This window comes from Perognathus longimembris, chromosome 1, assembly GCF_023159225.1.
Source record: "Perognathus longimembris pacificus isolate PPM17 chromosome 1, ASM2315922v1, whole genome shotgun sequence".
Classification (NCBI taxonomy): Eukaryota; Metazoa; Chordata; class Mammalia; order Rodentia; family Heteromyidae; genus Perognathus; species Perognathus longimembris.
Genome location: NC_063161.1, coordinates 39,876,444 through 40,129,455, shown reverse-complemented (window position 1 = coordinate 40,129,455; position 253,012 = coordinate 39,876,444). Strand labels below are relative to the sequence as shown.

The 253,012-nt window shown below is 40.6% G+C and overlaps 4 protein-coding genes and 1 long non-coding RNA gene across 7 annotated transcripts; 3 read left to right on the top strand and 2 right to left on the bottom strand.

Moving 5' to 3' along the window:
• Positions 1-12,008: 12,008 nt before the first annotated feature.
• Positions 12,009-28,926, bottom strand: Kics2 (KICSTOR subunit 2). Its single transcript, XM_048360357.1, has 3 exons — positions 28,670-28,926; positions 24,068-24,353; positions 12,009-13,887 (listed from the first exon to the last, which is right to left on the bottom strand). Exons 1-3 carry the CDS (start codon positions 28,902-28,904, stop codon positions 13,071-13,073), a joined length of 1,338 nt encoding a protein of 445 aa, XP_048216314.1. The 5' UTR covers positions 28,905-28,926; the 3' UTR covers positions 12,009-13,070.
• A 146-nt stretch (positions 28,927-29,072) lies between these two features.
• On the top strand, positions 29,073-91,734 carry LOC125361757. Its single transcript, XR_007212991.1, has 2 exons — positions 29,073-29,198; positions 91,477-91,734. It is a non-coding gene; the product is annotated as an uncharacterized LOC125361757 (long non-coding RNA).
• On the bottom strand, positions 47,396-92,779 carry C1H12orf56 (chromosome 1 C12orf56 homolog). Its single transcript, XM_048360340.1, has 13 exons — positions 92,394-92,779; positions 85,485-85,647; positions 80,085-80,157; positions 74,974-75,382; positions 72,873-72,946; positions 70,852-70,996; positions 64,680-64,786; positions 63,262-63,351; positions 59,934-60,057; positions 55,723-55,797; positions 54,516-54,590; positions 50,678-50,856; positions 47,396-48,052 (listed from the first exon to the last, which is right to left on the bottom strand). Exons 1-13 carry the CDS (start codon positions 92,643-92,645, stop codon positions 47,923-47,925), a joined length of 1,896 nt encoding a protein of 631 aa, XP_048216297.1. The 5' UTR covers positions 92,646-92,779; the 3' UTR covers positions 47,396-47,922.
• An 11,363-nt stretch (positions 92,780-104,142) lies between these two features.
• Positions 104,143-145,721, top strand: Xpot (exportin for tRNA). Of its 2 annotated transcripts, none has more exons than XM_048360306.1 (25): positions 104,143-104,522; positions 107,283-107,416; positions 112,713-112,795; positions 114,223-114,279; positions 115,175-115,244; positions 115,831-116,049; positions 118,041-118,225; positions 118,326-118,494; positions 119,648-119,884; positions 120,570-120,608; positions 120,744-120,806; positions 122,918-123,042; positions 123,345-123,489; positions 123,644-123,763; positions 124,049-124,143; positions 124,806-124,875; positions 126,952-127,190; positions 128,218-128,503; positions 130,478-130,667; positions 131,479-131,595; positions 131,831-131,946; positions 133,076-133,123; positions 137,624-137,695; positions 141,474-141,530; positions 143,322-145,721. In XM_048360306.1, exons 2-25 carry the CDS (start codon positions 107,357-107,359, stop codon positions 143,346-143,348), a joined length of 2,889 nt encoding a protein of 962 aa, XP_048216263.1. In that variant the 5' UTR covers positions 104,143-104,522; positions 107,283-107,356; the 3' UTR covers positions 143,349-145,721. The 2 variants fall into 2 exon arrangements, with proteins under 2 accessions (XP_048216263.1, XP_048216256.1); XM_048360299.1 differs by having other exon boundaries at positions 104,143-104,527.
• A 751-nt stretch (positions 145,722-146,472) lies between these two features.
• Positions 146,473-191,718, top strand: Tbk1 (TANK binding kinase 1). Of its 2 annotated transcripts, XM_048360317.1 has the most exons (21): positions 146,473-146,622; positions 149,434-149,553; positions 153,625-153,765; positions 156,389-156,518; positions 160,084-160,265; positions 162,828-162,988; positions 167,125-167,235; positions 170,822-171,001; positions 173,611-173,807; positions 174,659-174,717; positions 175,098-175,189; positions 176,590-176,691; positions 178,943-179,021; positions 185,675-185,796; positions 185,890-185,966; positions 186,955-186,994; positions 187,535-187,636; positions 187,729-187,825; positions 188,282-188,388; positions 188,843-188,914; positions 190,942-191,718. In XM_048360317.1, exons 2-21 carry the CDS (start codon positions 149,467-149,469, stop codon positions 190,991-190,993), a joined length of 2,190 nt encoding a protein of 729 aa, XP_048216274.1. In that variant the 5' UTR covers positions 146,473-146,622; positions 149,434-149,466; the 3' UTR covers positions 190,994-191,718. The 2 variants fall into 2 exon arrangements, with proteins under 2 accessions (XP_048216274.1, XP_048216281.1); XM_048360324.1 differs by lacking the exons at positions 146,473-146,622; positions 149,434-149,553; positions 153,625-153,765 and having other exon boundaries at positions 156,387-156,514.
• Positions 191,719-253,012: the final 61,294 nt, after the last annotated feature.

Sequence of the window (253,012 nt, the reverse complement as noted above, 5' to 3'; positions counted from 1 at the left end):
GACATCCTGCTTTCTTCTCTTTCCCTGCAAAACTCTCTCTCTCTCTTTTTCTCTCTCTCTTTCTCTCTCTTCCCCTTTTGTGACATACTAGGGCTTGAACTCAGAGGGTGAGCTCTGTCCCTTACCTTTTTTCTCCCAAGACTGGTGCTCTACCACTTGAGCCACTGTGCTCCACTTCTTGCTTTTTTGCTGATAAATTAAAGATGAGTCATGCAGACTTCCCTGCCCTAGCTGGCTTTAAACCTGTATCTTCAGATCTCAGCCTCATGAGTAGCTAGTGGTGTGAGCCACCAGTGCTCAGCTCTCGCAGCACATATTTCAGATGGATCTATGGTTCTAAAACAATGGGAACCCTGAGCACACCAAGTCTACTATAACCAACACAATTAGTTCTCATCTCATTGGTACCATTTTTGTTTCCTGCAAGGCCCTGGCAGCATGGCAGCATGGATTCACATCCAATTCACTATCACTATCTATACCAATTCTCACTGAAGCCGAGTCCTACATAGATTCTTTGAAAATGAAGAAAGCTATTTTAATAAAGCCTAAGGGAACCAGCAAGAATTTGGTTTTGCTCAGGAATGTGAGATCTGTTGTCAGAACTTCAAAGAGAACCTAGAAATCTAGTCACTGATTTAAAATTTCAAATTATTTCAAACCTACACATTGCCCTAAAGGGAACTGGACCCTTAGGCTACAAAGAGGCCTTCAATGTTTATTTCCTCCCATTTGCTTTCAATGTCTTCAACAATATTCTATTCACAAATCCGTCCTAGTAACCATCTCAAGTATCCAAAGAAACCTAGCTAGGCACTCAAGCACATTAAGCTACTGCTCCCCCCCACCCCCACCCCCGAAACTGTTCTTCTACTCTCTGGTCTCTCTGGTAAGTCTTTTGGTCTGATTTCATGGAGCTATTCCTATCATTTTTTTTGTCCAGAGAGTTACTAGAAATGTTCAATGATGAAAATAATATAATGTTGCAGGCTTTTATGGCCCCAAATACATGCCACTCTATTCATCTGTTGAAGTCCTAACGCCCAGCCCCTTGGAATATGACTGTTTAAAATGGAGCCTTTATAGAAGTGGCAGGTTAAAAATGAGGCCCTTAAGGTGAGTTGCAATCTAATCTGACAAGTATCCTGATAAGGAGAATCTGGAAACACACTAGTTACCAAGGATAAGCATGCACAGAGGAAAAGCCACACAAGGACACAGAGAGATAGCTGCCTTCTGCAGGGTTTAGGAGAGAAGCCTTGGGGCAAATAAAATTTGCTGACACCTTGATGTCGGACTCAGAACTGAGAGAAAATAAATTTCTGCTGTAGCAAACCCCAGTCTGTAGAACTTGTAGTGACAGTCTAGTAAGCTGAAAAGAAGGCACAGGCCTGGATAAAAGAAAGCTAAAAAGCAATAAGAATTAGACAAAGGAAGAATCTCAGACAAAACCCCAGCCCCTAAATCATCATGCCTGAGATTGGAAATAGAAGAGATTTCATCCAAAAAGATCTCTGGAGCCTCTGCAGAGGATAGCATGGACGTAGGATGCCAGTGTCACAGGAGTTACAAATGACAGGAACGAATTTAGAGGTTCTCTCTAAATCTCCAGGGGATTTTCAAAATATCATGGAAAAGTTGCATAGTAACCAATTCTCAACATAAAGATGCACCAAAATGTTTTTCCCACAAAAGCTCCTATCAATGCACTAAAAGTAATCTCAGAAAAAACTGAGAGGTCCATGAATTCAGATTTGTTCCAGTATATTTTCTCTACATTCTCTAATGAGTTTCAAATATACCCAAACTGTTAACATCATCAGGCATTCTTCTCCAGATCCCAAAATGAGCAGCTGAATGAATTTCTTAGGAGCAACCAAGAAGAAGGTCAACCAAGGCTGCATAACATGTGAACCACATACATCCCCCATGGACTGGCCCATACACTGTGCTCTCTGCAAAGACAGATGAATCTCCATCAGCCCTGAGAAGGAACTAAGCTTCTGCTGCTTCTCAAGAGAATCTGTCACAAAGAATGATTCCAAAACACCTCAGGGTGGAATGGGTGATTACTAGCATTGTTGCAAGTCTCCTTTATCATTTATATTTATAATCTTTATTCTGACCTATTCTATTTCACATCTGAATAACTTGGGAGGAATCCAGTAGAGTTTAGCAGAAAACATTTCAGGGGGATAAAAAGAAATCCAGCCATTACAGTATCATTCTTTAATATGAGCCATAAAAGGCAGTAGGGGGCAGGGAGTGCCTATTCACATCACTGAGTTGAAAGGACACAAACCAAGAAATCCAAAAATAGGAAAAGAGTTTATAAATCCTGAGCTGTATGCAGAGACTATGAAAATGGACCCCCCTTTTAAAGTACAATACAACATAGTAAGATTTTAAGGAAAGAAAGACAGGCTTTAATGAAGCCATCTCTTCTAAAAATAAATAAATAAAAGATTGGTCCCCCAAATTTCCATTTCATCACCATGACAACTAGTACTCCATCATCACCATAGTAACGAGCTGAATAACATTAGTCTAAAGACAAGTTCTCTGATTGGGTGAACAACAGAAACCATTAGCAGCTGCACAACAGTGCTGAAAAGACTGTTCTGCAATCACATTGACCTATTTCTAGTTTCCAGGGTACTTCAGCTCTCTAGTTTCCTTCCTTAAAATGAAATGTTTGGGGACTCAATTGATCTCAAAAAGTGTCTAATTTTACTCCAGCAAGCCACTACGAAATTCAAGATAATTTGTTGTCTAATATCCTAGAAGTGTTGGGATGCATGAGAGCCACACCCTCCGCTATGCCCTGCAATGTGATTCTAACATCTCGTTGCCACACCAGGGTGCACTAGCCACATCAACAACTAGATGTTGGTTGCTAGTGACAAAAGCTGCTGTGTTTGATGAGAGCACTCACCACTGAATGGCAGAGAAACTGTGAGGGTGGGGAATGACATAACTGAAAAATAATGGGGGGGGGGCTGGGAATATGGCCTAGTGGCAAGAGTGCTTGCCTCCCATACATGAAGCCCTGGGTTCAATTCCCCAGCACCACAGAAAAGGGCCAGAAGTGGTGCTGTGGCTCAAGTGGCAGAGTGCTAGCCTTGAGCAAAAAGAAGTCAGGGACAGTGCTCAGACCCTGAATCCAAAGTCCCAGGACTGGCAAAAATAAAATAAAATAAAATAATAATGGGGAGGGGGCAGGATTCATGCCTGTGACAGCACTTTTACATACACACAAACTAGTATTTACAACAACAACAAAAATTGTAACTTCCTGGGGCTGCATCTTGAGATCCTGACCTCACGTGCAGTCCTGGCAGTACTTTCTCACTCAATAAAATTCTTTTCGTCTCCAATTGTGGGTGGAAAAAATGGTGACTCACACATATAACCCTAACTAGTCAGAAGGCTGAGATCTGGGGATTGTAGTTCAAAGTCAGCCTGGGCAGGAAAGTCCATGTGACTCATCTCCAATTAACCAGCAAAAGGCTGGGAGTAAACATGTGACTTAAGTGGTAAACCATCAGCCTTGAGAAAAATAGCCGAGGGTAAGTATAAGGCCCTGAGTTCAAGACCCAGTACTGCACAAAAATCAATCAATCGATTGATTAAATGTACAACTGATAGTCTTATTGGTGCTTGCTCAAGCCCAAACTGTTCATAAATATCTCTAAAATTTTCTTGCAAGCTGGGGTATCTTGGGAGATATTTCCTACTTGCTTCTTCTAGTTGGCCACTTATTTGCTAGGTGTATATCATTGGGAAACTTCCTCAACAATGTCTGTCTGTGGGATCTCATAAAAAAAAAATACATGGAAAACTAGCCAATGAAAGCATCAGAATTGCTAAGACCATGAGCTTGAAAGTGCTATCCAGGTAGAAAGTGAGGATTTGGGGGGTGGGGGTGAGGGAGGTGGGTGCTGGTACCTGTAATCTTGGCTATTCAGGAGGCTGAGATCTGAGAATCTGGTTTCAAAGCCAGCCCAAGCAGGAAAGTCCATGAGATTCTTACCTGTAGTTACCCACTAGAAAACCAGAAGCGAAGCTGTGGCTCAAAGTAATAGACTTCTAGCCTTGAGCAAAAGAGCTCAGGGACAGCACTCAGGCCCTGAGTTGAAGCCCCATAGCCAACAACAACAACAACAAAAATAGGGGCACTTGCCTTGACACTGAGTTTATAGGGCATCTTAAAGATCAATGAAAATTAGGCTTTTTTCTAGATGCCTCTATGAAATCAGCAAATATTTCATAGTACCTGCTACAAAGCAGATACCCTTCTAAATGCTCTGGTGACAAGTCTTGCCTTTAGGGAGCTTAGATTCACATATCTAAGAATGGTAATATTTTTTATGAGATGATGAAAGTTCAAACTCTTACTATTCTTTGGCACTACCAGTGGTGTGTCTTATGTCTCAACCCCTGTGCTAATGCTGGAAATACAATGGATAAAAGAGAAAACTGAGCTCCAGCACTGGCCTCAGGAAAATCACAGAGTAGAAAGAGAGTTGCTTAGGAGTCAATGGCTATTCATCTAGAAATATAATCAAGGCTCTGAAAGGTGCACAGGAAGGGGTGGGGATTCCCAATGAAGTGACTATTGCAATGAAGGATAAAGGATACAAGGCTGAGGGATGTGTTATATAAGATAAAAACATGGAAGCAACCCATGCTGACTGATGGAGCCAAAGAAGAATGCATTGGAGGAATCAGGTGTATAGGACAGGGCCACACAGACCTATAATAGGCACTGTAGTGTCTATTATGAAATATATCCTTAGCTCATTAAACCACTTACTAAGTCACTTGATAATCCCTCATTAAAAATCATCTTACTTTAAATCTCTATATGGTAAAAATAACTTTTGGTTTTGCTTGGGATTATATTAAAAGGAGTCAGTTTGAGATTAAGATGACTGCAACTCAACAAATAATTCTTGAGCACCAATTTTATGTCAATAGGCGAAAGAAGATATAAGACCCAGTACTTGATTCTTAAGTAAGACCTAGTACCTGATAGTCTAGTTATAACCACAGAACTGTATACAAATCCATCTATAATAATCACAGAGGGGTATGTGCATGACCCAACCTTTACCTGAGCAGTTGCTGCTAGAAAAGAGGAAAAATATTATCTACTATTGTTAGTACACTGCCTTGAGGAATTAGGCTTTCAAAGTAGCTACTGAGGGCTGGGAATATGGCCTACTGGTAAAGTGCTCCCCTCATACACATGAAGCACTTGGTTCAATTCCTCAGCACCACATATATAGAAAAAGCCAGAAGTGGCGCTGTGGCTCAAGTGGTATAGTGCTAGCCTTGAGCAAAAAGAAGCCAGGGACAATGCTCAGGCCCGGAGTTCAAGCCCCAGGTCTGGCAAAAAAAAAAAAAAAAAGTAGCTACTGAATTGCCTAACAGGTGCCACTGTGAAGATCAAGGGAGAATTTGGCTTGTCCTTCCTGAGAATTTTATAATAGTAGTCTCTTACACAACCATACTAGCCAAATTGACTCACATTAAATGCATACATGAGAACAGAAATTGATGCATAGCTATCATCAAAAGAACTGATGCATGGGCTGGGAATGTGGCTCAGTGGTAGTGCTTGCCTAGCATGCATGAAACCCTGGGTTGGATTCCTCAGTACCATATAAACAGAAAAAGCCAGATGTGATGCTGTGGCTCAAGTGGTAAGAATGCTAGCCCAATGACCAACAACAACAAAAAAAGGAACTGATGCAACCGAGAAGTACATAAAAAGGTTAGGATGCTGTGGCTCAAGTGGTAGAGTGCTAGCCCTATGACCAACAACAATGACCAACAAAAGAACTGATGCAACTGAGAAGTACATAGAAAGGTTAGGAGTATGCCTTTTTTACATAGGGCACTCTACTGAAATGAGTCTTCCTCCAAAGAAAACTCTCTGAAAGAAGAAGAATTCCATAGGCAGAATGACTAATACTAACACATGCATTTGATCTCCTTCAAGACATTTGGAAATAAAAGGTGCAACATGCAAATATTTACCATCACCAGTTACAATTACTCTTTTGTTCTTATATTCATTATGTGAGCATAGTAGAGTAACAGACTTCACCGTTGATATGAGCAGAGCAAGACAGACACACAAAACCTGAACCAAAATCTCGGAACATGCTGTTGTGTCATGAAAGTGTAGTTTCTGCCAAATAAACAAGGTGCACAGCACACCAACAATATAGTTTTTGTATGCCCAGGGAGAATGTTTTACTGTGGATTTGTTTATAGAGTCTGAGTTTTCAATTCAGACAAGAAGAGGGGAGGGGAGTCAGGGATCCCCAGTGACCTAACTTCCTTCCACTAGGCTCTGATTCCTAACCTTTCTAACATGGTCTGGCAACCAAGCGTTTGACATATGGATTACTAGGGGACATTTTCGACCTAAACCATAACATAAGATAAGCTCTCATCTGGAAATAGGAGAATGAGTCTAATAACACACCAAAAAGTCTCGGAAATAGGATGGCAGCCAGATTACAGTCATGCCTGATGGTTCTGAGTCAGTAGAAATTCATTACATAGTTACCAGATGAGGAAAGACATTTGGAACGATAGTAGTTTCTGACTCATTTCTTGTATCAAGTGCCTGAATACCTGTCTTTACAAGAGCAGTCATGAAAGCCTCAGCTAGAAACACTAAAAATGGTCATTTTATCATAATTCCTGAACAGCTCAGTTTTGTACTGGCCAGAGAGCCAAGTGGCACTGCCTGGGCCTGAATGGAAAAGAAGCCACAGCCCAGCTCTGTGTTGTTTTCATACTGCCCTCTACTGGCTACTTCCCATGTACTTTCATTCCCAGTCTTGCCAGGTGTTGCGATGATTAGCCCTTTTGTTTGTAATGCTGCTTTTTGATACAGAGCCTCCCTTCCAAACCCCAAAGAGTACCACAAAAATAAAACAGAAACCCACCAGACCTAAAACCAAAATGAAACAATACTAAAGCGTCAGTGATGTTATTGGGAAACTACAGCATCAACTAATATAGTACATTACAGATGTTCACTAAATGTTTTTTATGTTGGCAGTTAAAGATGGCACGAGGAGATATGATCTATTATAGATCAGAAGGCTTTCAAAGCACAATCCTCATGCCTAGAGCATCTGCATGGCAGAGAACTTACTAGAAAGGCAAATTCTAGAATATATTCTTGACTTGCTAAGTTAGAAATGAATTGTGCTTGGTATCCAGGTGATTCTGATATATAGTCTGATCATTGAAAATCAGTTGTCTAGATTTAAGGTTCTCAACATTAGAGTATCACTTTTGCCAAAATTTTCATGCAAGTGTAATACATTTAAAATCTACTTATTACCTACAACCCTCTCAGCTCCTGGCTGTCTGAGTGGTTGGAGCAAGCTCATATTACTACTGGCAAAGCAAGGCCTTGCTTAACATATATCACCAGCCTTAGTATAGTCTATGTTTAATGGTTATTAAATGAATTAATGTTGCATACTAGAGTCATTCATATTTGCCTCTATTTGGGGGATGACACTATTTGGGTGTCCTTCACTGCCGTATGATGTCACACCAAAACTGAAAGGAGCCTGGATCTTAACCTAGAAAGTCAATCAATTATTATCTCAGATCAAATCAGGCATCAGATTTTCACATTTAACTGCATTCCATAGTTTCCACACCAGTAAAAGAAAAATTGACACAAGGAAGCAGATTAGGAAAAGTCTCAAGGCTTATCTCCTGCTCTTAGGAAAATATCCAGTGACTCCTGTTGCTCAGAGCCACCCTTCCCGAGAGGTAAGGGGCTATACAAAGGTGTACCATTTGTCTCTCTATTTTCTAGCATTCATATCTTACACATGCCGTATGGTTTTAAAGTACCTCATAAATGAATCTTGCCATCAAAAGCAGACTGAGAAATATGCAGATCCATCAAAATACTTGCATTGATAAAGCCTTATGGATTTACACAATACCAAGAGAAGACTTCAAAGGCAGAAATGCATATCAAACCTATTTCTTCTGACTCATTTCCTCTAGAGAAGTTGCTTAGAATAATTCAGGCAAAATGCATTGAAATAATTACATTGGTAACAGGAAACTGGTAGAAAGGCGCAAGAGGGAATTGCTAAATTAAACTCTACCTACAGGGTTTTAGAGTCATATGGCTTTTTTTCTTTCTCACTTGGGGTGAGGGGAGGCAAATCTACTTTTTTTTTTTTTACTTTTTTGATGCCAGACCTTGGGGCTGAACTCAGGGCCTAAGTACCTCCCCTGAGCTTCTTTTTGTTCAAAGCTAGTGCTTTACCAGTTGAGCCACAGTGCCACTATCAGTTCTTCTGAGTAGTTTATTAGAGGGATAAGAGTCTTGCAGACTTTCCTGTGCTGGCTGTCTTCAAACCTGGATCCTCAGATCTCAACCTCCAGAGTAGCTAGCATTATAGGCATGAGCCAGAAATACCCAGTAAAATCTACTTTCTTAACTTTTACTTAAAGAAGAAATTCCAAGGCGAATACTTTTATATAGTAATTAGAACAAAGACTAGTAATCATTATTTTACTTACCAAAAAGAACCCAATACAATAAAAAAATTAATCTGAAAATGTTTGGTTTTGAGTAATTTCTGTCAAATAATGATAGATATAAACCTACTTCTTGGCAGTAGTTAGTTAAAAGTCTTGTGTGTTTATGAAGGAGCTGGGCTCCACTGTGGTCACCCCATTCACCTCGATATGAAAAGTTTCTCCCGTATGCATTCCTGCCAGAAAAATAAAAACTGATTGTAAAAACAATAGGTGAATACTGAGTGCTGCTTCATGAAACAAATAGAGATCACTGGGCCCGAAATCATTTTAAATTCATATATATGTCTTAAAAAGTTCTGTCTTACTACTTTACATATGTAACTATAACCCCTCGGTACATCACCTTGACAAATTAAATGTAAAAAGTTCTCTGTGGAAGCTGCTAAGGAACTCACTGGTTTAAGGGTTGGAGATTGTACTCCATGGTAGAACACTTGCTAGGTATGTGTGAGGCTCCTATCTTCAGGATGGGAAGAGGGGAAGAAGAGATCTGGCTTATAAAAGTAAAAAACTCAAAAATCTGACCATTGCTATATGAATTCTACTTCAAGAAATCTAATAGTTGGAGGTGATATTTCCTTTTCCTTTTATAGATGCTTTTATACATGCTGGCTAATAAAAAAGGAAGCCAGGCATGTTGGCTCAAGCTTGTAATCCTAGCTACTTGGAAAGTAGAAATGGAGGAACTTTTGGGTTGAGGGCAGCCTGGGAAAAAAATAAATATATGGGACTCCATCCTAACCAATGGCTGGGCATGGTGATAGGCACTTAGAATCCGCAGCTATGCTAAAATGGATGGATCACTAAGAGAAAGAGAGGAAGAGGATGGAAGGCTCAAGTAGTCGGCCATTTGTTTAGCAAGGAGACCTTGAGTTCAATCTCCAGCCAAAAATAAATTAAAAAGGAAAAGTGTATTAGGATACCACCATTCTATAATCTCTATAACTGGCTAGATAATGCCTATTAAAAAAAAAAAAACCAGGGCTGGGGATATGGCCTAGTGGCAAGAGTGCCTGCCTCGGATTCACGAGGCCCTGGGTTCGATTCCCCAGCACCACATATACAGAAAACGGCCAGAAGCGGCGCTGTGGCTCAAGTGGCAGAGTGCTAGCCTTGAGCGGGAAGAAGCCAGGGACAGTGCTCAGGCCCTGAGTCCAAGGCCCAGGACTGGCCAAAAAAAAAAAAAAAAAAAAAAAAAAACCAAATACCCTCAGTTATAGTAAGGTATTTACACACCTGTTACTGACTCCCCAAAAAATCAGTGATACAGAAAAATTGAAATTATGTTATCAACCATAACACTGGGTGGGTGGGGGGAAGAACCACAATAGTTCTAAAATAGGAAGCGTAGGTATGTTGGTTAGGCATTTATCTGCCTCTTCTCTCCCCTAAACTAATTCTTTAAGTACACTGCAAACTCCAATGACTAAGCACAGATTTGCCACACACTTGAAGAGAAAGAACAGAGGTGTCAAGTCTAAGGGAAGAGTGGTTCATTTTTTATTTACACACATTTCAAACTCCAGTAACTTTGCGAAGCCTCTTTCACATGCATGAGCTCTTCATAGCCTTACAGTATCTCCTAAAAAGGGCAATCTATGTTATTTTCATTCCCATTTTCCAGAAGAGGTGAGTGCAGATGCTGACTTGCCAAAGAAACAGAACACCTCAAGTTGGCTACATTATAAGAGCAGACATATTTCAAATATCATTCATGTGAACTCTCTGGGAGAGCAGTGAAGCACTGCCTAGTTTTTCTGGAAGGCAAATCTTCCCCAATATGTCCTTGCATACAAGACAATTATAAAAAAGGACACTGGCTCCTCAGTTAAGAATTAGGCTTTATTTCTACACTCCCCAAAATGACACTGTCAGATACCAGGTCAGGCTTAAGAGCACAAAGCTATAAAAGTTGACCACACTCTCAGTTACCCTGAAAAAATAAGGTTATGGCTTAGAAACAAATTTCAAAGTAGACAGTCCACAGAAAATATGGATTTACTCTTCTACTTAGCAAAACAGACATGGCAGGTCATCTCACTAATGTACTTAGGGATTTAAATCTTAGGAATAAAAATAACATCATTTCTTGCCTTGAACCAACGATCCATAGATAGCTAGTATATGTATGTGAAGAAAACTTTATTGACAAGTTAAAGAAATGATTGAAATATCAATACTTAATCTTCAAAGATTTCTTCACTAGTCTGTGGCGGATACAGTGATTTACGAACATCTCTTAGATTTTCTTAATTGTCACAAAATCTGATTTCTGTTCTTCATAAATTCTTTTTGTGCTTATGTTTAAAAATATACTCTAAATATGAATCATATACATATAACTTTTGGGTGTATACATATTTGGTCACTTATTGAAGTACTATATGTTTTATTTACATTTCTCTGTGACCCACTGAAACATAGGTTCTTTTAGATACATGGGGACCATGTCATTAAGGCTGGTCATATCACTAATAGTGGTTTTTTCTAGGAAAAAGATGCATGCACATCAAAGAATATTTTTTCAAGTTCTTGGCAACCCACAACTTTGTTTCACCTTCTTATATTAGGTTGATACTGTAAAATCTGTTCATATTTTAATAGAACCTGAATAAATAAAATGCAGAGTAAAATCACTGTTTTCCATTTAAAACAAACTAACATCTTAAAAATCATTGGAGGGGTTGGGGGAAGAGGCAAATGGAGAGAGAAAAGTAAAGAACACATGTGAATTCTCCAGAAAACAGGCCAGTGGAGGTTCTTCTAGAGGGCAATCCGGAGAGAAAGCAGGCCTCTTGGGAAGACTCAAAGTGGCTCTCCAGCTCAGCTGATGTTGCTGGCATGCTTACTGTCAGTGGACACTCAGCAAAACAGTGACTCCGTATAATTATGAGAAACAAGACTGCTATTACATTTTGCTCAAGCTTTGAAGGAACTACCAAGCTCAATTATTCCTTGTGGCATCTTTTTACTCTGGATTCATAACCTAGCATAACGGTGACCACTGCCCACTATGCTTCACTGATCCACTCTTTTCCCATGCACATCTGCTGAAGAAATACTACAAGCCTGCCAGTGGTAGGATGTAGCACTGCCTCTAAACATAGTTTGTAGAAGACAAGCAAGACACCCAAGTTTGGATGTACTTTAGTACTGAGTTGATATTCTACTATGATGATCCCTTTGTAATTGAATAAAATTGACTTTTAGGAAGCACAAGGCTAACAAGACCTTCATTTTATGAAAATAGTCTGTTATATGAAAATCTGTGGCTAAAAAAAGAAGACTGTAGCTGGGCTCCTGTAATCCTAACTACTCAGGAGGCTGAGATCTGAGGATCATGGTTCAAAACCAGCCCAGACAGGAAAGTCATGAAGTGCTTATCTCCAATTAACTAGCCTTGAGTGAAAAAGTTCAGGGACAGTGTCTAGGCCCTGAGTTCAAGCCCCATGACTACCAAAAACAACAAAAAAAGAAGACTGTATACTTTCTTAGCCCCAAGTACAGTCAACTATGAAAACAAGTTTCAGCATTAAAGTGATAAAAGTCAAATTACAGAATGTGCTGAAGAATAAAGAAATTCAGTGGAAATATAGCTTAGTGGTAGAGTGCTTGCCTAGCATGCATGAAGCCCTGAGTTCAATTCATCAGTACCATATAAACAAAAAAAAAAAGCCAGAAATGGCACTGTGGCTCAAGGGGTAGAGTGCTAGCCTTGAGCAAAAGAATCTCAGGGACAGTACACAGGCCCTGAGTTCAAGCCCCAGCACTGGAAAAAAAAAAAAAAAGAATAAAGAAATCCCACAAGATGCCTTATGCTGACTTTAAATCAATGAAAAATTTCAACCTTATGAAGGTAAAAATCAGGTCAGATAGGAATGCATCTAACACAAAAAGAATGTAAGGCTACTACAGTCACTGTAAATCTTCTTAACTGGTAAAGCTCATGTTATGCTACCAATCTGGCTCACCTTCAACTTCAAATTTCTTACCAATCCTACTTGGGCATCAAAAATATGAATTTACAGGCCAGAATTATAAAACAAGAAGTTCTATATTGCTAATTTATGAGACAGAAAATACCTATTTAGTATTTATCCCAGTTATTTTTCCACAAAGCAGGAAAGAGGGTGACTGGAAGTACATGAGGGCACAATGTTTATAATAACTATGGCAAGAAAAACCAAAGGGCAATAAATATTCATTTGACACAAAATACAATACTGAAACTACTTCACTGTACTATGGAGATACACAGTAGACCAAGATCAGTTCCTAGGTTACTCTTTGGATATTTCATTCAATTAGCCTTAATTGCTTATAAAGTGTCCAGCACAATTAGGGAGGGTTTGTCTTTAATTTAGCTCTCAAAGAAGCACAAATGGAGGTAAGTTCCACTGTCAATCAACAAGATTATTAAGAACACAATTTCCAATCTTGAAAAATCTTTCATTCAAATCATCTAGCTAGCCTTTGGAACCAGGTTTCAGACTTGCAAAAACTTTGGGGTTCTTAAGAGCAAGAGAGAGCTCATTGAGGAAGGAAATAAAATGGGAGTCTCTCTCTGATTTTTTTGACTCAAATATGACAACAATGGTAAAGTGGGGTTCTGGGCGGGTCAGGAAGTAAGTGCTCTGGACTTTGTCATCATAGAAGTGTACCACTTTCTCCAAGCTGTTCAGGTCAGATGTGCGGTCTGTCATAATCATGATGACATTTGGCCAGTGCATGACCGGCCTGTCACTAGGCAGAGACACCACAGCAGGATACTGGTCCACACCCTTAGGAGCTTCTCTATAGGAATGGGGATGGTGATAACCATGACCCTGAAAGCTCTCTGAACCTCGGTTGTCAAAAATTAAGGACACGTTGGCAGCATCATATTTCCTGATGAAGCTGGAAATCTTTCCAAAAAGGTCTGGGTTAGCCTTCGCAGTCAACGCTTTCATTTCTGAAGCAGTTGTTTGTCGACTGAGTGCCTCATGAAAGTAAAAGCTAAACTTGGCCAACAGCATGTTTTTCAGTTTCATTAGCCAAAGGAAAAGATGTGGAGGCTGAACAGCCTTCTGGGACTGCCCTCCGAACAGATGTTTCTTGGTTTCCCTCTGCTTTTCAAAGATCTGGCCCCAGGTCTGTAGCTTGGTATGAGCACTGTGCAAATTAACCAGAGATGGGAGGAATTTCCACTCTGAGATCTGGGCCTGGGCCTTCAGGAGATGACTCAAGACGTCCACTTCCAGCTGGAAACTGCTTTCCAAAGGACTGAGGATTGGATGGTGAAATCTAAATGGAGGAGGAAAATTGGGGAAAAAATGAATGGAAATGCCCTTTAACATTAACAATTTCTACCTTGAATAAAATGTGGCCAGAATAATTATACATGTGAGAGCAGAGGATGGAAAGGTGGAAGAAAAATGTTGTCTTAAAATACCGATATAATTTCAGTATTTCCGAATTTTGTCAATATCATATTCTCCTATGGAAAGAGCCTGGCATATTCTATTCAAATACATAAAAACTGAGCAGGGCAAAATGGCTCATGTTTGTAATCCCGGCTGATCAGAAGACAGAGATCAGGAGGACTGTGGTTCAATGCTAGCCATGACAAAAATTAGCCCATTTCAACCAACCAGCCAGGTTCAGTGCTTGCCACCTGTGATCTCAATTACATAGGAGGTGCATACAGCAGAATCATAGCCTGAGGTGGATCTTGGTAAAAGCATAAGACCCTATCTCAAAAAGGGGGTGTGGCTCCAGTGGTAGAGCACCTGACTAGCAAACATGAGGTCCAGTTCTAATATCAATACCACCCAAAACAAACACACACAAAAAAAATTAGCTGTAATTCTTCCTACTATTATCTTGAGGATTATACAAGTAACATATCATCAAAATAAGAAATCTTAGGGGCCGGGAATATGGCCTACTTGTCTCGTATGCATGAAGCCCTGGGTTCCATTCCCCAGCACCACATATATAGAAAACGGCCAGAAGTGGCGCTGTGGCTCAAGTGGCAGAGTGCTAGCCTGGAGCAAAAAGAAGCCAGGGACAGTGCTCAGGCTCTGAGCCCAAGGCCCAGGACTGGCAATAAATAAATAAATAAATAAAATAAGACATCTTTTCAGAGTGTGATCCTAAAGGGGTGGAAATAACAGGAAAAGTCACTAATACAGGTGTTGAGTACATACATAAGCAGATAAACTCATTTACAGTTCATAGTAACACCAGGTGGTATTATTTAACCTGTGTTGTAGATCAAACACAACAAACCTATGTCTGAAACTTTGTAGACAATACAGTATGTTCAAGAAAAATACATTTACCATGCAGCCCTTATTCTAGTTCCAAATTTTCTTCATATCTGATCATGATTTTAAAATGGGCAATTATGCTTGCAATCCTAGCTACTCAGGAGTCTGAGATCTAGAGGATATTGGTTGGAAGCCAGACTGAGTAGAAAAGTTCACTAGACTTCATCTCCAAAATAACCAGCAAAAAGTAGATCTGGAGCTGCGAGTTGGTGGCTTACGCCTATAATCCTATCTATCAGAGGCTGAGATCTAAGCATTGCAGTTCAAAGCCAGCCGGGGCAAGAAAGTTTGTGAGATGCTTATCTCCAACAATTAACCACCAGAAAACCAGAATTGGCACTGTGGCTCAAGTGGGAGATCACTAGCCTTGAGCTGAAGAGCTCAGGAACAATGCCCAGGTTCTGAGTTCAAGCTCCGTGACCAACAACAACAACAACAACAAAAAAGTAGATCTGGAGTTGCAGTTCAAGTGACAAGCACCAGCCTAGAAAGCTCAAAGCCTTGAATTAAAATCTTATTACTGCCAAAATAATAGAATAAAGGTAGACAAGCAAGATCACTTTCCACTTAGGATAAAGCCAAAAATGTGTAAGACAACCTTTAAATGATTGAATAGTGTAGTCCATACTCAGTTTGAGCCACATTCCTACCTTTTTTCCACTTTGTCGAGATATCAAATAACCTAAAATTTAATATTACACTGTCACAATACTGTGTGTTTTCATTCCCACTCATTCCCACACAAAATGTTTTTAAACTTTTTGACCTATGTTCTATAGTTTAAATATATATATATATATATTAAATACACACATATACATACTTTCTAGGTCTGCTGGAGTACTGTACTGTTCTATATATTGCTATCCCAGAAAATTACCAAAACCCAAATAGTTTCTACAGAATGTGTATCACTTTTACACCCCTGTAAAGTTGAAAACTGGTAAATCAAACTATTGTAAGTCAGGAATCACCTATATAACTAACACTTCTATTACTTTTCTACTGCCTTCAGTTGGAAACTGGCATTTATATACAATATTCTCTTTCAAAGGACATGAATTCATTGTACAAACCATCAGAAGAAATTCTGAACAAGCTTTCCATGACATAGTAAAAGTGTTTAAATGCTCAGCATCCAAAGAGAATCAAAGGAGAATGTGAGTGTTGACATTTTTTCATTCTCAAGAACTAAAAATCTATGGTAATATTAAGTCTGCTTACACATAGAGATTCACATTATGCTGCATCATTTCTCTTTCCACCCTGCTGTGTGCCTCATAGTTATTTACAACTCGTATCATAGAGGGATCTGCTAAATAGTTGTAATCCAAAAATACACACCTAAGCTATGGCAACAAGAGTCTGCATACAAAATAAACTGACAACTATTTGCAGAGAACATCTGCTGTAAAGAAAGGAAGGAAGGGAGAAAGAGAGGATCAGCAAACTCCACAGAATGACATAAAATGCAAAATAGACTTGTGTGATATTCTAATGAGAAACAAAACTCCTTCAAAAACACAATATTTCTCCATCACAAATCTACCTCATGCAGTTCCTTCCAAGTGAGAGGCACAATTACATCTACTGTCAGATATATTGGTGCACATTTGTAATCCAAGCACTCAAGAGGCCAAGGCATGGGTCTATAATCCCAACTCAGGAGGCAAGGATTGGGAGGATTGTATTTTGAGGTTAGCCTGGGGGAAAATACCCCTACTTTAAGAAACAAGCCAGGTATAACTGCATTCTCAGCAGCCTCTGCCATATTGTCACCCCTCCCCTACTGGAAGTTCTCCACCATCTTGTACAAATGTAGAGAAAGCCATGAAGGCCTATAACTTGCCAGAGGAGGCAGAAATTCAAATTGGGCAGGAGCTAAAAGTTAAGGCTTCACCTGAACAACAATCTCCTGTCAGTTTTGTTAAAGAAAAATTATCATCTAATAAGCCTTCGGCCTCTACATATGCTTCTTCAGAGAATGACGCTAATTTAGGCAGCTCAGCAGTAGTCAGGATGCTACAGAGGCTCTTGAGATCTGCCAGGGGCCTTCAGGAAGGTGAAAGTAAAAAACAAAAGATTGCAGCCGCCGGCCCACTTTTACCTTTCTTCTGATTCCTACGGTTCTGTTTCTCTCTCTTGCTATTTCCTTACAATCAGGCACCAGCAGGGGAGCCAGCACTCCCCGTTTCGGTCCATCCGCTTGGAATTGCGGAAGGACCAGTGATTCTTCTTCTACCTCTCGAGAGAATTTTTACTGCAATTGCATTTTTAATTCGCACCAGCGCTACGTTTCATGCATATGTTTCATGTGTCCTTGTCCTTGTCTGATTAGTTGTGTTTTGTGTGGACTGCTATATTGGGAAAAGTGGCCTCTGGCGGGCAGCCTCGGCAGGCTGATTGCCGGGGGATGGAAATCTCCACTGGGGAGGATCCCCCTGAGAATTTTCAGGGCCCTATGGGCTTTCCATCACTCTGGCTGGCAGCTTGTGGACACTGAACATGCCATCCAAGGCATAAAGCCTCTATTTCTATGTCCTGTTTTGTCTTGACTAGTTTTGTCTTTGAAGTTGGTACCAGTTTTAAATATAAACCTTTGTTTCCCATAAAACTGCAGGCTGCTAAGAGCCTGGTTCAAACAGCTGGATAATCTTAGCCTGAGAGTAATTCAAAACTGTAAAATGCCCCTAGCTAAAATTTGGGCTAGACACTAGAGTCAAGTGCTGGGTGGGCTCAGTTATACTCCAGGGGACCCCAGCCCAGTTATCTTCAGCTGAAAAGTATTTAGTATGCTAAAATAACTTGCTAAAACTAACAGGCCCTGGTAAATGAGACTAAAAAGTGCTAAAATCGGGGCTGGGGATATGGCCTAGTGGCAAGAGAGCTTGCCTCGTATACATGAGGCCCTAGGTTTGATTCCCCAGCACCACATATACAGAAAAGGGCCAGAAGTGGCGCTGTGGCTCAAGTGGAAGAGTGCTAGCCTTGAGCAAAAGGAAGCCAGGGACAGTGCTCAGGCCCTGAGTCTAAGGCCCAGGACTGGCAAAAAAAAAAAAAAAAAAGGGCTAAAATCATTTATTAAAGGTTTTGTCTTATGTTTTGGTCATTGCAAGAGTAAGATTGGGAAAAATACCTCTTGCCACTAAAAATTGTACGGCCAATAGTTGTTTTGAGCGCTTTTAAGTTCTTTTACATAAATACTTGCATATGTGAATGTATGTATGTGTGCATGTGCACGTGCACACGTATGTGGGTGTGAATGTGTTCAAGACTGAAACTGTACTTTATTTTAAAGAGGAACTATAGTTTAATTGCTACTCCAGTTTGCCTTACAGGTTTCCAATAAAATGATTTATTATTTGCAGCAACTGATAAAAATATTGTATCAGAGTTGTTGCAAATTTTGCCTTCGCACTTGCAACAGTAAATATCAAGTTTTTCTCACTCCCTGAAAATCAGCACAACAAAATGACTTATGGGCTGTTATATATTTAAACAATTACAAAGCCTGTTACGCCAAAGACAGCACTCCCTGTATGTAATTCACATTCATGCTCATTCTAATTTGTCAGGTCCTATGGCATATGGTAATTCTCAAGTAGATGCTTTAATCTCTTTTGCTCCCACAAAAGAACATGCTACCTTTAAAGTTTCATACATAAATTAAATATAATCTTCAAGGTCAAGGTGTAGTAAAACAAGCTCAAAAGATAAAAAAGGGGGAATATGGATAGTACCGAGGGGTATGAGACTTCTATGAAAAGTCTTTATGAAATAGCCCAAGCCATTATTGAGGAAGCAATATTTGTTCTTAATTTATTTGTTCTTAATTTTTAAAATTTGCCTCTAGAAGATAAATGGCCAGAGCAGAGCACCACTTCTTAGCCCTGCCTTTGTTAAACAAGCCACAGGCTATCTGGACTTCATTGGGTATGGGGCTAGATTGTGTTCCAGGGGAGATAATAACCCAGGGGCGAGGGTACGCTTATGTTTCTACAGAAGACAGCCCATCTTTCTAGCACCTGCTCCAGTGGATCCGGCAACAAACACCCCCCCCCACCCCCCGTGCATCAAGATCTGGGTGAGACATTCTCATCCAAGTCATAAGGCCATTCTAATGGACAGGTGTGCACTGATAACCTGTATGGGCTACATTCAAGATAATGTATTGGGCCTATATTCTTAATCCTCCTTTATTATGTCCATATTTATGGACAGAAGCCCCCATCTCTGTTTCTACATCTATTCCTGACTTACTCTCTCCCCCTTATGGGTCTGGCATTCCAGTCTTTTCCATGGAAGAAGGATGTTCTTTTAACTTCTCTTATTCTCAGTTTTCTAAGGCTATCTGTCTAGGCCATTCCCCATGTTATCCTTTTAAATATTAATATTGGATTCAACACGGAGGTTCATATAATTCCAGTAGAACTCGGCTGGTTAGACTGTCTTCTTGGTCTGTGGGATCTCATACCTATAAGTTAGACAATTATCCTAGTCCTGCTGGCCTACTAAATGTGACATTTTTACTTATCTGAACCTGAATTTTACTGAAAGGCATTGGGAAACTTGTCGAGGAATTTTACCAACTATATGGAATACATCCCAACATACGTGGTATGATTGGGGACCTTTTGGTGTGTGGCTACAAAACTGCACTGAATATAACCCATTCTGTGACCCTACTTTATCTATGAATATGTCCAACTCCATATCTGCTAAACAGCTTTTAGGATGGTCTTACTGTCAGTTCCCCCAGCCAGTCAGGAAAATACTTTTACAAAGTAGAATGTTAAAAGACTTCAGTGCTGTAGCCCCAAGAAAAAGTGTATATAATTATTAAAAGTTAATGTAGGCATTGTTGTCAGCCTGAAAAAGTTACAGAAGATAGATGATCTTTGCCCATCAGCTCCCCTTAAGGATTGAGGGATTATAGTTATTTTTAAAAGATGAGGCAGGATAAACCAGAGGTATAGAAAGCAGTGCTAACAAGTGTACAAGAGCAGAGACTGCACTTGTGAGAGATGGCTATAGGCCAAACCTTCTATGTTGGCCTAGAAAATCCTAGCCTTATTAAAAATGTCTGATTACTAAAAATTATTGTCCTGGCAAAATTACCCAAGGGCCATTGATTGCCTAAAGCTGTTTTGGAATTTAGTGGAGCGCCAGCTTGCAAAAGCCAGTGTACTTAAAAAGCAACCAGGAAAATGTTAGATTTTGCTCGTCAGGCGTTAGGTTAAGCTTCTCTAACCAGTCTATGCAGAAAGTTGCAGGCAGCGCAGCAAGAGGTGTGACAGTCTATTGGAGCCACTGGAAGACACTGCTGCCTGCTGCCACCAGGGCCCCTGCTCATCCTATTTGGGTTAAGATGGAGGACCGCCTGACAGTCATCTGGAAGAATCTACATCTTCACTCTGTGCACTGCTACCCTGTCAAGATAGGATCGTAATTTTGACCCAGCACCACTCACTTTGGGTACCTGTTCCTCATACATCTTCCCTGGGCCGGAGGACCTGTACAAGGACTAGTAATGGGCTTTTTCAAGCAGCTTTTGAAGAGGAGTCATTTGCCCCTGGGGATGGGGTACAAGACTCCTCCCTTCTTTCCAGTTGCCCAGCCCTACCCCATCGTTCAGGGGTATCCACCCTTACCCTTTGTCTACTAAATGTTACTTGCTTTATTGGAAATGGTACCCTTGATGTAGGAGGTCTGAACCCTGCCTTTTGCAATGATAATAAAGTTATATGACTCTGCCTCAACGTCCTTATGCCCCCCCAATGGCACGGTGTTTCTCTGTGGCGATACTGCCTACAGCTTATTGCCAAAGAATTGGAATGGAGTTTGTTCGATTGTTTTCCCTTTGCTGGACGTTGATGTCATCCCCAATAATCAGTCTTTACCTATCCCCATTGTAGACCACATTGCTAACAGGTCACCTAGGACTGCCCTTGCCCTTCCTTTGTTGCTGAGCTTAGGGGTTGCTGCTGGGGTGGGAACAGGCGTTGGGGATCTTGGTACCTCACTTCATGTTTATGCTAAACTGTCTAAACAAATGATTAATGATATGCATCAAGTTGCTAGCACTATCCTAGATCTGCAATCTCAACTTGATTCCTTGGCTGCCGTGGTCCTCCCAGAATCGCTGGGGCCTGGACCTGCTCACCGCCAGAGAAGGGGGACTCTGCCTGCTTTTATCTTGAGCGGCACCAAGACGGACTGAACTCCAATTTTCTCTGGACTGGGCTAAATGGGTGGCTCCCTTACCTTCTCCCCCTTGTGGGCCCCTTGGTTACCATAATTCTTGTGTTTACATTTGGCCCTTGCATGGTTAATAGGCTTCTCCAATTTCTTAAGGAACGAGCCAGAGCTGTCCAGTTAATGGTGGTTCGACAGCAATATGCTGTCTTAAGCCGATTGGGAACCCTATGAGGTTGGCCGTGGCCCATACCAGGGTGTACAGGCATGAGGCAAAAATAACAGGGCCTCCTCTTGAGTGTCAATCCCTCCCCCCGAGTCCTTCTACTGGGCTGGCAGGCCCCACAGGTAGGATTGCCTGAAGAGCTAGAGTGGTAATCAATGACAGGTAAGATCCTCAGAGGGGGGCAACCTAAGACAAGCACATTCTTGAGTAGGGCAGCCACCTGCTAATAAAAGAAAAAGGGGGAGATGTGGGACATGCCAGGGCATGTTATATCAGAAAGAGGCAACTAGCTGGCCCCACCTGTTTCCCAGCCCTGGGGTCACATGTGGCTATTACGCCAGAACCTGAAAAGGCAGTTCTAGCTGGCCCTGCCTCCTGGCCTTGGGACCACGTGTGGCTAAGATGGTGCCTGATGGTGAACCCAGAGGCGGTCCTGTGGGCTGTGATGGAAAATTAGGACACCTCTTAGGATTGGTCCCTGGCCTTTCCACCCTTGAAGGACAGCTCAGGCCTCCCCTCACAGTCCCTAGATAGGTGCACGTACACCCCTCCCCTTCCTGCCGATCTTTGACCTGATTGGCTCCTGTGCCTTATATAATAGCAGGATCTATCTCAATAAACGAAACCTTGCACTGACAAAAACAGAACAAAACAAAAAAACCGTATTCTCAGCTAAGTGATTGGCATAGTAGGAGGATCAAAATCCCAGGCCAGCCCCAAGCACAAAGCATAAAATATAACTAAAGCAAAAAGGGATAGGGGCATGACTCAAGTGGTAGAGTAACTAACTGCCTAGCAAGGATAAGGCCCTGAGTTCAAACTCCAGTTTTGTCAGTAACAATAATAATAATAACAAAATAAATCATAATAGCAGAAGAGGATGGTGACTAAAAGAAAGATAATTTTGGTAGGACAGCAAGAGAAAGCTTCTCGTCCACTGAACAAGGTTTAAAGACAGAAGTAGCATTCAAGGAAAAGAGAACAAGTACCCAAGCCCCAAGGATTATATTCTGCAAATACCTTCTCATCTCTTCTTCCTACCTTTGCTATCAAAAGCCAACCTGCCTTTTAAGCTCATCTGAGATTTTACTTCCTCTATAAAATCACTTTTAGTCTCCTCACTTTCCTCCCACCCCATCATTCTACTAATCAAATGCACAGAAGCCTTCGTTAAAGGATATAAATTATCTACCCCACTTTCCCTTTGCAGTACTGGGAATCAAACTGGGCCTTATATAGGTTAGGCCAGTGCTCTGCAACTGAGCTACATTCTGAATCCTTTTACTTTATTAATGTGTTTGTTTGTTGCTGGTATTAAGGCTTATACCCAGGACTGGAGTTCTCTCTGGTTCTTTTTTGGTTCCCAGCTTGTGTTCTTCCACTTGAGCCATACTTCCAGTCTAAAAGACCTTTTGTTTATATATTTTGACAAATAGTCTCACTAACTTGTCAAGGCTAGTTCAACTGCTATCATCCTGCTTCAGTCTTCTAAAAGGCTAGGGCTTTAGGCACAGGCCACCATATCCAACTTCTTTTTTAAACCAAAATCTAAATTCATATACTCAAAGCAGTGGTATCCTTCAAAGAAATCACTTTCCAATTAGTCTGGCATACAATTATAAAAGATCTACTATGTGCAAGACATTATGTTTAGTCTGTGAGACTCTTATCTCCAATTAATCACCAGAAAACTGGAAGTAGCACTGTGGCTCAAGTGAAGAGCGAAGGACAGTGCCCAGGCCCACAGTTCAAGCCCTATGACCTACCAAAAAGAAAAAGAAAAAAAAAAAAGATACTCTTCTCAAAAGTAGATACCTAACTAGGCCTAGTGGCTCATGCTTATAATCCTCACTCCTCAGCAGGCTGAGACCTGAGGATCCAGGTTCAAAGCCAGCTGAGGCAGATAAATCCATGAGACTCATCTCCAGTTAACTACCAAAAATCTAAAAGAAAGGGGACACTTATTTGCTAAAGTCACATTTCTCTATATATAATTCTTTTACTGAATGAACTAGTTTATAAACAGCAGCAAAACCCACTAAAATGTAACCTTGAAAGCTGGTGGCTCACACCTGTAATCCTAGCTACTCAAGAGGCTGGGATTGGGCTGGGGATATGGCCTAGTGGCAAGAACGCTTGCCTCGTATACATGAGGCCCTGGGTTCAATTCCCCAGCACCACATATACAGAAAATGGCCAAAAGTGACGCTGTGGCTCAAGCGGCAGAGTGCTAGCCTTGAGCAAAAAGAAGCCAGGGACAGTGCTCAGACCCTGAGGCCAAGCCCCAGGACTGGCCAAAAAAAAAAAAAAAAAATCAAGAGGCTGGGATTGTGGTTTGAAGCCAGCCAGGGCAGGAAGTCTATGAGACTCTTGTCTCCAAAAAAAAAAAGCCAGAGGTAGAGCTGTGGTTCAAGTGGTAGATTGCTAGCCTTGAACAAAAAAGTTCAGGAACAGCACCTAGGCCCTGAGCTCAAGCCCCAGGTCTAGCACTAAAAAACAAAACAGCAACAACAAAAAAAGACACCTTAAAGGATTAATTCGCTCTCAGTTTTGCACTATTGCTTGGAGAATCATTCAGCGTGGTGGTAACTAAACCCAAAAGTTTAATAGCTACCTATTGGTGAATTCATATGTATAAAATGGAATAGACATTTCTCCTTCAGTTATTTCACCACAGTGCTTCATAAAAGTGGGGGAAAAAAACCTTCAGAACTTGTCACTCTGTACTGACCTGGAGCTGTATTTCTTGAGGATGGTTTCTAAAAGGCCAACAAGTTCTTCAGCACTGATGAACTTCTGGGTACTGAGGGTGTACATCTTCTCATAGAAATCTGCAATCTCCATTCGAGCCTGAACAAAGAAGCAGAGCTGCTCTGACAGGTGAGAAAGGAGTTCCTCCACATGAGGCGCAGTCCCACCCAGGGCACCACGGCCAGTCACCACCTTCTTCAGCTCATTATGCAGGGAGGTGTAGATGGTGCGGATGGAATCCTTCCGGCTGAAGAAAGACTGGCCCCCTGGTAGGCAAATGAAATAAGCATTATGACAGGTAAGCAAGAGAAACCAGAAGAACCAAACACCTGCCAACATCCCAAAGGAAAGAACCAGAACTCATGGAATTCACTGAGTTAACAAAAAACTTATTCTGAGTCTCTGATTATGATACACTTCCGATTCCTATTTCACAGAGGACTATGTCAAATGAATACCTGTTACACTTCATTAGTATAGCAATGGACCTAGACATAATTTTTCTTATTCATGTACACTTCAGTGAGCATTCAGATTTATCTCAGAGTATTAGTAACCAAGCAAATAACAGCAACCTGGACTGAAAACCAACAACGAAACAAAACAAAAACAAAACACATTTGGTTTAAAATGTACTTTTTACAAAAACAGAATACATAATCAAAACATTTTTGTTCCTAGTAAATCAAGATGCTTTGTTCCTGCTTTAAAAGGGTGTTTTCCTTTGAATCATAGTGTCTAGGCCACACTATAAAATGGAACCCATATAAAACCCCTTTTATGCATAAACATATAATGAGATTTCAAGAGACAAAAGAAAATTGTAGGGTTCTTGACAAGGTTGACACTTTAAGTCAAATATTGTGAATTATTAAGACCAGGCTCTAATCGTAAGCAACTGCTACTCTACTTCAGCGGTTCCAAAGAAAATTAGCAAAGTTCGTATTACATACATTCTTTAGGACAGTCAAAAGTGATAGCAAGCTATCATTTACTCAGTTATCCATTTATACATGATCAACTTTATTTTTCATTATACAGCTAGTTGCATTGATCTTTTCTAAGCTATTAGGCACTCCACCAAAGGAAGAGATAAGTTATCAAGAGAATGAAGAACTAAGGCATATTTAAATTAGTGATTTACAGGAATATACAAAATTCTCAGAGAAGGGTGGCAGTTTTACCTTTTCCGTCAATAAATCCAAAATGCATTAGTCAATTATCTCTTACTAAACATATTACTTAGGGTTGAATTGCTTATCAAGATATCTGTAAAATAGCCAGTTAATGATATATATATATATATATATAGAGAGAGAGAGAGAGAGAGAGAGACAGACAGACAGACAGATAGACAGACAGATAGAGACACAGACACAGAGAGACAGGGAGATGGAGACAGAGACAGAGTGTGTGAGAGTGTGTGTAGGGGTGGTGGTGCTGGGGCTTGAACTCAGGGCCTGGGTGCTATCCCTTAGCTTTTTAAACTTTTTGTGCTCAGGGCTAGTACTCAACCACTTGAGCTCCATTTTCAGCTTTTTGGTGATTAAGTGGAAAGAAGACCCTCAGGTTTCCTGCCGCAGCTAGCTTTGAGCCATGATCCTCAGATTTCAGCCTCTAAAGAAGCTAAGATTACAGCTTAAGCCAGTGGTGCCCAAGTCTCTCTCTCTCTCTCTCTTTCCCTCTCTCTCTCTCTCTCATTATTGTTTTGAATTCACTGTTTAACATGTTTAAAGAAATGAAATTTATATCCCATACTACTGGTAAAACGGCTTGCCATGGCTTCCACAGACTTTCCACTTAACATTGTTTTCCTGGGAAATGTTTAGTCCAGATTTTGGGAGTTTTTTCCCATTTTTTTGGGATCAGGTCTCACTATGTTGCCAAGCCTAGTCTTGAGCTTGTGGGCTCAAAAAAATATCCTCTTGCTTCTGCCTTTTGAGAATAGGGGACTATATTAAATCCACCAAACCCAATTTATTCCAGATTTTAAAACCAAGTTACAGATCCTAGAAACTCTTGGTACTAGATAAACTTGAATGGCTGCTCACCCTACTAAATACTAACTGGTAATCTACTAATATTTAAGAAGCCCTCCAAAAAATCATATTCACAGGGCTGGGAATATGGCCTAGTGGCAAGAGTGCTTGTCTCGAATACATGAAACCCTGGGTTCGATTCCTCAGCACCACATATATATATAGAAAATGGCCAGAAGTGGCACTGTGGCTCAAGTGATAGAGTGCTAGCCTTGAGCAAAAAGAAGCCAGGGACAGTGCTCAGGCCCTGAGTTCAAGGCCCAGGACTGGCCAAAAAAAAAATCATATTCACATCATATTTTCTACTAATTCAAAACCTCTAAGGATGGGTGGCCATTTGTGCCCATATCTCAGACAAAATGTCCCAGCTTAGGAAGTTAATGAAAGTACTAATCTCAATCCCCAAACTATATTGTAAGTTGCATGGTATGCAAACTACTGAGCCACTTTGAGTCTTAATTGTTGCTGTTAACATAAAACTAGTATTTGAATGCTGAAAAGACAAAATGAAATAATATTTTCAATATACCTAGAAAAAGCACACATTCAACAATGCTACACTCTTTCCTTTAAATAAGGACTACGAATAACATATATTGAGTTCTTAAATTCTATGGCAAATTTTCTATTTATTGACATTTATTAATTAGGTGACCTCAACCTCCACTGGAAGGATGGCCTTTGGCTGAGTGTAGTGTTTCATACCTCTAATCTCAGTTGTTCCAGAGACAGAAACTGGAAGATCTCAGTGTAAGGCCACTCGGGTAAAAGCACTAGATTGCCTGATTTTAAAAAACTAAAAGTGAAAGAACTGAGAGCATGGCTCATGTGGTAGAATGCTTTGAGGCCTTGAGTTCAATCCTCAGTACTGACCAAAAAAACAAACAAAAAAGTAGCATTTCTTGGGACCCTGGTCCCTTCTCTATCCTGTGTCTCTCCTTTTATGCTTGCTAGTTGCTATAAGGTGAGCAGCTTCCTCCTCCATAGACTGGGTTTCTTCAATCTACAGGCAAAACAAAACAAAACAAAAAATGAGGGAGGAGGTGGTCTTATCAAAAATTTTAACTTTACAAAAAAAAGGAATCCAACTCCTAATGGATTACCCTTCCGTACAGGACTGTAAACACTAAATACAATAAGTAGCTTTACATGTTTATTAATATACCAGTATATGAAACTGCATAAAACGAAACTAGTATTAGGAGTAAAGAGACCATCAACATATTTCTTTTAAACAGGTCTTTTTTCAAAGCTATCAGGAACACAGTCCTACCTGCTGACTACCCTGGCTTGGAAAATCTGATTAGGACTAGCTTTCATTCATCCTGAGAAACAAGGTAACATAAACATCCAACATATATGTCTTTGCAATAGTTTTTTTTTTTTTTTTTTTTTTTTTTTTTTTGCCGATCCTGGGGCACTGCCTTTCTGTGCTCAAGGCTAGAGTTCTACCATTTGAGCCACAGCACCACTTCTGGCCTTTTCTGTTTATGTGGTACTGAGGAATCGAACCCAGGGCTTCATGAATGCTTGGCAAGCACTCTTCCAATAAGCCAGCCACATTCCTAGCCCATCTCTGCAATACTTTCAATTTACAAAATCGCTATTTTGAATTATTCCCAGAGAGTTCTAATTAGGCTCATAATTTCCCAAGGTTTCAACAGTTTATCTCACATCATGAAATTTTAAGCATATTAAAGGATCATGTAAAACATGTGTCATTTCATTTTACAACTTAATATCTAAAAAATCAGTTTTTAAGTTCTCTTCCCCTCTCTCTCTCTCTCCCTGTGTCTGTCTCTGTCTCTCTCTGCAGTACCAGAATTTGAACTCAGGGTCTCCCACTCTGGCTTGCCCTGTTTGTTCACAGCTGGTGCTCTACCACTTGAGCCTAAGCCATGCCTCCAGCCCAGCTTTTTGCTGGTTATTCTGGAGATAGGAGTCTCCAGCTAGCTTCAAATCACACAATCCTCCAGATCTCAGCCTCCTGAACAGCCACAATAACAGGCGTGAGCCACTTTCGGTGGCATGTTCTACTGGGCCAGACTTTAGCAATCAAACGTGGGGAAGAAAACCTTCCAGTAAAGAATCAAAGGGGAGAGCTGGATGACCTATTAAAATCCTTTATAGGTACAAAGTTGGCACATTTTAATCACGGATCCTTTCCCAAACAGGAGAGAATACAATTAGGTTGTACTGCCAAGTTTTTGCTCCTCTAAGCGTGGTGTCACTCTTTAGCAGGAGGACAGAGTTCGGTTAATTTCCTTTATGGACCAATCCATGCATGCGGCTTAAATGGTAAACCCGCGGGGTTGGGAGGCTCAACCAGGCAAAGAGCCTCCGCCCTGTCCGCCAATCAATCAGCGACGCAGGCCGGTGGGCGGGGCTTGCGGAAGCCGAGAGGCGGAAAGGAACCGTGGGAGGAGACCTGGAAATGCCGCTGTGCTGCGAGTGACCGAGACAGGAAACGCAAGCCACTGGCGACCGGGCAAAGCACCCCCTTTCCTTCCTCCTCCAGGGGCACGGGGGCGGGGCGGAGGTACCTAGTTTCTGCCCCAGGTAGGTGAGGCTGTGATAGACCTTCTCGGCCGCGGCCAGGTGCGCCAAGGCCGCCAGCAGCGACAGCCAGCTGCCCCCCGCGCTCTTGTTGGCCTCTCGTTCCTTCTCCACATTGTCCTTGGCTTTGTCGTAAGAGAAGATACCCAGGTGAGAGAAGAACGTCTCCAGCACCGCCTGTTCCACTGGGACCGGGGCTGCCAGCGGGATAGACTCCCCCATCCGAGCCGCGCTCCAGCTCGACCCACGTGGCTCCGCTCCCGCGCACTTCCGGGTTCTAAGGGGACGGGCGTGCGCGGCGACGTGCGTGCGCGTGACCGTCGCCGGCAGGGACGGACGGCCTCGCGAGCGCGCGGTCCAAGGGACTGTCCTCCCCTCCGAGTAAGGGTAGAGGAGGAAGGGAGGCCGCCGCTACCGAGCTCTATTGGTCCTTCAGCTGTCGCATCTCTGACGGCTGGATCCCTCGGCTTAGAACCGGAGGGGTCAGTCGCGGCCTGCAGCGGTCCGCGTCCAGAGGTGAGCGGAGGGAGACCTTCCCGGTGAGCCTGCGCCAGCGCCGGTGGCGTCATATAACTTGACGTCATTCTTGCATCGACCTAGGGCCTATAGACGGGCTGCAGGCCTCAGGATCTGGATTGTAAGCAGGAGCCACCAGCCCCGGGTGGTTTGCTTTGTTTCTTTTCCAGATGGGTTTTTATTTCTTATTCAGATGATTTGTTTGTTATTAGTGTGTAGAATTCCAACCACCTTTTTGTAGGTTGATTTTTGTATCTTTTTTTTTCCCTTTGAGGTACTGAGATTTGAACTGTGGGCCTTGCATTTGTTGGGCTTGAGCAACACCCTTGTCCTGTGCCCTTCACTGAGTTCATTCATTGATTTTACTGATTAATTCATTGTTATGGCTTTTAGTCGGAATGCTTATAGGGTTTTCTGCACATATTATAACGTTATTTGTAGAAAGCATTTAACTTCTTCCTTTCTGACTTGGATGGCTTTCCTTTTTCTGGATTGGTTTTCTTTCCATACCCAATTTGTGGATGGGCTTTCGTTTTGGCTTTTCATAATGAAAGAAAATATAGAATTCTGTCAGATTCAGAATTTGTTCATCAGGGATATTGACTTCGAATTTTATTTTTTTTCTAGTATCTTCATCTAGTTTTGGTATGATAGTATTCTGTCTTGGAAAGTTATGTATTTCTACATACCAACACTCAGAATGCTAAGGCAGAAGGATTGTAAGTTCAAGGTCAGCCTTTGCTACATAGCAAAGACCCTGTCTCAAGAAAGGAAGACAAAAGGAAGGGAGTGAGAGAAAGAAAAAGGGGAGGGGATAGAGAAGATGACCTTGGCTTAATGGCTATTCCTTAAATATTCGAATGGCTGATTCTTCTTGTTTTGGGAGAATTCTACAGGAAAAGATACAGAGTTGATGATATGTTAAGCTGTTAAAAACAATGTGTGTTTTTTTTTTAAAGTAAGAGGTTACTTTGAATAACCATACTTTCAGCCAAAAACAGAATTGATTGTATAGTATAGCAGCAATAAATATTTATTATTGGTAATGTGTTAGATATCTATTGCTGCATAACACATCACCTCAAAACTTAGTGATTAAGACACTGAAAATCAATGAGTCAGGAATTGAGTTGTGGCACAGTCAGATGGTTCTCATAGCTTGCAGTCAGATGTTGGTGAGAGCAGCAGTCATTTGAAGGTGACTGGAACTGGAGAATCCATCCCCAAGGTGACTTTCACTGGCTTTTTGACTTGGCAAAGACTGTTGGCTACAGGGCTGCTTGAGTGTCCTCCCAGCATGGCACTTGGCTTATCCTAGAACAAGTGATTAATCTAATAGACGAAATGAAGAGCTGAAACATATTTTATGACTTATTCTTGGAATTCACATATCATCTTTGTCATGTTCAGGGTCACCCTTGATTGAATTTGAGCAGGAGGCTAGTGAAAGGCACAGATGCTGGGAAGCAAGGATCATTACGTACTTATCTGGACAATAGGGAAATAGTGAGGCCTCCAGAGTTAAGATGTTTTGTTTCCTTGGGGTAATACATGAAGCAGAGAATCTGAACTGAACTACCGTTTGAAATAAAAAGAAGCAGTCACCAGGTACTGGTGTCTCATGCCTGTGATCCTTGCTACTCAGGAGACTGGGATATGGAGATCATGGTTTGAAGCCAGCCTGGGCAGAAAAGTCCCCCTGAGACTCTTACCTCCAATTAACCACTCAAAAACAGGAAGTGGTACTGTGGCTCAAATGACAGAACAGTAACCTTGAGCAAAAAACAGTATCCAGGTCCTGAGTTCAAGCCCCACACCAACAAAAGAAGAGGTGCATCTAACTGAAAAAAATACTGAAATTGTGTTGATTTCAGCTTATTGGTTGTCACTTGGCAATGCAAAATCTGAACCTAATAAGGCTACCTTTGTATCTCATTTATGCAGTCTTGAGGCTGCTTGTAGTTTTGCATCCCAGAAATGTCAGGTTCGCTGGCTCTGGCCCAAAATAAAGGCATGAGAATGATTTGGGGTATTGTAGGAATTCATTGTATTTTAGAAGTACTTAAGATAGAGATATTGGCAAATTGTGACTAGTATCTTTAGGGCAGAAGACAGCTCCAGACTTGGGCAGACTTCCACAGAGTGAGTAGACTCCAACTCATGGGTACAGATTAAAACTGGACTAGCCCAGAATGGAAAAGTAGCCTGGGCTCTGAGTATACCTCAGTGGTAGAGCACTTGCCTGGCATGCATAGGCTATGAGTTTGATCTTCAGAACCACAAAGAGATGAAAAGGTAGAAGGGGATCCGGTGCTGGTGGCTCACGCCTTTAATCCTAGCTACTCAGGAAGTTGAGATTTAGGATTGTAGTTCAAAGCCAGCCTAGGCAGGAATGTCCACGAGACTCTTCTCTCCAATTAACCTCCAGAAAACTGGAAGCGGAGCTATGGCACATGGTGGTAGAATGCTATCCTTGAATAGAAAAGCTCAGGGACAGCTCCCAGGGTTCAAGCCTCATGATCAGCAACAACAATAACAAAAAAAAGTAGAAGGGGAAGAGGAAGCAGCAAGCTACAGAATGGATGAAAATTTATGTAAATCATATTTTGTAAAAGGTTAAAATCCCAAACACATCAGGAAATTATTTAATTCACCCAAAAAATGAATGGGTAAAGGACTTGAATAGACCTGTCTCTAAAGAAGTTATGAAAATGGATACTCAATATCACTGATCATTAGATAAATACAAACTGAAACTAAACCAGATTTGACTTACCCATTAAAATAGCTATTTTAAAAGCATATGTGTTTTTAAACACTTCTTTTATGGGGAGAAATTGGAACCTTTGCACTAGTAGTGGGAATGTTAAATGGTACAACTGTTATGGAAAACAGTACAGAGATTCATTCTATCCTCAAAATGTTAAAAAACAAAACAAAACAGAGCTACCATATAATTTAGCAATTCCAATTCTGAATATATATCCAGAAGAATGAAAAGCAAAATTTCCCAAAGAAACTGGCTGCCAGGGGCTCATGTACATGCTTCTCAGAAGAGATCTGAGATCTGAGGATTGCAGTTCAAAGCCAGCCTGGGCAGGAAACTCCAGGAGACACTTATCTCCAGTTAACCACCAGAAAACCGGAGGTGGCGCTGTGGCTTAAGTGGTAGAGTGCTAGCCTTAAGCTGAAGAACTCAGGGACAGCACCCAGGCCCAGTGTTCTTCAAGCCCCATGACCCACAACAACAAAAAATTCCCAAAGATATTTGTACAATCATATTCACGACCCCATTATTCACAGTACCCAAGAGATGGTAGCAACCCAAATATTTATCAAGGGATAAAGAAGGAAAGTGAGATATGCATGCATTGCAATATTCTTTACCCTTAAAATCAAGGGAATCTAGTCATATGCTACAGCATGTGTAATCTTGAGAACATTATGCTAAGTGAATAAGCCAGTTACATAAAAGCAAAACCTGTACATCACTTACATTAGGCGTCCACAGTGTTAAATTAATAGAAATAGGGTTAAGTGGTGGTTACCAGGGGCTTGGCAGGGGGAGGTGTATGTAAATAAGGGGAATTGTTTAGTGGATATAATGTTTCTGCTATACAAAATGGGAAAATTCTGAACAGTATGTAGCCTAGTGGTAGAGTGCTTGTCTAGCATGCATAAAGCCCTGGGTTTGATTCTCCACCACCACATAAACAGAAAAGGCCGGAAGTGGCGCTATGGCTCCAGTGGTAGAGTGCTAGCCTTGAGCAAAAAGAAGCCAGGGACAGTGTTTAGGCCCTGAGTTCAAGCTCCAGGACTGGCCAAAAGAAAAAAAAAAGTGAATATGCTCTGTCTACTGAACTATACTGTTAAAAAAATGGTTAAGTTGGGGGGCTGGGGATATAGCCTAGTGGCAAGAGTGCCTGCCTCGGATACACGAGGCCCTAGGTTCGATTCCCCAGCACCACATATACAGAAAACGGCCAGAAGTGGCGCTGTGGCTCAAGTGGCAGAGTGCTAGCCTTGAGCGGGAAGAAGCCAGGGACAGTGCTCAGGCCCTGAGTCCAAGGCCCAGGACTGGCCAAGAAAAAAAAAATGGTTAAGTTGGGGGCTGGGAATGTGACTTAGTGGTAGAGTGCTTGCCTTGCAAGCATGAAGCCCTGGGTTCAATCCCTCAGCACCACATAAGCAGAAAAAAGTGCTGTGGCTTAAGTAGTTGAGTGCTAGCCTTGAGCAAAAAGAAGCCAGGGACAGTGCTCAGGCCCTGAGTCCAAGCTCCAGGACTGCCCCCCACCCCCCAAAAAAAGAATGCTTTCTATATTTTTTAATAATTATTTTAGAGGAGCAGAAGGGGAGAAAAGGGACAAAATCATATGGGAACCCACAATGCTAGTTTTCTTACACCTGCAAATTTTATTATTCATAACTTTTTAAATTTTTATTCTAGAGTAATAGGTGTAAGAAATAAGAACCATTCAAACCACCTTCAGCAAAAATAGATTTAATGCAGGTATCAGAAGCTTACAAAATCATTGAAAAGTCTAAAGAAATGGTCTTTAGCAAGCCTCTAGGAACAATCCCTATGGTAAGACTGCTGGATGGGCCACTGTGGAAGTTGCTACTTGTGCAAAAATTAGGCAGGAAATCAGGGGCATCCACCAACTAGATGTTGAATTCAAGGACATATGATTGGTGCAGTGATCCAAGGGAGTCATCCATGCCCTACTGCTGTCTTTCAATGCCCGTAGAGTTAGTCTAGACTCTGAAATGCTACAGAAAAGCCCAGTGTGTCCACAACTGAGTTTTCCAGCCCAAATTGAGCCTGCCTTCTGAGTGCATCTTATTGGCAGAAGCAGAACTCTAGCTGAAGGAGCTGAGGAAAGTATAAGGTTGGTTTCCTCTTTTAGCTTCTGCAATGTAAGAAACACTAGGAGATTAGAATGGATACTGTGGGCCAGTGGGGAGTACTTGACACATCTGGTTTGTGACTTTAGATGCTCTTCAGGTCTCCTCGTCTTTGGTCAACTTCTTATTCTTTTAGTTGAGGCAGCCCCCCTGACATTCCCTGCCTCCATCCCTTACAGATTGGATGCTCTTTGTTGAGCTTCCATAGCTTTAGCTCTTCAATATGCCTCTCATTCCATACATGATAGCCTAGTGTCCTGCAGCTTGTTGCACTGGAATACCTCTTGAAAGCAGAGACTATCAATTTTACTCATTGTTGTGTAGGTAATCAGTGTGTCTGTTGGGAGCAATAAATAGTTCCAATGTTAAAATGCCGAATAGCTTTTCTCCCTTTGTGTTTCATACTGTTGCAAGCTTATAACGATATACACTGAAAGATCTGACTTTCTCTTTGCAAGGCAAAAGTTCTGCTAGAACTCTCTACCTGTGTCTGTCCTTGTTTAACTCTCTCTATAGTGCTATAGATTAATATATATTATAGGAATGTTTAAACAATTTCAGTATGCTATGTGATATATTAAATACATTATATTTCATGCACCTCTCCTAATAAGTAGGAATTTTTTGTGTTTTATAGATGGAGAAGCTGGGCCTTAGACAAGGCTAGAAACTTATCTACAATTACACAGTAAAAATCAAAACTGGGGCTCACAGTAAGATAGGGCTACCACCAAGAATCATACTTTTAATCATTATAGTGATGATGGTGATGATGGTAATAATACTGGCAATGGTAATGATTCCAAACTTTGTGCTAAGCACCTACATATGTTGTCTCTAGCTCTTTCTTTTCTTTCTTTCTTTCTTTTTGGCCAGTCGTGGGCCTTGGACTTAGGGCCTGAGCACTATCCCTGGCTTCTTTTTGCGCAAGGCACTCTGCCACTTGAGCCACAGCACCACTTCTGGCTGTTTTCTATATATATATGTGGTGCTGGGGATTCAAACCCAGGGCTTCATGTATATGAGGCAAGCACTCTTGCCATTAGGCCATATTCCCAGCCCCTTTATCCTCTTACATAGAATTGATGCTTAAAAGTAACAGACATAGTTTGGGTTGTTTTTTGTTTTTTTTTAGATCAAATCTCACTATGTAGACCAGGCTGGTTTCAAACACATGGTCTGGTAGTCTTGGCCTCCTAAGTGCTGGGATTACAGGCATATGGCACTACCCCAGACTAGTCTCAGTTCTTGATACCTGTGATCTCTGTGGGCTCTGCTACAAATTCACTTATTAGTGATCTCAGATAAACTTCTAAGCCCTCTGCACTCCAGATTTCTCCTGTGCAAAACAGAGAACAATCCTTAAAACACTGTCAGTTCTAAAAGTTCAACATGCCATGAATGAATTCTAAGCTCCTTGAACATCTGGATTTTGCTTATAGCTTTTATAGCACTTAGTCCTATGCTATCTATAGTACATAATAGTCTATGAAAAGATAAATATATAATTATGGTAATACAGGTTGATATCTGTCCAGAGGACATATCCTTCCTCACAAGACGCTGTGCTGTTAACCATACTGTCATAAGTTACCTTCCTCTGGGGACAACATTCAAATATAATGAGGGCTGCAAGAGAGAAATCAGCACTCAGCACCTGTGACTATAGTCACAGATAAAGCAGGGCAGGAGTATAGCCATTCCTGTAACTGAATGCTCACAAAGGTTTCAAGAGCATGTAAACGGGAGCTGGGGGGGGGGGGGGGGTAGACAAGGAAGATAGCATAGAGACAGCCAGTTCTTTTTTCTTTTTTCCTCCTGGTTCATGTCAAATTATTATTATTATTTTTTTTTTTGGCCAGTCCTGGGCCTTGGACTCAGGGCCTGAGCACTGTCCCTGGCTTCTTCCCGCTCAAGGCTAGCACTCTACCACCCGAGCCACAGCGCCGCTTCTGGCCGTTTTTCTGTATATGTGGTGCTGGGGAATCGAACCTAGGGCCTCGTGTATCCGAGGCAGGCACTCTTGCCACTAGGCCATATCCCCAGCCCTCATGTCAAATTTTACAAATAAACATGAGGGGTTAAAAAACTGATGCCCTAACAGCAGGAAAATCCCCAAACATTGTAGTGCCAGCTTGGATATATCCACATGTTCTTGAGCTAGTTATTTTCTTCTCTTCTTTCTGTCCTACTTCTCTCTCTCTCTCTCTGTCTTATTATCTCCCTGTGTGCCTTTTTATCTCTCTGTCTCTGTCTTTCTGTCCCTGTGTCACCCCCCCCTTCTTTCTCCTTTCTTCCTTTTGCAGTTCTAGAGAGTGAGCCAGTGGGATCTGTGGCAGAGAGCTTCCTTAGCATATGCAGGATTCTGAACTCAACTCCCAGTACTGTGAAACAAAACAAGAACCATTCATTTGACTGGAAAAACACGCCATATTGAGGGTGAGGAGGATGCTGTAAGCTGTTCAGATGTGCATCTGCATTTCTTAGTAACTGTCACCATGGTTACAAGGCAGTTAGACAGAGTACCTTTTAAGAAAGGACGTACAAAAGAGAAAAGAAAGTAGCTAATCATGTGTGCTCTCTTATCCCTTTATTTAACGGTGTAGATCCTACACCCTTACCTGCTAGTCTCTTGTATTCTTCTTTCTCATAGCATCAAGTATAGTACTGGGGTTATCTAGGTATTCAGACATATATACCATTGACTGAGTGAAGTGAATGTTATTTCTGCCATGCCTGCCTCTCAAAACTACTAGGTGAGAGAATCACCCAGGAATTTATTTTTTAAAAACTGACTTTAAAACAATGAAATAAAAATAACTGCCAGGCACTGATGACTCAAGCCTATAATCCTAGCTACTCAAGAGGCTGATATCTAAGGATCATTGTTTCAAGCCAGCCCAGGCCAACAAATTTAGAGACTCTTACCTCCAGTTAACCAGCTCATGTGGTACTAGCCTTGAGCAAAAAAGTCAAGTGAAAGCATTGACTTAAAGAGCTTGACTACAAGTCTTGAAGTGTGTAATGTGAGTCCTGAATTAAAACTCTGAGGACAATGTTCTACCACTCAGCCAAGAAATAGAGAGGTTTTCAAGCTACTGCCCCACCTTATATCTAATTAATACTAAGTCTCAGAAGCCTCCCTTGTTATACCAAGTTCTTATTTTCCCTAATGGATTCTTACATTCAGTTGTTGACTATATAATTGTTCTGTATTTGTTACATCCATATTTTATTTTACATTTCTGTGTGTGTGTGTGTGTGAGAGAGAGAGAGAGAGAGAAAGAGAGAGAGAGAATGAATTTCAGTTCTCATTGGTATGAGCCATGCTTACAGTTTTGTATATGGTAAAAGGGAGATCGGATTTTGAGGACTTTTCTGCTCAGGCTGATCTCAAACCTTGATCCTCAGATCTCAGGCTTCTGAGTGTCTAGGATTATAGGTGTGAGCCACCGGCACCCACCTTTACATTTCTTTTTTAAAGTACTTAAATATAAACATACCTTCTTTATTTTAATAGGTAGCAAACCATATTTGCCCCTTTTAAAATCTGTGTGTGTTTATTTTTTGTGTTGATACTGGGGCTCAAACTCAGGGGCTCCAGCTCACACTCAGCTCACACTTACTGATGGCACTTTGCCACTTGAATCACAGCAAACCTCAACCTCCAGTCCCAAAATGAGTTTCCAGAGTTTCAAATGACCTTTAAGGTGTGCCACAACCAAGCTAATAGTTTGATATTCTAGTTAATGCATAAGCCTGAAAACAGCTGCAAAAAATTGTCTTCGGAACTCTTCAGTGGTTGGTATCTTCTGTCGAAAAGACAAGATTTATTGAATCTAGTGGTTCAGTGACTGGGAGCCAATCATCTCCATATTGCCATCACTAAGGCACACTGGACTGGATTGGACTAGGCTTCTGTAGAATGAAATTCAGAAGCTTCTCTTCTCCCCACCCCCACCCCCCAACTCCAGGGTTGGGTGATAAATCCTTGCAAACCTGCTAAAGAATTTCAACTAATTCTTTGAAACTAGAATGCAACTTGAAAGTATAGTAGGTTGCAAATATATTTCTTACTTCCTGGAAATTTTATTTTTGAAACCCTGAGACAGTAAGGCGGCATTTTAGATTCATGTGGATTCATCATGCACTATTGATAAGTTTTACTAATTCAATCTGAAAGTTGTGGAGCAGACCAGTAATAGACTTTATTTTGCCAAAAGGATATTTAAGCCTCTAGGTGTGAAAGTCTGAATGCTTAGTTATGGTTAAAGTGCTCAAAGCACCTATTGGGATTTTTCCTTACTGTATTACTCAGGTGCTCACTCTCAGGTGCTCAGTGAACATTTGTTGAAGAGACGAATGAATGAGAGAAGCTCTTCACAGTCTGGCACTTGCCTACTATTCCAGTTGTGGTGCCTACTGCCTTTCGTCCAAACTACATATAATCTATACTCTGACAAAACAACTTCAGTTTTCTATTTTATTTTTTTGCCAGTCCTAGGGCATGGACTCAGGGCCTGAGCCCTGTCCCTTGATTATTTATGCTCAAGGCTAGCACTCTGCCACTTGAGCCACAGCACCATTTCTGGCCGTTTTCTATATATGTGGTGCTGGGGAATTGAACCCAGGGCTTCATGTATATGAGGCAAGCACTCTTGCCACTAGGCCATCTTTCCAGCCCCACAACTTGAGTTTCCTAGAATTCTCTCCTGCTTCTCCACTTGTGTGCCTTTGCTGTGGCTACCTGGAGTCTTCTGTCGTATCCCGGGCTGTGAATGTGTTACTCCACTTTTACCTCTATTATGAAAATGTATCTGATTTTCTGAATAAGTTACAAGCCACAAGTCTCATGAAACTTTGAATATCCTGGGCTGGGAATATGGCCTAGTGGCGAGAGTGCTTGCCTCACATACATGAAGCCCTGGGTTCGATTCCCCAGCACCACATATACACAAAAAAATGGCCAGAAGGCACTGTGGCTCAAGTGGTAGAGTGCTAGCCTTGAGCAAAAAGAAGCCAGGGACAGTGCTCAGGCCCTGAGTCCAAGCCCCAGGACTGGCAAAAAAAAAAAACCACTTTGAATACTCTTGCTATTTGTCATCAACTACCTTGTATTGTTATAATTAGTTACTTTGTGATTAGCTTATTCCCCTCGCTATACTATAAGCTTCTTGAAACAGACACTGAGTCTTACTGATCTTTATAGTTTGTAACACACAGTACCCTAATTAGCCATTGAAATAGAGCATTCTTGTTTTGCCAGTTCTATGAGCCCCAGCCAATACATTTTTATCATCTTTCTGAAAATCTAAGTGTTGTTCTCATATGTAGTCAGTACTTAAACTCCAGAAATGGGTTGGAAACAAAGTTGTCAACTTTTTCTTTCCAATTAATTCTGCAGATTATCACACACATTAGGACTCCTTTTGTACTTTTTAAACAATTGTGGGTTTCTTCTGATAATATCATATCTTATAATATCAATAACTAAAATTCCTATCTTTGGAATATTTTTCTTAAGTGTAGATGTATGATTAAATTCCCAATTCATCTGAAATTCACCTAATCATTTCTTTTTTTTTTTTTTCCGTCAGTCGTGGGCCTTGAACTCTGGGCCTGAGTGCTGTCCCTGAGCTCTTAAGCTCAAAGCGAGTGCTTTACCACTTGAGCCAAACCACCACTTCCAGTTTTCTGGTGGTTAACTGGAGATAAAAGTCTCATGGACTCTCCTGCTCAGGCTGGCTTTGAACTGCAATCCTCAGATCTCAGCCTCCTGAGGTAGTTAGGATTACAGGTGTGAGCCACCAGCGCCTGGCCCCTCATCATTCTTTCCTGCCTTACTAAAAAGTACATTTCCATTCATCTACCCATTTTGTATTGTACAAAGGTCTGTCTGTGTCCTTGGGGCTGTGTGCAAAATAGTGAACGTATTTTTCTAGAAATACCCTCATCCTGACAATGATGAAACTAACAATCTCTCCCATTTTATTTTTTTATTTTGTGTGTGTGTGTGTGTGTGTGTGTGTGTGTGTGTGTGTGTGTGTGTTGAACTTAGGGCCTGGGCACTATCCCTGAGCTTTTTTGCTCACAGGTAGTTCTCTACCACTTGAGCTTTTGGCTTGTTGGTGGTTAATTGGAGATAAGAATCTCACAGACTTTCCTGCCTGGCCTGACTTCAACCTGGGATGATCAGATCTCAGTCTCCTGAGTAGCTAGGATTATAGGCATGAGCCACTGGCACCCAGTCCTCCCATTTTTTTTAATCAGCTGTCATCACCTATGTAGCACAAACACTTGAGTCTGGTAGTAAGTTTTGAGAACTTTCCATCATGATAGCAAGATAACAACAAAACCCTCCATCTGCTTTATTTTCTAAAATGTCTGGCCCTCTATTATCATATCTTATTGGAAGACTTAAAGGTTTAAGGCAAAAGACATGGACAAAATCATTCTTAGAATAATGTGGGCTCCTTTTCACTATGACCAGTCTCCTAAAAGTAGTCCCCCAAAAAGCTCTTCCAGTCAGGCCATTGCCACATTTCATTTTATCTTTCTTTTCTTCATCTTTCTCTTCTTGCAGAGTAGCTGAGATTCTGCAGTAGTCTCTCCCTGTCTCTGTCCATCTACCCTTCTTCCCACTCAGCTCATATCCCTCTCTTATCTTTCTTTTGATTCAAACTTATATATCATAATATTTAGCTATATAGTATTTTTCTCACTTTTTAAGGTATTTTCTTTCTTTCTTTCTTTCTTTTTTTTTTTTTTTTGCCAGTCTTGGCGCTTGAACTCAGGGCCTGAGCACTGTCTGTGGCTTCTTTTTTTTTCCCCCCCTCAAGGCTAGCAAGCACTCTGCCAACTTGCGCCACAGGGCCACTTCTGATCTTTTTTTATATATATATGGTGCTGAGGAATCGAACCTAGGGCTTCATGTATACAAGGCAAGCACTCTTGCCACTAGGCCATATTCCCAGCACTTTTTAAGGCATTTTCTTAGTCTTATCCTAATTGATCTTTTCAAGGCATCTGATTCTCACTGAAAACATCTATTGAGATCTAATGATGCATACCCTGCTACATGGATCTCTTAATCTAATGGAGGAAGTGTTCATCAAATAAACCATAAATTATTATATAATAATGAAGTATATAACGGTAAAATCAGACATTTGAGTTTTTGAGTTAGTGCAAGTGTAAATAAATGTAGTGAAATTGGGATGAAGGAGGCAGGCAGGGGATCAGAACAATGGCAGAGGCTGGCATGTGGAGAGGCTTGGTTCAAGAGAGAAGTCCAAAGTGGTGTGAAACATGAGAGACTTGAGTAATGAATGAAGTGAGGTGGGCAGAAACAGCAATATATGTGGTACCCATCAAGTATTTCAAATACTTCTAAGAGAAAAGCTACTGAAAAGTCCCAAACAAAGAAAAAAGTGTTAAGTGGGTGCCAATGGCTAGCAACTTAAACTCCTAACTACTTAGGAGTGTGAGATCTGAGGATTGTGGCTCAAAAGCCTCCATGTAACTAGGAAAAAGCCAGAAGGAGAACTATGATTTAAGTGATAGAGTGCCAGCTTTGGGGGCGGGAGGGGGGGGCAGGAACTAAGGGACAGTGCCCAGGCCCTGCATTTAAACCTCAGTACCAGCATAGGGAAACAAGAAAGGAGGGGAAAAGGAAAGGAAGGGAAGGCCTCTCAAACTTTCAGATAACTTATAAGTATTATCCCCACATCCTGTGCCAATGCCAGAGACCGATGGTACATTTCCCCTTCTTTCTTTTCTTTTATGACAAGTTGCCCTAGTTGGAACTTGATAAAGATGAAATAATGCTAATAATAGTCCTCCTCTGAAGGAATGAGGACTTGAGGTTGCCAGAATACTAACATTACTTTTGGTCGAACAAAAAATCTCAGAATATTTCAGTTTGTGTGCCACTTTAGTTCTTGGATGAGATCCAGTTCACACAACCCCACACTCATGGACACACCCACTCCCATGCACTTGTTGTAGAACCACTGCGTGTATTTTTTTAGAGAGCTCTTTCTCAGTCTCCTTAAAAGTTACTACTTCATGCCATCTTTTTTTCTTTTTGTTTCCACTGAATCATCTAGAGTCATGTTGGCAACTGGATTCGGTCTTGAGACTTGGCACCAAGGAGTCATTTTGTTGTGTTGCAATCCCCTACCCACAATGTCAGCCAAATTGTGTCATCTGGATATAAAACTACTCTCCAGTCTTCCAATTTTTCTCAGTAGATGTGATTATTTGAGAAGTTTCATTTCTAAAATGACCTTGTATGCTTTCAGGAATAAATGGAATTTACGTACAATAAAATCTTAGCACAAGGAATTTTCTCACACTTAGATTTATGTAAGTACATATTAAAGACGCAAGACAGACTTGATCTCGAAGGTTTATAGATTTCAAAATTTGAGAATTAATGCTGATATAACAGATACAGATGAAAAAGTAGACAAGTGAGATTAAATCAGATTAGGAAACTTTCATATGACAAAGTAAATAATCCACAAAATGAAAAGACATGAAATCAGAGAAAACTGTTGCAAATCATATTATCTGATAACAGATTAATATTTAAACATGAATTCATTCAGTTCAAAAGCAAAAGGAGAACTTGATTTTAAAATGGACAAAGGCTCTGATCACATAAAGTAATATTTATGAAAAGAATTATCGGAAATGAAGTTTTATTCCTTTGTTGTCATTTTGTTTTCTTCTCTGTCTTGTTTCTCTGCCTTTGGGAGGTTAAGAGGGTGCATAGAAATGGAGGGACAAAGGGTGAACAAATACAGCAGTGGTACTCACTAGACACTGTTGAAAATGAACTATACAATTTGTTGGCGGGGGTGGGAGGGAAAAACTGGGAGAGAGCAGGAGAAGGAGTGACATTGTCCAAAAAGAAACGTGCTCATTACCTGGGTTATATAACTGTAAGCCATCTGTATATTGCCTTTATAATAACTAATTTTTTAAAAAAATGGACAAGGGGCCAGGTACCAGTGACTCATGCCTGTAATCCTATTCACCAGGCTGAGATCTGAGGATCACATTTCTTTTTCCTTTTTTTTTTTTTTTTTGGCCAGTAGTGGGACTTGAACTCTGCACCTGTGCACTGTCCCTGAGCTCTTCAGCTCAAGGCTAGCACTCTACCACTTTGAGCCACAGTGCCACTTCTGGTTTTCTGGTGGTTAATTGGAGATAAGAGTCTCATAGACTTTCCTGCTGGCTTTGAACCATGATCCTCAGATCTCAGCCTCCTGAGTAGCTAGGATTGCAGGTGTGAGCCATTGGCGCTGGCCTGAAGATCACAGCCAGCCCAGGCAGGAAGATCTAAGAGACTGTCATCTCCAATTAACCACCAAAAAGCCAGAAGTAAAGCTATGGCTCAAGTGGTAGGGCCTTGAGAAAAAAAAAAAAAAAAAAACACAAAAAAAAACAGAGACACGCCCTGACTCCAAACTCCAAACCCCAGGACCAGCACCAAACAATGAGGGTGGGGAACAAAAGACCTGAAGGGATATTTCCAAAGAAGGCACACAAATAGATGAACAACAGAGAGATCCAAAGACACTCAATATCAGTAGTCATCAGGGAAACATAAATCACGGTGTGATATCACTTCACACTGCCAGGATGGCCATTATCAAAATGACATAAAATGATAAGTGTGACCAGGATATGAAAAATTGGAACCTTTGTACACTATTGGTAGGAATGTAAAATGATGCAGCCATTGAGATTCCGCAAAAGAAGAAGAAGAAGAAGAAGAAGAAGAAGAAGAAGAAGAAGAAATAATAATTGAGCTACCACATAACCCAGCAATACCACTTCTGGGTATGCAACCAAAGTAATTTAAAACAGGATTTCAGAAATTTGGATTTGTGTGTTCATTACAGCATTATTCACAGTAGTGAAGGAGAAACAACCTGAATGTCTATTAAGGGATAAAGAAAATGATGGTGATAAACATGCAGCATATGATGAATAGGCAGCCTTAAAAAAATAAGTAAAGTGTGTTATATACTACAGCTTGGATTTTGAGCACATTATACTAAATAAAATAAGCTAGCCACAAAAAAAAATACTGCATGTTCCCACATGTATGAGGGACCAAAAGTAATCAAATTTGTGGAAGTATAGAACAGAACAGTACTGCCCAGGGGCTCCTCAGTGGGTAGAGTTCCAGTAACACAAAATGAAAAAGTTCTAAAGATCTGTGTGAAAAGTACATGTATTTAACAAGGTATGTCTGGATAAAACAAAATTCATTCAGGGTAAAGTCTTCTTTTTAAAAAATGAATTTGTGGGGCTGGGGATATGGCCTAGTGGCAAGAGTGCTTGCCTTGTATACACGAGGCCCTGGGTTCGATTCCCCAGCACCACATATACAGAAAATGGCCAGAAGTGGCGCTGTGGCTCAAGTGGCAGAGTGCCAGCCTTGAGCAAGAAGAAGCCAGGGACAGTGCTCAGGCCCTGAGTCCAAGCCCCAGGACTGGCAAAAAAAAATAAATAAAAATAAAAAATGAATTTGTGTATATTTGAAGCACACAGTATTACGACACATAAAATGATAAAAATAATTGCTACAGTGAGGTAAATTGATATATCCAATATTACTTCTTAACAGTTAAATCAGTGTTCCATGGTTATGCCATAATTAGGTCTTTCTTTCTCTTCTTAATCCACTTATGCCCTCTGGTGGTTATAGTTAACAATGGTAATGAAATACTTTTTTACATAAATGCTTTCCACATCATTAGAAGGGCACTATGGAAGACAGGATAAATTCCCTGCAGAAACAATGTTATACAAAATGGCAAGAATTCCAGGACAGACTGGGAAAACTCAACATTTACAGTGATCACATACGGCCTCAAGCATGTTAGACAAGTGCCCTACCACTGAGCTATGCTCCTAGTTCAAGCAGGTCTGTTTTTACATAGAATGTAAACATTAAATCTAAGAAACCAGCTTAGAAAAGTCAGTAAATATCTATACAAATGAGATAATCTGAGATTTATCGTTATAAAATCAAGTATTATATACCAGTTAACAATAAAAAGTGTTAAGTCTTCTCAACTAACTTTAGTTAACACTACAATCACACAGGCAAGTCTGGTCAGGGAGCTCTTTGAGGTAGATTTTTCCTCAAATCATAGTAAATTTGAATGGAAAGCCCATTTCCTAGGTCCATAGAAGTCCAAATTCTATAGTTCATGGTGATGCCAAAGTAAAGCATTTGCTGGGTTACTTCATAAACATAGGATAGAATGAAGATATTTCTTAAATGGTTGTGGGAAAGGCATAACCACTCATGGACAGTGTCTGCTCAGAAGGACCCAGAAATGCCCGAGGTAGAGTGGCAGAATACATTTAGTTTTGTCAAAGGCCAGCTTTCTTCTCCTGTGCCAGATGAGGAACTGACATTCTGGTGCAGCTCTGCTTGAGTTCTCTTGATCATTCTTCCATGAATACTTGGTCACTAGGACTTGTACAGGTGGAGAAGGGTTTGGTCCTATTACTCAGTGGTCTCTAGTTCACACTTCCACAACCACCTTTCTTTGGCTGTTGCAGTTGATACCTTCACACCACTAACCATTATGACACAAACAAAACACCAGCTGTTATTTTCTTTCTGTGGGCTTAATTTCCCTTTGTAGATTTTCGCATCTTTAAAAACTTCTTCAGGGGCTGGGGATATAGCCTACTGGCAAGAGTGCCTGCCTCGGATACACGAGGCCCTAGGTTCGATTCCCCAGCACCACATATACAGAAAACGGCCAGAAGTGGCACTGTGGCTCAAGTGGCAGAGTGCTAGCCTTGAGCGGGAAGAAGCCAGGGACAGTGCTCAGGCCCTGAGTCCAAGGCCCAGGACTGGCCAAAAAAAAAAAAAAAAAAAACTTCAGGAAGAATGCTAGTTTTTAGCACCACTTCATGTATTTCAGAATGGACTTAGATTTTCTTCTACTGTGTGTGTGTGTGTGTGTGTGCGTGCGTGTGTGTGTGTGTGCGTGTGTGTGCGTGTGTGTGTGCGTGTGCGTGTGTGTGCGTGTGTGTGTGTCTCTCTCTTCCTCCCTCTCCCTCCCTTCCTGTCTCTCCCTTTCTCTCTTCTCTCTCTTCTCCCTTCTTTCTTCTCTCCTCTCTCCCTTAAACTCAGAACTACCACACAGGGCTGGGGATATGGTCTACTGGCAAGAGTGATTGCCTCCTATACATGAAGCCCTGGGTTCAGTTCCCCATCACCACATATACAGAAAATGGCCAGAAGGGGCGCTGTGGCTCAAGTGGTAGAGTGCTAGCCTTGAGCAAAAAGAAGCCAGGGACAGTGCTCAGGCCCTGAGTCCAAGGCCCAGGACTGGCCAAAAAAAAAAAAAAAAAACTTCAGGAAGAATGCTAGTTTTTAGCACCACTTCATGTATTTCAGAATGGACTTAGATTTTCTTCTACTGTGTGTGTGTGTGTGTGCGCGTGCGTGTGTGTGTGCGTGTGTGTGCGTGTGTGTGTGCGTGTGCGTGTGTGTGCGTGTGTGTGTCTCTCTCTTCCTCCCTCTCCCTCCCTTCCTGTCTCTCCCTTTCTCTCTTCTCTCTCTTCTCCCTTCTTTCTTCTCTCCTCTCTCCCTTAAACTCAGAACTACCACACAGGGCTGGGGATATGGTCTACTGGCAAGAGTGATTGCCTCCTATACATGAAGCCCTGGGTTCAGTTCCCCATCACCACATATACAGAAAATGGCCAGAAGGGGCGCTGTGGCTCAAGTGGTAGAGTGCTAGCCTTGAGCAAAAAGAAGCCAGGGAAAGTACTCAGACCCTGAGTCCAAGCCCCAGGACTGACTGGCCAAAAAAAAAAAAGAAGAACTACCATACATCTCTTAGCCAGGCACTTGCTGCTGAGTCACATTACCATTCCTTTTTTACACTGGTTATTTTTTAGATAGGCTCTTGCTTCCTGCCTAGGTACACACCTGGACTGCCATCTGCCGATTATACTTTCCCTCACAGCTGAGATGATAGGTGTGTGCCACCATGCCTAGTTTCTTCCACTGAGATAAGAGTCTCTCAGAATTTTTTCTAGCCGAACTCACAATCCTTCAAATCTCAGTCGCCCAAGTACCTAGGATTACAGATGTGAGCCACTGGTACCCAGCCTTTTCTTTCTTTTTTTTTTTTGCAGTACTAGGGATTGAACCAGCTCTCCATCAATGCTAGGCAAGGCCTCTACCACTGAACCACAGTCCCAACCTAGACTGATTTTTGTTTCATTTTGAATTTAAAAAAAAACTTTTAAGACCTCTTAGAGAGTTACTAGTGCAACACTCAAACTTTTGTCTGTAGATTTCATAGATAGCTGGATACTAAATAAGTCCAAAAAAATGTGTCTTGGGTTGTGAACATAGCTCAATGGTAAAGCAGTTTGTCTAGCATGTGATAAGCCCAGGTGTGATTCCCAGCACCACACAAAAATTAAGATAAGCATAATATTCACAACAACTTACAAACCAAGTGATAAGAGGGGTAAATGGATTAAGAGGAGAAAGGGGAGGGAGGCTACAGTCAAGAATTCAGTGTATATCCTACAGAATTAAGAAAAGTGAGGTTGGGAAGGATGGGCAAGAATGTTGAAAGGGGTGACATTGGTCAGTATGCATTGTATTCATCAAATCCTTTGTACAACTGCTTAAATAAAAACCAAGTGATAAACTGTTCTGTCCTCATCTCAACAATTCCGGTGACCAGGAACCCCTTTCAAGAAGTTTCTTATAAATATTGACTTTCCCACTTAACATTTTTATGCCCTTAGTAACCTAGTAGCCTTTTACACATTGTTCCTGTTCAACCAATTTCAGAACTTCATGAAAAAGCTGAGTGGTCGGCTGGGCAATCGGATAATACAATGGGAGCCTCTTTTCCAAGGCTGGCATGTGGATGAAGTACCTGCAAATTATTTTTAAAAAAGAAAGAAACAAAACAGCTTTAAGAATTTTCACATTGGTCCCACCAATGCATTCACACTCTGGCACAGTATTATGGTGTGGGAATCTCAACCACAAGCTTCAGTCAGCATTTTCACCTCTCTCCTCCATTAAAAAAAAAAGTGACCTAGAAAATCTTTGATACATGGTGCCTTTCAGCTCCCTGAACCACTTTACTTGAGCAAAGGAAGTGAATTTCATTAATAATGTATTAGCCACTCAAAGCATTACTGAGGAAGCCAGTACTGTCCTCAGCACAGCAAGTTCTGAGGCTCCAGCTTCCTCGATTTCCTAGGAGTACACAGAGAGCTCATAGCCAGGCACAAGGAGAGAGGGAAAGATGGTGTTTATGTGTATGGCCTCCATAAAATTATAGGAAATGCGTGGGAAGAGACAGAACTAAATCTTCATCCAACTCAATGGATGCCACGAAAGAAAGGTTCTCAGTCCTGAGTGCTGGAAAGCTTTTTAAAAATGTCACTGCCAAGGCCCAACTCCAGACAAATGGAAACAGAAATTTTATGTGAGGCCAGTATTTTGGGGGGGGAGGGGGTGTGCATGCACATGCATGTATACATGGCCATGGTCCTGGGGCTTGAATTCAGGGCCTAGGGCCCCATCCCTGAGCTTTTGCTCAAGGACAATGCTCTACATTTGAGCCTCAGCTCCACGATCAGCTTTTTTGCAGTTAATTGCAGTCTCATTGACTTCTGCCTGGCCTGGCTTTGAACCATGATCCTCAGATCTTAGCCTCCTGAGTAGCTAAGATTATAGGTGTGAGCCACCAGCATCTGGTTTGAGGCCAGTCTTTTTTTTTTGCCAGTCCTGGGCTGGGGACTCAGGGCCTGAGCACTGTCCCTGGCTTCTTTTGCTCAAGCCTAGCACTCTTATCCCTTGAGCCACAGCTCCATTTCCAGCTTTTTCTATTTATATGGTACTGAGGAATGGAACCCAGGGCTTCATGCATGCTAGGCAAGCATTCTAGGCAAGCATTGCTAAACCACATTCCCATCCCCTCCCTCCCCCCAGTTTTTTCAATAGTTACTGAATTATTCAAATACAAAGTAAGTTGAAAATTAGTTCAAACCTAAACCGGGGGCTGGTGGTTCATGCCTGTAATCAGTTTGAGGACTGTGATACTACTTTGGCCAGTTATCCTTATTTTTATATGTTGATACCTATATTTAAAAGCTGAGATATGGGGCTGGGGATATGGCCTAGTGGCAAGAGTGCTTGCCTCGTATACATGAGGCCCTGGGTTCAATTCCCCAGCACCACATATACAGAAAGCGGCCAGAAGTGGCGCTGTGGCTCAAGTGGCAGAGTGCTAGCCTTGAGCAAAAAGAAGCCAGGGACAGTGCTCAGGCCCTGAGTCCAACCCCCAGGACTGGCAAAAAACAAAACAAAACTGAGATATGTCATATATGCTACACCATGGATAAACCTTAAAACCATGCTAAGTAAAAGGCACCAGACACCAAAGGACCATGTTTTGGGGTGATATCATTTAGACAAAATCCATAAAGACAGGAAGTAGTTCAGTGGTTGCTAGAGGCTGAGTGAGGGAAGAACAAGATATACTGAACCAATACTACGTTTCTGTAGAGGTTAATGGAAATGTTCTGCAACTCAATAATATATAATATGATAGTTACAAATGTGAACGGTATTAAAAACCACTGAATTATACACTATAAAATGATGGATTTCATGCTATGTGAGGTTTTCCTTACTACAAAGGAAAAAAGATGAGGGAGGCCAGAGGAGGAGTGAAAACAGCTATTGGGACCAGTTCAAAGCCAGACAAATCCCTTTTGTGGTAGACAGAATGGACCCTATAGTGAAATACACAGGGAGCAAAAACAAAGCCTACGAATAGGGCTGAATTTTATTTAAAAAGCCAATCTAAGGCCATAGTGTAAGCCTCCACATCCTTTATGTCTCCCTCTAAGCTAGTGACAGCACTGTGCTGGATCCATCCTTTTCATCTGAAGGCAGACACAACATGGGTTTCTCCTTCGGTACTAATGCAGGATGTGCTGCTAAGTGCACTTGACTTTGCCAACCTTTAAATAGAAGTGGCACCCCTGAGGTTCAGGAGAAAAGGCTGGCTGATGAAACCAGCCTTCCTTACTTTTGTCACCGAGAAAAGGGAAAATGAAATGAGAGAAACAAAGACATATTCATTAATTGTTCCTCCTTGATGAAGTTTTTTCCAATGACTCAAGTAAATTTACAGCTCATAATTTTGGTCCCATAATTTTAATCTGTTACCTTTCATTAGAGAAGATTAAAAATTATTACAACTTCTGTGAGATGAGGGATTCAAGAAAAGACAATGAGTGAGAAATAGTTCTTCCTAGTTTCACTAGTGATTTCTGGCCTGAAACTATCTATCAAAGGACAATGATTCTTACCATTCTCTCCTATCCTATATTACCGCTGACAAAAATGAAATATTGTTCAAAACAAAGATAGAAATTTCCATCACCACCTAATCTTCTGATTGTTGGACTATGGTGCAAGGTTGCATGAAAATCAGAAATAAGTGATTTTATTGCAGATTAGCTGCAGTCATTTCTCTTACCTGAATTCTTCGCTGTAGTCATTCCTAATATACTCAGCAAGAGTCTTGCTATACTTCAGGCAGCTCTTGAGGATGTAAAATTGCTGGTACAACAGAACTGCCTGGCAGGGACTCAGCAGCTGAAATGAAGCCGAAAGCCCCCTCACCACTCGATTCACAATACTGGCCACAAAAGTGATCTAAACAAGGAAAATGTGGTTAAATGTATGCTGCATGTCACCCACAAATGCTCCAAGTTCAGCAGGAGCCTCATTTGCAAATCTAGGTTGAAACCCTCCCTACCTGTACACCTACATATTTGCACTATTTCTCAGTGAAATGTGTGACATCCAGATTGTGATGATCCCCACTCCCCCCAAAAAAACCCATTGGGGATAGGGAAATTCCAGAAATAGAGACAAAGTAAATCAGGGAGTTAACCAGGTTACTGGAATTCGGTAAATAGCAGTAAAACCCAGGAGGAACCTGGATACCTGGAATGTGGTCTGGTCTTAAATCCAAAAAGGAAAACCCGGAATGTGTTCTGGTCGATATCGGTTAAACTCAATATTGAGAACTGTAATCACTAACTGCCCACTCTGCTTCTGTGCACCTGCTTGCTTTCATGTACTCTGCTGCCTGCAAGTGGTTTTTGCCTTTGTTTAACTTGCCCAACCATCTGTGTGTGGTTTTTGCCTTTAAAAACCCAGCCCCGTTGAAGCTCGGGGCTGTTCCTCCACTAGCCCAATGGTGGGGAACAGAAACTGGGCAGCCAAATAAAGACTCCTAGCCCAATTGAGTGTTGGTGACTTGGTTGCTGTGAGTTCAAGTCCCACTTAAATACCAGATTACAGACCAACTGGGATTTAATGTTGTAATTTCTCTAGCATCTTGTTTTAATCAGCAGAGACAATCAGAGCTGACTGCTTTGTTTGTGCATTGAGTGATCTCTACAGTTACTTTGCTTGCAAATTTCTCTCTGCCAGTCTTCTGCCCACTCTTTCTTTAGAACTGAGTTAATATGGAACCTGTCAGTAGAGTCAGTGATCCTTTGTCTTTTGCTACCCTTTTATCCTAACATGCTGCATGGTGACAAGACTGACTGACCTCATCTCAAATCAATTTCTTTATGGAATCAACGCTAGAAGTTGGTAAAGGTGTTTGTTTATGGCATATGCAATCCTTAGAACCCCAAAATTTCACCCATTAAAGGTCATAGGATCTATAACCACTGTGAAGAGTAAAAGGGGTCTTGCCTCTTGCATATATGAGCTTCCATTGCTCACTGTCAGTGAAATGACAACACTCCTTCAGATAGATTTGAGAATGATCGATTTCTGCACACTGATGAAATAGTGTATATTCAAGCTTTACATAAAGTAGTTGGCTAGTCTACTGACACTACTGACAAGTATACTCTCTGGCCCCAGCCAGCATTTTTTACATATGCCACAGATATCTGACATGAAAATCAGAGATTTTAAAATCTAGATAGATTCAACATGGCTCTGGAAAAGTACCTGAAAGCAGGGAACTCATGGCCAACAGGGACATGGTCAAAAGACCTCATCAAAATGAAATTTTAGGGGCTGGGAATGTGGCTTAGTGGTAGAGTGCTTGCCTTGCATGCATGAAGCCCTTGGTTCAATTCCTCAGTACCACATAAACAGAAAAAGCCGAAATTGGCCCTGTGGCTCAAGTGGTAGAGTGCTAGCCTTGAGCAGAAAGAAGCCAGGAACAGTGCTCAGGCCCTGAGTCCAACCTCAGGACTGGTAAAAAACAAAACAAACAAAATGAAATTTTGGTGTGGATAACCATCCATTGAGGGCATTTCCAATTCAATGTGTGATGATTATAGATGAATAAAGAGAAATTCAGTTCGGAGAGGTGGGAAGAGATTAAGGGATAAAGCTTTTGTTAGAATACAGGATGTATTTTGTTTAACATTTATTATGTGTCATGCCTACCCTTATGGCACTTGTAGTCTGTTCAGAGAGAAAGATATTCTGTCAGTCAGGATGAACTGGATTATGTAGCAAACCTCTTAAAACTACCAATGCTTTACATAGAATAGCATGGGTTTATTACTGGCTCTCAGTGTATGTTCTCATGGGTCAGTATGGTGCCTGTTTATAGTACTTAGTGCTGGAAGCGGGGGGGGGGGGGGAGGGGGGGGAACAGTCAGTCAACATTCCTAAAGGAAAGAGGAATGCATAGGAACATGCACTGGTTCTTACAGCCTCTACTGTATAAAGGGCTCTTCCTTGTAAATGGATTAGTTAGTTCATTGTTTATGTGGATACCCACTGGAGTGAATTCATTACTGAAGGAAAGTGTGCTATAAAAGTGAGTTCACTTCTCACCTCATACATATTCTCTTGCCCTTCCATGTTCGTGGGATGGCATGACAAGAAGGTCCTTAATAGACATGGCCCCTCTATGTTGGATTGCCCAGCCTCTGGGACCATGAGACAAATAATTGCTATTCTTACAACTGGCCCAGTCTATGATATTCTGTTACAGCAGCACAAAATAGGGTAAGACTGAGACAGAGAGGCATGTGGGAAAACGTGCACAGTATTAAGAGACCTATATAGCTGTATGAGTGAAGGACTAGATGAGACTGTAGGGTTATAATACACAGGGCCTTAAAGGCCATATTAAGGGGTCTAGTCTTTATTTAAATGGAAAAATTTGTAATCCTAGCTACACAGGAGGCTAAGGTCTGAGGATCCTGGTTTGTAGCCAGTCCAGGAAAAAAAGTCCCTAAGATTCTTATCTCCAGTTAACCATAAAAAGCTGGAGGTGGAGGGCTGGGAATATGGCTTAGTGCTAGAGTGCTTGACTAGCATGCATGAAGCCCTGGGTTTGGTTCCTCAGTACCACATTCACAGAAAAAAGGCCAAAAATGGGGCTGTGGCCCAAATGGTAGAGCACTAGCCTTGAGCAGGATTAGTGGGGGGAAAAAAGCTGGAAGTGGAGGTCTGACTCAAGTGGTAGAGCACTAACTAGTCTTGAGTGAAAAAGCTAAGGGAAAACACCCTGGTTCTGAGTTCAAGCTCAACTACAGACACAAAAATAAATAAATAATAGGAAAAGCTGCTTAGAGATTCAAAGCAAGGGATGATTATCAGATTATTTCTCCTCCTCCTCCCCTTCCCCTTTCCCCTCCTCCTCTTCCTCCTTCTTCTCTCCTAGAGCTTGAACCCACAGCTTGGGCACTATCCCCAAACTATATTGCTCAAGGCTCCATTTCCAGTTTTCAGGTGGCTAATTGAAGGCAAGAATCTCATGACCCCTGCCTGGGCTAGCTTAGAACCACAATCCTCAGATCTCAGCCTCCTGAGTAGGTAGAATTACATGTGTGAGCCATCAGTACCTAGCTAGATTTCTATTTTAAATAGCTCCTTCTGACTGTGATCTAGTGAGAAGACCCTTTATGGTGAACATAATGTCAAGCAACAAGAAGGTGACATTTGGGTCAGGATGGTGGTTGCCAGGACAGAGTACACAGATGATTCCAAGTATTATGCTCATACTCTGTTTAACATAAATGTTCATATTTTTACTTAACTATACAGTAAATCATGTAAGTTTTTGTATTCTACATGTAACCTTAGTTTTTCATAAAACCAAATGATATGTAAGGTATTTCAGTACCTTAAATATTTCAGGTCTCAAATGTAAAACATCTTTAATCAAACAATAGGATTATCAAATTGATATTCTGTTTCTGTTTTATATAAACTTGACTACATCATAGAGAAAATTTGTATTTTATTGATTAAGCACAGGAACATCTGTTTAGGCTTGAGTTGTTTTTTGTTTTGTTTTCTTTTGTTTACTTCTAGGTACTTACTGTGGTAGGACAACTTTGTAGAAAGGACATCATCCAGCTAATAGCAAACTTTGTTGATCCCAATCCAGGATTTCCCTAAAAACTCAAGGAAATAAATTATACTTGTTAACTCTAGTTTTTATCTAAAAGGATGCCTATTCTCAAATGTTTGTCCTGATTAACCAAATCATTAAAATCAGGATTTGTTAAATGAGCTAAATACACCTTTAAGAGCAAAGGTAGTATTATATAAAGGTATGTGATAATCACAACACTCAGAAGGTTGAAGTAGGATTAAGAGTTTAACCAGGGGCTTGGAATGTGGCCTAGTGGTAGAGTGCTTGACTAGCATGCATGAAGCCCTGGGTTCAATTCCTCAGCACCACATATACAGAAAAAGCCAGAAGTGGTGCTGTGACTAAAGTGGTAGAGTGTAGCCTTGAGCAAAAGGAAGCCAGGGATAGTGCTCAGGCCCTGAGTTCCAGCCCCAGGACTGACCAAAAATTTAAAGAAAAAAATAAAGCAAAAAAAAAAAAAAAAAGAGTTTAGCCAATGTGGGCTGTATAACACAACCAGGTCTCAATTTTCTTTTCAGTGACCAGGTGCCAGTGGGTCATGCCTGTAATTCTAGCCACTCAGGAGTCTGAGATCTGTGGATTATGATAAATGCTATCCTCGGCAGGAGAGTCTATACGACTTTTATCTCAGTCATGAGAAAGGCCAGAAGTGGAGCTGTGGCTCCAGTGTTAGAGTGCTAGCCTTGAACACAATGCTCTAGGATGGCACACAGGCCCTGACTTAAAGCCCCAGGACCCCCCCCCCACACACACCCCAAAAAAGTTATAGTGTTTAAATCACCCTATTCTGAAGACCTTCCTCCACCCCCCAATTTCTTGAACGCGGGTCTGGGAGCTATCTTTGAGCTTTTTTGCTCAAGGCTAGCAGTCTATCACTTTAAGCCACAGCTGCACTTCTAGTTTTCTGGTGGTTATTTGAAGACAAGTCTCACAGATTTTTCCTGCCTGGGATGGCTTTGAACCTTGCCCCTCCTGAGTACTCAGCCTCCTGAGTAACTAGGATTATATGCATGAGCTATGAGTGCCTGGCAGAGACCAGACCCTCTTTAATACAAGCTTTTTTTTTTCTTGCATATTGTTAATCATTATGTATTTGTATGTGTATATATAAATATAATCATACAAGATGTGAATAAGAATGTGTACTATACCTGCTGAAAGACAAGAAGAATCTCATATAAAAGTGCTGTAGCTGTATCAGTGTATTCCAGGATAAGCTTCTGTAACTAGAATTTTCAAGAGTAATGAATACAACAGAACAGGCTGAGCCAGAAAACAGTCATTTCTTCTGGTTTCATTTAATACCTCTAAAAGGTTTTTAACTAAAATTGTAGTTCATAGGGTGCATTTTTCTGTCTCAGTCTTAAGAAAGTAGGTCTCCATATAAACAGAAAAAGTTGGAAGTGATGCTGTGGCTCAAGTGGTAGAGTGTTAGCCTTGAGCAAAAAGAAACCAGGGACAGTGCTCAGGCCCTGAGTCCAAGCCCCAGGACTGGCAAACAAACAAACAAAATCACAAGAATTAATCTACATAGAGGAGAAAACTTCTTCTTTCTCCTCTTCCTCCCTCTTTTCTTCCTCCTCCTCCTCTTGTGTGCGAAATACACAATTTGCTTTTCACAACATTTTGGTTTACTTTTACTTATATTTGTCTTTGAAAGCCACTGATACACAACAGTGAACCATTAAGGCAGGGAAAAATAAGGAAGTTAATGTTTATTTACAGCTCTTATTTTTGTTTTAAAGCCTCCATGATTGCCAAGTTCTTTTGTGCATGGAATGAATTTTAGTTGGGGCTGGCTTTTCAAATGGAAATCGGATGAATGGTAGAGGCTGAAGTGAAGACCTAGAAACATGTCTTTATGTCTGAATGCTACAAATTTGATTTCAGAGATAATGTGAGGCACAGGTACCATGGAGTGAGGACAAACAGCGGAGGCCTACTTTCGTGATAACATTACTCCTTGCTCATTCAATCCCACACCTGTCACTTCTGCTTGGCACAGGATGGAACCTGCTCAGCTAGAAGGATGGGGCCTGGGTTGGCTATCCAGAGACTGTTTCAAACTCTAAAGAGAAAGTGATCATCAGTGAAATGTCCTACACAAAATATGGACTCCCAAAAGTAGCCTTTCAAACTCTGTTGGATCCTGAGACCCTGAGATTTGTCATAGATAATAACAATTATTATTAATACTTTTTTTGTGCTAGTCCTGAAGTTTGAACTCAGGCCTACGTGCTGTCCCTGAACTTTTTTGCTCAAGGTTAAAGTCCTGCCACTTGGGCCGCAGCTGTACTTCTGGCTTTTTGGTGGTTAACTACAGATAAGATCTCATGGACTTCCCTGTTCCGGCTGGCTTTGAATCTGCATCCTCAGATCTGAGACTCCTGAGTAGCTAGTATTACAGATGTCTGCCACCAGCACCTGGCCTTTGCTAGAGATTTTTTAAAGTAAAAAAAAAACGAAATTAAAATGAAGTTAACAATTTGGGAGGCATATCCTGGTGATATCTTTTCTGGAAATAAAGCATTTTATTTATGGCTAAAAAATAAGAAGAAAAAGAAAGTAGGTCTCATACAGAGACTATAGGGCCACTTAATAATGGTCAAAAAAATAGGTTAGGGAAAGGAAAATAATGGTCCATAGAATGCTAGCATATAAAAATTGCACATTAATTTGCAAAATCCGTGAGATCCACAAAGAACTGTGATTTTCTGTAGCAGGAGTAACTACAAGTCTTAGAAACATCTGATTGCTCACAAGAACTCCAGGCAATTGGAGAGGCTGTCTTGTGGCCCATCATCCACACTGAGCAAGAGAATTTTCTGTGGGAAGACCCTTAGTTGGAAATCTCCTTCTCACTTAGGCCATGGACTCAAAATTTATATTCTCTCTCTCTTTTTTTTTTTTTTTTTTTTTGCCAGTCCTGGGCCTTGGACTCAGGGCCTGAGCACTGTCCCTGGCTTCTTTTTGCTCAAGGCTAGCACTCTGCCACTTGAGCCACAGCGCCACTTCTGGCCATTTTCTATATATGTGGTGCTGGGGAAATCGAACCCAGGGCTTCATGTATATGAGGCAAGCACTCTTGCCACTAGGCCATATTCCCAGCCCCTATATTCTCTCTTGATAGCCACACTAACTTTCTATATGCAACAGACCATACAATCCAAATGAAACCTACATTGGTGTCTCCTTTCCAATAGACATTTTCATATGGAAATACCATTGGTAAATCAAATTTTAAAAACCCAAATCCAAGCTTAGTATTTCTCCTTTTGAATCTATCTTGTAATTCCTCTCTCCATCAGGCCAGGATCTAAGTGTCATCTTCTCATCTTGATACTTTATTTTCACTTATCAGTGCAATTTACAAAGAACTTCTGGAACCTACTTCTTTGACACTTGTCATCTTCTTTTTTTCTTCATGAATATATTAAACACATGTGCATCAGACATTGTGTTAGGTGCTGGGAATATAATGAAGAAAAACACAGATACAGTCCCTTCTTAGGGACTAAACTAATTAAGAAACTGATAGCAATTTAGCAATCAAGTAAAAAAAAAAAGTACATAGTTTAAAACTGAGTCAAATATGATGACAGACAAATACAGGAGGTTAAGAGAGTTCATGGGCTGGGAATGTGGGTTGCCTAGCATCCATGAAGACCTACCTGGGTTCGATTCCTCAGTATCACATAAATAGAAAAAGCTGGAAGTAGTACTATGGCTCAAGTGGTAGAGTGCTAGCCTTGAGCAAAAGCAGCTCATGGACAGTGCTCAGGACCTGATTTCAAGCCCCAGGATTGGCAAAAAAAAAAAAAAATTGGAGAGAGCTCTGAAGAGGGAAGGCTTCCCTCTAGCCTATGTCATCTCTCATCTAAACTCCAGCACTAGCATCTTGATTTATTTATATTTTTCTTATAAGACAAGGATTTAGCCAAGAATGCTAGTGCATGCCTGCAATCTCAATAATTCAGCCTGGGTTATGTAGCAAAACTTTCTCAAAAAAAAAATATTTAGTGGAAAAAAAACCAAAACATTCATCATCTTTCTGCCTTAGCCTCCCAAATGCTGGGATTACAGGTCTGTACCACTACACCCAGCATGTATTAGCTTCTTTTTTTTTTTTTTTTGGCCAGTCCTGGGCCTTGGACTCAGGGCTTGAGCACCATCCCTGGCTTCTTCCCGCTCAAGGCTAGCACTCTGCCACCTGAGCCACAGTGCCCCTTCTGGCCGTTTTCCATATATGTGGTGCTGGGGAATCGAACCTAAAGCTTCATGTGTAGGAGGCAAGCACTCTTGCCACTAGGCCATATTCCCAGCCCTGCTTCTTAAACAGTTCTGCTTATCTGTATCTTGATTCTAACTCTAACTCTAATCGAACTCACCCCCTCCTTTGAAAATAGATGGCAAATATTTCATATACAAACTGCAATTACACATTCATGAGTAATTGATTAACATCTTTCCCTCCCACCAGTTTATAAACTAGTGAAGCAGAGATAGTATCTGTTTTGTTTTCTACTTGTACTACCTGCCTAGCATAGTTTGATGGTTGTAAGTGCTCCGTCAATATTTTCTGAATGAATAGACGAGTTTTCTAAAACATAATTCTAATTGTATGTTCAAGAACTATCAAATCATGTTTCATCCTTTAAAAAAAATCTGTATTGGGGCTGGAAATATGGCCTAGTGGCAAGAGTGCTTGCCTCATATAGATGAAGCCCTAGATTCGATTCCTTAGCACCACATGTATAGAAAAGGCCAGAAGTGGCACTGTGGCTCAAGTTGGCAGAGTGCTAGCCTTGAGCAAAAAAGAAGCTAAGGACAGTGCTCAGGCCTTGAGTTCAAGCCCAAGGACTGGCAAAAAAATAATAATAATCTGTATTGACTTGTCTTAAAATAAACTCATAATAAACTGATTTATTCTGTAAGAAAACACTATCTAGACAGTCTGATATTTCTCATGTTTTACTACAACCCTAAAAAAAAAAGCTCAAGCTGGGAGCTCTTGCACTGTTCAGATAAGTAAAGAGATGGTAAGTTAAATCACAGGTTAATCCTAAAACTTCTAAGACAATACTGGTATTTTTTGCCAGTAGGAACTCTAATATTGAATTAATGTGTATCAGTATTGTATATAGTCTCATAGAAACAGATTTACAATTTATAAAAAACATTATTTCCCTCAGTATATATGCATTAAAACACATAAACTATATAGAGTAACATTTACAGAATAGTTATAGGAGTTCTAAGGCTAATAACAAAACATTTACTCTTTGATTTATTTTTGTGTTCTATATCATTATAAGCCACATTATAAACTATATTTAGTCTACTCTCAAAATTCTCATCTCACCTCAGCATCAAAAGACATTTCAGCTGAAGTTGAATCAGCCACCAACTGGATGTCAAACACAGGACAAGATTTTGGAATCTGAGGCTTACTAATTAAAATGACCAAGAGATTAAAGAGTGTTCCCCTGAAAAATAAAGAAATGAAAAAAACTTTTATGAGTAAAATTTTTAAAAGAAAACAGTAAATTCAAGCATGCACATACAAGTCTTGACTGATCTTTGAGCCCTTGAAGAGGCAGATAAATGTCTGGAAATGAGAAGCTATTTAATTTTTGAAGTAAGAAATTTAAATGAAAATGCAATTTCTGATTTTTTCTTTTTGCTCAGAGAAAGTATATTTCCCCTAGTTCACATAATTCAGAAAGCTTATTATGTCTGGATTTAAACAAAAATTGCTGATTTCAATAATAGTATTTTCCAAAGGACTTTTTATAGATTAAATTATATATGGATTATTAATTATTTATGGTTTAATTATTACATTAATTCTAATTCCAGGCAAAATTTACAAGCAAAATAGGATCTGTGCTCAAAGGAAGTAGAGGAAGTACTTGGTTAAACTAAGTTCATTAGGAATGCCAGTGTATAAACAAACTAGAAGAAAATTGGGGAGACTAAAAAGGAAGGGAAGAGATGGAAAATAGGGTGTAAAATCATTTAAGGTAGGGCACTAAGGGCTGGGAATGTGGCTTAGTCACAGAGTGCCTACCATGCACAAAGCCCTGGGTTCGACTCCTCAGCACCACATAAACAGAAAAGGCCAGAAGTGGCACTGTGGCTCAAGAGGTAGAGTACTAGCCTTCGGCAAAAACAAGTCAGGGACATTGTTCAGGCCCTGAATCCAAGGCCCAGGACTTGGGAAAAAAAAAAAAAAAAAAAGGGGGGGCCAGTCTTACTTTTAGAACACCCCTTAAAAATCAACAGAAAACTCCTTTCTGAATAAAGCATTTCTGGATATTAAGTTTAAATTGGCATGCCATTCACTGTTATATTTAATCACAGTCCTTTATTTTCAATAACAGACCATTTAAAGCTAAGAGAACACTGAGCCACTTACTGTGACAATATGTGAAATAAACCTTGATAATACTGAAATATGAATGTGACACATTTTAAGAATACAGCAAAATGGATTGAGCTAGTAAGAGCTCCACTTAGAAAAATAATAAAGAGGAAACTGCTAAAATGAATGAGTCATTTTCTTTATTTGCTTAAATGGAGTTTAATTTGAAATCTACCCCTTCTGCCAACTCACCTAATTTACAATCCACGAGGCCAATAATTTTAGTCAGAATGTTTTTTTCATCCTTAAAATAGAGACTTGTATAACTGACATTGGGCTTAAAAATGGTCCCAACCATTTAATACTTTTATTTTGTTCATATTGTTATTATTTCCAATGTGTAGTAATATATATATATATATATATATATGTATATATATGGGGGGGGGCAGTCCTGGGCCATGAACTCAGGGCCTGAGCACTGTCCCTGGCTTCCTTTTGCTCAAGGCTAGCACTCTGCCACTTGAGCCACAGCGCCACTTCTGGCTGTTTTCTACATATGTGGTGCTGGCGAATCGAACCCAGGGCTTCAAGTATACAAGGCAAGCTCTCTTGCCACTAGGCCATATTCCCATCCCCATAATATATTTTCAAATGCAGGACTTTGAGGAAAAAACTTAAGAGTCTTGTTTGTCAGTCTGTCCTATTCTCAAGGGCAAAATTCGAATATAGCTTTCAGTGTTCCCACCTCCCAGATATACCTGTGCTACATAATAATCTAAGTATGGGTAGGACCTGGGAATATGTTCAGATATCACTTGTATGATTGTTACATGAGATGCAAAAGGTGAAGGGCCTTTGCAAATACAATTAAGGTCCTTCATTAGTTAAATAATCAAAGGGAGAATATTCTAGGGATGAACAATAAGCTATATACTATATGTATGTATGTATATATCATATAATATAGGTTTGTAGTAGGCCATACCATCTAGATTTATTAAATACACCCTTGTCATTAAGTAGCACATAACTCTGTACAATAAATGTGGCTACTATAACTCCTGCCTTTGAAATGTGGACATAGGCATATCCTAGAAATTTGTAGTAGCGACTCCTAGGTTTTTAGTTTATGATTGATCACTGTCTTTTTTTTTTTTTTTTTTTGGCCAGTCCTGGGGCTTGGACTCATGGCCTGAGTACTGTCCCTGGCTTCTTTTTGCTCAAGGCTAGCACTCTGCCACTTGAGCCACAGCGCCCCCTCTGCCCATTTTCTGTATATGTGGTGCTGGGGAATTGAACCCATGGCCTCATGTGTAGGAGGCAAGCACTCTTGCCACTAGGCCATATCCCCAGCCCACGATCACTGTCTTTTTTCAAGTTCACTAGACTAGAACAAAAGACAAAATTATACCAGGGAAAAAAATTTTTTTGCCAGTCCTGGGGCTTGGACTCAGAGCCAAGCACTGTTTCTGGCTTCTTTTTGCTCAAGGCTAACACTCTACCACTTGAGCCACAATGCCACTTGCAGCTTTTTCTGTTTATGTGGTGCTGAGCAACTGAACTCAGGGCTTCATGCATGCAAGTCAAGCACTCTACCACTAAGTCATATTCCCAGCCCCTAAGAAAAATTCTGTACCATTAATAATCCAGAGGGACAGAGCACTCAGCATGTGCCAGTAAATGTACTCAACACAGAAAGGTTAGAGATAAGAGTGTAATATAGGGCTGGGAATATGGCCTAGTGGTAAAGTGCTCACCTTGTATACATGAAGCCCTGGGTTCGATTCCTCAGCAACACATATATAGAAAAAAGCCAGAAGTGGCGCTGTGGCTCAAGAGGTAGAGTGCTAGCCTTGAGTAAAAAGAAGCCAGGGACAGTGCTCAGGCCCTGAGTCCATGCCCCAGGACTGGCAACAAAAACAAAACAAATAAACAAGAGAGTGTAATATACTTCCAGGGGGTTGAGCAGAAGAGTTAGAGAATTAACAGTATCAGAGACATTCAACAAGAGTGGTGCATGGAGCCAGGTGCCAGTGGCTTACCCTTGGAATCCTAGATACTCAGGAAGCTGAGATTTTAGGATCACAATTCAAAGCCAGCCCAGGAAGGAAAGTCTATGAAACTCTTATCTACAATTTGGCATTAAAAAAAAAAAAAAAAAAAGAGCCAATGGTGGAGCTGTAGCTCAAGTGGTAGAGCCCTGTATTCAAGTCCCAGGACTGACACAAAGGAGAGGGTAGGGGAGAGATGGAGGGGGGGCGGGAGAGAGAGAGAGAGAGAGATTGAAACTACAAAGTTTGTAAACAATATTTTTAAACCTTACTTCTTAGCTGCCAGTGTATTCATACGCGATGATTCAATTTCTGTCTCTCTGAACATCAGGCCTAGAGTTTGTATAATTTCAATGCATGTCCTAGAAAACAAAAATGAATGGAAATGGCATGCTTTCATTAAAAATTCAGAAGTCCACAAAATCAATAATCCTGGATAGATCTGCTTTAAGATATTCATAGAGAGGGCTGGGAATATGGCCTAGTGGCAAGAATTCCCCAGCACCACATGTATAGAAAATGGCCAGAAGTGGCGCTGTGGCTCAGAGTGCTAGCCTTGAGCAAAAAGAAGCCAGGGACAGTGCTCAGGCCCTGAGTCACCAAGGCCCAGGACTGGCAAAAAAAAAAAAAAAGATATTCATAGAGAAAAAAGCATGAAGAAGAAATCCTGTCCATCTAATTGCTAGTGTGGACTGAGTGCATAGTCTGTGACTGTTGTATAGTAAGCATTTAAATACATGTGTTGAACGAATGGATGATAGTTGCAAGTCAGGACTAAGTCATCTTCATGTTCTTTTTGTATGCAAATTTTCCCAAAAATTTTAGGGTACATTATTTTTAAATGATTTTAATAACTTTAACTTTTTAAAAATAGGTAATGCATGATTCAAACTGTCAAAGGCACAAAGGGAAACATAGCAAAAGATGTCTCTCCCTCAATCACACGGTTTGGGGCAGCCAGTATTACTAGCCTCTTAGGTATCCTCCTATTTAAATTAGAACAAAAGAAATGCTTCTTTATAATTTAAAAAAAAATCTTTGACCCTGGATACAAGTGGCTCATACCTGTAATTCTAGCTTCTCAAAAGGCTGAGATCTGAGGATTGCAGTTCAAAGACAGCCTAGGCAAGAATGTCTGGAGATTCATCACCAAAAAGAAATGAAGCTTTGGCTCAAGGAATAGAGCACTATACTTGAGCAAGAACATCTCAGAGATCATCTCCAGTTCCTGTGTTCAAGCCCTAGGACTGGTGTGCCTACACACACACACACACACACACACACACACACACATCTTTGGATTTTAATTTTTTTTAATATGAGAGGCGGTTGTGAATATGGCCTAGTGGTAGAGTGCTTGCTTGCCTCATATACATGAAGCCCTGGGTTCAATTCCTCAGCACCACATATATAGAAAAAGCCAGAAGTGGCGCTGTGGCTCAAGAGGTAGAGTGCTAGCCTTGAGCAAAAAAGGGAGCCAGGGACCATGCTCAGGCCCTGAGTTCAGGCCCCAACACTGGCAAATATATATATGTGTGTGTGGGTGTGTGGGTGTATATGTATAAATATACATATTTTAATATATATGAGGCAAATACCATTCATCATCAATACTGGATATATTTTGTCTGATGCCTTCCATTTAATCTGAACACTAGAGGAAACATCTAATTATCTAATTAGTACTCACATCAACTCATCGGCCCTTTGACTTTTATTTTGAAGTGCATTTTTATCCTTAGACTCTGGCAAGTACTCATGAAGTTTGTTCACTAGGAAATAGAAAAGGTCACTGGTCTGTGAAAGCAAGTGGGAAAGATGAGAATAATTAAAATATCAGCTGTTAGAACTTTCCATCTTTATGAAAAACTATGAAAAAAGTATTTGTTCTTTGGTTCCAGAAGTGAATTACAATATCTTTCATTAATACAACCATAATCCAAATTGAAAACACACTTTTTACTTAAAATCAGACCACTATTCTATTGAACAGAGCAAGAGCTAAGGGATGATGCTAAGGGATGCAATTTAGGCCTGCTTCAACCATTAATACTGAAGATCATACAGAAGAAGTAAGTTACCTTGGAAAATAAGACTTCTGTAATTCCTACCTTTCCAAAGTAATTTACCTTTAATAAAGCTAGAATGAAATAGTAGATAGGAAACCTCTTGTTGAAAAAATATTTACTACTCTGAGAATGGTGCAGCAAGCCTATAATCACAGCCACTTAAGAGTTTTAAAACAGGAGGATTGCAGTTTGAAGCCAGCCCTGACAAACATAGCATTAGACCCTATTTGAAAAACAACCGAAAGCAAAGTGGTAGAGTGGTATGAGGCCCTGAAGTCCATCCTCAGAAACACACACACACAATGTACAGCACTAAATGTTGCAAGATAATTTCAATACTTTTTTAATTTTAATACTGGACAGAGGTTTCCATTTCTGTCTAAATAAGCACTCAGAGTTGAACAATTAATCTTTTTGTGTTCTTTCCAGTCTTCTCATGAGACAAACAAGCATGAAAATAATCATTGGCCCATAAAATCTGGCATGTGGGTACTAATGAGGAAGATAATGCAATTGCTTCTCTCTCCTATTCCTCTACTGTCACCTTTTTGTCCTCTGGACTTCTCATGCCTAGTGACAAATTAAACTCTGTTTAGACAAGTATACAGTGCCCCTGTTTAGAAGAGGCTGGGGATGATGGTAGAGAAAAAGAAGAGGATGAGCAGGAAGAATATCAGGCTTTCTGAAAGTGTTTGGGCTTGCCCAGTGCCTGATAAATCAATCGACTGGACAGTTTCACACACTGACTCTGGAACCAGGCTCTGCCACTTGGCAGCTACATGTTTGACAAATGATTTCTTTGCAGTGTGATTCAGTTTCCTCATCCCACTTGATCTTAGCCAAAAGGCCAAGAAGCAATAGTTTCCTAATATCAAAAATAGAGTAAATACTATCACCATGTGGGATTAAAGTAAATAACAGTGTTTGTAAAGCTTGACAAATACATAGCCTTTCCTACGTGCTTAATAAGTATCCTTTATTGTAATCTGCCACCTTCACATTGGTCAAGAATTTCATTCTAAAAATAGCATCTACCTACCTGCAACAACATGGAGAAATCTCAAAAGAAGTAATACACAAAAGACGACACATAATAACACCATGTACAATACAATTGTATAACATTAAGTTATACAACTGTATAAATGTATGACAGCACACAAATGTATAACACAAATGTATAACAGTAACAGAAAACATGTCAGTGGTTGCCAGGAGAGTAAGGTTACTGCCTGCTCAAAGACACAAGGTAGCCTTGTGGCATGACAACATGTTCTAATTCTTTTTGGGGGGGGGAAGGGGGGCAGAGAGGGAGTACTGAAGTTTGTACTCAGGGCCTCGCATTTGCTCTGTAAATGAACTACCACTGTTCCAGCCCTTTAGTGCACTGGTTGGTTTGGTTGGTTGTCAGTCCTGGGCACTGGCCCTGAGCTTTGTTTTTTGCTCAAGGCTAGCACTCCACCACTGAGCCACAGCACCACTTCCAGCTTTTTCTGTTGATGTGCTACTGAGGAATGGAACTTCGTACATGCTAGGCAAGCACTCTACCACTAAGCCACATTCCCAACCCCAGTTTATTTTAAAGACAGGATCTTGTTTCCTCTCTAGGCACATTCCTGGAGCACAGTCTGCCTATTTTAGGCTTCCTATTATTGCTGAGATGACAAGCACACACCACAATGCCCAGCTTCTTTCCACAGCTTTCCACATACATTAAGATGACAGTTATACAACACTGTGCCCAATTATAGATTGAGAAGGAGTTCTTCTAATTTATTTCTTTCCAGGCCAGACTCAAACCACAATTCTCCTGTCTCCAGCCACCTAAGCACCTAAGTAGCTAGGATGAGACATAAGTGCCCAAAGGAAGTGTTGTAAATCTTGATTAGATTAGTATTGCATGAATATGTACACACACACACACACACACACACACACACACACACTCCTGTGAAAACTCTTCAAACTGTATCTTAAATGTATACTTTATTACACATAGTTTGTAATTATATCCAAAACCTTCCTTAAAGAAAATACATAGATAAGCATATGAAAAGAGGTTCAACATTACTAATCCTTAAGAGAAATGTAAATCAAAACTAAATGAGATAACATGTCACATCCATTCAGATGACTGCTACTTAAAAGGAATATAAAATAACAAGGGTTGAGGATGATGAGAAATTAGGATGTTTTATCAGTGTTAATGGGAATAAAAGATTAGGGAAACATTTTCATTGTGGAAAGCAATATATTGGTTCCTCAACATATTAAAAGTAGAACTACCAATAATTCAGTGAAGTAAGCCAATCACTTATATGATGTGCTTAGATTAGGCTAAACAGTAGACTAATACAATGATTGCCAGAGGCTGGCATTGTGTGGAGAAATAAGGAACCATTGCCTAATGCCTATAGAGTTTCAGTTTTGCAAGATGAAATAGTTCCTGGGAAGATACTATTGATGGTTGCATAACAGTGTGAAGGGACTTAAAGGCGCTAAAACATACACTCAAAACTATTTAAGATTGGGCTGGGAATGTGACTTAGTGATAGACTGCTTGCCTAGCATGTGTGACGCTTTGGGATCAATTCTTCAGTACCACATAAAAAGAAAAAGCCAAAAGTGGCACTCTGGCTCAGGTGATAGTGCTAGCCTTGAGTATAAGAAGCTCAGGGACAGTGCCCAGGCCCTGAGTTCAAGTCTCAGGATTGGCTCTGTGTGTGTGTGTGTGTGTGTGTGTGTGTGTGTATGTGTGTTATCAGGTTTATGTTGTATGAACTTTACCTAGCTTTAAAAAAAAGAAGAAGAAATTGAGTGTCAGTGGCTCAGACCTGTAATCCTAGCTACTCAGGAGTCTGAGATCTGAGAATTGTGGTTCCAAGCCAGCCTGGACAGGAAAGTCAGTAAGATACTTAACTCCAAATAACCACCAAATAGTCAGGTGTGGACCTATGTCTTAAGTGTTAGAATGCTAGCCTTGAGCACAAAAGTTCAGGACAGGGCTGGGAATGTGGCTTAGTGGTAGAGTGCTTGCCTAGCATGCATGAAGCTCTAGGTTTGATTCAGCACCACATAAACAGAGAAGTCCAGAAGTGGTGCTGTGGTAAAGAGGCAGAGTACTAGCCTTGAGCAAAAAAGAAGCCAGGGACAGTGCTCCAGCCCTGAGTCCCAAGCCCCAGAACTGGCAAAAAAAAAAAAAAAAAAAAAGTTCAGGACAGTGCACACAATTAAAAAAACTTGAAGAAGAAAATCATGGAGAAATATCAAAGACTAAGAGAGAATATAGAGAACCCTTTCATTTACCCATCTATCCATTCACTGAACATATAACTATAGATGGCAGCTATGTGGTAGGTACTATCCCAGGTAACATAAACTCTCCAGCAAAACAGACAAAAGACCTGTGTCTATAGTCCCAAAACATTATTAAGTCAACCTGCGAAAAGATGTTCTAATAATTTAGATTCTACCTGTAATAAAATTTTTAAAAACTGAAGATGGCCCCAAAACATGGAAATATAAAAGGGAAGACATATACCTGTAAAATGTTCCATCTTCTCACCCAGGAATCAACCATTAGAGATTACTCTGTGTGGTTTCCTGATAGAGCTTTAATGATCAGAAAGCTCAATGCAAAGTTACAAAATCATGACTTTAATTTAGAACTATGACAAAAGCGATTTAAATTATATTTTTTAAACTGCAAGAAAGTAAGAACAATGACTTTTGTTTCATATGCTAACTGTAAATGAATATAAGAATGGATTTTGATAGTGGATCAAAGAGAAGATAAAGCTACTAGATCTAACGCCATGCTCAGAGTAGAGAGAGCCCCCTGCCAAATAAGGAGCCTGTCCATGTGTCTTTTATCTCCTTTTACATCTGTTTAAGTCCATCTAAAGTCTCTTTTAGTTCATATAAGAATGACCGCAAGGGGCTGGGGATATAGCCTAGTGGCAAGAGTGCCTGCCTCGGATACACGAGGCCCTAGGTTCGATTCCCCAGCACCACATATACAGAAAACGGCCAGAAGCGGCGCTGTGGCTCAAGTGGCGGAGTGGTAGCCTTGAGCAGGAAGAAGCCAGGGACAGTGCTCAGGCCCTGAGTCCAAGGCCCAGGACTGGCCAAAAAAAAAAAAAAGAATGACCGCAAGACTGGGATTGTGGCTTAGTGATAAGAGTGCTTGCCTAGCATGCATGAAGCCCTGGGTCTGATTCCTCAGTACCACATAAACAGAAAAGGCCAGAAGTGGCGCTGTGGCTCAAATAGTAGAGTGCCAGCCTTGAGTAAAAGAAGCTCAGGGACAGTGCCCAGTCCCCAGAACTGGCAAAAAAAAAAAGGAGGAGGAGGGGGAGGGAAAGAGGGAGAAGGAGGACTATGATGATGATGACTGCAGCCAGTTGCTGGTGGCTCACTCCTGTAATCCTAGCTACTCAGGAGGCTGAGATTGTATGATCGCAGTTCCAAAGCCAGCCCAGGCAGGAAAGTCCACGAGACTCTTATCTCCAATTAACCACCAGAAAACCAGAAGTGGCACTGTGGCTTAAGTGGTAGAGTGCTAGCCTTGAGCTGAAGAGCTCAGGGATAGTACCCAGGCCCAGAGTTCAAGCCCCGCAACTGACAAAAAAAAAAAAATGACCGCAATAATTTCATCTGTGTGAAGAAGAACATGAAAGTTTTATTTCTAGATTTCTAGTCAGATTAACTTTTCCTGAGGAAAAAAATATAATTTGATAAGATTAGCTTCCATGACATAGACCTGCATTGTGTTAGGTCCTAGGAGAATACAACCACAAGTGAGACACAGCCTGTCCTGAAGAAACATGTCTTTGTAAAAAAAAGTGAGCCATCCCGTCAACTGTGATAAGAGAGAAAACACTGGTGCTAATTCCTAAGGGTAGGAGCTGTATGCCAATTGTGCTTGCATTTCTAATGCCTATTCAGGCCTCACCAATAAGGTACTCAGTAGATGTTGACTGAATGGTTAAAGAGAAATGGTTAAAGACTGAGAGAAACCACAGCCCATAGAACTGCACTGCACAACACAGTAGCCACTGTCCACACGGGGGTATTTAAATTAATTAGATGGAAATTAATGTTTTACTTCCTTGGTCCTTAGCCACATTCAAATACTTAATACCCATAAGCAGGTAGCATTTACCTTACTGAATACCCCAAATTATAAAAACATAAAGGAAAGTTCTGCAGACAGAGCTGCCAAACAAAAATTAAAAACAGCAAGCTATCAAAGGTCCTTTCTGTGGATGACAGGAAGAAAAATAGCATTTGAGATGAACCTTGAAGAATGAGTAGGACTTTGATAACAGACCATGTATAGCATATATCCTAAATTAAGCAAACAGAATAGTTGATAAGGTAGAGAACTACAGAGGATTCAAAAAAACAAAACAAAACAAAAAAAAGCTCAAGCTTTTAGAAAACAGAGATGAGAGAATTTTTACTCCACAGCCAAGATACCCGTATGTATTTTTAATATATTCTAATCTACAGGATAAGACTATGAAATCTCCTTTCTCATTTTACATTTCTCTGGCAGAAGTTTTCCCTCTAATAATGCTGTTCCCTAATTGCCACATTCCCCTTCTGTTCTCCGCACCACCCAAATTATATTTTGATTATCTCACAGGTTTTCAAGTATTAAGACCTGGCTGCATGACACTTGATAAACATTTAAAACACAGCACCAAGATGCAAGACAACTGTGATTCCTCTTTTAACTGATGCTTGAACTTACTAACCAGACAAAAATAAATTAGATAAAAATCTTACTTTCCAGAAAAGCCTTTTCAGAATGAAATTCTTCTGAGCTGCTACTTTAAGTTCTGTAACTAAGCAAAGTATCTTCCTCAAAGTGTTGTCTTTAAGAAAAAGTTCAGATTTCAGTTGACTGAAGTGCTTAATTTTCTCTTCAGATCTACAGAAACACACACAGGACAAATAAAGTCTAGGTGAAAACAAGAAACAACAGTTTACAAATAATTGACAGGTTGTTTAAAAATAAAGCTATGGAATTTTCATGTTTTTGTACTCCTGGTCTGATTATTCATCACTAGTCAACCTTGCACACACTCCCCAAAGTGGACTGTTTATTGACACCTCTTTTACCTGTGCCCTTAATTCAAGCTCTACCAACCCAGGAATACAGTCAATGTCCCTGGTAAATTTCTGCCTTTTCTTAGCCAAGCTCATTTCATTTACTACGATGCATGAACTATATATAGTATTTGTTTAATATCTTTCTTTCAGCCAACACACTTTTTGTTGTTTACTAAAGAAGCTTATTTATAAGGAAAACTTGGTATCTCTTCTTGACAGAGAAAACCAGTATGGCTTGACTGAAAACTATTTGTAAAAAGAGCAAAACAAACAGATGAACAAAAACCTGACAGATGGGCACTGGTGGCTCATGCCTGTAATCCTAGCTACTCAGGAATCTGAGAGCTGAGAATCATGGTTCAAATCCTGGGCAGCAAAGTCCATGAGATTCTTTTCTCCAATTAACCACCAAGAAGCCAGAAGTGAAGCTATGGGTCAAGTGGTAGATTGCTAGCCTTGAGTGCAAAAGCTAAGAGACAGCAGCATCCAGCCCCGAGTTCAAGTCCCAGTACCAGGGGCAAGGACAAGGGCAAGGGGCAGTTAGAGAAAGCGAGAGAAGCCAGAAAGAAGAGCGCAGGGAGTTTTCTGAGAACTGTGCATTTAAAGTTAGGGCAAGAATGTGAGAGACCCAAGAGTTGGGGATGAAAAATAAAGAGACATTATGAATAGCTTCATAATCTGTTAAGAGTTTAGACAGTCACCTAAAGGAATGGAAATCATTCCAAGGCTTTCAGAACGGAGTTAGATGATCATATGTGTGCTTCAGAACAATTTCTCTGATGCAGTAAGAGTGAAAGCAGAAACCAGTAGGAAAGTACAAAGAACAGAGATGGATCTGAGCAAGTGGCAGTAAAAAGAAGTGGTTGTTATAGACTAAACTAGCTTTCTAAAAACTTGAGCTACGTGGAATCCTCTGTAGCTCTCTACCTTTTCCTATGCTGTTTGCTTAATTTAGGATATATGCTGTACATGGTCTGTTATCAAAGTCCTCATTCTTCAAGGTTCATCTCAAATGCTATTTTTCTTCTTGTCATCCACAGTAAGGACCTTTGATGGCTTCCTGTTTTTAATTTTTGTTTGGCAGCTCTGTCTGCAGAACCTTCCTTGTTATAGGTAGATAGACTAGAGGCCCCGTGAATCGTGGCTGGACATAGAGGATGATAAAGGGAGGAAAGGAGGTAAGGGCAACACTCAGGACTGTAGCTCAGGGGACTGGACAGCTTAGGGTAATGATACAGTTCCTTAATAGAAAAACAAAGAATGATCGGGATCAGAAAGAAGATAGTGAGTTCTCTTTTGAATAGGCTGACTTTAAGGTTCCTGTGAGACATATAAGAGGTGATGTCCAGTAAATGCTTGTGCTTACTGGCCTAACCTTATAAATTATCATATTTATACTTCCACCTCTCCAAATCTCTACTCTCAACTCAGACAAGTGTTGAAGTGGAGGAACAAATATAATAATGACATGTTAGAGGGTAACCCCTTGTATAGCTACAGAGAGAGAGAGAGAAAGAGAGGAAGAGGAAGAAAAATGGGAGAAATCAACGACATACACAATATAGAATTAGGAAAGGTAAAAAAAGGGAAAGAGAAATCTGTCAAGCAACTACCATAAAAAGAGATATCATGAACATCTTTACAATCTACTGATGGTTTAGACTTTCCCCTAAAAGCATACCATCATCCCTTACCTATATGGCTTTTGATTTCCTGTAACCGCACTATACTCACTAGCATACACAGGATCTTGTAAAAGAGTAGCCTTCTGAAAGAAGAAGAAAGTGGGAATTGTTAGAATTTATGTTTGCTGAAAATCAGTTCTTTCTACCATTAGTTAATATCACACATCTACTCTTTCAGTGCTTGTATAATTCATTCTAGTTGATAATACCACAGGGAATTTGTGATTACCTAATTTGTTAAACGCTGGGTTGTTATTGTTTTTCTTTTTCTTTTTTTTCTCCACAGTCCTGGGGCTTGAACTCAGGGTCTGGGCATTGCCCCTGAACTTCTTGGCTCAAAGCTAGCGCTCTATCACTTGAAATACAACACCTCTTCTGGACTTCTCTGACTAGTTTATTGAAGATAAGAGTCTCATGGGCTTTCCTGCCTGAGCTGCCTTTGAACTGCAATCCTCTGACCTCAGTTTCCTGACTAGCTAGGATTACAGGTGTGAGCTACCAGCACCCAGCTGAATAATATTTCTCATTATTTAACAAGTCCATAAAAGCATACAAAATAAAATATCTTCTTTGATCCTCAGTCCCCCTCCCCCTCCTGTCTCCTCTCAAAAAGAAGACTTTTATTTTTTTCTTTGCCTGTCCTGGGGCTTGAACTCAGGGCCTGGGCACTGTCCCTGAGCTTCTTTTTTGCTCACTTGAGCCATAGCACCACTTCTGCCTTTTTCTGTTTATGTGGTATTGAAGAATTGAACCCAGGGCTTCATGCATGCTAGGCAAGCACTTTACCACTGAGCCATATTCCTAGCCAAAAGAAGACCTTTAACTGTGTGAGTTCTCACTCTTTCTCAAAAGTTACTGTGTAAGCCAGGTGGTGGTGGCTGATGCCTATAATCCTAGCTACTCAGGAGGCAGAAATCTGAGGAACAAGGTTTAAAGCCAGCCTATATAGAAAAGCCCATGAAACTATTACCTCCAATTAACCAGCCAAAGGCCCAAAGTGAGGATATGGCTCAAGTGGTAAAGTGCCATCCTTGAGCAAAAAGCAACACTATCAGACCTTAAGTTCAAGCCCTTGAACTGGCGCACACACACACACACACACACACACACACACACACACACAGAGTCACTACATAATCTTGAATAAGTCACTTGTGTTTCGGGCAACTATGAGGCCCTGATTTCAAAAAGGAAAGAAAGGGAGAGAACTGAAAATTTTGCTTTAGCTTCCTAATTTGTAAAATAACCTGGGCTAGTGATTGCTACATAAAATTATTTGATTTTACAACAGTACCTGTTAACATACTGGAGCAAAGAAATGCAGAAACCTATTGATAATGTTTATTTGTATCTGAGGAGGTCATTGTTACCCTAGTTGACTTTGAAAGGCACTGGTGAGGCTCACTGGTGACTATGTTGCTTACTCCCTCTACAAAAGCTTAGGTTCTTCTGTAAAACACTACTCTTAATAAGCAGCTCTCTTGCTGGGCTCTAGTAGCTCATACTTGTAATCCTAGTAGCTACAGGATCTCAGGAGGCAGATATCTAAGAATCAAAGTTGAAAGCTAGCCTGAGCAGGACAGTCTGGGAATCTCTTATGCCCTATTAGCCTCAAAAAAAATATTAGTGGGGCTAGGAATGTGGCTTAGTGGCTTGCCTAGCATGCATGAAGCCCTGGGTTCAATCCCCCAGTAACACATAAACAGAAAAAGCCGGAAGTAGTGCTAGCCAAGGCTAGCTAGCAAGGCTAGAATGCTAGCCTTGAGCAAAAAAAATAGGGACAGTGCCCAGGCCCTAAGGACTGGCAAAAAAAAAAAAAAAGATATAAGTGGAGCTGTGGCTCAAGCAGTAGAGTGAAAATGCTAAGGAATAGCACCAGGCCAAGTTCAACCCATATCAGCACACACAGAAAAAAGCTGCTCTTATTACAACAGGCTGCATGAAATATCCCTTTAATTTCTGAGTGCCTTTATCTTTCATAATTAAATTTCAAGGCCAAATTTCCAAAATGAGGCCACACAGAGAAGGCATGATCAGCCTAAAAAACAAAAACAAACAACAACAACAAAAAAACCCACTGAGGTCAAGGTGAATTTACAAGAGCACTTACTATATTATAATTGTTCCATGAACTTTTTAAGTGCAGAAATATTGACGAAGTTTTGGAAATGACATACAAATGAAGTTCCAACTCCTTTTTCTCTGGGTTGGAATTGTTCTGCAAAGGGTAAGCTAGGAGAGTATTTCCAAAGTGAAACTCATTTCCATTCCCATGGCACCTGAAAGAGACTTCACATGGAGAGTCTGTGTGATCTGCAAATCTCTGGGCCCCTTTGGGGCTTGTTGTACAAGATGGAGAGCAGATAGCTTTGCCAGGAGCTGCTGTGCACCGACTACCTGTCCTGGCAGGGGTAGGTAAGGGTCGAAAGGCACCTTGGCCACCCAGAAGCGGTTTCCTGAGGCCTGAAGGAGGACAGACCATTGAGTCCTTGGACAGTGCACGGTTTTGCTGGTAGCACCTGTGGGCAGAATTTAGTGTTAAGTGTAACACTCAGAATATAACAGTAAAGGTCAAGCACCTGGCTGGTTTTCTTCTGTTTTAATATAAAATCTGTTTGACCACAACACTGATCATTTTAGTGCCAGCTACTAACATTATCCCATGTTGTCTTGAGTTGAAGGCTTATCTTTTTTGTATTAAGGTATGTATCTTTCATGGTACCTCCATGAAAGTGGAAAAGAAAGAGGAAGGAAGGGAGGGAAGGACAGAGAGAGGGAGGGAGGGAGGGAGGGAGGGAGGGAGGGAGGGAGGGAGGGAAGAAGGGAAGGATGGACTGAGGGGGAAGAGGGAGGGAGGGAGGGAGAGAGTAATTCAGAGAATTCTTTAAGCCTCTGTCTTTCAATGTAAAGATACAAGAAGCTGACCATCTGCAATCTAGAAGAGAGCTTTCACCATGCTACCAGATGGATGTCAGACTTCCAGCCTCCAGAGCTTTCTAATTTTAAATAAATTTCTAATGTTTAAAAGCCCCCTGGTCTGTGGTACTTGTTATAGCAGCCCCAGTTGGCTAAGACAGTGATGAATGTATCTAGCTTAGAAATGAAGTGCATCCTTGAATAACTTTTGTCTCCATGTGTGTGCATAAGTTCCCATGCATGCACTAACACTGGGTTTGAACCCAGGGCCTGGGTGAGTTTATCTTCTCAAGGCTAGCATTCTACCACATGAACCATAGCTCCTTTTCTGGCCTTTTAGTGGTTAATTGGAGGTAAGTGTTTCATGGACTTTCCTGCCCCAGTTTGGCTTCAAAAGACCCTCCTCAGATCTCAGTCTTAGTCAAGCCCCAGTGGCTCATGACTGTAATCCTCGGGACTCAGGGAACTGAGATCTGAGGATTGTGGTTCAAAGCCAACCAGGACAGAAATTTCCCTGTGAGACTTATCTCCAATTAACCACTCAAAAACTGGAAATGGAGGTGTGGCTTAAGTGGTAAAGTGCTAGCCTTGAGCTAAAGAGCTCAGAGACAGTGCACAGGCCCTCAGTTCAAGCCCCACAACTGACAAAAAAAAAAACAAACTCAGCCTCCTTACTAGCTAGAAATACAGGCATGAGCCACAAATGCCCAGTTCCTAAACCTTTTTGGGGAGGTTGGGAGGAGGTCCTGGAACTTGAACTCAGAGCTTGGGCCTTGTCCCCCCCCAACACTAGAGCTCTACCACTTTGAGCCACAGCGCCACTTCTGGTTTTCTGGAGGTTAACAAGATAAGAATCTCACAGACTTTCCTGTTCAGGACTAGTTTCAAACAGCAATCCCCAGATCTTAGCCTTCAGAGTAGCTACGATTACAATGTGAGCCACCGGCACCTAGCTTCCCATTATGTGGTGAATGCTAGGGAATTGGGTTTAACTGGCACCATCTTGTCTTCACGGTAGAGGCAGGGAAGTTCTACCCCCCAGGTGATGGACGTGCCTGAATTCCAAGAGGTAGGGGCTGGGACTTGTATGATAGGTTACTGGACCTGTCAGTCCTGTGCCTTAAACTCCTGAGACTCCTGAGTTTCCTGTGACCCTGCCTGCTGACCCTAACCCTATTTAGGCCCAGAGCAGCTCAGATGCCATTACACCATGCCTTGTGTCTCCTGGCTCGCCTTTGGTCACCATGGCATCCCACTTCAGCTCTCCATTGGGGTTGATCTGGTTTGTTAGTATTGTTCTTCTTTTCAGCTTTCTGATAGTGTTAAGTTTATTTGCAGGGCTGCAGGTCTTTGTGACAAGACTGAGTGCCGGAACAAGTACTTTTCCTCTCTCCCCAGGCCCAACTGGGGATCTAACTTGGGGCCTGGAATATGTTAGGCAAGCTCTACGACACATCTAGTTCTAAGGGTCTAACTATTAATTTTCAGTTGGTAAAATGTATAAACTGCTTAATTGACTCTTAAGACATGGGTGAGATTTATTAATAAAAATAATGAAAATGAGATTTGAAAAACTGCTTAACATTTTTTAATACTCCCGATCTCCTTTTCAGTAGATATTTAGGTAATTTTTTTTAGGTAATATTTTATTTTTTTATTTTTATTTTTATTTTTTGGCCAGTCCTGGGGCTTGGACTCAGGGCCTGAGCACTGTCCCTGGCTTCTTTTTGCTCAAGGCTAGCACTCGGCCACTTGAGCCACAGCACCACTTCTGGCCGTTTTCTGTATATGTGGTGCTGGGGAATTGAACCCAGGGCCTCATGTATGGGAGGCAAGCACTCTTGCCACTAGGCCATATCCCCAGCCCCTAGGTAATATTTTATTAAACGAATGTAGCTAATCTGACTCATTTTATAACTTCATGTGGAACCACATTTAAGTCTGTTTTAGAAACTGAATGATAGCTTACTAATCAATATTTTGAGGTGGTATGGCTTTTTCTCTGATGAACTTTGTTTATTCTAATTAAAATTTGGCTATAGTATAACCTTTAAAATTTTGTCACATCCCAATCTTCTGCCCCAAATATACGTGAACATTTGGTAACCACTTAAGTTACATAAATGAGATTAATTTTTAGATGAATCTGAGGTACATTTTATTTGTTAATTTAAAAAATTTGACATGCCTATAGCATACTAGCTTTTAAAAAATCTCTTTAGAAATGAATATTACTTATTTAAAATCTAGTAGCAACCATTTTTAACTTAAAAAACAAACAGTTGTGAAGTTGTCAGAAAGCAGTTTCTGTTAGGTAACACTGGGGAAACTAAATAATGTTGTGTGAAGGACATTAAGCTTCAAAATGGGGCTTAAAACATGTACCATGAACTTGCTCTCAAGTAAGCAAACACCAGCTAGCTCCTTGGAGAGTAATTGCATTCATGAAGTGATTCAATCCTACTGAAACAGTGTCCCTGTACTAAAGTGAAATTCCCTGTCTTCTGTATTTTTGTGTACAGCCCAGACTATCCTAATATTGTAGGGATGTGGAATAAAGAAAGAAGACCCCTGTTTTTGTCTAAGATGTCTATTAATACTGAAAATATCAGGAAAGAAAAAGAGAGAAGAATTTACAATTATCCAAGAAAAAGGAGATGTTCAATAGTTTCACTTTGTTATTTGTTCTTTCTTGCTTTTTGTTTCTTAAGACAAAGTCTTACTCTGTAGCCTAGTCTGGCCTCAAACTTAGGCCCCGATGCTGGCATGTCAGCATGCACCACCATCATGGCTTTTTCTTACTTTTTAAAGTTGTTTTTGGGTGCTCGGAATATAGCCTAGTGGCAAGAGTGCTTGCCTTGCATACATGAAGCCCTGGGTTCAATTCCTCAGCACCACATATATAGAAAAGGCCAGAAGGGGCACTGTGACTCAAGTGGTAGAGTGCTAGCCTTGAGCAAAAAGAAACCAGGGACAGTGCTCAGACCCTGAGTCCAAACCCCAGAACTGGCAAAAAAAAAAAAAAAAAAAGTTATTTTTTGTTTATTTTTTTTTTTCCTGCTAAAGCAGAAATTTGCTTGTGTTGAGGTTTGGGAAGGAGGAAATGGCTAAAGTAGAAAACTCCTGGCCTGGCAGGGAATGTGTCTTAGTGATAGAATGCTTGCTTAGCATGCATGAAGCCCTGGGTTCGATTACTCAGCACCACATAAACAGAAAAAGCCGGAAGTGGCGCTGTGGCTCAAGTGGTAGAGTGCTAGCCTTGAGCAAAAAGAAGCTCAAGCCCCAGGACCGGCAAAAAAAAAAATCCCAGCCTTTAGAACATCATTTCTGCATAAATGGAGAAGTCAGCTGATGCTTTTACTAAGATATCCTAAATTTTCTTTAAAAAAAAAAAATGTTGCTGAAATAGCCACTTGTGTTTTCTTTTGTAAAATGTATGTGAATTCACAGACCTACCTAACAATGAATTACCCTAAACAGAGTGAAAGCTAAATATGAATCTCATGATCAGAGATCACTAGTCTGTCCCTCAGGTGTTTAAAAGCCTGTTGTTTATTATTGCCCTGAAAAGTAATCATATTTGTGCAGGTCTGATGTCCCAAGATAACAGCATGCTTCTTATGAACTGCAGCTTCTCATAATTAGGCATCAGTTTGACACCTAAGAGAAGTTTCAAGGCTCTGCACATGTTAGCACCCTTTAATCCTCTAATTAGTGTTTTCTATTCAGTCTGCTTTTTGTTTAGACTTCTGATTCAGATGTTTAATTATGGAGAGGACAGTTCTAGAAAATGATGGGATGTTAGATTTGGCTCCCTCCCCACCCCTTTATCTGAGAACAACTAATCTGTTCCACATATGGGGTACACAGATGCTGCCATGTTTAAAAAGAAAAATAATAATCATCCCTCTTGCCAGGTGCTAGTGGCTAATCCTAATTACTCAGGATTCTGAGATCTAAGGATCACAGCTCAAAGCTAGACCAGGCAGGAAAGTCGGTGAAACTCTGATCTCCAAATAAGCAGCCAAAAAAAACAAAACAAAACAAACAAACCCAGAAATGGAGCTGTGGCTTAAGTAGTAAAGCACCAGACTTGAGTGAAAATAGCTAAGAGACAGCACCCAAGCCCTGGGTTCATGCCCCAGTATCAGCACACCCACAAAAAAAAATCCTCCCCTCTTATTATATTACATGTGTGAAATAGAATCCTGCCAGAAGGCATTAGTAAAGAAAAAGCATAAAGAAAAACAAATAGAAATATAAAGTTTGGTCAGTAAGTTAAAAACAAACTCCAAACAATCTTACCTGAGAGACGATTCATCCAGACTTTTAGACTCTTTTCTTCTCCAATAAATAGGGCTATTATTCTCTTCCTTAACTTAAAACACAGGTATTTGGTCATTCGTCAAATAATTTGAGATTATGATAAAAAGCTTACTGTCATTAAAGGGTTATAATAAAACCATTTGGTGTCAGTGTCTCTTCCTCTCTGTGTTAGCTTTCAGTTTGCATTTATAGCAGTGGATTGTAAAATGTCAGGTTCAGCTGTGCTGTCAACTTGGAAATGAAGGACAGTTCAATCTCTGTTTCTATACTTGCTGGAATTTCTGGTCTCCTAGGCTCCAGAGACCTGAATCTGGCAGGTAAAGGCAAAAATGAGGGGATACCCTGCCTCTGTATTCCCTGGAATGCATGTAGTATTTTGCACTCTTCTTCTGTAGCTTGGACATGAAGTCCTCAGTCAGCAAAATGCATTCCTGATGGTATGCTCAGGAGTGCTCACAAGCTGCAATCTTTAGAAAGGACACTACAGAGCTGGGAATGTAGCTTAGTGGTAGAGTGCTTGCCTGGCATACAGGAAGCCCTGGGTTCAATTCCCCAGTACCACATAAGCAGAAAAAGTCAGGAGTGACTTTGTGGCTCAGGTGGCAGAGTGCTAACCTCAAGCAAAAGCAGCTCAAGGACAGTGCCCAGGCCCTGAGTTCAAGCCCCAGGACGGCGGGGGGGGGGGGGGGGTGGAGAGGGAGGGAGGAGGAGGAGGAGGAGGAGGAGGAGGAGGAGACAAGACAAGACTAAAAAAATAACACACCTGCTTTCTCAGTTGCAGGAGGTTCATTATATTTATCAAAGCCCTTGTCTAGGGGGAAGACTTTCAAGTTTCCATATGTAAAAACTACTCAGTCAACATAAGAGACTCATAGGTGCCTGTTGGTTTAGTTTTAGATTTGCCCCATATCAACCTAGTGAACATTTGTGTGTATATATAAACAAATATATATACAAATGTATATATAATCATGTATGCATATATAAATGTATTATAGCTATATCTATTTCTTTGGTTCCGTTTATATCATTAAATTATGTTTCAGTATGTTTGGGGAGTTAGCCTATTCACTTCATGCTGAAATTACAAAATATATCAGTAAACCTTGAAGATTCTGTAATGCCAGAGCTACAGTAAATATTTAGTAGCCACTAGCACATGTACTAGCACATGTAGCTATTTAAATTTATCACATATTATTAAATTTGATTAGTGGGTAACCACATGTAACAGTATTAGGCATAATTAGAATATGCATAAAACATTTCCATCATTACAGAAAGCTGTGTTTGGTAATGCTGTTCTAGAATGAATATCCCTGAAACTAAGCAATTTTTTTTCAGTAGTAGGGCCTTGCATTTCTTAGGTAAACACTCTGTACTCAAACTACATCTCTGGTCATTTTGATTTAGGTTATTTTTTCAGATAAGGTCTGCTTTTTGTGGAGCAGGCTTCAACACCATACTCCTCTTACTTATGCCTCTGTAATAAGTAGGATTTTAACATATGTGGCTACCCCTCCGCATCTTATTTGTTTAGAGGGGGTAGTCTCCCTAACTTTTTGCCTATGTTAGCCCTGAACTTTGATCTCCCTGATCTCTGCCTCCTGAATAGCTGGGATTCCCAGCCTAAGCCACCATCCTTGGACTTCAAACTAAGTAACTCAATGCATTCAACACCGTTAGGCATTAATACAGCTCACAATTGCCACTATTTTCCCATCAGTATTGTTCATTTATAGTTAGCTATAATTTTGATCTGGAATATCTCCTAAAAGCTCATGGGCTAACAACTTGGTGCCCAGCTTGTGGCACCTTTGGCAGACAGAGGAAAGTTTAAGACATGGAGACTAGTGGGCAGGGAATGTGGCTTAGGTAGAGTGCTTGCCTAGCATTCATGAAACCCCGGGTTCAATTTCTTAGCGCCACACAAACAGAAAAAGCCAGAAATGGTGCTGTAGCTCAAGTGGTAGAGTGCTAGCCTTAAGCAAAAGAAGCTCCAGGGACAGTGCTCAGGCCCTGAGTTCAAGCCCCAGGACAGGAGGGGGGGGAAGGAGGAGGGAAAGAAGAGGAGGAGAAGGAGGGGAAGGAAGAGGAGGGGGAGGGGGAGGGGGAAAGGAAACAAACAACAACAACAACAAAAAAAAAGCCCACAAAGACATGGACACTAGTGAGAGGAAGTTAGGTCATTCCCAGACCATGAAGGGGATACTAGGACAGGGTACCTTCTTCCCTTTTGCTTCCTAATTGCCACAAAGAAAGCAGCTACTCTTGGGGCTGGGGATATGGCCTAGTGGCAAGAGTGCTTGCCTTGGAAAGCAGCTACTCCATCATACGCTGACTTGCCACAGGCCCCCCAAAAATGGCCCACCAGACCATGGACTGAAAGCATGGGCCAAAATAAACCTCAGGTATTGATTCAATAGTAGAAAGCTAACATGGAGCTTAATTCCATCTTATTTATCTAAAGACAAAACGTGCAGTTTTCTGGGTACTTATGACTCATGCTTGTTATCCTAGTTACTTGGGAGGCTGATAATGAGAGAATCACCATTCTGTTCCAGTGTGGACAAAAACGTCCATGTCTCAACAAAAGAAACTAGACATAGTGGCACACATTTATCATCCCAGTGACACTGGGAATCCTAGAATAGATCATGGTACAGGTACACTCTGGCAGGAATTGAGACCCTATCTCAAAAATAATCAGCATAAACCAGGCGTCAGTACCTTACACCTGTAATCCTAGCTACTCAGGAAGGCTGAGATCTGAGGATCAAGCTTCAAAGCCAGCCCAGGTAGGAAAGTCCATGAGACTCTTATCTCCAATTAACCACCAGAAAACCAGACGTGGAGCTGTGGCTCAAGTGGTAGAGTGCTAGCCTTGAGCTGAAGAGCTCAGAGACAGTGCCCAGGCCCAGAGTTCAAGTCCCACAGCTGATAATAATAACCATCATAAAACAGGCTGACTACATGTAGAATGCCTGCCTGGAAAGCGCCAGGCCCTAAGTTCAAACTCTAGTACTGCCAGAGGTGGGGAGGGAAAGGAATTACCATTTTGATTTTCTAGCATTTCCTTGCAATCACTTAAATGCTTAGCTCATGTTTAGCTATTAATTTAAAAAAATTACAACTCAAAATGCTAACTGTAGCCCATATAAAGACACAGATAAAGATGAAGTATTTCTTTATAGCTGCAGAAAAGTTGGGCCTAATTAAAAATCCTGTAAAACTGTGGTGATTTAAAAACTATTTTTACTATAAATAATTCGCTATTTCAAGCTTTCTTTGTTCAGACAATCAAGTTGACTGGAACGTGGACACCTTTGCCATATGATAAAAATATTCCCTAGGCTTTCACCCAAGAGGTTTGGAGTCCGTCCTAATAATTACCTTTATTTAAATGTGCAGTAGTTAATGCTCCCTGCTCCTCTAGGCATGACATCATCAGTAACATTAAAGATTTTGGCAATACTATAGTCAGACAGCACAACACATTTGAGCCTATCTCTTGCTCAGGGTCCCATATTACAGACTGTCTAGGGGTTGAGCCATGAGGTCCAATGTATACAGCAATGCCTAACTTGGGGAGCAAACAGCTTGGAGGAGAGCAGAAAATATACAGAACATGACCGTTCACATGATGGGATGGGGGAATCTTTTTGTGAATCTTGTCATCTGTGTTATGGTTTCCTGTGACAGCTGCAGTTGTGTGTCTCAAATGCCCCTGAACATAGTGTCAAATGGTCCCTTAGGAGATGCAAGGAAAGAACAGCTAGAAGAAGCATTCTATGAATGGTGCTGTGTATGTACACAAGATAAAACTCTTCCTTTAACTTCATTGGCAAAACTTCTAGGAATTTAAATTTCATAAGACTTTTACCTACCTTATTGAAAGCATTACTTTAGTGCATTTTTTATGTTTCGATACATGTTGAAGAAAAGCCAAGAAAAATTATGCTTGTGGTCAGGATAAATATGCACTCAAGACAACTAACACCAGTTACACACCTTAATTAGTGTGACAAGAGACCATGTGAGCAACCAGGGATTTTGTAAAGCTGCTAATTACAACTTTTACAGTTTCTGTGTATGTGTAGAATGGTGCTTGTCCAGGAAAGTGCACAAACACCATATAATTTTTTTTACCGTGCTACAGCTACCTTATACTTTGGGAGGCTCTTAGTGTGACTTGAAGTGAAATCTGGGGAACAATAAATGGGCTGGTATGAATGCTAGAAATAGAAGGGCTCATTGATGGGGCCACCTTGGACTTTCTCCCTCTCTCCTTCCCTATACTAAAGATCATAAGTTTGAGGCCATTTTGGGCAACAGAGTGGGCCCTGAATCAAAACAAACAGCAATAACAAACATAAAAGCCAGCCACCAGTGGCTCAGGCCTATAATCCTAGCTATTTAAAAGGTAAGATGTGAGGATTGAGAGTCAAAGCCAGCTGGGGTAGGAAAGTCTGAGAGACTCTATTGCCAATTAGAAGCAAAAATACTGGACTGGAGGTGTGGCTCAAGTGGTAGAGCACCAGCCATGAACATAAAAGTGAAGTCCCAATTCCAGCATCCCCCACTCCAACAACTAAACAAACCAACACCAACAAAATAAACTAGAATCTTTCATCCGATGTTTCACTATGTCTAATTGGGTTCTTCATCCTCTGCATTCCCTCAAATGATGTTTGATCACGTTAGCCTTTAGGTCAATTTAGCCAGTATCCTCCTTAATGATTCTTCCTTAATAACTGGAGTGTTTTGGTACTGTGATTTAAACATGGGGCTTCACACTTACTAGGTATGTACTCTACTTCTGAACCACACTCCCCAACCTTTCTTTGGTGCAAGTTATTTTTGAAATAAAGTCTTGCTGGGTATATACTGATTTGCTTCCCATTATAGCTTGGATGACAGGCATGTGCTATCATTCCCAGCTTCTGTTCATGTGGAGGCGCCAACTTTTCTGCTGTGGCTAGCCTGGAAGCCCAGCCCTCTAAATTTTAGCCTTCCCTATAGCTAAGGCCAGCACATACCCAGCTCTTAGTTGTGAAGAATCTAGAAAACTTCAATGTCCATGCTGGCCTAGGACCAGATTCTTCCCAATTTCAACCTCAAACACAACCCAGATACTAGCTCCTTTTCCTATAAAGCCAATTCTGAACATGATTATTTCTTTCTGTTTTTGCCTGCCTTCCTTCCGTTCTCCCTTTCTTTGCTTCCTTTCCTTCTTTTCTACATACAGTTTTTTAGCTGCAAATGGGTCCCAGCCACTCTGTTGCTGATAATGAAAGGGCCAGCTCATCTTCAATGGACAAAAACAGTAGCTTTTGTGCTTCATAAATAAACTGACCTTTGCATAGATATAACACACACCTTTTTTGTTGTTGGCAGTGGCATGGTGAAACGGAAACAGGAACTTCCTGACACTTCTTTGCTTTTCACACTCTTTTTTCAAAACAGCTGAAGAATAGAGGATACGAATGTGTTGGTTGGTTTCTCTATCTGGTGATCCCAAAAATTCTGGGTAATCATCAATCTGGAAAAAAAAATTAGTTGAACTTATTGAAGACAGATAGGAGTGCTTACTTGTTTGAGGGTAATAAACCCCCAAAGTCAAGGGCAAGTTTAAATTGCATTCTTTATTTCACATTCCTCACTGGAACACTTTTCCTCTTCTTGTTGTTATATTTCCTAATCCTTATTCTATTTGCATTAGTCCTTACTACAAGTAAGCTCAGCAACAGAACCCAAGAAACTATTTACACTATAGGATTACTGAATAAATAGTAACAGTGTTTTTATTTGTTAAAAGATATCCCTCTCAGGGGCTGAGGATATGGCCTAGTGGCAAGAGTGCTTGCCTTGTATACATGAAGCCCTGGGTTCAATTCCCCAGCACCACATATATAGAAAACGGCCAGAAGTGGCGTTGTGGCTCAAGTGGCAGAGTGCTAGCCTTGAGCAAAAAGAAGCCAGGGACAGTGCTCAGGCCCTATGTCCAAGGCCCAGGACTGGCCAAAAAAAAAAAAAGATATCCCTCTCCACTTCCATTTTGAAAATATTCCTTTCAAATAAGATCTCATGTACACTAAGATGATGGCTGTATTTGACTACTAATATACATATGTGAAAATGGAACCAGGTAACTTCAGAGGATGAATGAGGCTGAAATGGGGATGGGGGAAGAAAGGTGGAAGGGGTGACACTGATCAACATGCATTGTACTCATATATTGACATGTTGAATTCTAACCTCTTTGTACAACTAAAAATAATTTAAAAATAAATTTTAGGGCCAGGCGCTGGTGGCTCACACTTCTAATCCTGGCTATTCAAGTTTGAAGCCAGCCCAGGCAAGAAAATCCGTGAGACTCTTATCTCTAATGAACTATTCAGAAAAAGCCAGAAGTGGCGCTGTGACTCAAGTGGTAGAGCGCTAGCCTTGAGGACAAAGAGGCTCAGGGACAGTGCCCAGGTCCTGAGTTCAAGCAACAGGACCAGCAAGAAAAATAATATTAATAAAACTTTTTAAATTATACTAAGTGAAGTGAGCCAGACCCAAAGAAACATGGACTCTATGGTTTCCCTCATAGGGAATAATTAGCACAGGTTTAGGCTAGTCACAGCAGAGGATCACAATAGCCCAATAGCTATGCCCTTATGAACACATAAGATGATGCTAACTGAAATGAACTCCACACTATGGAAACAAGTGTTACATCATGGTTGTAATTATTTTCAACATGCCATGTGAAACCATACTTTTTTTTGTTTCTTTTGTATTCCCTTCCTGAGGTTGTACCCCGCTATCACTGTATCTCATCTGAGTACCTTGGATACCGTACATACGTGTATTAGAACTAGGGAAGGGAAAGGGAATATCAAAACTGGGAGACCGAGGATAAAAAGACAAACGATTCCAAAGCAATAATTACAAAACCATTTGGTATAAACCAACTGTACAACTCATGGGGAGGGGAGAGGGAAAAGGGGAAGGGGCAGGTGGGGGAAAAATGAGGGAGGAGGTAACAAGTTAAACAAGAAATGTACTCACTGCCTGACATATGAAACTGTAACCCCTCTGTACTTCACTTTGACAATAAAGGAAAAGATAAGAATAATAAATTTTTAAGTCTCAAAAAAGCATAATGTAATAAGCATTAAGTTGAGAGTTTTTCCATCGAGGAGACAATTGTCCTATAATAGTCTATAAGAGATTCTGTGAGTGTAAACATCTAGGCTTGAACCATTGAAAATATTCTCCATTTTCTCCAAAGTCCTCTGTTTTCGGGCTGGGAATATGGCCTAGTGGTAAAGTGCTCATCTCATAATCATGAAGTCCTGGGTTCAATTCCTCAGCACCACATATATAGAAAAAGCCAGAAGTGGCGCTGTGCCTCAAGTGGTAGAGTGCTAGCCTTGAGCAAAAAGAAGCCAGGGACAGTGCTCAGGCCCTGAGTTCAAGCCCCAGGACTGGCAAAAAAAAAAAAAAGTCCTCTGTTTTCTAGTCTTGATTTTACTTATTTTATTTACTTTATCTATTTATTTTGTGCTGGTACTGAAGCTCAAACTCAGAGCATCACTCTCTTCCTGGCACTCTACCAGCTGAACCACATCTCCTCTTCCAGCTGACTAATTGGAAAAGAGTCTTGGGAACCTTTCTGCTTGACCTGGCCTTGAACTAGGATCTTCAGATCTTTGCCTCTTGAGTAGCTAGGATTACAGAAATGAGCTACCAGCATTGGCATTCCATTCTGTATGTGTCTGTGTGGGTGGGTGTGTTCTGGTACTGCGGCTTGAAATCAGGACCTGGATACCATCCTCAAGCTTTTTTGGCTCCAGGCTGGCACTCTACCACTTGACCCACAGCTCTACTTCCAGCTTTCTAATGGTTAATTGGAGATAAGAGTCTCAGGAACTTTCCTGCCCACGCTGGCTTCAAACTGTGATCCTCAGATTCAGTCTCCTGAGAAGCTAGGGTTAGCACTGTCCATAGTTTAGTAGTAAACAGAAGCTTTTTTTTTTTTTTTTTTTTTTTACATTTGGAACTTGGCAGGTCCTCCTACTGTCATAATTAGAAACCGAATTGTAGTATCTACCATGTTTTTTTTTTTTTTCCATTATACTCTAGCTCAGCACTAGTGTACCAGTCCCTTAGGAAGTTTTAGTGGAGCAGCTGGTTTTGGAGTCTGTGCATACTGCTAGTATAAAGGGATCCACCACATATTCTGAAAGGAATTACTGGTTTTGAGATTTGAGCAGTGTCCATCAAAACAGTAAAGACTCCTTAGACTGTTTCATTGTTAAACTTGAAAAAAAAAATCATTGCCTTGGGGCCAAGGGCCACAGCTAAGAAAGACTTAGAAATAAATATTTCAAGTCTTGATCTTGTCTCCATCTTTCTGAGTCTTTTCAGCTAAGCTTGTCCTTGAATCTCACCAGCAGTATCAATGGTACCAATCACAGCCTTGGAAGGACAACAACTATGAGGCAATATGGGATAAAAGATTGAACAAGAGGCCAAACACTGGTTCATGCCTGTAATCCTAGCTACTCAAGAGTTTGAGATCTGGGCTGGGAATATGGCCTAGTGGTATATTGCTTGCCTAGCATGCATGAAGCCTTGGGTTCGATTCCTCAGCACCATATATACAGAACAAGCCAGAAGTAGCGCTGTGGCTCAAGTGGTAGAGTGCTAGCCCTGAGCACAAAGAAGCCAGGGGCAGTGCTTAGGCCCTGAGTTCAAGCCCCAGGACTGGCTTAAAAAAAAAAAAAAGAAGAGTGAGGATCAGGGTTCAAAGCTAGCCCAAGGAGGAAAGTCCATGAGACTCTTATCTCCAATTAACCATCAGAAAACTGGAAGTGGCACTGTGGCTCAAGTGGTAGAGCGCTAGCCTTGAGCTAAAGAGCTCAGGGACAGCACCCAGGCCTAGAGTTCAAGCCCCACCACCACTGACAAAAAAAAAAAAAAGAAAAGAAAGAATGAACAAGTTGTTTTTGTTTGGCCTTTGATGTTGTTTGTTTAAGGCCTCAAATTCCTAATCCTTTTGTCTCTGTGTCTGAAATAGCTAAGATTACAGATCAAGCTAGCAAGGTGTTTTGTTCATAATTTCAGCCCCTCCCTTAAGATGACTATGTTGTTCCTGTGGTAAAACTTAAAAGCTTCTTAAAGGAGTGTCATAAATTTGAAGAAGACAGGGCTGGGGATATAGCCTAGTGGCAAGAGTGCCTGCCTCGGATACACGAGGCCCTAGGTTCGATTCCCCAGCACCACATATACAGAAAACGGCCAGAAGCGGCGCTGTGGCTCAAGTGGCAGAGTGCTAGCCTTGAGCGGGAAGAAGCCAGGGACAGTGCTCAGGCCCTGAGTCCAAGCCCCAGGACTGGCCAAAAAAAAAAAAAAAATTTGAAGAAGACAGACATTACTCTGTGTTTAGTGGTTGAAGAACCTCGACACAGGTGAAAAGACCTGAGTTTGCATTCCAGCTCAGATTGTTTACAAATATGTGACCTTATAGAAGTGTTTACCCTTGGCTTTGCCTCTGTTTCCTCATCTGTAAAAGACAAATAATATACCTTCCCTATAAAGTTAATATGTGAGGTACTTTATTTAAAGAGTTTTGCACAATACAGTAAGAGCCCAACTGATATTTATTATTATGAATGACCATTGGAAGTTCAGCAATATAATCCTAAGCCAATATTCATGTTCTACTCTGCCCAAAGTTTGCCTCTGATTATCTCATGGCAGCAAAGGGAATTTGGGGAGAAAAAGTAATTTGTTATTATCTCTAATGAATTAGATGAATATATCCCTAACTTCTTTCTTTTTTTTGTCAGTACTGGGGCTTGAACTCTGGGTCTTGGCACTGTCCCTGAGCTCTTTGGATCAAGGCTAGTGCTCTACCACTTTGGCCACCTGTGTTCTGATGGTTAATTGGGGATAAGAGTCTCATGGACTTTCCTTCCTAGGCTGGCTTTGAACCTTGATCCTCAGATCTCAGCCTCCTGAGTAGCGAGGATTACAGACATGAGCCATGGATGCTGACAGCCCTCTGATTTTTAAGGCAGGATCTCTCAATGTAGTCCAGACTGACCTTGAACTCAGAATCATCCTGTCTCTGCCTCCAAAGTGCTAGAATTACTGATGTGTACCACCATGTCTGGTCTTTCATCTAATGTTTAAGTGTTTATATCATCAAAAATGAATTTCAAACACAAGTTTGGCAATAAAACAATATTATTTTTTAATCGAACATGAAAAGCAGCACTAGAAGTATAATGTGCACACCTAGCAAATATTTCACCATATGTGCTCTGGATATTTTTAAAAGTCAGTTGCTCTTCTTGTCCTCACCTTCTCTCCCCAGAAGCAACTATTCTCTTTAGTGTTTATCATTCCTGTTAATTTTCTTCACTAGAACTAAATATGTATTTATAAGCAACAAACTATGTTGATCTATCTTATATCAATGACATACTATAAATAGGTTCCTGAAGCAGGTTTTTGTTTCCCCATTCAACATTATGTTACTGAGATACAATAATTTTTTTAATGCAGCAATGTTCATACAACCTAATTCATCTTTTTCATTATCCAGTAGTACTTATTTACCCATATACTATTGACAGATATTCATTTCCTTCTATTATAAACATTGTCGTTACAAACATAGTATTTTAAGATTATGAACATTTGGGGCATAGCCTAAGAATAGAAGATGGTTACAGATTAGTCTAAGAATACTGTATTTCTACTGGTGGTTTATACCTATAAGCTTAGCCATTAAGAAGTCTGAGATCAAAAAAAATCTCAGTTCAAAGCCAGGCAAGGCAGAAAAAAATCCTCAAGACTTTTTATCTCCAATAATATTTGCACTAGACACTAGAAAAGACAAAACATTTAAAAAAATATTTGGAGGTCTGGAGATATAGCTCAGTTGTAGAGCTCTTCTCTAGTGCACCCTGAGTTCAATCCAAGGGAAGCAAGCAAGAAGGAAAAAAAAGGATGGAGAAAGTAAAATAATTTTAATATTTAAAAAATTACTGGGGCTGGGAAAGTGGCTTAGTGGTAAAGTGCTTGCCTGGCATGCATGAAGCCCAGGGTTCAATTCCTTAGCACCACATAAACAGGAAAAGCCAGAAGTGTCGCTATGGCTCAGGAGGTAGCGTGCTAGCTTTGAGCAAAAAGAAGCCAGGGACAGTGTTCAGGCCCTGAGTTCAAGCCCCAGGACTGGCAAAAAAACAAACAAAAAAAAAAAACACCCAACCACTTCAAGATAATGAAAATGTAGCAAGATTTTACTCATGGGATAGTTGGATTAGGGGGGGAAATTCTTTCATTTAATTTTATTACTTTCTTACAGATGTCCTTCAAGCAAGCATGATTGTCTAGGCAAAACAGTGCCATCAGGAGTCTTGCCAATTTCCCCTGGGGACACAGACTCAGGCAAGGGAAAAGAAAAGGAGGAGAGACATCTATACTCAGTGGAAAAAAGGAAGAACACACCTGCGGAGCGCTTCAGACAAAGGGACCCATAAGGAAATAGGAGGGGAGGCTCTGCTTCCAGTGTGTGCTGCTTGATTATAAAATAAATCCATTTCCGGAGGACATACCAAAAACTGGGGACACGACTGAGCCCTGATGAAACTCCTTCCAGGAACTTTTCCCTGCATGCCCTGAGCCCAGTTTGGATCAAACTACTGGTGCATCCCGTACACATCTCATCAGTGCATTCATTCGTTCGTTCATTCATTCACTCATCTCCTCTTTTCTGGAGCACCAACCGTGCTCTCTAAGCTCTTGGGGCAGAAAACAAAACAAAACACTTCAGGCATTTATTTATATTGGTGTGGTCTTTTGATCCCGCCCACAGCTAGGAAGAATTCCCGGTTTGTTTGGTGTTTTTTGTTTTTGCATCCTTCGGGTTTAGCATTGTGTCTGTACAGACAACAGAGTAACTGCAGAGAGTTTTAATGATGGGGGGAATGTGTGGTCAGTGCGGTAGCCGCATGCAGAGGAGGAGACGTGGACAGGATATGAAAGGGAAAAGCATCCTTACTCGAAATCGTGCGGCAAAGCACAGCGTTCCGGCGCCGCTGCGGGAACTAAAAGTCGACAAAAGTTTTGGGAAGAATGAGTGGAAAATCTGCCTCCTCCTCCTCGTGCTTCTCCTCCTCCACGTCGTTCACCTCCGCCTCCTTCTTGACAGCAAGAGGGACCAGGCCTAGGAAGGGGGTCCCGCTGCGCTCCCGAAGCCCCCCGCCCGCCTGAGCTCCTTACCAAGTCAATGGCTACAATGTCTCTCCACGCCACGACCCTTCGGATGGACCTGGGAGGGTTCTCGGTCAGGAAGATAAGCCGATCGCTGAGCACCACGTACTTCAAGGTGTGCTTCTCCGACTCGGACACCACGATGCACGGTTCGTAGGCGCGGACGGCATCGTAGACCTCGGGTGGCAAATGCCGCCGCAGGAAGGCATCCAAGCGGCTGTTCGTCCGCGCGGGGAAGCCGGAGCGCGCGGGGCCGGCCATGCGGCGCCCCCAGCCAGGCCGAGCGCCGGGTCGCCGGGCGCCCCTGCCCAACCGGATCCCCGCGCCACCCGCTATGGAACCTACGAGCGCCACAAAGCCACCGCCGCCACCTTAGCCGGACGCGGGGAACCGGGCCCCCCAGCTTCAGGGAGCGACTCTTGGGCCCGCCCCTAATCTTTGTCCTAAGCGCAGACAGCGATGGGCGGGGCAAGATGCTGGTCCTCCTTGCGGGGTGGACCTGCCCCTGGAATTCCTCACCGCCAAACCCTCTTCCCTGGTCGGGGAAAGACACTGAGGGTCCTTCCTCCCTGCCCTCCTCCTGGCGCCAGCCTCCCCCCACCCCCCCGCCCAACCCTGCCCCGTCCTATTCTAGTTACTGTGGACCACTGCATCACAGGCTAACTTTATTAACGGAAGCCAGATTTCATCTCGTTTCCTCTAAAAGAGAAACTTGAGAGAAATGGAATTTACCCGTTCTTTCTTTCTTTTTTCATTCTTTTAGAACACTATAAAGACCCAGATTTTTCGCATTTGTTTGTGACATCGCCTGGTGTAGTTCTCCAATTTGTCTGGCGTACAAACACAACACTTTTCTCCCAATTAGTTAGCTGGGAGGGCTCTCAAAAGATTCTTGGATTGCTAGCACAAGGCAAGCTTGTCTAAGAGCTGTGCTTCATGTTCTCAATGCTCTGGGTGTTCTGTAAGGATGAGTACACCGGTGACGCTGGCATCTTGAGAACTTGAAGCTCACCTGGGAGCGGACTACCCGAAGATGCTGAGCCGTGAAGGAAAAAAAAAACTGCTCAGATTTTTTTTTCCTTATTATAAAAGTTTGTTTGGGCTACCAGTTATCAGTTGTATAGATGATCGTCAGCTCCATTGCTTTTTTGAAGGCTGTGTGAGGCAGGCCGGGGACCTGGAAGAATCTGCTAAGTTTTTACCAGCCAAGAGTAATGTAACAGGTTAAGGACATGAGAGAAGCAAAGGAAATTGGGTAAGCATTACCTGTGTGTGTGTGTGTGTGTGTGTGTGTTTATTGTTGCTGCTGTTTGTTTTGCCAGTCCTGGGGCTTGGAATCAGGGCCTGAGCACTGTCCCTGGCTTCCTTTTGCAAGGCTAACACTGTAGCACTTGAGCCACAGCACCACTTCTGGCATTTTCTGTTTATGTGGTGTTGAGGAATCCAACCCAGGGCTTCATAAATGCTAGGCAAGCACTCTACTGCTAAGCCACATTCCCAGCCCTAGCATTACTATTTGTATTTGAAACCATAGAAGAAGAAAACAAAACATTCCCTTCCGCCTCCCATTCACTCCAAAAAACGTGATAATGGTGCTCCCTGCCACCCACATCCCTAAATCAAATTTGATCTTTTTTATGGTAATTTATATTCTACAGTTCTTTGGTTCTTAGTATTTTTCAGTTGTATAGTATATGCTATAGTATAGTATAGACATTTCAAATCCGTTGTGGAAAGTGGGTATAGGGTTTTTCAATAGTGTATAGTAAACACTTCTGCCTCACCAAACTTATATCTTAGATCATTCTGAGAAACTGAATAGCAGCAAAATAAATAAGGACATTATTTCTCTTCCTTGGACAGACTATATTTGATAAGAATAAGGGAGAAGTGCCACCTACTGGCAAAATCTCAAATGGTCTACTATTTGAAATTTTTTTTAAGGATTTTTTTAAGGATTTGATTTCATAACTGGATAAAAAGTGAGTGAACCAAACTATCCATGAAAATTTTACTGATACAGAAAGTGGCAAGGCCTTTGATTTGTGCCCTCCCCCATAAACATTTATTAACAGCAAATGACTACAACAGAGGTGAAAACAAAAGTCCAGGTAAGGAAGAAAATTTTCACTCCAGATGCTTGTTGTCTCTGAAGCCTCTTTTTGATACCTACTTCCTAGGAAGAAGAGAAACAAAGGCTGGATTAGGACCAGAAACAACAGCATACCTGATCTGTCTGTCAAGAGGCCTATCACGAGTAAGCTTTGGGTGACAAAGGACTAAGCTTACCCAACCTTAAGATGAAGCACACAATGAAAGGAACTTGACACAGGGGTGGATTAAGACGACCTAGTTAAACTTTCCAGAACACAGAGAAGGCAGTATCCAGTCACTCAGTGTTCTACATTGTTGCCAAGGCAATAGCAAAGTAAAGATTCCAATAATGGAGTTTAATAAACAGGAAAGATCACTGGTTTGGGAGCAGAAAGAACTGGATAGAGCACCAACCGTTGTTGCTCTGTATGTAAGATTTTTTGTAAAATCACTTAGCATTTCTGAGCCTCAGTGTCGTTATCTGGAAAAGGAAATTACTTGTATTTTCCCTGCCTCCCTCAAAGAGGGGGTTTGAGGATCAAACGTGATGAACTGTAAGCAGTATAGACATAAAGTACTCATATTCTGAGCTTTATACAGAAAGCTAATCAACTGTATCTGGAATGAACATTCTTTATCTTCTAAGCCCATCCAGATTCAAAAAGCGTTTGGTATAAATTCCAAACAGTGAACAAATGTTTGTTAAAATTGTCAGAAGAAATGGAGGATCACTTATCTGGAGCTGCTCCCCAAAGGCACTCTTCTTGGCTTTCCTTAGATCAGGGTGGTATAGGGCCCAAGGATGGTCAATTCAATTCATTTTAAATAACAGACATTATAAGCATAGGACTGTGGAACCCACATAAGCTGGGTTCAAACTACAGCCCTCTAAAGCAGTAAAGAAGTGACACGGAACAAGTCACTGTATACCTCAGTTTTCCCATTTGTGACATGCAGTTAATAGTGCCAACCCCAAAAGGTTGTACTGCTAATTAACAAAGCTTTGAAAATACTTGAAGCAGGTATCTGGAACACAGTAAATACTACAGAAATGTTTAAAGAATAAGTGTAAGATTTCTTATCACATGAATGGTCATTCTCCTCATCTACAAAGTAATATTAAGCTGTTGACTGCACACTAGTGTAATCTGTGTAACTTTAGATTAAGAATCAAGGCAAGAATTTAGTACACACACACACACACACTTCCTCCAAGAAAATGAGAATACTGATAAACAGAACACAGTTGATCCATGTACCAACATTTTTTTATGCCAAGAACCCCATCATGAAGGAGCTTTTACCAAAAATGGCATTAGGCTTAAACACTGAGATGAAGCACACCACGAAGAGAATTTGACACAAAATTTAGTAGTCATCAAGTCACAATCCTGTTATTTTTGGTTCAATTCACTACATTTCATAAACATTTATTATGATCCATAAACAGAAAGAAGAGCACTTCTGGTATTTAAAAACTGATTATCATCTGTGCCAGGTGGTACATGCCTCTCTCCCTAAGCAACATGAGAGGGCTGAGATTGGGGGAATGGTGATTCTGGGGCAACCCAGGCAGAAGAATCTGCAAGACTCCCATCACAACAGAAAAAAACTGGGTGTGGCAGTACATTCCTGTCATGGCAATTATCACAGGAAGCCTCAAATAGGCAGATTATGGTCAGGCACACTCGGCCACCTTGTGTGAGACAGGGTCTGGCCTCCTGTCTGTGAATGCTGGTGGATCACTCTTATAATCTTAGTGATTTGGGAGGCTGAGATCTGAGAATTGAGTTCCAAAGCCAGTGAGACTCATCATCTGTTAACCTGAAAAGAACCCGAAGTGGAGGTGTGGCTCAAGTGGTAGAGCATTAATCTTTAGTGAAAAAGACAAATGAGAGCAAAGCCCTAAGTTCAAATAAATCGTGCAAAGGGGGCTAGAGTCATGACTCAGTGGTTAAAGCACCTGCTTTGCAAGCATGAGACCCTGAATTCAAACCCTAGTACCACCAAAAGAATATAGATAACAAACTACCATAGACAGCCTTAAACAACAAACATTCATTGTTTAGAGTTTTATACTCTATAAGTCTAACACTAAAGTAGTGCAAGTTGTCTTGTCTGCTAAGAGCCTACTTTCTGGTGTGCAGAAGGTGGTATTCTTGTATTCTTACATGGCATCAGGCAAGCTAGCTAGCTCTTTGGCTCTTCTATTAAAGACAACTTTTAAAGAGAACTTAACTTTCCAAAAGTTTCACTTCCAAATGCCATCACAGTAGGATTAGGGTTTCACTATATGAATTTGGGAGGTACACAGACATTCAGAGCATTGCAGACATGTTAAAGCTGTGGTACACAGACATTCAGAGCATTGCAGACATGTTAAAGCTGAGGGCAGGTAAGGTGGGAACACAGAATATTAAACCAGAAGTATAGAATTAGACGTCTTTGTCATGGTACTGAGTGTTGAAATAGATCATTGCTGAAGGAAGAGTGTGAGCAAAAGAAAACCAGATGACTAAGAGCACAGTCTTGAGAAGGATGAGAGAAAGCCAAGGCAAGGGTGCCATGAAGAAGACAAAGAGAAGTTGTCAAACAAGGAAAGGATGGAAACAGACACAAAAAGATGGAAAGACCTTCCATGCTTATGGACTGGCAAAATTGATATCATGAAAATGACTACTGACAATAAATCTACAGCTGGGAATATGGCCTAGTGGCAAGAGTGCTTGCCTCATATACATGAAGCCCTGGGTTCGATTCCCCAGCACCACATATATAGAAATGACCAGAAGTGGCGCTGTGGCTCAAGTGGCAGGGTGCTAGCCTTGAGCAAAAAGAAGCCAGGGACAGTGCTCAGGCCCTGAGTCCAAGGCCCAGGACTGGCAAAAAAAGAAAAAGAAATCTACAGACACAAATACACTTCTCATCAATATCCTTTCATTCTTGCCAAAGACACACAATGGAAAAAACATTGTCTTTTCAACTATTGGAGCTGGGAGAACTGGGGAGTCATAAAGTGGACACCAGCTTGTCACCAAGCACTAAGATCAAGTCAAAATGACCTCAATATCAGACCAGAAACTCTGAAAGTACTGCAGGACAGCGTAAGACAAACACTAGAACTTATAGGCACAGGCAGGAACTTCCTGAACAGAGTTCCATGGCACAACAGATTGGAGAGAGACTCAACAAATGGGACTATATTAAAATAAAAAGTTTCTGCACAGATAAAGACTGCTACTAAACTAGAAAGACAGCCAACAAACTGGGAAAAGATATTTACCATCAAGGCAACAAAGGCCTAATATCTATCATATATTCGCAAAGAGCTCAAGAAACGAACAACTTCCAAACCTAATAAACTAATCACTAAATGGGCAAAGAAACTAAATAGAGACTTTTCAGAAGAAGAAATAAAAATGGCAAAGAAACACATTAGGAAATGTTTAACATCCCTGTCCATAAAGGAAATGTCCATAAATGTCCATAAAAACAACACTAAGACACCGCCTTACCACAGTAAGAATGGCCCATATTCTGAACTCAGACAACAACAAATGTTGGCGGGGATGTGGAGAAAGAGGAACTCTACTGTACTGCTGGTGGGAATGCAAACTAGTACCACTCTGGAAAGCAGTCTGGAGGTTCCTCAAAAAACTAAACATAGACATATCCTATGACCCAGCCATACCACTCCTATCCTGAACAACAGGAACCAGGATAAGACAAGGACATCTGCACCTCCATGTTCATTGCTGAACTATTCACAATAGCCAAAATATGGAAACAACCCAGATGTCACACTACAGATGAATGGATTTTTAAAAAATGTGATACCTATATACAATGGAATTTTACAGTGCCATTAGAAAAGACGAAATAATGGCATTTGTTGGAAAATGGATGGAACTAGAACAAACCATGCTGAGTGAGACAAGCCAAGAACAGAGAGAAAAACAGCGTATGGTCTCCCTGATATGCGGGTGTTATAATTAAAATGCAAAGAGATAGAACAAAGTAAACAGGTCTCAAGAAAACAAAATACAGTAAAAAGAAAAGAGGACAAAGAATGAGTAGAACGTGTGTGTGAGTGTAGTAATAATCATAACATCAACAATAATATAGTAGAGGGGACCATTGCTACATTGGACACTGATGAAAGGGAACTAAGCAACTCATGGGTGGGAATGGGAAGGAAGGAATTAGTGAAGGGGGGGAACATGTTGCTAAACAAAAGGAACATAATGTACATATCATTCGAAATGGAGAATGTGATTTTATTGTTAAAATTCATAGACTTCGTAAACTATGTGGAGTAGAACAACAATTTTCATCATTGTGAATGTTAAAATGTATACTGTGAAACATATGTAATAATTTAAACCTGGTAATAAAAAAATGAAAAAAATCCTTTCATTCTTCACAGAAAGAGAAATCAATTTTAAAATTCACAGAAGTGCTGACATCAGTGGCTCAGGCCTTTAATCCTAGCTACTCAGAAGGCTGAGATCTCAGGATTGAAGTTCCAAGCCAGCTCAATGGAGGGAGGTAAGGAGATGGAATCTGTGAGACTTTTATCTACAAAGAATTAAAAAAAGCAAGAAGTGGAGCTGTGCTGTGGCTTAAGTGATAAAGCGCCAACCTTGAGCAAAAAAGCTCAGGGGTAGCACCCATGCCCTGAGTTCAAGACCCAAGCCAGGCCTGGTGCTCTCTCCTGTCTGTCTGTCTGTCTGTCTGTTTCTCTCTCTCTCTCTCTCTCTCTCTCTCTCTCTCTCTCTCTCTCTCTCTCTCTCTCTCTCTCACACACACACACACACACACAATTTACTGAAGCATAAAATACCCCTCATAACCAAAGTAATCCTGAGCAAAAAAAAATCAATCCAGGAAGTGTACCAGACTTCAAATTATACCACACAGTCATAACAAAAACATCATGATACCAGCACGAAACAGACACAAAAACCAATAGAATAGAACTCTCAGAAATAAAACCGCACAGCTACAACCACATGTATATATATATATATATATATATATATATATATTTTTTTTTTTTTTTTTTTTTTTTTTTTACAATCCAGTGAAACGAGACTCTGGTGGTTCTTGCCTGTAATCCTAGCTATTTAGGAGGCTCAGATCTAAAGATTATGGTTCAAAGCTAGCCTGGGCAGGAAAGTCTGTTAGACACTTATCTCCACATAACCACCAAAACCCTGCAAGTGGAGCAGTGCCTCAAGTGGTAGAGTGCTGGCCTTCAGCACAAGGGATCAAGGACAGTGCCCAGGCCCTCAGTTCAAACCCCAGGACTGGAACACACATGCACATGTGTGCATGCGCACGCGCACGCGCGCTCACACACACACATCCAAACTAATACACTGGAGAAAAGATAACCTCTTCAATATATGACATAGGGAAATTTGGTTATTTATATGCAGAAGACTAAAACTAGACTCCTATCTCTCATCTGGTAGAAAAACTCTAAATAGGTGAAAGATTTAAGTGTAACATCTGAAACTCAAAAACTACTATAGGAAAATTGTGTAAATATAGACATAGGTAATTATTTGCCAAAGAAGACTCCCAACTGCTCAGAAAATAGCAAGATTGGATAAGTAAGATTGCACTGGTGGCTTACACCTGTAATCCTATCTACTCAGGGGGCTAAGATCTGAGGATCCAGTTCATAGCCAGCGCAGGCATGAAAGTACTCAAGACTTATCTCCAGTAAAACTGCTCAGAAAAATCTGGAAGTGGCACTGTGGCTCAAACAGTACAGCACTAGCCTTGAGCAAAAGAAGCTCAGGGACAGAGTCCAGGCAAAGAGTTCAAACCCCAGACCCAGTAAAAAGAAAAGTTTCTGCACAGCCAAAGAAACAATTACCAGAATTATGAGACATCTACAGAAAAGAGAAAATTGTTGCCAGCTATACACTAGATAAAGAATTAATATCCAAATTACATAAAGAGCTTAAAAAATTAAAAACCCGGTATTGGCTGAGATTTGGAGGATTGTAGTTTGGGGCCAGCCTGGGCTGAAAAGTTTTCTTGACTATCTCCAAAATAACCAGCAAAAAGCAGGCTGGAGACATGGTTCAGGTAGTAGAGTGCTGGTCTAGCAAGTGAGAGGCCTTGATTTCAAAACTTTGATACCAACACCAAAAAAATAAGCAGTATAAGAACAAATAACTGGGCTGGGAATGTGGTCTAGTGGTACAGTGCTTGCCTAGTGTGCACAAAGCCCTGGTTCGATTCCTCAGTACCACACAAACAGATAAAGCTGGAAGTGGCACTGTGGCTCAGTGGTATTAGCCTTGAGCAAAACAAACTTAGGGTCAGTGTCCAGGCCCTGAGTTCAAGCCCCAAGACTGGCAAAAAAATAATAATAAAATTGAACTGCTAGTTCTCAGAAAAAAAGACAAATAGCTAACAAATACGTGAAGAAAAATTCAACATCTTTGGCTATATAGGAAATGCTAATCAAAACTATAATAAAGCCAGGCACTGGTGTCTCATGCCTGTAATCCTAGCTACTCAGGTCCCTGAGATCCGAGAATCACAGTTCAGCCAGCTAAAGCAAGCCCCTGAGACTTATTAATCACCAGAAAACCGAAGTGGCCCTTTGGCTCAAAGTGGTAGAGAGCAAAAAGAGCTCCAGGGCAAACCCCAGGCCCAGAGGTCAAGACCCTTGACCAACCAAAACAAACACACAAAAAACCCAAAGTATACTAGGATTCCATTTCACTTCAGCCAGATGGCACAAATAACAAATGCTGGGGGAAGGGGGAGTGGGGACAGGAACCTTCCCCTCCCTTCATAGATGGTAGTTGGGAATGCAATCATTGTTGAAACCATTACAGAGAATCCTCAAAAATGAAATACAGATTTACCCTAAGGTCTTACCATAGCAGTCTTGGGCATATAACAACAGGAGTTTAAATCAAGATACAAGAAAGATACCTGCATACCTATTTATTACAACTTTGTACCCAGTAGCAAACCATGGAATCAGCCAAGATGCTCCCACAACCAATGAATAGAGAAAGATAGTACCTATATAACAAGGAATATTATTCAGCCATAAAGAAAAAATATTAGCCGGGAGCTGGTGGCTCACACCTGTAATCCTAGCTACTTAAGAGGCTGAGATCTGAGGATCTTGGTTCAAAGCCAGCCTGGCAGGTAAGTCCATGAGACTCTAATCACCAGTTAACAACTAGAAAACCAGAAGTGGTGCTATGGCTCAAAATGGTAGAGTGCTAGCCTTGAGTGAAAAAACTCAGGAACAGGGCCCAGTCCCTGAGTTCAAGTCCCATGACACGCCCCCCCCCAAAAAAAAGAAAGAAAGAAAGAAAGAAGCGGGCTGGGGATATAGCCTAGTGGCAAGAGTGCCTGCCTCGGATACACGAGGCCCTAGGTTCGATTCCCCAGCACCACATATACAGAAAACGGCCAGAAGCGGCGCTGTGGCTCAAGTGGCGGAGTGCTAGCCTTGAGCGGGAAGAAGCCAGGGACAGTGCTCAGGCCCTGAGTCCAAGGCCCAGGACTGGCCAAAAAAAAAATAAAAAAAGAAAGAAAGAAGCAAAAGAAACAATAGTGTAGAGTTAGAAGTCTAGAAGTCAAGCATAGTGTGAATCCAAGGAAAGGTATGGTGGATGTGACCTCAGAGAAGGGGGAGGTAACTGCCTCCATGTGTTCCAGTTACCTAGGTAACCAGGTACTCGGTGCAGACATAAACAGCCCTGGGGGGAGGCATCTGCAAGGAGGGGGCAAGTGGACTTTACACTATAGACAAGAAATTCCTAATCAAGAGTCCAGGATTCTAGTTTCCCACTCACTTAACCAAGTTGGTTTAGTTTTAAAATGATGATAAGGGCTGGAAATGTGGCATAGTGGTAGAGTACTCGCCTAGAACATGTGAAACCCTGGGTTTGATTCCTCAGTACCACATAAACAGAAAAAACTGGAAGTGGCACTGTGGCTCAAGTGGTAAAGTAAACAAAAGCAGCTCAGGGACAGTGCCCAGGTCCTGAGTTCAAGCCCCAGGACTGGCAAAAAAGAAAATGATGATAAGGCAAGAAATGGCTCAGGTGGTAGAATACCTAAATAGCAAGTGCAAATTTCTCAGGTCAAACTGCAGTACTCTTTCCCCACCCAAACACACACACACACAACACACACACACACACAAAACAGACGTGGGCCAAACACAGGGACTCACACCAATAATCCCAATTACTTAGGAGGGTGGGCTCTGAAGAATCGCAGTTCAAATCCATTCAGAGCAAAAAGTTATTGAGACAAAATCTCCACTGCTGGTATATATCTGTGATTGCAGCTTTTTAGGAAGTGTGGATAGGAGGATCATATTCCAAGACTACCCAATACACAAACGTGAAGCCCTACCTAAAAAGTAACAAAAGCAGACAGGGGTTGGGGGTATGTGTCTCTTGTATTAGAGTGCCTGCCTGGCAAAAAAAAAAAAAAAAAAAAGGCCCTGAGTTCAAATTCCAGTACTACCATAAAGTAAATCTAAAAATATAGAGTTGGGAATGTGGCTTTTTATTTTATTTTGCCAGTCCTGGGGCTTGAACTCAGGGCCTGAGCACTGTTCCTGGCTTCTTTTTGCTCTGGGCTAGCACTCTACCACTTGAGCCACAGCGCCACTTCCGGCTTTTTCTATGTATATGGAATCGAATCCAGGGCTTCATGTATAGGAGAAAAACACTTTACCACTAGGCCATATTCCCAGCTCCTCAACTAAGAATCCTAAGGACTGGAAATGTGGCTTACTGCTTGCCCAGCAGGCACGAAGCCTCTGGTCTCTGCCTACTCAATAAACAGAAAAAGCCAGAAGTGGAGCTGTGGCTCAAGTATTAGAGTGCTAGCCTTGAGAAAAAAAAGAAGCTAAGTGCCCAGGCTAAGTTCAAGATGGAAAAAAAAATCCAAAATATTGAGCACCTGTTGTATGCCAATCACATGCATTAATAGTGCAACAACCCTCTGAGGTTGGTACTATTCCACTCACTCATGGCTGCACTGAAATAGACTTAGTGATCTGCCAGGTCAGCGACACTAAGGGGCAAGTGGGCTTGAGATGCAAATCTTGGCAGCTGGAGCCTATGCTGCCTCAAGTGCAGCATTAACAAACTTTTAAACAGACTGAATAAATGGGACAAAACAATGCCAATGAAACCTAGGAGTAGGCCCTCTTCTTCATGAACAAAACATTAGGATGTTTAAAGTGGAATTTTAAAACTGTCTGCACTCAGATCCTCCATTCTCTGAGATGAGACACGTGGAAGCACAGAAAAGGAATACGGTGACTCCCACGTGATGTGAACGTCATCTCCAGCTCTTGCACCCAGCACTCCACCCTATTCACCACCTGATGGAGTCTTTCTGGAATGCCAGAGCCAACCAGACCCCACTGCCAGAGCAGGGTGGGGGGATGCGGGGAGGGAACTGGAAGCCACCCCGAGGGGCCTGGAAGTGATTGGCCGACGGATACCCCATCCCAGCATGCACCGCCACAGATCCGGAGGCCACGCCCCTCCGCGAGGTCCAGGGAGCGCATGTGAGCCCGGCCCCCGGAAGCGCCGCCTGCCCGTGGCATTCTGGGAGTTGTAGGCTCCGGTTCTCCTCCCCCCCTCCCCCCTCAGCCCGCGGGGCGGCCGTCCGCACTCTCCATGAGGCTGCCGGAGCTGGTCCGCGCGGCACCGACGCGGGGTGCGCGCTTCGCGCTGACTCAGCGACGACGACGGTGGCGGCGGTATTAGCTGGCCCTCGCTCGCGCCTCTCTCCCTTCCCGGGGGCCCCGACCCCGCCCGCCTGCTGGGTGAGCCTGCCCGCTCCGCGCCACGCAGGAGAAGGCGCCAGGGGACGCGGAGCGGCGCGCGGCCCTGGCCCGCTCGGTCTCCGGCTTGAGCGTTGCCGGCCGTGGAGGAGGACTACGGCGACGGGGACGACGGCCGCGCTCCCCGCTTCGCTCTGCTGACGGGCCCGGGGGAGCGCCGGCGGGGAGCAGCGATGGAGTGATAGGGAAGGTGACTGGAGCTCGCTCGGGTGGGGGCGGCGGGACCTGGGACCGGGACCGGGCTCGGTCCGTTCACGCGGAGCTGCAAAGAAGTTGGCCGGACACGACTAGCCCAAGGGAGCCCCGACTCCTGGGAAGGCTGCTGGCCCGGGGTCCCTTCGTTGGCGGGGCATCGCTGGGCTGGGCAGCCGAGGCTGGTGGGTGCGGGCTCCGGCCGCCGTCGTGGAGCGCGTCCGGAGTGCGTGGCCGCCAGTTGCCTGGTGTTTCATCACTCGGGTTGCCACGAGGCTTCGTTGAGGGAGGGATCTGGGCTAAGTTTGGGGGTGGGGGGAGTACGAGCCCTAGAGGGTCTGCAGCACTTTGCCACGCTCCCGACCCTTTTTATGATAGAGTGCCTATCGCTGCTTTCAATTGTAGAGACGTCGAACTTGATTCACTCCCCACCCTGGGACAAAAAGAGAGAGAGAGAGTATTATTTCTGGCTAGTAAATTGCCCGTGCAGTTTCTCTATTTCTTCTCGTTCCCTCCTCACCATCCTTCTGGAGCAGAGAAGCCTGCTGCTTCCCTGTAACCAGAAAAACGAGTACTTTTGCAGAGCGTTAATTAGTTGTTACCGGGGAAGTTACGTTTTATTAAAGCGACTTGTCAGCGTGATGTTCAAAGGCTGGAAAGCCTTTAGTGGGTGTGGAGGAATTTTCCAAATCTTTTGATTGTTGACTTAGTCGCTCCCCTGGAAAAGTTGGGCTTAATATATTTTAAGTACGTTGTTGTCCTCGCCTTTCCACCTTTGCAAGACCTGTAATTGTGTGCCATATTGTAACAAATGTTTAATCCCGCACGGAAATATCAAATATCCTGTTAGAATACTATGTGTTCATAACCAATCTTTTACTGGCAATGTTGTTACATTTTTACTCCCGGTGTAACTTTTCGCTTGTTGCTCACACTTGGGTACTTTTCCCCTACTATATTGATTACTTTAATGCCTTTTCTGGAGAATTCCTTCTCTGCTGACAACTGTAACAAGTTTGTTTCCTTAAGATAATGATTGGCCCTGCTTTTCCATAGGACCCTTTTTCTTGATAGGATCAGAGCAATATGACCAAACCTAAACAGTTTTCCCTAAAGTCATAGCAACTTAAAGGAAGACTACGGTATGTACAAGACTACTTGCTCTGGATTCACAGAAATTCTGAAATTGTTTTTGCTTCCATTTTGCCATGGATGGTAACCAGGTTTCCTTGCCATTCATGGCCAGTGGAGAGAACATTTTGTTTTCTCAACTATTCCAAATATTAATTTCCTAGTTTAAGGATGATCTAAGTAGTTTCTATCTCCTGTGTCCTTGCTTCTCAGTAATCTATGTGCCAGGCTTGTCCTGGACACTTTGTATCAATGAGACCCTTTTTATGGTAGATGGTCTTTTTTCCTATTTCATAGGAAAAAGTGTTTGTGAAGTTCATGTGGCCCCAATTTTTTCTTAAATGACAAGATGTGAATATAAAGTCTGAAACCTGTGTTCTATCTCCTAGGAACATAATGAGGACAATCCTTGCCCTTTAAAGTTAATGAGAAAAACTAGCATGCAGTGACTTAGTAGAGGTACCTATTCCAGTTTGGGAGGGCTGGACAATGAGGGTCAAAGAAGTATTCTTGAAAAAGATAACCTCTAAGTTGAATGTGGAAGGACAAACAAGGGTTAACCAAGTGACTGAAAAGAGCAGTGTGTGCAAAGATGAAAGGCAGAATGCCACTGGAGAACTGCTCATGATGCAGTACTGCATCCTATGCTGGAGGGGAGAGAGGGCTGAATGGTGAAGAATTATACTCAAAAGCAGTATGGTCACAAGGGCATTGAGGGCAAAGGGAGTTCCATTTTCTTTGCACATAGTATGCTGTGATTGGTAAGAGAATAGGCTGAGCTTTCAAGACTCTCAGCCCATATACTGGTTTATCATTTGTTTCCAATAGGCCCAGTAAAAATGGGAGAATGTCCAGATCCTATAACCTGGGTCTGATATGATTCTGGCCTCCTGGCCTTGCCTAAAACTGCACAACTTCCTCCCCCCACCCCCTTTTAGGTTCTTTTTAGTTTTAAAAGCAAAAAGACCCACAGCCTTGTAATGGAAATAAAAAGGCCTAGTATCCCTACCTCAATGCAGTCTTCCAGAGACTGCAATTTTCACATCATTTTGTATTTTGTTCCATGTTAGCTCAAGTAAACATACATTCTATCAACAACTAAGGTGCCTTTCACAGCTGATTTTAATTATACATTAGAAGCTAAGCACTGGTGGCTCACACCTATAATCCTAGTTACTTAGGAGTCAGAGATGAGGATCTCTGTTGGAACAGCCTAGGCAGGAAGATTCTTGTCTCCAACTAACCAGCAAAAGACTGGAAATGGAGCTGTGGCTCAAGTGGTAGAGTGCCAGCCTTTAACAGAAAAATCAAGGGAAGCATGCCAGGCCTTTGAGTTCAAGCCTCACATGGGTGCATGTACATGTGCATACCTGGTACTGCGGATTGAACTTGGAGCCTGGCTTTAACTTTTTTTGCTAACAGTGGAATTCTACTACTTGAGCCACACCTTCAGGGAGTCTTATCTGAAACTTAGGTTCTGTTACTTGTAATTTGAGTGAATTTCAAGAGATATTTTTGTTGTTTTGTTTGTTTAGGCACTTAAGCATCTGTATATTTTCACCACTTACATTTTGGGTAAGCATTTATTTTGTTTGTTGTATTTCTCCCCTTTTTATGTGCAGATGTTTGTGGATTCTTCTGTGGGATCAGAGGGCAAGACAGCTGTAATCAGAAAACTTCAAGAATAACAGCAGGGATGGATGAACAGGCTCTTTTAGGGCTGAATCCAAATGCTGATTCAAACTTTAGACAAAGGGTAAGTTAGTCTGTTTAGTCATTTTAAAAACATGTTAAATATGCAGTAGAGGCTCTGAATAAAAAACGTAACAAAATAGTTCTGATTTGGGTGGAAATGAATAGAGACAAACAAAGTAAGTATATTCTGAATACAAAAACAAGTGTGATTTATTTTGGGCTTACTTAGCTGAGCCATAGTACTTAAATCACATGATTTGAGGCAGGTTTTTGTGTAACACTTTGTTTCTAATTATTTACAGATTGTAACAGGGTTGTTTAAGGAACTTTCAACAGTTATACACATACATATTTTATTCTGTTGCTTGGCTTGGTTTATAGAAGATTGATCCTTGTGTTATCCAGGCAGATATAGAGATAGGCATTTCTGACATGGCATTTCATGCCATGTCTTAAGTTATATAAAATGACTACATGACAAGGAATCTATTAGCAGATATTAGGATAAATGTAAACAATATAGCCTACAACTATAATCATAACTATAAATGGTAAAAGAAGAATCTAAGAAACAAAACTGATAAAATTTTAAACACAAGTACTCTAAAATATAGGATAAGAGAAAGAAGAGGCATTTTCTCTCTTTTCTCTCTATTTCTCATAATAAAGGAGAGGTGTTTTTCCCACAGTCCTGGGGCTTGAACTCAGGGCCTGGGCACTGACCCTGAGCGCTTTTGCTCAAGGCTAGCACTCTACCACTCCAGCCACAGAGCCATTTCCAGCTTTTTCTGTTTGTGGTACTGAGGAATCAAACCCAGGGCTTTATGCATGCTAGGCCAGCAATCTACCAATAAGCCACATTCCCAGCATTAAAAAAAAAAAAATGAGCTAAATGAAGTTAATAATCCCCCCAGATTTATAACTGTTTTTTTTTTTTTTCCTGCTTGAAAGCAAAAAGTGACTTAGGTACCTGCGTCTGCTGTTAAATAAGTAACTAGCCCTCCAGAGATGGGCAATAACTGGAATTGAGGCTTAAGTGACTGGCCAGGTAGTACAAGACAGTTATCATACTAGTTAAGATATAAAAAAGCATTAAAAACTCCTATCTTTGTATAAACAAAAATTTATTTTTGATAAGTGTTTAAACTACCTATCTTCAAACTAGTTGAAGCATTAGTTTGGTGTGTATATTGTAATTAAAAGCTGTTGTCTATTTCAAGTTATTCGATAGCCTTCCCTGGTTTTTTTTTTTGGTTTGTTTGTTTTTTTGGCCAGTCCTGGGGCTTGGACTCAGGGCCTGAGCACTGTCCATGGCTTCTTTTTGCTCAAGGTGCTTAACACTCTGCCACTTGAGCCACAGCGCCACCTCTGGCCCTTTTCTGTATATGTGGTGCTGGGGAATTGAACCCAGGGCCTCATGTATACGAGGCAAGCACTCTTGCACTAGGCCATATCCCCAGCCCCCCTTCCCAGTTTTTTAAGGTACTCTTTTTGAAACCTATAATATTTTATTTGTATCTGTTTCGTAGGGCTTTTTTTGGTGGTACTTGAGTTACACTTCAAGCAATGCTTTTTGCTAGTTATTTTGGCAGTGTAGTCTAGCAGAAATAACATGCTTTCCTTCGAGGCTGGCTTTGAACTGCAATTCCCAGAACTCAATCTCTACAGTAGCTAGCAATGAACTACCCACACCCAGGGTTTTTTGTGTTTTTGTGGGGTTTTTTGTTGTTGTTTTTTGCCAGTTCTGGAGCTTGAACTCAGGGACTGGGCACTGTCCCTGGCTTCTTTTTGCTCAAGGCTAGCACTCTACCACTTGAGCCACAGCACCACTTCCAGCCTTTTCTGTTTATGTGGTGCTGAGGAATTGAATCCAAGGCTTCATGCATGCTAGGCAGGCACTCTACCCCTAAGCCACATTCCTACCCCCACCCTTAGCTTTTTAGTTTGTTTTTGGTGTCATTCCTGAGGCTTGAACTCAAGATCTGGGAACTGACTCTGAGCTTTTGTGTTCAAGGCTGTTGCTCTAGTGCTTGGAACCACAGTGCTATTTCCAGCTTTTTTAAAAATAGTTTTTGGAGATAAGAGTCTCAGAATTTTCCCTGATCAGTCTGGTTTTTGAACAGCAGTTCTTAGATCTTAGCCTCCCTAGTAGGATTACAGAGCCAGTGGTGCCCAACTGTAGTTATTTTTAATAGAAAATTCCAGCATTCAACAGATTTTTTTTTTAAGGTATTATGAAGGTTGGGAATGTAGCTTAGGGGTAAAGTGCTTGCCTAGCATGCATGAAGCCCTTGGTTCGATTCCTGAGTACCACATAAACAGAAAAAGCCAGAAGTGGAGCTGTGGCTCAAGTGGTAGAGTGCTAGCCTTGAGCAAAAAGAAGTCAGGGACAGAGCTCAGGCCCTGTGTTTAATTAAGCCCCAGAACTGGCCAAAAGGAAAAAAAAAAAGGTATTAGGAGTTTCTTTTACTTCAGAAAAGTAAAATCAATGTAATTTTAATACAGAAGTTGGTGTTTTTGTTTAAAAGGTTGTCCAACATCCAGGCTTAATTGCTTAATTTACAATTTTTTTTTTGCCTGTCCTGGAGCTTATGCTTAGGGCCTGAGCACTGTCCCTGGCTTCTTTTTGCTCAAGGCTAGCATTCTACCACTTGAGCCACAGTACCACTTCGGGCATTTTTATATATGTGGTGCTGAGGAATCGAACCCACGGCTTCAGGTATACCAGGCAAGCGCTCTACCAATAGGCATATTCCCATATTCCCAGCCCCAATATACATCTTTTAAAACCAACCTGTTAAGCCAATAGGATCAATGAAGGTGAAAAAGAATCAAGGAAAAGTGAATTCTGATAGCACAAAATACTATACTTCAGCAATAGTGGGAGCTTACTAGATTGGTGGAAGATTAGGGCTATCTTACATCAGTTGTTCATTTCTCCCTCAGTTTTAGTAAATGTAGCTGAGCTGTGTTATTTAAATGTAGAGAAAAAGTATGGGTAGCAAAAACTAATTTTTCTCCATCATTGCCACAGAATCTTTTTTTAATGCTAGTAATATAGGTTCAAAGAACAAAAACTTGGGTTTAAAAGTGGAGCTTTTTATTTATTTTCTTAAAAAAAAACTTCAGCTTTCACTTAAAGTCTGGGGCTAATATTTTCAAATCTTAAATCACTTAGTTTTTTGATACCCAACCCAATTAAGAGGCTATCTGGCAGCTCCTCCCTAAATCACATGTGGGAATTCTGGTGAGCTACAGAGGCTCATTATAAATAACGAAAGAGAGTCCTATTATTCTGGAAATTCTATGAGTTTTAAGAGTTCTGAGCTGAGTAGGAGAGGGATGGAGCAAATCCTAAATAGATTTCTTGTTATATCATATTTATGGTCAGGATAGTTTTTGGTAATATTCATATGATCAGCTTTATTTTACCAGTCCTCTATCAGTGGACCAGCCACTGAACCACATATGAAAATTCACTCCCTCGTTTATAAATTCAGGTAATTCAGGCAACTGTCACCTATATATTTCTAACCCAAAGGAAAAAACATTGCATCTTGACCCTATTTATATGTACCCCCCACAAGCATACACATACATAACTAAAACAAATTACATAAAATACTATTTTTGCTAGATAACTAATCATTTGATGAGTTCTTAACTTCCTGGACAAACTACCAAATATATTGCCAGAAGTTTAGGACAGGTAAACAACCTTGGTCATTGTATCTGACAAGAGAAGAATTCAACCAACATAAAAACATAAGTAAAAATGATGAAAGAGAATATGGTATAGTCCTAGCCCCAGGAAGACAGCACTTTAGCCCATCTCAGTCCTCTTAGCCTGGGCTTGAACCGGGAGAATTGGTGTCCTTGAAGATGGCTGTCTGATCGATGGGTCTCCTGTTTTCCTTTAAGGTTGTGACTTCCAAGATTTTCAGTCCCTTATTTCCTTATTCTTTTGTAGTCCCCTACCCCTATTTCATTGTCAGGCAGGTTATATAGGCCTGCAATGCCTGTAGGTTTTCTATACTATTTCATTTTTTAAATTGTTAATCAGGATTGTTAGATTGACTTAATCATTAATGGTTGTATATAACAATTAAATGCTGTGAACAGCATTATAACAATAAGAAATGCTAATTGAATTTGGATTTCTGTAATGTTCCTTCTACTTGAAGTCTGTATCAATATATAACTGCTTGAGTCATCTATTACTTTTCTGAAAGTCATGACTGTAAGATGCATTTTACAAGTTATGGTTACTCTACTATTTGCCTATTGTCATATGTGAATTCTGCATTTCGTGGTACATGCTACTGGAAAAGAATAGAATGAATACTTCCCAATTTAGTTTTCTAGAGGCCATATATATGCTACTCCATTTGAGAGCTTATCGGCTCTTTATGCCAGTACTGAGGCTTGAATGCTGGGCCAGGGCACTGTCCTTGAGTTTTACTGGTTAAGGCCAGTGCTCTACCACTTGAGCCATAGCTCCACTTTTGGCTTTTTGGTTGTTAGTTGGAGATAAGAGTATCATTGACTTTCCTTCTGGGGGTTAGCTTCAAACCATGATTGTCAGATCTCATCCTCCCAAGAAGCTAGAACCACTGATGCCCAACTACCATAGTCTTTTTAGTTCTGATTAATAAACAGGGAGGAGAACCATTCCTAAGCTTTTACTTTTTCAACTACTTGATTTGTTCCCAAAGCTTTTGTCTTGCAGTTGTAACCCACTCTAATCTCTTTTGCTATGGAATTAACATGATATAAGAGAAGACTTGAAATACTCCTCAGTGTAACCATAAGTCACACATACATGATATATTTTATTTTTTGTGACACCTCTTTAGTATAGATTTACTATTAAATGTAAAAAAAAATCCCTTCATATACCTTTTTATAATCACATATACCTTAATAATATGCCATTTACATTTTTCCTTTGAGACCTTAATGATCCAGTGAAGTTTTCAAGGCTTTCTTTTTTCTTTTTAAAATTATCTTTAAGTAGTTATACAAAGGAGTTGCCATTTAACAAAAAAGTTTATGAATACATTATATCATCTCCCTCCCCCCCGCCTTTTTTTTTTGCTTGTTCATTGTGGGGCTTGACCACTTCTGGTTTTCTGGTGGTTAACTGGAGGTAAGAGTTTTACCAACTTTCTTGCCATGGCTGGCTTGGAACCACGAACCTCAGATTTCAGCATCCTGAGTAGCTAGGATTACAGAAGTGAGCAACAGGTGCCAGACACTAATTTATTCTTGATTTGTATCTCCTAAGTGTTTTGTTTACCACTAGTTGGGCATTGAGATTAACTTCCAAATGTGTTTGTTTCTTTTTCAACCTACAGGCCCTGGCCTATTTTGAGCAGTTAAAGATTTCCCCAGATGCCTGGCAGGTGTGTGCAGAAGCCCTAGCTCAGAGGACATATAGGTAATTAAAGCAAAATTCATGTGACATCGAAAGTAATTGAAATTGCTGTGAACATAGCTGGACTGTTAATTTTACCTATATTTGGAAGTGACTCCAAAACTCTTTATTATTTACCTTTTGGAAATTTTTAAATTTAATGAGTAATTTTTAAATGTAATTTTTAAGTTTAGGAGTAAGAAATAGAGCTAATAATTGGGCCTTTCTAGATTTGACTTTTCAGGAAAATTATCCTTTGCTCTATACATGTTGTGTACCTGACAGCAAATTCCAGCTAGAATAGACTTCCATAAAAACTTCTCTATTATCCTTTGACTAGAACTGATAATTGGTTTTTTTAAAAAAGGTTACCTATCTTAAAAAAAATTTAATGATTAATTTTGCTAATTGTTTGGTTAATTTGTGTGGTCTAAATTAACATAACCTTCATCCTCACATGGACTAGTTTCCATTAAGAAAACAAAAGAATATATTATGACGAAGCATGGCCTAAACTGTTATGAATAAATGAGCACATTGTTGGACGCAGGTGACTTTATCAGAGATTGTAGCTGGCTCTACTATAGCTCTGCATCACACCTTCACAAATAATTAAGAGTGGATACTTGGTGGGTGTTAACTTTTGCACTCCCTTTATAAGGGCAGAATATTTGTAGTTTAGTGTGCTGTATAAACTTTCAGGTATTAGCAATGGTCTGTCCATCTGGCTCTGAAATTTTGGATGTGGCTACAACAGAACTGACTAGACTTAAATTTTGAATATGATTTGGGTGACCATCTTTGATTTGGCTCAATCAATCTCTTGCTGCTTATCATTTGTTATTTTGGACCTGATCTTTCTGCCATAAAATGTAGAAATTGTTCCAGGTACCTTAACTTCTAGAATTTAGAATGAATGTCTTCCATTTGCAGAGCACTACATTTAAGGAGCATGCTAAAAAAAATATTATTTTGCTTGTCAGATTAATAGAAATATTAAATATTGCACAAACTAGTTCTCTTAGCTTTTAAGCAAATGAATTTGAATTTTTATTAAAAACATTGGTAAAAGCTGGTGGCTCACACCTGTAATCCTAGCTACTCAGAAGGTTGAGATCTAAGCATCATGATTTGAAGCCAGCCCAAGCAGGAAAGCCCTTGAGAGACTCTTATCTCTATTTAAACACCAGAAAACTAGAAGCGGAGCTGTGACTCAAAGTGGTAGAACACTAGCCTTAAGTAAAAAAACAAAAACAAACTCAGAATAACACTCAGACCCTGAGTTCAGCCCCTCAATCTCCCCCCCCCCCCCAAAAAAAAAAGAGATTGGTAAATAGAAGACAAGTTAAGAAATCTGGTTGGAGAAACTTCTCAGCCATTATTCATTAGTCTTTTGCCTGTTTTATTTTCTGAATTTGTATTCTTATTGATTTTCTTGTTCTTTTTTTCAGTGATGATCACATAAAGTTTTTCTGCTTTCAAGTATTAGAGCATCAAGTTAAATACAAGTAAGGCTTTCACACTGTTTTGACTCAGATTTGTGGAGAAAGGCCATTTTTACTTTGAGGGAACCACAATATAGTGGTATATTGACAATATATAAATTATATCCAAGCCGGGCACCAGTGGCTCACGCCTGTAATCTGCAATCCTAGCTACTCAGAAGGCTGAGATCTGAGGATCATGGTTTAAGCCATCTCAGGCAGGAAAGTCTGTGAGATTGTTACAATCTCTAATGAACTACTCAGAAAAAGCTTGAAGTAGTGCTGTGGCTGAAGTAATAGAGCACTAGTCTTGAGCACAAAGAGGTTCAGTAACAGTGCCCAGGTCCTAAGTTCAAGGACCAGGACCAGCAAAACACGCATGCACGCACGCACGCACGTGTGCATGCGAACACACACATCCAAGTTATAAGTATGGTTTGATTTATTCCAAGTGGGGTATTTTGTTAGCTGAATAAGTACAGACATTTCACAGAAAACCCTACATTTCCATCTTGTCTGAAAAAGCCTGATGAGTAGCAATGGTAGTCCTATTTTTACAGGACAGCTTGACAGAATGGAGCAATAGCTCTTGTGTTCAGAATGCCTGCATATAATTAAGTAAAAACAAAGAATTGTCTACTGATTCATTCTGTGGATCAGACCCTTCTGAAATGGGGTATATTCTGTTTGAAAAATTACATGGTTGTCTTTTTTTTTTTTTGATAAGACGCCAATCAAAAATTGACAGTGGTACCTTATCTGCTGCTCTCATCCTTGCATATTCTTTAAAGCCCTATTGATAGGCTTTACTAATTTGTTTTAGGAAACTTAAGGTAATTACTTCCTCTCAAATTTATGGGACTTATTTTCAAAACCAGACACCAAATAATAGCCACTATTCTTTCTCTATTATGAACAGATATTCAGAACTAACCACTGCTCAGCAACAGCTAATTAGAGAGACTCTCATATCTTGGCTTCAAGCTCAGGTACGATACGTCATGTTATTTAAAGGGTCAATAGAGTTCTTTACTAATATTCTTTTTTGTTAATGGAAGCTAACCTTAACATTTAAAGCATTTGTGCAGGTAATTTTGTTTTGTTTTGTTTTGTTTTCCTTAAAAAGCAAGTAGATAGAAGAAAACTGAAGATTTTTTTCTTCTTGGAAGAAATTATATCATTTTTATAACCTGTACATAAAGTGTAAGAATGATTTAGGCATGGGGGATCATGAATTTGAGACCACCCTGGGCTATATAGTTGCATTCTATCTCAGAAAAAAGCAAGAGTTAGGGAAGTCGCCCAGTGGTAGAGCACTTGTTAGTGTACGTAGGCTGCGGGTTCAATGCTTAGGGCTATACAAAAAAGAATGAGAGGTAGCCGTTGAAAATTGTGTTTGTTCTCTGGCCAGTCACTTAAATACTTGAATAAAATTTGATAAAGTTTTGTTGCTCTGTTAATCTGGACAATGTGGAAGTTTAGTGAGGCTTTACCTACTAGTGATAAGTGGGAAACAAATGCTGTTTAAACTTTTCAATTTCAATTTAATGTAATAGTGGTCTTTTTGTTTGTCAGATGCTGAATCATCAACCAGAGAAGACCTTTATACGAAATAAAGCAGCCCAAGTCTTCGCCTTGCTTTTTGTTACAGAATATCTCACTAAATGGCCCAAGTTTTTTTTTGACATTCTCTCAGTAGTGGACCTAAATCCAAGAGGAGTAGATCTGTATCTCCGAATCCTCATGGCTATTGATTCAGAGTTGGTGGATCGTGATGTGGTTCATACATCAGAGGCAAGTGACTTCCATTAATTTCTCATTTTTAATGAAGATTTTGCAGAAGGAAAGGAACCCATCATAGAAAAAAGAAATGGGCTTTTATTTTCCTTTTAAGTATTTTTTAATGAGTCTGTTAGTACATATTAGTTGTGCAAGTTGGTATCTTCATTATGACATATTCACACATATATGCAATGTACCCTGATCAAACTCATCTCCTCCAGCTCTCTCCCTTATCCTCACTTTTTTTCTATTTTCATACATTGATATAAACTACTAAAGCCATATTAAATCCTCACCCTCTCTGTTGACCCTTCCCCCTCCCAGATACTATTCTCAAACACCTACTTTCCTATAAACAAAAATTTAGTAATAATTACAAATATGCCCAAGATTATGAATTTGATTTTCCTTTCCAAATACAGGTTGAAATTGAGTTACTACGTTAGATTCTTTAGCTGGGCACCAATGGCTCACATTTCTAATCTTAGCAACTTGGGAGGCTGAGATTGTTGGGACTGCAGATTAAGGCATGCCTGTCAGAAAAAAAGTCATGCCACTCCTTCCCATTGAAGAGAAAGATGCAGTTGCACTCAAATGTTACACAAACTACTAGAAGTATGCCATTGATAAATGGTACTCAGGAAGGTCTAGGAAGGAAGCAAGACCCTGCCTCTAAAATAATAAGCAAAAATCAGAGTTAGAGGCTGAGCTCAGTGGTTAAAAAAAACAAAAAAAAAAAACCTGCTTAGGCCCTGAGATAATACCACCAAACAAACAAAATGAAAAACCAGGAGTTATTAGAATGTTGTTATTGTTGCTTTATTTTGCCAGCACTAGGGTTTCAACTCAGGGTCTTACCCTTGTATAGCTTTTCTGCTAGCTTAGGTGATGCCCTACAACTTGTACTCTGCCTCCAGCCCAGCTTTTTGCTGGTTATTTTGGAGATCAGTTTCATAAACTTTTCTGGCAGGGCTATCTTGGGCTGTAATCCTTTCAGGTCTTAGTTTCCTGTGCAGGTAGGATCATAGGCATGAATCACTTGTGCTTCCAACATTAGATTTTGTTATGATTTTTTTTTTAACTGAGTAGCTTACCAGTAAAAAAAAAAGTTGTTTTCTCGTATTCCTTAAGAAATATCATCTGCACTTAACACTTGCTTACAGTCTGAGCAAGGAAAAAACATTGATTATGAATTGTTAGTACTGGCAATATATAATCACACTTCTAAATCACCCTTTTCTTATTTCTTCCTTAACCTATGTAACTTCTGTACACATCTTCCCTTCACTCCCCACCCACCCCCTTTAATTTGGACCTGGGAATTGAATCCAGGGCCTCATATATATGCTAGGCAATCTCTCTACTGCTAAGCTACACACTCAATTCAGCCTTATTCTTAAAATAGTACTAGAGTAGATATCGTTTTAAATGTATACAATAACTTAAGATCATTGTAGGGCTGGGAATATGGCCTAATGATAGAGTGCTTGCTTCGTATCCATGAAGCCCTGGGTTCGATTCCTCAGTACCACATAATAGGAAAAGCTGGAAGTAGCACTGTGGCTCAAGTGGTAGAGTGCTAGCCTTGAGCAAAAAGAAGCCAGGGACAGTGCTGAGGCCCTGAGTTCAAGCTCCAGGACTGGCAAAAAACAAAAAAAAAAATCATTGTAACAAATATAGCTACAAAAGGCACTGAACTGCCTTTTCTCAGGTAAGAATCACTTAGTATTGAAAAATAATATCAGATGCTTAAGCTTTTTAAGCAGTGCTTATTTATAGTTTGTACTTAATAAGACATTAAGTCTGGCATGGGAGAATAAACGGAAAGAGGAAATACAAAGAATCACAGGATATGTTTCTAGAACTGATAAATAGGAAAGGATGGCAGAGAATGTGTTAACAAATCTGGAAGGTCAGTGGAGAGGAAATAACAGTATGCAGCCATATTCTGATGTCAAACATTATTTTATAACCTACTTTGTATTTCATATTTTATTTTTTAGGAGGCTCGTAGGAATACTCTAATAAAAGATACCATGAGAGAACAGTGCATTCCAAATCTGGTGGAATCATGGTACCAAATTTTACAAAATTATCAGTATACTAATCCAGAAGTGACATGTCAGTGCCTTGAAGTAGTTGGGGCTTATGTCTCTTGGATAGACTTATCCCTTATAGCCAATGATAGGTAAGTATGCTTATAATTTTTCAATGTAAGTTTATAAAATAGAATACCTAAAACTCAAGAATTTGAAAATGTTAAAATAATTTTATTTTCTCATTACCAGGTTTATAAATATGCTGCTAGGTCATATGTCAGTAGAAGTTCTACGGGAAGAAGCTTGTGACTGTTTATTTGAAATTGTAAATAAAGGAATGGACCCTGTTGATAAGATGAAACTAGTAGAATCCTTATGTCAAGTATTACAGACTGCTGGGTTTTTCAGCATTGACCAGGTAAATGAATCTATAGCACTGAAAATTGTTAGAACAAATGAGGACAAAATGTAGCAATTGCTTTTTCTTGTTTCTACTATTAGAGACTACTCTTAAAAGTATAGACCGCAGTATTCTTTGTAGCACTTACTTTGTACATTACATTATCCCAGTCCATAAACCTAAAGGTCTGGGTGGTGTGCACTTTTGTGCATTTCTTACTAACTTTGTTTGTTAAACTACTGGAGACTATACATTGAGTTACAAGGGACTATACCATTTACAAAGTGCATTTTAAACAGTTTGATTGAATTTTAACCCATTTGAACTGTAAAGTTAACTCTTAGAGCAGGTTCTAAGTATAGTGAATTGGCAACCACTTAGATAAATTGGAGGCATTTTTGTTGTTGCTGTTGTTTGAAGGGTGCTAGGAATGAAACCCAAGGCCTCATACACATTAAACAAATATTATACCACTAAGGTATATTCCTATCCCATGAAGGCATTTAAAATTTTCTGTCTGTGACAAATGTAATTTCTACGACATCTTTGTATTGCTGATACAAAGCAGTAATATGACTTTAATGTTTTCGTTTTTCTCAGACTAATGCATTTGCTTACCTTTCTACTAATTGTATTGTATCATCCTGGATTTAAAAAAAAAAACAAAATAAAACAACTGTACTAGTCAAGGTAGACCCTCTGTAGGAGACAGCTTAAAGATAAATGAAAATAATGTCATAATTTTAAGTTCTATTTTACACATTGATGACTCAGGGCAGGTCATTATAATAGCAGTATTGTGTCATCAGGATAGTTGAGGCCTAAATTAAGTCATAACAGAAAAGACTGTTAAAGTAGCATTAACTTAACAGAACTGTGTTTACTAAATTTAAGGGATTAGGGAGGAGAGGGCTGCACAACAACTTTTAAGCTTTTATATATCTGGTAATGTCTGCTTATATCCTTAAAAGTAATTATTTTTACAATACTGGTAGACAATAATAGTGGATGCTGAAGTTTCCTTGGTTGCAATGGTAGAATTACACCAAATGTCTAATGTCAGTTTTAGCCTGAATCCTGCAAGTGGTATTTAATTCATGCTAAAGTTTATTTTCCCTCTTGTGCTTGGGAGAGGTTGTTCTAAATTTGGTTCCTTCTTGATTTCTCATAGGAAGAAGATGTGGACTTCCTGGCTAGATTTTCTAAGCTGGTAAATGGAATGGGACAGTCATTGATAGTTAGCTGGACTAAACTAATTAAGAATGGAGATATGAAAAATGCTCAAGAGGCACTGCAAGCTATTGAAACAAAAGTGGCACTCATGTTACAGCTACTAATTCATGAGGATGATGACATTTCCTCTAACATTATTGGGTTTTGTTATGATTATCTTCATATTTTGAAACAGGTAAGTCATTTTTTAAAATCTTTTAGTCCAGTAGTTAATAGGAAGGAGCCATGGAGAATTTGAAAACACAAGAAAATTGAAAATAAGTAAACACAATAGTTGTAATAGAACCAAAGATATTTCCTGTTGGGTACTAGTATACTACCCTCTTTGTATGTTTTTTTGTTACCAAAAAAAAAAAATTAGCCAGAAAACAAAAGTGACTTCTAAAATTCACTGGACTGATAAGTTTTTGAGTTATAGTCAGGTTATCTTCTCATTTAAACCAGTATTTACTCGTAATATGGTGGAAATTTTGCTGCATCTTGTTTTAACTTCATATACATCATTTCTTATAAGCTATCCCTTAGTTATTTTTAACAATTATATACAATATGGGGAGTATTAGTCTCTATATTACAGCATGTATGATTTTAAAACTTACTTAGGACATTTCTGTTTGCATTGGTTTATCTGAATCAAGTAAACTTGAAGTTGTTTCTTTGTAAAAGATCTTTAGCTTTATTTTTTTTTGTGTGTGTTACTGGAGTTTGAACCCCGGGCCCTTGTGTTTATTAGGTTAGCAGCCTACCATTGTCACACATAAAGCTATTTCTATAAATAAAATACTCGTCTAAATGCATACTTTTAAGAGACTTTAGGCAATATGGACAATTTGCTTATAACTTCTTGGTTATCTCAACAGCTTACAGTGCTCTCGGATCAGCAAAAAACTAATGTAGAGGTAATTGGCTTCTTTGTTGTTGTTTTTTATTTTTTTAACCAATGAGAGATTCTTTGTCAAGAATCTACCTTGAATTGTAGCTAATTCAGATGAAAGGAAACTGGTTAACAAAAGCTATTTTATTCTTAATTTTAGGCAATCATGTTGGCAGTTATGAAAAAATTGACTTATGATGAAGAATATAACTTTGAAAATGAGGTAAGAATTTTTGCTTCAAAAAGAAATTCATTTTTATTTTAATTACTTCCTTATGTCAAGGTAATATTTCACCTTTTTATCATTTGGAACCCTTTAAAATAAAAAAATAGCCTTTGAAAAATCAGTTGATAAATAGTCTGGTTTATGCTAGTTTATGTCTTGGTTAAAATTACAGAAGCCTCTTAATCCTTGACTTTTTTTTGTTGTTGTTGTTATTGTTGTTTTGCCAGTCCTGGGGCTTGGACTCAGGGCCTGAGCACTGTCCCTGGCTTCTTTTTGCTCAAGGCTAGCACACTACCTCTTGAGCCACAGTGCCACTTCCAGCCTTTTCTCTTTGTGGTGCTAAGGAATTGAACTCAGGCCTTCATGCATGCTCGGCAAGCAAGCACTCTACTGCTAAGCCACATTCCCAGCCCCAATCTTTGACTTTCGTTGTTTTATTTTGTTTGTTGCTGGAACCAGGGCTTGAACACAGTGCCACTTGTTCTTACTCATATTTCTTGTTCATGACTGGCATTCTGCCATTTGCTCCCGGCCTTTAGTCTGGCATTTTGCTGGTTAATATGGCCTTAAGGTCTTTTCTGTCAAGGCTGACTTTGAACTGAGATCCTACAGGTCTATATCTCCTGAGTAGCTAGGATAATAGGTGTGAGCCACTAGCACACACGTTAACAACCCTTTCAAAAAACATTTTGTAGCTTTGTAGCTAGGCATAGGCTTTAAGTTCAAGCAATCAAGCAAGCAATACATACATACATACATACATACATACATATATAACTTTGTAGGGCTAGGACTTTAACTTAGTAGTCTGCTTGTGTTCTGTGCACAAGATTCACAAAGAGAAAAGTTCAATCCCCAGGACCACAAAGACAAAAGTACTTTATGGCATTGAACTTAGTAAAATAGTGACTGTATTATTCATAATTATAACTAACTTCATATTTAATAGGATTGGTGACTTGAGGCTCAATCATGTGCTCTGTAATCATTAATCTGTAATGAATGGTAGAGCATTGGCCAAAAAGTTAAAAGTCTTTTCCAGGGCTTGGAATGTGGCCCAGTGGTAGAGTGCCTGCCTAGCATACATGAAGTCCTGGGTTCATTCAATTCCTCAGCACCACATATACAGAAAAAACTTGAAGTAGTGCTGTGGCGCAAATGGTAGAGTAAAAAGAATCCAGGGACAGTTGTCAGACCCCGAGTTCAAGCCCAAGGACTGGCAAAAAAAAAAAATCTTTTCCAGAGTTGTGAGGTCAGCTTTTCTCATCAGGCAAAAGGGCTGGCTGGCAGGTGCTTCCTAAAATTTTAGTCATGGCACTTGCTATTTAGATGTATGCTAAAGTATATTGTTTCTCACTTCAAGAATTCAGAACCTTTATTCTATAATAGGATAATGGTGATGAAGATGAACACTGAACTTAGGATGTACTGGGATTCTAATACTTCATATCTCTAGTCATACAATATTATTGCCACACTTTGAAGTGAAAGGCAAATAAAAATGGTAAAAGTCATTGTGATCTCACTCTGGCTTCACACTGTCAGCCTTCCACATCCTCCTGCTGTTTCGAACACTAGGCTTTGAGGGCTAGGGCTGTGTGAAAAAGAAGTACTTGGAAAAGGAAGGCAAAAGGTACTAAGCATAGATATTTTCCTATATAAACAGAGATGAACAATAAAAAGAGACTTATAAATACAAACCAAAAAACAATATAGGAAGATTTGGGGTTTTTTTGTTTTGTTTTTTTGCCATTCCTGGGGCTTGAACTCAGGACCTGGGTACTGTCTCTGAGCTTCTTTTGCTCAAGGCTGGCACTCTACCAACGAACCATCACTTCTCTTCCAGCTTTTTCTGAGAAATTGAACCCAAGGCTGCATGCATGCTAGGCAAGCATTCCCCCACTAAGCCACATTGCCATCCCCATAAGATCTGAAATTTACAAAACAAGAAAGCTTATATTTGTTTATTCTGGTATTTTTAGGTAAAGTCAAGGCTGCTTTTCACTCATTCTCTACCTTCAACTGAAGGTAGCTTTAGCCTTCCAGTGCCACTACTCTAAGCTAAAGGTCTTAAAATTTGTAAAGGATGACTTTAACTTACGTTTTAGGGTGAAGATGAAGCCATGTTCGTAGAATATAGAAAACAACTGAAGTTATTGTTGGACAGACTTGCTCAAGTGTCACCAGAGTTACTGTTGGCTTCTGTTCGCAGAGTTTTTAGTTCTACACTGCAGTAAGTTTTGTTTTTGTAACACACACTCATTTTCCTTTGATCCCCAGTAATGATCTAAAATAAATGGTTCATCTGACATACTAATCCATTATTTACGTATACCTCTGGAAAATACTTCTTTTATCTCTTTAATTTATTTTGATCTTTCTCCTTTTATGATATGAATTATATGAGAAATTAATGAGTAGTATGGCTTTTTAATCATTAAAGAGGGTTTTGATGGTGTGTTATATTCTCTTGTGCATTACTAGTTGTATAAAAAAATTATGTTTATATCTTCCTGACACGTTTTACCTTGGTAGGAACTGGCAGACTACACGGTTTATGGAAGTTGAAGTAGCAATAAGATTGCTGTATATGTTGGCAGAAGCTCTTCCAGTATCTCATGGTGCTCACTTCTCAGGTGATGTTTCAAAAGCTAGTGCTTTGCAGGATATGATGCGAACTGTAAGTATACTGAAGATTATTTTGAACATAATTTTGCTTACATTATAAGCTAAGGGGAGTTCCTTAACTGCTAGAGCTTGCTTTATGTTATACTGGGGCTTTTGATACTGCAATAAATAAGAATAGGCTTCTTTTTGTTTTTTGCCCATTCTAGTTGGTAACATCAGGAGTCAGTTCCTATCAGCATACATCTGTGACATTAGAGTTCTTTGAAACAGTTGTTAGATATGAAAAGTTTTTCACAGTTGAACCTCAACACATTCCATATGTGCTAGTAAGTATATACTTTACCCTGGATTTTTACTTTCTGTATATTTTAGCTAATGACCAGATAGGATTTTAGTTTTCTTTCCTCTATGATTTTTCTCAGAGTCAAATGTTTATTATCTAAAACAAGTCCTCAAGAGCCTGTTTGTCTGTAGTATAAAATTACTGTGTATTCTTGCTCTCTGCTATTGAGTACCCTACTAAGTAAAATTGGATGTTAACAAAAATACAGCCAGATAATAGAAAGCATTGACTAAGAGTAGAAATAATGAAACTGTGTTTGTTCCTTTAGATGGCTTTCTTAGATCACAGGGGCCTGCGACATTCTAGTGCTAAAGTACGAAGCAGAACTGCTTACCTGTTTTCTAGATTTGTCAAATCTCTTAAGTAAGTATAAAACTGAAGTTATTATGCATAGTTCTTTTTTATAGCTATAAAATAGATACATAAATTGTTTTTTAAAAGCCTAGGGGTAATTTGGTTCTTTCTGTTCTAAGATGTGCTTTTTGTACTAAGACCAGTTTTGTTTTTTATGACTTTTTTCTGCTCCATAGGCAGGTGCTTTATTCAGCAGTAACTTGTGGTTTCTTTTCATATTATTTGTTTGGCACGTGCTTTGTCACCTAGTCTGTTTTGTAGTTTTCTTTACTAATACCATTTTCTGGTACTTATAAGGGCTATAAGATTGTAGAGCAGGGCTGGGGATATGGCCTAGTGGCAAGAGTGCTTGCCTCGTATACATGAGGCCCTGGGTTCAATTCCCCAGCACCACATATACAGAAAATGGCCAGAAGTGGCACTGTGGCTCAAGTGGCAGAGTGCTAGCCTTGAGCAAAAAGAAGCTCCAGGGACAGTGCTCAGGCCCTGAGTCCAAGGCCCAGGACTGGCCAAAAAAAAAAAAAGATTGTACAGCAGATAGAGGCCAATTTAAAACAATTACTAGCTACTATCCTAGAATTTGAACTTTTCTTCAGTTCTAACAGGAATTTGCTATTTTAGACATTTTTGAGCATTATTATTGATTTGTGATTTTTCCCTTTCACCTTTAGTAAACAAATGAATCCTTTCATTGAAGATATTTTGAATAGAATACAAGATTTGTTAGCCCTTTCTCCACCTGTAAGTATCTGTCTTTTTCAGTATCTTCCCTAAATGCCATTGAGGTCACTTATATATGCCGTTAGCCTTTGCCTTCATGGGCTTTCTTCCCTTTTTCTTTTTTCCATTTGGGGGTAGGGAGACGTTTGGATACAAAGTTGTTGTTTTTTTTCATTCTATCTACTAAAACTATTTTGATATGATAAAAGATGTTGGAAAGGAATCAAGAAATGACTAAATAAATTGGGTGGTGTGTGGAGTATGGTCTACTTTCTCTATCCTGCTAAATCTTTGTGAAGTAGTTTATAAAGAAGAAAAAAACATTAGTCTCTGAATTCTCTGTTTAGTTCTATGATAGTATTATTCCTTCCATTAATGTTTCCCCATGTATCTGCATGCTTAGGGTAAGATACTAAATGCCATTGGCATCAGTTTTATTAGATTTACCTTGAGTTATTTATTTATTTATTTATTTATTCATTCATTCATTCATTCATTTATTTATTTTGGCCAGTCCTGGAGTTTGAACTCAGGGTCTGGGCTCTGTCCCTCAGTGTCTCTATGCTTAAGGCTAGTGCTCTTACCACTTGAGCCACAGCACTGCTTCCAGCTTTTTCTGAGTTGTTTATTGGAGATAAGAGTCTCATGGAATTTGAACCAGGCTGGCTTTGAACCACAATCCTCAGATCTCAGCCTCCTAACTAGCAAGGATTACAGGTGTGAGCCACTGGTGCCCAGCAACATTGGTTCTTTTAGTGGAAGTCATGACTATTGGTGTCCGGTTACTGCCAGTTTTCCTTGGCAGTTCACACTTACCTGATCTGTGAAACTTAGGCTTTCAAAAAATTGTATTATATTACAAATGGAAAATTCCCATGTTTTTCATATGGTACACATAATCCAGGATTTTGTTTATCTGTAATCTGCTTTTGCTATATTAAAAGCCAATTCAAATTTTGTTTCTTGAATAATGACCATTTAGTAGGGCTATGAATATCCAACCCTAGAGTATCCTGTAATTATAAAGCTGTTTTATGTTTGTTTTCTCTTAGAACAGAGATAAGTTGTAGCATGTATATAATAAATCCTTGCCCTTCAATATGAGGGTTTGATTGAGGGCCTAGAGCTTGCTAGAATGGTGTTCTGCGATGTGAGCCATGTCTACAGCCTTGCTTTTACTGGCTAGTTTGGAGATGGAGTTTTAACAAACTTCCTAACCCAGCTGGCTTTGAACTGAGAGCCACTGGTCCTCAGTTCTTCAATAACATTTAAATGTGAAATTTCTTTCAAAGGATATTACTTTTTCAATGGATGGGTGCTGCTTTTATAATAAAACTACCATATAATTTATAAGTTTTCAGACTAGGTGTTTCTGTAATTTGTTAGTCTTTGAACAAGAGAGTCCTATGTTTGTTTGTTTTTTACTTCCCTTGCCTCTCTGTAGGCATAAATGTAAAAATTAGCAAAATCTGTTAACAAAAATTGACCGATACAGGGAATGTTTGCTTGTGCATGAATCAGATACATATATTTCTTTTGCAGTGTTATTTTCAAAATGTTTTAAGCTAACTGGTGGTGCATATATGTGAGTGTATATGTGTTGTGTGGGAATTTGTCTTGTTTTACTTATTTATTTTTTTTGGTTTTTTTTTTTTGTTTTTGTTGCCAGTCCTGGGGCATAGACTCAGGGTCTGAGCACTGTTCCCTGGCTTCTTTTTGCTCAAGGCTAGCACTCTACCTCTTGAGCCACAGAGCCACTTCCAGCGTTGTTGTTTTTTTTCTATATATGTGGTGCTGAGGAATCGAACCCAGGACAATGTATACAAGGCGAGCACTTTACCACTAGGCCACATTCCCAGCCCCTTGTTTTATTTTTTTGTGCAGCAAATAGAACCAAGGCCCTTCTGCATTCTAAGCACACACCTTTTTACCTTCCATTATAAGTCTGTATTATGGTTTGGGGAGAAAATTAGTTTTTGTAAAGAACTGATATATGGGTTACTAGGATAAGAAAGTATTGCCTTTCCCTCTTCTTCTGCTTATTCTGATTAAATGAAAGAAACTGGAAAAAAAATAACTGATGATGTTTCATTCTAGGAAAATGGCTACCAGTCCTTATTGAGCAGTGATGATCAGCTGTTTATTTATGAGACAGCTGGGGTGCTGATTGTTAATAGTGAATACCCTGCAGAAAGAAAGCAAGCATTAATGAGGAATCTGTTGACTCCTCTAATGGAGAAGTTTAAAATTCTGTTAGAAAAATTGATGCTGGCACAAGATGAAGAAAGGCAGGCATCTCTAGCAGACTGTCTCAACCATGCTGTTGGATTTGCCAGGTGGGCGTGCTTTCAAATAAGATTGTAAAACATGTCTATATATAAGCAGAACTTAGATCTTTTAGGGTATATGCATAATGGTTTTCAAAGCTAAATTGTTCAGAGAATGGCCTAAACCTTTCTCTTATAAATCCATGAGTTAGTCAGATTTAGCTAAGGAATAAATTACAAACCACTCTGCATTTTTTTCCCCTTGATGTCTTATCTAAGACTTCTCTGTTTTCTTTAGTATAATTCAATTGTGTGTTTAAGGATGTTAGCTGAAATGTCCATATGCCAATGATACATGAGAGGTCCTAGATTGTCTTTTTGTATGTGATACTGGGTTTTATACTCAGGGCTTCAAATTTGTTCTGCTTGAAGCTAATTCAACACTAGCCCTTGGGTTAGTCTTGGTACCTTAAGGAGAAAGTCCTGAAACGTCTCTTGAGCAGCATGCTGCATTGTTTCTGATGACCACTCAAGCAGCCAACTTTGTGCTCATACTTTTTATTTGCTAGGCAGATGGTCTACCACTTGAGCCACTCTAGCCCTTCATATACTTTTTATTAACAGAACAAAGTGAAAGTTATAGTGATAGTTACTTAGAAGTTATATACACACACACAAAAAAAATTCTATAGACTAACTTAGAGCAAGATCCAGATCTTAGGCAAGTTATATAAGGAACTTGATTCTGAAAACTGTTTTCTAAGTTGAAATGGGTAGTTTGTCTACTATAAACAAAAGGTTACCAATTTTTTTGTATACTTTATCAAAATGTTAGTAAAGCATTTAAATACAAATATTAGAGGGATTATATTACATCTCATTGGTTTAATTTGCTTTGAGCATTTTGTTGTGGAAGCAATATCTGGAAGCAATAGTTGATACATAACCATATTAGCTGAAGATGTAGGAAATTGTTATGTGGAATATAAGGAATTGGCTTCTTAGTATTTTCATTTCAGTGATTTGCTGCTTTTGAAAAATTCATAAACTTTTAGAGTAAAACTAAAACTGGTCCTGTGGGTTTTGGTTGATATAGCCGAACCAGCAAAGCATTCAGCAACAAGCAGACTGTGAAACAATGTGGCTGTTCCGAAGTTTATCTGGACTGTTTACAGACATTTTTGCCAGCCCTCAGTTGTCCTTTACAAAAGGACATTCTCAGAAGTGGAGTTCGAACTTTCCTTCATCGAATGATTATTTGCCTAGAAGAAGAAGTTCTTCCATTCATCCCATCTGCCTCAGAACACATGCTCAAAGATTGTGAAGCAAAAGACCTCCAGGAATTCATTCCTCTTATCAACCAGATTACAGCCAAATTTAAGGTACCACAAACCTGAGACTCTTCTGACTTAATACTCCTATCTTGGCTGAAAGCCTGATTGTATTTATCTACTGGCGTGTTTTGGATTTTTCAATGAGTTATTTGAGGACATGGATCACAAATTTCTGTCAACTCCAATATATACAATCTGATACATAAGTCAGGCTTACTAGATTTTGTAATAAAACCTCACTGTTTACTCACTATAGCAGAAAAAAAAAACTAAAAAAAGCTCAAGCTGATAATCCTAGCTACTTTGAGAGGTTGGAAGATAATGATTCAAGGCAAAAAGAAGTTCTCAACACTCCTGTCTTAACTAATAGCTAGGCATGGTGGTGTGCACCTTTCTTTCATCCTTAGTGACATAAGGAAGTACAAGTAGGGAGTGAAAAACACCTCAGTGTACTATAGTCAGTTTTATGTACAGAGACATTTAATCCAGGTTTAAGCTTACTAATGAAAAATGGTCAGCATTGAGCTGGGAATATGGCCTGGTGGTAGAGTGCTTGCCTCGTATACATGAAGCCCTGGGTTTGATTCCTCAGCACCACATATATGGGAAAAGCAGAAGTAGCACTGTGGCTCAAGTGGTAGAGTGCTAGCCTTGAGCAAAAAGAAGCCAGGAACAGTGCTCAGGCTCTGAGTTCAAGGCCCAGGACTGGCAAAAAAAAAAAAAGGCCAGCATTGCTGGATGCCCGTGGGCTCACATCTGCAATCCTAGATACTCAGGCTGAGATTGAAGGATTCCAATTTGAAGTCACCCCAGGCAAAAGTTCCTGAGACCCAATTAACTTCCCCCAAAGAGGTCTGGAGTTGTGGCTCAATTGGTAAAGCACCAGCCATGAGCAAACAAGCAAGCTGAGTAAGCTTGAGGCCTTGAGTTCAAGTCTAGGAACTGGCACAGGAGGAGGGGAGGGAGATAGGAAGTAAAAGAATAAAGATTATAAATTTAACATCTGTTCTAAACTTTATTTGCACATTCTAATTTAATCCTCATAACAAGCACTGGGGGTAAAAATTTTATATGAGAAAACATACAGAGAGGTTAATGAATTTGTCCAAAGGCTCAAATTTAGTAATAGAATTCATTTCTTCCTGATTTAAATTAGAAAATACTCCATGGTAGTCTTTTATTATGAGCATCTATAGTTTTAACCTGAATCTTAAACTGTGGGTAGAACTTAATGATCTTGATGCATTTACTCACTATATGTTATATAGCATATATAGCATGTAACTTTAAAAAATATATTTTATATATTTATATAGATATATTTATATACCTAATATATAAATATATTTGTATACTTATCTGTATAAATATATATACTTTTTTTTTTTTTTTTGCCAGTTTTGGACCTTGGGACTTAGAGCTTGACCCTTGTCCCTGCCTTCATTTTGCTCAAGGCTAGCAACTCTACCTCTTGAGCCACTGCACCACTTCTGGCTTTTTCTGTTTATGTGGTGCTGAAGAATTGAACCCAGGGCTTCATGCATGCTAGGCAAGCACTCTACCACTAAGCCACATTGCCAGCCCCTCAGAAATATTTTATATTATTAATGTTACTAAGTAATTGTACAAAGGGATTATCATTCCATAAGCAGGTTATGTTTCTTGGTCACTGTCACCTATCTCCCATTTTCCTCCCTTCTACCTTCAAATTACAAAGTTTATTTTTTTACATAATGTACATTTGCTCACCCTTCTTCTCTCCATTACTGTGTCTACCTCCCAAAACATGTTTCAACTTCCAGTGTTTTGATAAACATTACTTTAGTTGTTCAGGGTAGTTGTTCGGATTCCTCTCCTATAGAGTTTGTCTGCAAATTGACATTTACTAACTGAATTACATAAATATTCTCCTCAAAAAATTTTTACATAAAAATTTTTATAAGCTTCTCATTAATTTTCATACTCATTTGTAATAATAGTTTCTTATTTTCTTAATTTTTTTCTTATGTTTCTTACTTTCAGATACAAGTATCCCCATTTTTACAACAGATGTTTATGCCCCTGCTTCATGCAATTTTTGAAGTGCTGCGCCGACCAGCAGAAGAGAATGACCAGTCAGCAGCTTTAGAGAAGCAGATGTTGCGGAGGAGTTACTTTGCCTTCCTGCAGACAGTCACTGGCAGTGGAATGAGTGAGGTTATAGCAAATCAAGGTGGGAATGCCTGCTAAGTCTGTTTTGTCTGTTTAAGTTCTTGCCACAGTAGTAACATGCACATGAGCAGGGTGAGTGGAGGTAGACATGAAACATATGAAGTATTTGTATGTTGGCCTCTAAGAACAGTTTATTTTTACCACAGAAATAAATTATTTTCATGTTAAGTACCTTAAAATGAATTTTTGTTCAGCTCCTCTTTAAATAGTACTCTTTATTATGTATTGTATCTATATTATATATATATATAAATACATATATTATACTACTATTATTCTTTAACAATACTCTAGGGGTCAAATTGCCATCTCAAAATTAAAAACAGATAAGAGCCAGTGGCTCATGTGTAATCCTAACGACCTGGGAGGCTAAGATCTGAGGATGGCAATTTTGAAGCCAGCCCAGGCAGTAAAGTGTGTGAGATTGTTATCACCAACTAACCAGTAAAAAAGCCTGAGGTAGAGCTGTGGACCAAATGATAGAACACAAGCCTTGAGTGAAAAAGCTCAGAGCTTTTTGTGCGTGTGTGTGTGTGTATGTGTGTGTGTGTATAAAGATAAAAATAGGCGAGACTGTATAGATCATTGTAGAAAATTGTTACATAAGAAATACACAGGGCATGATATCGAGAGAATATTGACTATTAAGTGGTTAAAATTTAGATGCCCAGTTAATAAAGACGAAGTTTTTTTTTTTAAATTAACTTCAAATACCTTATGACTTGTGACTATATATGAAGTGAGAGTTTCTGGTTGCCTTTTCAGGTTTGTGTGTGTGTGGTTTGCAATTATACTAGTTTTTTTCTCTTCAGGTGCAGAAAGTGTAGAACAAGTGCTGTGTACCATTATTCAAGGAGCAGTTGACTATCCGGATCCAATTGCACAGAAAACATGTTTTATCATTCTCTCAAAACTGGTGGAACTCTGGGGTAATTTTTTTTTCCTTTTGATGCTAGGAATCAAACATGTTAATCGTGCATTCTGCCACTGAGCTACAACCCCCACACAGCCTGATAATGTTTGTTTGTTTGTTTGAAACTTTCATTCCTTCAACTGTTTTGTAAGATTTAGTTCCAATATAGGTGGGAAGTAGTACTCAGAGTTTTCTCTTTTGTTGAATTGACATGCTTTTATACATCATGAAAATTTGAATTCTCTTGACAGGAGGTAAAGATGGACCGGTGGGATTTGCCGACTTTGTTTATAAGCACATTGTCCCTGCGTGTTTCCTGGCACCTTTAAAACAAACCTTTGACCTGGCAGATGCACAAACAGTATTGGTAAACTCCTACTATCTTTATTTGCCTTTTATAGATTATGTTTATTAACAATTTCTTCCTTAATGCCAGATTATTGTTTCAATTTTTTTAATTGAGTGATTTAATTAAGATTATTTTAATGACTCCTTGTGTTGGGATCAAGTCAAGGAACCCTGCATATGTTAGTACCATGGTCTACATCCCCAGACCTTCCTACTTTTTACTACTTCTCCCTCCTATTAAGAGCATCAGGTAGGGGCTGTGAATATGGCCTAGTGATAAAATGCTTGCCTTGTATACATGAAGCCCTGAGTGTGATTCCTCAGTACCACATATATAAAAGCCTCAGTACCATATATATATATTATATAATATATAACTATATATTTATATATCACATAATATAATTATTATATATTAAATATATGATGTATTATATAATATATTAACCATATATATATATATATATATGTAGTCAGAAGGGGCTCTGTGGCTCAAGTGGTAGAGTGCTAGCCTTGAGCAAAAAGAAGCCAGGGACAGTGCTCAGGCCCTGAGTTCAAGTGCCAGGACTGGCAAAAAAAAAAAAAAAAAGTCAGGTAGCTGGGAATAGGCTTAGTAGTAGAGCTTGCCTTACATGCATGAAGCCCTGGGTTTGATTCCTCAGTACCACTAAACAGAAAAAGCCAGAAGTGGCGCTTTGGCTCAAGTGGTAGAGTGCTAGCCTTGAGCAGAAGAAGCTCAGGGACAGTTCCCAGGCCCTGAGTTCAAGCCCAGGACTGGCAAAAGAGAAAAGAAAAGAAAAAAAAAAGCATCAGGTGCTCTTTATGTGATTGCTTCCCAGAGTCTTAGCTTACTAATTGTCAAATCTCCTTAGTTCTCAGCCCTCAGTTTCTCAATTTTCCACAAACCAGTAAAGGCTAAGTTTTTAAATTATAGCTTACTACATTTAGTTGCAGATTTGTTTTTTCTTTTTCTATCCAACTCACTTATTCCCCATGTGTATTATCTACCATCTTGTCCTCTGTTCCTTCTTTGTTTCTAAGGAAACATTTACTTCAGAGTACATGTTTTTCCTGCTGTGGCCAGGGAAACAAAAAGTTTCATTAGTAACCAAAAATTAACCATATTAAATTTCTTGTTTTTTTCACAGGCTTTATCTGAGTGTGCCGTGACACTTAAAACAATTCATCTCAAACGGGTAAGATTTGTGGTTTATGCTCTTTTCTTATCATCTCATATAATCTTTGCTATGTTTTTAATTGGGTTTGACCCATGTTCTTGAAAGCTTTTCTTTTGAGCCAGGTGTTGTGGAATACACCTCTAATCTCAGCCACTTGTGAAGTAGAGATTGGGAGGATCATAATTCAAGGCCAGCCTCAGCAAAAAATAAAGTTGGTAAGACACCCTATCCGAACCCACAAGCTGGGTGTAGGGTATGCCTCTATAATCATAGCTGTGAAGGAAGCATAGCTACGAGGATCATAGTCTGAGGCTGGCCCCAGGCAAAAGTGTGAGACTATATGAAAAGGAACCAAAGAGTCTGAGGCTGGCTCCAGGCAAAAGTGTGAGACTAACGGCCACCTGTTGCCTTCGTGAGAGCACGCAGGGTGCCTGTCACGCCCTCTGTCCAGAGAAGCCACTGAGGCTGCTGGGCTCCTCCGGTAGTCTCAAGAAATTCGTTTACTCAGCTCCAGGAATTTTTACATTTTCCCAAGACAGGACTAAAATATGGCAGAGATATCGACAGCCAGATTGCAGGTGCCAGTGACTTTTGAGGACGTGGCCATGTGCTTCACCAAGGAGGAATGGGCCATCCTGACCCCTGCCCAGAAGGTCCTGTACAAGGACGTGATGCTGGAGAACTACAGCATGGTGGCTTCTGTAGGGATACCCGTTTGCAAGCCAGCTCTGATCTCCCAGCTGGAGGAAGGGAAGGAGCCATATGCCCAGCCCCAGGAAGCCTTGCCTAGAGGAGACTGGAAAACAGCCTTCCCAAGATTAATGTTGAAACTAAGAAGATATGCTTACTTAGTTAAAATAATGCAATATCCTCAGAGATTTCCTTTTTGGGAAGACAGAAGAAAGGCTTAAATTTTGACCTTTAAACAACAGTTTTCTAAGGAAGAACAGGAGCCATATGAAACGATCTAAAACATACGGTTTATTTCTCAATTCATTAAAATACATGTTGCTATAAAAAAAAAAAGGTGTGAGACTATATGAAAAGGAACCAAAGGGGAAAAAATAGGACTGTTGGTGGCTATGGCTCAACTGATACTGCTCTTGTTTCACAAGTACAAGATCTTGAGGTCAAACCCCAGCACTGCCAAAAAAAAAAAAAAAAAAAAGGCTAATTCTATTTTAACGTTTTGGATGTGTATGGGACAGTTCAAATGAAAGCAATACGTGCTGTTATACATACTTGGGGTCATGAGAATAAAACATTAGAACTTGTATTTGCTTTAGTTTGACAGGATATGAAGAATCAAAACTAGAATTTCAAGATCCAATTTCTTCATAGCCACGTTCCTTTATTTATCTATATTAATATTCACTTAGTTAAATGTCTGTTTTATTAGCTTTGATGCTTGAACTCAGGGCCTGAGCACTGTCCCTGGCTTGTTATTGCTCAAGGCTAGCACTCTACCACTTGAGCAACAGCACTGTTTCCAGCTTTTTCTGTTTATGTGGTGCTGAGGAATCGAACCAAGGGCTTCATGCATTGTAGGCTAAGCCATATTCCCAGCCCCCAGATTCCTTTATTTTCTTGGTTATGAGAAATGATTAGAGGCATTCGTTGTTTCCAGTTTTGTTAATCTAATCATTTATATAAACCATAAGTAACATGAGATATTTTCAAACAACTTGGTCACCAACATTTAAAATTTACCACCATTGAAAGATAAGATGCTTTTGTTTGTTTCAGCAGTGCTGAGGTGTGAATTCAGGGCCTTTCACTTGTTAGGCAAGTGCTATCTCAGTTGAGCCACACATCCAGCCACTTTTTTTTTGTGTTTTTTTTTTTTTTTTTTGGCCAGTCCTGGGCCTTGGACTCAGGGCCTGAGCACTGTCCCTGGCTTCTTCCCGCTCAAGGCTAGCACTCTGCCACTTGAGCCACAGCGCCGCTTCTGGCCGTTTTCTGTATATGTGGTGCTGGGGAATCGAACCTAGGGCCTCGTGTATCCGAGGCAGGCACTCTTGCCACTAGGCTATATCCCCAGCCCCCCAGCCACTTTTGTTCTTGAAGAAAATTCCTATCTCCAACTTCTCTTATAACTGTAGAGCCAGCTTGAGACCAGCCTTTCCTCCTAGCTGCAGTCAGCTAGAAATCAGCAGTTCCCTTCTCCTGAGCATAATCTCTGACTTGTTTGTCCCTTTGTAGCTCTGTAGCTCCACACTCTAAGCTTGAGGGAGGGAGAGTGTGTGTGTGTTAAGAGATTGGGAAAGTTTTCAATTCAGAATTTTCTCTATAGCTGCTATGTATTAGGATAAAGGATGTGTGTTTTAGGGCAGCAGAAAATATAAACAAAAGTTAATAAATATCCCCTATATTGGTAGAGCTCAGCATCCAAGAGACCACTGCATAAATAACTTTAATAAAGACATATACAATTTGTAGGACTAAAGCTGAAAAAACAGTGTTTGCCCCAGGAACAATTTAGGCAAGCTATTGGGGGGGCGGGGAGGCTCTTAAAACTAATATATATTGGTTAAACTGACAAAAGAGGGAAAACTAGTACTCTGGGTAGTTAACTGATTGTGTGACAAATCAGAGATGCTAGAAAATGGGTTTTCTTGTTGAGCTAACATGGTGGCAGAAGAATAGCTAAAAAGTAATGAGAATACATGTTTAAAAGCCTTGTTTAAGCCAGGCACAGTGGGATACACCTGCAATCCCAGCACTTGGGTGGCAGTGGCAGAAGAATTAAGTGTGCAAGGCCAGTCTGGGCTATACAGTTTTTTAAGCCTTCTGTTAGAAAGCCAGTAGGCATTAGTGTTGTAATTTAGGTTAGCGAGGTGGGAAAAAACATTCAGAGAGCTGGTTGGAATATAGGTGTGAAGGAGGTTTATCTAAATGTGAATTTCACTTTGGTATTTCGTGAAGTGATGGGAGTGAAAGAAACTATGACTTTAATTCAAGAGTCCAGCAACCCAGAGGTAGAACCTAGGACCAAGTGTATTATGGGAATTAAAAAGTAAGGAGCTTAGGAGAGAGATCAGTGACATTGTTCCGTGCTGGAGACTTGAGGTAGATGGGGAGTGAAAAGAAGTTAGAATGCTTTTTATAGTTGAAAAATATTTGTCTTGTCCATAGAATCCTAATTTAAACACAGAATTAAAGCGATGTTGTATTTAAAAGAGGGTAAACCAAAGGAAAAGGAAAGAAAGGTACAATGCTGTGTTAGCTCCCCTCAGTTAACAGATCTCCTCTCCTTAAGTTGAGAATTAGACTTACTGGCTTACAGAGCGAGGAATCAAGAAAATGAACGTGAAGAAATCCTTTGAGGAGCAGTAATATTAAACACTAAATTGAGGTGTTAATGCAAACAGTTCACTAGAAAAAGGATGGATTCATTTGATTTTGGTAACTGACTCAGATTTAAAAGTGAAATTGCTAAAGGAAAATCATTTTCAAATTGTATCCTAGGTTTTTTTTTTTGTAGAAGCTGGGAAGGGGGCAAGGTTTAGGGGTTGGTTTGTAAGAGTTCTCTGTTCCTTCTACCAAGCTTATTCCCCATCACCCCCATAAAGATAAAGATATAGATGTGGATGGATGAATGGAATGTGTACTGGATAATCTCTCTTGGTGGTCAGTGGTCTCAAGTTTGGTGACTTTTAAGTGCTTTTAGTAGAAGTTTAATCAGCTGCAAACAAGCAATTCCCACATTTCCTGGTTATTGGTTTCCTCATCTATTATATCTGGCTACTATATCCCTTATTGAATGGGAAAAGAAAGATGTGCTTTTAGAGCTGTTATTTTCTATCATATTTTGTTCCTCCTTATTTGCCTGTACTTTAGTTTCTAAAGATAGTTGTTATCCTGGCACTGCTCACTACTTGGAGGCTTCCCTCCATCCCACAGACATCTATAATTCACCCAGTGGGAGACTGAAAGGGGCACCTATCTCTGCTGTCCCTTTTCAGCGCATGGACAGTTTTACCTTTGTGGCCTAGATTTAGAAACAGTCTTTAGCAGTACTTAACACTAGTCATGATATTATATAATGAATTCTAAGAGGTATTCTAAACTTTGTTGCTTCACAAGTGCTTTATCACTGATCTGTATCCTCAGCCCCTATTAACCATATATATTTAAAAAAAATTTTTTTTTTGCCAGTCCTGGGCCTTGAATTCAGGGCCTGAGCATTGCGTCTGTGGCTTCTTTTTTTGCTCAAGGCTAGCACTCTGCCACTTGAGCCACAATGCCACTTCTGGCTGTTTTCTATATATGTGGTGCTGAGGAATCAAACCCAGGGCTTCATGTATACGAGGCAAGCACTCTTGCCACTAGGCCATATTCCCAGCCCCCTAACCTTATTTTTCAGATGGAGAAACTTGGGTTCTGAGATAACAAAGTTTTAATCTGTTGCCATTAAAGTGTGTGTGTGTGTGTGTGTGTGTGTGTTTTGTTCCAATTTCTAAATGTTATTAATGTCCAAAAAGAAAATAGCTTGGTTGTAATTATTCTTTATTGTAGGGTCCAGAATGTGTTCAGTATCTTCAACAAGAATATTTGCCTTCTTTGCAAGTAGCTCCAGAAATAATTCAGGTAAGCACTTTCCTGGTAAAGTTAGATCTTAATTTTAATTAAGTCAATATGAGTATATCCTTCAATTGAAATTTTAGTGCAAGAAAACCATACTGAGCCAGGAACTGGTGGCTCACGGCTGTAATCCTAACTACCCAAGAAATTTTGATCCGAGGATTGCAGTTCAAAGCTAGCCCAGGCAGGAAAGTCAGAGAGAGAGAGCGCCAGACTGCATTCTCATTGTTGTTATATTTTATAACATCAAGAGTACTTCATGCCAGATGGTAGGAGCTAACTACTCAAGAGGTGGAGATCTGAGGATCCTGGTTCAAAGCCCACTCACATAGCCAAATCCAAGAGCCTCCATTAGTCAGCACAAAGCCAGAAGTGAAGATGTGGCTCAAGTGGTAAAAACGCCTGCCTTGAGCAAAAAAGCCCGGCTCCAATACTGGCACCAAAAAACAAGACAAAGTATTCCACTAGCCAGGAGACCACATTTAAGTTGAATAGGAGAAAAATGTGTGTGTGCGTGTGTGTGTGTGTATGCATATGCATATATATGTGGTTTTATTTTCTCTAACCTCTACCAGAAATTTAATTTCCTACCATTGTGTGAATGACAGATTACCGTAGTAGTGGTGGTAGTAGTAGTAGTAATACTATTACTTTGTCTACCTAGGTTTCCACAGATATCTTGAAGTGTTTATATAATATCACTATATTGAAGTTTATGTCACCTACTAAGGGATAAGTCCTTTCACCACACTTTAGTTTTATAACTACTTTCCTTTTTAATCCTGCAGTGATTATATTTTATGCATTTTAAACATCCTAAAATGATTCTAAATCTGAGTGGGCTTTCCTAGACTGCCAAGGGAACTGTAACCAATAGAAAATCTTCTGGAGCTGGAGTTGTGGCTCAGTGCTAGAGAGCTTGTCTGGCATGCCAAAATAACATGGGGCGGTGGGGGTCGGGGAGAGTTGATCCTTAACACTGCAAAAAAAAGAAAAAAGGTCTGAAGATTTGTGTCTAAGAGCACATGGAGGTTAATAAGGTTGTGTATATTCTAAGGTTTGTTTCTTAACAGTGTTTTGGTTGGTTGGTTTCAGTTTACTCTTGTAAGAAAAAAATTCTACATGTGAATACTTTTTTTCAATCGTTTATCAGTTTGTATTAAGGCATACACACACACACACACACAAAAGTGAAAGGAGAGGAATATACTCATTTCAGCTGCTCAATTTTGCATCATCAACAATGTGCAGCAGTTCTAATATCTACATATCTTCACCAACTAAGTCTTTTATGTAGTTGGGAATTTTTTGTGTTTATTTATTTTGTTTTCTTTTGAGATGAGTTGCAGGTTAGTTTCTAAATCACTGCATTCTCCTTTGGGCTTCTTGTACCACTGCACCCAGCTGCTGTTGTTTCCTAGCTTTTTATTTGTGGGGGTGGTTTTTTTTGTTTGTTTGATTGGGTTTTGTTTTGTTTGTCAATTGATCATGGGGCTTGAACTCAGGGCCTGAGTGCTATTCCCCTTAGATTTTCTGCTCAAGACTAGTGCTCTACTATTTCATTTCAGCCATAGCCTTACTTCAGTTTTCTGGTGGTTAATTGGAAATGAGTCCCACAGACTTACCTGTCTGGGCTGGCTTTGAACAGTGATCCTCAGATCTCTGCCTCTTGAGTAGTGAAGATTATAGGCATGAACCACCAATGCCTGGCTCTTTTTCTTTTGGCTGTACTGAAGTTTAAGGGGCCTTGTACTTACTAGACAGTTGGTTATTTTTACACATAGGGTATCACTTCCTGCCCAGGTGTGTGCCTAGACCTCAGTCATAGTTCCATCGTCTCCTTGGGTAACAGCACTAGTCTTGAGTAGTGTACTCACCCTTCCATTCATATTGGATTCCCACAGAAATACTTTAAGACCAGCGTGAACAACTTTCTCTCCCACTTGTTTTTCGAGAGTGTCCTCATTCTCTTCTACTATTTCTTTTTTGATAGCTCTGTGATCAACTTATTGCTCTTGATCTCTACATCCACTTGGACCTGCTTTCCACTATCTAAACAGAATCACACGAAGGCTGATGGTGTCATGTTTATAAGTATCATGATCTGTACTGAACATTTTTTAAAATTACATTTGAGCCATGTTGAAAACATGAATTGTTTTGGTGCTTGTGCCCAGATCCCTGCATGTTTTATAATTCACCATCATGACCTTTACCAAATTGCTGACCTCTAGTTACCATAAGTACTGCAATTCCTCTTCCTGGGCATAATGGCAAGTGAGCAAGAAGGGGAAGACAAGAGAGTAGAAAATGCTACTACAGGAAGACCTCACCCTACTTTTTCTAGGCACCATTTCTTACTGTTGGATCCTTTTAGATAGTAAGGACATTTTAATCCTGGGTGTTTCAACTATGATTTTAAGAAGTTTTTTGGTCTGGAGCTATAACTAGTAAAATTGCTTGCTTAGCATGTGTAAGGCTCTGAGTTCCATACCCAGCACTGGGAGAAAAACAAGAATGCTCTGAAAAGTTTATATAGTGAACCAGTCACTGGTGGGCCCACACCTGTAATCCTAGCTATTCAGGAGGCTGAGATCTAAGGACTGCGGTTTGAAGCTAGCCCAGGCAGGAAGGTTTATGAGACTGTATCTCCAATAAAATTCCAAAAGTCAGAAGTGGAGCTGTAGCTCAGGTGGTAGAACACTAATAACATTGAGCAAAAAATGCTTTGGGATAGTGCCCAAGTCTATAATTCTGTACTTAAAGGTAACTATAAAGATCTGGGTGCTGGTAGCTCACTCCTGTAATTCTAACTGCTCAGGATACTGAGATCTGAGGATCACAGTTAGAAGCTAGCCCAGGCAGGAAGGTCTGTAAGACTCTTATCTCCAGTAAACTACTCAGAAAAAGTTGGAAGTGGTGCTATGGTTCAGGTGGTAGAGCACTACCCTTGAGCCAAAGAAGCTCAGGGACAGAGTTCAGGCCCAAAGTTCAAGCCCCAGGACTGGCAAATAAAAAATATTTTTTTTAAAGCCTGGTCCTGGTGGCTGGCGCTTGAAATCCTAGCAATCTGAGGATTGTTGTTCAAAAAGAATTTCCTGCCTGGGCTGGCTTTGAATCACCATCCACAGGAAATTGTGTGAGACTCTTAACTGCAATTAACTAGAAAACCAGAAGTGGCACTGTGTGGTTCAAAGTGATAGAATGCCAAGCTTGAGCAAAAGGAAACTCAGGGACAGAGCCCAGGTCGAGTTCAAGCCCCAGGACCAGTTGGTGCCTTATATCTGTAATCTTAGCTATTCAGGAGGCTGAGATGAGGATTGTGGTTCGAAGCCAGCCCAGCCAGGCAAGAAAATCTGTGAGACTTGTGTCTCCAATTAACCACCAGAAAACTAGATGTGGCATTGTGGCTCAAAATTGTAGAGTGCTAATAACTTGAACAAAAAATCTGAGAGAAATTGCCCAGGCCCTAATTTCAAGCCCCATTACTGACCATAAAAAGGTAATTATAAAGAAACTTCAGTTTTCCTTCTTTATAGGCCTTATGTTCTAATAGGCATAGAATTTTGGTTCTGAAGATGAAAAAACCTTTAGAGATGTGCTATATGTACGTAGTTTAACACGACTGTACTATACATGTAAAAGTGGTCAAGGTGGAAGTCTTGTTTTTCATCACAGGTTTTTACAAAAGGATATACTATGGGTTTGATTAAGATGGATTTAATGCAAACATATTGATTGTCCTTTTCCTTGTTTTCCCTGCCTTACCTCATTCCCACCCCAGGAGTTTTGTCAAGCACTTCAGCAGCCTGATGCTAAAGTTTTTAAAAATTACTTAAAGGTATGTATTTGTGAAAAAAATCTCAGCTTCAAACAGTTAAATAACAGGAGAATACATTGAAACATAGAGGCTGTTTCTTAGAGTCTGTAATAATAGAGCTTCCGTGAAACCACTAAAGTCTTGCATATGATCATTTAAAGTTACATGTGTGCAGTTTTTATGGACAGTTTTCTGATGCTTAATAGAAAAGTAGGAGAGAATAAGAAATGTTCAATGATAGTTATCCAGATTAAGTTGGAAGGAAGCATTTAAAAATACAACAGAAATATAAGTTATTTGCTTATATCCTAATGTGAAACATTTTAATTGTACAATAGAAAAAAAGGAATATCCTCAGATTTGGCCATAAGGCTCTATTCACATTTAAAAACATTCAACACTTTGGGCTGGAGGGTGTATAGCCCTGAGTTCAAACCCTAGAACCTTAAGAAAGCACCTGAAGCCAGATGTTTACTTGGGGAGTTGAGGGGGTGGGGGAGAGGCTCAAGAGGAAGTTCAGGCCTTCCTGGGCTACAGAGCAAAAACCCTGTCGTGAAGTTCATTTTTTCTGCTCCCTTCTCCCTTCATACTCAGTTGACCTCAGTCCTACTGACCCTTTCCCCATCTTTGGGTAGACTTCACATGCTTTCTCACTTTGACCTTCTCTCACTTGTTTTACCCAGCCTAATCTTTCAAACAGTCTTTTCACAATCGTTCCCTTTTCCTGGAATAAAACGGCTTCATGTTTTTTTGTTTAGTATTTAATTTTTCTTCATGTTCTAATCTTAAATTTTATTTCTGATTTCTCTTGCAGAAACTATCTTTGCTACTCCTTTTGTTCCTCAGAATTCCTATTTTAGTAGCAGTTTTTATTCTCTTTATTCTTCTAGGCTTACCTTAATCATGGCTCCTTATCAAGTTCTTATTTGCTCATATAATTACTATTTTCTTTGCCATGTTTGTTTGTTTAGACACAGTCTTTATGTAGCCCAGGCTGGCCTGAAACTGGTTTTCCTGTCCCAGTCTCCCCAGTGCCAAGATTAGAGGCACAAACTACCACACTCAGCTTTTCTATGCATTTAGATTATTTTTCAGATGAATGTCAGATCTCAGCATTGGGGATATAATGCTAAATATGATCCTTGTCCACAATGACTTCACTGCCTACTATTTACTATTTTTGGTAATCACTTAACATGTACCTCGTTGTTGATGATAGTATGTAATACTGGCCCAGTATCTAGCATATCCTCTAGCCTCAAGTACTGAAGTGGAAGTACCTTATAATCACCAAATAAATAAATTTCTTCAAGATTTGGGCTTCTGTTTTGACATTTTTTTCCCTCAAAATATAATTTCACAGTGTTAATTTTGTAGTGTCAATCAATAAATAGTTCCTCACAGAACATTTCCTCTGACCCCTTGGATCTGCCAGAGAGTTATATTGTTTATTACTACTTTCCCAATTGAGTAATGGCAATTATTTATTTATTTATTTATTTATTTGCCAGTCCTGGAGCTTGAACTCAGGGCCTGAGCACTGTCCCTGGCTTCTTTTTGCTCAAGGCTAGCACTCTACCACTTGAGCCACAGCGCCCCTTCTGGCCTTTTCTATGTATGTGGTGCTGAGGAAATTGAACCAAGGGCTTCATGTATAGGGGGCAAGCAGTCTACCACTAGGCCATATTCCCAGCCCCAGGGTACATTTTTGTATGTAACAAGTAGAGAGTAACAATGTTTTGGGAATTTAGAATCATTCTTGACATGAGAGATTTTCTGACATTTGAATTAATATCAAACATTTATTTACAGGTGTTCTTCCAGAGAGCAAAGCCCTAAAGACTGGATTTTCCCGTGCCTACTTCATGATCAGGAATTCCAGTTAATTATAAAGAAGTCGTTTTTATGTGCCATTCACACTGGTCTTTTTTTTTTTTTTTTAAGAAACATTGTTCTGAGCTTACCGCAGTATAGGCATTGAGATTTTTATGTAAAATGGGTGTAATTTTCCCTAAATACAGGTGTGTGACAACAATAAAAGTTGCTTGCATGCCAGCTCAAATTGTTTTATGTAAAAATGCTGTTAAAACACAGCAGAGTTATCTTATCCTAGTACCTTAGCTGTTGTATTTTCCTTTATTTGAAACTGATGTCCTTTATAAGAGCATAGCAATGGACAACAGTGTACTTTTTTAGGGAAAAAATTGCTGAATATAAAGTTTGAAGATTTTTTTAGTTTCCTTTTATATGTGCAAACACATAAAATATGGGATGAATACAACAGTCACAACTAACATTTTGTAGATAGCCATTACATTTCTTTAAACTGTTTCAATGCCAATGTGTATTCTACAAGAGAATGGGTTCATAAATTAACTGATCTAAAAGTAGGTGAGGGTGTTAATACATTTTTATATAAAAATAAATTTATGTAGTGAAATTTCCCAAGTCTTTTCTGGATTATTATAAATATTTTAGCCTTATTTTCTCATCTTAATCACTGTTATTTCCAATTTGAAGGTTTCCAAATTAGAGTGTGGATGCCTTAGTTCATTTAATATGCTCCTAAAAGGTTATCTGTTAAAGAAGTCCTCTTTAAAATAATTAGAATGTGTTCATAGAAGTAAAAATAATCATGTTTTTCCTCTGTCACTGGATGTACTTTAGAGCACAGTGTACTTATATTTATGAAGATTGTAAATAATCAGCTAGTGCTTAGTTACTATAAAGTACTTTCCCTGCCTTTCCTCATGTTTATCCATAGCTACTAAAGAGAGCAAGAGAAAAATAATATCAGTAGTAGCATTGGAAGGGAGACATAGGACAAAACTGAGCAGCAGAATAACTACAAACATTTAAGTTTAAAATGAAAGCCCAATTAAGCCTTTAATGGGATTTGGGTTGTGACTTGGTGGGCTCTTGTTTGAGTACCTAGTTCAGTACCTAGCACCATAAAGAGTAAAGGGGAAAATGTTTTTGTTTTTACTTTTAGCTAATGTGTTGCCTAGTGGTTTTGTTGATAAACTTCAGTGGCCTGTAAGATCCCTAGAATTTTATACTAAATTGTGTAAATTATGAGTCTTTTTCTGTGTTTTATTCCAGAAGAGACTTTGATATTTTCCTTAGATCATGGAATAAACTTATAGTTAATAAAATTTACATTTAACTATAAAAATAGATCAATCAAATGTATATTATACTTAAAATGTTTTTATGAATAGATAAGTGAAAGTTTGGTGTTTCTTTGCTTGGTTCCCTTGTACTGTGGAAAAGAAAAGTTTCCTCTATTGCAAAAGTAGAAATTACTGAGAATATACTCAATCGTAGCGTAGGATAGTAAAGAATTTCTAGAATATGGCCTCCCCACTCAGAGTAAGTAGTTCAAATGCCAGTAATGGCAGTAACTGGTTTTAGAATCTTGAGTACATTAAATAACTTCATCCTGCCTTAGTTTGTCTCTCATAAGTGGGGGAATTAATGGTAGCTACCTCATAACTCATTAAGAATTCAATGAGTTAAACATGAACTTATTACAGTAGCTAGCACATTGAGGCTTTGATACTAGCTTGTATGCTATACTATTCATTCCATATGTAGGTCCTTAAAACCCTTCAGAATTATGTGTGTTTTAGGGCTGAGAAGTCAGGACATGGAAATCAAGTGTGTAAATAAAAAATAAATTTCATATTATATATAATGTATATTAATTCCCATCGTTCCTTGATATTTCTCCAAGCACCATCACAATCAGGAAACAATCACATTATTAATTATCTTATTTCAGAATGCAAACTCCCAAGTAACTTGTCCCAAGGGTGACTCTCACTTGTTACACATGGGATAACGAGGCAAGACTTAAGAATTTGGGTGACTTGACTAAGGAACCACGGGGTTTTATGGTACCTGATTAAGTCCTGTGCCTAACAGCTTATTTAAATCTTAATGCTAATGTTTCACAAGTGGCTTGACCTTTTTAAATAGTACTGTGGCATTTTAATCATTTATGATATGGTAAGTTCTTGAGCTCAGCCACATTTCCTCCCACAACTTTGAGCTGGGAGTTTTACTACCAGGAGAAACTTTGACAGGCTTCTCTTGTTATTCAGTAACTGAAACTGTTGAAATTGTAAGCGGTGAAGAGATTTGCTGTTAAAATGATTTCATCTCAAAAGTTTAAAATTCTAATAAATTAATTTCCTTTGTAAGAACTCATTGGAATGGATTTTTTTTTAAACTCCATTGTGAATTTGATAAACACACAGACACACACTGAAGCCTAGAGAGGGAGGAACATTTGCTTATAGCCAGTTACAGGCAGAGATACAACCCTGGGTCTATGCCAGTTAAAAGTTCTGCTTAGAGCCACTCTTGCAGTGGTTTCCTCCACTTGGTGTTTGCTGAATTACTGTTCTGCAAGCGTTCTTGCCCCACGTGCAAACTGGTCCATGCATCACCAAGTCTTTACCTTCCCTATGTGCTCACGTGTACGGAAAGGACCCGTTTCTAGGAAACAGCTGCTTTTGAGCAGATGTTAGTGCTGGTTTTAGTTAGATTGTTGGACATTGAGATTTATTGCCATTTTAGGAAGGAGGAAATGAGGTCAAAAGATTAAGAATTTCACTTCCCACCGGTAAGGGGATAATCTGGCTCCATGGAAGCCAGAGTGGACTCTTAAATTTAAAAGACCACTTCTTATCCCTCTAGGCTGTGACAGTTCCCTCTTTAGTCTCACGCGTCCAGCACTCTGCCTACCTGTCATTGTGAGAATGTTTGCAATCAATTAGTTCCCCATCAGCAGCTCTCGGGCTCCAGAACTGGGCGGGATTTGCTGTTGCAGGGATGTGGACGGTGCTCCCGAACTGCACCGGGCTGCGGAGTGAGGCGGGGCCGCCCTCCTACAGTCGCCACCTCTACGGCCGGTAGGAGCTCTCGCCCTGCGGCGGAGGCAGTCGCTGTGTTTTGGACTCAGCGGCGGGCAGGAGTGCGCACGCGCCGGCTGTCGGTCAGGTCACGTGGCCCCCGGCCAGGGCTAGCGAAGCCGGAAGTAGCCTGGGGCGCTGGAAGGCGGCCGGAGCCCGCTGGCGGTGGCGCGGCGCGGGCGAGACTCGGCTTGGTAAGTGGGGTAAGCGCGGGGGGTGAGACTGAAGCCACGCGGGATCGGGCGCTGCGGCCTACGGCGTCTGGCTGCTGCTTTGGGATGGCGGCATGCTGAGTCAGATCAGCGACCAGGTGGGCGACCTGGCAAACCCCGCGCTGACCTGAGGCCGAGCTCTGCGCGGACTCCGCCTCCCTCTGCCCGCGAAGCCCGGAGCGGGTGTGAAGTCTCCGGCCGGGCCCTTCTCCCCGCAGGTTCTCTCACCCGAGCCCCCGGCCCTGTCAGGTTCTGCGGCCGCGGTGGGTACGCGGAGGACAAGCCCGGGCGGGTGACCGGGTCTGGGCCTGACCCCCGCGGCGGGGGAAGGGCGGCCTTTCCCGTGGAGTTGGACTCCTCCCTCCCCCCCCCCCCCCCCCCCCGTCCCCTCTTCCCGAGCGTTGACCGATGCGGAGTTTTTAAATGGACTGATTTATCAGATCTTCCAGATAATTAACAAGATATTCCTCCTTGGTCTCAATGATGTGACGTGTTTTTTTTTTAAATACACAACATGCAAATTCCCTACTGTTTGTTAGCTCCTCATTATATGTGGCTGTATTTTCTAACCCACTTCTCAGACATTTTTAGTAGGTAGCCGCCAAACAAATTCTCTCTAGTGACTGTCAAGTGCATAACCCCCAAACTGACCTCCCCACCTTTCCTGGGAACCTGTACTCTAGTATGGATAGATGAATGGTTATCATTGTGGTTGAGTTTTGAAATCCTGGAACTTTGTCCATAGGCCTTGTCACCAAACCTGTTTTCATCCTTTGTAACTTTCGTTTTGGCAGGTAAAAGGAAATGGACTTAGACCATATCACCACTAATATACTTGTTGAGTGCCTACCTATATGGTTGTCAAAATTAAGGAAGATTTATTTAGTAAGCACCTGGTGGGTGTGCTGAGTCATGTTTTATTTAGCCTGCTGGGTTTACTGATAGTTTCAAAAAGACATTTCCTCGGATCACTGTTGTAGAGCTGTGTTTTGATGTCAGCATATAGAGAAAGCAGATAGCTTAGTTGATAATTGGGTTTTATAGTATCCACTAGATACACACAAGTACTTAATGATACAGTTTGCCACTTAGTTAGCTGCAAAGGCAAAGCTCCATTTGTTAAGGAGGATTCCCTTGAGATATTGGAGCTATCGCCTCAAGTGGAATGCAGTAAATGGGAAAATGTGTGTTCTTTATTGGGAAAGAGAATTAAATTTTTATTGCATATCTCCAGCAAGTCGATGTACATAAAATTTCTTGGCTAAATTAGATGGGTGGTAAAATTATGTAAATACATGTTTGTACACAGAAATTTTTGAAATTTTACATTCCTAGCCATTCTACGTGTTTCCAATGAATTTTATATCCTACATATTACCTTCTTGTAATTTCCTTATTTCAACATGGAATACTCAATCCAGCAAACCGTATTCTGTTCTAGCTTACTGTGAAAGGGTATTAAGATTATATTGTGATCTGACATGGTAGCAGTTTTGTTTTTTGTTTTTTGCCAGTCCTGTGGCTTTGAACTCAGGGCCTGAGCACTGTCCCTGGCTTCTCTTTGCTCAAGGCTAGCACTCTGCCACTTGAGCCACAGTGCCACTTCGTTTTCTATGTATGTGGTGCTGGGGAATCAAACCCAGGGCTTCATGTATATGAGGCAAGCACTCTTGCCACTAGGCCATATTCCCAGCTTCCTTCTTTCTTTCTTTCTTTCTTTTTTTTTTTAAATCAAGGCTCATACTGCATCATTTGAGCCACAGCTCTACTTCCTTTTTTTGGGGGGGGTGGTGGTTATTTGGAGATAAGAGTCTCATGGATTTTCCTACCCAAGCTTTGACCTCAGATCTCAGCCTCTTTGAGTGACTAAGATTACAGAGCCCAGCAGTTTTTCTTTAGGTTAAATTTTTTAATATATAATCTATCTCTTAGTACATGGGAAGCTGAGGCAGGAGAGTTGCAAATTCAAGGCTTGCCTGGGATGCATAGTGAAACACTGTTTCAGAAAAATAAAAAAGAATGTCAGCTGGGAATGTGCTTAGTGGTAGAGTGCTTGCCTGGTATGCATGAGGCCCTGAGTTCCAATTCCTCAGCACCACATACACAGAAAAAGCAGGCACTGTGGCTCAAGTGATACAGTGCCAGCTTGAGCAGAAGAAGCTCAGGGACAGTGCCCAGGGCAAAAAAAAAAAAAAAGTGGAAGTTATTATTGACTAATCTTTGAAGTAGCTAAGTAATTACACCACTTTTTGTCAAAGACCAAAGTAGGAAAATGAACATTTCTTTGGTTTCTATGATGTGATTAAGTTGAAAATATAACATGCAATTGGCTTGTTTTTTTCAGCACCCACACAACATGTTATCCTTTCATATTGCTGGAGAGTAGCCTATTACTTGTTGTTCATGCCTATAATCCTAGCTACTCAGGAGGCTGAGATCTGAGGATTTCAGTTCTAAGCCAACTTAGGCATAAACTCCCCATGAGACTCTTTATCTCCGATTAACCCTTCAAAAACTAGAAGTAGAACTGTGGCTCAAATTGGTACAGCGCTGGTCTTGAGCAAAAGTCCTCAGGAACAGCACCCAGGCCCTTGAGTTCAAGCCCCACAGCTGACCAAAAATAAATAAATAAATAAATAAATATACTTTTTTTTTTTGCTGGCAAGTTAGTTTTTTTACACTTCAGTATAGCAGTAAATAATTAGGATAGTCACGTAACATTAAAAATAGCTAACATGTTTTTAACTGTACCATTCCCTTAAAACATACATGCAAATATTTTCTTTTCCTTAGTGTATAACACAAGTATTGACTGACTAAGCAGAGATGCAGAGCACTTCTAATCATCTGTGGCTTTTATCTGATATCTTGGGCCAAGGAGCTACTGCAAATGTCTTTCGTGGAAGACATAAGGTAAGCACAGTGACTTTCAATTCTTTTTAATTTATTTTGGGAAGCACAGTTGTAGTAAACTGAGTGACTTAGTAATTTTGATTCTTTTGTCTAGACAAATGTTTGAAAATTGTTGTGGTGATTTAGAATTTAGCTTGTGTCAGAAACAGTGAACACATTTACCCAATGGTGGCAAAGTTACAGAATGAAGAAGGAAAAAAAAAAAGGTTGATTAAAAAGTGACTGGAGCTGGGCACCAGTGGTTGATGCCTGTAATCCTAGCTACTCAAGAGGCTGAGATATCAGGGTCATGGTCCAAAGCCAGCCCAGGCAGGAAAGTCCCAGGGACTCTTAAACTACTCGAAAAAAGCTGGAAATGGCACTGTAGCTCAAGTGGTGTAGAGCGCTAGTCTTGAGCACAGAGAGGCTCAGAGACAGCCCAGGTCCTGAGTTCAAGCCCCCGGACTGGAAGAAAAAAAGGGACTGAAGAACATAACTTTACTTTTGTGCCTTTTAATTCTTTCCACTCATTGACCTCCCTGATACTAGTGAGTGAGCTCACTAAAACTGATTTGCTATACCATGGGTTTGTATGCCCACAAAGATGGTATCTCACAAAGTAGAGTGGAATAAAGAGATCCTCAACAAGGATCCCAAGGTTAAAAGCCTGTGCGGTAATCAGAACTTGGTAATAGAAAAGGAAGTAAAAGGGATAATCCAAGAAGCACGTCAAGAGCTAAAAGGATTTTTGTCTAGTCTAAATTGAAGGATAAGGATAATTTAAAATAAAGAAATTAGAGATAATTAAATCTTCTATCCTGTTTTTTAAGCTGAGAATATAATAGGGCTTAAAAACTCCTTTTTGGGGGCTCGGAATATGGCTTAGTGGTAAAGTGTTTGCCTTGCATGCATAAAGCCCTAGGTTCGATTCCTCAGTACCACATAAACAGAAAAGGCTGGAAGTATTTGAGCAATGACAAATTGTGCTGTGATGAACATAGTTGTGCTAGTGGCTTTAATGTGGTCTTGCTTGTAATCTTTTGGGTAGATGCCCAAAAGCGGGGATGTGTGGTTTGACCCCTGATATCACTGTAACTGAGTTTAGTACCCTGGATATTGTATGTACATGTATTGGAACTAGGGAAGGGAAAGGGAATACCAAAATCAAGAGACAAAAGATAAAAAGACAAAACAAATGCAACAGCAATACTTTACAAAACTATACGGTGTAAACCAACTGTACAACTCATGGGGAGAGGGAAGGCGGGAGAAAAATGAGGGAGGAGGTAACAAGGTGGGTAAGAAATGTACTTACTGCCTTATATGTAAAACTGTAACCCCTCTGTGCATCACTTGGACAATAAAGAAATTAAAAAAAAAAAGAAAGAAAGAAAAGGCTGGAAGTGGCACTGTGGCTCAAGTGGTAGAGTATTATTAGCTTTGAGCAAAAAGAAGCCAGGAACAGTGTTCAGGCCCTGAGTCCAAGCCCCAGGACTGGCAAGTGGGGGGGGAAAACCCTCCTTTTTAAATGTAATTAATCACTGTTTTTTAATACTATGAATTTGTTTAAATGATTGAATCCTTCTAAATTATTTTCAGAAATGGGGGCTCTAGATGATTAAAATCTAGGAAAGAATTATCTTCCTTTCATGTCTCTGAGATTATCAGTCAGTTCTGTCAGTGACCGTTAGGCATGGCATGTGGGGGAAGGACTATTTCCTCCAGGAAAGAACATGGTTATAAACAGCCTCTGTGGCACATAGAGTATGAATCACACGTGTCATGTGGTCAGCTTTTAGCATTTTCCCCTCTGATTCTGTAGCGGGCCTTTGTTACTCAGTGTCCTTTGTGTAAGTGCCTACACATCACAGGTACTCAGGGAATGTTTATTGAATGAAGAATAAGTAAATGAATGAGTAGAAACTAGCCTATCATAGGAGACAACCTGAAATTAATCAAAGAAATAAAGATACACTTCTTTCCAGTATAGTGTGTAAGTCTAAGGTAAGAAGGATTTTAAATCAAAAATAGAGATTTCAAATCTGAAGGAAGGATTTGTGAGGTAGTATACAAATTTATTTTAAAAGTTGCTAAGACCCAGATTAGTGTCCCTAATAGTCTTCTCAGTGATGTATTTTAGGAAACCGCATTTGTTCTTAGTGACATCAATTTTAAGTAATTAGGACTATACTAAAACAAACAAATCCTACTTTCCCTTAACTGTTTACAGGACTGGAAAATCCTGTTGTTACCCCTGTTATATTACTATTCACAATGGTCCAGTCCTTAAATGCAGTACACGTTATTCTAGTGTGTTCTTTCTTATCATTAAGTTACCTTTAGCTACTGTGTGTGTGGTGTGTGTGCATGTAAGTGATAACCATGTATGTAACTACATGTATGCTAGAAACCTCATATTACGATGGACTACAAAAATTTGGAAATACTGGCCCTTAACTCAGTGGGTACATTGTAATATTGTATTATATTCCTTGGGTTGCTCCTGTCTAAGGAATCTGCTTATTTCAGGATGAACTTGAGGCCAGTGTCCATAAACTCTTGGTTAGATGACTTTTAGGTTTGGCAGTGTCTTTATCCCAGCTGAATGAATGGAAAAACAGCATAGTTGAACTTCAAATCTTTCTTGTCATCTTTTCATATTAACTAAAAGCAGTTCATGGCCATTTTCCTTTGGAAGGAGTGTATATCTCTGCATATTTGGTGTGACTAGTAGTGGCCTTCAAATAGCGACCTTGAGAGATGGGATTATAAAAAGCTGTGTAGGAGTTTTAAGAAAAAGACTACAGTCTGAAGCAAAGGAAGAATGATGACTGGTGGTGGTGAAATCTGTTTTGTACTACAGTACACTCAGAGCCATAAAAGATCATTAAACAGGGCATGCTTGAACCCCAACGAGAATGATCTGGGATAAATGGGGGGAAAGGCTGAACTCAAAAGAATCTGGATTGACCCCGAGGAAGAAGCTTCCTGATCTGCGCGATTGAGATGAAGTAAGCCTGTCTCAAAAAGAATTTAGAGTAAGATTAGTTTGAAGACCATGCAAATGTGATGGTACCTGAAATATATGTGTTTATTTTGTACCATTGACACTCTGTGCCAGCCACTGCTGTGTGTGTCTACTTCAGTAGACCATAAGAGAGTGAGCACAGAGTGTGCGGGTATTCAGTAGAAGTGAAAAGAGGACATGCCTTTAACCTTCCAGATGTGGTCATTGAAGGAACAAACTGCCCCAGGTATCTTGTGGAGGTGCATGAAGTTATCTCAGGGAAGCAGTGGTGTGATTTGACCAGGAAATACACTTGAACCTCATTTCTCCAACCCCCACTCTCCCCTCCCCCCGTGTGTGTGTAAGAGAGAATACATGCACACAAGCCAAGAAGTAGTTCTGAAAAGTTAGGTATACTAACAACAAGTTTCACTTTCAATTTCTTAGCCAGAAGACATTTGAAAGTGAAACTTCAAGCTTTTATCTTCTGACATCTAATGACTGTCTGTGCCACTAGCCAGCCATAATGTGTTTTATTCATCTTATTAGGGAAAATAGCCTTTTGAAAATTCCAAAAATATACAATTAAAAACTTATTGTTGGGGCTGGGGATATGGCCTAGTGGCAAGCGCTTGCCTCGTATACACGAAGCCCTCGGTTCAATTCCCCAGCACCACATATACAGAAAATGGCCAGAAGTGGCGCTGCGGCTCAAGTGGCAGAGTGCTAGCCTTGAGCAAAAAGAAGCCAGGCACAGTGCTCAGGCCCTGAGTCCAAGGACTGGCAAAAAAAAAAAAAAAAATTATTGTTGTTAGAAAGGTGATGTACAGAGGGGTTAGAGCTAGGTAAGTCAGGTAAAGTACATTTCTTTTGGGACAATGTCACTCTTCTCTTGCTTTCTCTCAGGCCATCCTCTCCATCCCCCAAATATACAATTTGAAAGATATATTGAGCGGTTAATTGGGTCAACTATTTTTAAAAGTCAAGAGTCATAGTAAATTAACTGTTTAAAGGATGCTCGATGTTCTACTATAAGAACTATGAATTGTGATAGTTCTAGTGACTTTCTGTTCTTATTCTTGTAGAAAACTGGTGATTTATTTGCTATCAAAGTATTTAATAACATAAGCTTCCTTCGTCCAGTGGATGTTCAAATGAGAGAATTTGAAGTGCTAAAAAAACTCAATCACAAAAATATTGTCAAATTATTTGCTATTGAAGAAGAGGTAAGTAGTCAAGCTTTAGTTAATCTTATTATGTTTATTATATTTATGATTCAGAAGGTAACGATTTCATATTAAAAACAGATTAGAAAGCTGGGCATTGTGGCTTAGTCCTATAACCCTAGCTATTCTGAAGGATGAGATCTGAGACTTGCAGCTCAAAGCCAGTCCAGTCAGAAAAATATATGTAACTCTTACCTCCACTTAGCCGCCAAAAGCTAGAACTGGAGGTGTGGCTCAAGAGGTAGAGTGCCAGCTGTTGGGGGAAAAAAAACCAAAACCCTCAGGCCCAGAGTTTAAGCCCTAAAATAGAAACCAAAATAGACTCCATCTCCAAAATACCAGCAAAAAGTAAAAGTGAAGGTGTATGTAGCTCAAGTTGTAGAGCACTAGCTTAGCTAGAACTCAAGGCCCTGAATTGAAACCCCATACCTCCAAAACAAGAACAGAATACCATCAGAAAAAAGATAGTTTAAGAAAGTAGAGTATGTAGAATTTAGTGTATCCTATTTTATTTCTAACACAAGGAAAAGCTAAAGTTAAGTTCATGTAATTATAAGAAGAACAAAGAAAGTTTGTATAAATGATAAAAATCCTAGTAATCTAGAGAGCAATACAGAGTCTAGTTAGAAAAGATAGGATTGCTTTTTAGGTGAAGTAGCAAAAGTAAAGATATATTTAATGTAGAAATAGTGGGAATAGAAATCTAATTTTTTTTAATATAAGGAAGCACTAAAAATTATCCCTTTGGAAAATCAGTTTGGTAGATTATATACGTTATTTTAGTGATTTCATCTTTAGTAATTATTTCGTAGGAACAAATCAAGTATAAACTACAATTTATGCATATAAGTGTTCATTGGTATGTTGTTTGTAATAAAGACTTGTTAAAATGTTGAGAAAATTAAATGTATGATATCTGTTTACCCAGTTAGCTAAACACAAGTTTAAGAGCATATTGCCTTCTAGACTAACAAGTCTACCTGAGATTCCCCCTCGCCCCACCACACAGTACTAGATATTGAACTCCAGCCTTCTGTTAGCTAAGCAAGTACCTAGCAAACATCTTGAGCATACCACGAATCCAATCCAAGACTTCTGACACCAAACTGCCTAGGAGTTTGACATACTGTTCAGAGAATAGTCTCCATGAAAGCATCCTCCCTTCAGACACCAGCCTCAAGTTCAGGAGTCCCCAAGGACATACCTATATAGAGTAGTATATAAGAAATTAGGACTAAAAATTTGATCCATAGGAAAAAGACCAAAAGAAAATACACCAAACTGTTTTTTTTTTTTTTTGGCCAGTCCTGGGCCTTGGACTCAGGGCCTGAGCACTGTCCCTGGCTTCTTCCCGCTCAAGGCTAGCACTCTGCCACTTGAGCCACAGCGCCGCTTCTGGCCGTTTTCTATATATGTGGTGCTGGGGAATCGAACCTAGGGCCTCGTGTATCCGAGGCAGGCACTCTTGCCACTAGGCTATATCCCCAGCCCCACCAAACTGTTAATCTAATTATCCCTAGGTTGATAGAATTATGTATATTTTCCAAATTTTCAACAGTCAACATATATTATTTCTTCACTTAAAGGAAGCCAGTTGGGGCTGGGAATATGGCCTAGTGGTAGAGTACTTGCCTCATATACATGAAGCCCTGGGTTCTATTCCCCAGCACCACATATATAGAAAATGGCCAGAGGTGGCACTGTGGCTCAAGTGGCAGAATGCTAGCCTTGAGCAAAAAGAAGCCAGGGACAGTGCTCAGGCCCTGAGTTCAAGGTCCAGGACTGGCAAAAAAAAAAAGAAAGAAAATAATCACATTGATAGAGGTTAGTACAGATTACTGAGTCAGAATTCCCAAGACTAGCAAAAAATAAATTAAAAGAAATTGGCTTAGAAAAGTGACTCACATGGTAGAGTGGGAGCCATGAGTGGGCAAATTAGCAAGCATAAGGGCCTTAGTTCAAGCCCCAGTACAAACAAAAAATACAAACAAATTTCTAATTTCACAGGGCATGGGTGGCTCATACCTTTAATCTAGCTACTTAGGAGGCTGAGATCTGAGAATTACAGTTCAAAGCCAGCCTTGGGAGGAAAGTCTGTAAGACTCATCTCCAGTTAACCACCAGAAAACCAGAAATGGTGCTGTGGCTCAAGTGGTAGAGCACTAGCCTTGAGCTAGGGACAGCATCCAGACCCAGAGTTCAAGTCCCACAACCAACAACAACAAAAAAATCTAATTTCTAAAATTGTCATATTATGATCACTATATATTATATAATTTGATATTTATTTTTCCTTATTAAACTGTTACATTGATGTATCTTATAAACAGTGGAACACTAAAAACAGACTTTAAAGTAAATCAACTCAGGTGGAAATGAAGCAAACCAGAACTTTTCTGTAAGAGGGACCACTCAGACATCCTGCCACCCATTAGTGTTTAAGGATAGGATTCCATTCTTTGAAGGATTTCAAATGTATGTAGTTAACAGAAATTTTAATGAAGCAATTCCAAGTGCCTTCATCATGGTAGTAAATCCTACGTATAAATGAACTCAGATTAAGTACTACCATATAATCCAACTTTTTTTATATTGATTTCCAAACAATGATTTCTCTTTTCAGACAACAACAAGACATAAAGTACTCGTTATGGAATTTTGTCCATGTGGAAGTTTATACACTGTTTTAGAAGAGCCATCTAATGCCTATGGACTACCAGAATCAGAATTTTTAATTGTTTTACGAGATGTGGGTATGTTTTTTTATTTGTATGAATACATATATATGATTTAATGACAGGATACACAAATAAACTTCTTACATTAAAAAAACCCAAAAAAGCATGAGTACCATAAAGAAGTCTTATAAAATTACTGGTAATTGTTGTTATATTCTTGTCTACATTAAAAAATACTGGTTATACACTTTAAAAAATGTAACTAGGGACTGTGGTTCACTCTTGTAATTTTAGCTTCTTAGGAAGCTGAACTGGGAAGATCATTGATTTGAAGCTAGCCCCAGCAGAAAAGCTAATGATATCTCCTTCTCAACAAATAGCTGGGCATGATGGCAAAAGTCTGCCATTCTAGCTATGAGGGAGGCTAAGATTGGGAGATTGGTTCCAGCCATGCAAGAAAATATTTGCAAGACTGCATTTCAAAATGTGCAGGGCACAGTAGTCAATGTCTGTTATCCCAGCTATGGCAGAAAGCACAAAATAAGATCATAATATAGGCATGGGTCCTTGCAAAAAACGAATACTTTATCTCAAAAATAATTAGTGCAAAAAGGACTGGAGGCATGACTCAGCAATAGATCCCCTGCAAACCTTAGTACTCCCCCACACCAAAAAAAAAAAAAAAAAAAAGAATGGCTGGGCACCGGTGGCACATGCCTATAATCCTAGCTACCATGGAGGCCAGGATCTGAGGATCATAGTCCAAAGCCAGCCTGGTCAGGAAAGTCCATTTAGAAAAAGCTGGAAGTAGCACTGTGGCTCAAGTGGCAGTAGAGCCCTAGTCTTGAACACAGAAAAGCTCAGGGACAGAGCCCAGGACCAGCAAAAAAAATAAAAAAGAAGATATAAAGTTAATGGAAAGTTTTGGACTTGATATCAAAACAGAGTGAAGACTATTTAGATGAGATTAAAATAAGAGGAACAATACAGCCTGCTTAAAACAGAATTATAGTTATTGAAGCCTTTATAAGTATATAGGAAGCCTTGTGTTTTAATGATTATTCATTGAAACCTCTAAACTTTCTGTGTTCAATTCGGATATTCATCACCATCAGGTATCAGACTGATGCTTCAGATTTACAGTTGGTGACATTGCCATCAGTCAGTAGCTTAATTTTAGCCTTGTAGCCACTTTTGCCTTTAATAGTAAAAGGAAATTATTAAAGGTAGGCTGGGAATATGGCCTAGTGGCAAGAGTGCTTGCCTCATATACATGAAACCCTGGGTTCAATTCCCCAGCACCACATACATAGAAAACGGGCAGAAGTGGCACGAGCAAAAAGAAGCCAGGGACAGTGCTCAGGCTCTGAATCTAAGGCCCAGGATGGCAAAAAAAAAAGAAAAGAAAAGAAAAAAAGAAAATGGTCTCCGAAAATTCTCTTGTATTTATTTATCACTTAAACAAAATAAAAATGATTAAGCAAAAAAAAGTAAATGGGCTTTCTGTAATGTACTAAGCATATAAGTAATAGTGTTTTATAGATAAAAGTCTTGACACTTTGTCTGCTTTTTGTTACTTTTTTACCATTTGATGTATTGAGTCTTACCTTTTGGGGAATTTTCTTCCCTAAATTTTATACTTCTTCCTCACTTTGCAAGTATAAAACCATGGTGAAAGACTGGCATCTTTCTGGAAATTTTTATTTATTTATTTTTTTTTTTTGGCCAGTCCTGGGCCTTGGACTCAGGGCCTGAGCACTGTCCCTGGCTTCTTCCCACTCAAGGCTAGCACTCTGCCACTTGAGCCACAGCGCCGCTTCTGGCCGTTTTTTCTGTATATGTGGTGCTGGGGAATTGAACCTAGGGCCTCGTGTATCCGAGGCAGGCACTCTTGCCACTAGGCTATATCCCCAGCCCTGGAAATTTTTATTTATACATTTTCCACATCTATCTACAAAGCCAAAAGTAACTTAAGATCATATTTTTAAATTTTTCCTGGTTATGTTAGAGGCATTGATGGTCATTGCCGATAATCACAGTGCTCAGAAGACAAGCAAGGAATTGCAAATCCCATTTTCAACCAGTAGCTGGGTACAGTGACCTGCACCTGTCCTCCCTCCAAGGAAGGCCAAAATTGAGAGAATCATAGTTCTAGGCCAGGTTAGGCAGAAAAGGCTGTGAGAGGGCCTGGGAATATGGCCTACTGGTAAAGTGCTTGCCTCGTATACATGAAGCCCAGGTCCCCAGCACCACATATATAGAAAAAAGCTGGAAGTGGTGCCGTGGTTCAAGAGGTAGAGTGCTAGCCTTGAGCGAAAAGAAGCCAGGGACAGTGCTCCACACCCTGAGTCCACGCCCTGGGACTGGCAACAAAAACAAAACAAATAAACAAAAGAAAAGGCTGTGAGACTGCATTTCAGCAGAAGAAGCTAAATGTGGTGGCATATGCCTTTCATCCTAGCAATTTCAAGAAACAAAATATAGGAGGATTTTGGTATAAGGCACATTCCAGTGTAGGCAGTTAGACCATATCTCAAAAATAACCAAAGGAGCTGGCGCTAAGTAGCTCATACCTATAATCCTAGCTATCTTAGGAGTCTGAGAACTGAGGAACAAGCTTCAGAGCCAGCTGCCAGCTGGCAGACAAATCTGCCAGCAATGAGCAAAAACACTAAGTAAGGGACCCTAAGTGCAAGCCCTCACAAAAATAATCAAATTAAATAAATAACCAGTGCAGGGAAGTGCCTAGGGGGATGGCTCAGAGGTAGAGCCCTGCCTAGCAAGTTCAAGGATCTGAGTTCAAGCATTTGCCACTGACAAAAGAGACGTTGAACTCTTTAGACCATAGTGATTTTTTGAAACATTAACTATAACCCTTCTGTACATCACCTTTATAATAATACACTTTTAATGAAAACTGAAAAGAAATCTATGTGATGCCAAAAAAGTTTCAAGATCATTCTACTTATGAAATATTATAAAAAATTGATTTGATATTAAATTTTTCACCACCACCACCCCAACAAATTAAGCTGTATAACTTGTTTAATCTGAGCCTGACTAGTCAGCAAAGTCACTCTGTGAAAGTTGCCTTTATTTCACAAAATGGTCCAGTACTCTTGTTTACCATCTAGCAGCACTGGGAATTGAACTCAGGGTCATGTGCTTATTAGATAGTACCTTACCACTTGAGCCATACCCCCATTGATTCTTATTGATTCTTATTATAAAACTTTGTGTGTGTGTGTCCTGGGGCTTGAACTTGTACTGTCCCTGAGCCTCTCTGTGTTCTAGGCTAGCATTCTACCACTTGAGCCACCATGCCACTTCTGGCTTTTTTCTGTTTATGTGGTACTGAGGAATCGAACTCAGGGCTTCATGCATGCTAGGCAAGCACTCTACCACTAAATCACATTCTAAACTTCCTATTTTAAAACTTTCATAGTTGAAATAAGATATTATACCTGTGTGTATATGTGTGTATGGAAAGATCTTTTGTTACTTTGAGTAAAATTACTGAACCAATTTGTAAAAGTTTGATTGAACCCAAATGTATTTTGTCTACTAAATTGAGACATACATGTACACATAGATACCTACCTACATTATGATTTCCTTTGCTTTATGTTTATTACTGAAGTGGGTGGAATGAATCACCTCCGAGAAAATGGCATAGTGCACCGTGATATCAAACCAGGAAATATCATGCGTGTCATAGGGGAAGATGGACAGTCTGTGTACAAACTCACAGATTTTGGTGCAGCAAGAGAATTAGAGGATGATGAGCAATTTGTTTCTCTCTATGGCACTGAAGAATATTTGGTAAGTCATATAGCACTAATATTTCCATTTTTTTAAAGCTTAGTCTATTGCAAATATGGTTGAGTCAACCAGTTCACTGTAAAAATTGAATTTTCTATTATAATGAAGAGTGTGTGTAAAAAGAATGAGGTATTGGTTTCTAAGGATGATGTTATGTTATTTTTCTATTAAGAATTCTTGGCCTTTATAATAAAACATTTAAAAAATGATTTTTAGGACTTTTATAGCACTCATATCTTTTAATTTTACTAATGGAATGGCTTTGTATCTTAAAAGCCATCTGCATAGTGAAGAAGAATATAGCCAGTATAGGTTCCCAGTTTTGGATGAGGATAGTTATTAATACAAGTTATTCATAATACTATAGATAGATGTCCTAGATAGATAGATAGATAGATCCTGTAGAGCAAAATTTATTATATTTATAAAACAGAAAATTATGTGGGGAGGGGAAGGGATGGAGCTTGATTATGGAAGGACCAAAAGGACTATTATTAGAAATGTACAAAAAATGAAATGCCTCCATAAGTATCTAACTTAAAGTTGTAGAAAGCTAGAAGAGCTCTGTAGTTGGAAAGGTGTCCTAATGTAATGTTAGTGAGAAAATATACTTAAAAGAAAATGCTTCTAGCATATAATTAAGAAGTTTATAAATATAGTTTCCATAGTTATTCATGGCTCTGGTTTTGACCTTAGAATCTTAGATTCTATGCTTTTTGCAGTTGGATTCTGTTAGACAAAGGATAAAATTTATTCTGTCTGATGTGAATTAAGGCTTAAATTGTTCTAATAATAGATATTCTCAAACTGATATATTTTATAGATATATTTTATATTCTATTAGATAGGAGGCCTCAGAATGGGATTTCTTTTTTTTTTTTTTTTTGGCCAGTCCTGGGCCTTGGACTCAGGGCCTGAGCACTGTCCCTGGCTTCTTCCGCTCAAGGCTAGCACTCTGCCACTTGAGCCATAGCGCCACATCTGGCCGTTTTCTGTATATGTGGTGCTGGGGAATCGAACCTAGGGCCTCGTGTATCCGAGGCAGGCACTCTTGCCAGTAGGCTATATCCCCAGCCCTTCAGAATGGGATTTCATTCATTTATTCCATAAGTATTCCTACTGTGTACCAGGCACTGTGCTCTCCACTGGGATTTCAGTGGTAAACACTCCTCTCAACTCACATTTTCATAGGGAAACCAGAACATTAATGAGTGAATAAGCCACATTCAGAATATTAAAGTTTTGCAAAGATAATAATAAATTAAGGGCTGGGAATATGGCCTAGTAGCAAGAGTGCTTGCCTCCTATACTTGAAGCCCTGGGTTCGATTCCCCAGCACCACATATATAAAATGGCCAGAAGTGGCGCTATGGCTCAAGTGACAGAGTGCTAGCCTTGAGCAAAATGAAGCCAGAGACAGTACTCAGTCCCTGAGTTTAAGGACCCTGGACCCTGGCAAAATAAAAAATAAAAAAATAAAAAATTTATATATATACATATATATAATAAATTAAGATGATATGATTAAGAGAGTGGCTAGTAAAAGAAAGAGAATTGTTTGCTTAAAGGAGACTCTTGGAAATGCTAAATCTGAGCTGCCTTTTAAACATTGATGACAGTGTTAGACTGTGAATCTGGAGCTCAGGATGGTAGACAGTTTAAGAAGTTATTAAAGCATATGGGTGATAGGTTTGAATAGAAGGGAGTAAGGCAGGCTGGGAATATGGCCTAGTGGTAGAGTGCTTGCCTCATAGAAGGGAGTAAGATTGCTATAATTGTGGATATCTATTTTTAACAGTTTTTACGATAGTAAAAAATCAGAGAACTGGGTGATTGCTAAAAGTAGAGGAATCAAACGTAGGGATTTTTTTTAATTAAATGGAAGATATTAGAGATCATAAGTGTGAAGGAGTAATCCAGTAGGGGGAAATTGATACATAAAATAATAGGGATAATTACAGGAATTGATTTGTAGCATATAATCAGCTCCATGGCACAACGTGTAGGCCTGGCAGATGGACCCAGATCCAGATGGATTGGTATTTGGCAGAGGGCCTAAAGAAGGTCTGATTGCTTGGTCGGATTGCTCCCATTTCCTTTCAGGAAGGATGGCATGAAGTCTTCAAAATTGAGGGTTAAGGGAGATGTACTGAAAGTTTGCAGTGAGGGGGAGAAGTGAATTAGTCTTTTGGGAGTGGGAAAATTAAATTATTAGGAAAACATGACAGATTAGATATTGAGGACTGTGTGTGTGTTTGCGTGTTTGCACACGCTCGTACCCAAATTGGGCTTGAATTCAGAGCCTCATGCTCTCATTCAATTTTTTCTGCTCATAGCTGGCTCTCTACCACTTGAGCCATACACGTCCAGTTTCAGCTTTTTGCTGGTTAATTGGAGATGAGTCTTCCCTGGTTGGCTTCAAACCTTGATCCTTAGATTTCAATCTCCTGAGTATGGGTGTGAGCCACCAATGCCTAGCAAATACCCTCCCTTTTTTATTATATTACTCTCGTTCACAAGTTCATTGATTTTGTTTTAAATCCTTTCGCACATTTTTCTTAGCACCCAGATATGTATGAGAGAGCAGTACTAAGGAAAGATCATCAGAAGAAATACGGAGCAACAGTTGATCTTTGGAGTATTGGGGTAACATTTTACCATGCAGCTACTGGATCACTACCATTTAGACCATTTGAGGGTCCTCGTAGGAATAAAGAAGTGATGTAAGTAGTTTCTCTAAAAGTATAAATAATGTTTAAATGTATAGCTTATTTTGTTTGACCATATATTTTAGGTGTATACTAATTTAAATTAGCCTGGCAGTCATTTCTTCTCTTTTCAGCAATGTGATCTTTAATAAGAATGCTGGTTTTTAATAAGGGCTGGGATTATGGCCTAGTGGCAAGAGTGCTTGCCTCATATACATGAAGCTCTGGGTTCTATTCCTCAGCACCACATATACAGAAAAAGCCAGAAGTGGCACTGTAGAGTGCTAGCCCTGAACAAAAAGAAGCCAGGGACAGTGCTTAGGCCCTGAGTCAAAGCCCCAGGACTGGCAAAAAAATAAAAATTAAAAAATGCAGCTTTGTAAAAAGTAATATATAGGATTGGGAATGATGCTTAGTGGTAGAGTGCTTGCCTAGCATGCATGGCTTGGCTTGGATTCCTTAGTATCACATAATCAGAAAAGGCCCATAGTGGAGCTGTGGTCAAGTGGTAGAGTGCTAGCCTTGAGCAAAAGAAGCCCAGGAACAGTGCCCAGGCCCTGAGTTCAAGCCCCAGAACGGGGCGGGGGGGGGGGGGTGGGAAGGGAATACATATAGGCATCATTTTTCGTATCATGTTTTAATAATCCTATATACAACTGTGTAAATGGCATCCTATCTTTGGTCTGTCATTAAAAAGTATACTGCTTTCTAAATTTCACTGTAGCATACTTTCTTTTTAAACTTTATGTGCTTATAAGCATTTTTCTTATATGTGACTGAAAACAGTAACAAAGTTCTGTGAAATAGAACAATGTATTACCAGATGTAAAAGAAATATAGTTTTCTTATATAGATCTTTTGCTTTGATCATTTTAAAAAATAACATTTTTTCAGCAATGTAATGTTAAATGTTTTCTAGTGTTACAGGTTCCAACCAGAGACCGAATGCATTTTACTAGTATGAACTAGGCTGGGGATATGGCCTAGTGGCAAGAGTGCTTGCCTCATATACATGAGGCCCTGGGTTCAATTCCCCAGCACCACATATACAGAAAACGGCCAGAAGTGGTGCTGTGGCTCAAGTGGCAGAGTGCTAGCTTTGAGCAAAAAGAAGCCAGGGACAGTACTCAGGCCCTGAGTTCAAGTGCCAGGACTGGCCAAAAAAAGAAAGAAAGAAAATACTAGTATGAACTAATATATACTTCATACGCTTCCATGCTACTAGGAATAATTAGTGACAGTCACTTCTTATAAAGCAAATAAAACAGATTCATTTCTAGATGTGAAGTTTATTAGAAAATTCATCTATTCAGAGATCATGCTTTATTTTATTTTAAAAGAAATTAGTGAATAACCTTGCTTCATGAGCGACAGCCAGTACATACACACATAAAGCTTTTTAGTGAAGGATTTAGGCCAATGACCCACTGACAGCCTGTTCTACCCAATCATTTCATGAGGTCTTAACATACTGCTCACACTTTATATATTTGCCTTTGTCTTTAATAAACACATATGACTTAAAGTAATAATCACAACTGTAAAATTATAAACTTTACCTAATCTCATCTCAGAAAATTGGAGATGGGTGCCAGTGGCTCATGTCTGTAACTTTTTGCCACTCAGGCTGAGATCTAAGGATCATGGTTCAAAGCCAACAGGGCAGTGACATCCATGACACTCTTATCTCCAACAACCTACCTAAAAAGCCAGAAGTGGATCTGTGACTCAACTGGTAGAGCACTGGCTTTGAGCAAAAGAAGTTCATGGACAGTGCCTAGAACCTGAGTTCAAGCCCCAGGACTAGCAAAAAAAAAAAAAAGAAAAAAGAAAAGAAAAGAAAATTGATGAAGAAGCATATTTTTCTTTTGCTAATTTGAGGAAGTAAAGTAAACTGACAATAGGACTTTTGCTGAAAGTTGGGTATTTTCATGCTGTCCATTAAGTGCAGTGGGTGTATCAGGGAGAAGGCATTCACTACTAGTACTGGAGATTTTTATGTAGCATTACCCTGAGCATGCTTTACAGCAATGCCCTTTTTATAAAATTTCTTCATTAACAAAGGCTCAGAGTCACTTTGTGCTTTTCTCATTAAACAGAAATTGTGCCTAAGAATTAATCCTGCTTTTGATCTGCACATCTTGGTGCTCTAAAAATGGACTAAATAAAAAATGTGGTACTGCCTAAGAAAGGAGCCATCTGATTCATCAATAAGCAACCTGATAGCCTTCCTGATCCTCATGTGGGCAGTTATACATTAGCAAAGTTTCTTTTATTTGCACAGAAATTCAACTTTTTGTGAACATTGATACTAATCAATCCCTAAAAGTGCTTAGTCATTAGCAACTTTTACTACTGAATGGTGTGTTCATCTCACATTATAACGATATTGTTACCTAAGCATCTCATTTATATATTACGAACACATATAAGGCTCTTAACAAAATTAAACTTTTGCTAATATAGAACAGTATTCCTATATCCTATTTGCCTTTCTTTTGCATTGATCTCATATATCTCTAGCTGTTCCTCCATAGTCGTATCTTCTCATGTGAACACATTCTACTTTTCACATTGATTTCCTTTGAAAAATCTCTTAAGACAGAAATTGTGGCTGCTTCTGCTGAGGAAGCAGCAGATGATCTTAATCAGTTTCACTGATTAGCTCTTTTTTGAAAAAGATACATTGATTTTCTCAGAGTACATTCATTTTGTTTGTTTATTTACTTATTTATTTGCCAGTCCTGAGGCTTGCTCAAGGCTAGCAATCCACTACTTGAGACACAGTGCTGTTTCCTGCTTTTTCTGTTTATGTGGCACCGAGGAATTGAACCTAGGGCTTCACGCATGCTAGGCAAGCACTGTACCACTAGGCCATATTCCCAGGCCCCCAAGTATACTTACTTAGACATTAAACAAGTTCTGACAAATTATATCTATAAGCTTACCTAATATTTCTCTGTTATATCTTACAATTTCATGTAAGTAAAAGTAGTCTGTTGTTGTTTGGTCGGTCGTGGGGCTTGAACTCTCCCTGGGCGCTCTTCTGAGCTCTTCAGCTCAACGCTAGCACTCAACGGCTTTGAGCCACAGCACCACTTCCAGTTTTCTGGCAGTTAATTGGAGATAAGAGTCTCATGGACATTTCTTCCTGGGCTGGCTTTGAACCACGATCCTCAGCTCTCAGCCTCCTGAGTAGCTAGGATTACTGGTGTGAGCCACCAGTGCCCAGCATAAAAGTATTCTTAAGGGTTGGGGATATGGCCTAGTGGCAAGAGTGCCTGCCTCATATACATGAGGCCCTGGGTTCGATTCCCCAGCACCACATACATGGAAAACGGCCAGAAGTGGCGCTGTGGCTCAAGTGGTAGAGTGCTAGCCTTGAGCAAAAAGAAGCCAGGGACAGTGCTCAGGCCCTGAGTCCAAGCCCCAGGACTGGCCAAAAAAAAAAAGAAAGTATTCTTAAGGGCAAGAAACTCATACTTCCCTCCTATGTTAAGCTTTGTATCAAAAAGTTCTGAAACCCAAAACACTTATATTGACTTGCTACCTCATTATAGTATTCTTTAGCTTCCCCATCCATCCCTACATCCTCATCTGGAATCTCATTACATTTGCCTTTATAATTTTGGCACATCTATCAAGACATTACAAATTTTTTTCAATATGCAAAAAATTTTTCCGATATTGTGTTCTGTATAGTTTTGCTTTCCTAAGAGAATGTTATTGTTCATTCTGTGGTAATTTTATAGTCAGTTTACTTTGCCTGTGAATAATGTAGGCTAAAAGGGATTAGTTGTTTTTTCATGGCCTAGAGATATTCTGTGACATAACTTTTTTGTGTTTGCTCCATTTTTTCAGATGGAAAAATTAATATTTTTGTTGTGAACATCAAGATGCTGTTAATGGTACTCTGAGATCCCAAATGAAAATTAATTATGGCATATTTAAAGTATCCATACAACCATTATTCTGCTTCAGTCAGTCAGATTCAAAGTATTTGATTGTTTTATGGATCCTGTGACCATCAATCACAAAGTTTCATCTAGTAGATAATTGTAGGTGCAATTGAGGAACTACTTTTGTAAAGCCCATTGATAGGCCATCCAGTAGTGAACTGCTTATTTTATTCTGTTTTTATTTCTCTTAAGGTATAAAATAATAACTGGAAAGCCTTCTGGGGCAATATCTGGAGTACAAAAAGCAGAAAATGGACCAATTGACTGGAGTGGAGACATGCCTGTTTCTTGTAGTCTTTCCCGGTAAATATAGTGTATCTAGTTCTCATATTTTGCACTTCATTGTCTGAAATCACACATATTTAAATACTCAAGTATAGTTTCTGGGGTTTGTCAGTTTGGGTTTGGAGTGAGGTCTTGTATAGCTCAGTCTGGCCACCACACTAGTTTTGTAGCTTATATTTACTTTGATTAGGTATTATTAAAAGTACTTGAGTTTTGTTTTTTGTGGTAAATATTTATTTTGAGCTTATATAAACAATCTTCCCAGGGCATCAGGCATATGTTTTTAAGACTACTAATTTCTAAATTTGAAATTCTTCCTAGTGTGCGGATTCCACTTAGGACTGTGGTACCTTTTATACTAAATTTCATATCAGTGGACCACAAAGAATGGTGTAGACATCAGTAAATTTCTCAACTGGAATTATAAAAAGCAACCACCAAAACATTTAGTGTTCTAATTTTTTTTAAGTACTTAAATGAATCAAGGTGAGAATAATTTTTTAGTACCATTATGTAGCATTTCAGATGTTTATTTGGGTCTTGATTAATTTAACAACCTTGGCTCAAAAATATGTCATAAGAATCTTACCATTACAAGCAACGAATGCAAGAGACATTCAGAGTACAAAATCAATTCTTTTTGTGTGTGTGTGAGACCATAAAACAAAGATTTATTTTTTTAAATCAATTCTTTTATTTGTCTATTTACTTAGATATTTATTTAGTGGTGTTGGGTGAGTCTCACACTGATTAGGCAATACTCAGCTCTACATCACCACTGAAAATTAATTATTTTAGATTTCACTCTAGAAATGTAGCCAACACACTTTTCAATATTTAGAATTTGTGATTACTGAATTAATTTTTTTCCTACCATGGTAGATATATAACCAACAAGTAAACACACATAGGATGCGAATCGCATCTGGCTTAGTGCCTATTATAAATTGTGGGTGCTTTTTGTATGCCTTCAGCATGTAAGTAAATAAACATCTAAAACAAGCTAATATTATTCATCACTTCATAGAGTTCTGTGAAAAATCATTTAAACCAAGAGTTCCACTGATAAAATCATTTTCAAAAACCACTCTCCTTACAATTTCATTTCCTACATTTTCTAGAAAGAAACGTTTCAGAAATAAAACTTGGTTGTACAAATAGATGTACCATAGAAAACTCATTGTGTTAGGGAGCAGAAATGTAATATTACTGTGATCGTGTTTTTTACTTAGTAAAAGTCAATTTGGGGACCTCAGGCAAAACTGATAGAATGTAAAGAACCCAGGGCAGGGAATATGGCCTAGTGGCAAGTGAGTTTGCCTCATATACATGAAGCCCTAGGTTCAATTCCCCAGCACCATATATATAGAAAACGGCCAGAGGTGGCACTGTGGCTCAAGTGGCAGAGTGCTATCCTTGAGCAAAAAGAAGCCAGGGACAGTGCTCAGGCCCTGAGTCGAAGCCCCACGACTGGCAAAAAAAAGAATGTAAAGAACCCAGAAAGTGAACACGTGCTGTTTATTGCTGAAATTTAGAAGCCGTAATCTGATGGTCTAAACTATATATATTGCTTATTTCTGGAGGATAATAGACCTTGTCTTGTTTAATAAATTATTAGCATACTAATTTAACCTCCAAAAACAGATTGTGTGATTTTCTTTTTTTTTTTTTTATTAGAGTTTGAATTTAGTCTTATACTTCCTAGCTAGGCAGTCTACCTCTTGAGCCATGCTTCCAGCCCTTTTTTTGCACTTGTTATTTGAGTAAGACCTTACTATTTCCCTGGGCCCATATGTGGACCATGATCCTCTTACTTATGCCATATCTTAGTTAGATGTGTACCACCACTCCCAGTTGAGATGGAATCCTGCAGATTTTTTTGCACAGACTAATCATGAGCCATGATCTTCCCAATCTCAGCCTTTCATATAGCTGGAATCACAGGTGAAGGCTATGGTGCCCTTGAGAAGAGGTTTCCACAGGTTTTTATGCTCAGGCTGTCCTGGAACTACTGTCTTCCTGATCTCAGCCTCCTCCTGAGTAGGTAGGATTATAGCCATGAGCCAAGATAGGCTATAAATATTTACTTTTGTTTGTTTTAAGTAGAGCAGTAAAGTATACTGTATAAATGAACAATGGAAATAACTAACCAAAAACCTAAACCTAACCTGGCTGGTTTAAGTAAAGAATGAAATAGTTTGACTTTGTCATTAAAAGTTCATGTGTATATGTGGCTCAAAGCCCAGCAGAATCCTTTGTGTCAGACTGTTTTATCAGGATTTGATCTCTTTCTATCGTTCAGATCTGCTTTCCTCTAGTTTTTTCTTCAACTCCAGTCAGACATTCCCAAATGAACATTTTCATGGCTTTGAAGGATCAGTAGGAAAAAAGCCTTTTCTTTTTTGTGTGAGTAAACATTTCTGGGTTGATTTTCATTGAACTACCTTATGCTACCATTTCACAACCTTCAGTTAATTGCAGTAAAAGCTGGCTCTCATAACACACACGAGGAGTGGTGTTAGATGGAAAGGTTTGAATTACTAACAAAGAGAAGGGGAATATATAGCTGTTTGGCAAAAATTAAAACATTGACTATGTACCTTAAAAACAGACAAGGGATTATCTTAGTGTCTATCACATAGGTAAATTTAAATTTTAAAGATTATTTGAAATTCCACAATTGGGAACCTATATGACCATACGTTATAATTTAGTGAAAGTACAGAAAAAAAAGAGGTTCTTACACTCAGTTTTTGAAAGTATATAATCTTTTTACTCAGATTATTCCTTGCTGAATTCCACTATTAATTGCTACATTAACATAGCAATTTACTTTCTAAAGAAGTATACATACATATATACGAATATATATGAAAGGCACATAAATTCCACATATAATATTACAAAGACTTTAAGCGACCCTTTGCTGGAAAAAAAAATACCTTCATGAACATCTGGTTCTAGTCAATTGATCTTACCTGGATAACCATGAACATACTGCATTTAGAAAACTGAGGAAACCTGGAACTTGACAAGCATTGAAAACAATTATCAGCAAAAGAAAAGTTAATATTAAAATCCTCTAATTCTTAATTTATTGACAATTTCTATTAACTGAAAGTTGTTTGACTTTATGAAAAATTGATGGGCTATAAGCTTTTTTTTAAAAGAACAAAGAAGAAAAAAAATAATATAAATTGAGCATTCAAAATCCAAAACGCCCCAAAGTCCATACCTTTTTAGGTGCAGATGTAATACAATGAGTGGAAAATTTCATACCTGACCTCAAGACTGGTCACAGCCAAGCTGCAGGTGCACTAAAAATACTCTAGAAAATTATGTCAGGTTATGTGTTATATATATGATACATAAACAATTTTCATATTCTGACCTGGGACTCATCCCCAAGATATCTCATAATGTAATATATGCAGATGTTTCAAAATCAGAAAAAGATCTAGATCTGAAGCACTATAGTCCCAAGTATTTCAGAGAAGTGATTTTAAACCTGTAAAATAGCTAGTTCTTTGATTTCCTGGTTTGATTTGTACCTAGACAATATATGATATTTACTTTTCAAAAACTGTTTTCAATACTATTTTAGAGGTCTTCAGGTACTACTTACCCCTGTTCTTGCAAACATCCTTGAAGCAGACCAGGAAAAGTGCTGGGGTTTTGACCAGTTTTTTGCAGAAACTAGTGATATACTTCACCGAATGATAATTCATGTTTTTTCGCTACAACAAATAACGGCTCACAAGATTTATATTCACAGCTATAATACGTGAGTACCTGTTTATGTTTCTTTCTTGTATCAGTGCCTTGAGTTATATATTAAATATTTTCCTAAACTGGGACAAGAAATAGAAAAAAATGCATTCACTTTCACCAAGTCCACCCAATTCTCACTGGGAAAGTTATGATTGAGTACTTAGCAAGTTCTTTTTCACTGAGCTCTGAGCTGGGGGTAGCTTCTTCAGTGAAGGCCTAAATCCAAAGCCAAGCAGTGCCAAAAAAATGAAAAGGACGTTACTTAAATTTACAGGTAAATTAACTTGTAGTTAAACTGCAAGTGTTACAAAACAAATTCTATGACTTCTTTAAAATGATGTGGTCACACCGGGTGCTGGTGGCTCACACCTGTAATCCTAACTACTCAGGAGGCAATTGTGGCAGGAAAGTCCATGAGACTCTTTTTTGCCAGTTAACTGCCAGAAAACTGGAAATAGAGTCATGGCTCAAAGTTGAAGAGCACCAGCCTTGAGCAAAGAGCTCAGAGTTAGCACCCCTTCCCTAAGTTTACGCCCTACAACTGATAAAAAATATTACATGGTCGCATAACCATAAATACCGTGCCACTGGTATGTGTACTCAGTTTTACCAGGAGTATTGTTCTGCTTTAAAAATATTAAAGCCTAAATCTTAAATATAACTTAGTTTTTATTTATACATAGTGTCATAAAACAATGAGTACTAGCTATATATTCAACATTTGTTGAATATAAACAGAAATACAGTATACCTAGATTTAAAAAAAGATCTGTCCATGTGATAAAACTGCATGTAAAATCGGGGAAGTCTGAATTAGATGAGTTGTATCAGGGTTAATACCTTAGTTGTAGTGTTTTACTTTGTTGCCAGGTGCTTCCATTGGTGGCAATTGGGTAGCTAGTATAAACATCTGCCTATATTATTTCTTAGAACTGGACTGCATTTGAATCTTAAGTGTTCTCAAAATCATTTTTAATGAGAGTGGTTTACACCCATTCTGTGTACTTTAATTTCTGTTTTGACAGAATTCAAATAGCAGTTTTGGTACCTTATAAAATTCGTAAAAGAGAGACCGGAGTCTGACTCAGTGAGTGCCTGCTTAGCATGTATGCACAAGGCCTAGGGTTTAAACCCAAGCACCAGAAAAAGAGGAAAAGAAGATAGATTAGGTAAAATATCAGAGATGTGTAAATCTAACCTACAATATATAAATATAATACAACATCAACATCATCATATCAGGTTATAATATAATACTTATCATCATTTTGGAACTTGATAGCCTGAATATTTAGGCAACAGAATTGGGTGCTAACTACCATGTTCATTATAAAAGTGCACTTGAACTTAAGTGTCTTTCCTACCCTGAGCCAATCAAAAGAAGCTTGTGGTAGAGCCAGACCACAGTTTTGCTGCTGAAACATTTCTTTGATTTCATAGATGTCTTCAGGGGAATCCATATTTTCCCCAAACACATCATTTTGAGAATAGGTTATTTTTAAATCTACTTAACAGACATTACACAGTTGCAACTACTGTTCTTTTCACATTTAAGTCATTTAACCTTCACATCTGTGAGAATGGTTACCACTGTTACTCCATTGACCACTGAGGAAATTCAATACAGAGGAGCTAAGTCACTTGCTACAAGTAATTAGAAGAGCTAGAATTTGAACCTAGGTATCTGTTTGCTCTTTCTGCTGTTTTTCCCCCACTTTTTTTTTTTCCAGTCCTGGGGCTTGGACTCAGGGCCTGAGCACTGTCCCTGGCTTCTTTTTGCTCAAGGCTATGGGCCACAGTGCCACTTGTGGCTTTTTCTATATATGTGGTGCTGAGGAATCGAATCAAGGGCTTCATGTATACAAGGTGAGCACTTTACCACTAGGCCATATTCCCGGCCCTTTCCCCACTTTTAAATATTAGAGGGCCACATATATTATACAGATTGGGAATTTTCATTTTAGTAGGTTTAATGTCCATTTAGCAAAGCATTTGTTGGAACTGTTCCTGATTAGAAATAAATGTTGTATGCAACATTAAAAAAATCAGAATTTGGGGGCTGGGAATATGGCCTAGTGGTAGAGTGCTTGCCTTGAATACCTGAAGCCCTGGGTTTGATTCCTCAGCACCACATATATATACATATGTGTATATATATATATATGTATATGTATATACATATGTATATATATATATACATATGTATATATATGTGTATATATTTATTTATTTTTTTTGGCCAGTCCTGGGGCTTGGACTCAGGGCCTGAGCACTGTCCCTGGCTTCTTTTTGCTCAAGGCTAGCACTCTGCCGCTTGAGCCACAGCACCACTTCTGGCCGTTTTCTGTATATGTGGTGCTGGGGAATCGAACCCAGGGCCTCATGTATATGAGGCAGGCACTCTTGCCACTAGGCCATATCCCCAGCCCCCTTTTTTTTTTTTTTTAAGCCAGAAATGGTGCTATGGCTCCAATGGTAGAGTGCTAGCCTTGACCAAAAAGAAGCCAGGGACAGTGCTCAGGCCCTAAATTCAAGCCCCAAGACTGGCAAAAAAACAAACAGAATTTGCCTCTCATTTTATCTAAAATTGTATTTTGTCTTTTTTTTTAACTTTTCTCATAGTGCTACTGTATTTCATGAACTGGTATATAAACAGACCAAAATTATTTCTTCTAATCAAGAACTTATCTATGAAGGGCGACGCCTTGTCCTAGAACCTGGAAGGCTGGCACAACATTTTCCTAAAACCACAGAAGAAAATCCAATCTTTATAGTAAGCCGGGAACCCCTGAGTACCATAGGATTACTATATGAGAAAAGTATGTATGGATTTTTCTCCTTTAAAAAAAAAACCAAACACAAATTTGTCACTTTCTCAAAGTGATGACATAGAACTTTGTAAATATTAAGATGTTATAAATTAGTCAATAAAGAATCATAGTAAATTTGAAAAGCCTCAGATATAATTTTGATTAAAGTATTTTGTTTCATAAAGTGCTAGTTTGTCACATAAATTTTACTTTACACTGCTTTTTTTGTTTGGCTTACACTCAAACATGTTGTAAACTTCAGCCAGGATTTTCTTTGTCCAGTCTGTGTAGGACATTGTGCCATACTTTAGAATCTAAGAAAAACTAGATCTACATTTTTTAAATGAATTATTTATCCTACTGATAGAAAAAAAAAGAGATATTTCATTTTTTTACATTTCTGTTGGACTTTGGTATTTGATTTAGATTTAAAGAAAAACATTGACTTCATTGTGTTGAAATGTATTTTTCAAAAAAATGAAATGCCAGAGAATGAGCATTGTTTCAAGTAGCTGTTTAGGGAGGAAAATAGTTTTGCCTCTGATGTTCAGTTTATACATTGCATTTGCCAATGTAAACAATAAAATAGTTTATTTAAAATTTTTATCACGGGGCTGGGAATATGGCCTAGTGGTAGAGTGCTTGCCTCGTATACATGAAGCTCTGGGTTCGATTCCTCAGCACCACATATACAGATAAAAGCCAGAAGTGGCGCTGTGGCTCTAGTGGTAGAGTGCTAGCCTTGAGCAAAAAGAAGCCAGGGACAGTGCTCAGGCCCTGAGTCTATGGCCCAGGACTGGCAACAAAAACAAAACAAATAAACAAAATAAAATTTTTATCACTTTTACTTCTTATTTCAGTTTCCCTTCCTAAAGTACATCCACGTTATGATTTAGATGGAGATGCAAGCATGGCTAAGGTTAGTATTTAAGCAAATTACTATGTAAACATTTGGTTTTAAATTATCCTGTCAGTAGTAGAGGCATAGCATTGTGTCTTTATATGTGCTTATGTGAGTTAGGAACTTACTCCTTTAAATTGTTACCTTTTCCAAATTATTTGTGTTCTCTCTACTTGGTATCCTTTCTTGAAATTATTATAAGAAAATTTTCTCTATCAATTAGATAAAATTAATGAAATATTTTATTAGTTACAGCTACACTTAGCTTTTTGACATTGGTAGTTATGTTTTATATTAATCTGATAGGAATATGGAAGCCTGAAAATGTGTATGTTTAAGTTTTTCATACCTTATACAACAGTGGCACCAAATACTGACACCTCTTATTTTTCCATCAGGCAGTAACTGGGGTTGTGTGTTATGCCTGTAGGATTGCCAGTACTTTGCTGCTTTATCAGGAATTAATGCGAAAGGGAATTCGGTGGTTGATGTAAGTAGCAGATTGAAATGTTTAGCTTATTCTTCTGCTAGATCTCCCTGAATAATGGATAATCACCCCTTGTTGATACTCAGCCAATTCAGACTAGTTAGAGCCAGAGCTTGATTTTTGTTTTTCTATTTGCTTCACAGTTAGCTTACAAACACAGTTGGTGGAGCTGGGCACCCATGGCTCATGCCTATAATCCTAGCTACTCTGGGGCTGTGATCTGAGGGTTGTGGCCTAAAGCCATGTAGGTGGGAAAGTCTGTAAGACTCTTATCTCCAACTAATCACTAGAAAGCTGGAAGTGGATTATGGCTCAAGTGGTAGTGCTCTAGCCTTGAGTACAAAAGTTCAGGCACAGCACCCGATCCCTAATTCAAGCCCCAGGATTAGCACAAAACAACAACAACAACAACAACAAAAAAAAACAGTTAATGGCTAGTTTTCATTTATTTCTTAAAATAACCTTGTGAAATGGAAAGGACAAATAGAACTTAAACCTTAAAACTACAGTGTGAGGGCTGGGAATATGGCTTAGTGGTAGAGTGCTTGCCTTGCATGCAGGAAGCCCACATAAACAGAAAAAGCCAGAAGTGGTGCTATGGCTCAAGTGGTAGAGTGCTAGTCTTGAGCAAAAAGAGGCCAGGAACAGTGCTCAGGACCTGAGTCCCAAGCCCCAGGCCTGACAAACAACAAAAACAAAACAAAAAAAAAAAAAACCTACAATGTGATTTCCAAAGACTTTGACTTAGTGATTATTTTGTTGTCTTGGAAGACTTTGGCATTGTCATAATTCAGTACAGTGTATTCTTCCTATGGGTTAAGTCCTCAGCATCTTCCTCCATGGCCTACCTTTTTCCTAAATAAAGTCATATTTACTTTCTTAAACAGCATTATAGAATACACATACTGTATAATTTACCCATTAAAAATGTACAATTGTGTGATTTTTATATGTTCACAGAGCTATAAAACCATTACCTTTTAAGTTTAGAACACTTTGATCACCCTAAACCAATTGCTCACCATTTTCTCCCAAACCACCCAGCCCTAGGCAACCACTAAAACAATGTCTCTATAGATCTACCAATTCCAGATGTATCGTATTAAATGCAATCATAGATGAGCATATAGACTCACCTTAAAAATAGTCTAAAAACTAATTTTTATTAATATCTAGAACAGAATTATTAATATATAATATACATAATATGTGATAATAATTCTAATCTAGAACAGAATATTATTACCCAGTTAAGTATTCTATTCCTGGAAGCATAAAAAAGAGTTACTATACTTTTATTCATATTTACATGCTACTTTGTAGTGTGCTGGTATACTTAATAATAAGCAAGAAAACGTAAGTGATTCCTTAGATAAACTAATGGAAATAATGTTATTTTGTAGTGAATTAGTTAAAGATGATTACAATGAAACTGTTCATAAAAAGACAGAAGTTGTGATTACATTGGATTTCTGCATCAGAAACATTGAGAAAACTGTGAAAGCGTAAGTAGACTTTCTTCTTTGCTAGCTGTGGAAAAGTATTATTTAATTCTATTTAGTTTAGTTGTCTCATAGCATGCTGTGCAAGTGCTTGTGTTAGAGTATTCTTTGGATAGAGGTTGGTCCATCCTAAGGAGAAAAATAACAGTTTTCTCCATAAGAAACGAACACCATCTCTGGTGGCATTTTACCATTCCTTTGTAAAGGACAAGATAAAAGGAGATAAAAAAGTATATCATGTCTAGCAGAAACTCTGATTAGGTAAATGTGAAACCTCTTACCAACTAAGGAAATAGGAAGAAGTGTCTCTAGAATGACAATTTGTGAGTATTTTTAGAATTTTAGGAATTACTTTTGCTCTATTCTTTTATTTAATTCATTCATTCATTTCTGGCCATTTTCTGTATATGTGGTGCTGGGGAATCAAACCCAGGGCTTCATGTATACAAGGCAAGCACTCTTGCCACTAGGCCATATCCCCAGCCCGAAATCTTTGTTGTTGTTGTTGTTGTTGTTGTTGTTGTTGTTGTTTTTGCCAATCCTGGGGCTTGAACTCAGGGCCTGTGCACTGTCCTGGCTTCTTTTCATTCAAGGCTTTTTGGTTTATTCTTATTTGTAAGGTTTATGTCTGGAAGGTTTTTGAAAAATTGATCATTTAAACTGCCTTTTTTTCTAAGATTGCAGAGGAAACAGTAAATGAAGTCAGAATCTATTACTGACCTCTATTAATTCTGAAATCTAAAATTTTTGCCATTATACTAGCATAAGATTATTTGAGGGGCTGGGAATATGGCCTAGTGGCAAGAGTGCTTGCCTCGTATACATGAAGCCCTGGGTTCGATTCCCCAGCACCACATGTATAAAAAACGGCCAGAAGTGGCGCTGTGGCTCAAGTGGCAGAGTGCTAGCCTTGAGCAAAAGGAAGCCAGGGACAGTGCTCAGGCCCTGAGTTCCAGGCCCAGGACTGGCCACAAAAAAAAAAAAAGATTATTTGAAATTAATTTGTCTGTTTAATTTCATCTTTATCTGAGCTACGCTCAGTGGATATCTCAGATAGTAGCAAACCCTAGATAAAAACACTACAGTATAAGACAGTGAGTGAGTAGTATACATAGTGTGAATACGCAGGATGACTGGGCATTCAAGTCCCAAGCTGGAAGGAACAAAGGGCATATGACTTCAACACACTGCTCAGAAGAACATGAACTTAAAAACTATGAACTATTTCTGATTTCTTACTTTTATTTGTTTGGTTTTGGTTTTTCCCAGTCCTGGGGCTTGAACTCAGGACCTGAGCACTGTCCCTGACTTCTTTTTGCTCGGGGCTAGCACTCTGCTACTTGAGCCACAGCACCACTTCCGGCTTTTTCTATATACATGGTGCTGAGGAATCAAACCCAGGGCTTCACGTATAGGAGACGAGCACTTTACCACTAGGCCATATTCCCAGCCCTTGATTTCTTACTTTTAGACAAGCATTGACCACCACTGACTGAAACTATAGAAGGCAAAACCCACAGATCAGGGGAAATGACTATATATAAAAATATCTTCTCTGGGGCTAGGAATATGGCCTAGTGGCAAAGTGCTTGCCTCGTATACATGAAATCCTAGGTTCGATTCCCCAGTACCACATATATAGAAAACAACCAGAGGTGGCGCTGTGGCTCAAGTGGCAGAGTGCTAGCCTTGAGCAAAAAGAAGCCAGGGACAGTGCTCAGGCCCTGAGTCTAAGCCCCAGGACTGGCCAAAAAAAAAAAAAAAATATATATATATATATATATATATATTTATATTCTTCGGCAAGGTTTTCTTATAACCTGGTAGCTTTTAGACTTTGAATAAAATTTTTATTAAATAGTTATAATAAAGAATAAGTAGTTATATACAATTTTAAATTATAAAAACTCAAAATAGCTGTGTGCTGGTGGCTCACACCTGTAATTCTAGCTACTCAGGAAGCTGAGATCTGAGGATCAAGGTTCAAAGCCAGCCCAGGCAGGAAAGCCTATGAGACCCTTAGCTCCAATTTAATCACCAGAAAACTCAAAGTGGAGCTATGGCTCAAAGTGGTAGAGCATTAGCCTTAAGCTAAAAAAAAAAAGCTCAGTGATAGCACCTAGAGTTCCCTGAGTTCGAGCCCCACTACAACCAACCAAAACAAAAACTCTCAAAATAATTCATAAAACATCTTTTAAAATATGTGCATTTATTTATTATACTCATTTTTTTTCCTGTGACTGACTTCATGCAGATACGAAAAGTTGATGAAGATTCACCTAGAAGCAGCAGAGTTAGGTGAAATTTCAGACATACACACCAAGTTGTTGAGAGTAAGTATTTGCAAAAGTATGAAAATTGTAAGGCCATAATCTGTTTTTTTAATGGAAAAATTGCACTTAAACTTTCTTAGAGCAGTGAGATTTCTACAAATCTCCAGACAAAATGTAGCCTTTTCCCATCTTTAGAGACTTACAATAATTAATACCTTTACTGCTGTGAAATTCTTTTTTTTTTTTTTTTTTTTTTTTGGCCAGTCCTGGGCCTTGGACTCAGAGCCTGAGCACTGTCCCTGGCTTCCTTTTGCTCAAGGCTAGCACTCTGCCACTTGAGCCACAGCGCCACTTCTGGCCATTTTCTGTATATGTGGTGCTGGGGAATCGAACCCAGGGCCTTATGTATATGAGGCAAGCTCTCTTGCCACTAGGCCATATCCCCAGCCCCGTGAAATTCTTTATAACATTTACAAATGCCTACTGTGTTTTTAAACTTGCATAGCTATCTGTCCCTTTCCCCTCCCCGACCCATCCTTCACTTCCTGGTTTTGAAATCTAATGCTCTTATGTTGCAGTTAAAGCAAGTTTATGAGTGCAAGTTACATGCATCTGAATATAGGGTGCTTAAACTTGTTTAGAAAGAAATGCAAAATAGGAAAATATCAGATCGTTTCCAAAATAAAGGTAAAGAAAGAAAGATTGATAATTCTCAGGGCAGTGGATCATTTCTGTAACTAGAAAAGGCAACAAGTCTGTACCAATAGATACAGATACAGATTTAAAGTCGTTGCTCTCTCATTTAAATACATTATAGAGGTTCAGGGATTATTTCCAGGGCTGTTGCTATTTATGTAGCTGTTCCTGGTTGGCCACATAAGGCCTTCAATTCTTTGTATCCTTGTTTTTTTCTCAAAAATAGGCCATTTTGTGGCTTCATGGTAGACAAGTAGTAGATCACCTTAACTAGCAAATAAAAGGCCCTGAGTTGAATCCTACTAACAAAGTATAAAAAATAGACCATTTATTTCCTTACTCATCTCATGTGTTGTGCCAATTAAATGATATAGAAAAAATACTATATTCTTGCAAGTTTTAAGTATTTAACATGTTCATTAAATAAATGTTACGTTATGGGGGGGGAGAAGGAGGAGGTTTCCATCTTACAATGAACTTTGGGTGTTGCTTTTCCTCAGTTTTATATCTCAAATAGTGAGTTTCCAAAACATGAGTCATGAACAAGTAATAAGTTGTGAAGTTTGGTGCATTGCAATCAGCAGTTTTGCTTTTTTTTTTTTTTTAACAGTATGAGTCAAAATGTTAGAGTGCATTAAGCATTAGGAAATTATGGTCCCATGAAATTCTCAGTTCACTTGTTTACAGACTTTAAAACGTTAAACTGAATTAAAACAAAGTGAATTTCTACTGACACTTGATCCAAAAATTTGAAAATTTCTGCTATGAAATGATTGGAAGTCAGAGACAAAAAAGATGGTTATCCCCAATATTAACCTGCATTTAAATAAAGAGTGCTCTGTTGTTATAATGTTTTGCATATTTTTCCCTGCTTTTGGCCTAGAGCTTGATTTAGCTCATGTACTGGCAATAGATATTCATTCTCAGTGCTAAAAGCATTGTTTGCTTTTAGCATTGTTTGCTTTCAGTCAAAATTGTTTCATTTTAGTGACATTTTTATGAGATTTGCATTTCTTATGTGAACCAAAGGAGAGATGAGTGAATGGCTTAATGATAGTCTTTAAGGACTAGCAGTCTCGTCTTCTAACTTGAAGCCAGCTTCTTTTCACTAGACTGCATTGATTTTCCTCATAAGCAGTTGAGTTGTGTTCTTTCCCTAATGAAGACATTAAAAAACTTTTAGGGGCTGGGGATATGGCCTAGTGGCAAGAGTGCCTGCCTCGGATACACGAGGCCCTAGGTTCGATTCCCCAGCACCACATATACAGAAAATGGCCAGAAGCGGCGCTGTGGCTCAAGTGGCAGAGTGCTAGCCTTGAGCGGGAAGAAGCCAGGGACAGTGCTCAGGCCCTGAGTCCAAGGCCCAGGACTAGCCAAAAAAAACCAAAACTTTTAGTTATTAATTAGAACGTAAATTCTAACAATTAATAGAATGATTAATGTAAGGAACATTTGAGTATAAATTGTAATGACTAAAACATTAGAATATAAACTCTTAATTTATTAATAGAAAAAAATACCACATATGCTTACTACCCAAGCAATGGTTATTAAAAGTTTTTTCAGTGTCCTGAAATAGTACAGGACACCGTCTTCCTTCATACCTCCTCTGCTTCTCTCTTCTTCCTCTTCACACTGGAGTTTGAACCCAGGGCCTTCTGCTGGCTAGGATGGTGTTTTACCACTTGAGTCAAGACTCCAGCCCTCTTGTTGCTAGGTATTTTGGAGATAGAATCTGGTGAACTTTTCTGCCCCAGCTAGCCTCAAAGCAGTTTGATCTTCTAGAACTTACTCACCTAAGTAGCTAGGATAGGCATGAGATTTTAGTGCCCATCTGATGTAAGTTTCATTTAGTAAATTGAGTTTCCATCTTTGTTATCAGTTATTGGGGTTCTTCTGTCCCTCATTTTTTCAGGGCCAGAGGATCTGATTCATCTATCTAATGCAATATGCCTTGGCCACACATGGGTGGATGGATAAGGAGTGTGTGGAATATTTTGATGCACAGTTTCATATGGAAGGAGAAAGGTCTTGTTCATAAAAGGGGGTGGGGAGTGCCTAGCTACCAAAACAGGGAGGTATAGATTTGGGGAAAACGGAAATAAATAAATAAATAAATAAGGGCTGGGAATATAGCTTAGTGGTAGAGTGCTCGCCTTGCATGCATGAAGCTCTGGGTTCGATTCCTCAGCAACATATAAAGAGGAAAAAGACAGAAGTGGTGCTATGGCTCAAGTGGCAGAGCGCTAGCCTTGAGCAAAAAGAAGCCAGAGACAGTGCTCAAGCCCTGAGTCCAAGCCCCAGGACTGGCAAAAACAAAACAAACAAATAATAAATTTATATATTAAAATATTTACATATATGAAATATTTATATTTTTAAAAATCCCAGGGGCTAGCAATGTGGCTTTACTGGTAGAGTGCTTGCCTGGCATGCATGAAGCCCTGGTTCGATTCCTCAGTGCCACATAAACAGAAAAAGCCAGAAGTGGCACTGTGGCTCGAGTGATAGAGCGGCAGAGCTCAGAGACAGTGCCCAGGCCCTGAGTTCAAGCCCTAGGACTGGCAAAAAAAAAAAAAAAAAATCTCAGGAGATATGTATATATATATGAATATTCATTATTTTAAATAGGAAAGAGTTCTATATGTATAACTTTAAAAACAATGTAGTCATTGACATTCAATCTTAATTGATACTTTTTACCAAAGTCCAATTATATTTAGTTTTAATTTATCTCATTCAACTTTGTAATAGATAACTATAAGATTTTGCTCAATTTGTTTACAGGTATTAATTCATTCATTTATCTAGTTGGTCAGTTCATTTATTCAGTATACTTAAGGGACCCTCTGAAGACATGGAGCTCAGTTTATGGTACTGAGTTGGGCAAAAAGATAAGCAGAGTTGTTTTTTTAATCAAACATTTATTACACAATAGATCAAATCAGCAGCTTTTTAAGTGGTATTCTAAGGTGGTTGAAAGTCTCAGTGGCCTTTGTCAAAAAGTGGTGTGGATGTTTGTTCATGTTTCTGCTGAGCCTTAACTTCTTCCCACCTGCTGGTTCCTAAAACTTTCCTCACTATTCCCACACCAGCCTGAAAGACCACCATCTTATCTGTTGCTCTTCTGTGTAAGATTTCCTACCATAAAATAAAGGCTTTAAATTTTTGAACTTCCCAAATACTGCTTTAACCATTTACATACCTGTTCGATCTATAAAAGTATCTTCTAATTCTTGACCCCAAATAATAGGAATCGTGTTTATACAGGCCTAAAGTTCTCATCTTCTTGATGAAAAACAAATATTTTGGACCAATTTGGCATAATCAAGTAGAAAATGCTCACGGTGAAGGAGGGTCTGTATTATACTTCGAGGGGAATAATAAAATACATGTAGCTTCTTAGTTTAACATAGTTGAACATGAATGTATGGAATTTTTTGTTTCTAAAGCAGAACTGATTTTAGTAGGTAGAACCCAATAATTGTGAATGGGTCTTCCTGTCTGTCTCTAGGGAGCTAGTGGAAGTCAACCCAGTCATGCGGCCCTTCTAAGGGCCAACATTCTGCTTGAGTTCTAATGTTCTGTGAGTCTACAGCTCAAAAAAAAAAAAAAAAAAAAAGCTTCAGAACAAGGGACTTTGAAGGCCCTAGTGTTGAGGAACATGCATCTTCCCTTCTGGGGCACATGGGGTTCTCCTGCCTTATAGAGCTTTCCTGCTACAGTAGGAGGTATGTGGTTAAGATGGGGGTACAGGGGTATCAAGAACCCATGGTTGACTTTTCTAGGTGAGATCAGGGACCCTGGGAGGAAGAGGCACAGGCCAAAGCCAGTGGCTAAACCTCAGGTAGACAGCACGCCTGCTTCCTGTCCTCTCAGCTAGGAGCTCCCTCTAGCTCATCTGTCAAGGCTTGGGTTGCAAAGACAGAAATGACAGGTTCCCCATGCCCCAGCTCCCAATGGCTTGTGGCTAGAGCTAGAGGAGAACTTGGGCAGATGCTTGAAGGGATCAGGAGCCCCTCCCAGACCAAAAACAAAAAACAAAACAAACAAACAAAAAAAAACCACAGCCATTTAATTCTAACCTTCATCCTTTCTTAGTAAGTTTTACAATTACTCATAACATGATAGGTAAGCAATACATTTCCTAAGCTTAACTAAGCTTAATTTTAGACAGGATTGGATAAGGCTTTTGTTCATTTACTTTTTTTTTGCATGGGGCCTGGGGCTTGAACTCTGGCCTAGGTGTTGTCCCTGAGCTCCTTTTGCTCAAGGCTAGTTTAACATGAGATGCATTGACATGTCCTGCTTTTTCTGTGATAAATTGGACTTCCCTGCCTGACCTGGCTTTGAACTAATTGATCCTCAGATCTCAGCCTCCTGAGTAGGATTACAGGCCTGAGCCACTGGTATCTAGCTGTTCCTTTGCCTTCCTTCCTTCCTTCCTTCCTTCCTTCCTTCCTTCCTTCCTTCCTTCCTTCCTTCCTTCCTTCCTTCCTTCCTTCCTTCCTTCCCTTTCTTTCTTTCCCTCTTTCTCTCTTTCTCTCTCTCTCTTTCTCTTTTGCTCTTTCTTTCCCTCCCTCCCTCCTTCCCTCCCTCCCTCCCTCCCTCCCTTCCTTCCTTTCTTCCTTTCTTTTTTTGCCAGTCCTGAGGCTTGACTTCAGGGCCTGAGCACTGTGCCTGGCTTCTTTTTGCTCAAGACTTCTTTCTACTCCACCACTTGAGCCACAGCACCACTTTTGGCTTTTTCGATGTATGTAGTGCTGAGGAATTGAACCCAGGGTTTTATGTATGGGAGGCAAGCACTTTACCACTAGGCCTTATTCCCAGCCCCTCATTTTTTAAAAAAATTATTTATTTATTTTGACAGTACTGGGGATTTAAAGGTGTCACTCTTTTAGGAGGCAGGAACTCTACCACTCCAGCCATAGCTCCAGCCCTTTTTTGCCCTGGTTATTTTCAAGGTAGGTCATTCCATGCCTGGGCCAGCCTGGGCCGCAGTCCTACTTTTGCTTCTCTGTGTCACTAGGATGGCTAAATCCAACCACCACAGCCAGCCATTAGTTGAAATGGAGTCTCAAAGACTTCTGCCCAGGCTGGCCTCTAGCTATGATACTTCGTTCTCTGGCCTGAGCCACCACACATGGCCTTAGTTTTCATTTTTAAGAGCCACTGTCTTTTTGGCTCTTTATAGACAAAGCACATATTGTACAGACATACATACCTTCATATTCCACTGGGGACTTTCGTAATGGTTCTCTTCTTTAATGTATATAACTCTCAGTGCAAATGAATATTAACTAATTTTTTCAGGAAAATAAACACAATTGAACAATTAAAAGTGTTTAGCAAGAAACTTATTGGTCATACCTATAACCAAAGCCATTGAGAGGCTGAGATCAAAGGATTGAGGTTTGAAGCCAACCTGGCCAGAAAAGTCCACAAGACATTGTCTCCAAAATAACCAGCAAAAAGCCCACCGGGAAACATGGCTCAAGTGGTAGAGTGCCAACCTTGATTGAGAAAGCTGAGTGAATGCAGAGCCCTGAGTTCAAGGCCCAGTACCAGTGTACGTGTGTGCACGCACACGCGCGCACACACACACAAAAGTAATTATTGGGATAGTTGAGTGTGTCTCATGTGACAGAGCACAGCTTGGAGTTCAAAACCTACTTAAAATTAAAAGAATATTTACTGTGCTAGGTTTATAGTTCAATAGTACTTGCCTCACATATGTAAGTTCCTGGGTTTAATGCCTAGCACTGCAAAATTAAAAAGAGAGAAAAGAGTAACTACATGAAATGTCTTAGCAGTGTTTTAATAGTAGTCTATATTTTATTATATTTTCATTGGTGGAAATTGTCCTAAGAAACTGCTCTTATATTTAAAGATGTCAATAATTAACTTGAATTGGTGTAATCTACAGAGAAATGCAGTACAGTTGGTAGACTCTGTTGGCACTGGGATGATCATTCCTGACTTTGGCAACTGGGTCTGAATCCATTGGTTTTGTTCAGCTTTCCAGCTCTCAGGGAACAATAGAAACCAGTCTTCAGGACATCGAGAGCAGACTGTCTCCTGGCGGATTGCTGGCTGATGCCTGGGCACATCAAGAAGGCACTCATCCTAAAGATAGAAAGTAGGTCATAACTTTACTGGGAGTCTTTAATCTTCTTAAATGTCCTTTTCATATCAATTCAGTTAATTTTTTTGTTTTTTCTTTCTTAAATAGTGTAGAAAAACTACAAGTCCTGTTAAATTGCATCACAGAGATTTACTATCAGTTCAAAAAAGACAAAGCAGAACGTAGTAAGTAAAATTTGCTGATTGTTCATCTGTTGACATCAGACAGTAACTAGTTATAATTCCGTTGAATTAATGTGGTATATTTGTAAGAATGACTACTTCACTTACATGTTTTAGAGATATGATTCTATTAGAAAACAACTTGAATGTGCAAAACATTGTACTTAAAAATCAGTCTTTGGAATATGTTATATCAGACTCGTAAATTCCAAAGAGTTTTGAGGCCAGGCAGATAAGAGCCAAGATTGAGAGGAGCCAGGGAGGACTGAGGAGACTGGAGCATAGATAGTCCATCCAGAGAGGTCACTGGTGACACACAGATCACCCAGTGTGGACCCCAGGCTGCCCATTTCTTAGGAAAATCTAGGGGTACCAGTTAGCATGCCTGCCTTGCAAATGCAAGGACCAGAATTCAGATCCAAGTACTTCCCCTTTCCCCCAATAAAAGAAAAGCTAGAGGGCTGGGTGTGGTATCTTGTGCCCATAATTCTAGCTGCTTAGGAGACAAAGATTGGGAAGATTCATGTTCAAGGCCAGGCTGAGCAAAAAAAGTAAGACTGCCCTCTCAGAACAAGCTACCTATCTGCAATATGGGAGGCATAGGTTAGAAGGACTGGGATCTGAGGTTGACCTTAGGCTGAAATAACTGGAGCAGAAGGGGGTTAGAGATGTGGCACAATGGTGGAGCACTGGCCTAGCAAGTGCAAAGCCCTGACTTCAAATCCCAGTGTTTGAAGGAAAAGAAAAAGATTGAAATACGGATTTTGATAGAAATAGCCTAGTTTTTAATTGTTGGCAGTTAATTTTGTGTGTGTGTTAACATTGTGCAGTCCAATTAAGTCTGTAACTCATGTTTAGCCCATAGGCCACAAGTCTGGTATCTGCTTCAAACTCTTAGCTATTTTGAAGCAATAATCTCAAAAGAAAAAGTACTGTTCATGATATTGCAATTCCATATGAACACAAATGTATGTTATTTTCTTATTTCTAGGACTGGCTTATAATGAAGAACAAATCCATAAATTTGATAAGTAAGTGTCTAGACTGTGTTTAATAAGTTGGCTATTTTCATAGCTATTTCATTGGCCTTTATTTATATGATTCTGCTTTAAAAATCAGTTTCAGCAACAAATAATTATTTGCCTTGACTTTATTGACTGTTACTCTGACTACATTATTGAAGCCTGTTCATCTGGTCCCTGATTGGAAGTGGCCAGGACAAGAAAGACTCTGGGATGAGGGTGGGGGGTGGGGGTGGTAAACAGTTTTGCTCAGTTGCTTACTGCCTCAGGTGCTGTATTTGGAAGAGGGTAGAGATCAAGAAAGAAGCAAGGGCAGACATAACAACTACCTTCTTAGTAAATATTTTGGTAACATACTCTGTTTTGAATCATCTTTTTCCTTTTGCTGCTATAATGTCTACCCTAGAAATTTTTCCTTTCTACTGTAAATGTTCAAAAGCCACACAGTCATTTGAGTAAATATTTAGGAAGCGTTTGAATATGTTTAAATATATAAAGTAGAAACAGTGAAGTTGGTTTAAGCCTTTTGGGTTATTTCTAAATTTACAGGCAAAAGTTGTATTACCATGCAACAAAAGCTATGACCCACTTTACAGATGAATGTGTTAAAAAGTATGAAGCATTTTTGGATAAGTCTGAAGAATGGATGAGGTAAGGACACTCTTTTGGGGGTGATAATGTGTACTGTATATTGTGAGAATTTTACACTAAGTGCTTATTAACAAATTCTTTTTGATTTTTAGAAAGATGCTTCATCTTAGGAAACAGTTATTATCTCTAACAAGTCAGTGTTTTGATATTGAAGAAGAAGTATCAAAGTATCAAGATTACACTAATGAGGTACAGTATAAGGCTCAATCCCTACTATCACCAAAAAAGTGTCTATTAAAATATTTTATCCTAGTAGGAGAAATTAAAATTCAGTTCTCCTAAATTTATGCTGATCATTAAGAAGGGAGAGGTAGGACATATTTCCTATGCCTATAGTCCATTTTAATATAATTTTTATTTGTTTTTTGGTCAGTCATAAGACCTGAACTCAGGGCCTGGGTGTGTGTTCACTGTCCCTGAGCAATTTATGCTCAAGGCTAGTGCTCTACCCCTTTGAGCCACAGCACCATTTTCTTAATATGCATTTTAATTCGTTTTAAGAATTTAGATGTTTGGCAGCAAAACTTTTGGGTAAATCATTCTTATATCATTTGTAAGAAAAGTTAAAAGGGTATAGCTGTAAAATTAGTCTGTGAGCCATCCTAAGTAGTTCTTATTCTGAAATGTAGCTTTCTGACATTTTAGTTACAAGAAACTCTGCCTCAGAAAATGTTTGCAGCCTCCAGTGGACTCAAACATACCATGACCACAATCTACCCAAGTTCTAACACATTAGTGGAAATGACTCTTGGGTAAGAGACTTACTTGAAAATTATAATTTACTTTTATTGCTGTTTATAATATTGTTCTGATATTTTTTAAATCTTGATATATATTGTGAAATACATTGTTGAGTGATGTTATTTAATGATGAGTTAGAGCTACAGAACTAAAACCTAATATAAATATAATTCTAAAATATGCACACACTTCCTTTCCTTTCTCCTTTCCTTTGCCAGTCCTGGGGCTTGAACTCAGGGCCTGGGCACTATCCCTGAGCAGAGTTTGTGGTCCAGGCTAGTGTTCTACCATTTAAGTCAGAGCACCACTTACAGGTTTTTTGACATTTAATTGGCGATAAGAGTCTCATGGGCTTTCCTGCCAGGGTCCTGAGTAGCTAGGATTACAGGCATGATCCACCATCACCCAGTTATGTGTGTACTTTTCTAAGCAGAGATGCTTGTTTTCTTTATTTTGTATGAGTAGTATGAAGAAATTAAAGGAAGAAATGGAAGGAGTGGTTAAAGAACTTGCTGAAAATAATCATATTTTAGAAAGGTGAGTAAAGCAGAACTCATATGGTGATTATTGTTTCTCTTGTTTGAATCCTCTGAATTTACTCAGCAGTCTCTTTATTTCATTAAGCAATCTTATTATTGTTTTATTGAGCTCATTGATTAGACTTTATTCCTCTTCACTCTCGCTAAGTCCTTTATTGTAGCATTATTGGTTTTTGAGGAAGACATGTTACTTTGTTGTTTCATGAATTTTGTAATCTTAAACTGGAGCCAAGATCAGGGTCCAAGATAAGGAGATTTCAGTCTCCTGTGTCTTTTCACTTGGTGGTTTCTTCCAGCTTCCTTCAGCCCGGGGTGGTCCCTGGGTGATGGTGAGTAGACTGGAAGGGCGGGTCTTGATCTACAGAGAGTTGATTTCAGTGCTCCAGACACTGTGTGTGGAACTTTCCTCCCCTCAGACTGAGGAAGCTTGCTTTCAAGCTTGATATGTTCTAATGAAGATCCGTTTAGATGAATATAGCATGCCAGGTACATCATTGTGTTCTGGGAAAATCTTCCTTAACCAAGGTGAAAGTGAGAGTAGGAAAGAGTGCTAATAAAATACTAGTAGATGATTGGTTATATAGGATTGAAAGGGGTGCGAGCTCAGCTTTGTGGGAGAACTTAATAGGAATGTGGAGTGAGAGAAATAGGAAAAAATTAGTTAATATTGTATTGGATTAGGGAGTAGGGGAGGTGAATAAAAATAAAGTTCAGACAAAAATAAAAAACCAGACGGCATCAGTGATCACAAAGGAAAGCTGGAAATGGAGCCTTGAGAAAAAGGAGAAAAAACAACAACTCAGGTACAGTGCTCAGGCCCTCAGTTCAAGAGCCTTAGGACTGGCACCAAAAAAAGAAAATTATGGAGAAAAGGAGGAAATTACATAAAAAAAAACTATCAACAAAATGATGTTCAAATGATTTAGTTACAAACGTGAGTTTAGGTAATAAGGACTAGAATGAACAAGCCAGGGGTGGAAGAGAATGAGTAAGGGAAGCATTCCAGTTGTAGATAGAAGGAGGATATAAATGGGGAAGAGCTATGGGAAGAGAAAGATACTGTGATTCAAAAGAGAATTCTAAAAGGCAGGTATTAGGCTTCAGATATGACTTCAGAGAAAAGGAAAAGGAGAAGAAAATTTAAAAAAAAAATTATAATAGTCCTGTGCTAGAATGTAGATGTTAAAAGGCAAGAAAAGAAAATCCAGACAGTTAAACAAATACAATACTCACATGAAAACAGCAACAGTGACAGACTTACAGTAATAGAACACAAAACATGAATCTTTCACTGTGCCTGTGTGGCCGTATATGTATATTTACATGTAGACTTCTCTGTGCATGCAAGAGTCTGCTTTAGGTCTGCGTGTGAGGCCTTTGCTTTCCTAAAGCCTTCTATCCAGAATTGGTCTTTAGACTTTAAGCTGATGGCTGATGTCTAAACTCTTGTTACCTAAAAGGTGCAGTCTTTATTCATATTTCCATTCAAAACGTAGAATGATTGGATCACAGCCTTTGTACCTGACTTTCCCATTATCATCAGCATAACTTCCCATGTAACCGGGTTCCATTCCTTACTGTCCCTTGAGTATGTCACATTTCCAATTCTATTTCTTAGCTTATAAATCCTTCCTCACCAAAAAGAAATTAGCCAATTTTCTAGTTTTTACTAACATCTTCTCAATTTTATCACTCTCCAAGGAACTAAATTGTTGTTTTCATTTAATTATAACTCAACTCTTCTTCAGTAAGAAGTAGAACAAACCAGAGTGGCTTTACTTCTTTAAAATTAACTGTTTATTCCTTTGAAAAGTGTTCTGTATGTTTCTTTGAAATGTTGGGGCCAGAGGTTGAGGGTGTCATTTAAGTGCCTGCCTCGCATGTGTAAGGTCCCAAGCTTAATTCCCAACATGAAGAGGGAGGAAAAAAAGAAAAGGAAAAAGGGAGGAAGGGAAAGAGGGAAAAAATTAGATCAAAGAAGTATATCTTTTGAGATTATCTTTTTTCTTATTATATGTGCTTTAGATTTGGCTCTTTAACGATGGACGGTGGCCTACGAAATGTGGACTGTCTTTAAAAGCTTTCGAAGAAGCTTGGGGAAAGTTTGTTTGCACGAGAAGATAACACTGGGGCATTACATGACTGCCTTTGTAGGTGATCTCTTATTTCTACAATCCAGTATTTGACACAGTCATGTAAATATGTACAATGTTGTAAATACATAAGAAGTATATAAATTTTTGGCTGCTGTTCAGATGTAATTTTGTCTTTTAACATTTATAAGAACATGAGGCAGTTGACTTCAGTGATCCCTAAAAGAAAGCCATGGCCAGCAATCTGTCAAGATGCTCGCCCTCCCCTCTCCCAGTAAGGCTAGAGGAGTTATGTTGCTTGGTGCCTATGAGAAATATTCTTAAGTGGAACCAAAGTTGGCATCCTCACCAATCAGAAAAGACCGAGAGCTGTCACTTGTGAGTGGTGGTATGGACAGATGGCCTCTATATGTGGGGAGCAGAGTCCAGCCACTATTTTACTAGATCACAGCTCTCTTGTGAAGGATGGAATGGCATTATTTTGTTTTACATGGTGCCCATATTCCAATTTTTCTTGTATTTTTAATTTCAGATGAATGATTGAGCAAAAATTTTACAGTGAATTATTTTGAATTCATTTTTCCTTTGGCCTTATTTAAATGTATAATTGTCTTTAAAATCTAAGGTCATCTTGATTTCTTTTAAGCTGTCTGTATATTTCTTTAATTCTGCTTACTATTTCATGAAAAAATAAATCTCTCAATTTTAATGTAAGAAGTTTGTGTGTTTCTGTGTATCTAGTTTGAGAAACAGAGTACCTATTTTTCTGTTATTAGACCCAGGGCCTTCTGCATGCTAGGTAAGCCCTACCACTGTAGGTACTGTCCCTGAGCTTTTGTGCTCAATGCTAGCGTTCTACCACTTTAGCCCCAGGTCCACTTTCGGCTTTTTAGTAATTAATTGTAGCAAAGAGACTCATGGACTTTCTGGTCTGGGTTGGCTTCTAGCTACAGTCCTCAGATCTCAGCCTCCTGAGTACTAGGATTAAAGGCATGAGCTACAGCACTGGCCCAGTTTACCTTTACAGGAGCAGCAGGTTCTGAGTGGCAAATGATTTTCCCATATTTGATATAGGAACAAATTTTTGTATCTTATGAACCAGTATGCCCCCCACCCCCAGCAGAAGCTGATTTAGTTTTTTAAAGTATATATTCAAATTGCACCAAGGGGTTGCACTGTCACCATGATATTTCAGATGTGTATATGTTACATTTTGCTCACACTAGTACTTCAAGCTTGCTAGATAGGCACTCTACTGCTAAGCCACACCTCCAGTCCTCCTTTTTTTTTTTTTTTAATTTTGTTTTGTTTTTTGCCAGTCCTGGGGCTTGGACTCAGGGCCTGAGCACTGTCCCTGGCTTCTTTTTGCTCCAGGTTAGCACTCTACCTCTTGAGCCACAGCGCCACTTCCAGCATTTTCTGTTTATGTGGTGCTAAGGAATTGAACCCAGGGCTTCATTATCGCTAGGCAAGCACTCTACCACTAAGCCACATTCCCAACCCTACCTACACATTTGTTAAGAGGGTGTCTTGCCATGTTACCTAAGCTGGCCCTAAACTTAGAGTTTCAAGCCTCAGCCTCCTGAGCAGCTTGGACTATAGGTACCTACTACAGGGCTTGGCTACTCCCTCACTCCAGTAGCATTCTGAAAAAAGTAAGTATGTGAAAGAGATTCGAGGCCTAGAATTCAGAAACTTCCCAGTGAAGTACTTTGCGTGATCCTTTTACAAGTAACTTATTTAACTAGGGACACTGAACCATTTTAAACTGGAAACACATGTCTTTAAGTTGTGGGAGATTTTCTTACTTTATTTCTCTAATAACTTCCTACCTTCTGATGCTTCAGTTCTCTTTCAGGACATCAGACTGCTTAGATTGACCTTCTAACTGTTTTCCTCTAGTAGTCACCCCACATTATCTCTGAGCACCTGACTGAGAGTCCCATCAGGTCAGAAACATATTTTTCTTCCCTATGTCTGGCTCTCTAACCATGACCAAACAAGTATCAATAAACCTAAGGGCTGGGGATATAGCCTAGTGGCAAGAGTGCCTGCCTCGGATACACAAGGCCCTAGGTTCGATTCCCCAGCACCACATATACAGAAAACGGCCAGAAGCGGCGCTGTGGCTCAAGTGGCAGAGTGCTAGCCTTGAGCGGGAAGAAGCCAGGGACAGTGCTCAGGCCCTGAGTCCAAGGCCCAGGACTGGCCAAAAAATAAATAAATAAATAAACCTAAGAAACTAGAGAGACTGGGACTACTTCCACTCTGTTTTAAAAAATATTAGTTTATAATTTTAAGAAAAAGAAATAGAAGATAGCCAACAGACTGAAAAGTGGCAGAATCTGGCTGGTCCATACTTGCTTTTGTGCATGTTATAAAGAAAAAGTTGGCCAGGTGCTGGCAGCTCACACCTGTAATCCTAGTTACTCAGGAGGCTGAAGTCTGAAGATTGCAGTTCAAAGCCAGCCTGGCCAGGAAAGTCCATGAAACTCTTCTCTCCAATTAACCACCCCAAAACCATAAGTAGAGCTGTGCCCTAGCCTTGAGAAAAGAGCTCAGGAATAGCTCTCCGGCCCTGAGTTAAAGCCCCACAACCAAGAAGAAAGAAAGAAAGAAAAATTTGGTTAGATATTGGTGGCTCATACGTGTAATCCTAGATACTCAAGAGGTTGAGATCTGAGGGTCGTGTTTGGAAGCCGGCCAGGCAGGAAAGTCCATGTGATGGACAGTCCTCTGAGTCTGGAGGTGATTGTTCAGCCCACATGCCCAACCTGACCTCAGCCTCAACACCTATGGTTGTTTTTCCAGAAGGACCTGCAGGTGTTTGAGAACAGGTCAGCAGAGGCCAGGCAACATGTGTAGCCCACCCTGTCAGGCCCAGAACCTATCTGCTATGCACTACTAGCTGGATGAACCCAAGTCGGCAGAGAGAACAGTTCCCTACTGTGGCAGCAGGAGAAACAAAGTATCTCTGAGCCATTGTGAGGCTGCCCACCTCCAGCTCTTTTTGTGCTAGCTGTGATACTAAAGCAGATAAGAGATGGAGGTTAGAGCAATCGAAAGTTCAGCAAGATGGAGAACTCAGTCTCTACTCCTTGGAAAGTGACGGAAAAGGCCCAGATCCCAACTGAGAGTTGAGAAGCCAAGATTGGATTCCACCCAGATTATGGCTTTCCGTTCTTGTAGCATCTCCTCTGAGCGCATCCCCTGTGAATAATTCCTCAGTGTCAGAGCTGTGTACAAACAACAAAGAGATTCTCAAAGTAGGCGAAGCCACCTGGGCTGCAACTCAAATTAGAAAAGTCTGGCTTCCATTTAAAATTCCTAACCTGATACTCTGCCTCTGAAAATGGGCGTAGGGGTCATTTAACAGAGGCACACAGGAAGAAACTCATTTTCATCAATGTCAAGATGGTTAGCTAGTATTTTTCTCTGTTCCATCTGCCTGATTTCCTGTTACCTTGACCCTTACTTAGATGGCAGCAGCAGCCTGTACTGGTACTCTGCCAGTGTTATTATTCCCTGCCTCACTTTATTTTCACCAAAAAAGGGGGCTTCTAGAGGCTCAAAGAAGCTAAAGAACTCAACTAGTTATGCCCCAGTGTGAGCTCTTCATCAAACTTGTTACCTCCTCCCTTAGTTTTCTCCCACCTTCCTCCCTCCCCCAAACACAAAATTTATAAATTTTAGTTTTGTATCCATGAATTCTTTTTTTCTTTTTTTGGCCAGTCCTGGGGACTGGACTCAGGGCCTGAGCACTGTCCCTGGCTTCTTCTTGCTCAAGGCTAGCACTCTGCCACTTGAGCCACAGCGCCCCTTCTGGCCATTTTCTGTATATGTGGTGCTGGGGAATCGAACCCAGGGCCTCATGTATATGAGGCAGGCACTCTTGCCACTAGGCCATATCCCCAGCCCCTATCCATATCCCCAGCCCCTATCCATGAATTCTTGAAGGACTGCCAACCAGGCAACAGTGTAGCTCAGTGGACAAAGCATCTACTTAGCATGTGCAAGGTCCTGGGCTCAAAACTAAGCACCAGCCAGTTCCAGAGACTGGAACTACTTCTACTCTGTTTATAATTTTAAGAAAAACAAATAGATGACAACAGACTGACAAGTGGCAGAATCTGGCTGGTCCCTACTTCTTTTAGTGCATGTTATAAAGAAAAAGTTGGGGGGCTTGGAATATGGCCTAGTGGTAAGAGTGCTTGCTTCATATACATGAAATCCTGGGTTCGATTCCCTAGTACCACATATATAGAAAATGGCCAAAAGCAATTCTAGGCAAAAAAAAGCAGTGCAGGAGGTATCACAATACCAGACTTCAAGCTCTACTACAAGGCCATCATAACAAAAACAGCATGGTATTGGTATAAAAAAAGATCGGAAGACCAATGGATTAGAATTGAAGATCCAGAAATAAAACCGCACTCTTACAGCCAGCTGATATTCGACAAAGGAGCTAAAGACATACAATGGAATAAACATAGCCTCTTCAACTACTGGTGCTGGGAGAACTGGGCAGCCATATGCAGAAAACTCAAAGTAGACCCAAGCCTATCACCATGCACCAAGATCAACTCAAAATGGATCAAGGACCTCAATATCAGACCTGAATCCTTGAAACTACTGAAGGACAGAGTAGGAAAGACGCTAGAACTTATAGGCACAGGAAGGAACTTCCTGAATATAGTCCCAGGGGCACAACAAATAGGGGAAAGACTTGACAAATAGGACTACTACAAATTAAAAAGTTTCTGCACAGCTAAGGACATAGCCACCAAAATAGAAAGACAGCCAACTATATGGGAAAGGATATTTACCAGCACAGCAACAAAGGCCTAATATCTGTCATCTACAGAGAACTCAAAAAACTAAGCCCCTCCAAGCCCAATAAACCTATTAGGAAATGGGCAAAGGAGCTAAAGAGAGACTTCACAAGAGAAGATATAAAAATGGCAAAGAAACACATGAGGAAATGCTCAACATCCCTGGTAGTAAAGGAAATGCAAATAAAAACAACCCTGAAATACCACCTCACTCCAGTTAGAATGGCCTATACTCTGAACTCAGGCAACAACAAATGCTGGAGGTGGTGCGGGGAAAGAGGAACCCTTCTCCATTGTTGGTGGGAGTGCAAATTAGTACAACCACTTTGGAGAGCAGTATGGAGGTTTCTCAAAAAGCTCAATATAGACCTACCCTATGACCCAGCCATACCACTCCTAGGCATCTATCCTAAACAGCAAACCCCAAGATATCAAAAAGACATTTGTACTTCCATGTTTATCGTGGCACAATTCACAATAGCCAAAATATGGAAACAACCCAGATGCCCCTCTGTTGGGTCTGCTTTCTCTGCTCCGGCTCAAATGCTTATTTTCTCTCTTATTACCCTCGTATCGTCCTCTCCCCTAACCCTCGGCCTGCAGGTCTGTCAGGGTGAGACGTAGGGGCGGCTCCGGTCTGGCGTGCGCGCGACCCGCGTGGCAATGTGACCGCTATCCTACCCTGGGAGCTACGTACATAGACCACGGAGTCAGCTTCTGAGAGCGAACTAACTTTATTGAGAAAGGGACAAGGGGAGATGATCGGGGGAAGGGGATTGGCCAGGATTCCCATAGGCCAAAAGGCTGTCACTTGACCTCCAAGGAGCTGGTCACTTGACCTCCAAGGGGCTACGTCACTCTGAGCGCGCCAAACCAGGGCGGGGCTGGTAGGCGCCAGGCTGGCTGCCAGCTAAGTCGGGGGTCTCTTTGCCCGACCGGTTTCTCCGGATTCCAATGTAGAGAGGATGGAAAGGCCGCATTCCCCAGCTGGGGGAGGTGCCTCAGGCCCCTTCCATCTAGGGGGGAAGATGGACCCCAACACCCCTCCACAGACGAATGGATCCAAAAAATATGGTACCTATACACAATGGAATACTACATAGTGATTAGAAATGGTGAAATATTGTTATTTTCAGGGAAATGGTCAGAACTCGAACAAATAATGTTGAGCAAGACAAGCCTAGAACACAGAAAACAAAGGGGCATGATCTCCTTGATATATGACTGTTAAGAAAGGGAGACGGAGAGACAGTAGAGACCAAGTCTGTGAAACCAAAAACTGCTTGTCAAATAGTATTCCCCACAGGATTGGGGCAGCGACCCAACAGTATGTAACTAAAACCAAACAATTACTCAACATATAAAGGTCAAAAATTGACCTCTCAGGGGAATACAATAGCTCAAAAGCTATGTATGTACGTTCATATAAGACTACTGTCGACATTACATTTAAAGCCCTAGGCGAACTTTCTTGGGCCTGGCCACGTGGCTACTGTATATGTTCTTGATACATTGTATATTGTATATATGTCTACCTGACCTAGAGAAGGGATAGAAAAACAGGGCGTAAGATATCACAAGAAATGTACACACTTCCCTACTATGTAACTGTACCCTTTTTGCACAACACCTTGTCAAAAAATTTGTGTTCAATTAATAAATAAATTTTTAAAAAAAGAATGGCCAGAAGTGGCGCTGTGGCTCAAGTGGCAGAGTGTTAGCCTTGAGCAGAAAGCAGCCAGGGACAGTGCTCAGGCCCTGAGTCCAAGGCCCAGGACTGGCAAAAAAAAAAAAAGAAAAAAAGAAAAAGTTGGCCAGGTGCTGATAGCTCACACCTGCAATCCTAGCTACTCAGGAGGCTGAGATCTGAGGATCAAGGTTCAAGACCAGCCTAGGCAGGAAAGTCTGTAAGAGTCATCTCCAATTAACCACCAGAAAACCACAAGTGACATTGTTGCTCAAGTGGTAGAACATTAGCCTTGAGCTGAAGAGCTCAGAGACAAGGCCCAGACCCAGAGTTCAAGCCCCACAACTGACAAACACAAAACCTAAGCACCAAAGATACATATTATATATAAAATAAAAACAGCAAGGCTGGTGGTATGCCAGGAGGCGAGAATTTTTAATATTAAATTAAATGTCTGTGGAACTGAACATGACATCTTTTCCAGACAGATCTGGAAAGTTCTCTCTGTGGAGAATACCTTTCAAAAGACTACAAAGTTTGTTGATCCAGGATGGGTCTGCTCCAGGATCAAACTTTTCTTTGTGAGGGCATACAAAATAAAAATTCCAAATTACAACAGAACTTCTGTTGTCCAGATGTGAAGCTCATTATTTTCATCTCCTGCTGCGGGCCACAGGGAGCATTCAGCAGGAATCCTACTTCAGTGTCGTCAGGCCCCAGCTCTGGAGGGCCCATCTGAGCTGTGCTCAGCCCTAGTGATGAAACCAGTGGTTGAGATGTTTAATCCTCTGTCCTCCCTTCCCTCCTCCTCCTCCCGCAGGAGAGCACAAGCCTTACATTCACTCCAGCTCATTCACACACCACATACCCACACTTGTACAACACACACACACACACACACACACACACACGCCCCTAATCAATTATCTCATCAAGGGCTATTGAAAAATAATGATCATCTGATGGTTCGTATGATCTGCACTCTTCGCTTCCTTTGCCCAAGAGGACTGAGACCTTTTTTGTGATCATGGCTGGCAGTTGTGTACCAAGAATGCCAAACTAAAAACCCAGCCCACAGACCACACTCCTGACTGAGCCTTGCATACTTAGTTTCAGGAAAGAGAATGGGGAGTGTAGAAGTTTCTCTGTCTCCGAAGAGATGGTGGTGGTGGCTGAGACAGGGACTTGCTCAGTAACCTAGGCTGACCATGAACTTGCAATCTTCCTGCCTCATCCTGTAGAGCACCATTATGGGCTGCTCCCATGCCTGGCCAGCAGGCACTGAAGATGGAAAAAAAAAACCTGCCCCAAACTGATTCTGGTAATCTAGCTCCTAGGAAACAATGATGAGATGAAGAACACCCTCATTTCCATTCCCCTGTCATTACTCTAGATCCCTCTGAGAATCTAGAAAATGTGTGGGTTCTAGGCCAGCTTTATTCCCCAAATGCAAGGCCTTGGTCATAGCAGAGGGGAGTAGAGAGTTGGGACAGGGGCTGATTCATTCCTGGACACAGGAAGATGCCTGTGTTGTTTAAACTGCTGCTTTGGACTTTCTCTGAAAAGCCCAAATAATAGCTTTCTTCTACTGCATCTTCTATAGCTCTGCCTATGAACAAAGATGTTCCCTGAGGCCCCTCCCTCCATGGGAGCCTGTCATTGGGTTTCATCTGTCCTTCCAGCTTAACCAAGGATGCCAGGAAAGAGCAATGATAACCAAAGTGCCTATCACTTGAGATGTTTTAATGAATAAGGCCTCGAAGGTGCCAAATTCCTGGCCCACGGGAACTAGCTAATAAAAGGTGGCTCCTGTGTCCTGCCCAACCTCTTGTGTCTGTGAATGGGAATATCATTCACAGGCCATCTTGACAACTTTGGCCACAATGCCTGGTCCTCGTAGTGCCCAATTTAAATATTACATGATGGTGTTCCTAGGTAATGGCTCTTTTACCATCATCCTAAGAAGAATTGATACCTGCTGTGTAATTCTACCTACTCAGGAGGCTGAGATCTGAGGATCACAATTCAAAGCTAGCCCTGGCAGGAAAGCTCATAAGACTCTTAGCTCGAATAAAGTACAAAAAAAAAAAAAAAAAAAAAAAGCCAGAAGTGGTGCTATGGCTCAAGTGGTAGAATGCTATTCTTGAGCAAGAGAAGCTCAGGGACAGCACTCAGGCCCAGAGTTCAAGCCCAGGACTGGCCAAAAAATAGATGTGATATCAGGGAAAGGATTGAATACTCTTGTGCTGATACTGGAGCTTGAAATCAGGACCTAAGTTCTGTCCTTTAGGGTTTTTTTTGTCTTTTTTGTTCTGTTTTGTCTATTACTTGAACCATAGCTCCATCTCTGGCTTTTTGGTGGTTAATTGGAAATAAGAGGATCATGAACTTTCTTCCCTGGGCTGGCTTAGAACCACAATTTTCAGATCTTAGTCTCCTGAATAATGAGAATTATAGGTGTGAGCCACCAGCAACTGGCTTCTTTTAAAACATTTGTATATTAAAGTTAACTACTGAAATGTTCAAATGTCCATTTTAAGTACAGCCGTGGCATGTCCACCATGTGGATATATTTTGAATTAATTCAACTCAGGTTCAGGCAATGGAAGCTCAGAGTGGTTAAGTGGACTTTTGGAAGGTCACCCAGAGGGGGCTGGAAAAGCCAGAAGTAGAGGAATTAGGTCTCCTTCTAACTAGGACAGGTTTCTTTATTTGACATCATCCTACTGGTTTCTCGTTGTTCTTAAAAGACACTTTGAAAGGTGCTGAAAAGGGAGCATTGCTTTGTTAGCCTGACCTGACCAAACTGAAACAAACCTTGGGAAATAAATGGGCTGCCAAGGAAAGCTTGCCTTCGATTGTGGCAGAAGACGGGGTTGAAAGCTGAGGTCACCTCATTTCATCCTTACCACCTTGAGCAAGATAGCATCTTCTGGACCGGTGAGGAGGAGCGGGGGGCAGGTCCCCTCACTGGGGGTCACTGGGGCCCTGCAGACAAGTGTGCTCCAGGAACGTCAGCAGCTGAGCATAAAAGCTTTAGCATCAAGTGGACCTGGGTTCCAATCCTCTTCCTCACTCACATGCTTGACCTTGGACCAGGTGCTGTTCTCCCTGGAAGCTCAGATCTCTTATTAACATTCTTGTAGACATGTCCGGAAAACAAAAATTATGCACACACCAGCTTTTCCTTTTCCTTTATGGCACATTTTCCTGCATGAAGTGAGCATGTGCAGGAGATGCAACAAGCTTCTAAGTCACAGCTTGGAGGAATGAAGGAGAGAAAACCTACTGTACTGGTCAGACCTTCAATGTCTCTTCTAATTTTATGAATCCATGATTCTATATCTCTTTAATTTAATATTTTAATTATTTTAATATAAAATGCAATTGCCTTCTCTTTTTAAAAAATATTTTTTGATCAGTGTAGGACTTGAACTCAGGGCTGGGCATTGTCCCTGAGCTTTTCTACTCAAGGCTAGCCCTCTACCACTTGAGCCACAGCTCCCCTTCTGGCTGTGGTTAATTAGAAACAAGAACCTCACAAACTTTTCTGCATGGGCTGGCTTGGAACCATAATCCTCAGATCTCAGCCTCCTGACCACTAGCACCCAGCTGCAACTCCTTTTTTTTTTTTTGTCAGTGATGGGGCTTGGACTCAGGGCCTCAGTGCTGTCACTGGGCCTTGAACTCAGGGCCTGAGCACTGTCCCTAGCTGCTGCTGCTGCTGCTTCTTCTTCTTCTTCTTCTTCTTCTTCTTCTTCTTCTTCTTCTTCTTCTTCTTCTTTTTCTTTTTTTTTTTGCTCCCGCTAGCACTCTGCCACTTGAGCCACAGCGCCACTTCTGGCCCCTTTTTTTTCTGTATATGTGGTTCTGGGGAATCGAACCCAGGGCTTCATGTATATGAGGCAAGCACTCTTGCCACTAGGCCATATTCCCAGCCCTGAGCTCTACCACTTTGAGACACAGCTCCACTTCTGGTCTTCTGGTGGCTAATTGGAGATGAGTCTGACAGATATTTTGCCCAGGCTGGCTTTGAACCTCGATCCTCAGCTCTCGGCCTCCTGAGTCACTAGGATAACAGGCATGAGCCACTAGTGCTTGGCTCTCATTTATGCTAATAAACAGCAAAAACAATCAAACAAAAGTTTGGGGGGGGTTAAATGAATAACAATCCATGATACTCCCAGACTTGTTTCAATAAAAATAAAAGATGAGCCAGGTGCTGGTGGCTCACGCCTGTAATCCTAGCTACTCAGGAGGCTGAGATCTGAGAATTGCAGTTCAAAACCAGCCCAGGCAGGAAACTCAGTGAGACTCTTATCTCTAATTAACCACCAGAAAACCAGAAGTGGTGGCTCTGTGGCTCAAATAGTAGAGCACTAGCCTTGAGCTGAAGAACTCAAGGACAGCGCCCTGGCCCAGAGTTCAAGCCCCATGATCAACAAAAATAAAGAAAGATGAGCCTTGTGTAGCCTATCATTTCATTTGTATCCATAGCCTCTCTTTTCCTGGAGTGTGTAAACACCAATCTGTCACTCTCGAAGGAAGCCAGAGACTTTCCAGGATCTCAGAGACTCTGTCAAAGCATCATTCATCTTCCAGAGGTGACAATTGAGAGCTGGGATAAAATGGCTGTAAGTGACAGAGCCAGCTGAGAAGTAGAAATGCTATTTTGGGGCTGTTGTCCAAATGCGGACGGCCTCCCTCCCTGTGGGAGGTCTGGCTTTGCTGAAATCAACCTCATTCCTCTGAAATCTCATCTCTGGACATGGGAACAATGAATCCATATTACCAGCCCTTCACAGGGGACCAATCTGAAGGTTTATCCCAGGCATAAAATGGCATCAAAATCAGTAGAAGGGCTGGGAAAGCGCAGTCACCAGTGGGATTCCTCATCTCTGGAAAGGAGGCATAGGCCAGTGCTTGGAAAGGAAGCATGAGCCGAAGGCCCTGTGCTCAGATGGCTTGCTGGCTGCAAGTATGAAGGTGAAGCACTTCTATCCAAGTGGAGGAGCCATGTGAGCTCAATGCCCTCTTAATTCTCAGCTGTTGTGACAGGACTCATCCTCCAAACAGAACTGAGCTCAAACTTATCACAGGAAGTGGGCTTTCCTACTATTCCTGGAAGTAGCTACAAAGTCAGTACACCAATCAGTTAACAGCTCTGCTCATTAAGACAAAATTTCTTTCTTGCTTAGTGGTAAGGATGAAACCCAGGGCCTTTAAGCACTTGCATACTATGCAAGTACTGTACCAATGAACTACATCCTCAGCTAGTGCAAATTTCCTTCCTTCCTTCCTTCCTTCCTTCCTTCCTTCCTTCCTTCCTTCCTTCCTTCTTTCCTTCTTTCCTTCCTTCCTTCCTTCTTTCCTTCCTTCCTTGCTTTCCTTTCCTTCCTTTCTTCCTTCCTTTCCTTCCTATCTTTTCTTCCCTTCTTTCCTTCCTTCCTTTCCTTATTTCCTATTTTTCCTTCCTTCCTTCCTCCCTCCCTCCTTTCCTTCCTCCCTCCCTCCTTCCCTCCCTCCCTCCCTCCTCCCTCTCTCCCTTCCTCCCTCCCTCTCTCCCTTCCCTTCCTTTCTTCTTTCCTATCTTTTCTTCCTTCTTCCCTTCCTCCCTCCGTTCTTCCCTCCCTCCTTCCCTTTCTCCCTCCATCCCTCTCTCCCTCCCTTCATTCCTTCTTTCCTTCCTTTTCTTTTTTTCCTTTCTTCATAGTACTTGGGTGTAAACTTGTACTTGCAGATGTGGTACCAACTGATCTATGCCTTCATTCAGCTTTTCTTGTGGTCCTTGTTTTTTAAGTCAGGTGTCATATGCCTAAGCCTGGACTGCAGTCCTCTTATTTATACTTGCCGCTGTTGCTGGGATGGCAGGCATGCGCCATCACACCCAGATTACTGTTGGTTGGCATGCAGTCTTCTGAACCTTAAACTATGGTCCTCCTGATTTCCACCTCTGGAGTAATTAAGATGTCAGGCATGAACTACTATACACAATGGAGATTTTCTTAACCAGAAACACCTAGGGTTCTGTAGACAACCCTAATATCAATGGCTCACCTTGACAGAGAACCTCCTATGGTGCCAGGTGCTTTTCTAAGCCCTTTTCCTACTTATCAAAAGTCAGTGAGCTGGAGCTATTATTTTCCTCGTCTTGCAGAAGGAAAAACAAGCACAGAGAGGTTTTTATAAGTGCTTAAGGTCACACAACTTTCCTAGGCATCAAGAGATCTTAACCACCAACGCCAGACACCGCTAATCAACCCCATGACCTGGGAATTGCTCCCTCGGCCTCTTCTAAGGCTATATATAGACATGGTCATGAAAGTTTGACAGCTCCTGGGGTTGGAGGTGCTGAGAATGCCAGAGGCCAGTTGAAAAAATAATGTGGGGCCAGTGAGTGGAGGGAGGCTGGGCCCGCGGGCTGGTGGGTCAGCAGGGCTGGCCTGCTCTGCCTGTCACTATCAGCTGTCTCTCCAGGCTTCGCAGCAAGGCTGAGACTCAGCTCAGAGATGGGAACTGCGATTTATAAGCTCTCAGGCAAAATCAACTTTCAGGTGAAGAAAACTCACATACCTGGTAGGTTCCGCTCACTTCCCCGGGTCTGAGGGCCACAGGGCTGCGGGTAGAAATGAATGTGTCCATGTCACTTCAGTTGTATGTGTGCCTTCTATGTTGCAGAAAGCCCCAGCTGCCTTTCGGGGATGGGGATAAATACTTCCTTCCAACTGCTATGTGAGTTTCTTGTCATCTGAATGTCTGTATAAGCCATTTCCAACGTGAGCTTTATTTCCTGTAGAAAAATGTGCTTTCAAACTCTGCATGGCTTAGACAAAGGATGGAGACCGCAGGGCTCCTAGCAGACGGCTCGGAAGGTTTAATTCTCCATAACAGATGGGTCACTCACGGCCGCGTTATTTTAACCAGTTATAAATATCAAGGACATGTGTTTTGTCGTGCTGATTCTTCCTAAAAGGACTTGAGCACTCATAGGCTGTGGCATCAGTGGTTCTGATGCAGGGCTGCTTGGGCCAGGGCCAGGGCCGGTGGTGGCAGTGACATGGCTATAAGATGCAAGGTGGATTTCCTGGGCTTTCGGGAAGTGGGGGTGTCATTATGCTCGGTAGAAAGTCAATGAACCTGTAAGAGAAATTAAATACTCTGTAACACAAGGGTTCCTCCCCTTTTTTTTCTTGCTAGGGATTGATGGGGAATTGCAGGGCCATTGAAGGACTTCTAATGACTTCTGTATGATTGGACATGGGAAGGAGGTGATTTACAAAGTGTGTGTGTGTGTGTGTGTGTGTGTGTGTAAAAGAGAAACAGACACAGAGACTGGCACACATAGACACACTCAGAGAGACAGACACAAAAAGAATGACCAACAGACAGAAGGATAAAGAGAATATTTTAGGGTGAGAAATATTGGAAGGAACTCAGAGAGGAATTCTATGATCTTGAGCCATGACTGGCTGGTTTCTTGGGGTGAACAATTAAGACACCAACCTTAAGCTATGACAAATGTTGGGGCTGTGTGTTGGCCACATGGCCATCTTACCACAATTCTCTAGAGGCTCTTACCACGTCAGGAAGTAATAAGTTTTTCTGGAATAGTTTGCCTGATAGTAAGGCACAACATTTCATCATCTCTAAGGCTCTATCTGTTTTGATATACATCGTCATTTTATATACCCTCAAAGAAGGCAATGCTGTCAATATGTTGTAACATGGTATAATTATCATTCAGAGATGTTTACATGCTTTTCAAAACAGCGCATAGTAGCAGAGATGCAATTCAGTAGCTAGCCTCCCAAAGTTCCTGTGGTCACATAAATCAGAGCCCGAGCCTAAGAGCATTCCCAGCATAGGAAAACTGCACATACAAGGAGCAGATAGAACTAGTCAGTGCAGGGGCTTTTGTTTTGGTTTCTTTCAAGTAGGCTTTTAACAGGGTGAAGTGTTGGGCCTGCCAGCACCCAGTGGTGTAGATAGATATTAGAATTAATTTTGGATGAGGAACACAAAGACATCAAAAGAGAAAATGTCTCCTGATGTTCCGAGGGAGCACCCTCTTACACAAACACCAATCAGTACACTGTGCTCTAATACAATTTGGGGTTTTTTTTTTAACCAGATAGGCACAAAGAGATAAGCAGATAATTTCAACCTAGTTCTCACATAAGAAGAGGCAGCCTGGAATTAAAAATAAATACATAAAAAGGGTCTTAGAATGTGGCTTTGTGGTAGAGTGCTTGCCTAGCATGCATGAAGCCCTTGGTTCAATTCCTCAGTAACACATAAACCCCAAAAGCCACAGGTAGCACTGTGGCTCAAGTGGTAGAACACTAGCCTTGAGCACAGAGAAGCTCAGGGACAGTGCTCAGGCCCTGAGTTCAAGCCCCAGGCCTGGCTAAATAAAGATGATTGAGCCTGGCTCCAGTGGCTCACACCTGTAATCTTAACTACTCAGGAGGCTGAGAGCTGAGGATAGCAGTTCAAAATCAGCCCAAGAAAGGAAGTTCATGAGACTCTTATCTCCAATGAACCACCAAGAGAGCCAAAAGAGGAGCTGCAGCTCAAGCAGTAAGGTGCTAGTGTTGAATTTAAAAACTTAGAGATACATCTAAGCCCTGAGTTTGAGGAACACACACACACACACACACACACACACACACACGTTTGTGCACTGTCTTACAAGGGGAAGAACATGCAATAGGAATTGGAATCTATCATATAAACTATTGTATTTTTAATTTAAGTAGAAATTCTATAGAATTTTTATTCCAGTTCCATTTGGGGGTAGACTGGTAAATGATTCAGTGCTTTCTTTCCTTGATGTCATGTCTGTGTTTCACTGATTATCAAAACACAAGGTTTTGTCTGGGAATATGGCTTAGTAGTAGAGTACTTGCCCAGCATGCATGAAGCCCTGGATTTGACTCCACAGTACCACCTAAACAGAAAAGGCTGGAAAGTAGCACTGTGGCTCAAGTGGTAGAGTGCTAGCCTTGAGCAAAAGAAGCTCAGAAACAATGCCCATACCCTGAGTTCAAGCCCCAGGACTGGCAAAAACAAAGAAGCAAACAAGGCTCGGGTTCACATCCAGGCTCTTTGAAGGCAGGAGTTAGTCCTAGTCTCAAAATATCCTGTGCTTGGGCTGGAGGTGTGGCTCAGTTGGTAGAGCACTAGCCAGTGAGCACAAGGGACACAGGTACCGATTTCAAGTTCTGGTCTCAGACCTAGAAAACAAAAAAGAAAAGAAATAGCTTGTACTTATACCAAATTCCTTTCTTGTTTATGTGCTTTTTTTTTCTTCATTTCGGTATTTTGTGGGACTGAAGTTTGAATGAAGGACCCTGAGCTTGCTAGGAAAACACTTTACTAATTGAGCCACAGCTCCAGCCTTTTCTGCATTAGTTATTTTTCAAATAGGATCTCACTTTTTGCTCAGGCAGAACTCAGACCATGAACCTCCTTGTTCCATCTCCCAAGTAGCTAGAATTAAGTATGTGAGATGCTATACGTGGCTCGTGTAGGCTTTAAAGTGATGTATCTGTTCCTAGACTCCTTTATTTGTTTGTTTTGGCTAGTCAAGCTCTCTACCATGTGGCTAGGAATATGGCCTAGTGGCAAGAGTGCTTGCCTCGTATACATGAAGCCCTGGGTTCGATTCCCCAGCACCACATATATAGAAAATGGCCAGAAGTGGCGCTGTGGCTCAAGAGGTAGAGTGCTAGCCTTGAGCAAAAAGAAGCCAGGGACAGTGCTCAGGCCCCTGAGTTCAAGCCCAGGACTGGCAAACAAAACAAAACAAAACAAAACAAGCTCTCTACCATGTGAACAGTACCCCAGTCCTGAAAGACTTCTTCAGGCTAAGTCCCCTATGTTTATCTTACTTGTCTGACATCTGAAATTTTTCTTGACCAGCTCTGATCTTGACTTCTTTCTCCATGCTCATGCTTATTTTTCCTCCCACCCCTCTGATGCTTTTCCTTCAAATGCTCACTTTCTCTGAGTAATCCCCCCCAAAGCAACATTCTGATGTTACATATTATATATATATATATACACATACCCATATATATTATATATACACATACACATATATACATGTATATGTATATTTTTTGCCAATCTTGAGGCTTGAATTCAGGGCCTGGGTACTGTCTCTGAGCTTCTTTTGCTCAAGGCTAGCTAGCACTCTACCACTTGAGCCAAAGTACCACTTCCAGCCTTTTCTGTTTATGTGGTACTGAGGAATCAAACCTAGGGTTTCATGCATGGTAGGCAAACTTCCTACCACTAAGCCCATTCCCAGGCCTGTATTTTTAAATTTATGTGTGTTTTTTTGTTTTGTTTTTTGCCTGTCCTGGAGCTTGGACTCAGGGCCTGAGCACTGTCCCTGGCTTCTTTTTGCTCAAGGCTAGCACTCTTCCACTTGAGCCACAGCACCACTTCTGGCCATATTTATATATGTGGTGCTGAGGAATCAAACCCAGGGCACTCTTGCCACTAGGCCATATTCCCAGCCCCTAAATTTATGTTTTCAAAATAAAGTTAACTGCTACTTTGTGTGAATACCTCTTCTAGAACATTCTAGAACTTAACATGATGCATCACTTACACTCACCCTGTGAAACCCAGTTATCCTCTCTGTCTACAAATGATCATTTAAAGCTCCCAATGGGCTAATAACTGGCATAAAGCTTCATGTGAATGAAAGGTGGAGGCAGAATTCAAAGCTAGGCTGTCTGACCAACAAAATAGGGTAGAAAACTAGCTGTCTCCTCCCACCTCTCTCATTCACAACCATGTCTGGCCTACAAGCTAATAAGCATTACAATTTCCATACAACCTCCGACCTTCTCAGCTGTCCTTGTTTTTTGTTTTTGATTTGTTTTGTTTGCAGAGCTGAGGATCAAACTCAGAGCCTTGTTGTTGTTTTTTTTTGTTTGTTTGTTTTGTGTTTTTTTTTTTTTTTTTTTGCCAGTCCTGGGGCTCAGACCCAGGGCCTGAGCACTGTCCATGGCTTCTTTTTGCTCAAGGCTAGCACTCTGCCACTTGAGCCACAGAGCCACTTCTGGCCGTTTTCTGTATATGTTGTGCTGGGGAATTGAACCCAGGGCTTCATATATACGAGGTAAGCAGTCTTTGCCACTAGGCCATATCCCCAGCCCCTCAGAGCCTTGTACTTGCCAGGCAAGTGCTCTTCCACAGAGCTAAATCCTCAAGCCCTTGTTTGTCTTTCTTTTTTTTTTTTTTTTGGCCAGTCCTGGGCCTTGGACTCAGGGCCTGAGCACTGTCCCTGGCTTCTTCCCGCTCAAGGCTAGCACTCTGCCTCTTGAGCCACAGCGCCGCTACTGGCCGTTTTCTGTATATGTGGTGCTGGGGAATCGAACCTAGGGCCTCGTGTATCCGAGGCAGGCACTCTTGCCACTAGGCTATATCCCCAGCCCTTGTATATCTTTCTTGAACTCATGACTTATCCCACTACTTTCAGGCACCTGAGTCTAGTGCTTAGAATGCAAGCATTCGTCTTTTCTCATCTTACCTATGAAAGATTTTTCTTTTTTGCCAGTCCTGGGCCTTAGACTCAGGGCCCAGCACTGCCCCTGGCTTTTTTGCTCAAGACTAGCACTCTGCCACTTGAGCCACAGCGCCACTTCTGGCCGTTTTCTGTATATGTGGTGCTGGAGAATTGAACCCAGGGCTTCATGTATATGAGGCAAGCACTTTTGCCACTAGGCCATATTCCCAGCCCCTATGAAAGATTTTTCTAAATCATAGATGAAATAATAAAATAAAGTCCCTGTAATGTCAACTACAGGAGCCACCTCCACTCAAAACTTGTCTTCCTGTCCTTCTCACCTTGGCACTCCTTTCACATGTTACCTGCTTCCTTATTCATTATGGAGGACCCCTGTTGAGCAGGCTCCTGGCTAGGCTGCTGTTTAGAGACTTCTGTGTGCTGGAGAAGAGACTGTGACAGCTCTTATCTGTATGGCATCATTAAACTACTGAGACTGGACACTATTGTCCACTCCCTTAAAAAGTTACACGTGGAATTACGGTATGACTCAGAAATTCCATCCCAAGGCTCACATCCAAGAGAATTGACAGTTCAAACCATCATATTCTGTGTCTGCATGCGCTGAGTGCAGGTGAATCACACTTATAATCCTAGACACTCAGGAGGCTGAAACTGGGAGGATTGCATTTGAAGGCCAGCCCAAGGGAAGAAATGTTTTCAAGATCCCTTCTCAACTAAGAGTTGGATATGGTGTCTTGTGCCTCTTATCCTAGCTAAGACGGGAAGCTTAATATACAGAAATCATACCAGGCACATGCTAGGGCAGGAAGCAAGACCCTATCTCAAATGTGTAGTTGGACACCAGTGGCTCACATCTATAATCCTAGCGACTTGAAGAAATCACTTCAAGTCACATGCTTGCTGTGGTGGGGGCAGAGTTAACTTTCCTTTTGCAGGTCTGGTAGACAGAAAGCCCTGGACACCTCACTAAGATCTTATGCTGTCTCTTTCAGAGGGCAAATACATATGTCACTCTCACTGCCGAGATCTGGTGCATCTGCATTATGCACAAAATGGGAAGCCCCCGAGCTGCACCTCAGCTTTGGAAGTGAAACCTTCAAGCAGAAAGAAAACTGAGGTAAGCACTAGCTGCCTGTGAGGCCCCACTCTCCAGCAGGTAGAACCAACATCTGACCTTCGTGGTTCAGTCAAGCCTCTCTGTTGGGTCTGGTTCATGCTTGTTCCTTGCCGTTACGACTTTCTTCAGCACCTGTCACCCCAGACACTTAACACTGCCTTATAATTTTAGAAATGATAGACAGTGATCAATAATTTTGTCCATCAGATTTGTCCTAAGTCGTGGGGCATTCATTGGCTTGATTATATGTGTATATCCTGGCTCCTTGTTTTGTTGACAGATGTGTTTTCTGCAGCAGAAGAGAAGATAGGAAATTTGAATGTGTGGTGTTTGGTTTTGCATTAGGAAAAGAGAGAGAGAGTGAACTTTGTGCTGGGGCAGGAGCCTCCATGTAGGACAATCATCCCCCCATTCCAAGATTCCCAAACACTATGATTATTGTTGGTTCTTGTGCATGCCTGTCTATGATAAAGTTGATAAATTAGGTAAGAGATTCACAATTATAACCATACTTAAAATAAAAGTTATTTTGAAAATGTATGAATTATTTATACCTATACTTTCTCATTCAATGCTTTTAGACAACAGTTGCCTGCAGTTAATGGAAACTATGAAAAATGAAACTGGAGCTGAGGGGCAGATGACTTAACTCTCGGTCAGCAACTATAGTCAGCACCTCTGTACTCACTCTGCTCTCTCTGGCTTCTGAGCTTCCAGAAGAGGCAGAGGAACACGAGACAGTAATGGGACAATAATGCCTCCTCCCCACAAACTTGATCCTCAGCATGACCCGTCCAGACAAGTTAGGCCTTTCCTTGAAAGTTGGCAATGTTTTCTAAAGGTCTGGGCCCTTGCATTCAACGAGCATTCCTCATTTCTGGGAAGTCTAAATTCTGGCACGTCTGTGACCTTCGGCAGACAGTGGCCTTCCATCTTATATGAATGGCACTGCACAGGGCATTGAGGCTAATTACCCTCACTGTCCCCTGACCAATGCGGAGTACAAAAGACCACATCCACAGTTCCGCCCCTTGTTCTTTCCTAACAAAGTTAACTGTTGATCAGAACCCTAATGGCTCTTTTGAAGAGTCGATTCAGCATGTGTGGTTCACATATGCTCGATTCCCACTCAACTTAATTACACTTGGCAGGGGCAAAGGAAATGAGCGGGGATGGGTAAAGGGCATGAATAATGGCTCTTCTGGCAGCCTACTGGCCTCATCATAAGTAGTGAGTGATGTGAGTTTTACAGCTACAGCCATTGGGAGTTCCTGCAAAGTTGTACCCGCCTTAAAGTTAGCTTCAGAGAATGCCTTCCTCTGGTGGAGAAAAGCACGGCTCTTGGGATACAGCTGGTAATTTAATAGGATGACTTGGGAGCCAGCATTGAGGATAATAGATGTATTATGTAAAGCTCTAGGGAAAACAAACATACGTTTGTTGAGCTTGAAAAAGAAAACGAGTTCAAGTGTAAAGTTTAGACAAATGCTTCAGGTCATTTCTGAAAAAGAACCTGAAATAATGATGCTTGAATAGCTTATATGGTTTTCTTATATAGATTTTCAGCTTGGCACATAAAAATTGTATGTTTCATGTCCTGATTCACTGTACATATATAATGTGTAACAAAAAAAATCAGCATTTCCCTCTTCTTAAACAGTGATCGGTTTTCTTTGTAAATTCCAATTGTAAAATGTATACTAGTTGGGACTGATGGCATTATATTGATTTTGTTGTATGGGTATGTTGTTCTTGTTATTTTGTTTTTGAGACAATGTCTTACTAGGTGACCCCAGCTGCCTACAACTTGCTATGTCGCCTGGGCTGGCTTTGAACTCAGAATCCTTCTGCCTCAGTCTCCTGAGTGCTAAGACTACAAGCATATGTCACTAAGCCCTGTATCAGTATGTTGCTAAATAAAAAGTATTCTGATTCTGAACTATCCCTTGTGACTTTTAGACGTTTTAGGAAGTGATAACATGATTTCTGTATTTAGCTTAGTTATTTTTAAATATGAAATATGAGATTTTAGAAGTTGATGATTTGAGGACCCCAGATTGGGTTCCTAACATAAGGCTATGCCGATCATATGGGGGGAAAGCCTTCCCAACAACTTGAATATAAATTCTTCCTCTTCTATATGACAGTGAGAATGGCATTTGGGAATGTCTTTAACACATATTATTATTACAAAAATCAAGGGAAATTACTTATTTCTCATAAGAGGTCCTGAGAATCACATTACATACTGAATATTTTCTTTTTGTGAAGCATAATCCAGGCTGGTTTTATAGTCTATCTAGAAAAAAAAAATAGCCTGGCACTGGTGGCTCACGTCTGTAATCCAAGCTACTCAAGAGGCTGGGATCTGAGAACCACAGTTCAAACTCGGGATTGTGATTCAAAGTCAGCTAAGGCAGGAAAGTCTGTGAGATTCTTGTCTCCCATTAATGACCAAAAACTGGAAGTCAAACTGTAGCTCAAATGTTAGCATGCTAGCCTTGAGCACAAGAGCTCAGGGACAGTTCCTAGGCCCTGAGTTCAAGCCCTATGACTGGCACAAACAAACAATTTTCTATCGAATACATCTCCTTGTGAAATGAGATTTGGTGCCACTCTTCTTTTCTTATTGTTTTTGAAGGTCCAAAATGATACATGCAATGGTTCTAAAGTCGCTAGTGAGTTTTGCTGTTTGGAAATGTGTCTGACTAATGTCAAGAGCTCTCCAATCAGAATCCCCAGCTGCCTTTGGCCACTAATAGAAGGATAAATAGAATGGTTTCAATTTAGTGGAGACCCTTCAAAAAGAATGTTCAAAAGGAATTTTCTAGAAGTTAAAGAATAAGGTTCAGAACCAAGAAAGCAATTCCCTCTCTTTTATTTGGCTTCCATTTTCTGTTCAGCACTTCTCAACTTCAAAACCTGCTTTTAAACATATTGAATTTTGAATTTGAGGATATATGAAGAAAAGAAACAAGAACAACAATAACACATGTAGTTATTCATCAACCTTAAATGTTGATGAAACCAGGCATTCCATTTGTAAGTTCAATGAATGCCATGGACATTATGAAACTCAAATTTAAACCAACTTTTATTTTGTAAACTTTTATTATGAACAAAATTCATAATTATATAAAGATGTTTGGAAAATGTAAAACAAAGTGTTTTTTCTTAATTTTGTGTGTGATGAAGTCTTACCCCGTAGCCCATGCTGGCCTCAAACATGCGGCGCCTCCATCTCAACCTCATGAGACTTGGATTCTAGGAATGTGCCTTTGCTTGGCTGAGAAAAACATAACAAATTTTTAAAGAAAATGCTAAAATGTCTAGTCATCACACCATGCACCAATTTTAGTGTATTTCACTCCTCTATTTTTTCTAGGGCCCATTGTGAATATGTGTTTCTTTGTAAAACTGGAGGGTTCTTTCTTGTTTTCTTTTGATGTATGTGTGCTGGACTTGGAGCTTGAACTCAGGGCCTGGGTGCTATCCTGAGCTTTAGTGCTCAAGGCTAGGACTCTACCACTTGAGCCACAGCTCTACTTCTGGCTTTTGGTGGTTAATTGGAGATAAGAATCTCACAGACTTTCCTACCCGGGCCAGCTTTGAATTCCAATCCACAGATCTCAGCCTCCTGAGTAGCTAGGATTATAGGTGTGAGCCACCTATGCCCAGCTGAAAACTGGTAGATAATTTACTCTTCTCATCACTCTAGATTCTGTGAATGTATAATGTTTGATCTTATGTTTGAATTCAGGACCTGGGTACTGTCCTTGAGCTTCTTTTACTCAAGCCTAGGACTCTACCACTTGACCCACAGTGCCACTTTTGGTTTTTCCTGTGTGTGGTGCTGAGGAATTGAACCCAGGGCTTTATGCATGCTAGGCAACCACTCTACCACTAAGCAACTTTCCCAGCCCCTTAAGTTTTTATATAAGATTTTATGTTTTTCCAAGATGTAGTCTCAGGCTATGAACCTCCTATCTCTGCATCCCTCATAACTGAAATCACAGGTGTATGCACATCACACTATGTCCTCAGATTTCTAGTTTTGTGAACCCTCTATTTGATTTATTTTCCCTCAGAGGCTATATAGAAGTTGTTATCTCACAATTAGCTATCCTCATGAGACTAAGAGTTGACCTTTTTCCAAAGGAGTGAAGGAAATGGAAGATCTGATTAAACCAGTGGAAAAGCCAGGCACAGTAGTTTATCCCTCTATCACATACATGTATTTCAGACTGTGTTACAGATAGATAGTTAGAGGCAAAGTGTTTTGGTCCTCTTTTGTTTTTTCGGTCATGGGGTTTGAACTCAGGTCCTGGGTTCTGTCCCTAAGCTTTTTTTTTTTGCCAGTCCAGGGGCTTGGACTCAGGGCCTGCACACTGTCCCTGGCTTCTTTTTGCTCAAGGCTAGCACTCTACCACTTGAGCCACAGCACCTCTTCTGAGTTTTTCTGTTTGTGTGGTGCTGAGGAATTGAACCCAGGGCTTCATGCATGCAAAGCAAGCCCTCTACAGCTAAGCCATGCTTCCAGCCTGTCCCTGAGCTTTTTCACTCAAGGTTAGCACTCTAGCACTTTGAGCCACAGCTCAAAAGTTTTCCAGTGGTTAATTGGACATAAGAGTCTCACTGACTATCCTACATGGGCTGCCATTGCACTGTGATCCTCAGATTTCAGTCTCCTGAGTAGGTAGGATTACAAGTGTGAGTCACTGGTGCTTGGCACAGTTTTTAAATGTAAATATATATTCCTCACAAATACATATATACATATCTATTTTACACACACACACATACACACACTCCCAATTACTAAACTCATGGGAAGTTTGCTGAGATGTGAGTACTAAGCCTTTTCCCTCTGGCCATTCTTAAAGTCACAGTATGTTTGCTTCCTGTTTTAGAAGTGCAGAGCACACACACAGGCCTTTAAAGACAACTCTTGTAGAAACAATTATGAAGTTCAACTCCATGAAAAAAATATTTCTGTACGTCACAAAGGGTTAAATACCAGCAGATTTTATATGGTTGAAGCTCAAACAGACATAAACATTATTCCTAATCATAATGAGATCACCAGCAACGTGTTCTGAAGTAGGTCTCTGTAGCAAGACCACTGGGCTCCTGTCCTGTTCTGTTTGCTGACTTGGTCACCATGAGTCTCAGGACAGAGCCCTTCCCAGGTCTTGACACACTCATGTGGGGATTGCTGATTGTGTTTGTGGCAGCATGGCCACCAGAGGGAGCTCTATCTCTGACTCTGTGTTTGCCGTGGATTTCTAGGAAAAGCAAAGCATATACCCAGGAAGCATTTATTGGGCATTCCTTGCATAGGACTGTCACTGTTATTTAATTGTCAGTATCAATGGAGCTCTTGCTTAATTGTCAGATATTCCTTCCTTCCGTGATTACTACAATTGTAATTGTACCACAGATATTTTTTTCCAGACAATACCAAGGTTTGCAGAGATTAAATTGTACTGCAAGGAAAGAAAAATTTAAAAAAAAAAAATTATCTTCAGATTCTTCCCTCCATCACAGTTCTCTCTCCTTCCATCATCCTTTTTTTTAATTTGTACTTCTATTTATTTTATTATTTTATTTTTATTTATTTATTTATTTTTGGCCAGTCCTAGGGCTTGGACTCAGGGCCTGAGTACTATCCCTGGCTTCTACCACTTGAGCCACAGCACCACTTCTGGCCGTTTTCTGTATATGTGGTGCTGGGGAATTGAACCCAGGGCTTCATGTATATGAGGCAAGCACTCTTGCCACTAGGCCATCATCCTTTTTTATCTTTCTTTTTACTGAGAATCTAAAGGAGTGACTTACTTCCTCCAACCAGACCCCTCCTCCTACTTTTCACCACTTCCCAATAATTCTACCATTATATAAGTCCATTCATAGTTTGATCCAATGATTAGATCTGATTATCTCCAGAAATGTCTGAAAAGACACTTTCAGGAACATTTTTTATTCATCTCCAAGGTATCTCTTGGTCCAAATTTGTGAACAGTCAAAATTAACCATCATTTTGGGTACAGTGCACACCTGTAATCCTAGCTACTCTGGAGACTGACATTGAAGGATCACAAAATTCAAAGACAGCCTGGGCAGGGAAGTCTGTGAGATTCTTCTAATTAATGAACAAAAAGGCAGAAGTGGAACTATGGCTAAAGTAATAATAGAATGCCAGCTTGAGCAATAAAGCTAAGAGATAGTATTCATGCTGTGTGCTTGAGCCCTAGTACCATCACACAAAAAGAAAGATTAGCCATCACAAATTTACCCCATCTACTGGACACAGTAGATATAGCCAATGGTGTCTTTGTTTCCCCTCCCAAAAGTGTCTACCTTCAAGAAGATTAATAAGATTTCATGTTACCACTTGGCCTTAGTCTGGGTCTTCAAAGAGCAGAAACTAAGCTAGGACTAGACATATGAGATATGTATCATGAGCATACCTATGGTGGAAGGAGGGGAGGGAACCAGAGGAAAGCAGATAGCCTTCCCCCAGAAAGGCAGCAGAGCATATCTGACATCTGTAAAGATGAAGGTGAAGAGGAAAGACTGGGTATAGGAAGATTCTGAGCCTGCCACACAATTAATTCTAAGAAAACTAGGGAAATTCTGGTGTAACAAATTGCCTGTTGCTGTTGCTTGAACCTGGAATGATCCCCAAAGACGTGTGTGTTAAAATCTTGGATCCTAGCATGACATAATTGGGAGTGAGTGGAACCTTTTAAGAGGAGCAACTTCTAGTGGCCGATCTTCTGATGGGTGCTATGCCTTTGAATGGGACAATGGGACCGTAAGGTTCTCTCTTTCTCTCTTGTCCCAGCCATGCGCTAAATGGCTGTGCTCTGCTCACTGTACTATCCCAGTCAGAATGCTCTGCCTCACCACAGGCCCATAAGTAATGGAGCCAACTGCTCATGGACTGTGAGCCCCAGTAAACCTTTTCTCTTTCAGTGTTTTGACTACAAGAGAGCACTGGCTACCACACCTATAAAAGGAGTCTAGCATCTAGTGTGAACAGCCTGTACTAGTATCCCCTCATCAGGCTTTTTTTTTAAATTTAATTTATTTATTAATTGAACACAATTTTTTTTGACAAGGTATTGTGCAAAAAGGGTACAGTTACATAGTAGGGCAGTGTGTACATTTCTTGTGATATCTTATGCCCTGTTTTTCTTTCCCTGGGTCTCATCAGGCTTCTTAGCTGAGGGTACCAGAATGTGGGGTGAATCCAGAGTTCTGCAGCTGAGGCCACGAGCTTTGTAGCCCATGGTAGACACACTGATGGCTGCTGCTGTTCCAGTCCTGCCCACTCTACCTCCCTGGCCACCTGGCAGCTCTAAGTTGATTGCCGTGTGCTTTCACCATTTCTTGAAGATCTGAGTTCTTGGCAATCATGCCACTTGGAAACATATGTCCACATACAGTTAAAGTAGGGAGTCAAATGAGATGCTCAACTAGATCCAACTGGATCCTAGACACAGAAGTCCCCAGCTTCTAATTCAGTATCACTAGCAAATGCTGTAGCCCTTTGGGGGAACCAGCACCTTCTAAAGGGCTCATTGTAGTAGAGATGGGAAGTACAAAGTCCCCCAGTAGATTATGTGGGATCACTTGGGCTTCTGAAGCTCGGTTTCTGGATCCATATACTTAAGGAGGGCACACATGTGGGGGAGCACATCTCTGATTCAATGCATATTCCTCACCCCACACTTGCATAGTATTGTCTTTGCTCTGGCGTTTGCGGTATCTTTAGAAGGCTTGTCTACAGCATTTGCGGCTTGCCCTTGCTTTCTGATGCTCGTTATCCTTTTATTGGATTAGGGGATGGTTCCTTGCTATTAATATCCTAAATTCAGTAAACACCTCCTTTCCTTAACACATTTACTGTATATTATTTTTAATCTCAAATAAAAATGTATACAAAAATAGTAGAAGGTGGGCTGGGAATACGGCCTAGTGGCAAGAGTGCTTGCCTTGTATACATGAAGCCCTGGGTTCAATTCCCCAGCACCACATGTATAGAAAATGGCCAGAAGTGGCGCTGTGGCTCAAGTGGCAGAGTGCTAGCCTTGAGCAAAAAAAAAAAAGAAGCCAGGGACAGTGCTCAGGCCCTGAGTGTAAGGCCCAGGACTGGCAAAAAAAAAAAAAAAAAAAAAAAAAGTAGAAGGTACACATCAACTATCCTGGGAGAAAAAAAAAATCTGAATTATGAAAAGAAAAAAAAGTTTTCCTTTGGGTTTGAGAGTATATCTCAATGGTAGAAAAAACACGTGCTTAGCATTCATGAGTTCTTGGGCTCAATTGTCATCACCGGCCCCCCAAATTTCCTGCTTTAAGTTGGAATGTATGTTAGGAGACACCTGGGGGCAAATCTTTCACCAAGTACTGATACATGAAGGCTTAAGATTTCTGTGGATACAATTTGTGTCAGCTTCTTGTTACTATAGCAGAATACCTGAGGAGATGATTTTACAGGAAAGAGAGGTTTATTTAGTTCACAATTTAGAGGCTTGTTCCTCCTTGGCTATATCATATCTAGCCCATACATACATACATAACCAATGCATATATGTTTATATGTTCATGTATTTCTGTGTCTGTCTCTTCAGCTAGCCACCAGGATCCAATCCTGCTCCACTATAATAATTTAATCTCATCTTGTCCCAATACTTGGCTTAAGTTTCCTCCCTCTCAATATTATCAACATAGGAGTTTGGAGAGTAAACTCTAGTGGAAGAGGGACAAACCACAGCAGAAGAGAAAAGCTTTACTAAGAATGCTTGCCACCCTAGACATTTCTGGGTTTTTTTTTCTCCAAGGAATGTGAACCATCTTAGTTTACATTTTTGTATTTTTATCATTTAATCCATATGCATGGTACTGTTGCAAAGAATTTGAAAAACACATTCCAAACCAGAAAACACTGGAAGCAAGACCAATGGCCTCAAATTCCGTGCCCAGAAGTACCATCCTGTTATGGGCACTCAGTTAAGTGTACTAGACAGACCCAGGGGCCTGATATGGCCTACGAAGAAACTGAGTCCCATTTCCCAATGGCTCAGTCATGAGGCTCATTGCTAAAATTACCAAGAACGTAGGCGAAACAGAGGGGGTGGAGATAGTCATGAATAAATCCTCACCCAACTGGCCATGGTGACAGGTCCGCATTTAGACTCTGGGGTTTTCTCAGCAGAAACTTAGGAGGTCGCAGGCTGTGAAAGCCCATCACAAGGCTACTTTAAAGACCGTGAGCACCTCATTTGCAGGGAAATGGAAAAAACTAGGGATCATCAAGTTGAGTAAAACAAGCCAATCTCATAAGGCCACATATCACATGTTCTCACTCACTTGTGAAATACCCACCTAAAATAACCTAATTCTGGGACATCAGTATTGAAGGAGAACTGTTGGGACAGGAGGACTGGTGAGAGAGGAAGAGTGAGAAGGAAAGAACATTGTGGGTGAAGAGAATCAAAGTACATATACATATATATGAAGATGGCACAATGAACCTATTGTTCAAAAAGGGGAGGAGAATAGGAATATAATGGAGAGATCAAGTTGTCCGAAATATAATGCAGGCATGTATGGACTTATCACAATCATATTCCCTTACATTATTAATGTATGCTAAGTAAAAAAATTAAGCTAAAAAAACCTACTGGGGATATATATATATATATATATATATATATGGGATATGTATATGTGGGATATTTATATGGGACATATATATGTGGGATATATGTGGGATATATATAGATATAGATATAGATATAGATATAGATATAGATATAGATCCCAGTCCTGGAGCTTGAACTCTGGGCCTGAGCCTCTTTATGCTCAAGGCTGGTGCTCTGCCACTTGAGCCATAGCATCACTTCCAGCTTTTTCTGAGTACTTCATGAGAAATGAGTCTCACAGACTTTTTTGTCTGAACTGGCTTTGAACCTCAATCCTCAGAACACAGCCTCCTGAGTAGCTAAGAGGATCGGCATGAGCTACCAGCACCTAGCTAATTTAAATATATTTTAAATTTGCATGAATATATAATTGTATGTCAAATTCATGAATCTAATATATGCACATGTGTGTATATATACATGTATATATGTGTGCTTGTATTATATATAATAAAGTCATGGTCTAAAAGAACTTGACAGGCAAGTTCACTATAGATATAGGTGACACTTGGTTATCTGCCCACTTTGTACACACGCCATCTATAAAAGTAAGTTATTCTGCATGCCTGTTCCTAGCTCCCCCAAGGGGTAGTGTTTCCAGACTCATGAAACTCTGCGGTGGTATTTCTTGTATTGCCAGGTGGGGACCAAGGGCAAACAGCAGTTGTTCCAATGACTTGATCTAGATTAAGCACAGCTTTACAGGACAGGCTGAGGCCTTGAATGCTATCCCTAGCTGATCTGTACACACTGCAGTCACTGAGGGCTGGGAGAATTGATTCTCTTGCTACTGAGTGAAGGAGCAAAGGAGCAGCTGGGGTTTGCAACTGTTGTGACAGATCAATTTCAAAAAAGGCAAGGGTAGAGAAGACCTGTTGCAAGAGCCAAGCTCAGAGATAAAAGCATGGGTGACATCAGCAATTCCCCAAGGGTGGAACCTGGGTGACATCTTGCCTGCACAGAAGAGAGTGATAGCCACAGTCAGGATTTTAATCCTGCCTCTCTCAGTCTCAGCTACAGAAACAGCTCTCTTGTTTGGAAAAGTGCAGATACAAAGAAATGGAAGAAATGCCCTTCTGGTGCCACAAGCCAGCACTTCCCTTCCATGGAGAGACAGAGACTGGCAGCACTCACCGTCCTCCAACTCCTCTTCTTGGGTATCAGCTAAGTGCAGCTCCCAGCCTCCCTGGCTCTGAGTGTGTCCAGGTAACTGAGTTCCAGCCAATGAAATACAGGGGCAGCACTCCTGGGCCAGTCAGACCTGGCCCCTCCAAATCTCCTGCACCCAGCATCTCTCCTCACCCACTGGGTGCACAGAGGCAACTTTGAAGAGCTGAGGACTAGGGGAGCCATGAGGTGAAAGGAGCCTGGGACTTGCCCTACTTCTGGACCAGCAACTGCCAGGAAAACCATTCCTTGATCCACTTTTTTGTAGTTATAATAGAATATTAGGGCTGGGATGTAACTCAGTGGCAAAGCGTTTGACTAGCAAGTGCAATGTCCTGGGTTCAATCCCCAGTACCAAAAAAAGAAAAGACCAATAGAATATTATACTAGGAAGACTCTATTTTGTTTTAATAAAAATTCAAATAAAACCCCTAGAGATGGATGTTTCTCAAAAAAATCTATGAATACATTTTCTTGGGGCTGGAAGTATGGCCTAGTGGTAAAGTGCTCGCCTCATATACATGAAGCTCTGGGTTCAATTCCTCAGCACCACATACATAGAAAAAGCTGGAAGTGGTGCTGTGGCTCAAGTGGTAGAGTGCTAGCCTTGAGCAAAAAGAAGCCAGGGACAGTGCTCAGGCCCTGCGTTCAAGCCCCAGAACTGCCAAAAAACAAAACAATACATTTTAATGTTTAAGGTAATGGTATTCTTAAATCCATCCACAGGATTCTGTTTAGCCTCATGTAAATAAAAATTACCTCTGGTTCTTCTAAGATCCTCATATTTGTGCCTTTGAGCCCGGAGACTCAAGGAAAGAAGTTCATTTAGCTCTTGATAAGTGCTCATCTGCCATGTTGGCCCTTCCTCCATGGCTAAGCTTTTCCCTCCATATCGCCATGAGTCACAGCCGTTCCCTCCCTCTCTACCTCATCATTGTCATCCTCGGGCTGAAAGACACACCTGTTTACTTGGGGTGATTTTTATTTACACTGTGTCATACAGAATTCCATGGACTAATCTGAGAGCATGCTTATCTCAAATACCATTGATCCTAGGAGTGAAAGTATTCCTAGGGCTTCTAAAAAGACAATTTACAAACACATCTCTAAGAGAGATAATCTGCCCACTAAAAAATACAAGGAGTTAGCCAGGTGCTGATGGCTCATACCAGTAATCCTAACTACTCAGGAAGCTGAGATCTGAGAATTGAGGTTTGCAGCTAGCCTGAGCAAGAAAGTCTGTAAAACTCATATTTGGCTCAAGTAGTAGAGTGCCAGCCTTGAGTGACCAGACCTTGAGTTCAAGCACACACACACACACACACACACACACACACACACACACACACGTCTGTATATATACATAAATGTGTGTATATATGTAAATATATATAGTGCGTACGTAAGTGTATATAAGTATATATATAGTACGTGTGTGTGTGTGTGTGTGTGTGTGTGTGATTCTCCAGTCCTTAGGCTTCTGAATGTCTGTGGCTCACTCTTATTTTTGACTTTGGCTGGCTCAGATGTGTAAGCTTAGCTCTCTCAGACTTTGGCCTGAGAAAGAACAAGCTTGGAAGAATGGATTTCTTTAGTCATCATCTTTACCTTGGAACCTGAAACTCAAGTGAAGAATGTATCTTTCTAAGTGGTTGATTGTATTAAAAAGTGGACATGTCTGACAGCACATATTTCTTCTTGTGGGATGTTTTAGTGCTGTTCTACAACTGATGTCCAGTGGCTAGTGGATCAAGAGGACAGATGTTTTGGCTCAGCCTTCTTTCCTTTATATTTCTCATCTGGGTATAATGATACCATCAAGGGACAAACAAAGCTGAACTCAACACCATCACTTGACCTCGTTTCTGATTTATGCATTCTTCCTGCAACCATGAGGAGAAGGCGGACTCAGAAATGTGTTTTGAATTTTAATGTCGTTTCATACTGGCCTCTTTCTTTGTCAAGCCAACATGTGTGCAGCTGGCTTCATTTGCTGACTAGAAAACTGAAACATACTTCTCTCCAGCAATCAGAAACAAAGGGAAAAATCATCTTTGCAAGAGTTATTCACTGCCACCACCCCAGCCCAGGCTCATCCTGGTGTCCTGTTGGTATAAGGATAATGCTCACAGGAATCAACACTGCTTTTCAGTTGGCATCAGTCCTGGCAGCTCATAGAGGGCATGGAACAAGGGAAACTTCTGTCATTTTGTTTCATAATCTCTGGGGTCTCAAATCATCTGGTGAGCCAGATGTCTGGTTTGAAAGTGTCTAGAAAGACTTACTCAAAGCAACATGCTTTCAACTCTGTCTGCATCCTGGCTCCTCAGACACCAACCTGTCAAGATGGTGTCAGTGGCTTCATCTAAAAGCATTTTCTGGAAACCCTGTAACTATTTGTCCCCCAAGAGATGTCATCTTTCAGGAAAGCTCATGCTGTGTATGCTTGGGAGAGGTAAAGCAGAACTCATGGGACCCCAAGCAAGGGAGGACTAAGTTTACCACACGGACAAGAGTGTTTTGAACTCCAGCTGCAGAAAAATGCCATCATGCCAGGGGTGCATAGGACTAGGGAAGCGGGGTGGATGCAAAACAGGGAGCACAGGAGTTAGGCTCTCCGATTTTCGCCCATTGTGGAAGTGAGCCCTGGAGAGAGTCCTCAGGAGGGACAGTTGGTTTCTGAGCCTGTCCTGATCTGTGCTTCGCACTGCTTTGCTTGAAGACTCTGGGGTCCCCAAGTCCCTGGACAAAGAGAGCCTGTCCCACCTGGCCTTCTGAGGCAGAGGCTACCTGGAAATGAGACTCTGCCCCTCCAGTGGGAGCCAGTGAATGTAGTCATGCAGCCTCGCCATCGCCTGGAAACATGGACTGGACTGGGGTGGCAGCTTCTTGTCCATTTCATGCTCTCCTCTTCACTTGCTTTTCTTTCAGGCACCTGTGGGTTTTGGGGCTCATATGGGGGGGTGGAGGTGGGACAGAAGCCAAAGTCTTGGCAGCTCTGTCTGATCTGAAGTTAACACTATACAAGTCATGAACAGCAATTACCCCCTTATCACAGGGCAGAATCCGTGACACTCTCTTTGTGCTTTTCCAATGGGGATATTTCAGTGGAGAGAAGACTATTGTCCATTTAAGTTCTTAGGATTTCCTCCACAAACCAAAGCATGCGGGTAAGGATAGTAGGGCAAACTGTTATGGTGTGTAAATTTTATTTATTGGCTGGGCACCAGTGGCTCATGCCTATAATCCTAGCTACTCAGGAGGCTGAGATCTAAGGATCAAAATTCGAAGACAGCCAGAGTAGGAAAGTCCATGAGACTCTTATCTCCAGTAAAGTACTCAGTAAAAGGCAGACATGGCACTATGGCTCAAGTGGTAGAGCACTAACCTTGAGCACAAAGAGGCTTGGGTACAGTGCCCAATCCCAGCGTTCAAGCACCAGGGACTAGACAGACAGATAGATCTTTTATTTATTTACTCATTTATTTTTAATAGATGAGGAAACACAGATTAGATTTCCAAACTGCCCAACTTTAATGGAACTTATATTTTATTTCATTTGTCTGAAGACAGACTGAATTTGTTGGTGAATTCTAAAGTACTAGTCACCCATCTATTTTTGTTGTGGTAGGGAACTCAAAGACAAATGAGATCCAATTCCAACTTTTTTTTTTTTTTTTTTTTTTGCCAGTCCTGGGCCTTGGACTCAGGGCCTGAGCACTGTCCCTGGCTTCTTTTTGCTCAAGTCTAGCACTCTACCACTTGAGCCACAGCGCCACTTCTGGCCATTTTCTATATATGTGGTGCTGGGGAATCAAACCCAGGGCTTCATGTATATGAGGCAAGCACTCTTGCCACTAGGCTATATTCCCAGCCCCCAATTCCAACTTGTAAAAATACTTTCATCTAAAGCAAGGTGCTGGTGGCTCACACCTGTAATCCTAGCCACTCAAGAGGTTGAGATCTAAGGACTGAGGTTTGAAGTCACACCTGGCAGAAAAGACTGTGAGACTCTTATCTCCAATTAACCAACAAGAAGCCAGAAGTAGGGCTGTGGCTCAAATGGCAGCATACAAACAAGAGTGGAAGGCCTTCAAATCCTAGTTAAACAACAACAACAACCATAAAAACCTTTCATTTAAATAGAAGTCAAACTGTTACGATAACAATAGCAGATAGTCATTAAGTTCTTACAAAATAACTTTTTTTCCATTTACTGTTAACAAACATTCTCTGGAATAGAGTAAGTTAATATTGCTACACTGAATTAAGCTTTTGCTAGGTGCCAAAACTATTCTACATTCCACCTCCATTTATAAAATAATTTTATCCTCAGTGAATCCTCGGGAAGTGCATTCATGTGTCTGTCAACAGGACTCAGAGTCTGATCATAGGTTAGAAAGTTTCTTGCCAACTGGGCTTTACCATAACAGTATTTACAACATGGCAGCTTGCTGAGAGATGGACAGACTAAAGGTAAAGTCTTTGTAATCTAATATCAGAAGTGACCCACTGCCTCAGGATTGACATAGTCTATTCTTTAGAAATAGGTTACTGGGTCCACCCCTTGTTCAGGGGGAGGGGATTACGAAAGGGCATGACCACCAGGAGGCAAGAATCACAGAGTATCCATGAGTATCCTAGAGGCTGCCAACTATAACAAGGTCACTTCAATCATTCAAAATCTGTGCTATTACTAATACAAAAAAATATATAATCACCTCAGTAGATACAAAAGAAGTACTTAATAAAAGTTAACATCCATGGGCTGAGAATGTGCCTTAGTGGTAGAATGTTTGCCTAGTCATGCATGAAGCCCTGGGTTCAATCCCTCACTACCACATAAACAGAAAAAGCCAGAGGTGGGGCTGTGGCTCAAGTGGTAGAGTGCTAGCCTTGAGCAAAAGAAGCTCAGGGACAGTGCCCAGGCCCTGAGTTTAAGCCCTATGACTGGAAAAGAACATAAAATTTAACACTCATGCCAAGTGCCAGTGGCTCACACCTGTAATCCTAGCAGAGTATAATTATGAAACGTCACCCTTTCAGATCTCTCAGCACCCTGATGGGCTGTCTGCAATTTGTAGTTTCCCTTTGCTAGTCAGATAATTTGTTACTGCACCAGTCTGCTCCTGCTGGTGAGAAAAATCCCTCCCCAGAAGGCTAACTGGGCTTACCTCTTTTTATGTAACTGTGCCTATTTTTTTTTGCATAAAAAGCCATACTATTTTCATCATAGAACATAATTTGGAACCCGAAAGACACTGGTTAATGGAATCATTTTCTGTTTACCGGTCATACAGATTGGAAACAAGGTCACATCAATCCCAACCCATTAAGCCTTCAGAGATTCTCAAAGGTGGGATGTGGGGGGAAAGTAGACATGTACTTTAGGAGAAAAATAAAGAAGATGTAGATTTAGAAAAGGAGTTTAGGCCCAGGAGTGGTGACACATACCTGTAATCCCAGCACTCAGAAGATGGATGTTGAAGATTTCCCCTTGTGTAAGGGCAGTCCAGGCTTCAGAGCCATGTCCTGTCAACAAAACAAAACACACAAATGGAAAACAAACCCCAAGCCCACATTTTCACTTTGAAACCATGTACCTCACAATTTGCATCTTCAAGCACGTTTAAAGGCCAGTACCATATAATATTTAGTACACCTGTCTGAGAGAGCAATCGGCTGTGAACTTGGTACCTGGCTCTTAGCTGTCATTACATAACAGACATTCAAGTTGGAACCAAAGTTCTGATTTCCTCTGCTCTGGATTTCCCTATGTTTTGGATGCACTTGTTTCTCACTTCCACATGGGAAAGTTTTAAGGGCAGACACCATTCATTTCAGCTTTTGTTTTGGAGGGATATTTATTGTTATGTGTTGGTGCTAGGGATTGAACCTGGGACCTCACTAAGCATCTGCTGTACCACTAACCTCCTCCCCACACATGTCTAAAAACAAGCAGGCAATGCTTGTGTACAGAAACGGAAACTCTGAGCTTCAAAGTACATACCTCAAAATAGCCCTCTATCTTTTGTTGTTCACTTGTAAAACACTTTACTACACCTCCACTCTCTTTCCACTCAAGGCAAGGCAAAGGGAACCTACACTTGGTCTCAAGTACTAAATCTCTGTCTTAGAATAGAACACAGCATCATTACCTCCTGGCACAGTTAAGAAAGCTACTTGGGGGCTGGGAATGTGGCCTAGTGGCAAGAGTGCTTGCCTCATATACATGAAACCCTGAGTTCAATTCCCCAGCACCACATATATAGAAAACAGCCAGAAGTGGCACTGTGGCTCAAGTGGCAGAGTGCTAGCCTTGAGCAAAAAGAAGCCAGGGACAGTGCTCAGGCCGAGTCCAAGGCTCAGGACTGGCAAAAAAAAAAAAAAAGCTACTTGGTTTGCACTCTTTCTGAAATTAATTTAAAGCAATTTTTAACTCATTGTTAATTTGAGCAAGTGTTATGTCAGATAAGAGAAATTAGACATGTTACACAAAACCACGACTTTAGTCTTTCATGGAATTTTTATTTTCTGAGACTGGGACTTGAGCTGGTTATTTGACTCTCTTCATTGGCTGTTGTTCTACCACCTGACCTAGGCATCCAACTCTCTTTTTAAAAATACATTTTTATTATCTTTAAAAGGTTGTACAGGGCTGGGAATATGGCCTAGTGGCATAGAGTGCCTGCCTCGTGTACATGAAGCCATGGGTTTGATTCTTCAGCACCACATATATGGAAAAATCCAGAAGTGGCACTGTGGCACAAGTGGTAAAATGCTAGCTGTGAGCAAAAAGAACCCAGGGATAGTGCTCAGGCCCTGAGTTCAAGCCCCAGGACTGGCAAAAAAAAAAAAAAAAAAAAAAAGGTAGTACAAAGGAGTTGCTGGCCCCTGGAACATGTTGGAACCTCTCACCTCCTTTTCTTTGAGCAAATTCATCCTGTCAACTGTCACTAGACTAAAAGATACCAAGGAGCCTGACAGCAGAGGTGGCTTCACTTTCTGTTCCCCTTTTATGTCCACTTCCTGCAGGGTTTTGTTTTGTTTTTTGTTGTTTGGTTTTTGTTTTTGCCAGTCCTGGGGCTTGGACTCAGGGCCTGAGCACTGTCCCTGGCTTCCTTTTTGTTCAAGGCTAGCACTCTGCCACTTGAGCCACAGTTCTACTTCCAGCCTTTTCTGTTTATGTGGTGCTGAGGAATTGAACCCAGGGCTTCATGCATGCAAGGCGAGCACTCTACCACTAAGCCATATCCCCAGCCCTACCTGTTTTCTTTTTAAGCTCACTGGCAAAGACTTACTTTGAATGACACGTATGGTGGTTTTAATTGTACTACAGGTTTTTTTTTTTTTTTTTTTTTTCACTCAGGGTAGTTTGACTCAGGGCCTGGGTATTGGCCCTGAGTTTTTCCCCGCTCAAGGCTAGCACTATACCACCTTGAGCCACAGCACCACTTCCAGTTTTCTGGTGCCTAATTGGAGATAAGAGTCTCACAGACTTTCCTGCCTAGGCTGACAGAATTGTTATCCTCAGTTCTCAGCCTCCGAGTAGCTAGGATTACAAATGTGAGCCACTGGCACCCAGATTGTGCTATGGATTTTGTTTGTTGGTTTGCTTTCTTGTTTATGTGTTACTGGGGGTTTGAATGTAGGATTTTGTGCTGGAGGGGCAGGTGCTCTACCACTTGGACCACACCGCCATTATATTTTAATCTCTGTCAGCCGAAGTTCCAGGCACTGATGGAATGACATAGTTCATGTTCCCCAGAATAGTGCAGCTAACTAAAATCATACATTCAGGCAGCTGATTACAGACACTGACCTTGAGCTAGTTCCTATGCTGTAATCCAAACCATCTGCCCTTAACAACAATTAAAACTTTCAGATCTCTCAGGCGTTTCCTTCCTCTGATTATAACTTAGGGGTTGTAGCAAAACTCAGAAAGCAACAGTTAGGGAGAGTAGACTCTGGGGCCAGCTTCGGTGCAGGGCTGTTCTAACAGAAATCCTACCTTATCAGTTCTTTTCTTGGCCCATACCCAAGTCCTTAGCTTCTAACGACCCTTGAACATTGCATTATTCTGACCCCCCCTTTTATCCAGAAGGAAAGAAAAGGCCTTTTGTTTATGGAGCCAGACTCAGACAAAAGGATAAAGTGTACTTTTTTTTCTGAGAAATGACATATCTCCTCTGTTTTCTACACCTCCATCTTGGCTGCTTCTACCCACTTTCTATACCCTCGGAGGTCTTGCTTCTAATACCAAGCTCCAGACTAAAAATCAAGAAAAAAACAAAAGAAAGTCATGTTCTATTCCTTATCACCTTTCTTCCTCTCAACAATCTCAATCTTCACAGTGACTTTTCTATGAATTTCAAAGGCAATAAATAAAAGTGCCTCTGTTCTTTTTTTTTTTTTTTTGTAGGTCATGGGGCTTGAACTCAGGACTTGGTCATCCCTGAGATTTTATGCTCAAGGCATCATACTCTACCACTTGGAGCCACAGCTCCACCTCAGTTTGGTGGGTGGCTAATTGGAGATAAGAGTCTCACAGACTTTTCTGCCTAGGCTGGCTTTGAACCACGATCCTCAGATCTCAGCTTCCTTCGTAACTAGGATTAAAGTCATGAGTCATCAGCACCTGGCTGTTAGACCATTTTTTGTTACTTCAACAAAATACTTATTTAAAATATAAAAGTTTATTTGGCTTCTAGTTCTGGAAGGTTTAAAGTCCAAGATCATGACCCCAGTATGACACCTGGTCTCTAGTGAAGAATTCTTGTGGATGGTTGAGGATCACATGACAAGACAGAGCCATCATGACAGCTCAGGTCTTCCTCTATTTATAAAGCCACACCTGCCATTGTGGGGACCCTATCCTCATAACCTCATTCAATCCTTATTATCTTCCCAAGACTCCCCCATCTCTAGATATCATTATCGTGTTATAAATTGAGGAATTAAGTTTCCAACATTATATTTGTGGGAGACATATTCAAATCATCTCAATGTCTATGCAGGACATAACTATCACCTTGGGAGCTAGAGGTGAGGAAAATCCCTAAACAATACCAATTTCTAATGGAAGACATCAAAGCCTAAGGCAGTTCCTGGAGAAAAAGGAGGTTGGGTTGTATGGAGAATGACTTGGCAGTCACCCTCCTCTTGCAGTATTATTCTCCAGGAACTCTGTAGAAAGGGCAAGATTCTTTGATCTCAGGCTCTCTGACAGGCAGGAGGGAGACTGCCAAACTCAGCCTAAGAGCACCAAAGGTGATTTGTTTCAGGCAGCATTGAAAAAAAAATAAATCTAATATAGGATGAATTCTTTCCTTGACTGGACTTGGCTGAGAGGAGAACTTAAGGATAGAGTGCTTTCTTGATAATGAACTAAAGCTGGACAGAATAGCTCCTAACTCACATCCAGGAAGTGAGGTGAATGGGACGTGAGCACTTTCCTTTCCCACTGCTTCACCAGCGGGCTAGCTGCGGGTCTTGCTAGACTGGATGTCACCCAGTCGTGGCCACGTGTTAGTGCACACAACAACTCCAGTACATCATCTCTGTGGGTCTTCTATAGACCCTTACCAACTACATTTGTGGGGGTTTTTTATTAGAAAGTAAAAATCCCTACTCTCTGAACTCCATCTCCAGGCATAATTCACATTCTCTCTGTTACCCAACTGGAATATTCTTTTCCTCCTTTTGCTGCTGAGAAAACTAAGATTTAAGAAAAGTAAACTAAATCACTCCATTGTCTCATGGCTAGTAAGCCAGCTGTTCTAGCTCTGTATGCCCCTGCTCTTTCAAGTCCATTTTGCATATCCACCCCACGCTTTTTCTCATAAGCACAGCAGCAATTCTATGTATGTGGCTTTTCACTTGACTAGTGGGTGGAGCAAGCTATTCCAAGGTTTGCTCACATAGTTATTGTGAATATGAGGGGGGGGGTTGCAGAGGGAAAATGTCACAGGGAGATTTTTCTTTTTATCTGGAGTTATGCTGCTGAAATGAATATGAGACTAGAAAAGTGAACTGTCAAATTTTCCTATCCACCCACTGTATACTTTTTTTTTTCTTTTTTGCCAGTCCTGGGCCTTGGACTCAGGGCCTGAGCACTGTCCCTGGCTTCTCTTTGCTCAAGGTTAGCACTCTGCCACTTGAGTCACAGCGCCACTTCTGGCCATTTTCTGTATATGTGGTGCTGGGGAATCGAACCCAGGGCTTCAAGTATACAAGGCAAGCGCTCTTGCCACTAGGCCATATCCCCAGCCCCCACTGTACACTTTGAAGCCAATTTCTGTATTATCCAGATTACTAGGGATTGTATCTAATTACTATTCGTAATATTCAAGCTGGATGCAGGTGGCTCATGCCTATAATCCAGGCTGAACAGATCTGAGGGTCAAAGCTGGAAGGCACCCTATGCAGACAAATCTAAGATTCTTATCTCCAATAAACCATCTAAAAGTAAGAAAAATAATGACATAGCTCAAATACTACAGCACCGGCCTTGAGCAGACAAAAGCTGAGTGAGAGCTGGGTACTGGTAGCTCATGCCTCTAATCCTAGCTACGCAGGAGTCTGAGATCTGAGGATCACAGTTTAAAGAGAGCCTGGACAGGAAAGTCTTTGAGATTCTTATCTCCAGTAAACCACTCAGAAAAAAAGCCAGAAGTGGAGCTGTGCTTCAAGTGGTAAAGTGGAAGCTTTGAGCAAAAGAATCTCAGGGATAGTACCCAGGCCTTGAGTTCAAGCTCCAGGACTGGAGAGAGAGAGAGACAGAGAGAGACAGAGAGAGAGACAGAGAGAGACAGAGAGAGAGACAGAGAGAGACAGAGAGACAGAGAGACAGAGAGATATAAAACCTTGAGATGAAGACCCAGTATGTTCACAAAGTAGAACAACAATAATATAATATTTGTGTTGAGATTGAACTCAGAACCTTGCATATGTTAAACAAGTATTTTACCACTGAGCTATTTTTAGTGGAGACAAAATATATACCTTCTGCTGGTGCCAGTGGCTCATGCCTATAATCCTAGCTACTTGGGAAGCTGAGATCTGAGGATTAAGGTTCAAAGCCAGCCTGGGTGGGAAAGTCCATGAAATTCTTATATCCAATTAACTCCCAAAAAAAACAGAAGAGTGTCTCAAGTGATAGAGCACCAGCCTTGAATGGAAAAGCCAAATGTAAGTTCAACTTTCAGTATCATCACACACACACACACACACACACACACACGAATTTGGAGGAAAAACGGGGTGGCATTGTCCAAAAAGAAATGTATACCTTTTTTCCTAAACGAAATAACTTTTTTCTTCCCTCTACCCATATTCATTTCTGAAATTACTGGCATTTGGGTCAAGGTTTTATTAAAAGCTACATTTTATTTTTTTAAGAAAATAAATGCATTCCTAAATTACATAACTGTAACCCCTCTGTACATCACCTTTATAATAACAATTAAAGGGCTGGGAATATGGCCTAGTGGCAAGAGAGCTTGCCTCATATACATGAAGCCCTGGGTTCGATTCCCCAGCACGGCCAGAAGTGGTGCTGTGGCTCAAGTGGCAGAGTGCTAGCCTTGAGCAAAAAGAAGCCAGGGACAGTGCTCAGGCCCTGAGTCCAAGGCCCAGTACTGGCAAATAAATAAATAATAACAATTAAAAATTTTTAATTTAAAAAATAAACTAGAGCTTGTCCTGTAATAATGCGTTCTGTGACTATGGGATGAGCATTAATTTATGAGGTCAATTCTTCTCTATAGGAAGTAATGAGGCAAAGACAGCACACACACACACACACACACACACACACACACACTTAGATTGAGCACAGGGTTCTACCATAATTACTTTGTAGACACAAGCCCATGTCTTCCAAATAAAGAGAGGTACTCTTCATCTCACTGAAGGAGGAAAGAGGGAAATGGACACACACACAGAGGTTTTTAACTTCACCTAGACTATTCATTACACATGGAATTTAGGGCTTTAAGATGGTCTTTCTAAAACGGGTAGTACCTAACAAAAAGTAAAACTTGGAAGATGAACTCTCCTCTTCTCTTGCTTTTATTGACCTCCACAGTCTTCATATGGTAGTTGGTAGCCAGTTGGCTGTTTGGGGACCTGAGTCTTAGCACAGCTCTGTGGTGATCTAGGAGACATAGTTGACTTCTCCCTTTCCCACCGTGAAGCAGCAGTAATTACAGACCCTGTAGCTGAAGGCAGATAACAATGTGAGAAAATGCCTCCAGCATTTTGAAAACCATGGCCCAAGCCATATCAGGCTGTTATTATTATAGTCTGTTCTCTAATTTATCCAGGTTGAGATGCAGCCATTAACTGAACTACTGCTCAATGAAAGAGCGAAGCTCTATCTTTAAGATTTTTAAAGAGCTTTGAAGATGAAAGGATGTCAAGAGGTTTCTTGGCAGGTATTCAGGTCTCATCTGATTTCAATAGCATGAAGGGGCTGTGACTGGGTCCTAGTGGAGGGCTTAAAAATGGGGAGTGTTGCTGGTTTTCAAACTTTTTATTTGAAAAATCAACACAAGAAAGTATGGTGTATCTGATTCCTTCCTACATGCCTATCACTCACATTGAACAATTGATAAGCTTGGGTATACACTTAGAATCCAAGAATAGGGAGGCGAAAGTAGGAGGATTCTCTCTATAGACAGAAGGTGCTTCAAAGCAACAAATAATCAAAACAGTTGTCAGGATTTTGACACTTTTTTTTTTCTGAGATGGGTTCTCAGTTTGTTTCCTGGACTGGCTTCAAACCCCTAAGCTTCAGTGATCCTCCTGCCTCAGCCTCCAGAGCAGCTGGGATTTCAGACGTGTTACCCAACGAATGCAACACCAAACTTACTTTACCCATTCCCTTTTTCTTTCTTTTGATCACATGGATACCAATGTCTATCTGTCATTCTGTATGTACATATGTATTGGTGGTACTGGGATTTTACTTCAGGGTCTTGCACTTGCTAGGCAATTTTTGCCCTCATGTTGAACCAGCGGTCATCTTGTTATATCCTTGGTATAACAAGCCTTGAGCAGATAGATAAAAGCTGACTGAGAGCAGAGCACTAGTGGCTCATGCCTGTAATCCTAGCTGCTCAGGAGTCTGAGATCTGAGGATTTGCAGTTCAAAGACATCCCAGGCAGGAAAGTCCGCACCTCCAGCACTTTTTTCATGTTCAACCAATGGTCATCTTGTTATATCCCAGACAAAAGTCACCTCTAGCCATCTGTCTGGGTGAAGCTTCAAATCCCCAATCTCTCTGTCTTAGGTAAAAATGGAAAGACCCCTCTTAGGCAGAAAAGAAAATATCAGCTGGAGACACTGTTCTCTATGCTCACTTTTTTTTTTTTTTTTTGGGGGGGGGCCAGTCCTGGGCCTTGGACTCAGGGCCTGAGCACTGTCCCTGGCTTCTTCCCGCTCAAGGCTAGCACTCCGCCACTTGAGCCACAGCGCCACTTCTGGCAGTTTTCTGTATATGTGGTGCTGGGGAATCGAACCTAGGGCCTCGTGTATCCGAGGCAGGCACTCTTGCCACTAGGCTATATCCCCAGCCCCTCTATGCTCACTTTTTACTCTATGTAGATAGCTGCAAATTTCTTTTCTAAAGGGTAGAATCCCCCACCCCCAGTACTGTTTCTGTGGATCATAGAGTTTGCAGTTTCTCTGAATAACCACTTTCAAATACGCTAGAAAAAAATATATTTCAGCTGAGAAATATATTTGGTCTGCAGGCCTTGTGCATAGTAGGTTCTACCATAGAACTGCAGCCTCACCTACTTCTCGTTTTTTGTTTATTATAAATAATGGGATGGTCATCTCCTTGGCCATGAGGAATTTGTATTTTTGTCAGTGTATCTTTGGGATTGAGGAGATGCTTATTATAATCTGCTGGTTTTGCTGGATATGCTCTAATGGATTTGAATCCTATTGCATTCCATGTAACCATAGAATTGAGAAATGATGGGAAAGAAGTGATAGCTTCAAGTAGCATTAGATTGCATTTTCTTTTGAGGTGAGTGTTTATTATTAATTTCTTTGGGCTATTTTTATTTACTGTTCTGCAAACCATCTTTGGATTATTGTTTCTCTAGAAGTTTGGAAATGGATCATGGACCTTTGTTCTTTTTGGCAAAAAATTGACAATACTGTTTCCCAGTTTGTTCATTTTCTTTCTCCCATCTTAAAACTCACTGTATTGAGCTAGAAATAGCTGTGTCTACCTGTCATCTCAGCATTTAGGAGGCAAAGTAAGGGGATTCCAAGTGCAAGGCCAGCATGGGCTCTGCTGAGAGATTTTGATTCAAAAACAAAATAAGACAAAACAAAATTACCTAGCTCTAGTAGCTCACATCTGTAATTCTAGCTACTCAGTTCAAAGTCAGCCCAAGCGGAGATAAAGCTGAGACTCTTATCTCTATTAAACCAGAAGTGGAGATGTGGCTCCAATGGTAAAGCTGCAGCCTTGAGAATAAATGCCAAATGAGAACTTGAGGTCCTGATTTCAAGCTGGAGTACTGGCAAATATAAAAAAAATTTTTTTAAATCAATTTACCATTTACATACAGTCATAAGGAAATTCTCTTTTTTAGGGCACAGTTTGACAGGCTTGCCATACGTACACAATTGTGTAATCCATCAGTATATCATATCAAGATTTAAAGGTTTTGTTTGCTTTCTAACTCTGTTACATTTTATTTTACCATGATATTGCTCTTTTTTTAAAAAAAAAGTAGGCTATTTATAGATACAATAAAATGTAAATAGGTTCTTTTGACAAGTAGTTTGTATTCTCTCTTGGTGTTTATAGTTCATTTTTGTGTCTTATGAGGTTAGGAAGTGAACCCAGGACCTTTTGTATGCTGAATAGGAACTCTGCCTTGGTGCTAAATCCTCATATCCCCCCTCTCCCATTTTTTTCTTTTTTTGGGGGCGGGAGTGGTTGGTTATGGGACTTGAACTCATGGCCTGGGTGCTGTCTCTGAGCTTTTTCACTCAAACCTAGTGCTTTACCACTTAGAGCCACAGCTCTACTTCCAGTTTTCTGGTGGTTAATCGGGGATGAGTCTCACTGACTTTCCTGCTGGGGCTGGCTTCAAACTGTGATCCTCAGACATCCTCCTGGGTAGCTAGGATTACAGGCATGAGCCCCCAACCCCTAGCAAAGAAAATGCTAATACAACCCTGAATGTCCAAACATACCTGGAAAGGCGAGGATACATTGTTATAATTACAATACAAATACTTTTCTTATTAAATGAATTCCTAAGCTTAAAATTTAGAAATTCCTATAGCAAATCTGAATAAAATTGCTTTTTGGTATCCAAAAGCAGCAGATTGAGGAAGCCAAAAGGAATGGCACAACTTCTAGAGCATTCTGGTAGTTCCATTGTTTTCACCACTTTACTGCAAGGGATGAAGCAGCCTTCCAAAATTGGCCACTTGGCTGTGAGGATTATTTTGAGCAGAACACACCTGCAGAACCGTTCATTGAGCAGAAGCTGAGCACAGACTTGTGTACCGAAGGGACTGGGGCTGTGGCTGGATAGTGCATTGCACACTTAGCATATGTAGTTTCTGGGGTGGGTTCCCAGCACCCCAAAACACAAAAGGAATTTTCCCTTTGTAAAGATGCCCTCACCTGTACCAGGAAGAATATTTTCTCCTTCCCCCTCAACTCTTTACCATCCGAGCTGACTGCCTAACAAATCTTAACCAGATGACCCTTATTTATCAGATACTTCTAGTCACCTCCACACAACCGACAGCCACCCCCTCAGTCCAAAATTTCCTTCTCCACACCTCGTTGAATTGTAGCTCAGCATGGGGGATACCCACCAGTTTGAGCCTCTGGTATTTTACTGTGGAGCTGTAGCAACCCCTTTTCTCCCATCAGGCCACCTTCTAACAAGTTTAGCATGGAAGCAGGAGGGTGGAGGACATTTTTCCTTCTCTACCTTTGCGGGCTCTGTCACACAGGCCTGTGGGTGCAGTGGGGGAAGAAAGCTGTTTGTTTTTGACAGCCACAGTCAGCGATGAGCAAAGTTGAAGGACCTGGGATTGAATTTCCCAACATGGAGCAAGCACCCACCCTCCGCACTGTACTGGCCTTGCTGCACCACAGGAAGTTGCACAAGCCATAGTTAGTCACAGCTTGTTTGTCTGCTTTTTTCCATGGGGTTACAACACAACCCCAAGTCCTCCAGTCTCCTCCACTGCCCCTCTTGCCATGGTCTGACTCTAGTAGGATTCAAATCTCCTCAGCTTCTCTTTCAAGACCTCGGCCTTCACCTATCTGGTCACCTTTTTCTTTCTTTCCATCCTTTTCTTTTCCTTCCCCCTCCCTCCTTCTCTTCGTCTTTCCTTCTTCTCTTTCTCTCTTAATTTTTCTTTTTTTATGCCTATACTGGGGTTTGAACTCAGAGCCAGGGTGCTGTCCCTTGGCTTCTATCTCAAGGTTAGCACTCTACCATTTTGAGCCACAGCGCCATTTCTGGTTTTCTGGTGGTTAATTGGAGATAAGAGTCTCTCAGACTTTCCTGCCTGGGCTGGGTTTGAACCGTGATCCTCAGATCTCAACCTCCTGATTAGCTAGGATTATAAGCATGAGCCACCAGCACCAGCACCAGCTCTCCTTTTCTTATTTTCCCCTTTCTGATGCTGCAAATGCCACCAGGCCCTAGCTTGTGTTAGGCAAGTGATCTGCTACTGAGCTCTGTCTCCATCCCTCCTTTCCTTTGATGTAGGCAATTTATGCATCCCACTTTAAGCTGCATGTATAAAAATTCTATAACCACCATTACATGTCTATTTATAAGGAAGGCTCTATTAAAATACAAACAAAAAAGACCCCAAAACATTGCTGCTTGCCTAAAGTTGCTGTCAGAAGACAAAGAAATTGCAAAGTCAAGATAGTGGGTTCTGGGTAGAGGTAACATTTATTGAGACACAGCCATCAGATATCCACCCTATGTTTGTGATAAATGTTCTATATTTAGCCATAGCACATGCTCCACTTCTCTTTCCATCTCCCAGCCCCTTGAGATGAATTAAACCTCAACCATAATGATCAGAAAAATGTGCCTTTCTTCTTCCTATTTAGTGTGTGTGTGTGTGTGTGTGTGTGTGTGTGTGTGTGTGTGTGTCTATGGTGACTCCTCTCACTGAGGACAGCATTCATGTGCCAGACACAGTTCTGCCTGTAGAAGTCTGGGCAGGGATAGTGTAAATGAATCATAATTCTTCAAGTATCCCACATCAAATGTTTTTCTTATCTGCATCCAGTATATTCAGTATAAGGGCCAGAGAGCTAACAACCCTTAGCAGCTGCATGGAAATGGGGAAGAACTGAAATTAATTGGAAGAATGGATCGAAATGAATATTGGAAAGCTGGGCATGGTGGTACACACCTGTAAACCCAGCACTTGGAAAGCTGACATAAAATGAATAGAAGTTCATGGCTTGCTTGGGCTATCTAGGGCAACCTTGCTTATACATACATTTTTAAAAATCAATAGATATTGGAAAATTCAAAGTCCTGATTGAATAATATTTATCTTTGAGAATCTGTCTGGGTGCTCCTGGCTCATGTCTGTGAGCTAGCCATTCAGGAGACTGGAATCTGATGATCATATTTTGAAGCCAGCTCAGGAAGGAAAGTCCATGATAGTATCTGCAACTAACCACCCAAATTAAAAAACAAAACAAAACATGAAGATAGAGCTGTAGTTCAAAGGTGGAGCACTAGCTTTGAGCAAAATGGCTCAGGGATAGTGCCTAGCTCCTGAGTACAAGCCTCAGGACTGGCACAAACCCCAAAAAGCCCCACATAAATTGCTTTAGTGTTCCCTCTCCCAGAATTTCTTTCATTGTACATGAATAAGCTAGTACTTTCCTAAGGGCAAACAAAATGTGTTTACACAGTAAAATCCCTAACTATTTGAGGAACAACCCTTCTAATTAAGTTTTAGTTTCAAATGCCCTTTGGGAGTCTTGTATTTTTGCCAAAATGATACAAATGTTAATGCTTTTTTTGTTGTTGTTTTATTTTCCCACTGAAGGAAACTAGATTCTCCACTGTTTTATCCACCATGGGTACAACTCACACAGTGTAGGCTCCATCTGTTTAGCTTTGTTTAAATCATAAGACTGAATTCTCCATTGTGATCCAGTATAGCTAGTAGAAATTACCAATGAATATTTTAACTCTCAGTGGTCTAGTATTATGTTAGAATTTTCCAAATTTATTTATTTATTTATTTGTTTATTTTTTGCCAGTCCTGGGCCTTGGACTCAGGGCCTGAGCACTGTCCCTGGCTTCCTTTTGCTCAAGGCTAGCACTCTGCCACTTGAGCTACAGCACCACCTCTGGCCGTTTTCTGTATATGTGGTGCTGGGGAATCGAACCCAGGGCCTCATGTATACGAGGCAAGCTCTCTTGCCACTAGGCCATATCCCCAGCCCAAATTTTCCAAATTTATGAGGCTGTAAGTTCACCAAAAGGTTTTTGTGAGTGTGTGTGTGTGTGTGTGTGTGTGTGTGTGTGTGTGTGTGTGTGCTGGTACAGCATACCATGGCTTGAACTCAGGGCCTCATGTTCTCACTTGACTTTTACTGCTCAAGGCTGACCCTTGAGCCACTTGAGGCATATCTCCACTTTTGGAGTTTTGCAGATTAGTAGGAGATAAGTGTCTTTCATATTTGTCTGCTTGGGTTGCTCTGAACTGTGAACCTCAGAGCTCAGGCTCCTGCAGAGTTAGGGTTACGGGTGTGAGCCACTACCACCCAGCTTAGTTTTGTATTTGTTCTTATGTGCCAGTACTGGGGCTTGAACTCAAGGGCCTGGGTGCTGTCCCTTAGCTTTTTCACTGAAGGCTTTTACACAAGGGTGGCATTTTACCACTTGGGCCATATATTCACTTCTGACTTTTTTTTTTTTTTTTTTTGGCCAGTCCTGGGCCTTGGACTCAGGGCCTGAGCACTGTCCCTGGCTTCTTCCCGCTCAAGGCTAGCACTCTGCCACTTGAGCCACAGCGCCGCTTCTGGCCGTTTTCTGTATATGTGGTGCTGGGGAATCGAACCTAGGGCCTCGTGTATCCGAGGCAGGCACTCTTGCCACTAGGCTATATCCCCAGCCCATCACTTCTGACTTTTTGCTGATTGATTGGAGATAAAATTCCTATGGACTTTTCTGCCAGGAATGGCTTGAAACTGTGCTCAGATTTTAGCCTCAAAAGGAGCTAGAATTATAGGTGTGAGCCACAGGTACCTTGGCATAAGCTTGTTTTTAAACTATTGTCTTTTTATTATTACATTTGGTTTCTCAATCTTAAACTGTTTTTTGTTTTGTTTTGTTTTTCCAGTCCTGGGTCTTGAACTCAGGGCCTGCACACTGTTCCTAGCTTTTTTTTTTTTTTTCTCAAGGCTAGCACTCTACCACTTGAGCCATAGCACCACTTCTGGCTTTTTCTATATATGTAGTGCTGAGGAATTGAACCTAGGGCTTCGTGCATATGAGGCAAGCACTCTACCACTAGGCCATATTCCTAGCCCCTTAAACTGATTTTTATTCTGGAATATTTATGTTCTTTTAAACTTTCCATGGGAAGACAAAGCTGACATAGAAATGCTGGTTTTCCCCTTTTATTCACACCATTACAACCTGTTAAAATGGGCCACTTCCAACTCCATTTTATTTGTCTTTTAAAGGAGACAAGTGAGAGTTAGTATAACTGTCAAAGCTTCCTGGGTCTGATAGAAAAGGTGACATGATTAAGTGTTATACAAATCAAGGAGCTTTTTTTGTTTAAAATTGTCTGTTGTGGGGTTTGAACTCAGGGCCTGAGTGCTGTCCCTGAGCCTCTTTGTGCTTGAGACCAGCACTCTACCACTTGAGCCATAGCACCACTTCCAGTTTTTAAGTGGTTAACTGGAGATGAGTCTCTCATAGGGCCTTTTCTGCCTGGACTGGTTTGGAACCACTGGCTTGGAACTGTGATCCTCAGGTCTTAGCCTCCTGAGTAGCTAGGATAACAGAGTGAGACACTGGAGCCGAGCTGTAATCAGAGAGCTTTTCTTTTTTATCAGATAGATGCTTTCCCTCAGCCAGTTCTTATCACTGTAATGATGTAAAACCTGCTGAAATGTACTGGAACCTCAATCCCAAACCATGGGACTCATTTTGAAATACTCAAACTAGGTGATGTCCTGCATTGAAATGTTTCAGCTCAGATCAAGGTTGTTTTGATGTGCAAATCTAGTGATGGGAAAATAGTTTCTTTCCCTAATCCTCATTGTGCTGTAGACCTGGGAAACCTCCAGGTTCACAGGTAGCACAAGTTTTTCTTAGGTTTTGAAGACGTGCTTCAGTATAGAAATACTCCCCTTGCATGTAACTGTATTTGCAAATCCTGTTATTTGAACTTTTATTATGTTCCAGGCACAATATTCCACATGCCTTGTTTTTGCTTACTTCCTCTAAGAATCCTATAAGGTAAAGTTCTATTCTTCCTCCAGTTTCTAGAAAGAACTGAGGTTTAGCCAGGTTAGGTAATTTACTCTGGCTCAGAAAGTCTTAGCCCGCATTTGAACACAGGCAGTCTGATTTCTGAGTCCACCCCAAACATGCTACCTCTCAGGTTTTGTATTATTTATTATCTCTGTTGGAACAAAATGGAAGTCACTAGACAGATGGTCAAAGCCATAGGGCTGATCAAACACTGAATCCAGACATACTGCATGCAAGCCCAACATGTGGGAGGTAGAGGCAGGAAGATTGAAAGATACATAATGACAATCTGTCTCAAAATATAAATAAATTAATTTTTTAAGTTAATAAAAAGATGAAAAAAGAGAGATGTTGGTTGTCCCCAAGTGTCTACCTTAGTGACTTCTCTCCAAATAGGAAGTGATCAACTTCCATAGTCTGTGAATTTGAGTGTTGTCTTTGAGTTTGAATGTAGTCAATTTTTTTTTTTTTTTGCCAGTCCTGGGGCATGGACTCGGGGCCTGAGCACTGTCCCTGGCTTCTTTTTGCTCAAGGCTAGCACTCTGCCACTTGAGCCACAGCGCCACCTCTGGTCTTTTCTATATTGAACCCAGGATTTCATGTATGGGAGGCAAGCACTCTTGCCACTAAGCCATATTCCCAGCCCCCTGCAGTCAAATTTTTGTTGTTGTTCTTGGTTGTGGGGCTTGAACTCAGCTTGAGCTCTGTCGTTGAGCTTTTTTGTTCAAGGCTAACATTCTACCACTTTAAGCCACAATGCTACTTCCAGTTTTCTGGTGGTTAAATGGAGATAAGAGTCATGGACTTTCTTGCCCAGGCTGGCATTGAATCATGATCTTCAGATTTCAGCTTCCTGAGTAGCTAGGATCACAGGCATGAGCATCTGATCCCAGTTAGAATTTGAGTGTGGTAGAATTTTTTAATAGAAATTTAGCATACCATGTTTAATTAATTAATTTCGAAATGGGATCTTACTATATTGCCTATTCTGATCTCAGACTCTTGGGCTCAGGTGATCATTCTGCCTCAGTCTCTTAAGCAACTGGAACTACAGGTTCATGCTAGCTAAGAAAAATATTATATCACATAATAAGGCTTAATCAAGGTAGCTTTAAATTTTGTTAATTCAAAGATCTACAAAATGCTGGGACCTAGCTGCTCAAGAGGCTGAGATCTGGATTCAAGTTCAAAGCTAGCCTGGGCAGGAAAGTCCATGCCATTTTTACCTCCAAATTACCAGCAAAAAGCCATAAGTAGGTGTGTGTCTCAAGTGGTAGAGTGCTAGACTTGAGTGAAAAAGCTAAAGGATAGTGCCCAGCCCCTGGGTTTAAGCCCCAGTATGGGCACAAAACCAAAACAAACCAAAAAGCAAAGACCCATGAAGGATGTTTGCCTTGTTCAGCCCTCGAATTCAGAGTATCAGTTTTGTCCTTGACATGGTTCTAGAATTCCTAGGTACCACACACTCAGGCATTCGAATTCTAGTGGAAGAAAAGACAGGTGTTTTTGTCTGTTTGTTTTTGGTATGTGGGAGGTCAGTTTTTCAAGGCTAGGTACCTTTTCCTTAGAGCTTTCCCTAAAGCCATTCAGCAGAGTTTCTACTCTGTCTAGTGTCTTAGTGGTTGGCTCTTGAGATTTGCCTATACCTAAAGCATCCCTTAGGGGAAATTCCTTCACTGCAGCTGTCTGAGAAATAGGCACCACCCCTGACTTCAAGTTGGATCTTTTACCCAGGGGCGGATTCTTAGATGAAAACCTTTGTTCAGTTTACAAGGAAGAAATGGGTTATGAATACTGAATATGCACCCAGGGTAACCAGTTGGGTAATGAAGACTAATATTTGTTCAGCCCTCTGCTCTCCTCCAAGAGCTTTACATGATTCCTGTTACTTAATTCTTACAGTAAACAAGAGAAAGCAAAATGGAGGTATTGCTGTTCCCCTTGGATAGATGATGAGCTTGTGTCGTGTCTCAGATTTGCTAATTCAATTATTAAGAGTCACACAATCCTTGAGACTCCATCTTACTGCAGAATCTGAGTGTGGTGGTGTGGTATCTTTTATCCCAGCTACAATAGGAATCCTAAAGCAGGAGGACTGTGGTCCTGGTAGGCATCTAGGCAGAAAATGAGATGAGACCTTATTGCAAAATAACCAGTACAAAGAAAAAGGAGCTGGAAATGGCTAAGTGGTAGAACATTTGCCTAGCAAACATGAGGCCATGAATTCTGACTCTAGTGCCACAAAAAACAAGAAAGGTTACACAAGAATAAATAACAGGTTGTCATTCACATACAAGTCTGTGACTCACAAGGCAATACTTTTCCCCTCATCTAGGTTATCAAGGTAGTAATTGTCTGTCTAGGTGACCTTTAGGATAAATTCCCTGATAATTCAGTGCTTGGCATAGTTAAGAATATTAATGCTGGTCATGTTACACATAGGTGATCATATGCACGCTGTTTCATAATCTGCTATACAAAATGTCTGCTGGTCTTATGAGTGAAATGTGGTTTCTGTTGCTTCATTTGCTTGAGTTTTCATTCTTTTTTTTTTTTTTATGATGGTCCTGGGGTTGAACTCAGGGCCTTGAATGTGTTATATTTGAGCCATACCTGTAAGTCCCCTTTCGCATTGGTTATTTTCAATGGTCTCATTTTATGTCCAGGCCAGCCTGGGATACAATTATCACTGTATCCTGCTTGCTTTTCATTTTTCCCTGGGGTAATAGGTTCGTGCCAACCTTCAGCTATTAGCTGAGATGGCATCTCATGAACATTGTGGTGTGTGTGTGTGTATGTGTGTGTGTGTGTGTGTGTGTGTGTGTGTGTGTTTGTTGGTCCTGAGGCTTGAACTCAGGACCTGGCCACTGTCCCTGAGCTTCTTTGGTTTAAGGCTAGCGCTCTACCAATTGAGCTACAGCTCCACTTGCAGTTTCTTTGTTTGTTTGTTGAGATTAGGATCTCATGGACTTTTGTACCTGGTCTAGCTTTGAACTGTAATCCTCAGATCGCATGCTCTCTCTCAGCGTTTTCACTCATGGTAGGCTCTCTACCACTTGAGTCACACCTCTAAGCCCAGCTTTTTGTTGGTTAATTGGAGATAGAGTCTTGTGGACTATTTTGCCCTTCTGGCTTTGAAACGCCATCCTCAGATCTCAGCCTCCCTGAGTAGCTAGTAATTTAGCCCCAGGACCAACAAAAAAAAAAAAAAAAAAAAAAAAAAGAAAGAAGAGAAAAGGAAGGACCTAAACTGGGCTGTTAATGTGGCTTAGTGGTAGAGTGTTTGCCCAACATGCATGAAGCCCTGGGTTCAATTCCTCAATACCACATGAACAGAAAAAGCTGGAAATAGCACTGTGGCTCAAGTGACAGACCTAAACTACCCAGGCACAGTGGCTCAAGCTACCTACTGTAATCTTAGCTACTTGGGACAAAGACATCTGGAGGGTAAATTTGAGGCCAGCATGAACATAAATGATTATGAAACTCAAGGGGCTAGGGTGGCTCACACCTGTAATTCTACCATGAGGACCTTAAGTTAAAGCCTTGTTGTGCCAAGTTTCAAGACCACCCCAAGAAGACCACCGAGATTCAGACACTCCGAAATGCAAAAGCAAGGCAAGGCTTTATTTAACGAGCTGCCAACTCGGGCCTCGTCCTACCCACAGACACAGCGGAGGTTAGGAGGAAGCCCCGAGCTGTGATTACACAGGGCTTATAAAGGCAAAGAACAAGGTTACAACAATCAGCTGTGCAAGCAAGATTAGAACACAGGTACAAATCTGATTGGCTCAGGGTTCGATTCTAAAATGGGGTTCACGTGGTGGGGCCTAACTTCAAAGTCTGGCACCTCATTTCCCCCTTTTTCTTTTTGGTACCTTGGGAGCCAATCATGGCTCCATTCTGTCCATTTCAATGGCTTGCATGTCTAGGGGATGATATAGAGGTAAGGCATGGGCCAGTAGGACCCAATGTAGTAACCAAAGGGCCTGTCACCATTTCTTACAAGAATATTCTCTGTACCTCTGTTCTGCATGTCTCTAGTTTATCCTGCCTCATCTTCCCAAAAACAACTCTGGTCCCTTGATTTTAAAGGGGGGCTGATGGGTGAAGATCATCCATCTTCTGTAACTTCTTCAGGCTGACTCAGGGGCGTAGACCTTACCTAGCCAGGAACCTATAACCTTAGTCTCAGTCTAACTTTCTTTTCTTGAGGCGAAGGTAAAGCGGCTGAGTTGGGTGCTTGGAGACCTCCCATGTTCCATCACGGTAGTTGTCATCCAGGGCAAAGGGGTCAGCTGGCCTGGCGTGGAAGCAATGAACCCAAGTGGCGATGCCGTCTAGGGTCCCTTCCACCGTGGTTAATCTGTTGATTGAGGGCATTGGCAAGCTGACAGGCCTTTAACAGATCTCAATAAGGACAACACAATCTCAGGTCTACAAGCTTTCTTTCCTAAACAGATGTATCAACTTAAAATCTTACTGCCAGTCAGGGCTTTGAGTAACTGTGGGGGGTGAGATTTTAATCTATCCTCTCATTTGACAAACTTACCCTTACTAACCACTATCACAGATGACTGGCAAATTCCTGCCCAGTAGACAGACATGTGCATTGGAAAGGCATGCTTATGAACTATTCTTCTAGGACTTCCCGGCTTTGATTAACTTTTGAAAGGCCAAATAGGAGTGACTCTAGGATCTGACACCATCTCTGCCATCCAAGCAGTGGCTTACTGCCTCTGGATGCTCCATCACTTTTGTCCCAGGAGTGACTTTCGACTTGGACTCAGGGCCTGAGTGCTGTCCCTCAGCTCTCCAGCTCAAGACTAGCACCCTACCACTTTTGAGCTCCACACCACTCCGTTCCCAGCACTCTGCTGGCTGATTAGAGACAAGTCTCTCACAGGGACCTTTCTTTGCCCGGGCTGGCTTCCAACCGCAGATTCAGATCAATGAGTCTTATAAGGGGCCACTTTACTCCAATTATAAGCAACAAGGTGGTCCACACAGAAGTAGTTTTTAAGCATGCTCTCTTACCTGGAACTTATTAAGGGTCAGTATTAGATCTTGACAAACTTGTAGGAATCACCTGTGCTTCTCTGTGGGCCTGCTGGAAACTGTTACAAAAAACCTACAAAGAAGCTGGAATGGCAATTACATCTTTCCAATGAGCTATGCAGGTTTGACACAAAAGAGACTGTTAGACTTACAAACAACACAGAAATGAGAGCGCAGCATGGTGAGGTCACTCCCTGCCACCTGTGGGTGGCTTGGGCTGGCCCTACATCCACCCCGTCGGCGGCTGCGGGTCAGGACTTGGACTTGGGGCTGATGCATCCGTGTCCTGGGCTGTCGGCGCCGGCGAGTTGACTGGGCAGGACCCTCCGGAGCGGAGGGCACAGCTGAAACATTTTCCTCAGAGTCCTCCTCTTGTAGAGTTAACTGGGATGGGGAGTATGGAGCGGGAAACATTTCCTCCTCCGTGCTTCCTCCCTATGTCAAAGCTCCCTCAATTTCCTCAAAGGTGGACCATTCTGACTTGCACAGGGTGATCCACTTTTCCTTTTTAAGGGCCACACCTTGGTTCTGAGCTATCTCCTTAACCTCCCTCCAGTGAGCTAGGATCAAGTCTAGGGGGCTAGATGGAGGTCCTCAAGATAGAACGTTACCCATAGCTCTGATCAGAAGTTCAGTCCAAAAGGCTACAAAAAACAAAACAATAAAAAAGGAGGAAAACACACAGGCCTGAGAAAAGTTACGAGTTGGAGATCTCCCAAGCTGGCCCACAACCTCCTACAAGGGTGCAGAAGGAATGGACCCGAGTTGGCCCACAACCTCCTGTAAGAAGGAGTGGACCCGAGTTGGCCCACAACCTCCTGCAAGGGTGCAGAAGGAGTGGACCCGAGTTACGAGTTGGAGATCTCCCAAGTTGGCCCACAACCTCCTGCCAGGGTACAGGAGGAGTGGACCCAAGTTGGCCCACAACCTCCTGCCAGATAAGCAGAAGGAGCAGACCCAAGTACAAGGTGGGCAGGTTGAGTCTCGTTTAGGAGGCCCTCCTGGTCAGTTCCGGCCAAAAACCAAACTGACTCGCGCCCTACAAGTATAAGCAAAAGCAAAACAGACAAGCAGACAAATTACAGGACAAGACAAATGAACAGTGCTGTTTTCTTACCTTCGGAGTCTGGGATCTCGGGGTCTCTGGGGCTATCCCGGACGAAACCCCAAATGTTGTGCCAAGTTTCAAGACCACCCCAAGAAGACCACCGAGATTCAGACACTCCGAAATGCAAAAGCAAGGCAAGGCTTTATTTAACGAGCTGCCAACTCGGGCCTCGTCCTACCCACAGACACAGCGGAGGTTAGGAGGAAGCCCCGAGCTGTGATTACACAGGGCTTATAAAGGCAAAGAACAAGGTTACAACAATCAGCTGTGCAAGCAAGATTAGAACACAGGTACAAATCTGATTGGCTCAGGGTTCGATTCTAAAATGGGGTTCACGTGGTGGGGCCTAACTTCAAAGTCTGGCACCTCAGCCTCAGAATCAGTATATTTAAAAAAAGAGAGAGAGAAAGAAAGAAGTGAACTGGGAATGTGGCTTAGCGGTAGAGTGCTTGCCTCGCATGCATGAAGCCCTGGGCTTGATTCCTCAGCACCATATAAACAGAAAAAGTCAGAAGTGGCGCTGTGGCTCAAGTGGTAGAGTGCTAGCCTTGAGCAAAAAGACACCACGGACAGTGCTCAGACCCTGAGTCCAAGTCCCAGGACTGGCAAAACAAACAAACAAACAAACAAACAAACTTTGCCAGGTGGCTTAGGACTGTAATCATAGCTAATCAAGAAGCTCTTGCCCTAGGACCTTTTCACTTCCTGTTCTCTGCCTGAAAAGCATTTCTGACACAGATCCACAGGGCTGGCTCCTTCACCTCCTACACATATTTGCTCCAATGTAATTTTTTTTGTGAAACTTTCAATAACTACTTCATATCGAACACTCTTGATTATTTATCCTTAATTTAAATATCAGCTTTTCATGATTTATATTTAATTACTTTATATTTTCTGTCTCCTACCAACTCCATATGTGTATATATAATATATATGTACATACATACATACATACATACATACAGCTATCCCATACTGGAGCTTGAACTCATGGCCAGGGCACTGTCTCTTAGCTCTTTTGCTTGAAGCTAGAACTCTACTACTTGAGCCACACCTTCATTTCTGGCTTTTTGCTAGTTCATTGTGGAGATGAGGCTCTTGTATTTGTCCTCCAGGAAAGGCTCTAAACCAGATCTCAGTCTCCTGAGTAGCTAGGATTAGAGGCATGAGTCACTGGCACCTGGCTAACACCTACTAAAATATATAACCCGACTTTGGCTGCATGCCAGTGGCTCATGCCTCTAATCCTAGCTACTTGGGAGGCTGAGACCTGAGGATTGCAGTTTGAAGCCAACCTGGGCAGGAAAGTCCCTGAGATTCTTATCTGCAATTAATCACAGAAAAGGCCAGAAGAGGAGCTGTGGCTCAAGTGATAGAGTGCCAACCTTGAGCAAATAGGAGCTCAAAAACAGCACCCAAACCCAGAGTTTGAGCCCCAGGACAGGCAAAAAATAAAAATTAAAAAATTCTGTTTTGTCCACTGATATATCCTTTGTACTGAGACCAATATTTGGCAGATAGCATAGTTGCATAGACACATAAATGTAACATAAATATTTGTTGACTGTGTGAATGCTTTAATGCATGACTGTTTTTTATGGTTTTTTTCTTTCTTTCTTTTGGTGACTTCTTACTATGTTACTCAGGCTGGGCTTTGAACCCAAGATTATCATCTTAGTCTCGATAGCTGGGATTACAAGCATTCGTTATTGTACCCAGCTCTACATTTTTTTCTTTTATGGACTATTTGGCCTGGCCTTTGCTTATTTTTTTATTAAAGATGCTCAATGTTCTGATTGATTTTGGAGCTCTTTATATTTTACATATATCAACCCTGTGTCATTCATGTTGGAAATTTGCTTCCTAGTTCTTTCTCTGCTTTTCAATGTGTGTATGTATGTGTTAAAAGCATCTACATTTTTTTTTTTTTTGCCAGTCCTGGGGCTTGAACTCAGGGCCTGAGTGTAATGGGGTTCCCCCAAGGGAGGGGACCACAATGTAATGGGGTCCGAGGGTGGGGGGATCCCCCATCCCTCCAAGAGTCCACCACTCAGAGACAGTCTCAAGTAAAAAGATGGATTTATTGGGAAAGTAAAAAGTATACTGACTGGCCAGGATCATGGCCCAGACTCAGGAGCTGGAACCGCAACTGTAAAAACCAGGCTGGCTGGCCAGGGTCACTGCCCAGACTCGGGAGTTGGGACTACGTGCCCCGGGCCACACTCAGGGTCGGGTTATAAAGGCAAACACCACATGGTCAAGCCTGCCACATGCAGATGGCCAATGAGGTTACAACACTTACAGAGCATGCCAGGCCACACGCAGGTGGCCAATGGAGTTACAGTATGCCTCATAGCAACTGTTTGAACCAACCTATCATGTTAGTTAGGCTTGGGGCATGGATTTGGTGGGGCTCACATGATGTAAGTGGATACGCCTACTCTTGGGAGGGCTCAGGTTTAACCTTGAATGTTCTACTACTCAGGTGGTTAAGCAGTTTACACAATCTTATCACAGTGAAGGGGAACTTCCCTGGATAAGGTGGGGGGAGATCTTAGTGAAGATGGAATAGGCTTCTGTTCTCTTTAACTAATCTGAGATGGAGTCAATCTGACACCCCTCAACAGCCAATGATGGCGCTGGCCAGATCTGACCTCCACATTACGCTGAGCACTGTCTTTGGCTTCTTTTTGCTCAAGGCTAGTATTCTACCACTTGAGCCACAGTGCCACTTCTGCCTTTTTCTATATATGTGGTGCTGAGGAATCAAACCCAGGGATTCATGTATAGGAGGTAAGCACTTTACCACTAGGCCATATTCCCAGCCCCAAGTATCTACATATTTGCATAGTAAAATTCAGAAATTAATTTTTGGTGATGTATTACCTTTATTAAGACAATTTGACCAAGGATTTTTTTGTTTGTTTGTTTTCCAGTCCTGGGGCTTGAACTTAGGGCCTGGGAGCTGTCCCTGAGCTTCTTTTTGCTCAAGGCTAGCACTCTACCACTTGAGCCATAGCGCCACTTCTGGCTTTTTCTGTTTATGTGGTACTAAGGAATGGAACATAGGGCTTCATGCAAGCTAGGCAAGCACTCTACCACTAAGCCACATTTTCAGCCCAACATAAGAACAGTTTTACTTCTAAATATATTTAGTCAAGGGATGAGTTATGTGTAAAAATTTTTTCTTTTCTTTTTTTGTGGTTTTGGAACTCAGTTCCTAGAACATGCTAGGCAAGCTATTACTAAACTCCCTGCTCCCCTTCTATGTTTTTTATATTTGTTTCTATTATTTGTAAACTTAGATATATAATACTTAAGAAATCTGAATCTGATCTAAACTTTGTAATTGATAATCACATTAAGGAAATGATTTTTCTCTCAATTGTTTGTTGAGCAAGACAGGTTAAGACTTTTATCTGGGGATGTAGCTCAGTATAGAATGCTTGTGGAGTGATTTTGATCTCTGGCACTGCAATTAAAATGTTTCATATTATCTATCTATCTAACTATAGATATCTATGTGATGTGTGTGTATTATATATATAGCTGGGAGCTGGTGGCTCACTTGTAATTCTATGCAGGAGGCTGTGATCTGAGGACTAAAGACTGATGTTTGAAGCTAGCCTGGGTAGGAAAGTTCTTGAGACTCTTATCTCCAATTAACTAACAAAAAGCCAGTAGTAGAGTTATGAACTGAAGTGGTAGAGCACCAGTCTTGAGTAATAAACAATAAGGGATAACACCCATGCTCTGATTTCAAGCCCTAGTAGTTGTATATATACACACAAAATTGTAATAAAGCCTCAGCTTTTCATTAGCATAAGGAAAGCAACTGCTGTGGAAAGTAATTAAAATTTGAAGTATTTGTGTGTTTATAAATTTACAGACATTTTACTGTTTTGGATATATTCCTTATGAAACATAGAAATAAAAGATTATTAGATTATAATGCTAAATCAATAGGCTCTTGTGTACAATTTTTGGTGACAGACTCCATTTGTAAATTCAATTCTATGTTTAACAATAGGTCCTTTCAAAACTGAACTAAATGTCTAGTTGCTTAAGACAGTGGTTTGAATTTCTACAAATGCTAATTTCACAAGCCAAAATTTAAGCCCATGCTTTTATTAAAATGCTGTAAGAGAAATACAGAAATCTGATTATTATGCTGCATTTAGGAAGTGGAATGTCAATCCTTCTACCCTTCTTTATATTTTTGTTACTTAAAAGTAGTGCTTCTGGCTGGGAATATGGCCTAGTGGCAGGAGTGCTTGCCTCGTATACATGAAGCCCTGGGTTTGATTCCCAAGTACCACATATATAGAAAATGGCCAGAAATGGATCTGTGGCTCAAGTGGTACAGTGCTAGCCTTGAGCAAAAAGAAGCCAGGGACAGTGCTGAGTCCAAGGCTCAGGACTGGCAAAAAATAAATAAATAAAAAATAAAAAAGTAGTGCCTCTACTTCATTATTTCTTTAACTTATTATTATTATTATTATTATTATTATTATTTTTTGGTGCTAGGGATCAAACCCAAGGTGTTCTACCATTGAATCATAGCCCTTCCCCCTCCTAATTATGCCTTTTTATAATGATGGATTCTGATGGTGTGCTGACAAATAACAAATTCAGTTCCTTAGAACTCAAAAATAATATGAAAAATTATACTTAGGATGTGGTAGATGATAAAAGCACTTTGAATATATATTTTCCATTTCATATTTTTCCTCTAAGAATTCAAACTTTAATAACTCATTTTGGTTGAACTTATTTTCTTCTTTCTAGCTATAACAAGTTCTTTCCATTTCTTTACCTACGCATTGCTCTTAGATTGGCATAGTAAATAAAAAAGTATGTTAATGAAAGCTGATAGCATTTGAATACAGAAATAACAGAAGTAGGAAAATGTTTTCCTTGTTAATTGACCTATTCCCTTATAAGCCACCCACAGGGATCAGGTTGGCCTGAGTGGAACAACTGAGACAGAATTCCTGGTTTCTAATCATTAGTTCTATGGCTGGGAAAAGCCTTTACTACAGCACATACTAAGTAGGCTGGAACTGCAATGTCCTGCTGGGGTTGCAAATCGTGTGGACCTGTTTTGCAAGCTGGATGTGTGAGTAAACCTGAAAGAAGGTTAAGTAGGTCTGCTCCTGGAGCCAATTCCTGTGTGTTTGCTTTTTTTTTGAGGCAGGGTTTTGCTATACAGCCTAGGCTGTATGATCCTCTTATTTTAAC

Bases quoted from the DNA above. Each gene is read 5' to 3' on its own strand.
- Kics2 (XM_048360357.1), bottom strand. From the start codon at position 28,904: ATGGGGGAGTCTATCCCGCTGGCAGCCCCGGTCCCAGTGGAACAGGCG. The intron at 24,354-28,669 runs GTACCTCCGCCC...TTTGCCTACCAG, and splicing joins CTACCTGGGGCAGAAACTAG to GGGGCCAGTCTTTCTTCAGC. The intron at 13,888-24,067 runs GTCAGTACAGAG...TCCTCCATTTAG, and splicing joins CTCAAGAAATACAGCTCCAG to ATTTCACCATCCAATCCTCA.
- C1H12orf56 (XM_048360340.1), bottom strand. From the start codon at position 92,645: ATGGCCGGCCCCGCGCGCTCCGGCTTCCCCGCGCGGACGAACAGCCGC. The intron at 85,648-92,393 runs GTAAGGAGCTCA...TTTTTTTTCCAG, and splicing joins ACATTGTAGCCATTGACTTG to ATTGATGATTACCCAGAATT. The intron at 80,158-85,484 runs GTGTGTGTTATA...CTGTGTTTTAAG, and splicing joins CACTGCCAACAACAAAAAAG to TTAAGGAAGAGAATAATAGC.
- Xpot (XM_048360306.1), top strand. From the start codon at position 107,357: ATGGATGAACAGGCTCTTTTAGGGCTGAATCCAAATGCTGATTCAAAC. The intron at 112,796-114,222 runs GTAATTAAAGCA...TCTTTTTTTCAG, and splicing joins CTAGCTCAGAGGACATATAG to TGATGATCACATAAAGTTTT. The intron at 123,490-123,643 runs GTAAGTATACTG...TGCCCATTCTAG, and splicing joins TGCAGGATATGATGCGAACT to TTGGTAACATCAGGAGTCAG.
- Tbk1 (XM_048360317.1), top strand. From the start codon at position 149,467: ATGCAGAGCACTTCTAATCATCTGTGGCTTTTATCTGATATCTTGGGC. The intron at 167,236-170,821 runs GTAAATATAGTG...ATACTATTTTAG, and splicing joins GTTTCTTGTAGTCTTTCCCG to AGGTCTTCAGGTACTACTTA. The intron at 171,002-173,610 runs GTGAGTACCTGT...CTTTTCTCATAG, and splicing joins TATATTCACAGCTATAATAC to TGCTACTGTATTTCATGAAC.